The sequence below is a fragment of the Cupressus sempervirens genome, chromosome 8 (genome assembly GCF_028749045.1).
Source record: "Cupressus sempervirens isolate cs-2001-9-10 chromosome 8, ASM2874904v1, whole genome shotgun sequence".
NCBI classification, from domain to species: domain Eukaryota; kingdom Viridiplantae; phylum Streptophyta; class Pinopsida; order Cupressales; family Cupressaceae; genus Cupressus; species Cupressus sempervirens.
In genome coordinates this window covers 50910757-51199114 of record NC_143125.1, presented here as the reverse complement: position 1 = coordinate 51199114, position 288358 = coordinate 50910757, and the positions used below count along the sequence as shown (strand labels likewise).

Below are 288358 nucleotides of genomic sequence, written 5' to 3'. Positions count from 1 at the left end.
GAGAAGATAATAAATATGCCAATAGCAAAGGTTCGAGGGGATTCTTTCTTTCTTTGAGACTGTAGATTGTGTGCTACAGCAGGGAGGGAGGTTTTCTAAATTATTCAATTTTCTTGTGAAACTGTGGGAAGCAGAGCATATGTTGATTTTCTTTTTCTGAACTATGTGTTAGAGATAGGAATAGATTTTGATTGTTAATGTAATGTTGAAAAGAGTTTCAATTTTTCTTTAGGTAGTGATTTGGGTTGTAAATGTGTAAAAGAATATTTGTGGTCCTTTACATTTAGGGAAGGTAGACTAGAGGTTAATTACATCAGAACTTTGATTATGATATATTTTCCTTCCACTGGTCATGATCTTTGCATCAATTTTAATTTTCTCTAAAATACATTCTAATGTCACTGTTTTCTTATTGCATTATCATCTCAAAATATCTTTTAAAGCTCTAATTCTTCATTCGCTCAAGAGGATGGAAAATATACTCTCTTTTTTCACTTTTTAATGTAGCATGCAAATGGACTTTGTGTCATTTTTTTGTTTATATTCTTGTAGTCATTTAGCTTCTTGCATCTACTTTGTGTTTATTGATAGATGTTTGTGAACCTTTCGTGTTTTCTAGTTGAAAAGCATCCATAATTAATTCATTATATATCTTACACGAGGAGTTGTACCTAATAAAATTTAGAGGAAGGTTATCATTTCAATTGTTGGTGTTGATTAATCTTCCCATTTGGGCATTTAGGGTTATATTTGCACATATTTTCTTAGAGGACAATCTGTTCACTAACAAGATGCCAAGACTTCTCAAACTGGGCTTTATCTATTTAAAAAATGGTTCTCATAAAGGAATTTATTCGCCCCTCATGCAAATATCTAGAACTTTGACTTAGGAAAGCTAGTGGTTCCTAGTGTTTTTATGGACTATGACCTCTTGAAGGCTATTGCAAAAAAGTATGATTCAGCAATCAGAGTAGTGAGGAGAGTTGATGGTGAGCCTTTGGTCACAATTAGCCCTAAGGAAATTCAAGAGGTATTTGGCCTAGAGCCACTAACAAAATATCATGTACCCATTGACCTACAAGAGATAAAAAAGGAATATATATTGAAGAAGGATGTGATTAGGTAGGGTACACTGAGGGCACATATAGGCACAATTGGGAATTTTCTAGTGATTATAGCATCCTCTAAGGAACCTTTTAAAATGGAATATTTCACTTCCTGAGCTATGGAGGCATACATGACTTTGTGTAGAGTTTTTGGTGAAGATGAATAGAATGTCATGATCACTCAAATTTCCCCTTTTGGTGTGAATGTTATTTTTTATTTTGCCTCCTATATAGCAGATGAAATTCATACTGGTTTGGTAGGGATTGCAAAAGTCAAGGTAGATAAAATTTTTGGTCACTATTCTTTGTTGATGCATATGTTTTTGTTCAAAGGAGTAGATTATTTTGGTAAAGAAATGAATCTAAATAGAGAATAGGAGGGAGAAGCACTGCTAGTTCAGTTATGGGATGCAGATATGACCAAGGATGTGGAAAATGATAGTTTTGTCAGATTTGATAGGTATGTTACTTCAAAATTGTGATGCCTATTATTCAAGCACAATCCCAGAATCCCTAAGGCACTGGTAGATCTTATTAGGCCCATGGAAAATCCTACTGGTCTAAAAGTTTCACATAATTGGGGAGACATTATCCCATACTTTGTTTCTATTGTTCTTAGGATTTATGGTTTTAAAGGAACCCCTCATGTGTTGCCATACCAAGTGCCATTAAAGGTTGGAGTAGATGAGTTTTTGTGGTAGTTTGGAGGATTGGAGGAAAGTTATTTGGTGAAAAGGGGAAGAGGATCAATTTTCCCAACTTGCATTGCAGCCCACGGATTTGTGATCACAAAAAGGGGTTGACTAGACTAATACAAGATGGCTGAGTCTCATTCCCATTTTTGTGATACTGAGGGATTCTATGACTTAGCCTTTAGGAACAAAGCTAAGCTTGGTAAAATAAAACATCAACCATATTTCCCTAAGGACAAAAAAATAAGAAATGAGTTCTCCTTGTAGCAACAAGAAAACAAGAAACAAAAATGGAGGGTTTTCGAATTTATTCATTGTTTTGATGAAGATTATAATCCTTTGGGTAATGCCACCATAGAGGCAGATAGAATTAATAAACTCATGATTTCTTTTCCCAAAATAATGGAAACTATGAATGAGAAAAATCATTTTTTATTAATACTTATCTAGACAAGGCAAAAGAGGTAATGAGGATATTGGCATTCACTCCCAATCTAGGGGCAGGACAACTAATTTTCCAGAAAAGGTTAGGCTATAATGTGATCCAAAATAAGAAGGCCATTGTGGATAAAGGCAAACAAAAAATGGGATTCACTAGTGTTGCCTTAGAAGAAGGATCTGATGATCCCTCTCCTAAGAGGCAAAAAAATAATGAAAGAAAAAGATCCTCACATTGAGGAATATTCACCTACAAAATTCCCTTTGCAGATTGGAGAGGAACAACTCACTAGAGAGAAAATTGAACAGCTGGGGTCCTAAGGAGGAATTTGTATTACCCAAGTAGAATTAGATGAGGGAAACCCCTAAGAGCCTCCTATGCCAAGCCTTGATTTGACAGTGGTCGATTATAAAGGAAGGGAATTAGACCCTATGTTAGAGCAAGCTAGTCATCAAATTTTTTTAGATGATAGTTTTTTAAGTCCAGAGCCTTCCACCAATTTGTATGGAGAACAAACATAGGAAAGTATGAAGAAAGGTGCAATAAATTGAAGATTGAGCATCCAAAAATTGAAGGTGTAACCATTCAAACCTAAATAAAAGATGAAATGATAAAATAATTTCAAAGCCTAACCCCTAAAGAAGGGAGAGAAATGGTCAAAGCATCAGGTGTTTTATTACTACCTAATTGGGATATAGTAGATGCCCTAATTTTTTATTTTGTTCCCAATAAGTTAGACACACCGGACCAAAGAAAAAAGGAGATCAAAGGTGCTACATTCAGTGCAAACCAAGCTGTTCTGGTTATTTGGTCCATTAGAAAAGCATCCAGAACAATGTCTCTACAATCAGATAGTTTTGGATTGATTGGCAATATAATTGTAAAGAGGTTAGAAGATACAACTTTTTTGGAGGTTTCACATTTAAATGTTGGGACATCCTAATTAACTTTGGCTACTACAAAGAAGGATGAGAATAAAATATTGGAGTTACAACCTAAGTATGAGAGAGATTTAGAGGCATATAATAAAGTAGTTCAAAAAAGAATTGAACTTGAAAATAAGGTAATGGGGAGGTCTTCCAGGCCAAGGATTACATATCCTCGCCCTCTAATGGAACCTTGTAAATCCACTCCTCTCATAGAAATACCAGAGACTCCACAAAGGCCACAATATTACACAGCTGAAGATTTTGAGGAAGAAAAGAGCAAACTGTGGGCATTGGATGTAGAGCTAAATGTGCAATATGAAGACAAATTAAGAAAGGCTCTCATGTATCTAGTGGAAAAAATTGAATGGCCCTTGTTCCATGATCAATTAGCTAGGGTAATAAACATTTGGGAAGAAATGAAAGCCAATGAAGAAACTCTGAAACCCATTGTCAATAAGTGGGGTAAAAGGAGAAAAGAAATTACATTTTTATGTTATTCTATCATAAGGTCTTCTCACGACCATATTGAAAAAACTTTTGATGTTGCCAATGATCTATCAGAATTTGATGACAAAAGAGTGGGATTAAAGAGGAAACTTGTTGCTTATTTGAATAAGTACAAAAGTGAGAAATTTGATTTATTCCCACGTGGTCTAGACAAGAAAAACAAACTAAAGAATAAAGATGAATGGGCCAAGGAATTGGATGACTTTTTTTTTAAGAATGAATAAAGTCATCAATCAAAAACAACTTGCATGGTGGGCCGCCACAAAAGAAGAATTGGTGAAGGTTCAGTTGTTCTTTGATTCTTTAAAACAAGATTTTGTTAACATTGACAAGGAAGTTGAATATGTGATTAAGAAGCAACCTGATATTCTGCATTTCAATTGGTAAGATTACACACTTTTTGACAAGTGTATGACAGATATTGATTCTAATGAATAGTTTGAAGAAGCTAAAATTTATGATGATGAGGTGCATGAAGATGAAATACAGGTCATTGATACACTTGCATAGGATCAGAGGGAAGAAGAACATAAAAGCAAGAAACCAATTTTAGTTGTAGGTTTAGAGGCCCAGGATGATGACATGATAGAGGAAGAAACAAGAATAAAAGTAGTTTTATCAATTCATGATGAAAATAGTGAAAACCCTTGAGTTGAGATCGGTTTGCAAGTACCAGAATGAGATTCATCATTGGCTAGTCTAGTAGCTGCATATCCTGAAGATTTAGAATAGCAATAGCCAATCGATAAATTATGTAGCATGTGAAGGTGTAACAGAAATGGGACCTACCAAAGGAATACTTGGACATATTAGTTGTCTATTACACAATTTTTTGTCTTTTGTGTTAAGCAAAATGTAAATATCTTTTGTCTAAAGGGACAGCTGTCTTTTTCTCTTAGCCTAAAGCTTTTTGCATCTCACCATATATAAGTGAGATTCTAGGGCTAGAGAAAGGGTCTGAATAATTGAAATTTTTAGTTTTATTAAGTTTGTCTAGTCCAAGACTCTTGATATTTGTTTTATGATATGTCTTTTCTTGAAATTTTAAGAGAATACACCAATTTGGTAGGATCCAAATGTCTTTTTTCCGAGTCATTTTGAGTCTTAAGCAATTGTATACAATTTTCAAAAAAAAATAGTTAATGAAGAACACAAACTATCCCTATTTATGTTCTCTCTGAATCTTGTCTCCAATTCTATTATATGGTTGTTGTGAAGTTTTAGAAGCAAAAGCTTGTCCAATTGAATGCAATTGAGTTTAAATTGTATGTCAATTCATTATTGCTTTTAATTCAATGAATTAAGTAAATGCTTTAGTGATATTGATGGGATTTCCATAGTAATTGAATGGATGTTGGTAAGTATGAGATCTAGTGAGAGCTATTGATAGTATTGATTGTAATGCAATCAATTAGATCTAGGAATTGATAGATTCCGAATCCCCAATGGATAGGGCACTAATCTGATTATTTTAATTTGCATATGGAAGGTCATAGATAAGCATCAAGTTCATTTTTCAAAATCAATTTTATTTTACTATTCAAGATTGTAAATACTTGTCAATACTCAGATTGCATTTGATCTATGATTTTTAGTTAGCTAATATTGTCAAAAAATATTTGCAAACCTGAGGAGAATTATCACCAAATCTATTGTTAAGGGATGTGTGTTGTTGGTGAGTTGTTATGGGATAAGAAAATTAATGTGTTTGAATTTATATTGAGAATTCTTTGATCCCTTAGGTATACCCACCTTGGTTCTGCAAAGCCTAAAGAGTATAAAACCATTCTTGGTTTTGTTGAAGTTGGATCTAGATAAGAAATAGGCATAGGGAAGTAGTTGATTTCTAGAATTTGTGAGTTTTGTTATCTTGGTATTAATCCTTGTTGCTTAGTAGTTGAAAAAAACCAACACACTCTACTCACACTGATTTCTTGGCTCATTCTAATCACACGCTTTGCACTATAATAGAGATAGAGAATGACCACTTGTTTTGTCACTACCTTGTCAGAACCAATCTAAGATTAACAATCCCCTCATTTGACATGAGTGGAAAAAATAATTTTTCATGGCATATACATTCTCATTTATGCATAAGTCAAACAATATATACTACATTACTTGGCTCATATACAAAATTTCAAAGCTTCAAAATTCTGCAAAATGGATGACTAATCTATCATGCCTTATTACTCAATTACTCCCCTTGAGTAAATACTTCATTTCTATTTTTACATCTTCTTTAATACTCCTGTTGAGTAGATATCTACCTTGACAAAACATTTTCTCAAAATTTTATATTCCCCTTTTCTTTGACACTTATGTCATTTGTTGTGTACACTTAATGTGTGTTTGTCCAAAAATGTCTTATGTAACTCCATGAGCATCTTCAATGTTGCATCCCAGTTGTTCCAAGCTACCTCTAGTGATTGATATTGAATATATAGCTGGGTATTAGGGAAAACTAAGCCATCATGATATGAAAGATGTCAATCTTTCTTCATCAATGTCTATGCATAAGCTAGTTCCTTATGCAACACTTCCATGTGCAGAGTCAACATGGATTGGATACTAATCAACGCAGACTGGATATTATCATCTTGTACTTGTAGCTTAGCAATCCTACCTTGAGTTGATAGTAGCCTCTATAAATGTACTTGACTTTGACTAGGAGATAGCTTTAAAGAGTTACTTGTGTGTTCTAGATCTCCTTGCAGTTGGTTAATAGCCCTGTGCATCTATTGTGTGAAATTCTCCACATTGAACAATGTGGTGTATAGAGAGAAGATATTCTCTAACATTGTCTTGAAACTTTCCATTTTGGTTGCTAAGTCAACCTATCTAAGTACAAAAGCACTTGATATCTTTTCCAGTACCTTTGTATGGAACTTCCTTTCAGACCATTCAAGTAATTTGACATTTGAGTCCAACTCTTCATCTTTGATCTTTTTCATAATGGTGACAAGTTTATCTATGATATCCTTGTTGTCATTTGGTTCTAAGAGGCTAAAATCATCCATGAATATATCCTTGATATCATGTAACACTTTCTTTTGTTTGCATTGCCTCCTTAGAATTCCCTGCCTCTTCTTTCTTTGTAGAGCATCTTCTAGTATACTCATCTCTTCTATAGTGACTGCATTAAGATCAAACTTAGGTAGCTCAATCACTTCATCAAGGCTTACATCACCATATGATGTAGTATTAGCACTAAGTGGTGTGTTGGAACTTGGCCTTGATATTTGTAGTGGGTCTTCTATATACTCCTTTGAAGAGTTTGGCTACTAATAGGAGATGTGGATACTAGTAGTGTGACCAATGTTTGACTTGCTATCTGATCCTCTAGCTTAGTAATCAGCCCTAAATATTTAGTGTTGTTATCCTCCATTTGAGATTCACCTTTTAATTGTGTGTTAGGATATAAGACATACTTCTTGGCCTATTGTCACTTTAGTTCCATTTTTCTCAAGAATTAGTAATGCTGGAAAACCTAAACTATTTAGGCTAGGAATTAATGTTTCTATTTGTTGTCCCTCTACCTCTTTCATTTGAAATACAATTATGGACATTGTAGATGGTGCATTAGTTGTAGCAACTATCTATACCAAGTTTGTACTTTGATCTCCTTAAAGATCTCGTGCATCTATCTTTTTCACTTCTATAGATTGAGGGGGCACATTTGATGTTTCTTATGGTTTCTCCCCTATAGATGCAAATTTTTCCTTCTCAATCTCATCCACTCTCACCAGTATAGGATTTGTGCATATTTGTGTTATAGTGGTGGAGTCCTTAAAAATTTTCTTCAAATCTACCTCAGTCAAAGGATTTATGTTTTGTGTTGAGTTATCAGCAACATCCTTGATAATAACCACTAAGTCTTGTAGAATTTCCTATTTTGCATGTGGTGGACTGACACTCCACACTTGTACATCTTTTACATCCTATTGCTCATCTTCAATTATGGCCTCTTGTATATTTCCCTGAGTCCCATCCACATCAGCTTCTTTGACTATGATTTCATCATTTTCTTTCTCAACTTTATCAGGTTCCTTTTGTATATGAGCAATGTTAGTATGCTAATAGAAACCAAATTTAAATAAAGCTTCTACAAACTAAAAAAAATTCATAAACTTCAAGATAGACTAAGATGAGCTCTCAATTGAGAATATGAGACATTAATGGGCTCTCTCAATGAGAAGCTCTCTTGTTGAGTGGCTTTGTCTAAATAGATAGGATGTATGCTCAAGATTATGCTTCAAAAAGGGCTTCAAATGGAGTTGGAATTTGGGTGTGAGTGTATGGTTTTGATGTAAAATGGCTTCTTAAAATGGCATTATGACTTTACTTCATGGATTGTGTTGTTTTGCAAAGGGGAAGGATCCAATTTATAGGCAAGAGGCTTGAGGGATTGAGGGCTAAGATGCAAGGATGGGGAAAAGCTCATGGAGGGCTCAGATTGCATGAGAGGAGAGCACATGGATTGTGCTTCCTTACAGCCAATAAAGGAGTGACACATGTCATAGGGTGAGAGGATGGAGGAAAGGGGAAGGATGAGTCAACAAAGGAGGCTCAAAGGATAAAATCTTCATAAAAACCCTCATAATGGCTTGTAAGAGCAATGAAAGGGCTTGGAAGAGTCATTTATGGCCTAGTGGGCTTCATAAAGTTTTATGGTTGGGTATTTTGAGGGAGATGAGAGAAATTTCAACTTGGGCTTGATCAAGAAGGTTTTAAGCTTGCTTAAGATTGTGCAAATGATTAGAGGATGGATAAGGATGGTTTAGGATTAGCTTAGGGATAGGCAAGTGGATGGCATTTAATGAGGGTGGGTGAAGGAGGAGATATTTGTTAACTTTGGCTTGGGTTAGTAAGTCTTAACCCATTTTTAGGGAATGTGACAAGGTTAGGAGGGGATTAGGATTAGGTTTAAAGACATCTTCTAGAAGAGTCTAGACTTTGGATGAGGATAAAGACTTTCTAGAATAGTCTAGAACTTCCTAGGATGCGGATGAAGACTTTCTAGAAGAGTCTAGAATTTCTTAGGATGAGGATAAATTAGATTTGTAGGAAATAAATAAAGTTTTATTTATTTCAAGAGTTTGGGTTGAGGAGATATTTATTAAAACTTTTTTAATAAACGTGAGGATTAATATTTAATCTTAATTAAATATTTTGAGTTGGGATTAGGGGTAGGAAATGATGGGATTAGCCTTTAATCAAAATTAAAGAAGGATTAGAAGATTTTGGAAGAGGTTAGTGGTCTTAAGGAAATTGGCCAAGTTTTGGGCAAAAAATAAATTTTTTATTTATTTTGGGTTTTTTGGTCAATTTATTAATTAAATAATTAATAAATAAGGAAATAATGCTTAAATAAGATTTAAACATTTTTGGGAGGGATTCTTTAATTAAATATTTTTAATTAAGATAAAGGGATTTAATGGCATAAAAATTAATTAATTAATTAATAAATGATGATGTCATCAGGAATTTTTCAAAAAATAAAAATACTTTATTTTCTAAGGGATTTTAGGTGTCTACATTTTTCCCCTCTTTGATGTGATGCCGCAAGTGGCATGGCATCAAAGATAAGAAAATAAGATGCCCAAGGCTAGAGCAGAAGAGGAGAGAATGCACTGCGAGATGCCCCCTCAAGAAGGCGGCAGGGAGAGAAAGCGAGGCTCAACGGCTTCTTGAAAAGTACAAGAATTTGAGATGAGAAAGGAGACTCAAATTGGCTTAAGAGAAGAGGTTTAGTTAGCTCAAACTCTCACTATGGGAGAATGATAAAGGGAGAATCAGAGGCACAAGAGGAAGCAAGCTTAAGATCTCAGGGATTGCAGAGGATGAAGGAGCAGAGTGCTATAAAAAGGAATCCATGATAGGGAGATGGATGATGGGATCATAAAGCTGATGCAACAGGATTTCAAAGAGTCAGATTGGCGGAAGATGGGTTTCGGAGATCCCTAGGACTAGGATTGTGGATCTTGAAAGATGAGGCTTGGTGGATTGATTTGATTGGTGGATCCCTAAGACTAGGATTGTGGATCCCTAAAGCTAAGAGTGATGATTGATTCTGAGAGATACTTATGCACAAGCTGGGGTAGGAGAGACAGATGCTGGATATGGATGGGGGATAATGGAGATGAAGGGATTCCATTGAGGCTTTTTTGAGCAGGGGGATACTTCAAAGAGAAGTAGCACCATGTAGTTGAGCACTAGATTTGCTATAGGACTGTTGGTTAATTGCCAAGGTTACCAAGAACATCAAGGCCTTGTCACCAACTATCCAGAGGACTGACGAACTGACTCAAAACAAACACGCAAGGATTGCCCCAGCATCACACATGAATCTGGAAAGAATCAGAGTGGAACCGACTGTGGGTAACCCACAAGCAGAAAAGAAAAATAAACAAAAGACCTGATCAAGACCTTACGCTCAAATTGCCCCATTCACAGTATACCATGATATGGAAGATCATGGCAACCTTGAGGAGGGAACAAAAGATTATTTGGAAAAGATACTTCAAGACCCAAAAGGGAAGATTCCAAATCAAAAGAAAGCGAAAATCCAAAAGAGAACCATTTACCAATGAGATGGGTAGGATGAGGTACTAACGGACCAAGATCAGACATGAGGAAAGCTATATCCTACAAGGATCTATCAGAGAGCACCTAAGCTAATGGATCTAGATGAGTGATGTGTCTGGCAAGCTGAACTAAGAGGATAACACTTTGGTGACAAGAGATCTAGCTAAAGGATGCATTGGAATAGCTAACCAAGGGTTGTGCGATGTGTGCAAGATGCTAATCAAGGATGAACTAACATGAAAGCTAGATAGATACAATGGTACTAAGCTAAAGAGGATGTACAAGCTAACAGACCAAGATATGTTACAAATGTACAAGGTTGTTCATGTTTTGGTTTTTGTGAGATGGAAATGTTTGTGAAGGGTGGGATGTCTACAATAATTGATAGGTAGATAGGTAGATGGTTTACGAAAAGCGTAAGTGAAAATGGGGTTCTTTGTGTGCATGTGATAGGATACAAGCTAGGATACAAGATTATTTACAAGTTGGAATATGGTACAAGCTTTGGACCAGATTCGGATATACAAGCTATGCTACAAGGGGGGATACAAGATTTAAAAGCTTTGGTACAAAATTTACAAGCTAAGGTACAAGATTTACAAGTTGAGGTACAAGATTTACAAGCTGAGGTATTTACAAGCTTCATTAGATTTTGGATATTTGGTCAGAACACCAAGCGAACAAGCATGTTATGGGATGGTGGGTGGATGGATGAGGGATAAGATAGTGATAGATAATGGATTAGTCTTCGTGCACAAGGCACTTGAATTACCAGGTTTTCACCAAGGTACCTATCCAAGGCGCTTGAATTGCCAAGTTTTCACCATTGGATGCTTATTTCTCTTTATTATTTTTTTGTATTTTTCAAAAGCTGGGTATACTAAGGATCTTCAAGCATAGAACTTCTTGAGATGAATGATGTTAGTAGGATCATTCAAGAGTTCTCCTTCTAGTGTGGATAGCTGATAGGCTCTAGAGCCAAAGGAGGCAGTGACAACATAAGGACCAAGCCAGGTAGGTTCAAACTTGCCTTTCTTTTCTCGATCAGCTTGGACTTTCATATTTTCTTTGAGGACCATGTCACCAGGCTGAAAGTGTTGTGGAAGCACCTTCTTGTTGAAATTCCTTTTGAGACGAGTTTGATAGACTATGAGATGATCATAGGCTTGTTGTCGCTTCTCCTCTAAGAGATCTAGCTAGGTGAGCCAAGCTACTCTGTATTCTTCATCTAATATTTACCGTTGCAAAGATATGTGCAAGGAGGGAAGTTCAACCTCTATGGGTAGTATTGCTTCAGCACCATAGACTAAGGAGTATGGAGTTGCGCCTGTGGATGTGTGAAAGGAAGTTCAATAAGCCCATAGGGCAGGATTAATCCGTAGGTGCCAGTCGTGGCCAGAATCATTGACAACTTTCTTTAGGATTTTGAGGAGGGTTTTATTAGTTGCCTCTGCCCGACCATTACCTTGTGGGAAATATGGGCTAGAAAAGAGCTAATGGATGTAGAGGGAAGTGCATAATTCTTCCATGTTGAGATTTTCAAAGTTACCTCCGTGGTTAGTGAATATGGTGGATGGGAGGCCGAAGCAGCAAGCAATGTGGTACAAGATGAACTTGAAGACCTAAACTCCTATAGCTGAGACTAGGGGGACTGCTTCCATCCACTTAGTGAAATAGTCTATAGCTATTATTATCCATTTATGTCCATTAGATGAGAGAGGTGTGATAGTTCCAACAAGATCAAGGCCCCAACAAGCGAAAGGCCAAGGTGATGCAATAGGTTGTAGATCCTGTGCTAGAGCATGCACGAGATTTGCATGCTACTAACATGGGAAACACTTTCTGACAAAGTCATAGGAGTCTTCTTCAATGGTAGGCCAATAGTAGCTTGCTCTAAGGATTTGTCACGCTAGGACAATACCACTTGTTTGGGGACTATAAAGTTTGGAGTGTACTTCTTTTAACACCATCGTGGCCTCATTTTCATCTAAACATTGAGAGAGAGTATCGTGATAACCCAAAAAATATAGGGTATTGGCTATGATAACATAGCGGGATGATTTTTGGATAAGGTTATGGCATTGGGTACGTGTGAGATGAGGGGAGATGATACCATCTTTAAGGTAAGCGTGAATCTCATGGTACCAAGGGGATTGGGGACCAACCAAGATAAAAACACGATTTGAGTCATCATTCGCATAGGCAGGTGTGAGGAGTTGCTCAACTAAAAAATCATACTGTGTAACCACTTGGGGAATTTCCAAGAGTGAGCCGATAGTAGCCATAACATCTGCTGCTTTGTTTAGCATTCGAAGCACTTATGTAAATTGAAGCTTTGTAAAATGTTGGGTTAGCTAATCAACTAGCTCTTTGTAGGGTAATAGCTTTTCATCTTTGGTTTGATATTTATTTAGGGCTTGATTGATGATGAGCTGAGAATCGCCAAGTATTTGTAATTCAATGATATTCCATTCTATAGCTATCTTTAATCCTACTATGAGAGCCTCATATTCAGCTATATTGTTGGTGCTAGGGAATTGTAGCTTGAAGGCTTTTGGAATGTAATCGCCTTGAGGTGTGACCAACAATATTCCTGCCCCTGATCCATGAGATGTATATAAGCCATCAAAATAAAGTTTCCATGGGGGCTGTTCTTTAATTAGACAGATATGTTCATCTGGAAATTCTGTGATCAAAGAATATGCATCTATTAGAGGTGCATCAGCTAGGTGATTTGCTATAGCTTGCCCTTTATTGCCTTTCTGTCCACATACTGGATGTCAAATATGCTAAGAGGGTCTATCTTGGAGACTAGTTGGATGGTATGACTTAGCATGTAGTGGCAAAGCTTTTGAGTTGAGAAAACAACTACCATACAAGCTTTTTCCATAGGAGTGTAATTGAGTTCATAACCAACTAGGGTTCTACTGACGTAGTAGATGGCTCTTTCTCTGTTTTAGTTATCAAGTTGTGCTAGAAGTGCCCCTAGAGCAGTAGGCATTGCTGATATGTACAAGATCAAGGGACGACCAAGAACTGGTGGAACCAAGATAGGGGGATTGGCGAGGTACTTCTTGAGCTGATCAAAGCCATGTTAACATAAAGGATCCCACTTGAAGTTTTCATCCTTCTTCAGTAAATATGTAAATGGCATACACTTATCTGCAAGCTGGGAGATGAAGCACCGAATAGATTGGAGCTTTCCCTGAAGAGAGCAAAGTTGTCGTAGTGTTTGGGGAGGAGGCATGTCTAAGATAGCCTTGACCTTCTTAGGGTCAATCTCTATACCTCGTTTGGAAATGATAAAGCCTAGAAGCTTGCCAGATGTGACCCCAAAGACACACTTCTTGGGATTCAGCATGAGATGATATTTGGCTAACCTATCAAAGAATTTCTCTAGGTCAGCAAGAAGATCCATGAAGGTGTGAGATTTAACCAAGATATCATCCACATAATCCTCCAAAATGCTATGGATAAGATCATGGAAAATGGCTGTCATAGCTCTTTGATAGGTAGCCCCTGCATTCTTTAGGCCAAAAGGCATCATATTGTAACAAAAGGTTCCCCAAGGGGTAGTGAATGTTGTCTTATGCTGATCCTCTTCTGCAATCTTGATTTGATTATACTCAAAAAATCCATCCATGAGGGACAAAATTTCATGTCCAGCTGTAAGATCTACAATCATATCTATGTTGGGCAAGGGAAATCATCTTTTGGACAAGCTTTGTTAAGATCTCTCAAATCAATGCAGATTCTAATGTCATCAGATGGTTTAGTGACAGGGACCATGTCAGAGATCCACTCTGAGTAGTCGATAGGTCGGATAACCTTAGCAGCTAACATTCCTTCTAATTCAGCCTTGACCAGTAAAGCCACCTTGGGGTGCATTTTTCTAAGCTTTTGTTTGACGGGCTTGATCTTTGGATCTACTGCAAGATGATGAACTACAAGCTTTGGATCCAGCCCTGGCATGTCTTGATATGACCATGCAAATTGGCCAATGTTCTCTCTTAAGACCTCAAAGAGGAGATCAGCTTGGTCTTGTGATAGGGATGCATCAATGTGAACAAGTCTGGGGATCTTTGAAGAACCAATGTTGACTTCTCTAGTATCCTCAATTAGAATAGAAGACACCTCTGGTCGATTATCTTGAGGAGGCAATGTTAAATCCTCATGTTCTGTTTATGACTCTGGATTTTCTTGCTAAGGGGCTCTCTTCACTACCTTAGCTAGTCCTGGATTCACATTTGTTCTAGTTTTGGGTGTATTGGAACTAGGTTGGGGATTTTCTCCAAAATACCCCTTGGGATCTACCTTATAGATATAGGCAGAATCTGGCTTTGTTTGCTTGTGAGGAGTTTCGGCTCCCATGAATCTCAAAAGTGCTTCCTCTGATGTGAACTCATCAATATGTATGACACTTGATTGGTCCCAATCTATGAGTTGTGGATGGGCGAGTGGTAGGTCGATGAAATGGATGGATAGTTCTTGGAGAACAGAGTCTCCCAAGGAGATTTGGTCTGGGATATTGTCATAGGCTGTCTTTTCAACTTCCTTAGGAATTTCTTCGATTTTGACAAGGTCATGGTGAATGTTTGAAAAAGCATGACCATTCTCATTGGTGCCCCCAGTTGTGGGTATGCCAAAGCCAAGACCTGACTCCATTTCCCACTGGTGTGCTTCGATGGGGCACTACATGCCTCTTTCTTCTGGTCCTAGACCACCACCTTGATAGTTCCATTTTTTAGTGATGATCTTATGTTCTTGGGGATACTTCTGGCTAAAGTGATCAAGCCATGATTGATTTCTTGGAGGTGCATCCTTATGTAACCAATTGTTGATATCTGGAGTGAGCTCCTCATGAAGAGGGATTTTCGAGGATACAAAGGTTGTTTGGCCAAACTGTTTGTATCGAGGTGATGGAATCTCCTTAGCTTTGTGATATTTTGGTTGTCCATGGGAATGTGGATCAAGTGGGAGTGCCCCAATAGCAAATGCATCTGACAGACTATACTCTCCACAACCTTTGTTATTGATCTTCACGGTAGACAGGGTGGAGGCGAGGATGGTTTCTGGGTCATTACAAGTGTGGGATGAACTGGCGATGGTTGTGCCGATATCAATTCCAAGGCAATGGTTTGTATATGAAGCTTCAACTGCATTGCAGTAAGCAAAGGGTTCTAGATCGGCATGGATGGTTACCTCAGTGCCCTGATGCAAAAATTTGACACACTGATGGTAAGTGGATGGAATAGCTTTCATGGCATGAATCCATGGGCGACTAAGGAGGATGTTAAATGGTAGGTTTAGATCAATAACATGGCAGAGTGTTTCTTGGATGACGGGCCCAACCTTGATTAGCAGCAAAATAGTTCCTTTTGTGGTTCTTTCCAAGTTGTCATAAGCTTTGATGGTGATAACCTCACTAATGATATCTGCCTCAGTATACCCAGCTTGTTTTATGAATTTTAGGGTGCAAATATTCAAGGCTGATCCATTATCTATCATTACTCTTTTCACAGAAAAATTGGATACCATGATGGCTATGTGAAGCGGAAGGGTGTGATCTGGCTCGACCACGAGTATGTCGGTTGGTTTGAAAGATAAGGCACATGAGGATGAAAGGTGTCCAACAAGATTATGAAAATCAGTAGCGTTGATATCTAAAGGGACATGGGATTCTATGAGAGCATTGTCAAAGATGCTTTTGTACACAAGACTGGTGCGAAGAAGGTCTAAAATGGAGATTTGGGCTGGCATGTTCCCAAGGTGTTCCAAGATATTATATTGGCTTTTTGATGGAGCTGATGGTGCTAGTAGAACTGGTGGGCCTGCGATGTTAAATCGCACTGTTCGAGTGGTGACTGCACACTCATTGTTTGGCCCTTGGATATTGATAACATTGATAGAAGGCTCTTTTTTAGATATACAATCGATGAGGCTACCATAGTCTATGTAGGATGAATTATGGTCATTATTCTTCCCATGTTGTTGGTTTGGCTAGCAGTTGTTGGTGTTGTTGTTATTGGTTTGGATAGGTGCTTTTCCAGGATTTTGGTCATCGTGAGGAGGAAAAGAATTTTGATAGATCTGTAAACCTGCATTGGGAGAGGTTTGGGCACCAACGGTGATTTCTTTTCGATCAATGAGGTCCTGCACATAATCTTTTAGTTTCATGCATCTGAGGGTAGTGTGACCTTTTACCCTATGAAATTTGTAGTACTCATTATCTTTGTACCGTGCAGCTTTGGATTGGCTTGGGTCAATTTGCTAGGTAGGAGGAAATTTTATGAGGTTTTCCTTGACTAATTTTTCAAAAATGACATCCAATGGCTCACCAAGGGGTGTATAGTTTCTAGGTGCAGGTTGGAATCTGGGCTTTTGCCCTGTAGCTACATTGATGGCATTAGCTTGATTGCTAGATCCTTGGAAGTTAGGTCTTGGATTATGGTTTTGATAGCTTTGGTTATTCTGTTGTTGGTAGTTGATAGCTTGCTAATTGTTTGGTTGATATGGTGGGTTGGACTGATTTTGGGAAGGACCAACAATATTCACATGTCTGGTGTCAGTGACGCCATCTGTTGAAATGTGCTTGTTTTTGTTCCAATACCTAGACTTGTCATTTGAATGTGTTTGATTTTGGTTGGCTTCCTTGTAAATCTTGACCACACCATATTTAATGAGTCCTTGCTCAAGGATCATTCCTTTCTCTTTGATATCTTTGTAGGTCTGCAAACAATTCATGGTCATGTGGTGAGCCAAGCTGGGATGGGCATTATCAATAAACATTTTCACCAGATGGTGCTCTGGCAAGGTGCAAGATATGCGAGTGGTAAGGGTTTTCCATCTTTGCAGATATTTGAGAAGGCTTTCTCCACCTTTTTGCTTAGTGTGGACAAGATCAACTACTGATAGCTCTGTTTCAACAAGATGGGCATATTGGGCTACAAATGCCTCAAACAATTCAGCAAAGTTTCTAATTGTGCCATATGGGATTCTATAAAACCATTCAAGAGCTGGTCTAGCCAAGCTTTTGGGAAAAGGGCACAAGAGGAAGACATCATTGTATGCCACTTCTTGGCAATGCATGTAAAAAAATTTGATATGTGTAACAAGGTCTCCTTTTCCTCTAAATTTGTCAAACTTGGGTACCTCAAAGTGTTTGGGAAATGGTGTCATGGTAATGGCTCTGTCAAATGGGTAAGGACACACATTCTCAAACTTGAAGGTTTTTGGATCATTTCCCTCCTGGATGTTCTTCAAAGTTGTCTTCATGGCTTCCCATTCTGAACTAATGGGTGATGGCTGGGGTGCCCCCAATGTAGGAGTGCCCTGAGGTAGGTATGTGCTAGATGGGGCAATGGAATATGGATGGCTTTGGGGTATGGGCTGGTAAGGATTGTGCATGGCTTGGGCAACTGAATGGTGGATGATGGGTTACTGAGATGGAGGTGGCACATATTGCTGCATGTGTTGTGAGGCTTGCTACTGATATTGGATTTGAGGTTGGGATTGAGGAACATAAGCTGGCTGTGGGATAAATGGATTTCTTTGTGGAGGTAAGGTATAAGATGGGTGTGAAGCTTGGGGAAAGGATCAGGGAGCTTGTGGAACTTGACTTTGGATTTGAGTAGCTTGACCAATATATGTGGGTTGTGCCCCCATTTGGAAAGGTATCTGCATGGCAAAAGAGGCTAAGTAATTGGTGGCCTGTGGTGGTGGATTTCCTCCTAGAGGTGGCATAGAAAAATGGTCAGTAATAGGAGGTAATGGATTAGTTGGTGGTGGAGGTGGTGGGAATTGAAAGCTTGGGAATGGAACTAATGGGGTTTGATAGCTTCGTGGCTAGATTTGAAAGCTTGGTAGAGTGGTGGCAGGATCTTGGGTCACTTGAGAGCTTGGAAGAACATTGGTAATAGCTTGTGGGGTTTGATAGCTTTGTGGAAAGAGGGTAGTAGCTTGTGGATTTGTGGCTGATGGCACTAAGCTCCAAGGACCTAGTGGAAATGATGGAATTATGTTCTGAGCTGAGGTAAACATGCTGGGGGTGATAAAAGGTTGATTACTTGGCCCCATGGGTGGCATCCCAGTTGTATATTGCTACGGTTGGCCAAAGATGCTAGCACTAATTTGGGAGATGGGTGGATTTGGAAGGCTGGGTTGGAGAGCAGTAGAAGCAATAGTGAAGGGAGTGAATGGTGAGGTGTTTTGGGCGAAGGGGGTTTGGGATGGAGTGGTATGGACCAATGGTGGAGTGGTGGTGCCTGGATTAGCTTGCGGAATGGAGATTTCAACTTGGGTGGAGGATGTTATGTTTGGGTCTGTTCGATCATATGGATTGGCTTGAGGCTCTTCTTTTGGTGCATATTGAGGATAATTCGAATCATAAGAGCCTATGGGTGGTGGGAGTTGCTCAAACAAGGGATGAGATGGATCTGATAAGGGAGGAGGTCTTCCAAAGTCGAAGGCTCCGATGTTGTCCCTTCGAAAGTTAGCCATGATTGTTTCTTTATTCTTGTCTATAATGGAATTCACCAATACTGCATTTCCTGGTTGGTTCATGAAAGCTTTAATGTCAGTAGGTGATGGTATAGCTTTCTTTGGGCTGAAGGATGGTTGGGTAGTCAAGGGGAGTGAAGCTATTTGATCCAAATGATAGGGCTCCATTGTTTCCTTCTTCTTCTTGGCTAAGAAAGTGACGGGTGGCATGAAAATGTAAAATGTTCCTAGGGATGAGATGCAACAATGTTGATGGATGCAAAAGGGGAAGGCTTTTCTATGCAAGTGATTTCCTAGGTTGAGGCAAAGCTATATGACAAAACCTAAGGAGGATTGGGTTGGGAATTCTAACTTCAAAGATATGTTTCCAAAGCATGAAAGGTCTTCTTTCCTATGTGCAAGCTTGGTGGTGATTGTGTCAACTTAAGGATAGACTGATGATCCTTTAGGAAGAACACGAGATTGACCACTTGTGGATCCCAACCTTTAGCTCAAGGTGATGAGGGATAACAAGTGACAAAGCTAGATTACCCTAGACAAAGCTCTGTCAAAGGGATAACCTTGGTGAGATTGGTGGATTTGGAAGATTTTGGGAATGGAAAACTTTTGGCAAGGTGACAACAATTTTGAAGGCTTGGATGTAAATTTTTTGGATTGCTAGCTAGATGGTTTGGTTCTAAATGAGATGGATGAGCTCAAATGCTTAAGGGGAGGACTAAAGATTGCTGGCTTTCCTACAAAGATGACTCTAAAGTGAAGCTTATGAAAGAAGACGTGGAGAAACAAGGAGGTCTAATCATAGAAATCATGCCTAGTTGGTAATGCATAAGCAGGGTTAACTCCTGGATGTTGGTTAAGTTGGATAGTGCAATCTAACTAGGCATCTTGAAGGGCTTCGTCAGTAGCTTTGTCCTCTACTTTGTGGAGTTTGGCAATTTGAGGGCTTGGTGTTATTTCCTTTCTCTTGGCTAAAAGTTCTTGGTATGCCTGAGATGGCTTGAGTTTGGCTTTGTGAAACTTCTGTTTGGGTTTGGATTGTTCTGACATAAATTTTTGAATCTTCCTGGCTTTGAGAGATCTCGGTTGTTTTTCTTCAATTTGTTCAACTTCTAGAATAGGCAGTGACTACGCTAAGTATGCCCTAAGATAGGATTGACCAATTTTGGCAAACATTCATTCAACAAATAAAAAATCAAGTAATAGATAGAAATAACTAGATAGAAGTTTTTGATTCTCAGAATGTGATACTTGCGCCAAGGAGTGTGTATGTTTTACAAATGTTTCAATCAATCACTTCAACCACATTAACACCCTAGATGGTTGTCTACAAGGCTGACAATTGGTTTAGCTAAGGAGTCCTCGATATACCCAAGGTACGAGAGGCCCAGGTCCCTAGATGAAACTAAAAAGATGTCACATAGCCAAGACGAGCAGTAACCCACTTCTCCTCTTTCACTTCTCAAGGGTATAAAGTTTCTTGAGGCTTAGCCCGAGTGACAAAATCTTGATTTCAAGAGAGGTGTCTTTGGATTCACCTCCCAATTTTTATACTCTGTTGGAATGCTGGAGTTGAGGTCATCCAAGTGGTGATGAAATCCCCAAGCAAGCCTCCTAAAAAGGGAAACAAGGTTTTGGATCCTAATCTTATGCAACCAAGATGGCCTTGAAAGATGACAAGGGGAGAGAAGACTTGGATGATCTTGGGCTAAAAAACACGTTTGTTCTTTTTCCAACTGATGCTTAAGTTTGCTGATCTAGACTTTGAAAAAACACATGTTTAGGATGCAATGTTTATTCCAACTTTGAAGCGTTTGACAAAAGTAAAATCGATCAAAGAATGAATACAAGAAGAAGAGTTAGGGTCAACAAAAAAGTAAACCCGCACGCTCGGAAGCCCTCCACATCAAGTATCGATTAATTTCTTTTAAGGCATTCAAGAGTTGGTGTGATTTTGTTTTAAGCCCAAAACAAAGATGTGTGAAATTCGATTTCAAGCACGTGCACGGAGGCCCTCCACATCAAGATCTGTTCAAATTTTAATGCCCAAATGAAGTGTTAGCGAGCGTAATGTGCATTCAAGGAATTTTCTAAGTTAGAAAAACTAATAAAAACACAAGTAAGTGAAGTTTGATCTTTGTGGAGCACTTAACACCCTCTTAGGTGGACCCATCCCCATAAATGGTGCCGAGATTGCAACCAATGGTTAAATTGATGGGTGATTAAAGAGGATGAGTCCAACTACAAACTCACTTAAAGCATTTTTATTTGGTTTTTATAATTTAGGAAGTTTCTAGAATGTAGATTCTTTTTATGCCCCAAAAGATGATTATTTGATCTATGGCATTCAAGATTGGATTTGTTGTTTTAATCATGCATTCATAAAAAAAACAAACTTGATTTTAATCCATGGCACTCAAGAGTGATTTAACAATATGCATTCAAAGACAAGTGATTAAACATTCAAGTTTTTTCCTTTGAGCATTCAAGATTGAGATTTTGTGTGTTGTTTTAAGAACTTTGAAGTGCTTTGTTTTAACCTTAGATCATTCAAGATTGTTTTGGACTCAAAAGTGAAAATGACTCTTTGGACTTCGGTTTTCATTCAAGATTTTGTGTTCTAGTTTGCATATTTTAAGCCCAAAAATGATATTCCTAAATTGTTTTGATGCATGAAAAACTTAAGAAACATTCAAGATTTTACAACAAGACATTTGTTTGGAACAAATAACAAATCTTTTTAGGACAATTTTGGAAACCATTTAGGACTCTTAGTTTTCATGAGATTTTTAAAAGAACTTTAAAATATTTGCAAATGAGGTTCATTTTATCCTTGATTGATGCTTTGAGTTTGATTTAGATTTTAGTGTGCACTTAGTGTTGATTTTTAACCTTTTGAAATAGAAACTTGAAGTTCTTTTTAAATTTCTAAAAATGAAGTGTTCCTAACTTTGCATGAATGCATCTAAAACCTTGATGTTGCAAGGATGCAAATGATTGGATTGGTTTAGTTTCACTTGTTAAAAGATTTTTTATTTTTTTTGCAAATTTTTAGTTTTTTTAATGGATTTAAGTATGATTTGGGGGTTCATTTTAAGCACTACAAAGAAGTGTGTAAGATTTTGCTTCCTTAAAAAAAAATGGCCAAGATCTCCCACAAGAAGAAGAAGAAGAAGTAGATGGAATAAGAAGAGGAAGAAGAATTCCAAGTGCTTTGTCCACCTATAAGCTTAAAAAATCTGCAAACACTATGAGATAGACTATGAGTTCCTTTGTCTTCTTCATGCTCATGTGGACCTACAAAACCAATTTATACAATCCTACCAATCACAAAAACAAGCAAAATTAGCCAAAATTAGCAAATGACATACAAAACTTGACTAAAAAAGCTAATGAAGATGACCCATGCGAGGTCCCACCAGGCATGCCAAAATGTATATGAGCAATGTTAGTATGCTAATAGAAACCAAATTTAAATAAAGCTTCTACAAACTAAAAAAAATTCATAAACTTCAAGATAGACTAAGATGAGCTCTCAATTGAGAATATGAGCCATTAATGGGCTCTCTCAATGAGAAGCTCTCTTGTTGAGTGGCTTTGTCTAAATAGATAGGATGTATGCTCAAGCTTATGCTTCAAAAAGGGCTTCAAATGGAGTTGGAATTTGGGTGTGAGTGTATGGTTTTGAGTAAAATGGCATTATGACTTTACTTCATAGATTGTGTTGTTTTGCAAAGGGGAAGGATCCAATTTATAGGCAAGAGGCTTGAGGGATTGAGGGCTAAGATGCAAGGATGGGGAAAAGCTCATTGAGGGCTTAGATTGCATGAGAGGAGAGCACATGGATTGTGCTTCCTTACAGCCAATCGAGGAGTGGCACATGTTACAGGGTGAAAGGATCGAGGAAAGGGGAAGGATGAGTCAACAAAGGAGGCTCAAAGGATAAAATCTTCATAGAGACCCTCATAATGGCTTGTAAGAGCAATGAAAGGGCTTGGAAGAGTCATTTATGGCCTAGTGGGCTTCATAAAGTTTTATGGTTGGGATATTTTGAGGGAGATGAGAGGAATTTCGACTTGGGCTTGATTAGGAAGGTTTTAAGCTTGCTTAGGATTGTGCAAATGATTAGAGGATGGATAAGGATGGTTTAGGATTAGCTTAGGGATAGGCAAGTAGATGGCATTTAATGAGGGTGGGTGAAGGAGGAGATATTTGTTAACTTTGGCTTGGGTTAGTAAGTCTTAACCCATTTTTAGGGAATGTGACAAGGTTAGGAGGGGATTAGGATTAGGTTTAAAGACATCTTCTAGAAGAGTCTAGACTTTGGATGAGGATAAAGACTTTCTAGAATAGTCTAGAACTTCCTAGGATGAGGATGAAGACTTTCTAGAAGAGTCTAGAATTTCTTAGGATGAGGATAAGTTAGATTTGTAGAAAATAAATAAAGTCTTATTTATTTCAAGGGTTTAGGTTGAGGAGATATTTATTAAAACTTTTTTAATAAACATGAGGATTAATATTTAATCTTAATTAAATATTTTGAGTTGGGATTAGGGGTAGGAAATGATGGGATTAGCCTTTAATCAAAATTAAAGAAGGATTAGAAGATTTTGGAAGAGGTTAGTGGTCTTAAGGAAATTGGCCAAGTTTTGGGCAAAAAACAAATTTTTTATTTATTTTGGGTTTTTTGGTCAATTTATTAATTAAATAATTAATAAATAAGGAAATAATGTTTAAATAAGATTTAAACATTTTTGGGAGGGATTCCTTAATTAAATATTTTTAATTAAGATAAAGGGATTTAATGGCATAAAAATAAATAAATTAATTAAATAATTAATTAATTAATAGATGATGATGTCATCAGGAATTTTTTCAGAAAATAAAAATACTTTATTTTCCAAGGGATTTTAGGTGTCTACACCTTTATCTCTCCATCTATTTTATTTGATGTGGTCTTGGTGGATAGGCCATAGATGTCCATCCAAAGCAATGTGCTTTGAGTTACCACTTCTTCTATCTTATTCCTCAAAGCTTTAAAAGCTCTATATTTGGGGGCAAATATCCCCTTGTATTTTTTCATGGCTTTAGCCATCATCTACTTGTCCAAAGTAGGCATGACTTGGGCTAATTGAGCCTCTCTTATTTGCCTCTCTGTGGTCAAACTAAGTTGCTACTTTTGCTCAACTCAGCCATATACACTTTTAGGTAGAAAACCAATAATCTAAAGTGGAGTAGATTTAAATGTAGCCATCATCTCATATATGGCTTCTTCAACCTTATTCTTATCTACACTCCCTAGCTTATCAAAATCAACATGTGTGAATCTAGATAAATCTACATTTGTAATAATATATTCACACAATTTATCTATGTCAGAAGAAGGATTGTGGCTTACCACTTTGTATTGACTCAAGTCATGTAACTCGGTCTTCTTCTCATCTAAATCTATTTGAGGCACTAACTTCTTCTTTAATCTTTTCTATGTCTTCTTAGCAGGCTCACTCGGGTCTACTATATCAAGTGTCCTCTTTCTCTTAGGCTTCACAACTTGTGTAGCCTGAACTGTGGCTACCCTTGTGCTTGACCTAGTAATAGGTATAGTTGGCTTTTGTTGTGGTTTCTTCACAAACTTCTCTATTTTCTCCATAGTTTGTTCTTTATATTTCCTCTTCTTGGCCTTAGTATCATTAGGTGCTTCCTCAGCTTCTTCTTCGTCAACACCTTCTGCTTCTTCTACTTGATCCTCATGTAGTCCTTGAGTTAATTCTAGTGGGTCCTAGCCTTGTTCTTTCTCTTGATCATCTTCTTCTTCTTCTTCTTCACCTCCTTCACCAAATCTCTCCTTCAAATTTTTCACTAGTTTGTTCTTCTTTCTAAGAATTGTAGCTTTCTTTACATCAATTATAATCCTTGATTCGGATTCCTCATAATTACCAAATGAGGTGGCACTTTTGTCAATATCTTTTGCTAGTAGAGTTGTAATAGCTATAGAGGCCTATCTACATTGATCTCATATGGCAAGGGTTTTAGCCATTTGACTCTTTGTATAGTTGCTTGAACATATTTATGGTTTGCATCCACTAGGAAACAAACATCATCATAATGATTTTCCACTAGGGATACAGGAATTGTCAACCTTTGATTCATGGATTTCTTAAAATCCTCAAAATTACTAGTCATCACTGACTCAAAATTATCTTCTAGCTACTCAATAAATTCTAAAATTTGTTGTGCAATTGGCCTATTGGTCTTCCAATAAACTTGACCAAAGGTAGGGATGGTGTTTTGCACATAAAATAAAATGCAAATAAGTAAAGAACCAAATTTGCATGATGCACTTTTTGCTTTCCTGATGGCCTCCAAATTTTTTGATAGTTGTTGTAGTTTCAACTTGGAAAGGTCATTGGAGTGGTCTCTCTTTTATATCTTGAATTCCAAATCAATAGCCATACTAGACTAAAATAATTTGTTACCAATCACTCTCAGTGCAAAGGCAATTAGGGGATTTAAGATTGTGTTAATAGACATCTCTCTTTTGTTCCACATGGCATGTGTATTCTTTTCAATAGTTTCCTTCACATCGCTTCACATAATCTTTGGTTGATCAAGGGTAGGGTACATACGCTAATACTTAGTTTATAATCTTCTTAGTAATCTTAATTGGTCCACATTCCAACCAAATATAGTTATCATGTATGCAGCTTAGAATAATTCAAATCCATTCGGTCTTAAACACTTGGGGAAAATCTAGGGCATGATTTAACCCTTTTCATTCAATGATTTTATATTCTTCTCTTATCTCCATATCTCCTACTTCTCCAATCTTTTTAGTATAGAAACATCTTACATCTTGGATTATCAATACTTTTGGTGCTATCATAGATAACACGCCAAACAGGTCTCCTTTATATGTTATCTCAAGGATAGCTTGAAAAGGGGGCTACCTAACATCATTACTTATTAATTGAACATTTAGAACTTCCTTCCCCTCTTTCCTAACATTTGTAGAAGAGCTAGATGTCATTTTACTACTTAGGGTTTGTGAGAAATGAAGCAATGTAACTTGGCACTAGTTGAATAATTTTTAAATCTAATGATTGATGATAAGTAGCAAGTGAATCCAATTCACAAACACTTGAATATTCTTTATCAATTCACCTTCATGCTCTTCGTGCACTCTATAAACTCTAGCAAGTGAAAATGAGTCAAAAATTGACTAAAGAACCCTTCATAATCAACATTAAATGCTTAGTGCTTACACAGCTATAAACTCAATTACCATAGGACTTTTAACACACTCGGCTAACACATGATTTCCAATATGCTCGGTCATAATTATAATATCATTCACAATCGGCAACAACTGTAAAACTTTCCATGCTTGACACCAACATAGAAAATAATAAAATTATAGATTTCCTCTAGGTTCTAATCACTCCATTGCATCTTAATTCATGCATATATGATCTTTTTAGATCTTAGATTCTTGGAACTAATGCATAATGTAACTTTTGAAATATCAGTCCCACACATACCTTTTGTTTCCTAGTTGGAGGTGATGTGATCACCTAATCCATTGGATGAAGTGACCTCATATTAGATTGATGTATTGTATTCTTGCATGTCTTGTTCATATACTTCTTTACCTTCTCAACAATTGATCCTTTCTTTGCCTTTTCTAGTTTCATTACTCAACATTGGTGACCTAGTTGGATAGTTTTTGCTCACATGACCAGTCTTGAGATAACTAAAGCATTTAGTTTCACCCAACCATCTATTGTAATTACCTCTAAAATATGTTCGTATGCAATTCTTAGGAACATGTCCATATTCTTGGCAATAGTGACAACTACACCTTGTGTTGTAATCCTTGGTCCACCTCATAATAGGTGTATCATAGTCATGCTCTAGGCCATGCTTAGGAATAATATATTCAAACTAAGGACTATTTTTCCCACTATGAGGTGCATTTAATCTTTTCAACCTAGGGATGTATACTTGAAATGGTCGACACAGTATGTGCACTAAGTCTCTTAATGAGTCACTAATCTTATGTTGCAGGAAAGTAAAATGCAAGGAAAAGAACTTACACTATTGCTACAGGAAACTAACACACTTAACTCTATGAATACTAGAAACACAATGAAAGGATAACAAATATTTCAACTCGGTTCATCCACTATAATTGTTCTCACATATGCTACAAGAACATTCACAAAGTGTGATGCTATAGGAAAGAACTTACAACTTCTAATTAAAAAACTAAGGATGCTTGGAAATAAATTTATTCTATCCTAATCTAATCCACATTCCAAGTGGGCCCCCTTGGTTGGCTTCACTAAACTACTAACACAAAAGAGAAGCCAAAAACTATTTCATTAAATTTCAGAAATTCATTACATAACACAGAACTGTAAAAACACAACTATAAAAGTTAACAGTTTGTTCTCTTAAACTATTTCTTCTAGCTGGTTAAAAACTTAAGACACTTGGGTCGATTCCTATATATATAGTAAATCAACACTTATTCCATAACAGAAAAGTAAATGACCTAGCTTTAAATTCGCAAGAGAGAAAATAGGAGGATAACAATTGAAGGCGGAGAGAGGGAATAATGGCTTAAGGAAAAAATAATAAAGTCTGAACATCCACTCACCAAAGAATAATGTAGAGAAGGTAATAATTCTTCATAGCTCCTCCTTACTCATTGTTGTGTCTTCTAGAACCATTGCAACTTTCATCCATCATGGCTGCTCCATAGCATTCTCTTCTCCTTGAATGTTGTTGGTGCTCAATTTTTGAATTCCTCCAATCATCTTTCAGTCTTCATTAACATGTTAGTTTCCAACACAAAGACATATTTGCAAATAAACATTTATCAAATTCAATTCAAATATAAGAACACACAGTTTGATAACTGTAGTGCCTCTCCCATTTGACTTTTGTAAGTCATCCTGATGGATGCACCCTTCCTGATCTTTTGTTGTGATGGATCATGATTGTGACCCTGAGTGGTCTACACCGTTGAGGTGTTTGGGTTTATGTTTCTTTATCAGTTGCTTTGATTATGCTTTTGACTAATTTTTGAGATTTTGATGTGATTTTTGGTTCACTGAGGTTTGTGCCAGTGGTTACCAAGATCGATGTGGTATCATGAGGTTTTTCTGTGATTACCTTGAGATGTGTGTAGAGATTTCTCTATGTACTATTACCATGCTACACTGGACTAGGTTCCTGTAGCATTGGTTAGTCATGTTTATGACTATGGTTGTTTATGTGTTTTAAATGCCTTTTTAATGTAGAGTAATCTATCATTATTAAATTCTTAAGTAATTAGAATGGATTGTTCTTGTTGGATTATTTGGTTATGTGCTGCAAACATTTACCTTGTTTTATTTTGATCTGAGAGATATCTGTTCTTATGAGATGTTTTACATTTGAGATGACCCGAGGGTCAAATGTTACACTTTGATTCCAGTATCATGGATTTTAGACTACTATGCTATTCAGTTAATCATATTGCATGATGATGCCATTTTGAGATGGCAGTGTGTTTTATGATGTTATCTAATTATCTAGTATTTGGACATACCTCTGATTTTGCTATGTGATGAATTTAGTGCTATGGTTATTTACTTCATTCTTATGTTGTTATGCTTTATGCGAACGTGAGTGATGTAAATAGATTATTTTAATAAAATTAAATAAATGGTTAAATTAGGTGATTTAATGCATTTATTTCTTCGCCTATGTTATTATATGCAATTGCACTTGATCGTGTTGTTTAGTGTGCAGGATTTATATCCCTGGCAGTGGCACATGGAGTTAGTGATTCAGCCATTCATATTTCACCAATGTCGTCCTTGTATGGTCGATGTATCCTTAATTAAATGTTTAAATTAAACCTTTCGGTGATTATTAAATCCGAACTCATTTGCATTATGTGATTAGACCAGTAAGCGTGTCTGTACATTTAGAGGTTCGCATTGTCGCGAAAGTTGTTTAAGGTGATTTTTGTGTTTTTGGGTTTTCAGGTTTTTTTAATTGTTTTATTTTAATTTCTGTTAGCTTTTCCATAGATGAATTCCTATTTATAGGAATAGCCTATTTTCATTTGGGTCGATTCGGGGTTTAACTAGATTGGCTGGTTAAATGCCCTAATCGATTATTCACCCGAAAAGTGAATAAGTATCCAAAGAGGAATTTAATTCCTCACTTCTCACTTTCAAATTGGAAAGTTGGAGAGTAAAACCCAAAATCCTCTTCATGAGGATTTACTATTTTGTTCATTGTGGGAGCTACGGGAGTGGGATTGTCGCGAGGTTGGGCTCGTTGGATCCAGCTCGGGGAAATCTTGGATTGCCGTGATTTTCATCTACTTCTGCAGGATATTTATTTTATGGTTCAAATTTCGTTTTGCCCTTTTGGTTGTGAGGTAGGGCTTTCCCGTTTTATTGTTTCTGCTCCATTTCAGCTTTTGTTTTTGGTAGTCATTTGTTTGGAGGCTGAGAACTAGTGTTCCCCTCGGTTTTTGTATGTTAGTTCTACCTGGTTGGGTAGGTATGAACATTTCCCTATTTTTTGGAATGAGGGTTTGAGATTTTACGCCATTATGCTGGCCGTTTTTGCATACTGTGTTCAATTCCATTTATTTTTGGATTTTTGGGGTTTTTGAACCCAAAGGCCAAATGGGTTTTAATTTTGAAGTTTTTTAATTTTTGGGGTTTTCACCTCGTTTTGCCTGCCGCCCTATTTTCTCAAGTTTTCTTGGCACATTGTGGTTCGTGGACCTAGATGATCCATTTGGATATCAGTCAGACCACTATTGCACTTTTATGTTGCATTGGGATGCATGTTGCATCCGTACTCTCGACGTTGTGTTCGGTTGAGTGATTTTATACCTGTTATGGTTTTTGTTGGACCTTTACTTTTGTTTCGTGAATGCTAGGATTCGTGTAGAATCCATACTCTCAGATTGAGGTCGGTTGAGTGAGTTCACGATGTTTGGTCTTGTTACATCATTGGGATTCGTATAGAATCCATACTCTCGGATTGAGGCCGGTTGAGTGATTTCATGATGTATGATTTTATTGGCTTTGGGATTCATGTAGAATCCATCCTTCCTGTGTTGCTTTCAGTTGGATGTTTTCTTTGCATTGTGTTCTCATTCCTGTCCTTGTGTTATGATCTTTGTGATGGTGGTGCGCCACACACGAGTACGTACGCGTACATTTGTTGGGTGACTTGCGAGGCCCGATCTTCCGTGGATTTGCCGAAAGTTATGATCATTGGGGTTGGGATGGGAGTATGCATGCCCACGATCACTTGTCGTAGGATGAGCATGGGTAGGGTAGGGTAGCATATGGAGGGGGCTTCTACCTCATAGCCTGGTGATCATTGTGCCCAGAGGGTTGGCGAAGGAAGCTTTAATTAAGTGATAATTAAATAAAATGTGTGAATGATAATAAAACTTAAGATCATAAAAAGGTTTGGGGTGCAAGAGCCTTTCCGTTGAGGGATGTTGAATCTGCGCAAGTCCTAGCTTGGGCTTTTTGATGCCAAGCGACTCTCCATGATGTTAGTCCCTACATAGTGGCCTATTGAGTGTTTGACCAGGACCTGTACTCCTTGCGTTGTCTTAGGTTCTTGGTTGCAGCCATCATACTGTCTGGCGTGAGTGTTAGCCATGGATGTTGTGTTTTATGTGTGTTTGTGGTTGGATCATTATCTTCATCAGCACGGAAGGTATGAACCTATGGATTCCACATGGTTGGGAGGCGTAGCTACCTTTACCACTGCTAGGGATCGGTGTATAGAGATGATCTTTTGTCCTAGTGCGACCGTTGCTGGATGTCTTCACTTAGTACTTCGAGTTTCGGAGTATGCTTTCTTGTGATTTATGCTTTCATTGGGATGCTTGTATATCATGTTCAGATGATGTTATTTTATTTGGCACATTCCCTGATTATGATGTTTAGCATATGTTTAGATGATGTGATTTGCTTTAGTAGTATATATGTTGCTTATTGATGTTTAGCATGTGATAGGTGATGTTATCTATTGTAGAATTATCTTATGCGTTATCACTAGCATGTTAGATTTTCTTATGCTGTTATTATGCATGTTTAGTAGTGACGTCCCTATTACGACAGTACTGACAATCTGGTCGGTGGCTTGGGATGTTACGCGCGGGGGATGGCTAGGACCCACGATGGTCTTATGATGCTATTGACGGTTGGGAGGAACCGCGTACTTAGTTTGGTTGTTCAGTTCATTGTGATGTTGCTTTTGTTCTCTGCAATGCTTATTTTCAATGTGTTCTTTGCTGCTGTAGTTTAGATGGTTTGGTGTTCTTCTTTCTGTGTTGTTCTTGCACTCGAGTGTTCATTCCTCGAGCCTTTTTGGATCCGGTACTCCCCGGTGTGGAGGTTCTTTTGTTGGTTTTTCCCCATTTTTGAGTTCTGGGAGTGTTTTTGTGTTTCTATGGGCGACATTTGTTCAGCATGGTGTGACACTTTAAAAAGTATCGCACGCCCATCCAAACTATGTTGTACGACACTGTAAAGTATCGCACGCCTTCTTGATAAATGTCGTACGACACTGGAAGAGTGTCGCACGGCTTCTTGAGAAATGTCGTACGATGCTGAAAAGTGTCACATGCCTTCTTGAGAAATGTCGCACGACACTGGAAGAGTGTCGCACGCATTAAGGAGAAGTATCGCCCTCCCATAGTAAAAAGTGGCGCACGATTTTTGTGAAAAACCGATGCGTGCCATCAGTGGGCACTTTTCTTCGTGATCCGATCTTTTTGAGAGTGGTTTTGGATACCCTTTTGGGCGTTCTTCGAGCCTATGTTGTTGCATTTTGAATTCAGGAGGTTTCTTTTGAAATTCAGTTTTTGGGTTTCTGTTGTAGTCCTTTGGGGTTTAAAATATATCGTTTAAGTATAAGTTGACGTATAATTCCTTATACTTAAGATATATTTTAATATATGCGACAAATCATTTGAGATAGGTTTCAGACCTCTCAGAGATAAGTTATGGATTCTAGGAAATTTCAGGGCTTCAGAAATCCAGAATTAGCCAATTTTCAGGGCTTCAAGATTTCAGGCTTAGCCAAATTTTGGGATTCTGCATTTTACCCCAGCGTGGTGTTTTGTTGATGAGTGGTCATTTCTTGTGCCCTCATCTTGTTGTGGTGATTGTTGGCTTTTGTTTGGGTGTGTCAATTGGGTAGTGGCGTTCGGAGATTTGTTGGTTGCCGGGATTGTGTTGAAGTCTTCTGTTGCGATCTTTGTGATCCCTGTATGATGTTGTCTTGTGCATTCATACTTGTAAAAAAAAATATCTTGGCTTGATTTGAATCCTTGTTTCCAAGGATCTCCGGGCGGGGCATTACAATAACTATATGAAATACTACATACTATATATAATATTAGCAAAAGATGGCATAGTTTCTACCCATAGGTTTATCATAGGTTTGGCAAACATAGGTCCACAAATTTTTTGACAAAGATAAAATATAGTATCAACAAAGTATCTTAAAATTATCATAAAATAAAGGCAAATTTCGGTCTCATCAATCCCAATCATAGGATTTTTCATTTTGTTGTACCTTTATCTACTTATTCAATGTCCACTTCGTCTTGGATCTACAATTGTTAGAAGTATCCTTCAAATCTCTAGGTGCTTATAGTCTTGGTCCTGCATTCATGTGCCTAATGTCCTTGTTTTTTGTAGTTATGATAGTAACCCTTGAATTTCTACTTAGGGTTCTAATTTCTAGTTTTGCTCCTGCAAACATTTGTTGTATGACCTAGCTTTCCACAATTATGACAAGTGGGTTTGTAGTTCTTACCTTTTTTATTCCTTTTCTCACCACTTTTAGATGGTTCTCTTTTCTCAATATTGGTGTATCCCAATCCAGTAGTATCATTGTTAGGTCTTGGAGATTTCATCAGTTTCTCAAAGTGTTTGATGGCTTCACTTGGCTTATTGAATCTTTCAATGAATTCCCTTGCTTCTCTTAGTTCATTCCTCAGTTGACCATTTTGTAGATTTAGATTTGTGATCTTAATGTCCTTTCCATTCAATTCATGGTTTGCAAGCATCAATTGATTCATTATATCTAGTTGCATGTTATATTAGAAAGCTTTTACACATTTGATGTCTTCTTTTCTAGTCTATTAGTCAATATTCGTTTGTCATCTTTAATCATGACTTTGTCTTCCTCAGCTTTATTTTTTTGTTCAATCACCTCATACAGCAATAGTGATTAGACTTCTTATTTGATTTTGAGATTTTTGACCTCTTCAGTTAGGGCATTGTTATTTTCCATCAGATCTGCAAATGTTGCATCAAATTCACTTGAGTTTCCATTCTCAAACAATCTAATAGTGTCTTCTTATTGGTATTGAGTGTCATTTTTGTTGAATAGCCAGTTCCTTTCTTCTCTGTAATGAATGTTGCAGTTCATCTATTTCTTCCTTGAGTTGATGTAGGGCAAGTTGTACTTCAATATTCTAGTTCTCAATAGTCTTTCCCAACTTGTAGACTTCCATCTTCAAGATCTTACCACCAAAGATGTAAAACTTTCCTTTCTAGATAACAAAGCTTTTATACCAATTGTTTGAAATAATAATGGGAAAGTAAACTCTAAGAGGGAAGGGGTGAATTAGCCCTTCAAAACTTTAACCATAAAAAATTCACCACACATCCATCTCATAATTTAGCATATAAACTGAAATAGCTAACTACACATTTGCATCCATAGGATGAAATAAATAACATGTGACACAATAAATTTGGTTACCCAGAAACCCTCTAATGAGGAGGTAAAACTGGAGTGGGGATGGACTACTACAGTTATAAAGTATAGCCAATTATGGTTACAATAATTTTGACCATAAACTATAATCTACCCTATGAGGGGCCTACCCTATTAAAGGCTTACAAAGACTGTTAGGTCTCACCTTGTTAGAGGATCTAAACTCACAATAAAGTAAGCACTCAATTAAGAGATTTACAAAACTTTGTTAAGACTACTTAGTTAAGATATTTTCTCTACATCACTTGTTAAAATGATTTAGCACCATGATCCTTCAGTTATTACATTGTTGCTAGATGTCATACCTTCTCTTTGTTGATAAATCCTTGATCCTTCTGATTAGATATGTCTCCTCAATCCTATCTTTGTTTTACTTTGTTCTCTCTAACTGATTCTACAATTTAGATCACTACCATAACCTCCATAGCCACCATGAATGCTCTCTCTGCACTTAGCATTCATCTCCTTACATACCCTACAAACTCTTTAGGGTTTTCCTTCTTAAATAAACATAGGTGAAATGGGTTGGGTAAGAATCAATGACTATGGTTTATCAATATTGCCAGTTAATTCATCCCTCAATTTGATTGGTTACATGTACTACATAGGGATTCACAATATACCTCTATAATTATCTCTTAGAATTGTAAAATATGATTATGTCGGCCCAAAAATTGTTTACCTAGAAGTTTGTGCTATTACAAACAACTATGCCAAAAATTGTCTACTCGACATCTAAAGACTTTGATGCTTGACATTCATTGTGTTCATTATGTTGTAACCCAACTTTTGAACAACTTGGCACATACTATTTACTCAGCACCTAAATCACTCAACATGTATAGACTACTTAGTGCATGAGTGACTCAGCACAAACTAGGTATATTATTTGACATGTATTATCTAACTTATGTGTGACATACTTTGATCACTTAGCTCACACTGATTTCTCACCTCGCTCTGATCACTTAGCTTACACTATAATAGTAATAGAAAATAACTAAGTGTTTTGTCACTACCTTGTCAAAACTAATATGATATTACCAAGAGCGTGGAGATCGGTGTGGAGATCTATGACTGCCTAGTCATGCCCTTATTCTGCATTTTGTTGTCGTGGCATTTTTCTTATAATGCATTCTCCTCATTATTTGGTCTTTCTATTGTTTCACACTAGCTTTCAATATATTCCTCCTTATATGAGATCCTAAACTTATTAAAATATATTTTTGGGTCCAAGGCATCAAATGAGCTTGACTGTATTGTAATGCTATTTGCAGTGGCCTATGATCCATCTTATTGTTTGAAAACTTTCACTGCACTAATCTTGAAGTGTTCCCAATTTACATTACATCTAGCCATCTAGACTAACTTGGAGGGAGTGTACATATCTACCACTCATAAATAAAGCAACACAATAAATGTGATGTGATGGGATGCATATAATCTCCAGTCAATCTATGGTCTACCCTAGCTCTATGATTGCATTGTTGTGTCATGACCTTGTGATCTTTTTTCCCTTTCCCTTACTGCATACATATTCCAGAATCCAAATAACAAAACAATAAAACTCACTCAAACTGTGCTAAGTGACTTACCTCAAGATCCTTGACAAAAATAATGTAGACCAAGAAAAATGGATAGAGTTCACAAGAAATTTTACAAAAACATATCATAGAAGATGTTTAGAAAGAAACAAGCTATAACCTAGTTAAATTGGTCTAGTTTCTAATTAGATCTAGGTTGATTAAAAATTCTTGTAGAACTATCATTAGATTAGGTACAATAAAATGAACAATCAGTTGTTCCAAGCTAGTAGGATCAAATACAATTTTCCAAGGTGATAAAATTGCATATACAGATGCATTACTTGCATGCCAAGCATGAAGCACATTCCCCAATTTATAACAAATGGTTGGCTATAAAGGCTCCATGCACTGGCCCAACAATGGAAGTCAAGGATGTAACCATGTATGTATTGGTATAGTCTCCTTGCGGGGATCCCAAGTATCTATTGCTACTATTAATTTGGGCATCACTACATGATCCAGAATGTTATGAAGTATTGAAGCTGATAGTAACTTCTCCCATGTCTCCAGAAAACACAGCATAGGCTCAAGGTCTCTAGGCTCCCATGAATTTGTAGCATCTATTCTCACTGCTAGAAGAATAACTTTAGTGAAGATTTGAGTGTAAGGAGTTGAAGAAGCCAGTTCTATTTTTGTGCTCATTCCCTTGTAGAAGCCTCTACCATAATGGCATTACCTCTAAACCATGCAAATGATTTTGAAGTGGTTCCCAACCTTGAAACACTCTTATAAGAAATTGCAAAGAAAATTTAGATATAATACATGAAAAACTGCACAACTTGTAGCCCTTCCAATATTTGGATTGTAAATTCTCAAAGACACTTGCAAGTGATTCCAATGTCATAGTACCTACTGCAACACTTTCCTAGATTATATCCAATGCTCCCATAATATCCTTTGTATTTTCTATCTATTGTTTTTGTCATGTAGTCTCTTTCTAAAGCCACTCCTTCTCCTTCTAGTATATTTCCATAGACTCTCTCGTGCCTTAAATTATGATCAAAGTTCTAAATATATGCCTCTACCATATCTAAAATCAACTTCACATTGTGTTGTAACTCCGGCATAGGTGTTTGATCCTTGATAGATTTCATTTTAAAATTCAAATTTTCAAGATTAGTCAACACCCTCACTTGCAAACCTCTCATGTCAAGCACTTTCTGTATTGTTTCAACACCATGTTCTTGCTTTATGCTAATAGTTCTTCAAGTGCATTTTCTTGTAAAATGTTAATTTTGTTGAACAATTGTAAACTCTTAGAAAGTGCATTGTTGTTTTCTATTAGCATTGATGACCTTCCCTTGAAGAAAATTAAAATTAAGAGGCATAAATGAAACAAAAATTATGACATTTCCTTTATCGCACCCATATCTTCTCTTTATGTCCTTAAGCTAGACAATAATGTCTATTGGTTCTCATCAACAATAAGATAATTAGTTCTTTGCCACTATCAAAACTTATCAATGGGAGAAAGATAGTCCAAATAAGTAATCAACATGAAATGGGAGTTGTGTTGATGTGGTAGATATGGATGTATGTATGGGTATATGTATGTATGTATGTATGTATGTTTGTTTGTATGTCTATGTATGTATGTATGTATACAAAGATCTTTTTTTAAGGAGCTTATTACATCTTAGCACAAAAAAAAATTTGATCCAATTGCATACATATTCTAGAATTCAAATAATAAAACAATAAAACTTACTCAACCTGTGCTAAGTGACTTACCTCAAGATCGTGCACAAAAATAATGCAGACCGGGAAAAATGGGCAGAGTTCACAAGAGATTTTACAAAACATATCATAGAAGATATTTTTAGAAAGAAACAAGTCGTAACCCAGTTAAATTGATCTAGTTGTTGATTAGCTAAGTTGATTATGAATTCCTGTAGAACTATCATCAAATTAGGTGCAATAAAATGAACAATCAGTTGTTCCCAAATAATAGGATCAAATATAGTTTTCCAAGGTAATACAATTGCATATATATATGCATCACTTGCGTGTCAGGCATGAAGTGCATTTCCCAATTTATAACAAACAATTCGATATAAAGGATCCATACACTGGCCCAACAATGGAATCCAAGGATGTAACCATGCATGTATTGGCATAGTCTCCCTACGAGGATCCCAAGTATATACTGCTACTATTAATTTGGGCATCACTATATGATTCAAAATGTTATGAAGTACTGAAGTTAGTAGTAACTTCTCCCATGTCTCCAAAAAACATAGCATAGGTTTAGGGTCCCTTGGCTCCCATGAATTTGTAGTAGCTATTCTTACTACTGGAAGAATAACTTCAGTGAAGAGGTGAGTGTAAGGATAAATCCTCGATAGCTTTCATTTTAGCATTCAAGTTTTCAAGATTGGTCAACACCCTCACTTACAGACATCTCATGTCAAGCATTTTCTGTATTGTTTTAACACCATGTTTTTGAGCTTATGAGCTAACAGTTCCTCAAGTGCATTTTCATTAATTTTGTTGAACAACTATAAACTCTAAGAAAGTGCATTGTTGTTTTTTATTAGCATTGGTAGGCTTCCCTTGAACAAAATCAAAATGAAAAGGCATAAATGAAACACAAATTATGACATTTCCTTCATGGCATCCATTTGTTCTCTTTATGTCCCTAAGCTAGACAATAATGTCTATTGGTTCTCATCAACAACTGAGATAATTAGTTCTCTATCACTACCAAAACTTATCAATGGGACAAAGATAGTCCAAATAAGTAATTAATATGAAATGGGAGTTGTGTTGATGTGGTAGATATGTATGTATGTATGTATATATGTATTTGTTTATGTAGGTATGTATATATGTATGTATGTATATATGTATGTATGTATGTATGTATGTATGTATGTATATGTATGAATGTATGTATGTATATACATGTATATACATATTTGTATGTATATATACATACATACACACACATATGTGTGTATCTATGTATGTATGTATATATATAGAGAGATTTTTTTTAAGGTGCTTATTATAGTTTAGCAGAACAAAAAAATAGATACAATTGCATATATATTTCAGAATCCAAATAATAAAATAATAAGACTCACTCAACCCGTGCTAAGTGAATTACCTCAAGATCTTGCACAAAAATAATGCAGACTAGGAAAAATGGGTAGAGTTCGCAAGAAAATTTATAAAACCATATCATAGCATATATTTTAGAAAGAAACAAGTCATAACCCAGTTAAATTGGTCTAGTTTTTTATTAGCTAGGTTGATTACAAATTCGTGTAGAACTGTCATTAGATTAGGTACAATAAAATGAATAATCAATTGTTCCCAACTAGCAGGATCAAATACAGTTTTTGAATGTGATAAAATTGCATATGTAGATGTATGTATGTATGTATGTATGTATGTATGTGTATATGTATGTATGTATGTATGTGTATGCATGCAGGTATGTATGTATGTATATATGTATGTGTATATGAATGTATGTATGTATATATATCTATATATGTATGTATGTATGTATATACATATGTATATGTATGTATGTATGTATATACATATGTATATGTATATATATATATATATATATATATATATATATATATATATATATATACACACACACACATGTGTGTGTTTATGTATGTATGTATTTATGTATGTATATAGAAAGATCTTGTGGGTTGTGGATTGCGGATTATAAACAAAATAAAAATAAAAAACATGATATTAATCATTCTCTATTTGTTTTGATCGATTGTGGAGATTTGTATGCAAAAGAGGGTGGAGAGCTTTGAATGAGGGTGCAGAGCTCTGAACGTTGGTGGAGATCAGAGAAGATCTAGGATTTCATTGCTATGCTCTTGTGATCACTGCATTTTGTTGTTGTACCCTTGTGATCTCTGCATTTCATTGTCATGCCCTTGTGATGTATGTATGTATATGTATATATATACATACATACACACACATATATGTGTGTGTGTCTATGTATGTATGTGTGTGTGTGTGTCTATGTATATATACAGAGTGATCTTTTTTAAGGTGCTTATTAGATCTTAGCATAATAGAAAAATTGAACCAATTGCATACATATTCCAGAATTCAAATAATAAAACAATAAAACTCACTGAATACATAGCATGGCCATAGATGCAATGGAAATGCCTATTGGTAAGTAGATTCCTCTTTTTCTCTCTTAGTTTTCATGTGTATAGTTCACTTGAATATTATTTCTTAGGGGGCATTTTGTCATCTTGGATTCATTTTATGGAGGGGATGAGGACATTCCTAGATGTACCTGTGTTATATGTACAGGAACACTAAAGAGTTGTGATAAATTCTTTGTGAGCAATGAATATGGACTTCCCCTAAGAGTAGCCCAAGTTCCAAGTACTTTAAATATTGATCCTTTCTTAAAGATTTTAGATGTTAATGGAGAATTTATATGTTAGTGGAGTGGGGCCAAATAAGCTTCCACCTTCATGTGGTTGGCCCTGATTGGTAGAGAATATTAAACTATTCACAAAACCAAGTGAAGCTCAACATTAACCTATGATTACATGACAACTAACTATGTGAACCTCTTGGTTTCATGCAATGTAGAAGGAGGCCATTATTCAATATGTAATCTCAATTCATATGCACACAACATCAGGTAGAGTTGAAAAATGCAATAGGTTTACAGTTTTGTAAGGGTTCTTTAATTAGCTATTTTAAGTTATAGACCATCACAAACATTGTAACTTTGACTCTTATATGAAAGGGTAATGTCCTTAGCATGCAAGAAAATCAAGACTTTCTATGTGCTCTCTTGCTAAGGACATTCTCTCAGCCATAGCAGCTAGAATTCTAATATTCATGATGGTCTATAATTTTAAAATCTTAATAGACCTATTAAATAAATGTAAACGTAGTGAATTTTTTTAGCTTCACCTATTGTCCATGCATATAGAACACAGTTGCACATGCATTCTTGACTCAGAGTGGTAGAATCTTATTTTGGAAGCAACAGAAAAATGACATGCACTAGAAGATGGGAAAATGGTGTCACTTTTGTAGGTCTAGAACCTATTTTTGGTATATTTTGTCACACGTATACACCTGAATATAAATATTTTATCACACATGTCATTTAAGAACATTATTTTCTTCATATTCCAGGCTGAAATAGGTGATCATATGTTTCTAGTTCACCTTTTGTTGGCTCACTTTGAAGTTTTGCAAGTTTCTACTAGATTTATTCTTTCTACAAAAACAGTAAGATAGGTTTATTGCTTTGGATTAACATGCATAATGAAATAATTTTTTTCCATATACTCATTTTTAATTGAAATACACATGAAAGCTCTTAGTGATGAAATATCCCATGTTTTTTAGGCTTATTTATGTAATTTGGTATGAGAAGTAGACCATACGGCTTTGTTTGGTTACTTTTATGGAGCTTGAGATTAATTTATTGGTTTGTGCCATGCCTCTCTATTTGAGAAACTAGAAATGAATTCTACATTAGTAGTTCTTCGAGAATAATTTTAGGTCAATATGAAATTTTTGCAATTTTTAAATACTGCAAACACAATAATTAAGAATGGGCTTTGGACATTGAAACAAATATTAATGTATGTCTGTTACACTTGACTAGGAGGATAAGTCTATACTTGGATAAAGAAGAATAAGTAACCTTTCAAAAATTTCATCATCTCAAGATCATTAGTTAGACTCATGTGTGAGTATCTTTGTTTGTCTTTAAAGATTTGATAGTGTTATGGGTTCCTATTTTGAAATGGATACATGTGATCAAGTGTTGTTTTAAGCCTTTTTTGGTTTATGTTGCACTAGTAGCTAAACTTAACAACTGGAGAGGAGGTTGAAATAGAATATGAAATAAATGGTTGGCTTTATGTGAGTAAAGATATTTAATAAAAAATAATGCATTGCATCTCTAGACCAGCCTATTTTACTAGCTAACCTTTTATATATCTAAATTATTGCAGGTAAGGAAAAAAATGACCAAGAAGAGATGGTAAAATGGTTGGATTCCTCCCTATGCTTTATGTGAGCCCTTCCTAGAGAAGTTTTTACGTAGCAAAGAAATAGATATGTAACCCTTATGTCCCAATCTTATCTAAATTTAGTCATGATCTAGCCTTGTCCTATGTACATTATCTATGGGGGAGATGGTATTATTGGTTGAACCCTATAGCTTGGATACTCTATGGCCTTTTGTCTTTGCAATATGGAGACGTGGAGACCAATTTAAGGATGACTTGAAAAAGAAATGGTTAAGTGTATAAATTTTCTAGAACTTGTGTCAATTATTTTAATCTGAAACTTATGTCAACGTTTTTAACTATGGTAGTTTTGTAACATTAGATTTTTTTTCTCTAGTGCTTGTTAATGGTGACAAATGGATTGTGCTTGCCAGATATAATGCAAAAAAGTTTATTGGGATTGCATCAAAATATGAAGTGAGGTATGTAGTATTTAATGCTTTTATAATATATATAGATAATGAAATCTATAGATAGAATTTAAGAGTTCATTATACCGAAATATAGGTTACTTCAATTAAGAGACCATAAGGTTATTGCTTTCAAGAGAGGTCTTAAATGTTTGGTAAGCTATGCCTAATTATGACTTATAATATATGTGTATTCTAGTCTAAATAACTTAAGGAAGATTATTTTTCCTTCCACAAGAATCTCTAGTTACATATATAAGGGACTAGAATAATTAATTTAACACATATGGACAGCTCATAAGTTTTAAGACCTCCATCTTTGCAAGATATTTATGGAGATTTATATTTAGTTCTAGTCTACCACTAAAAATCATATTTTTTTACTCCAGTGCTTGCTGATGGGGATAAATGGATTGTGCTTTCCAAATAATATACAAACAAAATTGCACTTCACAATCTACTACTGAAGTTGAATATGTTGTTGATTTTGTAAATTATAAAGACATTGTATGGATCAAACAACTACTCAAAGGTATGAAGGAAGAGATCACTAAACCAGTGATACTTTATTGTGATAATACAAGTGCTATAAATATATCAAAGAATCCTATGATGCACACAAAGACTAAGCACATTGCAATCAAGTATAATTAATTGAGAGAATTGGTTCAAGATAAAGAGGTGAAGATGGAATATGTTAACACAAAAGAGAAAATTTCTGATATCTTCACAAAAGCATTACGTAAGGATGCTATTGAGTATCTAAGAGGTAAACTAGGGGTGATACCCCTATAAAAGGCTATCTAAGTAACAAAAGGAATGCCCAGCATCAAACAAATTGATTGATATATGTTACACATTGATGCAGTGGATCTTACTTTAGCAACTACTTAAAGCAATCAAAGAGCTGAAACTACAAATCAATCACAAGCAAGGTGACTAAAGAGAAACTAAAGAAGTTCATATTTTCATATTAAGATGACAAGTCTTTGGCATTATTGTCAAAGAGGGAGAAATATTGATCCTGAATAGATAAATATTGATCCTAAAGAGAGAAATACAAGCGTTGAAGGGAGAAATACAAGAGATTGGAGATTGAACAAAGAGGGAGAAAACCTAACACATAGTATGAGGGGGAAATTCTAACTATTAAAAGTAAGTATATCTATTGATTACATCTATCTAGTATGAGGAAGATAATGTAGAGGGAGATATAAGACATAATTCAAAGGGAGTTATAAGGATGAAACAACAGAGTTTTGTAACCTATTCAAAAAATGAAAGTTGATAATAGAGGAAGATATTTCAATACAAGAATTTTTTTTTTTTTTTGGTATTGTGTTGGTCTTACTATTTTAACCGAGTCGGTTTGGTTGATCAGTTTGGTTTACCATCAATGCTAAAGAGGAAGATTGTTGAAAGAGGGAGATTGTTGAAAATAAATTGATACAAGTATGATAAATGTGTTTCAATCATTGTTTTGTCATTGATTTCAAACTTGCTATTTTGCTAGCAAGGCAACTTCTTATATGGTTTAAGTACCATCACTTATTTGATTAATGATGAGGAATTGATCAAACGATGTAACAATAGCACCTAGAGAAAAGGTTGAGTTATGATATAAAAAGGGATTACAAGAATTAGCTAAGATGGTGATATCATAGTGCATTGATAATCTATTTAAGGTTGCAAAGATTGGTTACACTAAGAAAGTTTAGAAGAACAAGTTAAACAAAGTTTGTTTGTCAAGCTTGACTGAATGGATAGTAGGTGCCAAGAAAATATAGTGCAAGCTTAGCAAAAAATTAGTTGGAGCCAAGAAAAAGTCTATTTTAGTGTATGCCAAGTAAAACAAAAGATTTCAGGTAAAGTTTAGTTGATGTCAAGCACAAGTAAACTTTAGTTTGTGCCAAGTGATTTTACAAAGGATGTTGATCAATGCAATTTGTGCCAAGCATCAGAAGCAAGTTAATGAAAAGTGTCAACATTATTAGAAGATCATGAATTTGATGGATCTGAGCTGACAAGTTTATTGTCTTGGATTGTGTGAACTAGGTGGAAGATAAGATTGATGAGTTGGTGGCACAGAATTCTTGGTAAACTATTTTGAGGCAAATTCAAAGAGGATTAAGAAGAAGTTTCTAAAAGTGATATGAAATGAGGCATAGATTCATTGAATCCCACCTAATCTACCCTAACCCAAAATTGGAAGATGGAGAATGAATGACAAAAGATCTTAATTCTATATTTATAGGGATGGCTAGTTAGAAGCAAGGGTTTTCATGTGTGAGAACCTAAGGAAGACAAGGAGTCTAGGGTATTGCTTCATCAAGTGACCTAAGTGAAGTCTGTATTGGCAAGTTAAGAAAGAAGGCTTAAGGGTATGAATGCTTGAAGGGTGAACAAGCTACCAAAGCTGAAATGTGTGAAAGCCAAGTAGAATGGAGGACTGAAATAGAGATCTATGATCTACAAATGGAGTTGTAAGTTTTTATCAGATCAAGTCTTATTGTTACTCTCTAATAATTATATCAATCTAGGATAAATCCTTTGGATTAAGGTTGACCTAACAATTATTTGTAAATCCTTTAATGGGTGACATTTCGAGTGAATGGTCTAAAGTCCTCTAACAAGGCTTTCTCCTAACAGGGTGATTTAAATCCTTTAATAGGGTCATATTTAATAGTGTGTATTAACCTTTAACAGGGTTGGCCTTTCACAGGGCATCACTTCAAAAGAGTTAAAAAGAGTAGCATGTTATTAGAGGGTTTTTCCAAATTGGGTTTCCACGTAAATCATTGTGTCAAGTGTGTTGTTGAATCTATTATGTTTCATTTTTACATTTCTGCAAATCAATTTGATAGTAACCTACAAGTTTTAAGTGACTACATAATCTCATGGATGCATGCATGACTATAAATGTTTAATGGGTTCACTAAGAAATGAAAAGTATTATTCATACATTTGGACCTTGGATAATTGATTCACCCCCCCCCCCCCCCCCCCCCACACACCTCTCAGTTATTCTAAAGAATTCCAACAATTGGTATCAGAGTTATTTTCTTAAGAGGACTAGTTTGAAGGTACTAGAAGCAAAAATATCAAGATGTCAAAAAGAGATGTACCCAATCTTAATAGAGATAACTTTACTACATCAAAAAGTTTGATGATGCTACACCTTGGAGGACTTGGAGATCATGCATAATCTACCATTACTATTGAACATGTTGATCCTATTGGAGCCCTAACTATTGAGGATCTGAAAAAGAAGAAAGAACATAACTAGGCAATGTTGGAGATTGCCTCTGTCCTAAGTTATGCTGAATTTGATGATATCAAAAGCCTTAATAGTGCAAAGAAAATGTGAAATGCTCTACACACCATCTATGGAGGAGATAAGAATGTTCTAAGAGTCAATTCTGATAGTCTTAGAGGTAAGTTTGATGATATGAGAATGCAAGAAGGTGAAAATATTGCTCAATATTGCTCAAGGATAAAAGAATTTGTTAATGAAATAAGAGGAGTTACTGGAAAAATAGATGATGATACTATACTAAGAAAAAATTTAAGGACACTACTACCTATATATGTTATTAGAGTTTCTATAATTCAAGAACTAAGATACATACCAGGAAATAATCTATCACTTGAAGGTTTGGCAGGAAGACTCACTGCTTTTGAGCTATCTAACTTTGATAATTACAAACCTCAAAATATTGAATCTGCTTTCAAAGCTAAGCTATCATTAAAGGAACCTGATGAGGATAAGAAGAATAAAAAGACAAAGTATGTGTTTAGTGATAGTGATACAGATGAGGAGGATGTAGATCAACTCGAAGCACTACTAGTGAGGAGATTTCACAGAGGTAAAGGCAAGTTTAAAGGTAAATTACCTATCATTTGTTTCAATTGCAATGAAGTTGGTCATATTGTGGCTAGATGTCTAGAGAAGAAGAATTATAGAGGTGGTGACAAATACAATAGTAGAAGAGATGAAGACAACAAATATTACAAAGACAAAGGCAAGAAGTCTTGCTACATTGCTAAAGAGGAAACAAGAGATGAACATGAAGATGAAGTGGTGTATGTTGCAATGAAGGATGAATCTAATGAAGATGAGGCATTACACTTGTGTCTTGTGTGAGAAAGAATGATAGATGGATCATTAACAATGGATATTCAAATCACATGACTGGAGATAAAAGTAAGTTCATTACCTTGAATTGTTATGATGGAAATAGTGTAAGATTTGGTAATGATGCACCATGTTTCATAAAAAGAAAAGGTTCTATCAAACTCACAAAAAAGAGTTTTATGTGACAATGCATACTATGTTGGAGGACATAACTATAATCTATTGAGTGTGTCACAACTGAATAATTCAGGATGTAAGGTTGAGTTTGAAAACAAGATTGCTAAGATATATGATACCGAAGAAAAACTGATTGGAAAATGTGATCAAACTTGGAGTAATCTATTCTATCTTGATATAGAGGATGTTACTTGTCTAGTTGTAAAATTTGATGATGTTTGGCTATGCCACAAAAGGCTATGTCATGTTAATTTTGATAACTCGGTTAGTATTGGTAACATGAGAAAACTTAAAGGTTTTCCTAAGTTGAAGAAGCTTGATAATATGATGTGCAAACAATGTCAGTTAGGCAAAATAAAAACGTCAAGTTTTAAGAGTAAATCTCATATCTCTAAAGGAGTACTAGAGATGGTTCATACTGACATGTGTGGGCCAATTGAAGTACAAAGCTACAAAGGAGATAAGTACATTATGCTACTTGTTGATGATTATTCTAGAATGATGATAATTATGTTTATGAAATAGAATCTAATGCTTTCCAAATGTTTAAGTGGTACTTAGCAAGAGTTGAGAAGGAAACAGGTAAAAGTTATTGGAATAATCAAATGGGAAGAATACTTCTGAGAGGGGGGGTGAATCAGAAGTATCACGCTTTTGACCTTAAAAACTTTTAACTGAAAATAAACTTCATGCATGGAAACATATCAAACAACCATAAAGTAAAGACATGCATCACAACACATAACACAAAATTTGATAACACAAAAACCCTCCAAAATGAGAAGGTAAAACTGGGGTGGGGATGATACCCACAAAATCACTGCAGCAATAATGTTTGACCACTTATGATGGTCTAACCTGTTAAAGGCCTGCCCTATTAAAGGCTTTACATTGTATCAATAGTGACCTGTTTAAAGGATTTACAAACACTTTACATGAAGTGTCAACCTATTAAACGATTTTATCACCTCTTTAAAGGATCTACAACCTAGTTGTTAAGCTAACCTATCAACATAGGATTTTCCTTCTAATACAATTGCTAAAGAGTATTAGACTAATAAACTTGATAGCTTACAATCCTTGATTGCTGAATTTAGGCACTTGATCTACTCTTTCTGATCTTGATCCTCTGAGATATGATATCTATTCATATCCCTTGCTCTGTTCTAATCAACTGAATATGCAATGTTGCTATGTTCCTCTAAGTTTTTCACATTTCCCTCTAAATTTTGGTATAGTTTTCCCTTACACTTCTCTCATCCACACATACAATGGGTTTTCATCCTCCTTTTAAAGATTACAAAGACTTAGGGTTAGGTATGGATCTACGATCCATATTGAATCTTTATTTCTCATTCATTCCTTGCATTTTTTTTATTGGTTGCATGCCTTCTCCATTTTTCTTATTGACTACATGCTGATTGCATAGGAAATATAAAAGATTCATTCTTATCCTTATTATCCTTCAAGATCCTTTTATGTTGGCTCAAAAAAATGGTTTACATCTGAGTTTGTGAAGGCACAAACTCATATGTTGATTATGTGTTACTCGGCACATACTGGATTACTAGTGCTCAACACATATAGTATTCTGGCTTGCTCAGCACCTATAGCACTTTGACTTTCTTGACATCAACTGTGACTCAGCACCTATATATCACTCGGCTCATATGGTTCACTCGACACCTAAAGTCACTCAATAATTGATCTTCACTGGGCACCTGAAGATCACTTGACACTTATTGTAGTTCTATCTGACTCGGCACATATAGTGTACTCAACTTCTATATGAAAATTGGTTAATTGTGTTGATACTCAATTATCAAAACCAATCTAAGACCAACAATCTCCCCCTTTGACATGAGTGTCAAAAACACTTAACTAAGCATTATACTTGGTCTTATGAGTACATTATCCGATTGTTTGGCATATATACAAAATTTCAAAAAAAATTTCAAAATTTTGTAAAGAGCAATATACCTCAAAATTCCTATAACTCCCCCTGAGCTGATTGTGTCATTTCATTCCTATAACTAGAATTCTTGTGCTGATGTATTTGATACTCTTTGCCTTTGCCCTATTTCTGACATCTGTACCTGTGTTACCTTCCATACAATTTCCAAAACATTGTATCTCCCCCACACTATGTCTTATCTCTTATCTCCCCTTTTTTGCTATCTACAATCTTTCCCCTTTATTCTCCAAAAGAGTGAATGAAAGAATGTAATCACTAAAATACTTAGTATTCTCCCCCTTTGTTATATCTCCCTTATTATATATCCCTTTTTATTTTATTCCTCCCCCTTTTTGACACTTATGTCAAAGGGTGCTAAGGAGTAATACCATATTTTGCCAAAAATGTACTGTTGACCTCCATTATCATCTTAAGAGTTGCATCCAAACTCTCCAAAGCAATTTCTAGTGACTTATGTTGGATGGTAGTCTCTGCAGCAAGATGTACGAGTCCATCTAATGTAGAAAGATTAGGATCTTTCTTTAAAATAGTTTTAGCATAAACTTTCTCTTTATGGAGTACTTCCAAATGTGGAGTTATGGAAGATTGAATCTGCATTTATTTGGCCTTTATATTGGCCTCTTCACTTGTGAGTGCAGTTAACTCCTTTTGGGTGTGAAGCGATTGGGTAAAATGCTTCTCACTTTGAGCTAAATCTTTTGGTAGCTACATGCTAGAAATCCTTAGATTTCTCTCCAAGCTCAGTATTCTTTGGCCTATCTCTTGTGTGAAATTGGAAAAATCACACAGTTTTTTGTACAATGAGAAGATATTCTCAAGTACAATTTTGACCTTTTCAATCTTCTTGCCCAATTCAACTTGTTGAAGTGCTATGTCATTGGATATTTTCTCGTTTACTTTTCCTTGAAACTTCCTTTCAAACCATTCCATGAGTTTTAGATTTGTCTCTTGGTCTTCACTTGTCATTTGGTCAACAATATCTAACAATTGTTCCATTATAGGCTTTGTCTCATCTAGTGACTACAAGCTGAAGGTGTTCATAAAGATGTCCTTAATCTCATACAATGCTTGATTATGTTTATACTCCTTCCTAAGTATTTCTTGCCTATTTCTCCTATTCAATACACCTTGCATCTCTGTGATCTGCTTAATGTTGATTATCTTGGAGTCATAGGTAGGTATGATAATTTCTTCATCTAACTCAGGGTCTCCATAGTGAAGTACCTTGGTCACTTTGGTCGAGCTTGAGCCTGGTGTAGAGATTTGAAAAGGTATGACATCAGTGCTCATCTTCTGAAGAGTTTTTGTAGGAGTGCCTATTTTTGGTAACTCTGCCAATGTTTGTATTGTGACCTGCTCCTCTTCTTTTGATTTTTCCTCATTTTCCTTATCTATTCTCCCCTGATCAATCACAATAATATGAGGTGTACCTATTGACTATACTATAGGATCAGATATAGCAATCTGTCATGTTTGCTCTATGTTTCATTGCCTCTACACTCGGCTTTTGCACTGTGGTATCAACAGTTACAGATGTATCAACTATTGCAATTGGTGGTGGAAACATTAAAATTTGAGTACTAGTAGTTGTAGAGATGGAAGGTGGTTCTTGTGGATTCACCTTGTCTCTTGATGAGTCAACTAATGCCTTCTATAGCTCATATATACTGACCAATACTGGATTATTGCATAATCTTTCTTGTTGGGTAGATTGGTCAAGGATCTTTGTGAGATCCTCTGCAGTTAGTGGATTGATGTTCTAACATGATTTGTCAATAACATCCTTCACAGTTATAGTGTCTACAAGTGTGATGGTTACATGAGGAGGGCTAGGAGGTGGTAATTGTGTGTCTTGTACACTCTTGTCTTATTTCTGCTACTGTTTAGTTGTTGCCATTTGATCTCCTTTTTGTGTCTCCTCCTCCTCTCCTTTTTCTTTCTCCTCTTCATCTTTCTTCTCTTCTTCTCCTTTTCTTGTTTCCTCTTCTTCTATTTCCTCTTCTTTCTCCTTCTCACTGGCCTTTGCCTTATTTGCTTCTGCATCCTCCTCTTCTCCTTTTTCATCCTTATCATCAGTCACTTTTTATATTGACTTCCACAATTTTGTGGACTTATTTACTACATCTTCAATTTTATTTTTTAGGATGCTAAAGGCTCTATACTTTGGTGCAAATTTGCCACCACGTTTCTTGTTAGCCTTAGTTATTTGTCCTCTTGTCAAATCAGGCATCACTTGTGCCAATGTTGATTCTCTTATTTCCTTTTCCATCTTTAGACAATAATGCTACTTGTTTTCAATAATCTCATATAACTCTCTAGGCATAGTATTTTCTAACTCAAGAGGTGTGTACTTGAATTCTGCCATCATGGCACACACTGACTCTTCTATCCTGTTTTAATCCTCTCTACTTAACTTATTGAAATCAATATTTTTCAAATCAGTAAAATCTACATTCTTAATATTTTCACAGATTTTATCTATTTTGTCTTAGGAGGATGGCTTACCACTTTATACTGGCTGATGTCCTCTGATTCAGTCTTCTCCTCATAATCAAAATCTGGTTGTGCTACATACTTTCTCCTTTTCTTTTGCACTTTACCAATTTTCTCAGTGGTCTTCTTCTTCTCTTTGGTTTCCTCTTTGGCCTTTTGAGTAGATGCCCTTGTGGTAGCTCTTGTTGCAGGTGTCTGCTTGGCTTGTGTAGGCTTTGTAACCTTCTTGGCTTTGGGTTGGGCTAGAGGCTTTACTTTGGCTTTTTTCTTCTTTGGCTCAACTCAAGATGGTGCTTCCTCGACTTCTTCCTCTACACCTTCTTCCTTATCTTCATCTTCACCTAAGCCTTGAATCAATTCCAATGGACCTTGCCCCTGTTCATCTTCTTAACTCTCATCTTCTTCCTCATCTACATCCTCTGCACCTGCTACCCCTTCAATTTCTACACCAAATTTCTTCTTTATCTTCTTCACTAGCTTATCTTTCCTCTTAATCACAAAGGTTGTCTTCAACTATGTTTCAAATTTAGACTTTACAACATCATATGTACCAAAAGGTTTGGCATTCTTGTCTATTTCTTCTACAAGCAAGGTTGTGATTATTGTTGATGCTTCATCAACATCTAGTTCATAACCCAATGGCCTTAGCCATCTCACCCTTGGAACTGTTTCTTGGATATTGGTGTAATCAATATCAACTAAGAAGCAGATGTCATTGACATGTTGTTCCACTAGGGAAACTGGTATCCTCCGCCTTTGTTTAATGGATTTCTTGAAATCCTCAAAATAACTCATCATAAGAGAGTCAAAGTTGTCTCCCATTTGCTCAATATACTCATTAATTTGAGTAATGGCTGATTTATATGATCTCCAGTTAACTTTTCCAAAATAAGGAAATTCTTCCAAAACATAGAAAAATATGTAGACAAGGACTAAACCAAACTTACATTGAGCACCTTTAGATCTTCTAATTGCTCCCAGATTCTCCATAATTTGCTGCAACAAAAATTCTGCCAGATCATATGTATGATCTTTCTTGACAAGTTTATATGCTATATCCACAGTAATACATGGTATACTGTTCAATCTACTAGATTGATAAAACTTGTGAGAAATGATTCTCAAAGCAAAATTTAGAAGGGGATCTGTAATTGTGTCAATGGTCATGCCCCTTTTATTCCATTTAGCCCTGGTGTTCTTTTCAATAGCATCCTTTGAATCACTACGCAGGGTCTTGTGTCAATCTAGGGTTGGAAAACCTATAACTATAGACACCTAAAAATCCTTTAGAAAATAAAGTATTTTTATTTTCTGAAAAAGTCCCTGATGACATCATCATTAATTAATTATTTAATTTATTTATTTATTTTTATGCCATTAAATCCCTTTATCTTAATTAAAAATATTTAATTAAGGAATCCCTCCCAAAAATGTTTAAATCTTATTTAAACATTATTTCTTTATTTATTAATTATTTAATTAATAAATTGACCAAAAATCCCAAAATAAATTATTTATTTATTTTTTGCCCAAAACTTGGCCAATTTCCTTAAGAGCACTAACCTCTTCGAAAATCTTTTAATCCTTCTTTAATTTCGATTAAAGGCTAATCCCATCATTTCCTACCCTAATCCCAACTCAAAATATTTAATTAAGATTAAACATTAATCCTCATGTTTATTAAAAATATTTTAATAAATATCTCCTCAACCCAAACCCTTGAAATAAATAAAACTTTATTTATTTCCTAAAAACCTTATTTATCCTCATCCTAGGAAGTTCTAGACTCTTCTAGAAAGTCTTCATCCTCATCCAAAGCCTAGACACTTCTAGAAGATGTTAATCCTTATCTTTGACCCTAATCCTAATCCCCCCGCCCCCAACCTTGTCACATTCCCTAAACATGGGTTAAGACTTGCTAACCCAAGCCAAAGCCAACAAATATCTCCTCCTTCACCCACCCTCATTAAATGCCATCCACTTGCCCATCTCTAACAAGCCTCATCTAATCTTAACCCAAGCCTAATCCAAGCCTTAATCATTTGCACATTCCTAAGTCAAGCTTAAGACTTTCTTAATCCAACCCAAGTCAAAATATCTCAACTCTCTCACAAATATCCCAACCATAAAACTTTATGAAGCCCACAAAGCCATAAATGACTCTTACAAGCACATTCATTGCTCTTACAAGCCATTATGAGGGTCTTTATGAGCTTTGAGCCTCCTTTGTTGACCCCTCAACCCCTCTTGCTCTAACCAATGACCCTGTGACATGTGTCACTCCTTGATTGGCTGTAAGGAAGCATAATCCATGTGCTCTCCTCTCATTCAATCTAAACCTTCCATAAGCTTTCTCCCATCCTTGCATCCTATCCCTTGATCCCTCAAACCCTTTGCCTATTTAAGGAATCCTCTCCCAATCCATTTTAACATAATCACCCATAGTAACAAAGTAATGCCATTTTGATCATGAACTAAAGCCATAATGCCATTTTTGAGAAGCCATTTTACATCAAATCCATTCACCCAAGCCAAAATCCATCAAGAACACCATTGAAGCCTTTGGAAAATTGAGCATACATCCTATCTATTTCGACAAAGCTACTCAACAAGAGAGCTTCTCATTGAGAGAGCCCATTAATGGCTCATATTCTCAATTGAGAGTTCATCTTAGTCTATCTTTAAGTTAGGTTTATTTAGTTTTGTGAATACTTTTGATTTGATATTTAGTGTTCTTTGCATTACTAATTCTCGTATACAGTAACCCTATGCACTATCCTCTTCGTTGTCTTCACGGGTCCTCCTTACCACAAACAACCATCATGAATTCAACTCAAAACAATCTGTATCCCCTCCGTCTTGAAAACTGTAGGGAAAACTGGGGCACTAGTTAAACCCTTTTTCTCAACTATTTGAAATTCTTCCTTCAATATTTTGTTATCACATAGTTTGTCATATGCTTGAAAAATTTCCAAATCTCCTATTGCACCTATCTTGCAATTGTAACACTTCCTGAAATCTTGTACCATAACAACTTTGGGCAAAATAATGGACAATGCGTCGGCAGGGTCATTTTTATAGGCAACTTCTGGGATTGGCCTAAACTTGGGTTGTTTGACCTCATTACTAACCAATTGGACCTAGTGACCTTCCTTATCCTTTGGGTTCTTAGAACTAGAAGCCATTTCACTGATCTATGGTTTTAAAAGATATAAAACTTTATGACTGCACAACTCGGCACTTGAAGAATACCTTAGATCAATGAAAATGATGTTGAATCTATGTTGAAATTCATGCAAAAGGCTTCAATGCTATTTTTCAATCACTTCTACCCTCTTCTCATTCTTGCTTTGCATTTGAATGATGAGAAATGATCAAAATTTGACCTTATACCTTTCAAAACCTAGCATTAAATGCTTAGTGCATACAGCTATACACTCGGCTCTTGAAGATTTCAATATAACTTGGCTTTTGTTGGTTTTCCATCACTCGGCTTCCATTGACAACTTGGCATATACTAACATTTACTCAGCATCTAAGGACAACTCAGCAATACTTTTTGAAATTCAAAGTTTTGACTTTGCATCCTGATTCATGCTATTTTCTTCTTTACAATGTTTGTTTGTCTTGGGATTGATGCATGATATGACTATGTATATCAGTCCCATACACCTATTCATGCTTAGTTGGATGAGGTGTGACCACTTGACCTCTTGGGTGAAGTGATCCCTCCATTTGATGAGCTACACTCATCATTCTTCTTCCAAGTCTTCTTCATTTGTCCTCTGATGTGTTCAACATCTACCTTCTCTTTTCCTTTGTTGAGTTTTGACTCGGGTACCTTTGACTTTGTTGGGCAATTCTCGCTTATATGACCAGTCTTCAAGCAACTGAAACATGTGGTTTGACTTAGCCATCTGTTGTAGTTCCCTCTTAAATGTGTCCTTATGTAGTTTTCAAGAATGTGTCCATATTCCTGATAGTAATGACAGTTATACTTGGTGTTATAATCCCAATTATGGTGATGACCATGGTTACCTTCTCTTGTTGACTAGTTTAATGTCCACATAGGCTTTGATCTACATTCAAAAGCTCTATGTCCATACTTCTTGCAATTGTAGCAGTGACCTTCAAATTTTGGTGTCATGATAGTCCTAGTCCTGCATTCATGTGCTTGATGTCCTTGCTTCTTGCACTTATGATAGTAGCTTGCATTCTTAGGCTCATCATGCTGATTTTTCTTCTTACTCCTACATACATTAGCAGTGTGTCCCTTTTTACCACATAAATGACAAGTAGGTTTAGTGTTTTTACCTTTGTTACTCCTTTCTTTTGTAGTCTTGGATGATTCTCCTTGTTTAGTGTTGGTGTAACCAAGTCCTGAAGTATCATTACTGGCCCTTGGTGATTTTAGTAGCTACTCAAAGTACTTGATAGCCTCATTAGGTTTGTTGAAACTTTCTACAACTTCCTTCTCTCTTTTTAGGTCATTTTGCAGTTGTTCATTCTATATCTTTGGTGTAGATATCTCAATGTCTTTCATATTTAGCTCATGATGTGCATTCATCATTTGACTTAAGGTATCTAGCTGCATATTTGAGATTCTTTCAAACTCAATTGTCTTTTCCTCCAATCTATTGATAAGATTTCTCTTGTCATCTTCTAGCATGGCCTTGTCTTCAATGGCTTTCTTCTACTATTCAGTTACTTCACAAAGCATTATGGCTTGTGATTCTTGTTCAATCTTGAGTATTCTGATTTCTTCTACTTGAGCTCTATTTTTCTCCATCAATTCTGCTATTGCTGCATCAAACTTTTTGGAATCTCCATTGGAAAACTCTTTTGTGGTATCAATCTCCTTGTAGTGTATGTCATTTTCATCTATGGCTATATCCTTCCTTCTTTTCAAGGACTTTTTCAATTCTTCTTTAACTTCCTCCAAGTTGTATAGGGCAAGGTGCACATCAATCACCTAATGCTCTATAATCTTCCCAAGTTTGAATATTTCTATCTTCAAATCTTTTCTCTAAGCTATTAGGCTTCTTCATGTGAGAACTAGGCTATGATACCAATTGTTGGAATAATCAAATGGGAAGAATACTTCTAAGAGCGAGGTGAATCATAAGTATCACACTTTTGACCTCAAAAATTTTTAAGTGAAAATAAAATTTATGCATGTAAACATATCAAACAACCATAAAGTAAAGACATGCATCACAACACATAACACAAAATTTGATAACCTAGAAACCCTCCAAAATGAGAAGTTAAAACTAGGGTGGGGATGATACCCACAAAATCACTGCAATAATAATGTTTGACCACTTCTGATGGTCCGCCCTATTAAAAGCTTTACACTGTATCAATAGTGACCTATTTAAAGGATTTACAAACACTTTACATGAAGTGTCACCATGTTAAAGGATTTTATCACCTCTTTAAAGGATCTACAACCTAGTTGTTAAGCTAACCTATCAACATAGGATTTTCCTTCTAATACAATTGCTAGAGAGTATTAGACTAATAAACCTGATAGCTTACAATCCTTGATTATTGAATCTAGGAACTTGATCTGCTCTTTCTGATCTTGATCCTCTGAGATCTAATATCTATTTCTATCCCTTGCTATATTCTGATCAATTGAATATGCAATGCTAATCTATTCCTCTAAGTCTTTCACATTTCCCTTTGAATTTTGGTCTAGTTTTCCCTTACACTTCTCTCATCCACACATACAATGGATTTTCATCCTCCTTTTAAATATTACGAAGACATAGGGTTAGGTATGGATCTACAATCCATATTGAATCTTTAGTTCCTGTTCATTCCTTGCATTTTTTATTGGTTGCATGCCTTCTCCAATTTTCTTATTAGTTGCATGTTGATTGCATAGGAAATATGAAAGATTCATTCTTATCCTTATTATCCTTCAAGATCCTTTTATGTCGGCTCAAAAAAATGGTTTACATCTGAGTTTGTGAAGGCACAAACTCATATGTTGATTCTGTGTTACTCGACACATACTAGATTACTAGTGCTCGACACATATAGTATTCTAGCTTGCTCGACACCTATAGTACTCTGACTTGCTTAGCATCAACTATGACTCAACACCTATATATCACTCGACTCATATGGTTCACTCAGCACCTAAAGTCACTCGACAATTGATCTTCACTCCACACCTGAAGATTGCTTGGCACTTGAAGATCACTTGACACCTATTGTAGTTTTGTCTAGCTCGACACATAAAGTGTACTTGGGTTCTATATGAAAATGGGTTAAGTGTGTTGACACTCAATTGTCAAAACCAATTTGAGACCAACAAAAGTATGAAATATTTGAGATCAGACAAAGGAGGAGAATTTATATCAAATGATTTTGAGATGTTCTATAATGACAGAGGAATCAAATGACAAACATCTTCTCTTAGAACCCCTCCATAAAATGGAATTGCTAAAAGGAGGAATAGTTTGTAATGGACTATGCTAGGACACTCATGATGGAGAAAAATGTTGCTTTGAAATACTAGAGAGAAGCTGTAAGTATAGTTGTCTATACCTTGAACCATGTACAAGTCAAAAAAGGTACTCATTCAACACCTTTTGAAATATGGTATGGATACTCATTCAACACCTTTTGAAATATGGAATGGATACTCACCTAGTGTAAAATATTTTAAGGTATTCGGAAGCAAATTCTTTATTCTCAAAGATTTTAGGATTGGTAAACTAGATGCAAAAATGAAGAGAATATATTCCTAGGTTATTCCACAAGAAGAAAATCTTATAAGTGTTTAAATACAAACATTAGCAAAGTTGTGGAAAAAAGAAGAAGTGAAATTTGATGAATATACAGAAGTATATGAGGTTGAACCTATGAAGGAGATAGAAGAATACAAATCATTTGTATACTTTTATGAAAGTATGACTACTGAAGAAGATTTTGCAAATAAAGCTACAAACCAAATGCAAATTTTAGTGATTGTCAAGTCACATACTATGAATGTTGAGTTGCATTTAGGAACTGAGCTACATTTAGATGTTGAGTTACAAAATGAAGTTGAGGCACATTCTGATTCTAAAATTAGTGTACATGAGAGGGATGTTGAAATAACTGACAAATATGTACATAGTGACTCTGAAGTTGAGAGACAAAATGAAGAACCCAGAGTTGAACCAAGATTGTCCAAATATGTCAAGAGATGTCATCCTGCTACACAAATCATTGGAGATAAAGATTCTAAAGCAATGACAAGAAACAAGTTGAGAAATGATACATGCTTTCTAAGCATGAAAGATCCTAAAATAGTGAAAGATGCCTTACAGGATGTGAACTGAAGTAAAGCCATGGAAGAAGAGATTGAACAAATTGAGAAAAATAAAACATGGACTCTAGTTCCTAGACTATAAGACAAAAATGTGATTGGCACCAAGTGGGTATATAGAAATAAGATAAATGAAAATGGTGAAATCACAACAAACAAGGCAAGATTAGTCTGCAAAGGATATACACAAGAAGAAGGAATTAACTATGGAGAAACATTTTCTCATGTTGCTAGATTAGAAGGATTTTCTGCTTGCTTATTTTGCATACAAAGGTTTCAAAGTTTATCAAATGGATGTTAAATCTGAATTTATAAATGGCATATTAGAGGAAGAAGTTTACATAGAATACCCAAAAGGATTTGTTGATGTTAACAATAAGAACATGGTATGTAGATTACACAAAGCTTTATATGGTTTGAAACAAACACTAAGAGCATGGTATGAGAGACTTCATAATTATCTTGTGAAGATTGGATTTGAAAGGACTGATGACAACAACAATATGTACATGAAGATAGAGAAAAACAAACGTATTTTGTTATCTGAAATTTTTGATGATGATATCATATTTGGAGGTCAAGATGCTTTATGTAAGACTTTTGCAAATGAAATGAAGCAAGAATTTGAGCTGTCTATGTTTGGAGAGATCAAGTTCTTTGTGGGTTTGGAAGTACACCAGATGAAATATGGTATATACATCACTCAATCAAAATATGTCAAGAAGATACTAAAAACTTTTGGATTGGAGGATTCCAAACTAGTAAGTACACCTATGGTGTCAAGACATAAATTGTCAAATAATGATGATTCAGCTGAGGTGAATCAAACACTATACAGGTCTATGATTGGCAAATTACAATATGTAGTACATAGTAGACTTGATATTACATTATCTGTAGGGATAATTGCAAGATTCTCTACTAATCCTAGAGCGAATCATTTGATGGTTGTAAATAGAAAAATGAGATATTTGAAAGGAATAGAGGAATATGGTCTATATTATAAGAAAAATGAGAAATTTGAATTAAGAGCCTATACTCATGTCGATTGGGATGGAATCATTGATGACAGAAAGAACACCACTAGAGGAGTGCTTTTTTTAGGCAAGAGGTTAGTTAGATGGACTAGCAAGAAACAAAATTGCACTTCACAAACTATTGTTGAAGCTAAATATGTTGTTGCTACTGTAAATTGTACAAATATTATATGGATCAAATAGCTACTCAAGGTATGAAGGAAGAGATCACTAAACTAGTGATACTTTATTGTGATAATATAAGTGCTATAAATATATCAAAGAATCCTATGATGCACAAAAAGACTAAGCACATTACAATCAAGTATCATTACTTGAGAGAATTAGTTGATAAAGAGGTGAAGATGGAACATGTTAACACAAAAGAGAAAATTGTTGATATTTTCACAAAAGTATTACCTAAGGATGCTCATTGAGTATCTAAGAGGTAAACTAGGGGTGATACCCCTATCAAAGGCTATCTAAGTAACAAAAGGAGTGCCCTGCATCAAATAAGTTGATTGATATATGTTACACATTGATGTAGTGGATATTACTTTAGGAATTGCCTAAAGTAATCAAAGAGCTAAAACTACAAATCAATCACAAGCAACGTGACTAAAGAGAAACTAAAGAAGTTCATATCTGCATATTAATATGAAAAGTCTTTAGTATTGTTGTGAAAGAGGGAGAAATATTGATCCTGAAGAAAGAAGTACTGATCCTGAAGAGAAAACAAGAGTTGAAGGGAGAAACACAAGAGATTGGAGATTGAACAAAGAGGGAGAAAACTTAACATTTAGTATGAGGGAGAAACATGGTATGAGGGAGACACATGGTATGAGGGAGAAATTGTAATTGCTGAAAGTAAGTATATCTGTTGATTACCTCTACCATGTAAGAGGAAAATAATGTAGAGGGAGATATAAGAAGTAATTTAGAGGGGGTTATAAGGATGATACAATAGAGTTTCGTAACCTATTTAGATGATGAAACTTGCTGATAGAGGGAGAGATTTCAATACAAGAAATTATTTTATTTTTTGGTATTGTGTTGGTCTTACTATTGTAACCAATTCAGTTTGGTTTGCCATCAATGCCAAAGAGGGAGATTGTTGAAAATAGATTGATACATGTATGATAAATATTTTTCAATCATTATTTTGTCACCAATGTCAAACCTTTTTTTTTTAGTAAGACAACTACTTATATGGTTTAAGTACTATCACTTATTTGATTGATAATGAGGATTTGATCAAATGATGTAATAATAGCACCTAGACGAAAGGTTGAGTTATGATATAAAAAGAAAGTACAAGAATCAACTAAGATGGTGATATCATAGTGCATTGATAATCCATTTAAGGTTGCAAAGATTGGTTACACTAAGCAAGTTTAGAAGAACAAGTTAAACAAAGTTTGTCTACCAAGCTTGACCGAATGGATAGTAGGTGCCAAACAGAGATAGTGCAAGTCAAGAAAAAAATCAGGTGGAGCCAAGTAAAAGTCTATTTTAGTGTATGTTAAGCAAAATAGAGGATGTTAGGTAAAGTTTAGTTGATGTCGAGCACCAGTAAAGTTTAGTTCGTGCTGAGTGATTTTACAAAGGATGTCAAGCAATGCAGTTTGTGCCAAGCATCAGAAGTAAGTTTATGTTGAGTGTCAACATTATTAGAAAGATCATGAATTTGATGGATCTGAGCTGACAAGTTTATTTTCTTGGATTGTGTGAACTAGGTGGAAGATAAGATTGATGAGCTAGTGGCATAAAATTCATGGTAAATTATTTTGAGGAAAATTCAAAGAGGATTGAAGGAGAAGTTTCTAGAAGTGATAAGAAATGAGGGGTAGATATATTGAATCCTACCTAATCTTCCCTAACCCTAAATTGGATGATGGAGAATGAACAATAAAAGATCTTAATTCTCTATTTATAGGGATAGTTGGTTAGAAGCAAGGGTTGTCATGTGTGAAAACCTAAAGAAGATAAGTAGTCTAGGGTATTGCTTCATCAAGTGACCTAAGTGAAGAGTCTATATTAGCAAGTTAAGAAAGAAGGCTTAAGGGTATGAATGCTTGAAGGTTGAACAAGCTATTAGAGCTTAAATGTGTGAAATTTTCTATATTACTGGTGGTTTTTTCCGAATTGAGTTTCCATGTAAATCATTGTGTCAAGTGTGTTGTTGAATTTGTTATGTTTCATGTTTACATTTCTACAAATTGATTTGACAGTAAACTAAAAGTTTTAAGTGACTACATAATCTTATGGATGTATGCATGATGATAAATGTTTTATGGGATAACTAAGCTATGAAAAGTTTTATTTATACATTTGGACTTTGGATAATTGATTCACCCGCCCCAAGGACTAGTTTGAAGGTACTAGAAGCACAAAGATCAAGATGTCAAAAAGAGATGTACCTGAGCTTAATAGAGATAAATTTCCTACATGGAAAAGTTTAATGAAGCTACACCTTGGAGGAGTTGGAGATTATACACAATCTACCATTATTACTGAGCATGTTGATACTATTGGAGCTCTAACTGTTGAGGATTTGAAAAAGAAGAGAGAATATAACCAGGCAATATTGGAGATTGCCTCTGCCTAAGCTATGCTAAATTTGATGATATTAAAATTCTTGATAGTGCAAATAAAATGTAGGATGCTCTACACACCATCTATGGAGGAGACAATAATGTTCTAAGAGCCAAATCTAAGAGTCTCAGAGGTAAGTTTGATGATATGAGAATGCAAGAAGGTGAAAATATTGCTCAGTATTGCTTAAGGATAAAAGATGTTGTTAATGCAATAAGAGGAGCTCGAGTGCAATAGATGATGATACTATACTAAGAAAAGTATTAAGAACATTGCTCCTATATATGCTATTTGAGTTTCTACAATTCAAGAACTGAGATGTATACCAAGGAATACTCTATCTCTTGAATGTTTGGTAGGTAGACTTGCTACTTTTGAGCTATCTAACTTTGATTATTACTAACCTGAAAATATTGAATCTAGTTTCAAAGCTAAGTTGTCATTAAAGGAACCTGATGAGAAGAAGAAGAAGAAAAAGACAAAGTATATGTCCAACGACAGTGATACATATGAGGAGGATGTAAATCAACTTTTCCAACATTGTCCTCCTTTGGCATGTTGGCCAATAATGTAACAATAAATTGATTGAATTATTAATTGGGAAACAAGATACTAAGAGGGGGTGAATCAAAATATTTAGAACTTTTATCCCTTGAAATAACTTTGGTCTATTTTCTACATTTTCCATATCATGTCTAATCCATACATTTAACATAACTTATAAAATCAAATGTTGTAACATGTAGATCTAACTATCAATTACATGCATGAAATGTAAGCACATAACACAAATATTTAATTACCTAGATACCCTCCAAGGTAAAGGTAAAACTGGTGTGGGGTTAACACCCACAAATGTCCATTACAGTAGTAATAAAGTTAACCTGTTAGGGTTACAATTTTGGTCACTTCTAATGATCTACCTTATGAGGGGTCTACCTTGTTAAAGGATATTAAGACTGCTAAGTCTTATCTTGTGAGAGGATTTTACACTTACAATAAAATAAGAACTTGGTTAAGAGTTCTACAAACAATGTGTTAAACCACTCTATTAAGAAATTATCCCTGACTCAATTATGATTCAATACCTAATCCTTTAGCCTATAATCTATTGTTGATTTCAGATCTCCTCTCTTCAATTGTGATATAATATTCATTCTACTATATTTGTGTTTTTTCCTTCACTGCTTGATAAGGTCACTTCCTATGTTCTTCAATAACAAAACTCAAATCTTTTGCCTTCTTTACAATGATCACATGAATATATTGCTCACTCTTTTTCCATACATCAAAAAATAGGGTTTTGATCTGCTCTATTTAAAGATTTCTAAAAGTGTTTTTTAGACACTTCCCTTTTTTGTCTCTTCGTCTTATTAGTTGATCACCGCTAATAAGGATCTATGATCCACAACATAAATGCATATGTGTAGCTTGACATCAATATGCTTAGACTTCTCAAAAATAATTAGGCTCAATTTATACTAAAAATACTTAGTGACCAAAGAAATTCTTAGCTCCTATAGATCTTGACATTTACATGTTTATTTACAAGCATCTCACATGACTCAACCTATATAGAGTAGCTTGGATGCAGGATGACCATTTGAATCTGCCTAGTACATGACTAAGTGTTTGACACTAATAGATAACAAGATTTAGAGATACCAAAAATCTCCCCTTTTGACATTAGTGGAAAAATACTTTTTCGTCATTCAAGTGTTACAATAAAAGAATAAGAGTACTTCCCTTGAGCCTATGACTCAATTCTTATAGAACTACAAAAATTCTACTAAATGAATAAGAAATGAAAAATGCAACAATATATATGTATGTATGTATGTATGTATGTATGTATGTACATGACTAAGTAGTCTAATGACTCTGCTTCATACCATATTTGACTTCTGAATTCCTATGTACTCTCCCTGATCTAATCATTGTCTCATCCAATATGTAATCATCAACATTACAATCCCCCTTTTTTTTGTCACTTGTGGCTTTGGCTGGGGTTGAGTGGCTGGAATCAAACCATATTTTTCAATGAATGGTTTGTGTATCTAGTTGATCATGGAAAGAGCATGATCCCAAGTGGTTCTTGTTTATTCCAATACATGAATCTACAACTCCAATTTGCATCCAAGTCAATTAAATTGTCAGCAATCGAAAGATTATGATTTTCCTGAGATCTTTTTTTGATTTTAGTTCATATTCCATAACCTCCATGTGAGTTATCAACATTGATTAGATTGAGATCAATTTGGCCCACATTTTGTTGTCAGCGATTCGCAACTCAACCAATTTACCATGCACAAAAATAGCTTATGATAATGATTTGTACTAGATTCAAGTAACTGTGAAATAGAGTTGCCTATTTGCTTCATTTCAACTTGAATCTATTGTATGTTTGCCTAAAGATCATTTGTAAATCTTGGTATATCATATAGAATATTATAAAAATGTTGTATCTTCTATACAAGTTCTTTTCCATTATGTACATGGGCTTCCAATTCAACCTTATGCTTGACGTTGGTGGTAGAGATTTTCTCTATGACCTTATTTTTAAATTTCTTTGCTAACCATGCCATTAACTTCTCATTAGCCTCAATATCACCATTATTTATTTGTTCAACAATTTGTACAAGCTTGGAAATAATTGGAGCTTTCCCATCAAAATTTTGTACATCAAATACATCAAAAAAAATCCTTTATTTCATGCAACACTTGTTTTTGTTGTCGTTCTCTTTTCATTTCTTCTTCTTTCTTTTTCTTCGTCAAAATTCCTTGCAAAATAATTGTTTGTTCAAGAATGAGATTTATTAGATCCCATTTTGGTATCTCAATCACTTAATCTAGAATAACTTTAATATTTGGTGAACTATCCTTTATTGCTTTGCCATTTCTTGGGGAGAAAGTACTGCTACTCGATACTATCTTTGTACGAGTAGGTGATGGGGTGTCACCACTCGGTCTTGTTTGTACTTTATTGCTTGAGACAAAAAATGTAACACTTGGCATTGTATGTGTTGCTCCTTGTCCCACTTCCTATCTTCCTTTACTATGAGGTCTAAAACATTTGGTCCGTCTTGACCTTTTGTAGAAATTTCTACATTAGTTTCTTTTTCTAATATCTCTGCCTCTTACTCTTCTCCCTTGGTATCTGAGGGCTTATTTTTCTCAACAACTCATGTGTAAGGTGTGGTGACATGAATAGTTGAAATGTTTCCTTGAGGGCTTGACACACCTAAACTTTCTTCATCACTATGATCATCTTAGATGGTCACGGTCTCAATTGCTTTCTCTTGTTCCACTCCTTTAGTGGATAGACAAAAAATCCTTTTCCATAATAACTCATTTTGTTGTACTAGAGCTTTGATTTTATTTTGAAGAATCATTAAAAAATCTAAATTAGGAACAAATCGGTTCCTATACTTATCTAAAAAAATTGACTTCTTCTCTTTTGACAACTTAGGCATAATGTTGGCCAATGTGCCTTCTCTTATTTGTTTTTCTCCTTCAGATGCATGTTGCCACTTCTTCTCTAATTTATTATACAAGTTAATTAGAATATTATTCTCCAACTCATTAGGAGCCAATTTATTATTTTCTATCATATCAGTCATGGCCTCCTCTACTTTAGTTTTGTCACCATTACTCAATATATCATGCTTTACAAATCCAAAACTAGATAAGCTTGCAGAACTTCTAATATTAGCACATACCTCATCAATATGTGATGGTATTTTGGGTACTATGACTCAAAGTTGTCCTAGTTCTTCTAGTTTGATTCTCTCTACATCATCTTCTTCACCTTCTTTCTTCTTTACTAACCTTCTTCTCTTAGGCTGGCTCATAGGGGCTTGAGTTTTATTCTTTTTTATGCTAGAGCCACTCGGCCTGGTAACCTTGACTACCCCTTTCTTTACTGAATGCTTGACACTAGCTACTATTGCCCTGGTTCTTGGCTTGGTTGGTGCAAGAGGAGAGAGGGTTGCCACTTTTGGCTTCTTTGCAACCTTCTTTACCTTGGGCTTTGTGATCTTCATAGTTTTATCCTTCTTCATTAGTGGAGTGGCCACTACTAGGGCTTTACCCTAATCTTCTTATTCTTCCTCCTCATCACCACTACCTTTTTCTTCATCTTCACAAAGACCTTGTGTAATCTTCAAAGGTTCCTTGCTTTTCTATGAGTTCCTAGTTTCTCTTCTAGGTCTTTAATCATTTTCTTTATTTTCTTCTCTTTTGAATCTATAACCTAATTTGATGTCAACTCTGATTCATGCTTTAGCTTCCTCATATTTCCCAAAGGGTTCTACTTATACATCAACTACTTTCTTGACTAGTGCATCAATATTTTCACTCACATTGTTATTATCAACTTCATAATCAAATGACTTGAGCCATGCTTTCCTAGGCTTCATTGCCTATACAAGTGTATTATTTGTGTCTAGAAGAAAGCATACATCATTGTAGTATTTCATCACTAGCTCTATTAGGATCCTCAACCTTTTCCTCATTCTTTGTTTAAACTCTTCAAAATACAGATCCATGACATTCTCAAAATTTTATCCTAGCTGGGTTATGTATTCACTAATTTTTCTTGTGATAGGTTTTTATTGCTCCCAAACAATGTTTCCAATCATAGGAAAATAATTCTGAACATAAATGAAAATGCACATAATCAGTGATCCAAACTCAAACATCAAATTCTTGGCCTTTTTTATTGATGCCAGGTTTTCTACTAACTATGATCTTTACACCTTGGCAAGATCATATTCATGATCCTTTATGACAATTTTCCATGATTGATTGACTTCCATACATGGCATACTCTTCAATCTACTCGACTGATAGAATTTTTGAGAAATCACTCGCACTGTGAACTTAATTATTGGAATAGTGATGGAAAACCCTTATCCATTCCACTTGGCCTTTGTGTTTGCCTCAATTTATTCTCTACTTAGACAACATACAATATTCTTCTTATCTAATGTAGGATACCATGTAACCTTGCAAATCATCTTCTTTCATATCTCAACAGGTCCATTATCTAGCCATAGCTTCATATCATGGATTCTTCTTAGTAGTACCTTAATCCATTCAATCTTGAAATTCCTTGGAAAATATAGGGCATGACTTAACCCTTTCCTCTCAACAATTTTGAATTCGTTCTTCAAAACTCGTCCATCACCTAATTTTTCATATGCCTCTCGATTCTCATAATCACCAACTTCTCCAATATTACACATGTAACAACTTTGTACATCATGTATTGTAATTACTTTAGATGGTATTGATGACAACACACCCATTGAATCTCTGCTCAAAATTTTGGTGGAGGACAAGCATCACTCCTCACCAATTGAACGCTACTTACCTCTACTCCTTGGTTCTTTCCTATGGATGATGAAGCTTCCATATTTCCTCGTTAGGGTTTGAAACTCTTCCTTTCTCTCTAAAATACTTGGCACAACTTAAATCTTATTTGATCAATCTTTCACCTCAAGTCACTTTTGTAAATCACTCAAATTACTCTGTCACTCAAATTGCTCTATCACACAAATTGCTCCGTTCTATCAAAATCTAAATATGATGTATGAAAAATACCTTCATGTTTTCAATATATGCTTCATTTTTCTTGAATTAGGGTCTCCATTAATGTTTTGGTCACTGTTAGGTGGAATTCAATTGTCTCGCTCGATATTATGCCTTTTGAACTTGATCTTCACTATATAACTCGGTCCATTCCATCTAACTTGACCTATACATCAATTTGACATTTGAAGTAATCAATCCATATTTCAATGCTTGGGCAATATATACAATTTTACTCACGTTCGACACTAATTGTGTAAATGATTCTTTTACACTATTCCCTTCATAGATATGATCTTATGCATCTTTACTTATACATATATGAACTTTAGCATATTTTATGTTGGGAACTTATGTAAGATATATCATTAAATATACAGTTCCTTGTACATACCTTTCTTGATTAGTTTGAGAAGATATGATCACCTCCTCCATTAGATTTGGTGATCTCAACTCCATTTATTTTTCCATCTTCTACATTTTTCTTCCAGGTTTGGTTCATCTCCTTATTTATTTGTTCAACCTCCACTTTGCCTTTACCCTTGTTGTGTTCATTGTTTGGTACTAGTGTTCAATTCCTACAATTCTTATTCACATGTCCAATCTTGTAACAATTAGGACAAACTTTCTTAGATGCATTCCTATTTTCTTATAGAGTTTAGCCTGTGATTTGCATTCATATGCTCTATGTCCAAACTTTTGACATTTGTAACAATAACCTTCAAATATAGGTGTAGTAGATGTATTCTTCATTTTTTATCTACACTCATGTATTCAATGTCCTTTCTTCTTGCAGTAAAAACAATAACTGATAAATTTAGGTTTAGGATTTTGCATACCATTTTTGCTTCTACAGATGTTTGCAGCCAAGTTTACCATAATGATAACATGTAGGCTTGAATTTTGACTTTGTATTCCTCAACTCTCCATTCTTGGATGATTCTCCTTCTTCAGTGGATGATTGCTGATTTATATGTTCTTGTCCAGAACTGTTGCTAGATGACCTAGGTGATTTCATCAATTTTTCAAGGTACTTTATTTCTTCATTAGGCTTGTTCAACTTCTCCACAAGTTATTTCTCAGTCTTCAATTCATTCCTCAGTAAGTTAGTCTATGATCACAAATTTGATATTTCCATGTGCTTCCTATTTAACTCCTGATATGCAAGCATTAGTTGATTCACCATGTCCAATTGAGTGTTGTAAGCTTTTTCACATGAGATGACCTTTCTTCAAGTCTAATAGCCATTTGTCTTTTGTCTTCCCCAGCCACAACCTTGTCTTTTTCTGCTTTCTTCTTTTGCTTAATCACTTCATATAACATTATTGATTGAACTTCACGTTCTCTCTTTAACCCTTTGACCTCCTCATTCAAGATATTGTTCTTCCCTAGTAGATCTGCAATTACTAAATCACTCTTATTAGAATTTTGAGTGTCAAATATTCCTTAAATGTCAACTTCTTCATAATTCATGTCATTTAGTTGAATGGCCATATCCTTTCTCTTTTTCAAAGATTTGCTCAGTTCTTGTCTTGCCACCTCAAGCTGCTATAGTATGAGCTGGATTTCAATCACCTGATTATCAATAACCTCTCTCAACTTGTAAGCCTCCATCTCCAAGATTTAAACTCCCAAGATGTTAGAATTTCTCAAGAGAACCACTGCTCTGATACCAATTGTTGAAAAATGAGATACTGGGGGGGGGGGGGGGTGAATCAAAATCTTTAGAACTTTTATCCCTTAAAATAACTTTTGTGTATTCACCACATTTTCCACCTTATATCTAATTCATGCATAACATAACATTACACATAACATTACACATACACATACACATACACATACACATACACATACACATATATGAAAACTAAATTAAAAATTGGCCTCAAAACCTTCAACACTTCAAAACAAGGGGTACATGCGCCAAAGTTCCTACCTTCATATTTTTATGGTTGACTGAAGTAGCTTTTCCAATGATCTCTATCTTGTCAACACCTCTACATTTTATTGATGGAAACTTATGGCTCAAGATTTTTTTTTTGTGTTTAGTGAGGAACTAAGAGAAAATGTTGAAGTATCTTTTAAAGTGGAAATGTTCATAATATTTTTTTGTATACATACAACTAAGCTAGTGTTGATATCAATGATGCCTATGGCCCATGGGATAGAATGTTATACGAAGAGAGAGGTAAAAGAGAGAATGATATGTTATTATAAGGACAAGTAAAAGTAGAATAATAGAGAGAGTTGAAGAGAATTTGAAAAATATTAATAATTTTATTATTTTAAGAAATATATAAATAACAATAAAAATTATATCATATGAATGAACTACTCATTTCTACCAATTCAATTATAAGTTCAAATATTTAATTAAAAAAAATATTGTTGATTACTTAAATCAAAGTACCAAAATATGTAGTAAGTTTGAGGGGTAATATTAATGGTATGAAAAAAAATTGAGCAAAATTGTAAAATAGTAGCTAGTAAAACATAGTGTAAAATTTTAAAAAATAACATTTTACAATTGTAAAAAATAAACATCAATGTAAAACTAATAAGAAATATATATATAAACATCAATGTAAAACTAATAGTAAATATATTTAAAATAAGAAATATAAAACATTTAATTCTATATTTGATTAAAATATCTAAATTATACAACTTAAAAAATATTTAACATTATAAATTCATATGTCTTCTTCTCCATAAACTATCTTAAATAATAAATGTATTTAAAATAAAAAATAAAAAACATTTAACTCTATATTTGATTAAAATATCTATATTTGAATAACATTTTACGAATTATAAAAATAATTATCAATGTAAAACTAATAATAAATATATTTAAAATACGAATATAAACCATTTAACTCTATATTTGAAATTGGTAAGGAAAATAGATATGGACATAAATAACAATAGGAATTATATTATATGAATGAACTATCAATTTCTACCAATTCAATTATAAGTTGAAATATTTAATTTTAAAAAATAAATTGTTGATTAATTTATTCAAACTACCAAAATCTCTAGCAAGTTTGAGGGGTAGTATTAGAGAAAGGTTGTAAAATAGTAGCTAGTAAAACATATTGTAAACTTAAAGAAATAACATTTCACAATTGGTAAAAATAAACATCAATGTAAAATTAATAAATATATTTAAAATAAGAAATATAAAATATTTAACTTTATATTTGAAATTGTGATAATTAATATTGATTAGACATTTGATTTAAATATCTAAATTATACAATTTTAAAAACATTTAACTCTATAAATTCATATGACTTCTTTTTCGTAAACTATCTTAAATCATAAATTTATTTAAAATAAAAAATATAAAACATTTAATTCTATATTTGATTAAAATATCTATATTTGAATAAAATTTTACAAATTACAAAAATTAAACATCAATATAAAACTAATAATAAATATATTTAAAATAAGAAATATAAAATATTTAACTATATATATGAACTTGGTAAGGAAAATAGATAAAGATAATTAATATTGATTAGATATTGATTTGTGAGGTGGAAGATAAAAATGATTGTTTTTAAAAAAAGTTAATCCACTTGTCACAAATGTGAAAAAGATAAAGTTGTAATTAATGCATTCATTAATAGAATTGTTAGAAAATATTTTTGTATTTTTATTGAAACATTGCTTTTTTTTTTTTTTATCAGGTCAATACCATTTTCGAAAAATGATATTTTCCAATTTATAAAAAAAAAATACAAATTAACATAGCTTTTGCAAACATTACATATACCTAACTAACATGATTCCATTAGTTTCCAGGTGAAGGCAGGTACTAAACAAAGCAAACACACCGTCGTTCGTTTTCTTGCTTTTTTGCCTCTCGAATAGGATGTATCCTACATATGACAGGATCTCTGTTTAGCTGTCTTTGCAATCGGGAATTCATTTCTTTTTAAATTTGTGGCTTGAGCATTCTAGTCTTCATTACATAGATAAACTCTTAAGCATTCCAGTGTTTTAATTTCCTTTTGTGAAATCAGTCCGGGGTTTTCATATCCTTTTGTGAAGTATGCATTCGAGTCTTGATTCGATGGATTAATTCTTAAGCGTTTCAGGGTTTCATATCCTTTGAGCCTTTCAAAAAAATCCAAGGAAGTCTCTATTCCGAAGAGAGAAAAAGAGCTAACCCAGAAACAGCACAACATTACTGCAAATGGACGAATCAGCAAATCAAAGTGCACAATCTTCATTATTTCCTTTCCAGCCCAACAATAATCAACATGCAAATGATGTTAAAACTATCAATAATTCTTCATCATGGCTAGCTAACACGAGTTTCAATGTAAATCTGCTTCCGTCCATAACATCTAAAGATCTAGACTTAGACAAAGACAGGCAATTGAATATAGAGGATAATAGTGCCCAAAAGATAGAGGAGAACAGTCCCGTGCATTTAGAGAAGGATAAGCATAGTTATCCAATTTTGGATTCACCTGGTTTAGAGGAGGACGAAATCGAGGACAGGGAAACCAGAAGGAGAAGAAAAAGGAGAAAATTAGATAAGAAAAAGGATAAAGAGAGGAGCTCAAAGTTGAAGTTATGGGCAGGGTCAGAGATCAAATTGGCGAAGGATTATTATTTTGATACCAAAGGAGATCGCGATAATCTGGCATTCGGTTCGCTTTACAGGTGTGCACTAGAACTCTAGTTTTCTTTTGGTACAATTTTTCTTAGGTATAGTAGCTCTGATTTTCATTCATATTTCATAAGAAAATGTTGTGAAATCTGATTCTGTAAACCTACGAAATTCTATGGAAAACTTTTGGCCAATCGATTTTTTAAATTTTATTTGTAACATTTTCTAGGATAAGTTTCACTTATAAATATACGGATTTAGAGTTTCGGCATTGCTTCATATTTAGATCTCACTTAGTCATTATTAATTGCTTTCAGTATTCAATTTTCTGAGCCCCATTGGTCCACTTCTCACGAGTATTGCTTTCTCCGTCACTTATTTTATTGTTGACCTGTGAAATTAGTAGCCAAGTTTTAGGTTGTCATTCATAAGTTAGGTTTATTTTGGTCAATTGGATTATTATTTTTATTACAGACATTAAGTTTCCACGATCCACATGAATACAGTCTAACATTGTGTTAATTGTTCAATAATTTTTTAAAACATTATTTAATGGCGAGCATTTCAAGGATGAAGGTAGAGAAATGCAATCGCTGGGAACTTGAGTTAAAACAAATTTAAGCTAGAATATCTTTTTGTGGACACAAATCAAATGGGTTGCTGTGTGAAGAAAGTACTCCTTAGGTATGATGATCAAAGTTTGGATGAAGATTGGTAGGAAGACAAAGAGAAGCAATGCTAACAGAACATCAAATGTGACAAAGAAATAATCGAATGTTCACAGTATAGCAAGAGATTATACCCTTGACAAAACTTTCAGGACAAATGCAGCAAAAGCAACACTTGCTATTAATATAACCATTCACAATTGCCAATACAATGAGATATTCCCTACGTGTGTTTAACTTGAATATATCTGTGAATATCTTCAGGCACATAAATAGAGAAAATTGCTAAGCAGTTTTATATTACAATGGGTGAAAGACCATGGGCCAAAAAAAACTACTTATATGTGCCCCATTTTTTTTTTTTCCAGGGTTAAGATTCTACATGGTGGTATCTCCATATCCCCCGGCCTCATCAATGCACCAAACCCCACTAACCCGCTTGGGTGTACAAACTAAGAGGGATACTAAGCATGCAAAGTATACACCACACATCCAACATACAATTGTACAAGTCGCTTCGCTCTCTTGTTTCCACAGTTTTCTTTCTTTAGTTCAGAATAATATTGCACTTGACCAAGAAAATTAGTATTTAAGGGACTATTACAAAACAGATTTTCCAAAAGCTTTCATTAATTGTGGTATTTCCTTGTGTAAATAAAGGCAAGAAAACAGTGTGATAAGATTTTAAAATTGTCAAGAATGGTTATAGTGAATCTAAAGATAAGGAATTATTCTATTCTGGGGAGGGCTCGTAGCCTGATATATAAAATCATTGAAAAGATACCAACAAGGATAGTATCTCAATATAAGACAATGTATCAAGAAGAAACCTATCTCAGTGATTCAAATACAATCCAAGAATGTTCCCTTTATTACAGTATTCTTTCTTGGCATTTTTTACTGGAAGTAGAATGGTCTCAAGTGTCTGAACAAAATGAATATTTTTTTAGGTCATAAATTCCAGAATGCTTCAATACTACCTAAATCAATTCTTTGTTGGGGTCAGAGGTCTATAGACTCCATGCTAATTGTATATTTAGTTTGTATTGTAACAAGGGATTGTTTAAATGTTGAAATGAGTGGAATGCCCACATTTATGTTTTTCTTGGATCTACATGTTTTCCACTATAGTTTAATGCACATGTTTTTTTTTTGCACTATGTATCTTTTATATTTTGAACTTGTTAGTGTGAGCGATTCCACCATTGGCCATATGTAGGTGCTTTCCTTTCCTTTATTTCCTCGGAATGATTGCAGTGACCCAATTCATTATGATCTATACTGGAAGAAGTTGTAAATAGCATTTACTTGCAGCAATACACCTGATCCTATTTTTAAATTTCACCATGTTGAAATAAATATAAAACTTGTGACAGCAAGTGAACAAAATTCATATGTTATTTGGAAAATAACAGAGACCACAACTTTTTCACCGAATCACTATAAATGCGAGCCTTCTTATCTGTGATTCACATTGATATTTTTCCTTTTATATGGTAACTTTTTGATGTTCTCGCCTAGTACATAAATTTTTGCACTCAAATCAACTGCTATTTGTAGTTTGATTCTGGGGCTCTCCATGCCAATATAACTAGATGAATTATTTTATTTTCGCTGTCCTCCTTATTTCTCGTCTTTATTATTAGTTATTACTGTTCTTCCTTTTTTCCTAATACATAAATTTATCAAGGAGGCTATATTCTTGAGTTCTTTGGTAAAATTCTTAGTGTTGATATGAGTCAAGTCCATTAATGCAAAATTTGATATTTTGTTTAGATTTATTAGGTTACCGTATCTTATAATTGTCTTAAATCCTGATTGTCTTGTATGAATCCTGTGCAGAGTAGATATTGCTCGTTACCGGCTTCACCATTTAATTGGGGAGTCAACATTTCCTGATAATGATTCCTTATTCAAAGGCAACCAAAAGATAACAATATTGAATCCAGAAGAGGATAGTCTTTCTTTAGATGACAGAGCAAAAATAAGACGCTATTGGTCTGCAAAGTCTGTATCTTTTGAACAACGCAAGGACCTAAAACGTCTACATGTTATTCCTAGTCGAAGTCCTGATTTTGTTCATTTGGAAGACTTTATTTCTTTGCAGCAGGAAACTCTACCAGATCAGAAGAATGACCTAGAGTCAGCAGGAGTCACTGAAAGTGGAGAAGATTGGGATGAATTTGTCATGCACAGAACCAAGGAGTTCAATCAAATGACAAGGGACAAACCACATGATGAAAATTTGTGGATAGCTTTTGCTAATTTTCAGGTGTGAGATTCTTTGGTTTATTCCTTTCAAATTATGAAGAAAGAAATGTTAGACTTGTTTGGATATTGCAAATTGAGACTTCATGGTAATTTTTCTAATAATGTTAATGACTGATGAAATTTTTCTTAAATATTATATTAAGTGTTACATTGTCTTTTTTGATAGGAAAATATCAGCTATTGGGACTGAAACCATTATGTCGATATAACAAAAATGAGTAAATTCATCTGTTATCATCCTTTCTAAACTAAAATTCTACCACCCAGCAGAAAGCAAAAACAACCTCCCAATACAGATATTACTAATACACCTACATATCTTATTGTTATCTTATGCTCCTACAACAAAATGGAGCTTCATACCTATTGAGTACTAGGCTGCTGCAACAAAATGGAGCTTCCTGTATACAAATTTACTCTAAACCTTTTCTGCCCATTCCATGCCCAAGTGGATCACACCACATCAGTTCTTCTTTGCTCGTTTCACGGACAGAAGCTTGTCTTATAGGTGCACTTCAGGCCACAATTGACATGATCTCCTAGTTCCATGGGCTCCTCCTCGGTCGCTGCTGTTTGGCCAGATAATTTTGTCTCATCCTCTTCTCCCTCTCCATTAATGCTTTCAAAATCCAGGCCCTCCTTGTCCAAACCCATCAAGCCTTCATCTCAGATGTATTTCTACAGCCACCAACTCTAGTTTCAAGAAAGAAACACTGCATGCTGCCAATTGCCTCCTATGAGGAATCATTGCCGAGTCAGGGTAATGGATGGCAGGGTATTTCACCACTCTCACCCTTGCCCGCGAAGAACATAATAGTCTTTCAGAAGAGTGATGTCTATGTCACCATCCACAATTTCAAGCACATCATCCAACTTCCCAAGTCAACTACCTCTTGCCAACTTTTTGCATATATTTATTTACCATCTTCTAGGACTTGCTTGCGTCAAGCATGACCGGTAGAAAAATAACACATTCGAATTTACCCTATGACGGTGGTCAGCCCAAAGGTACTCCACCCCCAACACTATTCTTATTGCATGTAGAACCAAACAATGGTTTGATTTGAAGATTTTCCTTACTCACTTGTTGGAGAAGTCCCTTAGAAAATCCATTTCTCTTGCATCCTTGCAATTTCATTTGTGTCCATTGTTGGTAGCCCCTCATGTCTACAAATCACGACGCAAATTGCATAGTGCAGTCACACAGTGCAAATCATGATGGTAAAAGACTAAGCCAACCATGTTTAAATCTTGAGAGTTTCTTCGAAGCAGTCAATATTTTGTACGCCCTCCCCCCAAAGCATTGGTCTCATCTTATTAAATCTTACCATCCATCTCCTGTGAAATTCTATTATCCTGCTGTCCTTTCGTACGTGCCAAATACGATGCATTGAGGTGACCAAGGTGGATGCAATGCGGTTAAAAATGTAAGAATTTGGTATAGCTCTGATACCATGTAAGAATTTGGTATAGCTTTGTTACCATGTAAGAATTTGCCTAAGGCAATAATTCAACGCCAATATCAAGAAGCTCAGTAGATAGCACAAGAGAGACAATGATGATCAAATGAGAATGGATATCATATAATTGGATATCAGATAATTGGATGTCAGATAATTGGATAATTGGATGAATACATCATAGAGGGTGCCTATATATAAGGGCAACCGATATGTCTAGAAGTCACACAAGAGATTAGGATTACAACTCAGCACATGTCCACCAAAGGTGGATTATCCTCCATTGAGCATAGGAGTTTGTGCGATGACGAGAGGATAAATTTACATAGGTGTATCTCATAACGAGATGTTGTAGACACCATGTGCTCAAATATTTAAGTTTCTAACTCCCGTGTTGTCAACAAGACAACTCATACGACTATGCATATTCCTAAGTAAACTTAAGTGTAATAATAAAAAATTATTTACGCTAACAACCCCCCCTTAAGTGCAACTTAAGGGAATGCACTTAAGCTCACAAAGCTAAATGCAAGATGCAATGTGGGTCTCGACTATTAGGCCATGTTAGGTACCCATGTACAAATGCAATGCTCTACATACAATGTTCTGCAATGCAATCTCTCTGAAAATGGAGAAAGAGGGAAAACCTCATCCGAAAAACCTTCTCCAAAAAGAGAGATGAAGAAATACAAGATGCATGCAAGGATGGAGTAATCAAGACCCCCCTAGTATGACATACATCATGCATGTACAAGCATATATCCCCCATAAGAAAAAATACATGATGGTATCCCCCCATATTGAATAATCTCTTGCAAGGATGTCATGAAGACAAAAAAGTATCCAATGCCTACAAACGACATTTCTCCCTTTAGGAAGAAGATACACCGAGTATAGGTGCAAGTATACTTCCCATTGTGGATAGGAAGATGGATGAGGAATCCATATGTAGTATGCTATGATGTTGTCTCTGGAGTCTGCTCATATGTTGACAAGTCCTTGATGAATGTAAATGCCACAAGCCAATCTGGTGGATGCCCAAAAGAAGGTGGCAAACAATGTAACATGTCCATATATGAAAGTGAATGCAACTCCAAAGACAAGGAATCATCTTTATAGGAAGATATGGGAAGAGAAGCAATGTAGCCTCCCCTCAATGATGAATGCACACCCATGAAAGAAGCTCCTTGATGACTGAAGAAGCTGCACCATGAAAACTGAATGATGTTCCTCCTTGTAGGAAGAAGTGGTGCCATAGGTGTGGTAGAGAATGCTCCCCAACCAGTAGGAAGAATCCTCAAAAGATACGATGTCTGAGGAAACAGGAATACAATCTCCAAAGACTGATATGTCTCCTTTGAAGTAAAAGAGTCCTCCTCCAACTGCTAAAAAGAAGTGTCCACAATCATGTCAGTCTCAAAAGAAAGATCAAGTGGTTGAGGGTCAGAGTGTTCCCTCACAACAAGTTAAGAAGAATTCTTCTCAACAAAGAGAAGATGGATGTCATTAATAATGTTTGCCACATCTTCAATGTAAGACTCCACAAACAACATTGCAATGTTTGGAAGGAAGTCATCCCATGAAGGTAATAGGAAGAATGGTGTTTCCTGCTGCACTGAATCAGGAGCATCTGTGGTTGGAACTGGATTAGTAGAAGCAACAGGAGCATTAGGAGTTATGATCTCGACTGGAGTTGTAGGTACCACAACTGGAGTGACTGGAGGTAGAATGTCCTCTAGTAATGGAGGGACTTGTGGATCTTCATATGCTTCCTAAAGACACATCCACAGTTCATAAGGATTACTTGCCTTTCTAAGGACAACGAAACAATCCATATTGATATTTATAAAAATAGCTTGAAAAATCATTCTAAGAACTATCTGATCAGTAGAAGAAGGCAGTTCTTTGGAACATAGATAAGGAAATACTTTCTTATGTTCTCTTAGGACCCGTTTGGTTGCTGGAATATGATTTGAGAATTGGCATTCCGAAACCTTGATTTGGGATTCTGGAACTTGAAATCCAGATTACTATTTTGAGGATTTGATTTGATACCGTTTGGTTCACCAAGAATTCATTATGAGAATACACATTTTCACCGTTTGGTTGCACAGTTCTGGAATTGGAATACCGACTAGAATAAGTAATTTTTTTTAATTTTTAAATTTCAACATAAATGAAATATGTTTTTAATCCATCACTTTAGCATGATTTAAAATGTGATAAAAATGTATCTTGCACTTGACATGATTTTAGAGTCATTTTATTTATTGTCGCTAAAACAATGCTACACATGGAAAATATGTACTCCAAAAACTTCATTAATTTATAAATTGTTGTGACATTTACATAAAACTTGTCAAATCTCTGTATACAAAATTGTGACATCGAGGTAACTCATAAAACATGTAGTAAACTTTTGTCTTTATTGAGTTCATTGTTGCATAAGGTTCTAATATACAATGCAGAATAGGAGGCCAATAATTACACAGAGAAGGCAGCATACAAGGCAATGCAAAAAGACTATTTCGGCCTCTTGCGCCTTATACATTTTACACTCATGTTGTGCCTTACACATTTGACACTCATGTCCTTCATCATATTTTTTAGCTTTCGTCATTGAACCAATGTCAGCTCTGACCACCTCTCGTGTCTTAACACATTTTCCACTCATCTCCTTCATTATGTGCAGTTGTAGAGCGAACATCAACCAACATGAAATATGCGCAGCCATCATTCCCCTACAATACAAAATATACATTACTGAAGAGATTATATGTCATTAATACAAAACATTCAATATATAACATGTCATTAATAATCTTTTTCCCCTCGGGACAACAACCAAACTGGCGCCTAGGATTTTTCTTCGTGCGTGACACTTTTAAATGGCATGGCCCAGCACCACATGGGCAATTATGAATTGCCACATCTGTCAAAGCCATGAATCCTATATCAAAAAACAATGTAAAGTGAAAACTTATCAGAATGACATGCAAGAATATTTGTGTCATCTTATCAACTATCTACAACACAATAGTAAATACATGCAAACAACAAAAAACAATGACAAGCATAAGCAAAAAGTGTATCAAGCGCACTGGACAAAGAACAAAGCATAAAACATATCAAATGTCATAGTATAGAAAACCAAATAGTTTTTAAACAAAACCAGACAGCAGCTCCAAGAAAACATTGTCATAATTGCCCCCATTGTAATCAAATCATTGATGCTAACATAAATGTTCCTCAATAACTGTTTTGAACCTGTAGTTAGTGAAAAATCTGAAATTTCAAGTTTTGGATTTAAAAATAATTTGTAAGCATATGCAATTGGCTGTTGTATGAAACTTTAACCGCATATAAGGTTTTCAAAAAGACCTGCTACAGCAATCTAAGGTATAACACTATGCACCAATTCAAAATTGTTGTAGCAAGTCTTATTGTTGTGTGTTGAAATGACAAAGATTGCTGTATCCACACTTTCAAAGCAGAATAAAAAAGGATATATAACAACAAAGAGTACAACTTTTAATATACTCTACTAGGATCCCTTTTTACAATAATCAAAGCTTTGCAAATTTATTCAGCAACATAACCAACATAATCAAATGGCCTATTTTGGTTATAAGATTGAATATCAGCGGCAAGAAATAACAATTGGTTTGGTATTTCTTTAAAATATTCCTCAAAAATGCAACAATAATAAGGCTCAGCCATTTGTTGGTGAGCCTCTTTTCCTCCTTGCTCAATTTATTAGGCCTGAAGTTTGTTAGCCTACTCATTCTATTTGCTCCCCTCAATCTATCACATTCTTCTCACTGCTCCTATATTACTGGCAGCATTGCATTACAATGCACTCCAAAAGTATAAAAAATAACTGTCTGGTTGCTTCTCATTGGACATCTTTTCTGTTCACAAAGCACCCTCATCTAGCCTGTAGGCTTTCGCATGCCCTCATCTGTACAACCAGCTTCTTATAAAATGCAATTCCAGAATTGTAGAAACAAATAAACATCAACCACACAAAAAATAATTGTATGATTTTATACAGCCAGTCACACAAAACAAATTTATATAGATACGTAGGAGATTATAAAAAACAGCCACTATATAAATTTCAGATTGATATTAGTGACTATATATTACTGCAATATTCATTTGAAAATCCTTTCCCATATCCACCAAATGGGATGTGGTCAACCAAAATTAAACATGTAATAGTTATAAAATCGATCTTAAAAGTATGTGAACAACAATAAAGTTACTAAAGCCTTAGAAACTTTATCCGAACATATTCTGCTCTCTCCTCTTCGTTCATTATCAAGAACCCTTTGGCTCTATCAGGATCAGATACAAAGGTGTCAAATGCCCCAATCAAAGCACTAATATTAAGTTCACCGGTGGCTTTTAATGCAGTATAGACCTCTTGTAGATCTTTTAGCTTACGTTCTTCACCCAATTCGATAGTTTGAGGCTTAAGAAGGGTATCATTTAGCCTATCAATTGAATGAGACATCCTGTCCATAGAACTAGCCATACTGGCCTTTTTCCTCTTTTGCCTCTTATTTGATGATGCTGAACAACCATGTTTTCCACTTGCTGCACTGCACTAATTGGATGTGGGAATACTCATATCTTCATCATCTAAATCAACAGCAGCCCGAATTGGTGTATGAATGTCTTCATAGTCATTATCAATATCTGCAGTCTCATCCATATTATGCCCTTCTTCCGTGTCTTGTGCTGTTGTAGATGTGACACCATCCACCATGTCATTTCCCACAATCAAAGCCAAGTCATTATAGTATTGAAATGACTGTCTTTTAAACACTTTCGCATTTTTGAATTCTCTCCTTTGCATGTTGACATAAAAATTGGATTACTCATTTGACTATCGTTGCTGACTTAATAACTTGTTAAATAAATACTAAACATTTGAATTGCCATGTTACCTTCAATAGCTCGTCCTAAACAGTATCATCAGCATCCATTGATTGCGTTGATTCATTCCACGCAAAGCCACTAGTATTCTTCAGCTCTTTCATTATTCTATATCCTTGTTTCCAGGTTTTCAGTTTGTTCTTGAAATTATCCTTAGTCAAGGTCATGTTCATCTCTAAATTGAACTTCCGTTCAATGGCCGTCCAGGCCTCTTTTTTGAACCCTCCCTCACCTTTTCTGCTTAGAGTGACTTGTTCATGCAGCACTTCTAAAAACTTTCTCTCCATGCATGCCTTCCAAAATACCTTCTTGGAAGAAGGTGTATCAACAACTTGAACATCAGCAGTGTCCATGGTCAATAGCGTTGTGTATGACAAGGATCTGTTTAAACAAAAATAGGCACTTCAATCTACAATTGTAAAAGAATTGAAATATTAGTAGAAAGTAACAGGAGGATACTTGCAAATCAGGCTATGGTCATTCTGTCCAAGGTGCAAGAAAATCTGGTTTCAGCTGAATCAGAGCTTGAAAAGGATGCTGAGAACAGAAAAATAATTTCAAATCAATCACGAACCAGAGAGGCTAATGCCCATCAAAGTAATATTGAGGTTAAAGTTCAGGGTGTCGGTGGTGGTGTTGGCAAGAATGAATTAGGCTAGCTATTGAAGCATCGACTAAGATATGTAATGGAGAAATCTTCAGAAACGATGATAATATAGATCAATGTTAAAATTAACTCTTGATCTAAAGTGATGAACTTAGATCCTTCAATTATAGTGGAAAAGACCTCATGTAGTAATATTCACGTTCTGTACACAACCATGCCTACCATAGGAACAGTTGACAAAATTAATAGATAAATAAAATTTAACTCTGATATGATAAATCTAGCCTATAAGCAGCGAAATTCACTTGAAGGAGTATTGCGACAAATCCCCAAGATACATACAAATACCAATCTTGCAGAACGCTTTGTGTCCAAGCCAAACAACAGTACAGAAATTGACAGAAAAATTACGTTAGGAAATTACAACCCAGGCAAAAAGAAAACTACCAACACATGCAACATGTTTAAAAAGATCTCAATCTGTTTTACGCATAGAATGTAAAGAGAAATGGATAAAGAGAAAATGCTTTGAGCCACTCTAAGTAATTACCAGACCCACCAATGTTGGGCTGCCATTACCAAAGTTTATAGCAAGACATGCTTAAATAAGAATTGAACTAGCTCTAATCAGGAAACAAAAAGAATGGGTGACAGATTTGAAAGCTTCCCTGCAGTAAAATGATGTCCTGTAGTCTAAAACTTTGAAAAAATCTACATCAAATATTAACAAGTCAGAATTAATATGAAAGAGCTTCTACAGGACTTGAATTACAATGAGTCAACCAGCACTAAAATCAGCATATACTTTACAAGGTTCCACTTGACATGTACCGCCCTTGACAATCAAATTAACTCCTAAAATTAACCAGTTGGCACAAACTAACAAGATGCTAATAATCTCTTTAAAGAATTTCTGAACTAGATAAGATCAAAAGTCACTGAACCTAATGGTAGTGTTAAGTCACAAGACCTATGCATATTTATTATTTTAAGCTATGGTGCATGCAAAAACCTGAAAGCTGACGCTAGGTATCATTGTATAGTCTTATTGGAGGTTACAATTCTGCCCAGATCATTTATAACTGTATCATTTTTTTCCTGATATCTGAAACAACATTTTAATAATTGTGCCTTCTTTTGTCTTCAAATCTGCATTGAGAAATCGAAAGCTCTTTGCAGGAACCAACAAACCAATCAAGCCATACACAATTTTTCTGCAGTAATTAGTTATAGTTTCAACAAGATATCTATATTATATATAGAAAAAGAAATCAAAATAAGAAATTTTTTAAAGTTGATTAGCCGTATAAAATTATAATACAAATTAATCTGAAAATTATGAAGTTTCACTATATATTTGGCTTTTACTAGATCAAACAGAACATCCAGCAATCTCAGCTCAAAAGTACAAAATTATTTCTACGATGCAATATGCTGATGCTCACCCTAAAAGCCCTTGCTTGAACCTCACAATTGTCTTGGGTATAAATCAACCTTATCAAATCTCATCTTACTAATCCTCTCAATTGGAAAACTTAAAACGACATTATCAGTTGCATAGAAGATATCAGTATTCCTGATCTTGATTTTCAAATAACTGATTCAGCAGGGCATGTATTTGATCTTGATCTTCAAATCAATTATTACTTACACTCTCATTACTGCAGCAGGTCTGACAACAACTGCAACCATTGAAATCAGCTCTTAATATGCTGATGCTCAAGATTGTGGCATTTACAAAAGGAAGAAAGAGTTCCTCGGATATGAAAATAGATTTTTTTACCAAAAGTCCCGAACAGTCATAGAAAGAGAGAACAATACTCACATTAAGCATGCATTGTTCTGTTCCTGTAGCTGATATCCCATTTCTGTTGGGGTGTTAATATATTTTGGTTATTATGCTGGTGAAAAGGAATTTTGCTGCTCAAGACTAGATAAGCTGTTTGATTCATTTTGGTGCTGCTCCATTGCTATAGTTAATAGCAGGTTTTTAAGAATAATTTTTGAAGTTAGGTTTATAGTTAATATGTTGAAGTGACAAAATCAGAACTATCTGATGTATTTGAACCTATGATATCTAATACAAAAAAACCTATTTAAAAAGTAAGCAAATTTTAACCAAAAGATTAACTGAAGAGGTACAACTTATTTTTGAATAGATAAACATTTACCAGCAGATGAGAATTTGAAACAAACATTACTGTTGGCAAGGAAGATTTCATATTTATGTAAAACAAATTTGTTTGTCTCTTAAATAAATGTAGACAAATATGGCATGAAATAGCATTCGACAAAAGCAAAGTTTTCCATATGGCATTAACTACAAAACATTTGAATCATCTTTCCATATCATTGGCCATAATTTGTAACATCATATTGCCAAATCACAACTAAGATCGAGTTCTATAATCATCCCACATCCTTTTGGCTATATCGTCTCTAAATTTCCCCCAATCATCTTTGTCACGCTGAGTCATCCCATATGTCTCGAGTATTGGTACATCTATCCCCTCACGATCATCTTCCTCTTCAACATCAACTTTAGGTGGAATGCCGTCTTCTATGGTAATGAAGTTGTGTAGTATGCAACATGCCAAAACAATCTTTATTTGGGTCATGATTTTATATGATGTCGCATGTCTTAGGATAGGAAAGTGCTGCTTCAAAATGCCAAAGGTACGTTCAATTGCATTCCTCAAGGATGAGTGGCTGTGGTTAAACAACTGTTGCGGGCTGTTTATTGGGTTTGCCCTTGAGAACTCTTTTAGGTGGTAACGTGTGCAACGATAAGGTGCAAGAAATCCAGGTACATTGGGATATCCAGCATCCACTAAATAATATTCTCCTACACAAGAATAAAAGTTTATTAATATAACTTTTTAAGAAAGTCACATGTATTAGTATATAAACATACTAGACATACCAGGGGGAACTACCAATTGATTGGATCTTGATAGGGCTGAAGATAGAACACAACTATCTGCAGCTGACTCTTCCCATCCAGCAAGGACATAATGAAACTTATAATCAAATGAAGCCACACACATAACATTTTGAGATAAATTGCCTTTTCTATCACGATATGGAGCTTGCATGTCGACATCGACTATGACTGGAATATGAGTTCCATCAATTGCTCCCACACCATCCTACATTGGGCAAAATTATAATCAAAGGGATGGAATAAACTAACTAAAGTCAAGGAAAAAAAATTGTACCAAAGGGGTATGTACCTTGAAGTACGGATCAAAACGGTCCTTCCCACTAATTTCTGGAGGAGTGTTTGGACCAGGTGGCAAAAAATATTTTCCATGAAGTGCCAAGATTTCTGTCAAAACTTTGTGAAAATATCGGCTAATTGTCTCCCCTGAGTGACCGAAGTTATGAGCAATCTTATGATTCCTCAAATTGTGGCCAAGAGGATGGAGAAACATCACCAATTGTTCTTCTAGCGATAAGTGCATCGTATTTTTGATGCTTCCTTCTTGCCTAAGAATATCAGCTAGATGAAAGAAGGCTTGTTTACTCATTCGAATTTGATCATGACAATCAATCTCATTCGAATAGATAATACGTTTATAAAATGGAATCTCGCCTCTTTTGCGCTTACATATTGCTCTTCTACCTTCTTGTGCGGTTGCTGCTATAGATGCAGCAAAGGCTGCAAGACCAACTACAAGAGCACAAATGACTCTTCTCTTCCTAGCAATGTGCCCTAGAATGTTTTTATCTTTGATTAGATCCATCAGTAACCTAAAACCAATGTAAAGACACGTTTCATTAGATCCATGGATTTGGAAAAATATGATGATAAACAAGTTTCTGAATATGTCTATTCATTAGAAGAAACATAAGCAGATCTAAAAAGATGATAAAGACCTATACAATGAATAAGAGCAGACAACAAAAATTAGAAATAGTGACAAAAGCAAGAAGCAATTAAGATATTAACCAAATCAGATCTACCCATCAAAAGTAAGAGACATCTAGGTTCACAAATATGTAATCACAACATTTAGCATTTACCAGAGTATCATTGAACTGACAGATAAGGTTGCTGACCTGCATAACCCAAAGGATAACATTGAGTAATTATCCAAGAAGCTGGGACCCTATAACTGGTCGATAATTTGGCAACTTCCCATTTCAATTCCCCCATCATCTTTACAATGAGTTATGTCTAAGGTTTTAACAAAAAGAAAGCCTTTAAATGCTCAAACATTGAGGAATTGTGGTCTGGTCTGGTAAGAAATCTACCTTGTGAACATTTGACAGAGCCAAATGAACATAATGTTTGAACAGTTTAATGCAAGTTTTGGAACTTGCACAAAACAAACCCATGAGTTTACTTTATGATAATTAAACTTGCATACAAATGTCAAAGATTCAAAATAGCAATATAGAAGAACAAATCATACTATTATCCAGCATCATATTATTCAAGATCATGTAGAATTGCAATCAAATTGTAATAAGTACAGCTCTATAGGAAATGTGGTTGGAGAGAAATTTACCAGACCATGTTGCAAACAACATTTGAAGGTCACAGTTTGCAATTAGAAGTTTGGACTGGGTAAGAGCATCATTCACTGCTGTAGGAGTATTACAGCAATCAGAATCTAACTGAAGTGATCTTCTATCTATTCTAGGAATGTCAAAAAAAGAGTCTTTTTTCATATTTGAAAATAATCTTGGGATTTACTTGGCCACTTGTATTATCTTGCTTGATGAAAATAATGAAATTTGCACTACAGCTGAGTACCTTACTTGGGCCTCATGGGATTTGTTTATCATTAGGTATATAAGTTGGTCTATCTTTTCTAAATTTGAAATTAATTTATGTTAGAATTGAAATTTTGACTATTTAACACTCTAATAATATGTTAATACATAATATTTAAATTGTTTAATGATTCCGCTCAATAAACAGTTACAAAAAGCAATGGAAGTCAGAATAAGATCTATATATCACAACTTTTGAAAGATTAGAAATAAAGTAGCTTAATTGCTAAGTTTTCATATTGCCTATTCACAATGGTGAATGAATGGGTTTGTAACATGTGTGAGTCACCGGACTTAATTCCTAGTATGTCCAAGTTAGCAACAACCCTGAAATACGTTCAAAGGAGAATAATGAACACGGTTTAAAACTCCAGTCATTTGCAGAAGTAAACATGAATTTCCAGTCAAACTTAAAACTTTAATTTTTAATCTCCCTGGAGGGGCCTAATGTATAACTGCTCAATTATAACTTTTTATGTAGAAAATCAACTATGGATGTTGGAAAGATCCGTATGATTTGTGACAGTACTTGAGAATTTCTGATCAAGCTGTGTAATTTGTAACACGTTTCAAATGAAGTGGAAATTTTTTTACACTATGTAGTTGCTATCACTGCTTCTGATACATAACTACCAAAATCAGTTATTATAGCTAAATATAAGAATATTCTCACCTTATCTCTTCAACTGAAATGTTAACTTTGCACTATGTAGTTGCTCCTGTCTTAATCACTGTTTCTAAAACAGGACTGCTGGAAATTAGTCATTATAATGCTGAACGGGGTGATGGTTTGCTGTTTTCTTATATTATTTCTTTTTTGGAGCTATCAAGTTCCTGTCGCATTGAGGTTTATTAGACTACTTAGCATTAGGGTTTTCATATGTATCGTTAAGCTTGATGCAGTCTTCATCGCCATTTGAATGTGTCCTGTATGCCTGGTTGTATGTTTGATTGTAGTAAATTTAATGGAAAGTCCAGAATTGATATCAAATTTGAAAACCATTCTTCCTTCTTAAATAGTCTTATCCTGTATCGAATTTTAATGGGAACATGCATTCCTAACTTCTGCTCCAGGGAAAAAAAAACATAAATGTTTCATAAATGTATTTTATAATTTGAAAAGAGCATATAAAATTTTAAAAGCTATCCACACAAAAAAAAGAATCACATCCTAAGGCATGTACATTTTGCCAAACTATTTATGGCTTACCTTAAATATTCAAATAGTCCCCAACTGATGAGATCCTAGAATTCCATTTTTAAAGTAATGAAAATGCAAATTGCATTGGTTCTCTAATTTATAAGAATTTATGGCTTTCTGTTCTGTGATTGAAAAATCTGCTTCACTAAATCAGCTGTGTTTGCAAAGAAATGTGTTAAACTGGCAATTATTGGAGTTATCATTTTCACTTTGTTAATGAAATTTCAAGCATCAACTGATTCAGGGGATAGATTGCAAAAAATTAAGTTTTCATTTGCTCAAAATTGATATAAATGTTTGATTCTTGGAATCTCCTTTGATTTTAATTTCAAAGGAGAAATAGATGAGGAGATGTTATGCTCACGTAGGAATCAAGGCTCTGAATCCTTTTTCTTAAATGTCAAATGTTTGGTTTGAGACAATACAGATATTACAGTGGAGTGAAAGATGAAACAACGACTCTTTGAATGTGAGGAACCAACTTATAAACCAGCCTCAAATATGTTGAAAACAAAGAAATATCCAAAACGTTTTTTTAGGTAGGTTAAAACTAGGTTAACGGAATTTGAAAAGGAGTTTTAGAAAAAGTCACCACTCATGACAAGCAAAGTGTACAAGTCACGCAAATGTAGTGCTGATATTAAAATGTGATCTGTAGGAATTCTGAGCATATACATATTTGGATCTAATAATTGCTTTACAACGAGCGAAAGAAGACAGAAACTTTAATCTGAAAATATTATAATAACCACAATAATGGATGGTGTGAGTAGGAGTAGATTATACTGATGATAACATCTTACCAAAAGCAACGAGGCAGCATGAGTAGAGTGGTGCCTCTGTTAAAATCTTGAGTTTTAGCAGATGAGTCAAGAACGATGAAGTTTGGGCAGGACTTCAACACTTTCCCCAATAACCAATACCCAAGAACTTTGCATACTGACCGACTCTTTCCCACATTTCTAAACTTCTCATTAGGAAATGCCGGTTACATCTAAGCAATTTTGAGTAAAAATGTACACTGAAATTCCTCCGGGTTCTTGTCATGTCAAATATCTCAAATACCCTGGCTGAGATAGACATGAACAGACGAAGTTCACATCAAATGATCAAAAAGCAGCAGGAGGAGTCGCAGCAGTACAAATGGGTGGAGGAGGACGTTGGGAGGATCAATAGAAGGAGAACGCCATGGGTGATAGCAGCGATGCATGTGCCGTGGTACAATACCAACAAAGCTCACCAGGGGGAGGGGGAGAAGATGAGAAAAGCCATGGAAGGACTTTGATATTCTAGATAAAACACAAAGTAGAAACCCACGCCACAAAAAAACGTAGATTGAAACCATAGCACTTGGTAAAACACACAGCTGAAATCACATTTAAAACATACCTTTCCACCGTTGATTGCAGTCACGAAACAAAAAAAGCCAAGAAACTCTATCGCTGCTGGCATGAAAAACTTGCAATGAGACACCAAAATATGTAAAAAACATAAACCTTAGCAAACCCAAAATGCAACCATACCTGTTTGCGGAGCAACACGAGAAACCAGAGCTAAAATGGTGAGCAAAATGAGCAAATGACAATATATTTTGGTAGCCAAAAAGTTTGAGCGCCAAAAAAATTAGGTCTGTGGACATGAAAGAAAGTTTCCTTTTCATTAACTTGCAATGCTTGTTTTTTCCAAAATTGGAATTAAAACGGGTATTTGAGCAATACCAACTATTTGGAAGGAAGACCGAATCCTCGAATTGGGGGATAAATGAGGAGACAGAATTCTAATTTTCTCGTATTCCAATTTTCATTTCGTCAACCCAAACAGTGGATTAGGATTTTTTTAGAATTCGCAATTCTAATTCCTGTTGATAACCATGAACCAAATGGGCCCGTAGATGATCAATCATCAAATTAATTACAAGTGCCAATAGGCCAAAATGAGACCAAAATTTGAAAGTACTATGTCTACTCAAAATTACTCCAAACTGATACCAGATCTGGAAAGTAGACAAAAAGTCACGCACTCCATAAAAAAATAGCACTTGAACATGTGTCCAGATGAGCCCGAACTAAGCCTTTGAAGTTGCAAAAATTGGGATTTATGTTTTTTAGAAAAATTTAGGAACAGAGATCTCAAACAACTTGCACCAATGTGAACAAAAAAAATTGCTCAGGAAAAGGAGTCCGTATGAGAAAGATATCGTTATTTGAAAATCGCCTCTGAAATTATTTTTTCTGAATCACCGCCGTTGCACCTCCAAAAATCAAATGACTCTAGAATTCACCTCAGATGTCCAATTTTGATAAAACAAAAGTCGATTTGGGGTTTTTTTGACTTTATGAATGTGATACCAATATCTTATTTGCACCAACAAGCTCCAATCTTGACTTGCAAAAAACATCTCTCCAATGGCTATCCAATGAAACTCCTATGGCTTTGATACCATGTAAGAATTTGGTGTAGCTCTGATACCATGTAAGAATTTGCCTAAGGCAATAATTCAACGCCAAGATCAAGAAGCTCAGTAGATAGCACAAGAGAGACAAATGATGATCAAATGAGAATGGATATCAGATAATTGGATAATTCGATAATTGGATGAATACATCATAGAGGGTGCCTGTATATAAGGGCAACCGATATGTCTAGAAGTCACACAAGAGATAAGGATTACAACTCAACACATGTTCACCAAAGGTGGATTATCCTCCATTGAGCACAGGAGTTTGTGCGATGATGTGAGGATAAGTTTACATAGGTGTATCTCATAAAGAGATGTTGTAGACATCATGTGCTCAAATAAGTTGCTAACTCTTATGTTGTCAACAAGACAACTCATATGACTGCATTTTCCTAAGTAAACTTAAGTAAAATGTAATAATAATTAATTATTTACAAGTTAACAAAAAATCTATGCCACATGGACTCCTGGTTACACACCCAATTCACACTAACCCACCCTCTAACTGGCATAAACTATACAAAAGGTAAAGACAAATTCCCACACCTGCTAATAATTGACTGTCCCATCACTTGCTCCTAATAACTACAACATGATCTTTGATTCTTTTCCCTCAACCAAATTCCGTTTTAGCATATGCTCGCATAATGCCTCAATCCCATTCTATTATCCATTCTCGTAAAGCTTATTTTGTTGCCTCTTTGGCCAACTCATCTACCATCGCATTTTCTTCTCTATACACATAGGTAAATTTGATAACTCCCAAATCTGAAGTTGACAATTAGGGTGAACCTTTTCTAATCGCACACCTCGTCTAATCGCACAAACCGTCAGATGAGAGTCACCTACTAGATGTAATTTTCCATCCAGTAAGGGCGGCTCTGGATTTTGCATTAAATTTTGTTGTCACTCCCAAAAAAATGGATTCCTTTCCAGGCACTTTACATGTGTGATCTTGAGTGAGATAGCTAGCTCCACTCAATCCTAGATTTTCCTTCGATGCCCCATCAAAATTTATCTTGAGCCAGCCCAAGTCCAAAGGTTTCCATTTCACCCTAGCTATAGCACTTTGCTAAAGATTAGCTTTCTGGACCCCTTTATAGCAGAGGCAGCTAGAATGACTTTTATTTGTGAAAATATCCATCCATTCACCCAGTGCGGATCAACTGGTTGAATGGACAACTATAATAGCTATGTAGGACCAATGAAACAGGGCCTATTAATTATATGGCCTTCCTACTTTGTTAATTGTTGCCTCCCTCTTGATGCTTGGTTAACTAATCCGGGTTGGGTAACCTTCTTTCTGACGACAATTCTATCTCATTCTTTTGTGCTTTGTAATGATTAATTAGGTTATTATTTGTAGAGCTGAAAACTGTTACAAATGTAAATGGCAGAATTCTTGACTTATTAAACAGAGATCAAAAGATCTATATATACAAAGAGGAGAGTAGAATAGAATAGAAACATTTTATTCTAGACTACACCTAAATATTAGAAACATTCTAATATTTATAGAGATACAATAAGATATAATAGTGAGCATTAAAAAGAAACATAAAGATTACTCTAATACCCCCCTTAATGCTTAATCTATTTACTACACCAATAGATCCCCTGGATTTAACAAACTTGTCTGAACCAAGGGGTTTTGTGAAAATATCTGCTAGTTGCTCTGAGGTAGGGACATAGAGTAACTGAATAGATCCATCTTCTACTAACTGTCGGATGTAATGGCAATGAAGCTCTATGTGCTTGGTTCGTTCAGGAAACACTGGGTTCTTGGCAAGTTTGAGTACTCCTTGATTCTCTGAAAACAAAGAAGTTAGACCTGCTTGAGGAATATGCATATCTACAAGCATCTGACGGAGCCAAACTATTTCACAAGTTGCCTTGACAGCTCCTCTATATTTTGCTTTTGTTACTTCTTACTAGTCCAGGTAACTGTTGTAGATCCGAGATTGAACACATAGCCAGAAGTAGATTTCCTGTCATCAACTGAGCCGGCCCAATCGGAGTCGGTGAATCCATTGAGTTGAGGAGTAGCACTCCTTGTGTAAAGAAGACCACAATCTGAAGTACCATGTACATAGCGCAATGCATGTTTCGTTGCAATCCAATGATCAGTCTTGGGGTTCGTCATGAACCGTGAGATGTAGTTATTGCAAAACTGAGGTGTTTACCACATAGGTTAATTAAGAAATACACACAGATAACGAACAACAGAACTCCTTAGATTATTCGCATATGCCAGACATTACATTATGCTTGATAAGATGAGATTGAATGATGATTTACAATGATCCCAGATGGGATATAAATACTATCCGCCGAATCTTCTTGAAGGAGTCCGTCGGCCACAAACATTATGTTCGCTACAAACTGTTTACCCGTCGGCTACAAAATACAGAAACATCGACGACAATCATCCTGTCGGCTACAGAAACACCGACGACAATCCAGTCGGCTGACACCATCACCCCCAAAAAGAAAAGTCGTCTCCGGAATTAACAAACAAAATACATTAACAGAGTGACTACAACAAGAGAAATCTGCTTCTGGCACATCACTTCCACATTCATCCCGTTACATTTGTAGCCTTTGCTAACACAATACTGTCTCCTCAAGCTGACCTTGATAGCCACCCGTGCGGCTTTCTCTACTTCCAACACTGGGTCCACTGAGCTAAGTGTTGTTGTACTGCCTTTTGGATGACCCACTCCTCCCGAGCTCTCTATGCATCCACCAAGATAGCCTCTTGGCCAACACCTACTCCCAGTGCCTCTGGTACACAGAGACTCCATGCCTGCAACAGCTTCAAGTCTTCTCAACTGGTCACACTTCACGACTGGGGGTCTAGCGGGCAACGCCCCTGGCGAGGTCGAGGGGCAGCGCCCCGTGCGCTCCTTGTCGTAATACAAGGCGGGGTCAAGGGGTAGCGCCCCTCGTCGCCAAGACCAAATTAGCACTCTGAAACCCACACAAAAATGCACGGAACAGACTATTTCTGACATTTTCTGCCGATTCCACTCTTTCTGGCAACCACTGATGCTTCGGAGCACGTCGCAGATTGTGAATAGATCTGTGGAAACGTTAGCGTTTGGTTGGGAGGTCTGAGGAAGATTGTTGACACGTGTCAAAAAAAAGCACGGAACAAACTATTTCTGACATTTTCTGCTGATTTCACACTCTTTCTGGCAACCACTGATGCTTCCCCTTCCCTTTGGCATTATCTGCTACTCATTTCGAACAATTTGAATCTGTTGTTTTTTTTTATATAAGAAAACCTCAAACCCTCGCCTTACTATTCCCCAGCCAAAACACCTTCCCTCTCCACCCGTCCTTCTACGCCTTCCGTAGAAACTTGAACTCCTGACCTCGACAAACTCCTGCTGACTGTATCTCTGCAATCGATACGGTGTTGTCCCGAGTTGACGGAATTTAACCCGCAATGAACAGATTTCCCAGACGTCCCAATACTATACCAACTTCAGCATATATGTTCAACCTTCAGTTTGAGTCGATCCATAATCCACAGGCCCAAGTCACAACAGTAGTAAAGAAACAATATATTGCCCCAGATTGCCAACTCAAACGGTATAGATCCGTGAAAGAACCGAGGAAGCCGGCGTAGAACAAGAGCACCCTCAAAGAGAAAATATTCGTGTGGAAGATTAAGCCCGCGAAGAACATAGTGGCTCAATGCTCGTGTATGCTCCTCTAAGGACTCGGCCTGCACCTCCTGAAAAAATTTGACGCGTGGGGAGAGTTGAAGCAAAGCTTCGTGGAAAGAAGAAGAAGGCAAAACAAATGGAAAAGAAACTCGGCGGGAGACATAACTATCCGCGGAAAGATTGTTTTGCGTGCCGAAAAAAAACCTTAAAAAAGAAGTTCCGCGGCCACAACACCGCGGGAAAACTTCCGTGGATAAGCTGACCTCCCGTGGACACGGCTTCGACAACTCCTGCGGATAAGCTGTTCTCTCGTGGACACGACTTCAACAACTCTTGCGGACAGATGTCCGCGGAGCACCTCCCGCGTACTTGGGTTTTTTTTTTCTTCTTTTTTTTTTCTCAAAAGAAAAATAGCAGCTCAATTTTGCCTCTAGGCGTCGCCATTTTGCAACGACGAGGGAGTTAGCTGGCCATTCTGCGACAGCGACGGAGTCTTCCTGGCATTGTATATTTTCAATTTGGATCCGTCCACTATGTGAGGTACCTCTTGCCCGTCCAAGGTCCACAATTTTATGACTCGATTGTTGCCGACCTCCCGGATCTGATATGGTCTAACCCATCTTGCCTTAAACCTTTTCTGTTTGATTTCATTCCTACCGTCGTACTTGAGTACCAATTGCCCCAGCTGGAACTTGTTGAGTTTTTCATGCCACGCCTTATGTCTATTTCGTGTCACCTCCGTCGCCCACTGTGCTTGCGGTCGTCGCGCATCTAGCTTATTTCCTTGCCGTCGGCACCCTTCAAGTAATTTTATGGTGCGATGCATTCTTTTTTTCCTATGCGGTCCGTTCACTGTGTACCGGATGGTGGGATCTTTCTTTTTTCTTGGTTTGTATTGTATGTCCTTCCCTTCTTTAGCCGTAACCTCTTTTGCTTCATCCGCTTCTCTGTAGTCATTTTTCTCTGTTTTCTCACCTTCATCGACCCTTAACATATTACAACTCGGAAAGAGTTCGTAGTTTTCTATTTGCTAGTGGTAAAGGCCATTCACCGAGTCTAGGTCGTTGTCATTCGATCCTCCTCCTAGTATCAATACTCCTTTGTCCGATTTTATTCTCCTCTTTCCTTCGTCGTCACTTTCGCCTTCACCTTCTGAATCTGATGATGCTACCTCCTCACCTACTATTTGTGTGTGCAGGTCAATTATGAATCTTTTGCCTCCATGCTCCATTGATAGAGTATTTCATTTCTAATCATGTTTTGCTTTTGCTTGCACCAACCAAGTCCGTCCCAGAATAGCATCATATCCTTTTCTTTTCAATGGAATGACCATGAAGTCCAATAAAAATGGCTGTGTTCCAATAGTTACCGGTTGCGCCCTTAAGGTTCCCAATGGTTTGATCCCGTGCTGGTCTTCCGTGAGCAACTGGAATGTAGGTGGCCACAACGTCGGCTTTCCCAACTTCTTCCAAGTATCCTCCGGTAACACATTCACGCCGGACCCTCCGTTGACAATTGTGTTTGTCAGAACATTTCCCAAAATCCCCATCTTGACGACTGCCGGATGCCTTCCCGTCGTGAGCACTAGAAGCATTGGGTCTATTGCCGTTGTTGGACTACTGTCCCTTCTTGTGTCCTCTATTGCTTTCAGAAATGGTGTATGATTCAGAATGGCCGTCGGTAACTGGAGCATTGTGAGAAGGAGGTCACTTATCTTGACCGGTATCTCCGTTTGTAAGATCTGTCATACAATGTTTTGTTTTGCGAAGTTCCTTGCCAAGGTGCCGGTGATGTCCTTCAACTGAGATGTCCCTGTTGACGATGCCTTTCCAATTTCTGCCTGCACTTCCCCCAATTTTCTTTTTTCCTCTACTGGTAGTTTTGCTTGCCTTCGCGTAATTGCTAGAACCTCCTTTTCATCCGTGCTGACAGTGATCAAGTTTACTCTAGACTTTGGGCACTTGGCATCTTCATGGTTGCCGGGTCCGCACCATCTGCATAATAATTTCGATGTGTTAGCCGTTGTACAATCCCGCGCAAAATGACCCCACAAATTACATGCTCGGCATTGAACGATCGGCCGTCCGTTTGCATCATACTGGGTTCGACTTCGGCTCCCATTATTATTGTTATTGTTCGCATTGTTGTTATTTTGCCCTCTGTTATTATTCCTGTACCCTCCGGATGTGGCACCTGCGCTATTCGTATTTTCGCTACTTCCCGACGAGGAAGCCTCCTGTGTAAGAAGCACCTACGGAGATCCTCTTGTCTTCATGTTAAAGGGGCACTCTTTTGTCGAATGGCCCATGATCTGACAAATGTCACAAAATTGGTTCTTTGGACACGATCCTTTAATATGACCGTCGGTCTTACACTCCGTACACCACAGCTCACTGCCTTTTGGCTCCTTCTGCATGTTTTTAAACTCCTTCATCATGCGGATCATGTCCTTCTGTAGGGCACGAACCTTCTTATTGTTGCCTTCATCGTTGCTGCTATCACCTGACAGGCTCGTCGTCATCCAAATCAGATGAGCTAGTCTACGTCTTCTTTGTCTTTAACTCACTTTCGAGGTCCAATGCTCTGTTATAACCTTCCGTATATGACGACTGTGGCACAATTTTCATTTTCCTCCGCAATTTCGAGCATAGCCCTTCCACGAACCATCTTTTCTGAAGTCCGTTTGCCGTCTTATTTTTCATTTTGTTTAATTTCCTGGCGTAAATGCGGATGGTTTCGTTCTTCCCCTGCTTAGTATTGAAGATCTCTGCTACAATTTCATTATCTTCCCGCAATAGTTTAAATTCTGCCAGAAACTCCTTTTTAATGTTATCTCAACTGTTTAGCTTTTGTGGATCTGTATCAGTAAACCAATCAATTGCTACGCCCCGTAGGGTGGACGAAAATTGCCTCATCCAGTCGTCTTCATTAGTTATCTCATTTGCCTTCCAGATCGTTTCACATGTTTTGCAATGTCGAATGGGATCGGCCGTACCATCGCCATTGAACTTTGGTAGTTTTTCTTTTGGTCCTGCCATCACAATTGGTTTCTATAAACAGGCGTTGCTCGGTCCTGCAACACTGCCGCTCTTCACTCCCACACTGGCGGTCTGCACTCCCACACCAGTAGACTGGTCTCCCACACCGGCGGATTGGTCTCCCACATCGGCTGTCTGCACTCCCACACCGGCGGTCTGCACTCCCACACCGTCAGACTCAACAGCTGCGAACTTTGATGAAGAAGGGTGTTCTGAAGTTGTCCCCTGCGGAAGTATATCCCGGACGAAGAGTTCACTTCACGCTCTTGCTCCGTCGGCACTTTGAGCTGTGCGAGTCGATGCTCTTCTGTCTGGATTCTCTTTCCTCGGCGAACACAAATTCAAAAACTCCTCCCGTGCTTCTTCCACCAATTCCACCCGTTGCCGAGTTTCCTCCAACAAGTCTTTCGTGCTCTAGTTTCCGTCGGCAATCTTCTGGAATCTCCTTTGGCGTTCGGCTTGCTGTGCTAGAATTAAATTTTCTTGCCCAGTATGGATTCCATCTTTTCCCTTGACCTTATTTCGATCCTTGTTAAGTTGATTTGGCATTAATCTTCATTCCTCCCACCTTCCAGGTTCATAAGGCAATAGCGCCAATTGTTTACCGCATAGGTTAATTAAGAAATGCACACAGATAATGAACAACAAAACTCCTTAGATTATTCGCATATGCCAGACATTACATTATGCTTGATAAGATGAGATTGAATGATGATTTACAATGATCCTAGACGGGATATAAATACTATCCGCCGAACCTTCTCGAAGGAGTCCGTCGGCCACAAACATTATGTCCACTACAAACTATATCGACGATAATCATCTCGTCGGCTACAGAAACACCGACGACAATCCAGTCGGTTGACAGAGGTTAGGTCTAGTAGTAGTAAGGTAGATGAGAGTACCTACTAGTTGCCTGAAGAGTGTTTCATCTATAGGAGGAGAATGAGATTGTGCGAACAATTTTAGACCAATCTCCATAGGAGTGGAGACAGGTTTGCAATCCTAGATTCGAAACCTGTCAAGCAAATTTCTGGCATACTTGGACTGAGACAAAAAAATACGGTTATCAGTCTGCCAAACCTCAATACCTAAACAATAATGAAGCAATCCAAAATCCGTCATATCAAAAGTTCTGCATAGATCCTGTTTGATTTCTGAAATCAAATGTTCTGAACTCCCAATAATGATCAAATCATCCACATAGACAACAAGAAAAAGAATATCATTACCAAAGTGTTTAATATACAGATTACTGCCTGACGGGCTATGCTGAAATCCTTGAGCTACCAAGTACTAATCAATCTTTATGTACCAAGCCCGAGGGGCCTGTTTAAGACCATAGAGGGCCTTCTGGAGTCGACATACTTTTGGTTCTGAACTGGCAACCTTGAAACCTGGGGGTTGTGTCATGTAGACTTCTTGTAATTCACCATTGAGAAAAGCACTCTTCACATCCATCTAATGAACTTTCCAACCATACTGAGCTGCAATGGCAAGAAGGAGGCGAATGGTGCTCATCTTGGTTGTCGGGGCAAAGGTCTCCTCATAGTCAATGCCTTCGCACTGGGCGAATCCTCGAGCAACAAGTTTGGCTTTTTATTTGTCCAAGGTACCATCTACATGGTACTTGACCTTATAGACCCATTTACAGCTAATGGGTTTTTTTTAGGAGGGAGATCTGAAAGAACCCAGGTGTGATTCTTTTGAAGACTCTGAAGCTCAACATTCATTGCCTATTCCCATTTTGGAATTCCTTTGGCCTCTGCATATGTCCGGGGTTAAGGAATATTGTGGATGTTGGCCATAAGAGCAACATTAACTGTGTTGTGTTGAATGCTCTTATTTCCGGAGGTTCTACCCTCAATGAGTTCATTAGGACGAAGATCACTAATCGTTTGAGCCCACCATTTTGGCCGAACAGTAGAGGAACCAATATCGAATGCTGTCGGAATAGCTGGATGAGGAGCAAAAGCAGGAGCTGTATTATTTGGAGGTGGCTGAGGTGGTGTATCAGTAGCATTAGATGACTCATAAAATAAAAGTACCCAAGTCAGAGATTGCTAAAGACTGAATCTTGGAATGCGGCGAGGAGGCAGAGAGCTGAAATGGTCCGAGTTCCTCATCAAATACAACATCATGACTGAAGATTAAATGATCAGTGTTTACATCAATCAGTTTGTAGGTCTTATGTGTGTGACTGTATCTTGTAAACATGAGTTTTTGGCTTTTGGAATCCAACTTTGTGCGTTTGGCATCGAGAATCCATACATATGCTAGAGAGCCAAAAACTTTTAAATGATTGATCCTAGGTTTGCGACCAGACTAGGCTTCCTCAAGAGTCTTATGGTTAACTGCAAGGGTGGGTGACTGGTTAAGAAGGTAGACAGCTATAGATTTCGCTTTTGCCCAATATTTTCTACTAATATTTCTATGTTCTAGCATAGCCCTAGCCATTTCTGTAGTGGTACAGTTTCGACACTCTACAACATTGTTTTGTTGAGGGATGTGAGGTGTGGTGAACTGATGTCTAATGCCATGAGTAGTACAAAAGGAAGAGAAAGTAGAAGAACAAAATTTCCCTCCATTATTGGTCTTAAGAGTACGGATGGGGGAACTAGACTCTTTTTCTACTAGGGCTTTAAATTGTTGAAATATAGGAAAATCATCTGATTTTTGTTTAAGAAAATATACCCACATTTTGCGATTGAAATCATCTACAAAGAGCAAGAAGTACTTGTTCCTAGTAACAAAAGGAGTATTCATAGGACCACATACATCAGCGTGGACCAGTTGGAGTACTTTAGATGCTCGCCATGATTCACCATCCTTAAATGGTGCCCTATGTTGCTTCTCTGCCTGGCAAGCTCCACAAACGCGATGGTTCTAGGTCTGGATATTAGGTAGGCCATGGACTAAATTATCCTGAGCAAGTTGTGCTAGATATTGAATGTTCAGGTGACCGTATCGCTGATGCTAGAGGCTACTGAGAGCGGATGATTTGTCGATGAAGGCACGCTCAAGGGAATCACCTGAATCTACAAGCCTATAAATACCATGATCCTCAAGATCGACAGCAAGTGTAGTGCAAGAAGCACGATCAATAATTGAACACTTATTTCCACTGAAAACGACATCCAATTGAGGGGAGTGCTTCATAATCTGACTAACAGATAGAAGATTATGTTTCATGCCAGGAACATAACATACATTGAGGAACATGATTCTTCTTCCTCCGGACGGAACCTGAACTTTCCTTATCCTTATAAATATCAATCATATACATTACATTTAGGATGCCGATCATGATTTAAATATCGATCAAGTAATAATGTTTGTAATGTGCTCGTTCTTATCATTAAACATGAACCGATGCTTACACGGGTGCAAGTCTTAGTCAAGACTAATGTCATTATTTATGAATTGATATGCATCTGTTCGGTAATATTAAGGGAGTAATAATATAACTATTATGTATTGAGGTATGGTTATGTAGGGTCGCAACCCTACATAAACATATCTCAATGTGTATATATATATGCATTTGTGATTACTGAAATATATCAATAACAAGGCAATACATTGTTAGGCATATTTAGATCTGCATACATATATATCTTTACTTGAATAAATCTGAACATAGTTATTAAAGAAGAACAAAAATCTCACATAAGCTTCATCATTTTTCATTTCAAGTCTCCACCAATAAATGATCGCAAAACTTTACATGGTATCAGAGCCAAATTGTTAGAGAGACTGGTCAAATTCAAAATTTTGAAACAAAAGTAACAATATGCCAAATAATGTGAGAGTGGAGGACAGGCTTGAAGGAGCAGCAAATTTCTTCTCATGGAAAATACAAATTATTACAATTCTTGAAGAATTAGAAGTAGAGTCCTTCATTGAATCAGATATATCTATGCTTGAAGATGAGGCAGAAAAAGCCACTTGGAAAAGACGAAATAATAAAGCTAGGAAAATAATTGTTGATTCAGTAAAAGATCATATTCTTCCATCCATTTGAAATCTCAAAAAGGCGTTTGAAGTATTCAAAACGATTAAGGATACATTTGAAATCAACAACTCAAGTAGATTGATTACGTTAAAAAATCAATTGATGAATACAAAAATGAATAAGGGAGAATCAATTTCATCCGACTTTGGAAAAAATTACGAAATAAATAATCATCTATCTTTTATTGGAAGCAAAGTAGAAGATCAAGAACTATCCATAATAGCACTTAAAGGATCACCTATATCTTGGGAAGCATTCATTCAAGTTGTAAGAAGACCTTCAATATCAGCTTTAGCCAACTAAAAATTGATTGTACATCAGAAGAATCAAGACTAATTTCTAGAGTGATCATTTCAAATCAAAAGGGAGTAATCAAGCTCTTTTCTTAGTCTCTAACAATAGTTGGAAAAAGAAAAAATTCAAAGGAAAGAAATATGACAAAAGCAAAGGGAATATATTATTTTTGCTAAAACTGGTTCAAGAGCTCAACTAGGAAAGAACCAGAAAGAAAACCCAACATCGTTGCAATATGTACAAGTATTAAACATCGATATATTACAGCATTTTATATCGATGAACGTAATCAAAATTACAAAATGAGGGGACGATTTCAAAAACATTTGAACCAAACGAGCATGAAGGTCCCAAACATGACCAAAAAATACAAAACGATTAAAAACATGACATTTGTCAAAAAGTCCCCCAAAACGGAATACCTTAAAACCTTAAAATTTTCATTCCTCCATATCCTTGCGAGAAACACCATCAGCAGAAGTTGAGGTCGAACAATTTGCAGAGAATGTCCCCACCCAAAAACCAAACTTGTCACTGGTGCAACCTCCCAACTCGATCCCGAACTAGCAGTAGCATCAACTGTAGCATCTGTTATAAGTTCAATGTTATAAGCATGAGAAATTCAGACATACTTCTAGAAATTGTCCAGAAAGGGAAAAATTTCTAACTTCCTTAGCCAAAACAAAAAAGGATGAAAATTTGTTATTTTATTTTGCTCTATCAAGTTAGATGAAATCCAATGAAAATGTGTGGATAATAGATAGTGGTGCTTCCTGACACAACAAGATTCAAAGATAAATTTGAAACTTTTGAAAATTATATCACTAAAGGAGTCACCATTGGAGAATTCCGCATATCTAGTAAAAGGAATTGGGACCTGTTCTATACAACTAAGAACTGGGTTACACTAAAATTGAAAAATGTTCTTTTTGTACCAGGCATAAAAATAAATCTAGTATCGATCTCTAGACTTGCTGATTAAGGTTTCCAAGCAACCTTCAATGAAGACAAAGTATTGTACTGGCCTAAAAACACTAATATCAAGAATGTTATCACCATAGGGACTAGAGACAGGACTCTATATAAATAATGCAACATTCAAAAGCTAACTCTAAGCCATGAAGTGACAATTTCTAATAAAGTATGGCATAGAAGACTCAGACATATTGGATTCAGTTCACTTCCAAATATAGAGAAAATCACAACTAGAACTCCTAGCCTAAATTCAAATCATATAGGCACATATAAAGGATGTGCCCTAGGAAAGAATATTAAAAAACTTTCCTCCTAGTGAGCATATGTGTAAATCAGTTCTGGAACTACATCACTCTGATTTATGTGAACCTATGCTAACTCTTTCTTTAGGAGGATTGTCTTATTACATAATATTTATTGATGGCTTCTCTAGGTAAATTTGGTTCTATTTCTTAAAGGTCAAAGAATCAAATGAAGTCCTATCAAAATTTAAAGAGTTCAAAGAAATAGTGGAAAATCAAACATCAAAGAGAATTAAAACGTGAATATCAGAGAATGGAGAAGAATATATCTTTGAAAACTTCAAATCTTTTTGTACCTCTGTTGGGATTAAGAGGGAGTATACATTACCTTATAATCCTCAACAAAATGGGGTAGCAGAGAGACAAAATAAAACCATTGTTGAAGCAACAAAAATTATGCTTCATGATCAAAATTTACATTTCTCATTTTGGACAGAGGCCACCAATACAACTGTATAAATTCAAAATAGATGTCCACACTATACTAGAAAACATAACTCTTGAAGAAGTTTTTACAAGATCTAAACCTGACTTAAGTCATCTTAGAATATTTGATTGTCTTGTTTACATTCACATACCTAAAGAAAAAAGAACCAAGTTAGAATCATCTAGGAAGAAAAGAATATTTGTTGGATATAGTGAGAACTCCAAAGGGTATAGAGTCTATATACCTAGACAAAGATTAGTTGAAGTGAGAAGAGATGTCATATTTGAAGAAAGCATTGCTTTAAAACTATCTACAAGTAAAGAAGATGAGCCTATCATACGATGAAAATCTATAAACTAAAATTCAGAGGGAGAACATATTAGAAGAGAATGAATCATATTACTAGGTATAGAGAATAGAGACACCACTAATATCAAGAAAAGACCATTATGGGCAAGGAAAATGATTGAAGAAAATAATGTTGAGCTAGAGGAAATTTCCAGAGAAAGCAAGAAAGCCAAAAACAAATCTTGTTACATTGCATTAGTAACTGAGCTTACTAAGTCTGAACTATCTACTGTTAAAGAAGCCCTAACTTGACAAGCTTGGAAAGATGCTATGGTTGAAGAGTATCAATCCATAGTACAAAAAGATGTTTGGGATATTGTACCTAGACCAAAAGACAAATCAGTTGTTTCATGAAAATGGTTATACAAAATCAAATATGCTTTTGATAGCAGTATTGTAAAGCAAGCAAGGTTTGTTGCCTGAGGTTTTTCTCAAAAGGCAGGTATTGACTTTGAGGAAACTATTGCTCTTGTTGCTCGCTACACTTCTGTAAGAACAATTATTGCAACTGCAACATCCAAAGGATGGAAGATACATCAAGTGGATGTTAAAACCGCACTCCTAAATGGTGTCATAAATGAAGATGTATATATTGAACAACCTGAAGATTTCACTATAATAGATAAGGATAAATATGTATATAAACTCAAGAGAGCTCTTTATGGCATCAAACAAGTACCCCGAGCTTGGTATAAAATGATAGATAGCTATCTCACCAAACTAGGATACTCAAAAAATGAAGCTGATCTGAACATATATTTCAAAATTTCTAATGATGACATGTTAATACTTGTTTTATATGTTGATGATCTATTGATAATAGGTAATGATCACTTGATTGAAAGATGCAAACAAGATCTTATAGCTGAATTTGAAATGAAGGATTTAGACCTTCTACACTTTCTTGGGCCTAGAAGTCTGTCAAAAGAAAGATCATATTTCTCTAAATCAAGGGAAGTACACTCAGGACATATTGACTAGATTTGGAATGATGGACAACAAACCTCTAACAACTCTGATGGAAACCAATCTACACAAATTAAAAGAAGCTGTGAATTCAAAATTTATTGATCCCACTCTTTTCAGACAAATCATTGGATCACTTATGTATCTCGTAAATACTAGGCCTGATATATGCTATGCCACAAATGTTTTAAGCCATTTTATGTGTGAACCAAAGAAGATTCATTTGATGGCTGCTAAACATATCTTGAGATATCTACGTGGCACTATTGGTCTTGGGTTGAAGTACAAAAATGTAGAGAACAAACTTGAAGGATATACTAATTCTGATTGGGCTAGTTCTTCCATAAATTGTAAAAGTACCACAAGATGTTGCTTCAGTCTTGGATCAGCAATGATATCTTGGTTCAGTCAAAAACAACCTACAGTCACCTTTGAGTTCTAGTGAAGCTGAGTACATGATAAACTCCATGGGAGCATGCGAAGCAGTATGGCTGAGAAAGCTATTATTTGGACTCTTTAGAAAACAACTAAGTCCTACATTGATTCATTGTGATAATCAGAGTTGCATTAAACTTTTTGCAAATCTTGTTTTCCACAATCGATCGAAGTACATCAAGACTTCTTATCATGACATAAGAGACATGGTTGACAGAAAAGTTATCAAGCTGATTTATATCAGCACAAATGAGCAAAATGCTGATATTTTGACTAAGCCTCTTGCAAAGTTGAAAATAATGTTAGAGAGTACATCTGTTATATAAAGAGGAATTTAAAAAAAGGCATATAAGTATATGCCATTATTTTTCTTCAAGAAGTTGAGATAGAGAACATTATTTTTAGAGGTTTTATTCATTGAAGAACTCCGAGGGAGATTAAGTTTTCAGAAAGTGAAGAAAATGGCTGTTCTATTCCTGTATTCCCTGGCTTCATCAATGTGGACTAAATATTACATCAAAATGAGGGAGGTGAATATTCAGTTGCATAGTTAGCTCCTTATGTCAATCAATTGGTAGTTAAGTATGGTTGGCTGTTTTCTTTTTATTATGTGACAATCTGAGAATTTGCTAATGCTGCTTCAAGATTACCTACAGATGAAGTGTAGGAAGATATTGAAATTACTTAGGTCATTGATATTGTTGTATATGAAGTACTAGGCTAGATACGCATATGCGTTTTATACAACATTGAACACAAAAAAGATATCTTTAGTCCACAAAAGATATTTTGAAAATAAAACCCATTAATTGGCACCATAGTTGGACTACTTGCCAAATACTTGGCGAGTTTCAACTACTTGACAGGCTAAAAACTCGTCGAGTTTTTCCAAAAAACACTTGAGAGCATAGTGGGATCTTTTTGTGGCCTGCAGATCTGCAAATAAAGTGCCTCGTTTACTACTTCCGCTCCCTCTTCTAGAGCACCTAATTCTTCATCACCATTAGAATTAGGGATAGGGAGCTATTTTATGCCCAGGAGCACACAAACAAAAAGTGAAATCAAGTCGTAGTACTCAACCTAAAAAAGAAAAGTAAAATGGGGTCTTAGTAAAATCTTAGAAGAATCATAGTACCTGAAATGAGGTTTGAGGAAGTAGCATGCTGCATGAATGGGTTGGTAAAACAAATTGTTCGACCTCCCTTCAATTATTTCTCAAATGGGATCAAATTTGAGCTTGCCTCCATGGTAGAAATTTCTGACTGACTTTTGGCCCTATCCATGGCCTCATAAAGACATCCCATTGGGGATTGTTGCCCATCAACTAAGCGCATGACTTTGAGCAGGGCTCAAACATCTACAATTGAAATTTGAAAATACAAATTAGTTACTAATATAGTAAGTTAAAATTTATAATGAAACTTGAATTAACTTTCAAGAACAATTAAAAAATTAATGTTTTGTAGTTACCTTCACAATCTAAATAGCCTCTTTCAGAAAACTTAGTCAAAGACTATCTGTGCTTGAGCCTCGCCTTCAACCTTCTTTGAGTAAGGTGAAGCAACCAAATCAGGACACATAAACATTTGTTTCAAAGGCAATATTGTGCTGATAACACTTCGCAACGTCAATAACACCGTTGCAAACCTTGCGACGAAAGGTCTCACCAAATCGTTGTCTTTAGTAATCTTTCTCATCAAATTTAGTTATGATGGGTGATTATAGAAATACTTGGTTACTTGCCTTGTATCTTCCATTATTGGAGTCATCCAATCAAGTTTTACTATGTCCTCCAAAAGAAGGTCAAGGACATGAGCTGCACAAGGTGACTAAAAAAGTGTGGTTGTAAGTTTCCAAGGTTTATCAAATCTAATTCTGTATATTGTTTAAGAATTCGCTCAAATAGTTACAAAATTGGGCCATAGATTTGCTTTTATTGTCCTTTAGACACAATAATGAAAATTGTTACAAATTAAAGTGCACTTGGAATTTGAAACTTGTCCTTGACAATATTGTCCAAGATCTTCTCTGTCAAACCATGGTCTTGAATAAGCTTCAATGATGTTTGAGGTTCAATATATTCACATGCAGAGTACTAGCAACCCACATTCAGAGTTAATAAATAGGTGACCACTCTTGATAGCACAAACTCCTCTTATCTTCTGCCTTTGGATTTTGATTTAGACTTTATGATAGATGTATATTTTCTTTGACTCTGTTCGAATGAAACTCTGTTATGGCCACAACTACAACCTTTGCACTGCCGCCCGAATTATGCACAAATAGATAGTATTTCCCGTACTTAATTGCATTCATAATCAATCATTGTCCATTATCAGATATATCAATTTGAGAGAACATTGTATAGTCACATCCAACTAATATATGTTCGCAGGGTTTGACACTTTTTCACTTGGCAATTCTACAATCATTTGTCCTAGGGGAAGGATTCTACTGGCCCAAATCCTCAAAGAACATTCTCAGATGTGTATCTGGCTTCCTTGTTTCTGTTTGCTATGTGGCCGCGTACCATACTTTGCCTTGTGCTTGTGATGGACTACTTCTGTATTCATGATGGCTATGGAAGATGTACAATGAGAATGAAACCGTTATTGATCCAATAGGTCAGTCACTTCAAATTGATGAAAGTATGATTCTCGGAGATTTGAAATAATTACTTGATGAAAATGATCATTCATTCCTGCCTTCAGCAAAACCCAAGTATCAAATTAAAGCTTCCTCTTGTTCCTATGCGTCAACTAATAACTGTGCATAACTTATTTTTTTAATTAAGAAACTTATTAATAGTTTTAGTTTTATAAACTATTAATATTTAATTTTCACCAAGTCTTTATTTAATTTAAGCTTATAAGAGCAAATATTAAATAATTACTATTTTATTATATATATTTAAATTGTCGTTAACAAGACAATTCAGAAGAATATGCAAGAACATTACAAATCTCCCCTGCCCCATGTTGCTTGCCCACAAGCAACTGTAAATTTGGGTGCTTAAGCACCTGTTCACCTTCCCATATAGCATCATCCACTGGCAAATTCCTCCATTGTATTAAATATTTCTCGATGGATCTACTATGCAATCGCCATTTGCGTACATCCAGAACCTTTTCAGGTATGGTTTCCAATTTGCCTTCGAAATCAAAAGTGGTAATTCTTCAGATACTGTCACCTGTATGCCCAATGCCTTCTTGAGGCTAGAAACGTGGAAAACATTATGTATGCAACTGCCCTCTGGTAAATTCAATTCGTAAGCCACTGCATGAATCTTTCTAATAATCTGGTAAGGTCAATAGAAACAGGGCTTCAATTTTTTAGTGCTATTGCGTTTGAGTGAAGACTGCCGATAGAGCTATAATTTGAGATATACCAACTTACTTGCATTGTACGTTTCCTGTCTGCATAATTTTTTTGTTGATCCTGTGCAAATTGTAGGTTTTCCTTAAGTGCTTTTAAAATATCTTGACTTTCCTGAAGCCAATTCTGAGCTTTGGGTACATTACTATGATCAAAAGCCAGATCAACAAAAGATATAACATCATATCCATACAAAGCCTTGAATGGAGTCATACTAATAGACATATCATATGTTGTGTTGTAGTAATATTCCCCTAAATACAACCAACGAATCCAAGCCTTTTGATGCTGAGCCACATAGTTGCGAAGATAACCTTCGACCTATTTGTTCACAATTCCTATTTGCCCATCTGTTTGGGGATGGTAGTTGGTGTTGTGGTTCGAACTTGTACTTTTTAAGCTGAACAATTCTTACCTGAAGGTGCTTAGAAATCTGCTATCTTTGTTGCTGATAATGTTTGTTGGTAGATCATGTAAGCGAAACACTTCCTTGAAAAACAATTCAGCGACTTAAACTGTTGCAAAATCTCTAGCAATAGCAAAGAAATGAGCAAATTTGGCCAGTCTAACAACCACAACAAGAATACATTCTTTACATTCTGTACCGGTAATGAAATCCATAGAAACACTTTCCCATTTCTGTACTGGAATGGGTAAAGGCTGAAGTAGTCCTGTTGGATAGGAATGCTCTACTTTATTCTGCTGGCATGCGATACATTCCTTCACATATTGTAAGACATCATTTTTTAGCCCTTTCCATGTGAATCATTCACAGATTTGCTTGTAAGTTTTGAAATAACCTAGATGTCCTACCAAGGGTAAGTCATGAAGTGCCTGCATAATCTTCAATTTCAATTTAGATCTTGGTACAAGAAAAATTCTATCTTTATAATAAATGATCTCATTTATAATCTTGTACCTTTCATCCTGAATATTCTCATCCAAAATGTCATATGCCAATGTATTTTTAGAATATTCTACTAATAATAGTATTTTTCAATCATTTGCTACTCCTGAAATGCAGTTTATTTCAGGTTTTTTGGATAATGCATCAACAACCACATTGTTCTTGCCTTTAACATATTCAATTTCAAAATCATAATCTTGGATTTTACTAATCTACTTCTGCTGCATGTCATTCAAACCGTTTTGGCTCAAGAAATATTTCAAACTTTTATGATCAGTTCTGACTTTGTTCTTGGTTCATTTCTCTCAAAAGTATGGTCCTTGTCAGATTCTATCCAAAGTCTTCCGTTGGGACTGAATTTTGTTGGGAATTCTCTCAAAGTAACCCTAGTAGAATTTAGACAACTATTGGGCGACTTTGGTTTCTAGTAGAGGAACCCGAACAAAATTTTAAAGAATTTTGAGAGAATTTGGTCAGAAAACACCCTCATGTTTACTTTTTCAAAAAGATTTTTTGCCAAATTAGACTCAAGCACATGATTAGACTCAAAAAACTAATCATATATAATTTGAATTAAATGCTACTTGAGAAGAAGAATCAAGATGTATAAAAGTGTCATGCATCTATTATGGAATGTATGTAATACACCATAATTTGTGCATATAGCCTAACATGTGTAAAAACCTATGGATTGAACAAAATCTAAAGAGATCTTCATGCTAGATAATTCTAGATCCAAAGCGTGCTTTCTTGGCTTCATCCGGTCTGATCCAAAGCTGGTTTCTTTGAATCATCTAGTATGATAATTAATGTATGACACTTACAATATGACAACAATCACAACCTTGGCCTTAATGGGGCCTATAGTGTGATGTTTTGTGCTTCTAATTTGCAACAGCAGAATGATGATGATTTGCTTGATGGTTTTTGATGATTTAAATCAATGATGGCTGATTATTGATATTGACATTATTTTTTTTGAGCTGAAACATTGATATGGTGGTGTATTTTACTATGTTGCTTTAATATTAGCAGAGAGGTGTATTAACTTATTTGTTGCTGCATCTATCTATGTGTATATATGTGTGTGTGTGTGTGTGTGTGTATTATTTTTTTAAAACATATATTCTTTTATAGACAAACCCAAAACAAATCTAAACCCAATCCCCAAGAAGTTGAACTGATTTCGAGCTTGAATCTCAAACCCGAATTAGTACCTGAATCCAAACCGGCAACTTAGAAATTACCTGCTGCCACATTGCTACCGCATTATTTATGATGATTTGCACTACATTCTCTATTCCCACGTCCATGACAACATTCGCTAACATTGATGCTAATATGTGTGCATTTATCACTTTATTGATAGATTTCCAAAACACCACATCATCTTTGCAAGCAACCAAAGAATTATTAATGGTTCTATTTCTTCTATCTGTCCCCCTATAAGATAAAATGGTGCAGCCATATTTATTCTACTGTTTTTTTTGCTCTTCCACCATTGCTCTTGCCCTATCAACCTCATTGTCAAGCAACTTACAAAATCAAAGTGAAATCAAGTGTTACTAATAAATAGGAAATAACAATTAAAATTCAAAATATAAAAATGAACTCAAGTGGATTTCAATTATTTACAGTTACTAAACTAACACTGAAATCCTTACGAGAACGAGCCATGTACCCTTCACCCAAAACTGTTAATACGGTCACCAAATTCAGCCAATAGGGATTATCAACCACGTTCGTTGAGATATTGTTGAAATACCACAAATTAGCACATTCAATATTAGTTTGCTTATGCACCTCCTTGTTCCATCCAGTGCCCTTTAGTGATTGTTGTGTTCCAGGTGTGTTCTTGGGCACAAAATAGCTCCCTGTCCATGATGGTGATGGTGATGGTGAGGAAGAACTAGGTGCTCTAGAAGAGGGAGTGGAAATGGAAAAAGAGGTACTTTATTTGCGGACCCATGGGGCATGAAAATATCCCACTATGTTCTCAATTGTTACTTCTTCTTCTTCAACATCAATAGTAGCACCTTGAGATTTAACCATGGCTGCCCTCATAACTAATCTCTCCCTCTCCCTATTCAATTTTTTCTCTTCACCAGCTGCAAGTAGGACATTAATGAATCTTTTTATTTCTTCACTTGCATTGTCACAAGGAGTTGAATGATGTTTCCTTATGCTTGCAATGTGGTATTTGAGGTGGTTTATGTTGAATAACTTGGATCTTTTATGCAAATGTACTAGCATGGCCATCGTTATTGATGTTGACCAAATACAGATTTGGATCTCATATAAATATGAGAGGAGAGACATGTCTTTATAGTGTAAACATCATTTAAATTATATTAACATGAATACTAATAATATGTATAACAATCTATATATATATATATATATATATATATATCTATATATATATATATCTATATATATATATATATATATATATATATATATATCTATATATATATATATATGTATTGTATACAATTATTAATATGGATAAGTATATATAGGAAATGATGATTACCAATAACAATAATGAATATTAGATCGAATCAATCCGACTGAAGCTACAACTTTAGCACTCCCTCTTAGCTAGGGAGGATTTGTAGAACACACTATCCTTTCAAGTATATGAAGAGATATCATCTCAGTATGATGTTGAATTCCCTATGAGACTAAATTTCACACCTTTCATAACACACAATTGAAACAATTTTCCATAGCTTAAATGCCACCTTAAGTGTGGTCTATAATAGTAATTAAGTCATGTTGTTCGGCAAGATCCGGCCCAAAGAACCATAACAAGTTGGTTATCATGGTGTCTGACAAAATCCGGCCCAAAGAACCATTATAACAGGTCTACCATTTATAAGATCGCCACCTTACAATGGTTACCTTTTGTCTGTTTGTTATTACGACTTCAAGCACTCTGGGATAACAACTTAATGAAGTCTGTCATGATAACAAGTCTACCTTTTATAAGATCCTCACCTTACAATGGTTGCCTTTTGATTATATAAGTCAATGACAGATCGTCACCTTTCATTACATTTCATATGTGAAATGAAAACCGCCATGAACCAAGTCAGAGGGTGGTGCAAAGGTTTTCACCTCAATTCTTTCTCATAGAGAAGAATGCATTTCAAGGAATTTCAAAACTTCTCCTCATAGAGAAGATACCATTCACAAAGGATTGCACCTCAAAAATTCTCCCTCTGAACAATGATCCTGGGAAGTCAGGTCCAATATTTACTCCCTTAGAGGCTCTCTTCCTCCCAAGGATTCTTGTCAGACTTACTTTGAATCTGATATCAATTTTGTGATTTTCTGGTTATAAGTCATCACTTCCTCGTGATATACATAGAAGTAGGCCTATCAAAATCGTGCAGTCACACACATGTAAGTCTAGACTCCCTTTGAGTATCGATCTTCTAAGCTCCTGCGTTGCCTTCAAAGAAGTTCCATATTGCCTCTTAATGTAGAAGAATCTCATAATCTTAATCATCAAAGATGTTTGCTTGAAGAGCCTCACTTTATCCATCTTTATCATTAGGGTTTTTGGAGCTACTATCATTAGATTTAGTTTGACAATATTTGGTACCATATGTAAAGTACCAACCTTCTTTTCTTGTAAGATTATCCTCAAAGATAATGGAAAAGATCAAAGCAAATAACCCTTATAGTATGTATATAATTACAAATAAATGAATAGATAAATGTAAAAGATACGAGTACTTATCTGCCCATGAGGGTCAATGGAACATCTCCTTTCTAAGGATGGTTCAAGTGGGAATGAAATATTGGTTATTATTCCCCCCCCAATAATGTAAAATTTCCACTCAGATGTCATTGAACACTTTTACATCATATCAAATATGAGAACTTCTTTCTATGTGCCAACTTGCCCTTCTCATCCATTGAAGATCCAAACATTCATTGAGCTTAACAGTAGAAGCAAACTCATCCATGATACACCAATATCTAGATTGAGTATGATTGTGCCACATGAATGAATCTACAACTCATATGTCAAGTTTTATTCATCAAAGAGAGACTCGTAGATGGTTCGAGTGAATTATTAAAAACTTCATTAACCTCTCACAACAATAACTCAAATTTCCTTTGTTTATGCAAAGGTATTTGTTTGATCTTTTGATTAAACCTATATTACGCACATCTTTGCACTCTGTGTATTCCAAATTTATATCATTGGTGAATCCATCACAACGTGGTTTACTCCCTCTTAATTTGATATCAATCCTCTTTTTCTTGCAAGAACATTCTCAGAGGAAAAGATCACGACAAATAGCTTTTGTAGTATATACAAATAAGAGAGAGACTACATTGATTAGTTAAATAAAATATTCAAGGATGAATACCAAACTGTACATCAATATTCTTTTATTAAATCTTTCATGCCTTTGGACATTAATATTGTAATCGACAAACAATTATTTATTACTTTTAATGTCTCTTTCTATTAGGTCAGCTTATTGTGATCCTACAAAGGATACAAGGTTCACTAGAAATTGAAACTTTATTTAATTAATTCTATTTAAACCAAGTTGCAAATATCATCACTAAATTCTATTAGAAATTCTAGATAACATCCATTTTCCACATATATCAGCTTACACAAGGGATGGTAGAATTACAAATTGCTCGAGCTTGGACACAACCTATGTGGAGCTCTCTTACCCTAACATGGGCAATTTACTTCTCCTCCTCCAGTGCACACTCCCTATTTACTACATAATCAATGCAATGGTTCTTATAAACTTATCCATCATTTACTAATAATAGTAAATTATTACATTAGATTCCTTACAAGAGAACAATTTATAATCACTTTAAAGAATAATCATTTATCAATACATATTTACACATTATTATAATGATATTTCATAACAATATTATTTATTATTATAACATTAAGAATTAGTTTATTATAACATAACAACTCTCAATAATAATCTAATCCTACACCTCTTTATAAAAATGAAAAACCTAATTATGAAATGGAATAACAAACATAGATAATTTAAATACACTTTCTCATACTATATAACTTCTACGAGTGATGTGACCCTTAACAATATATAATTGAGAGCCAAATATTCCTCATACCTTTTCCTATATACTTGATCTTGGATCCTATCACATTTGTAATTACGTGTCATTTCCTATAAATAATCCTTCATATCTTCCCTAATAGACATTCATATCTTGAATATAATATTTATTACTTATAAACTATCTTCCTCAAATATAATATTCTTAAGCCTTCCTTACAAATAAACTTAATAAAACATTCACAAAATTTTCAACAGTTCCTTATAAATAATTCTTCCCTCATAAAATATAATATTACCTCTCTTCAATGAATCATGCGTGCATTCTTACCTTCCTTAGTAATAGTGAGATATTCATACCTCAAAATTCTTGCGAACTTAGTGCTTGGAGGGATACAATTTCAACATTTGCGATGCTCCAATTAGCTACTTTGATCCTTATTAATGTTTTACTCCCGATGATCTCTTTCTACGGTCTAGTAATTTGTGGGTTTGTTTACCATATAACACTTGAAGTATTCAATCGTAGTTGTACTCAAGTCTGCGTGACACGATATGTTATATGCTATGTTCCACGGAGTTTCCGGGACGGGGACGTTTTAGGGGACGGGGACGTGTTTCCGGTACGGGTACGGGTCGAAGCCAAAATTTAGGGGACGGGACATCAGGGGACGGCGATTAAAAACATAGGGGATTTTTTTTAATATAGAGACAAAATTCAAATATGTATATCATAACATTGATAAACCATTCACCATAGACATTTTAGAAGATAAATACATGGAATATTATCAAATGGCAAATACTAAGTGCTTCCATTATAACAATATCACATACATATATAGCAAAAATTAAAATGCCTGAAGGCTTCAAGTATCATGCTGAAATCAGAATGAAATAAAGAGAAGTCCAACTAAAATAGTTAGTAAATAGTAAATACCGAACGCAGTCTTGCCTCACTAAACACAATCTTTGCTCATTGCTGCTACTGCTCTTATGTTTTCTTCCTTCCTCTTAGCAAGTATGTTAAATCGAAAAATGAGTAGAATAGTTAGTGTTTTAATGGACCAAATATGGGTTGCATATTGTTATTATGTCTTTAAGATGACTAGGGGCCACACGAACAACAAAAATTAGGAAAAAATATTTTTTTGGGGATGGTTTGCCTTTACCAGTGTGACTGGAAAAAAGGGGACGGCCAGCAGTTTCGGGGACGGATAGGGGACGGCAAAACTGTCCCCGATACTGCTGGCCGTCCCCAAGTTTCCTGCCCAAAAAAATTGGCCGTTTCGGGGACGTTTCTGAATTTTTCAAAAAAGGGACGTCGTAGGGTACGGCCAAAATCCGTACCCGCGTCCCCGTTTCGTACCCGGTACGGGTACTAGGGTACAGAGGCAGGGGACGCGTCCCCGTGGAGCATAGGTTATATGATCTTGTATATTATCCTTAACGCACGGGTTTGATGCTTATGTGTCTAGCATTGGGATCACCTTGCACTTCGAATAAGAGTCTTTACTACTCGATCCCTCTCTCAAACTATTGTCCATGTCTTTCTCAAAATCTATCTTCCTTCGATGTTTGGGATGTCTTTGATGATTGACCCTTCTAACCGTGGTTGTGGTTGGCAGAGGTTAAGAGATTGTACATCATTTTAGATGGGTCAATGAATTCACATCATTACATTAATCCCTCGTTCTCCTTACTTAGCACGGTCTGTATTTATATCCTTCACGGCCTGCGAGATTTCAAGTGTCCTCCACGTCATTTTCTCCCTATTCAGTTTACTTTCGCATACCTCTACAATATTTTCTCATACCCGACTATAAAGGACTCAATTGATTTCTTGATTATTAACTATATGCTGACTCTATATCTAGTCTTATGTAGGAGTTTTTTCTTTTCTCTCTATCATTTCTTCTTTTTTAAATTTTGCTGACTATGCCTGAAGAAAATGATAGTTATGTGTTCATAAAATTTTAATCACCATATTTTTCAAATACAATCCAAAATATGAAGCATATGGAATATATCATGTTTCTTCCAAATCGTCATGAAGACATTATGTGATTCAGAGAGTTGTTCCTTGTCGATGTATTGGAATGTTCAAACATTCTTGCAAGGATGTGGTTCACGATCTCCTACTTATTGGTTCTGAGTGAGCTACACCACATCAGATATGCCCATTGAAGTTGAATAGAAATTTGTTGATGCCTGTTTGTTGTTTGATCGATATCGTTGCTCTGTTTGCAAATTTGGATTGAGTGTAGCATGTTGAATGGATAAGCATTTTCTTGCTTCCACATATTTTGCAAAGATATCCTTCCATATATCCCCTTCTATAAAGTATTCCTTTTGTCGATTCTTGAATTTATGTCAGGTTTCAAAGCGCTCAATACTTCAAACATTGACTTCACTAATAATTTGATCATTCCATAATCTAGGAATAGAAGGTGATTTGCATTGTGACTATCTTTCTCTATTGATATAAATGTCTTTATTTTCATGTCACAATTTAGGATATTCTTTTATATTCTTGTATTTGCAGTTAGACTCTGATACCATGTTGAATAACTTGGATCTTTTCAGCAAATGTACTAACATGGCCATCATAATTGATGTTGTCCAAATGCAGATTTGGATCTCATATAAATATGAGAGGAGGAGAGACATGTCTCTATGGTGTAAACATCATTTAAATTCTATTAACATGAATACTAATAATATGTTTAACAATATATATATTTTATATACAATAATATATATTTGTATTGTATACAATTATTAACATGGATAAGTATATATAGGAAATGATGATTACCAATAACACTTATGAATATTAGATCGAATCAATTTGACTAAAGCTACAACTTTAATAGTTTATGCCTCCATAAATTATTTTTTCACATTGAATGTATATTACTTTCCCAACCTCATCAAGAGCTTCATAGGCGTATCTCCATGCCTTATCTCCTTAGTTGTTGGATTCGTCCTAGATGGACCGGATCCGGATTTGGGTTTGGATCCTCGAGGATCCGGGCATGATTCTTGATTCTACCTGTGGATCGTAGAATCAAGAATCATGCCCGGCTCCTCAAGGATCCAAGCTATAGTCCAAGGATCCAATGTGGATTTGCAGCAATAAAAGGCACAAAGAACATAAAATCGTGAATGTGAATGTGTTGATTTTTTTTATAATTGTGAAAAATAGATCAATTATGAGGTATACTAGATTCATAGATTCATACTAGAATCATAGATTCATACTATGAAATGATTTAGTTTTAGTATTATGTATATTTCTCTTCTTTTTTAGTATGTGTGTATATATATACATACGAATCCTTTACGAATCATAATTTGGAAAAAAATACCCTGAATCCAATGATCCAATTCGCGTGCCCGAATCGGATTCGTTTCACGAATCGGCAACAAACTTATCTCTTCCATTTCTAGGGTGAGTGCCTATGTATCCGGATGGGCATGGTGTTCCACACTTCCTCTAAACTTGCCATGCTTATTCAATGCTTAACCGCTGCCCTACACAGAGAAATTTAAAACACAAATTAAAATTTATAGAAAACTAATTAAACAAAGTTAGAACTTAGAAATAGAAACTAGGTAAATTAGTTTGATTACTTTTAGACATCATTCAAAGTTAAACATTAACTACATAAACTGAAATCCACTCAAGTCTGCCTTCAATAGCTTGCAATCATCTAACAAGGACTTGGAACCCTTTTTCTCTCCACTACTCAAGTCTCCAAATGCAACAAAACAAACCGTTAAAGAACAAAAAAAAACATTTTTTTCCCTTTAATGCTGGTATGCAAGCTTGGGCGATTCATTTATAGAAACTCACCGAGTTTTAAGTCTCCCGAGTCACAAGTCTTTTGGTGAAAAACTTGCCAGCCAGAAAAACTTGGCGAGTAGTTGAAACTCGCTGAGTTTTCGGCGAGTAGTCCAACTATGGTGTGGATAGTCTCGATCTATCAAAGGGTCGTTTCTCCTTTTGTCTTCACCCAAGCATTGTTGAAGTATAGCATCAGTCAAAGTGATATACTCATTACGTTGAGTATTTGTATTCATGATTCATATGAACATTGTTTTATGTCTCATATTATATATATAAATTACTTAACTAATTGGGCTCTTATGATCAGAAGAGACTATTGTGTTATGAAGTTCTTGAATGTAATTGTTTCACCACCACATGTCTCTACGGGACATGACTTTTTTGTAGCCTCCGTTGGATTGATTTTATCAGAGCTACCTCATTGATGATAAATTATCCTTAAGATAAGTATCTTGTATATATAATATATATTATATATGTAATATAATATATATTATGCATTATATATTATTATATAATAATATGATAATATTATATTTTATTACATATATGGTTAATATATTAATATTATATATATATTTAAAGGTGAGTTATACATATAGTTATTTATTAACTAAATGGTGATCAACTATAGAGACATGTCTCTTCATGTCTCTTGAAGAGACATGTCTCCTCTCATATTTATATGAGATCCAAATCTGCATTTGGAAATCATTAATTACAATGGCCATGTTAGTACATTTGTAGAAACGATCTTAGTTACTTTAACACGGTATCAAAGATAGGCTGCAAATAAAATTAGAGAGATCAATAATATGGAATGCACACACTTGTTTGGTGGAATTGAAGAGGGTTGCACAATAATGAACCTGAGTTGGTATGTTGTAGAGAAGACACTACGACCAATATGTAGGTTCACGTCCACCAGGAGAAGATTGATGCACAAAATGTTGAGTTATTCCTGTCGAATTGAGTTGGAACGATTGGTTTTTTGAAGTCGGATCCTCATTCCTAAACAAGTATCAAGTCAATTGCATATGGTGACCAAACTCCACAAATGTGTGGAAGTTTATATAGAGCAGCGACTAGTAATAATATGATCAAATACTTTACGACAGTGATTACTTCCAATAATTCAGAAGGATATGAACACATACAATGATATTTAAATAAACAAACAAATACAAATGAGAAACACTCATTCAAGCAAGCACTCAAAACAAAAAAAAAAAAGAATCATGAGGGTGATACGGCATGCAATACCTATGTGTATTACAAGAGTCAACGCACAGCTTGAAAATCATCAATAGCAAGGAGTTTCAAAAGAAAGGTTGTAGAACAAACATTGATAGAGAAATACAACATCTTGGTCACACACGTCTCTTATGATTCCAATTACATAACAGTATCAGAGGTATGATGGAGTAGGCTCAGGACAAGGTGCTGATAAAGATAAACATTAAATATTAAGCGAGTTTGTTGTGAGCATAAAGTTTTGGCATGGAGATTTCAACAACGTGTAAATCTCACATGATGTTCTGGCCTGATAAAGATTACCAAAGACAAAAGTTAATTTGTCTTATTCAAATGCTTACTAGAAATAAGCATCAGTGAAGACATATTGTATATCGTGTTTGCCAAGTCACCAAGAACAAAGTTTATACAAAGGGTCTGATGGCAATAGAAGTTTGCAAGAATAAATGAATGTCAGATGTTGTAAATGACTAAATATGGAGATATTATAGAGGCAACGATAAATATTCAAAGAAAATGTGGATGAACACATTAGCAGCCTTTAAAGGATTAGTTATTCAACAGTGAAATGACAAGGGGATTTCCCAACAGCGATTATTGAATCAATGATGAAAGAAGGAAGAAGTAACCAATACAAAGTCAGCAAAGATATTGAAAAGGTGTGATTAATAAAGAGGCATGATTTAGTTGAAAAGATGTGTCTGTTTTAAAAGAAATCTTGTTTATATATATTTGAAGTGATATAGTGATAATAAAAAGAAAAATAGAGGATATAGATCCAATCGGTAGAGCAGAGAAGACTATCTAATGGTGTGAGAAAGAAAAACGGAAAAGATATTGATTAAGTAGAAGAGTATTAAGAGGTAAGTACTTTATGAAATTATTTTATTTCTTTCTTAGTAAATAGAGTATTATGTTATTTTTATAAAATGAAGATTTGTAATATTATATATTTAATTATCTAAATGCAAGCATATAAAAGATTGTGAAATCAATAATATAGTGATGTTGTTATGGTTATTAAAATAGTTGATATTTTATAAGGATTATTATAATTTCTTATAATGGAAAGACTGATCCAAGTATAACTTGGTACCATCTTCAATACAACCCGAGATAAGTTACATATGTCTAGAATAGTATTAGGCAATTTTTTTTCTCCTGACTTGTCACATATGAAGGCATTTTATTATTAATGTGATGCATATGAGATAAGTAGTTATTATTATTGAGTATTACAGTTGTCTACTCATTATTTGTATTTATATACATAAGAGCTATTTTACCTTGATTTTTCCTTCGAGAATGTTCTTGCAGGAAAAGTAGGATTAATATTAGATTCAAAGAGAGTCTAAATACTTTGTTAAAGGGAAGCTTATTTTAGAAGCTTAGAAGATTTATGTTCAGAGGGATTTTGACACATCTATCAGAGGGAGTAGATAAAAGATACGGTTTCATCAACCGTTAGTGATATCAATCATATTGATTCAGAGGGAGTAAAACAATGTTGTAATGGAATCTTCAATGATCGATAAATTGTAATAAGAGGACTGTAATTCATGAAGCTATGTGAATGGGCCTACACCTTGTGTACATCATAAGAAAGTTGTGACTTTAATTAAACTGTCTACAAGTCTCCCTTTGATAAATAAAACTTTATGTATGAGTTGTAGAGTCATTCAAGAGGCACAATCATACTCAATCAAGATATTGGCGTATTGTGGACGGGTTTGTGTTCGATTTTACTATTAAGGTTAATGAATGTTTGGCGCTTCAATGGATGAAAAAAGCAAGTTGGAACTTAGAAAGGAGCTGTTACATTTGATATAAAATTGTTCAACAATATAAGAATGAGTGGAAATTTTACATTGTGGGGGAATAATATAGCCAATGTTTCATTCCCACTTGGACCTTATTTAGAGGGGAGATGTTCCATTATCAAATAATCTAAAAAGACAAATTTTGAATCTTCATGTGTAGATAAGTAGTATTCTTATCTTTTACATTTATCTACTCTTTGTAGTCTCTCTTATTTGTAATTCTATACATACTATAAGGGTTATTTGCCTTGATCTTTTCCTTTATGTCTGAGGATGTTCTTAAAGGAAAAGAAAATTGGTACTTTACTAGATATTGGGTAGACTCAAACCTAATGATCAAGATGGATAAAATAAGGATCTCATCCTTGATGATTGAGATTATGAGATTCTTCTACATTAAGAGGGAGTATGATGATTGAGATTATGAGATTCTTCTACATTAAGAGGAGTATGACACTTCTTCATAGGCAATGTTGGAGCTTAGAAGATTTATATTTAGAGGGAATCTAGAAATACATGTGGGTGACTACATGATGTTGATGGGCTTGCTCTTACATATATCATGAGGGAGTGATGAGTTCGACAACCATCCTTGGGTAAAGAGAGTTTTTGAGGAAGGAACAAGATGACTTGACTTCCCAGGATCAATGTTCAGAGGGAGAAATTTTGAGATGCAATCCTCAGTAGATGATATTTTCTCTATTTGGAGAAGTTCTAAGAGAAATTCTTTATAATGCGCTCTTCTCTATGAGAGAGAAGCATGAGGTGAAAACTCTTTGTACCACCCTCTGACTAGGTCCATGGTGGTTAGGATTTTACATATGATATGTAATGAAAGGTTACGATATTTCATTGACGTATATAAAAAGAAGGTAACCATTATAAGATGACGATCTTATAAATGGTACACCTGTTATCATGGTTCTTTGGGTCAGATTTTGCCGGACACCATGGTAATTAACAGATAGAAGGTAATCTTTGTAAGATGACGATCTTGCAAATGATAGGCCTGTTATCATGAAAATTCTAGATATTGTTTCGGACAATTAGAGATCATAATATATGTTATGATAGGGTTTATAACATTGTGATTGTAGTTATTTGACAAGTCACTATTTTAGAGTGTTAAAGTCAGAGAATATGTTGTGTAGATATCCTCGATACTGATATCTCATAAAATGTTTTTGTCACTTCTCCCTTGCTAAGAGGGATTGTTGAAGTATAGCATCAGTCAAAGTGATATACTCATTACATTGAGTATTTGTATTCATGATTTACATGAACATTGTTTTATTTCTCATATTATATATATATTATATATATAAATTACTTAACTAAGTGGGCTCTTATGATCAAAAGAGACTATTGTGTTATGAAGTTCTTGAATGTAATTGTTTCACCACCACGTCTCTATGGGACATGACTTTGTTGTAGCCTCTATCGGATTGATTTTATCAGAGCTACCTCATTGATGATAAATTATCCTTAAGATAAGTATCTTATATATATAATATATAATATACACTATTATACAATAATATAATAATATAATATTATATTACATATATGGTTAATATATTAATATTATATATATGTTTAAAGGTGAGTTATACATATATTTATTTATTAACTAAATGGTGATTAACTATAGAGACATGTCTCTTCATGTCCCTTGAAGAGACATGTCTCCTCTCATATTTATATGAGATCCAAATCTGCATTTGGAAATCATCAATTACAATAGCCATGTTAGTTCATTTTCAGAACTGATCTTAGTTTCTTTAACAAGAATAAATGGGAGAGGATATCAAGACCTAGAGGGGGGACGGAAAAAATAAGTCTTGAACCAACCAAAAAAAAAATCAGTAATTATCCAGTCAGGACTGCCAATTAGCCAGCCCAGTCAATTATCAAAACTATCCAAGACAGAAAATAGATTCAGCAAGGAGTATACAGAGAAAAACACATCTTACAAATCAGATTATCATCAGCAAAAAAATCGAATTTCCAGCAAATAAGAATCAATAGGGAATAGAAGAATATATTCAATTTAAAAAAAAATTGCAAATAGCATATATTAGAAATACAGTCAGCCATAATATGATTTATAATTACAGTATGCAATCAAATATCTTAAGTAGCATTTGAATATTCAAGTAATGAAGTGATAAATACAATCAACACCCAATTTACAGATGGTAATATTAATATGGTGGAAATTGAGTACAAATTGCAGTAAAAAGTAAAACAATAATAGAAAGTGAGTATTAATCCTCAAATCAATTTTGAAATAGAATTTGAATAACAGTCTTAAAGTATTTTCAAAGGCTGTATTAGAGAGAAAATTCAATATACGTGATTATTAGATCAGAGAGAGTAATCAAATTATCTTATCCAAGTTATATAGATATAGTAATGATATTGATAAGAACGTATAGTCTAAGTGATCTAACGAACATATTTATTATTTTTGTCTATATCTATCTCCACATCCAGATAGATTAACAACATTAACTAACAGGATGCCTACCAGTCACATCGGAGGTTTAATTTTATATACTTCAATATTTTATTAAAGTGCGTGGATAAAGTCACTTTATGTTATTAAGTTATTTACTTTATAAAGTGACTTAAGTGACTACAGGGTGAAAATGGTGTTTTATTCCACATTCCTTGCTTCTTTGTTTTTCCCTCACTTCAAGGTTATAAAAGAAGAGCTTGTATGGGGATTTGGACACAAAAGAATTTATGAACAGACATATTGGGAGTTCTGGTTACTTTATGTGACTGGTCTGAAATTGTGAGGATGAAACCCCTCCAGTTTGGAGATTCTAAGGGAGTGGGATGTCAATCGCAAACTTCCTTCTTTTTAGCACTGGATAGGTTGGGCAGAAGAATCGGCATTAAGAAAGATGTTCAAAAATCACAGACAATGGGGGTAAGAACATTCGAGCAGTCTAGCAAACTCTTAGTTTGAAATTCCATGATTTTCGAAATTCCAGTGGTAGAACTTTTTATGCACAAGCTGGTATTTGAACGAAGGGGCCAAGGAAGAATACGTAGTGGGGAAAAAACGAGAATATTGATAGAGGGATATTGTTTAGTTCATCAGCAGAGTTGACTGGTTGGCATCTTCTATGCACGGCAATACCTTAACGATATTGGAAGGTTACAACAGAGTTCTTCACATGTTGGGTGTTAATATAACTCATATCAGATGAGGGAAGGTGTAGAATCTGTGGGTAGTAGTGAAGCTGGGTTTGCTATGACAATCTAATAAGGTCGTGTTCCTCGGCCATAACCATCGGGAGCTTGAACATATCACGTATAGAGACCACGACCGAGCTTGAGAAGTCTGACATACTGCCAATTGTCGGCTCACCATACAATTGTGTTCTTTTACCTGAAGACGTAGGAGCAAACTTTTTGGGTGACGGGTCGAGTATGGAGGAAGGGAGGTGGAACCAGTCCACCATTTGAAATATTCCCCAATTTGACTGTATGTACCCCATGTCAACTTTATTTAATAGTGCGTTTACTCTATGGTACAATTCTCAAGATTTGAGTATTCAACGAATAGATTGGCAGTCTTATCATTCTTGAGGCAATATTAATGTATTGGAGATCTTTTGGAATAACTTGGTAAAATAGTTCAAAAATTTGGTTGTTTAATAACTCTCTAATATATCATTTATTGTGAGTAACCTCTACAACAACATTTAGTATTAATCGTACCAAACTGGACACTATGACAATTGTTTGACAATACTACACAGTACAGTCTCAGGACTCTATTATTAAAAATCAATCAAGTTTATTACAGTGGTATTAGAGCCACAAGACCTGCCATCTTGTGGGAAATAACTAAATATTTGCAGACCATTTTTACCCAAAAATGACAGCCAAGAATGAGTTGAAGATAACATAAATTCAGCCACCTACAGCTGGAACAAGTGGACTCTTTAGTTCACATCGACGTTCAAGACAGTTTTACCATGGATGAGGAAATAACTTTTGGAACAGGTGAACAGGTTAATATTACTCAACAGGTTGATTACTTGGGACAGGCTAAACCAAAACAACATTCAAATGGCACATAATGAAGATGACTAGGATAGGGAAGTTAGGGAAACGTTACAGGCTATTAGTGATGGACAGAACAACATTGCCAATGCTCTTCAACAATTAGCAGGTACTATGCAGAAGTTGGTTCCGGTCCATAGAAGAGCTCCAAGCCATCACAGTGGAGGCGGTAGTATAGCTGGGTCCCCCCGAACAGCCAAAGCTCCCACCCATAACACTGATAGGCCTTTAATCCTGATTTTTAATGGAGAAGAAGCTGTTCCACCTGCAGCTCCAAATTTATTACTTGATAATGTTATGGCAACATTTGATGAGTGGGATTTGTTTCCGGATTCGATTAAACAAAATTTGACCTTTGTTTAATATCTAAGTAAAAAAAGAGACACTGATAGGCAATAGCAGGATTGTAGATCGAGAGCACCTAAAAGGGATCTAAAACATGCAATGAACAAACTAACTCTCGCCACCTTGATGAGTGGGATTTGCTTCTGGATCCGATTAAACAAAATATGACCTTTGTTTAATATCTAAGTCAAAAAAGAGAGATTGATAGGCAGCAGCAGGATCGTAGACCGAGAGCACCTAACAGGGATCTAAAACATGCAATGAACAAACTAACTCTTGCCACCTTTGATGGTAGCAGTCAAACATCCACTAGGGCTTGGATTCACAAGTTGGATATCTATTTGACACTTAAACCCATGGCTGAAGCAGAAGCTATCAGATTTGCAACTATGTACCTAGAGGGAGCTGCGTACGATTGGTGACATCATGGATTAGTCACCTAGAATCATGGCCTCACAACTTCATATGAGATTTTTAGCTCTAAGCTGATTACCTGCTTTGATAGGAAAGATGTTGATGTCTGTTACAGGGATTTGGCTCAATTTGTCAGAGTGGATCTTTAGATAAGTTCATTGATGAGTTTCAACATATATCAGTTATGGTGCCAGATATGTCAGAGTAGCGGAAGGTGATGTTATTCACAGAGGGGTTACATGACAGGTTTAGGGGTTTGGTTAAGGTCCTTAAACCAAACACTCTGGATGACGCGATCAAGATAGCTCATGATTTGGATTCACCTTTATCGATATTACAACCTCCAAAGAAACCTTACAGGGGTTCTACATCGAGCCAAGGAAACAAAAACCAGCAGAAACCAAATCCTCCCAGATTGGATCTTGAAATGTGTAATGAACTTAGGAGGAAGAAATTGTGTTTTACTTGCAGGGAGCCTTGGACCCTCGATCATAGATGTCGTGGCAAAGGCAAGATACACTATGTTGAGGTTCTTTCCGAGGGTAAAGGGGAGCAACAGGATGGTGAAGATGTAGAGGACATTGAGGAAGAAGTTGAAGAGTAGCCCCTTAAAGATAGAAAGAAGAAAGCCGCCACAGAACAACCTCCAGTTATAGCTACTCTTTCCAGTGGTCCGACATGTCATTCGTTTAGAGTGAAGGGTGTGGTTAAGGGTCACTGCATTGTTTGCCTCTTGGATACTGTAGCCTCTCATAATTTCATTAGTACAGGGATGGTATCTAGGAGAGGTTTGCAGACAAGTGACATACTCGAGTTTGAGGTGAAGGTAGCTGGAGGTGAAGTTTTGAGGTGTACAGAGAAAGTAGTCGGTCTTCAAATACAGTTTGACGATTATCTTTTAGAGACTGATTTCTACATTGTTGATTTGGATGGTTTGAATGCCATTCTGTGTAGACAGTGGTTAAGGACTCTTCACAGGTACACTTTTGATCGCGAAACCATGCAGTTGGAATTCTCACAGGGTGATCGGTTAGTAGTCCTAAAGGCCATACCAGATAGTGGACCCAGATTGATAACAGCTCAGGGGATGGAGGTCATTTTGAGACATGATGATATAGAGTAGGCGACACAGCGCTTCATCTCCTCAAAGGAGACACAAGATACAGGGCAGCAGTCTCATTATAACATTCAAACAATTTTAGACAAAAATAGGAGGGTGTTTGAGGATACACCTCCGAGAATCCCACCAGATAGAGAGTTTGAGCATATCATTGAGCTAGAGGAGGGTGCTAAACCCGTCATTACCACTCCTTATCGTCACCCTAGGCACTACAAGGAAGAGATAGAGAAGACGATCAAGGAGCTTTTAGATATGAGACATATCAGACCTAGCTCTAGCCCCTTTGCCTCTTCAGTGGTGTTGGTTAAGAAGAAGGACGACACCCTCGGATGTGTATAGACTACCGCGCCTTGAACAAGAGAACCATTAAAAACAGGTATCCGATTCCTTGCATTGATGAGTTACTGGATGAGCTTCATGGGGCAGTTTATTTCTCGAAGATAGACCTTCAATTAGGATACCACCAGATACGAGTCCAAGAGGAGGATGTGCATAAGATAGCTTTCAGATGCCACTACGGACACTACGAGTTCTTGGTGATGCCTTTTGAGCTCACTAACACACCAACCACTTTTCAGTCTTGTATGAACCATATTTATAAAAAACAGCTAAGGAAGAGTGTGTTAGTTTTCTTTGATGATATATTGATCTTTAGCAGGACTTGGGAATAACATTTGCAGCATTTGGATGAGGTCCTTAGTCTCATGGAGGAATATTTTTTATTCGCAAAAGAGTCTAAGTGTGAATTTGGGTTAACCGAGATTCTCTATTTGGGACATGTGATTGGTGCCGAGGGGGTTAAGGTGCATCAAGAGAAGATACAAGCAATCTTGGATTGGCCACCACCGAGAGATGTATCAGAGTTGTGGGGTTCCCTTGGTCTTTGTTCCTATTATCGGCGGATCGCTAGACGGTTGTCTCAGGTAGCAACACCCTTTAGCGATCTGACACGGAAAGGAGCATTTAGTTGGACAAAAGCTTCTGAGGCAGCCTTTGTGTAATGACCCTTACTATAAAGGCCACTGAAACCCTCAAACTGGACTTAGGAATTTTGTCAAACAGTTGGCATGTAACCGAATAAGGCTGCAATATTACTAATTGTTGTACAACAAAACCTCAATATATGATGCCAATAATGTATGAACAACAATTCCAGATTATAACACTACCAATCTAAGAGATAGATGACAATATGAAACTCAAATATGAAGTCCAATGCAATTCTGATTTTATGACAGCAAATAGAACTGGTTACAATGAGAGACTGTCACAACTATGCACTTCTAACACATCAAGCTCTTGACAATGCAATGTTATGACATGAACAATAACCCAGTTCAGATTTGGAATGCAAATGACGAAACTTTTACAACAGTTATTAATGACTGGAAATAACTATTTATGCAATGACAGTGTTGACTTCAGTTTGTGCACCTGGAATAGCTCCAATTTTGCCGGATATGAATGCTGAATGAAGACCTCACAATCTGCCCCAAACCAACTCACAAAATTGCTGTTGCTGCCTAACTGACAGGGCCGTACAGGTATGGCCTGGTACGGCTGCTAGATAAAAATATTGCAGCGTTTTTTGTCACTCCAAAAGCAATAAATCTGGGCGCCTAGGGTTGCTGAATAACCCCCTAAAATATGAAATTCATCCGTCAAGCCAATTAGGAGTTATGAGCAAAAACGTGGGTCCAAACCCTGGACTGGCAGTCTGAAAATAATGCACAACTGTGTCTACAAAACCTGTTAATCAATCCACAAATGCTAGGGCACAACTGAAACCCTTATTCCAACCAAAGTAAACCCTTATAACTGAATCTCAATGAAGTCCAAATGAGATGGCTGAATTACCAACTCCTCAAATGCAACAATTCAGGTGATATTTCACACCCTCAAAGTCGCCAATCCAAGGGAGTGATTCGTTCCCAAAGATCAAATAATTTGCAGACCCAAGAGACTACAAATTTGCTCCACAATGGAAGAAGTAGAAGAAATCTCAAATCCAAGCATGTCCAAAATGAGAGGCCCAGCCCTCTATTTATTCACTTTTCTAAGAAGTTGCTAGAACTTCTAGAAACATCCTTTATAAAATCTCATTATAATGCACTCTTTCTAGAACTTCTAGAAACATCCTTTATAAAATCTCATTATAATGCACTTTTTATAATAAAGTAATTTTATAAAATAAAAAGTGCAACTCAACTTAAAATTATAACATGTAGGCCCCAATAACACATAATAATAAAATATAACCTCTTAACACTTCTTCAAGAGCAAGATATGACCATCTGATCCGCAGAATTGACTCTCTCTCCACACCATTTGCCTACGAGAGTCTGGAATAGGCAAAATCCATGATCAATGTCATGTCGAACTAAAGAGGGGACATTACAGTCCGCCCCTCCTGAAATTGCTTGGCCTCAAGCAATCTCAACGCCGGGTGCTGCAAAATAGCTTCCCCCTCCCAAGTAGCATCCTCAACAGGTAGATCTTTCCACTTAACCAAGTATTCTCTGATCACTCTTCTGCGAAGCTGCTTTTCTCTGCTCTCCAGGATGGATTCTGGCACTAAAATCAATTTTCCCTCATCGTCTAAAGGAGGTAATATTGTGGAAGGCACCACATTCTGACCCAACGCCTTCTTGAGGCGGGACACATGAAACACATTGTGCACCCTGCTGTCTGCCGGAAGCTCCAACTCATAAGCCACCTCACCAATTCGCCTGATAACCCTGAATGGTCCGTAATAGCGTGGCTTGAGTTTCTCTGCACCACTCTTCTTAAGAGTAGATTGCCTGTATGGCTGCAACATGAGGTAAACCATATCATCCACCTCAAAACTACGCTCAGTCCTCTTCTAGTCTGCATACTGCTTCTGCTGGTTCTGAGCTCTCGCAATATTATCTTTGAGAGTAGCAACTATATCCTTACTCTCCTGTAATAATTCTCCTGCATTGGGTACCCGGCTGTCGACCAACAACAAATCCAAGAAACTAGGTGCTTCATAACCGTAAAGTGCCATGAAGGGTGTCATCTGTATAGTGATGTGATATGTAGTATTGTAACAATACTCGCAGAGATATATCCATCTGACCCAAGCTCGCTGCCGAGCTGCCACATAATTCCTTAAATACCCTTCCACCCATTTGTTCACAATCTCCGTCTGACCATCGGTTTGTGGGTGATAGCTAGTGCTGGGTGTAAGCTCCGTGCCACATAACCGGAATACCTCCTGCCAAAAATGACTCATGAAACGGCTATCCCTGTCACTCACAATGTTCCGAGGCAATCCGTGCAATTTGAAAACCTCCCGAAAGAAAACCTCTGCCACCTGAGCTGCTGAGTGGGTAGTGGTGATAGGAAAGAAATGAGCATATTTTGTTAATCTATCTACCACCACAAATACAATCCCGTCCTTGTACCTTGGGCAAACTTGTGATAAAGTCCATGGAGATGCACTCCCACTTCCTGTCAGGGATCGGAAGTGGCTGTAGGAACCCTGCCGGATAGGTGTGTTCTTGTTTGTTTTGCTGGCAAACAAGACACTCTCGAACGTACTGGAAAACATCAGCTTTCAGCCCCTTCCAAGTGAACCGCTCTCGAACTGACTTGTAAGTCTTGAAGTACCCGGGATGGCCTGCTGTCGGTGAGTCGTGAAATGCTCTCAAAATCAGTTGCTTAACCTTCGATCCTGGGACTAGGTAAATCCTGTTCTTGTAAATGATTAAATCATCTACAAGTGTGTATCTGGTATCAATCACTGTTCCCTCCACTATATCGGAGGCCCATGTATCCCTGGCATACTCTGCTATAATCAAGTGTCGCCAATCCTCTGATATCTGAACCATAAGAGTGAGGTGTGGCCTTCGAGAAAGAGCATCTGCAACAACATTCTGAGTTCCCTTGACATATGAGATGTCAAAATCATATGCCTGCAACTTACTTACCCACTTTTGCTGGCGATCATTCAGGTCCCGCTGTCCCAAGAAATGCCTCAAACTGTTATGATCAGTTTTAATACAAAACTTGCTACCCACAAGATATTGTCTGAATTTGGCCAAAGCATGCATGATGGCCAACATCTCCTTATCATATATACTGAATGAACGCTCGGGGCCTCTGAGCTTCCTGCTCTCATAAGCTATGGGGTGCTTATTCTGCATAAGTACAGCACCTACTCCCTCTCCAGATGCATCACATTGAAGCTCAAATGGCTTCGTGAAATCAGGTAATGCTAGAACTGGGCACGTAGTCATTATCTCCTTAAATCTCATAAAACAGTCCTGTGCCTTCTGAGTCCACACAAATTCCCCTTTTTTCAGTAGATCTGTCATGGGAGCTGCATGTCGTGAGTAGCCACTGACAAACCTGCGATAGAAACCACATAAACCAAGGAACCCCCTCAACTGTGTAAGGTTCTCTGGTGGAGGCCAATCAACAATAGCGCGAATCTTTTCAGGATCCATCCGCACTCCATCTGCACTAATAATGTGTCCCAAATATAACAGCTCGGTCATCCCTAAGTCACATTTGGACTCTTTTGCATACAAGGACTCCTTCTGTAAAATGCTCAACACTGTCTCCAAATGCTCTAGATGCTCCTGCCATGATCGGCTATAGATCAAAATGTCATCAAAAAACACCAGCACAAATTTCCTCAACTGATGGTGGAAAACTCTGTTCATAGTGGACTGGAAAGTGGCAAGTGCATTGGTCAGACCGAAAGGCATGACTACAAACTCAAAGTGCCCACAATGACATCTGAAAGCAGTTTTCTCAATATCCTGTTCATGGACTCTGATCTGGTGATATCCTGTTCTCAAATCAATTTTCGTAAAATAACAAGCCCCATGCAATTCATCTATCAACTCATCAATGCGAGGAATGGGATACCTGTTCTTAATGGTTCTCTTATTTAATTCCCTGTAATCAACACACATCCGAAGAGTTCCATCCTTCTTTTTTACCAAAACAACAGAAGATGCAAAAGGTGACTTACTCGGTCGGATGTGCCCCATAGCTAGCAACTCCTCGATGGTCCTTTCGATCTCATCCTTGAGTCGCTTTGGGTGTCGATATGGTGTGATCATGATAGGCTTAGCACCTTCCTCCAGCTCAATAACATGCTCAATGCCTCTGTCCGGTGGCCTGCCTGGTGGAATCTCACTGAATACCTTTTCGTACTTAATCCTCAATTTCTGAATATCAGGATGATATTCTGTCTTATGTTGCTCCTCCTGTGTAGGTGTCAAAGTACAAACTGCTGCCCACTCTATATCATTATGCCTAGTTAATCTCTCCAGCCGCCTAAATGAGATAGTCCTGATGTCTCCATTACGGATAGCCTTAAGCACATGAGTCCTACCATTCACTTCGAATTGTATCTCCATATCCTCTAGTCTCAGGGTAACCACCTTCAATGAATGTAGCCACTGCATTCCAAGTACTATATCCATGTCACCCATGTTGACCACATGATAGTCCGCCTTAAACTCATAGTTGTTCAGGCGCAAAGGTAGGTCTCGTACCATCCTGTCACAACGAAGAGTGTATCCATCAGCTACCTTGACTCTTAATCCCACAAACTCCTCAGTAATGAGTCCACGCTTCTCCACGAATCGTGCATCAATGAAATTATGTGTGGCACCTGTGTCCAATAATGTAATAACCTTCTGCCCAGCCAAAACTCCCCGAAGTTTGAAAGATCCCTCTCTCTGGATACTAGACAGTCGTGCTTCCTGTAAATGTAGCTCTGTTCCCTGCTGTTGCCCTGCACTGTCTATCTCCTGCTCTCCCTCTGCTTCATCAGGATCCTCATCATGATGTTCTGAACTATCTGAATCTGAACCTTCGTAATAAGCCCACATTGCTCGGTTGGTCTTCCCTTTTGGCCTCATAGGACAGTCATGGCCATACTCATACGGGCCTTTGCAATAGAAGCATAGCTTCTTCCTACGCAAGTCATTAAGTGTCTCCTTGTCCAACCTCTTACTTTCCTCCTTAGGTAGCTGTGTCTCTCTATGAAAGGGTTTCCTGTCCTTATCTTTTCCTGAAGGGAAACTCTTTGCCTGGAATTTATTTTTAGAAGCTGAAGAGGAATCCATGTCACGAGCTTTCTTAATGGCTTCCTGCAAAGCGGGAGGGTTGAGAGCTTTAATCCACCCTCTCAACGGATCAACTAGCCCATCCATAAATAAAACCAATAGCCTCCGTTCAGATACATCTGTTACTAACACTGCAAGTTTTTGAAACTCTGAAATGTATGTTTCCAATGATCCCCATTGTTTAAGCTGAGCTAACTCCTTGAAATGGAGTTCTGGATCCTTCTTATCAAAACGTTCAATCAGTCTCTCCGTAAACTCCACATATGAGGTAATGTGTGCATGACCCATAGTGATCATACCATGATGCCACCACTCGTGTGCTAACCCATCCAGGTGAATTGCTGCATACTTAATAGCTTCTTCCTCAGACATAGGGTTCAATTGAAAGTATGTGTCAAGTTTTTGAACCCAAGCTCTTGCTGTAGACTTCCCCGAGCCATCATAATATGGTAACTGAAGTTTCCCTACTTTCTTTCGTAACTCATAGCTCTGAGTCCTGTCATGTCCACGGGGCATATGCTTCATCCGCACATCCATATACTCTCTAAAGGTGATTGCAGCTGTAAAATCTGGACCTCCTGCTTCCCAATCTCTCCTCAGCTGATCCTGTATGTCAGTGATCTGGGGTTCTGGTACTGGCTGCTCTGGAGCTCTAGGAAGGAACGTGGGAATCATAGGTCTCGAACTCACTGTCCTAGCTTGCTGGGGTGCATGACCGAAATTGTTCCCAATTTGTTCGCCTCCATTATGTATCCCATCCTGATTATTCCCATTCTGATTGTTACCATTCTGATTATTTCCTCCACCTATGTTAGCGTTCAACCCCATTTGACGAGCCATCATCTGCATCATAAGCTCCATTCTCTGATTCTGTTCCTGTGCTCTTTGTTCGGCTAATCACTGTCCCTGTGCCAAGGTGTCTAATAACTGTAAAAATCTTTCCTCTTGCTGATCTGGACCGGCATTCCCGCCTCTATCCATATTGTAGTCGTAGTCTTGATCAAAGAATACCTCCCCTGTGTCTGTATGACTGGATTCTATGTCCACCTGTACAGATGAGCTAGACTGTTCGCTCTGCAGGTCTGAAATCCTATCTTGTCTTGCTTTGGTATTGCAGAAATTATAAAGCCTCTGTCGCATGCTCAAACATAAATGTTCTGATTTTAGTGTTTTGACATTTCGTCAAACACTTTCCCTCCTATCCAGTTGTTCCAAATTCCCTATAAGACCTCCACAGGATGGCATGACTTATAGCTCTGATACCACTGTAATGACCCTTACTATAAAGGCCACTGAAACCCTCAAACTGGACTTAGGAATTTTGTCAAACAGTTGGCATGTAACCAAATAAGGCTGCAATATTACTAATTGTTGTACAACAAAACCTCAATATATGATGCCAATAATGTATGAACAACAATTCCAGATTATAACACTACCAATCTAAGAGATAGATGACAATATGAAACTCAAATATGAAGTCCAATGCAATTCTGATTTTATGACAGCAAATAGAACTGGTTACAATGAGAGACTGTCACAACTATGCACTTCTAACACATCAAGCTCTTGACAATGCAATGTTATGACATGAGCAATAACCCAGTTCAGATTTGGAATGCAAATGACGAAACTTTTACAACAGTTATTAATGACTGGAAATAACTATTTATGCAATGACAGTGCTGACTGTTCTAATCCAGAACATGCAATATTTTGGCAATCAAAACTTCAGTTTGTGCACCTGGAATAGCTCCAATTTTGCCGGATATCAATGCTGAATGAAGACCTCACAATCTGCCCCAAACCAACTCACAAAATTGCTGCTGCTGCCTAACTGACAGGGCCGTACAGGTATGGCCTGGTACGGCTGCTAGATAAAAATATTGCAGCGTTTTTTGTCACTCCAAAAGCAATAAATCTGGGCGCCTAGGGTTGCTGAATAACCCACTAAAATATGAAATTCATCCGTCAAGCCAATTAGGAGTTATGAGCAAAAACGTGGGTCCAAACCCTAGACTGGCAGTCTGAAAATAATGCACAACTGTGTCTACAAACCCTGTTAATCAATCCACAAATGCTAGGGCACAACTGAAACCCTTATTCCAACCAAAGTAAACCCTTATAACTGAATCTTAATGAAGTCCAAATGAGATGGCTGAATTACCAACTCCTCAAATGCAACAATTCAGGTGATATTTCACACCCTCAAAGTCGCCAATCTAAGGGAGTGATTCGTTCCCAAAGATCAAACAATTTGCAGACCCAAGAGACTACAAATTTGCTCCACAATGGAAGAAGTAGAAGAAATCTCAAATCCAAGCATGTCCAAAATGAGAGGCCCAGCCCTCTATTTATTCACTTTTCTAAGAAGTTGCTAGAACTTCTAGAAACATCCTTTATAAAATCTCATTATAATGCACTTTTTCTAGAACTTTTAGAAACATCCTTTATAAAATCTCATTATAATGCACTTTTTATAATAAAGTAATTTTATAAAATAAAAAGTGCAACTCAACTTAAAATTATAACATGTAGGCCCCAATAACACATAATAATAAAATATAACCTCTTAACACTTCTTCAAGAGCAAGATATGACCACTGATCCGCAGAATTGACTCTCTCTCCACACCATTTGCCTACGAGAGTCTAGAATAGGCAAAATCCATGATCAATGTCATGTCGAACTAAAGAGGGGACATTACACTTTGATAAACTGAAACAGGTGATGAGTACACGTCTAGTGTTAGTACTTCTTGATTTTTCTACACCCTTTGTTTTGGAGTGTGATGCTTTTGGAAGTGGAATAGGGGCAGTATTGATGGAGGATTGTCATCCCATTGCTTTTGAGAGCAGGAAACTTAGGGACAGCAAACTACTATATTCCATGTATGATAACGAGATGCTAGCCATAATGCATGCCTTAGCCAAATTTAGGCAATACTTGGTGGGGAGTAAATTTACAGTAAAGACCGATCATAACAGCTTATGCTACTTCCTGGAACAGAAGGAGTTGAATGAGAGGCAGTAGAAATGGGTCAGCAAGATCCAAGCTTACGATTTTGACATTGAGTATGTCAAAGGGAAAAATAATATAGTTGCTGATGCTCTTTCCTGAAGACCCCTAGTGCTAGAGTGTTACGCCATTTATGAGATTTCAGCAGATTGGCGGTACTGGCTATCAGTGGAGTATTCCAAAAATGCTCACGCATGTCAGATTATAGATGGTATACTTCAGGACAAACGGTAGAAGGTGATGAATGATGTTTATATTACAAAGATAAAATCTACCTAGTACCCGAATCTAAACTAAAGGAGGATATTATGCACACCATACATGATGCACCATCAGCAAGGCACCCAGGGTTTTTAAAACTTATAGGTAGATCAGGGAGAGATTCTCTTGGAAGGGGCTAAAGGACGATGTATTGCATCATGTTAGAGAGTGCCAGACTTGTCAGTAGAACAAGTTTGAACAGGGCTTTCCTGCAGGTTTATCAACCTCTCCTTATTCCAGCTCAGAGGTGGGAGAGCATCTCCATGGATTTTATTACAAGGTTGCCTAGGGTCCAGGGCAAGGATTGCATCTTTGTGGTGGTAGACAGATTGACTAAGTATGCACACTTCTTCACGATTGCCGTAGAGTGGTCAGCTTCTTAGGTAGCTGAGTTGTTCTTTCGAGAGGTTTTCCATCTCCATGGATTACCCAGGACTGTTGTGAGTGACAGGGATAGTAGGTTTCTCAACACCTTTTGGCAAGGGATTTTTAGATTGACAGGTACAGAGTTGACTCCCAACACTAGCTATCACCCACAAATGGATGGTCAGACTGAAATAGTGAATAAATGGGTGGAGGGGTACTTGAGGAATTGCACTGTAGGCCAGCAGAGAGCTTGGGTTAAGTGGTTGTATTTGGGGGAGTATTGTTATAGCACCACTTATCATATGTCCGTTCAAATAACTCCTTTCCATGCCCTTTATGGTTACAAGCCTCTCTCTTATATTGATTTGGCCTTACAGGACAGCAGGGCGCCATTGGCCAAAGATTGGATTATGGACTAGCAGGACTTCCTTCGAGCTCTTAGGGATAATATTCAGCAGGCACAAAACCAGTAGAAGTTATACGCTGATCGACATCGTACTGAGTGGAGTTTTGAGTTGGGTGAGAGTTTTTCTTTGGCTATAGCCATATAGACAAAGCTCCTTGAAGAAAAGTGAGTCAGAGAAACTTAAGCCCAGATTTTACGGACCTTATTGTATCATCAAGAGGGTTGGAGAGGTCGCTTATGAACTAGATTTGCCAGGTGATAGCCAAATCCACAACGTTTTTCATGTTTCTTGCCTCGAGAAGGCTGTGGGCCAGCAGATTGTACCCTCAGAGAGTTTGCCCCCGCTTGATGAGGTGGGTAAGCTTATTTTGGTGCCGGAGGAAGTGATTGAAACCAGGGAGAGGAAGCTGCGTAACAAAACTGTCAGGGAATAACTAGTCCGATGGAAAGATTTACCATATGAAGACGCCACTTGGGAAGGTGAGTCTATACTACAGCACCCAGCATTGAGATTGCTTGAGGGCAAGCAATCCTGGGAAGGGAGGACTGTCATGCCCCCTTCTTAGCTCTAGTGTTTTGGCGCCAAGTTAATCTATCTCCACATCTGGATAGATTAACGACATTAACTAGCAAGATGCCTACTAGTCACATCGGAGGTTTAATTTTATATACTTAAGTATTTTATTAAAATGCATGGATAAAGTCACTTTATGTTATTAAGTTATTTACTTTATAAAGTGACTTAAATGACTACAGGACAAAAATGGTGTTTTATCCCACATTCCTTGCTTCTTTGTTTTTCCCTCACTTCGAGGTTATAAAAGAAGAGCTTGTATGGGGATTTGGACACAAAAGAATTTATGAATAGACATATTGTGAGTTCTGGTTACTTTATGTGACTGGTCCAAAACTGTGAGGACAAAACCCATCCAGTTTGGAGATTCTAAGGGAGTGGGACGTCAACCCCAAACTTCCTTCTTTTCAGCACTGGATAGGTTGGGTAGAAGAATCGGTATTAAGAAAGATGTTCAAAAATCGCTGAAAATGGAGGTAAGAACATTCAAGCAGTCTAGAAAACTCTTAGTTTAAAATTCCATGATTTTCGAAATTCCAGTGGTAGAACTTTTTATGCATGAGCTGGTATTTGAATGAAGGGACCAAGGAAGAATATGTAGTGGGGAAAAAACGAGAATACTGATAGAGGAATACTGTTCAGTTCATCAGCAGAGCCGACTGGGTTGGCATCTTCTACGCATGGCAATACGTCAACGATATTGGAAGGTTGCAGCAGATTTCTTCACGTTTCGGGTGTTAATATAACTCATATCAGACAAGGGAAGGTGTAGAATCTGCGGGTAGCAGTGAAGCTGGGTTTGCCGCGACAGTCTAATAAGGTCGGGTTCCTCGCCCATAACCATTGGGAGCTTGAACATATCACCTATAGAGACCACGACCGAGCTTGAGAAGTCTAAAATACTGCCAGTTGCCAGCTCACCATACAGTCGGGTTCTTTTACCTGAAGACATAGGAGCAAACTTTCTGGGTGATGGGTCGAATATGGAGGAAGGGAGGCGGAACCAGTCCACCATTTGAAATATTCCCCAATCTGACTGTATGTACCCCCTGTCAACTTTATTTAATAATGCGTTTACTCTTTGGTATTGTTCTCAAGATTTGAGTATTCAATGAACAGATTAGCAGTCTTATCATTCTTCAGGCAATATTAATGTATTGGAGATCTTTTAGAATAACTTGGTAAAATAGTTCCAAACTTTGGTTGTTTAATAATTCTCCAATATATCATTTACTGTTAGTAACCTCTACAGCAACATTCAGTATTAATCGTACCAAACTGGACACTATGACAATTGTTTGACAATATTACACAGTACAGTCTCAGGACTCTGTTATTAAAAATCAGTCAAGTTTATTACAATCTTATAATTTACAAAAGTGGCACCAAATATTGTAATACATAAAAGAATTGAGAAGTTAGGATAATTACTTTAGATTCTATAATTATTTTAGATTCTAGAATTCTAACAGAAGAGGGGACATTACAAAGTCCCAAGATTTACGAAATATGAGGCACCTATTTTGAATCTAAGAATCCTAGGAATTCTATTTTGAATTAAAGAAGGAGGTGAATGATTCATCCTCATTAATCCTTTGCCTAGAGGCTGCCAAATAAATATCTAATAAGCTCTTGAAATTGATAGCCTCATTAACTTTAGGTAATACCGTTAGTGTTGTACCATCCACAAACTATGAATGTGAGCGGGGGATAAAATCCCACCCCAGTTCCACTCTTGAATCAAACTTTGCGTTGCCCATGACTTGATGAATTTCCCAAATCTTCAACAATTAATATAAACAAGGTGATAAAGGACCCCCTTGGTGAATGCCCCCATTAGAGTTGAGAAGCATTTTAAGCTCACAATAAATGAGAGAAAAGTATGAGGAGGAGGTAAAACAACTCATGACCCACATGATTCATTCATGGTCGAACCTGAAAGCTTTCAAGACCTTGTGAGAAAAGGACTAGTTGATCCTGTCATAATCCTTGGCCATGTCAAGCTTAATAAACATAGTTCTCTCTTTTGAAGTAGCCATATAATGAATAACCTCATTAATCCTTTGCCTAGAGGCTGCCAAATAAATATCTAATAAGCTCTTGATAGCCTCATTAACTTTAGGTAATACCGTTAGTGTTGTACCATCCACAAACTATGAATGTGAGCGGGGGATAAAATCCCACCCCAGTTCCACTCTTGAATCAAACTTTGCGTTGCCCATGACTTGATGAATTTCCCAAATCTTCAACAATTAATATAAACAAGGTGATAAAGGACCCCCTTGGTGAATGCCCCCATTAGAGTTGAGAAGCATTTTAAGCTCACAATAAATGAGAGAAAAGTATGAGGAGGAGGTAAAACAACTCATGACCCACATGATTCATTCATGGTCGAACCTGAAAGCTTTCAAGACCTTGTGAGAAAAGGACTAGTTGATCCTGTCATAATCCTTGGCCATGTCAAGCTTAATAAACATAGTTCTCTCTTTTGAAGTAGCCATATAATGAATAACCTCAGTAGCCACTACTATCCCATCCACAATTTGTCTCCCAACAAGAAATCCTCATTGTTCTTCTGAAATTAAAGAGCAAAGTCAAGGCTTAAGCCTCTCAACAATTAGCTTAGTAATAATATTGTAGACCATGTTACATGAGGTTATATGTCTAAAGAGCTCTAGAGAATAAGCTTCTTCCTTTTTTGGAGTAAGAGCTAACAATGTAGCATTTATGGCTTTAAAACATGTGTTATTCCTTGGAGATTCCAAAACCACCTCAAAAAGATCCTACTTCACAATATCCCAAAATTCCTGATAAACCTCCATAGGAAAACCCTTTGGACCAATACTTTCTCTTTCTTCATCTGAAACACAACCATTTCCAACCCATCTAGAGTGATGATATTATTTAAAGAGGCATTCATTTCAGTAGAAACAAGTAAAGGATTTTTTTAAAGAATAAGATCTTTCTTTAGAGTCATAGGAGTTTCCTGAGCAAGAATCTCAAATAGTATTGAGGGACTTCCCTAATCATCCTATTAGATGAGAGCTGATTTCCATATGAGGATCTGAGAGAAGTAATGAGATTTCCTTGCCTTCTATCCTTCACAGAGTTATGGAAAAGGTGGCATTTCTATCCCCAACCTACAACTAGTCAATACAAGGCTTTTGCTTCCAAAAGATATCCTCCCACAACTCCCATTCCTCTACCTCTTTGACAGTGGCTGCCTCTAATCTGAAGGATTCTTCAGTTAGTCCATGATCTCTGATCTCGCAGGTTATAGCTACCAGATGGGTCTGGGCAGCCATTTTAGCAGTGAAAACATTGCCAAAGCACTACTTGTTCCACCTCTTGTTCTATTTGATCCTGATGAGGGATCACGTAGTGTGATTTGGGATGCTGATGGTCTAAGACAATCTAATCCAGAAGCTAATCACTGTAACTGAAATTGGAGTCCCTTGAGAAAGGAATACATTGCAGTGCCAAACACAGGTTTCTGTGGTCTACTAAACTGCTATAGACTCTTGCAAAGAAGAGTTACAAAGCCACATGAATTGAAATTTGGAAGAAGGGTTTTTGGAGGTCCTGAAGAGAGTAGCAAAAAATTTGATTGGTCAATGATCCAATCCTTTCGAGTCGAGGATTTCTCAACTTGTGTTCCGGTTGTCCCTTATCCAAACATTGGACACAAGGAACCTGTCTGACTTCTCAGAGATAGCATCAAGGCCCCATCTCCTATTGTTCCTTGTAAAATCTCCATTGTTACAATATTCAAGTACTAGAAACTGTTCTCCATGCCACTAAAGACTTTTGTAATACTTCTGTGGATAAATCTTCTTCTATCATTTTCCTACACAGTTTGTTCAAATCGTAATAATAGGATGTAATAGTACTGATTGCAATCTCTAAGTGCCCAGCTTGCTGTGAAGTTTGTAGTATGTTAATTCTTATCAAAAAAGAATTGTTTTAAAAAAAATTTAGGGTTCTTCTTTTTGGAAAGCAGTGCCCAGCCTGGTGGTAAATACTTTTATGTCAATATTGTAACTTGATGGTTTGATTGTTTGAAAGGAAACACAGCCTTCCATTCCTTTGTTGTTTTTGTTTGACTGATTTTGACTTCCTCATATTTACAGGATGAAATTGCATCTGGGCAACGCAAGAGATCAGTTAAGCTACAAGCTCTGGAGAAAAAACTTTCTATACTAGAAAAAGCACTTGAACTTAATCCAGATAGTGAAGAGCTGATGCTTTTTTTCTTAGAGACTTGTAAAAAACGTGATAATGTCTCTGTTCTGATCCAAAGATGGGAAGGTGCATTAGTAAAGCATTCAGGGAGCTATAAATTGTGGAGAAGGTTCCTGCAATTCTGCAAAGGAGACTTTTCTTCTTTTACAGTCTCAAAGATGAGAAAGATGTATAGCCATGCTATCCAAGCTTTATCTGCTGCACGTAATGAACTCTACAAAAAGGTTACATATTTTTTTCCTCACTGGGAATCAGTTGTTTTTTGTGTGTAGTGTTTTGGTTTATTCTGATTAAACAACTTAGGGTAGAATTAAAAGCTCCAATGCTCATTAGTTAGTGTGGATTATGCTCCAAAAATTGCATTATTAGGGTTTATTTTTTTTTAGTACTATAACATATTATTTAAATTTTCTTTGATCTCACAGATTAAGTTCAACATCGTATATATCTGCTAGAATATCTGTATGATGTGCACCTTGTCTTTGTTTGGATGCTATCTATTATCTCTCTGATTTCTGACGCAGATGATGTCAATTTCTTTAAGCTATGACAAGAATTTTATTTTGTTGGAGTTTTGTGAACAAGGAGGATGTGTTTTTGTGATAACGAAAATTTTCCTTTGTTTTGTTGTTGGCGATTATTTCTGTATACTGATATAATGCATAGATGCCTTGAATCATCAGAGAATATATTCGTATAAAAAAAACAAACTTTGCAGTTTTTAGTTCCATAATCAAACATCATTAAGCAGTATAAAAGATGAGGTCAAATCCATGACATTGAAGTTACAACAAATATTGGCCAGGAAAATTGGCAGCTTAGTTTGTCAGCTAGAATTGTGAAATTGCAGATACAAATACCTAGTTAACTTTTTAATTGGTTTTTAAATGGACTGAAGTTATGTTCATGTCTCCTCATTTGTGAAATGTTTTGAGACATCCCGTGCCTCCTTAGAGGGCAGGGAATTCATACTTGTAAAACATTTAATGTAGCAAGTCCTGTTTGTCCTTTAAAGTATCATCTCAGAATTTACTTCCATCAGAGGGAATATTTTTAAGGATTGGAATTAGTTGTGCCTACATAGTAACAAATGGTGAAAGGGACTGGAATGGCTCCTTGAACTAACCATTCGTTTTGATTTGTAATATGAAAAAAATCCAGAATTTGTTGCTTAGGCAAGTGTAATTTATAGATTTGAAATGAACATATAGCAAAAGGGACGTGAATGCTTTTTTGAACCAATACTTTGTACAATTGATAAGTTTCTTGTCTTGAGTTATTGTCTATGCAATCCTAATCGACATAGCATACGAAGGAGCAAGTACCTCACAGGTTGGATGGCTGTGCTAGTTAAAAAGCTATCTCAGACATTATAAAAATAAATAAAAAAGGCGATGGTGTAACTATACAATACCTCAAAGGATTGCTAACATAATGCATGTTCTGATACTGCATCCATTTCTGAGAAGTATAATGGATAAATCTGTAATTGGTAATCATAAATTCTGTTACAACAATTTGGTAGGAGTTATAATTAAATATGGCAAAGGCACTAGAAACTAAAATTTCATTCCTTCCTCATTCTGTCCATTAATTGCTTGAAAGGGGCTGAAACCTTTGAGGCTGCTATATGTAGAAATGGTTTGTGGTTATCTCGTGCACTCTACAATTTGAACGATTTGTGATTATTTGAGTAGGCCTTTCATAGGTTCTTACAGTTTGCTTTTGTGCTCTTCCACCCTTCCTACTCCTCCCTAAAGACCCACCACTATATCCTTTGCCATAAGATGGACCTTTTCATCTCCCTTCTTAGACGTAGCCTTTGGGCCTCCCTTCACTGTTCCCCCAAGTCCTTTTGGCATACCCTTTTCCCTCGCCATACCCACCTTTCCTCTGAGCTTGAACACAAACTACAAGTCAACCATACACCCGCACTCTATGACATCCTTGATTGGTAGCCTTTCCAGGTTACTACCCCTCATTGTCGCCTTTTGTGTGTACACCACCATTGGGGAGGTTGTCAGAACTATGAATTGTAGCGGTGAATGAGGAGGGTTTCCAAGCCAAGTTCTTCAAACATGGCTAAACTGTTCTAGGGTCGTATTTAGCTGATCTCTGCAATCATGTTGTTCGTACAGGGCTCCCTCCATTTTGGTCGCACCACACCATCCATCCAATCCACAAGGCCAGTCATGTCTCAAACTCCAATAATTATAGGACCATCATGGTTGGGAACACCTCTAAACTGTACACCATGATCTCTCTAAAGAGTTGGATCAGCATCACTTTTTTGCGAAGGGGCAAGGGAGTTTCAAACTTTTTAATCAGACTATGGATCATATTTGATAAGGGAAATTATTGAGGAGGCACACCATCACTCCTCAAAAGGTTTATCATTGCTTTGTTCAATTCTGCAAAGCCAATTTGTCCCAAGGATGATTTTTTCAGACCCTTTAGGACATTTGTATTTCTGAGACTCTTCTAACAGCTATCACGAGACTATATGATGTGGTTTTAGGTTGTCTTAAGACTCCTAGGTTCTCGAACTTCATTTAGAGCACTATTGGGGTTAAGCAAGGCTGCCCCCATTCACCTACTTTATTCAATATCTACATTGATGAGGTGGAGAGCTTTCTTCAAGATCATGCTCTTGAGGGGGATGGTTCCTTCTCCAACAAGTTTTGATCTCTATTCTTATTTTTGTGGATTATGTTTTTCTTCTAGCCTCCTCTCTGGAGGGCTGTTAGAGATAGTTGGATGGTCTTGCATGATTTTGTGAGTCGTGACATTTGACAGTTAATTTGGAGAAGACCAAGGTGATGGTCTTCTTTGCACTTAAGACTTCTCAACTCCATTTCTTTTCAAGGGTTTGGAGGTGGAGGTCTCTTCCTCATACACATACCTACAGGTCAAGTTCTCTAGCCCCCACTTTGTTGATGCTTTGTAACTTCAGTCAGATGAATACATAGTGAAGATATATATATATATATATATATATATAGAGAGAGAGAGAGAGAGAGAGAGAGAGAGAAGAAATATACTTATATATATACACACATGTATATATTTTATTTATATATTAGAGAAAGAGTATATATATGTATAATTTGTATATATATAATTATAAATAATTATTATTATGAATGGACATGTCCCATGAAGGGACATGTCTATTTGTAACTCATTCTCCATATAAATATAAGTGGTTGCTACATTTGGAAAACACATACCAAATATTATGGCAGTGCTATTACATTTGTAGTGATCCTCATGAAAAAAACACAATATTAGAGCCAAGTACAAGCATGCTGCAAATGAAGATCGCATTCTTCTGGTGTATATATGTAAGTTCATTATCAAAAGAGCTAAGGAGAAGACTTCAAGGACAAGGTTTGTAAATTTCAGGTATGACTTAAAATTGATTCTTCGAAAGTAACCTTGACTGGGTTATAGGGAAAAAATGTAGAATGCATAGTTTGGAGTTTGATAGGATAAAGGCGCAACTAGTAAAACTAACACTAGGCAAAGCATTTTGTTTTTGGATTGTTGTGTGGGAAGGATAAACTTACCTTGTGTCGTACCAAATAGCATGATCTTTATGGAAAATTTCAAATTAAATGGTATTGGCAGAGGCAAATTTGCTCCTCAGCCAAATCTCAAACTAGGGGGTCAAAAGACACGGCAAAGACACTCACGTTAGACACAAACCATTCACAATATTAAGATATCCACTTTTTGACGTTAAGAGATATAAAGGAGGTTTATAAATATGATAATTGGCATATTACAAGAAGTGGGAATGGATTGAGCCACGAATTTTCCAAATTATTCTACAAACCCATATTACAGTCTGCTGTCATGGGAAGGAAGTGAGCTGGCAACAAAGGAAATTAAATGTCTACTCAAAATATGCACATGTTAGCTTATGAAGAAAAAAAAAGTATTGGCCTAGGTATATTTTGTGGAGTCGATGGGATATGCTCCCTAGATTCCATGAAAATAGTATTGGAACCAATCAGGTACTTTAATAAAATTAGTAATTACCGATCACTGACCTTGAAAAGGTGTCGATTTACAAGTCACGAGTCGTGTCGTTAGGTGGGCCCCCAAGGTAGATATTAAATAGAGAACCTCGTCAATGGAGAAGTGGAAAACGAATTGTATTCGACATAATTGTTTCTCTTTAATATTAAGCACAAAAGACCTTGAAGAACATACTTAAGAAAGGAGTACAAGGGAGGGATCAAATTAAGGCTTACGGTTATATAGAGATAGAGGTCTCAAGAACCGATTAAATCAAGCTGGGTATAAAGGTATGTTTTTTTTGGCATTTCATTAAGTATTCATTCCTATATCATAGTTGAAACTATGTATATTCAATAATATATAAATGTGCTTATATAGAACATTATGAATCTTTTAAAAATAGATAAGTAATGTTTATTATTAAAGATACAATTAATATTTTTGAGATCAATATAATATCTTAAGGGTGAAAGAAATTCAATATTATATGTATAATTACCACATCAGTGACGATGAGGAAAATTAAGGACGGTGGTGTGCAAATAAGTATTTTTTACCTTTGAGTATTACAATTATTTATTCATTATAGTCTCTCTCTGAATGTTGTTGCAGGAAACATGTGATTGATATTAGATTTAGAGGGAGTTTGACATTTTGTTAAAGGCAACTTTGGATGAGAAGCTCAAATGATTGATATTTAGAGGGAGTTCAAAAATTCTTGTGTGTGACTATGTGAGGTTAATGGGCCTACCCCCTATGGACATCATAAGGAAGTGATGACTTCCAAATGATTATCACTTTACCTACAGAAGTTAATTAAAGGTGACGATGCTTCAATAATTTAACCTTCTATTGTGATAAACATTTTATAAATGTCTGAAATAGATCATAATAGATTGTAAACTTGCATGGTGGATAAAGTTCCTTAAATAGATCATGGCCATCTATTATGATAGACACTTATGATATTTAAGTAGATTATGACAGATGATATCCTGCATGGTGGATTAAGTTCCTTAAATAGACCATGGCCTTCTATTGTGATGAACATCTTATGATGTCTAAGAAGATCACTATAGATGATAATTTGAATGGTGGATTAAGTTCCTTAAACAAATCATGGCTGTTCATATGGTAAACATTATGAGAATGCGTGTGCTTATGCCCTATGAACATTTCAAGTACATGGTGAATGTTATGCAAATTGATGTTTAGGAGGCCATTACATAGAGTAATTGGTGAATATCACGTGACTTGATGTTCATGAGGCCATTACTCACAATATTTGGTGAATATCTTGCAACTTAACATCTAGGAGGGCATTACTCATAGAGTACTTGGTGAATGTTATACAAGTTGACATTCATGAGGCCATTACTCTTAATATCATGAGATGATATCTAAATGGTGGATATCTTCTTATCAAAGATATCTTTAGTTTGCTAACTTGATATTACTTTGAGGCAATACATGTGTTTATCCTCCCTAGCTAAGAGGGAGTGTTGATGTTTTGTAGCTTCAATAAGATGAATACTAGTGAAGATATGTATATATATAATTTGTATATGTATAATTATAATAATTATTATTATGAATGGACATGTCCCATGAAGGGACATGTCTATTCGTAACTCATTATCCATATAAATAAAGTGGTTGCCACATTTGAAAAACACATACCAAATATTATGGCAGTGTTATTACATTTGTAGTGATCCTTAGAAAAACAACACACTTTAGAATGATGCCCACCCTTTAGTAGAGGATAAATAAGGGGTATAGTTCGTTGGCCATCCTTGAGCAACAATGTTTTTGGCACCACTTCGAGGACATTTTGTCCAAGATGACATTTGTTGATACTCTTATTAGACCTAGTGTTCTCTATGGTTCAGTGTTGTGGGGTCCTTGTTGGATTCTGATTGGGTTCATCTCAGAAGGTTCAAATTCTCCTCCAACGCATCATCCGGTGCAAGCACTCTATCTCACACAACATTATTCTTGTAGAGTTTGGGGCTCACCCCTTCAAACTTGAGGCCATCTTTGATTTGGTTTGGTTCCTTTGTCATCTTCAGGGATTTGTTGATTTGGGTGAAGGGCGTCACATGTATCCTTACTTTTCTTATTGCTTGTTGAAGTCCATCATTGCTTCTATTGTTTCCTTTGCTAGGCTTGTGGTTGGTTCATCGATACCTTGACCCTTCTTTGAGTCCATTGGGATTGAGATGGATTGCCTCCACCTTCTAGTATTCTCTTGATGCCCCCCCATCTTCTCCCTCCTTAACAAGACCTAAATAGTTGTATGATAGATGTCATATACAAGTAGTTCATTCATACTATTTGGGTCAACCCCTACAAGGGTCTTCATCCTAAGATTGGCTTTTACATAGAGCACTTTTTGGAGCTAAAGGGCGATCTCATTGTTTGCCCTTCCTACTTATCTCTCCAGTGGTCACATTCCATCTGAACCTCCCTTGGTTCTTTTAGAGTGGATTCACATTCCATTTGAACCCCCCTTGGTTCTTTCAGAGTGGGCTCACATTAGCTCTGGTGTGAGCTTGATCATTTGATAGACATAGTGCACATGATTTGTGGGATTTGCAACATTGGGAGATTGAGTCTAATGAGCACTTCATCTTTCGCTACCCTTTATACTATGAGATCAGAGTGAGGTTCTATTGCTTCTCAAGGTTTCAATGGTTAATGAAGGTGCTATTATCGTAAGTTACACGCATGTATGTATAACCCCATTAATAAGTGCTACTTTGGTTTCCATTGGTTTTTCTATATTAGTAGACTTCTTTGTAGTTCCTGGTGGGCAAGGAGAAAGGGTAGTTAATGAAATGGTACTCTTCAAACTTCCACTTCCTGTTGGATCATTGAATCTATACGATAAATTGGCACTCAAACTGAATCTATATGATAAATTGACACTCAAATTTTCTAAAAGGTTTCTCATGTCAACGAAAGTGATTCTATCATCATGAAGATCTGAATTATAACCTCTATAGTTTCTATTAACATTTACTGATATTTCTAAATGAGGATTACCTTGTAGTTTCATGCAACTTATCCTAACATCATGAGCACATTATGTTTGCTCTCTTCAATTGCTAAGAGCTTAATCAACACTTTGGGATACATGTCCTCAAGTCTTGGTCCACTCTGAACTAGATCTAGGCCTTGAACACGATTCCCTATGGGCTTGGACAAGGTCTAGGGTACAAACTGGTTTTGGCTTTGCCAAACCTAGACAAACCTACTAAGTACTTTAAGGTACTCCAAAAAATCTAGCCTAAATTTTGACACTTTTAGTTTGTTCTGACTTTTGTTAAAGTTTTCTTTTTGCCTATTTTATTTATGCAATTGTGAATGAGAAGAAAAACTATTTTTCACTATTACTAAGCTTTTTTTTGCTTGTCGTTGCTCAAGGAGCACGACATGCTCTTAAAGATGGTTCATGTGCTATTCCTACATGGTTGCAAGTTTTGAGAGCTCTCAAAGACATTGAAGGGGAATATTTCAACGAGAGAGGTAGGTTTTTGTTTATTTTAATGTTTTTTAAAGTTTTCCTTGCATTTGATTTTACAAATTGAAATGAACTCTCTAGTTTTGTTTTGTTTTTTTATTTTTTCATTTAGGTTTGTGGCTTTGTATACAATTGTTCAATGTTTATAGAATGGCAAGTGCTTCTAGTGCTAGGAAGCATATATCATTTTAAATAGACCCCAACTTTGCCTTATGGAAATAAGTGGAAATGTTATAACTACCAGGTGGTAGAGATTTCACTTGGATTTTTAGTCATTGCAAAGAGCAATATAACAATTCCTATAGTGGAGTGAAAGTACATTTGTGCTTTATCCCTCACAAAGGCATTAATTTTGTATAGACAAGCCAAGATGTAAATGTCTTCTTGTAGTGGAAATAGTAATGAAATATATTGAAGAGCAAGTAAAAGTAGACAAAGCACTTTGAAAAATATTTTCAGATTCTCATTCTTTGGAAACACTCAAGGATCTAAAGCCTCTCAATCAATTTTTGACCGAGTCTATCGAGGGCCATCTTTTCTTGCCTTGGAAACACTCAATGAGAGTAAAGAGATTGTCGAGCAATACGTAGCTTAACAAATCTATGCTAATGGATTGACATTCGATGTTGTTTGCTCATCTTAATGGAAAAAAATGGTGAGCTCAATTAATGACACTCCAAAGGAGTTCAAGGGCCTAGGTTATGGGAAGGTGTACACTTCCTACTTCGATAGAGAGGTGAACCATGTAGAAGATGCATTGAAGCCCATCAAGAATTCATCGATTAAATAAGGTATCCATCGTGTCTAATAAAGGTGCGATAAATTATGTTTTTGATCAATGTTATTGAAATGTGTCCCAAGTAGTGGATTGTGAAGATTAGCTGAAGGATAGCCCATTTATTGCCAACTTTCTTTGCAAAGCCATTGAGGAAGTTGCCCCTTGAAATGTTCAAGTTGTAATAGACAATGACAAAAGCTATAGGGCTGTTGGGTTATTGGTTGAAGAGTTCTATTCATGCATTTTTTTGACACCCTTGTGTTGTTGACAGACACAAAGAATTGGCAACCAAGTGCAATGGATCAAACTTGTGTATGCTGATGCGGTCGAGATCCAAATGTTCATCACCAACCACCATATGTCACAGGGAATGTTTAAAAATTCTAAACATTGGAGCCATTGAAGGTATTTTAAATCATTTAAATATCTTTTACTTAGAAAATTTGTATAGTTTTTAATTTTAATTTTGAAATAGGTTGCTAAGATCTGTTTGGCTTCCAAGACTCTTGTCAAGAGGGCCACATTTGTGTTGAATTTCAAAGATAGCAGAAGATTTAAAGGGGCAAATAGAAGTTGATTATGCAAAGAATGCTCCTACCAGTAGGATGCTTGATGACACATTACATATGACAAGTACAAGGTAAGGGAGTGTCTCATTTTCTTCAACAATAGAATAATTTTATACTTGTCCTGAGATTAAAGATCAAATTCTAAAGACATTTCATTTCATTCCGAAGGCTGGTCATCCTGGTTATTACAAGACTTAATAGGCAGATCTGTGAGAGATTCTTATGCGAAGGTATAAAAGATGACATTCTTAGATATGTTTGAGAGTGCTAAGTGTGCCAACAAAATAAAAATGAACATACCTGCCCTGCGGGTCTATTCTAGCCCTTGCCTATTTCTACACAAAGGTGGGAAAGTATTTCAATGGACTTCATTGCATGACTTCCCAAGGTGCAAGGGAAGGATTGTATCTTTGTGCTAGTAGGTAGGTTGACTAAGTTTGTTAATTTTTTTCTATTGCAGCAGGGTATACATCAGTTCTATTGGAAGATTTATTCTACAAAGAGGTGTTTAGACTTCATGAGACACCTACACATGTCAGTAGTGATAGGACATCAAGTTTATGAGTTTCTTTTGGCAAGAGTTATTGAAGTTCTGTGGTACTAAATTGACTCCTAGCACTAGTTATCACCCTTAGACTGATAGGCTGACAGAGATCATAAATAAATTGGTGGAAGGCTATTTATGAAATTATATTTTAGGGCAGTGAAAAGCGTGGTTAAGTGGTTGCATTTGCTTGAGTTATGCTACAACTCATCATATGACTATCAAGATGTCTCCTTTTATGGCCTTTTATGGTTATGAAGCTTTTAGCTTTAGTGACATACTTTTTGGTGATTGTGGAGTACCAAAACCTAAGTGATTGTGGAGTAACAAAACCTAAAGATCTTGAGGAGAGTAAAGATACAATGCTATCTTCTAGGGAAAATATATAACTTGCACAAAATTAGCAGTTGTTGTATGCTAATCAGCACCACATTGAGCAAATGTTTGGGGTAGGAGACATGTTTTATCTGAGATTGCAGCCCTTCAGGAAATACATTCTCAAAAGGAGTGGGTCAAAGAAGCTTAATCCTCACTTGTATTGACCTTTTAGACTGTCCATATAATTTTCCTTTTGAGCCATTTGAGAGTAGCAAGCTGCATATAATTTTCATGTATTTCGCCTCAAGAAGGCACTTGGGCATAATATGACTCCTATAGGGTTGCTTCCTTTGGATGAGGAAGACCAGATGATTTGGAAGAGTATTGTTAAGCAATACATAGTGAAGTGGAAGTACATACTGATGGAGGATGCTACTTGGGAAAGTGAACAAATTTTACAAGATCTGGAGTTGCAATTCTTTGATGACAACCAATCTTGGGGAGGGAGGACTATAATGTCTCCTTCGAGCTTGTAAAAAAGGGGAAGAAATGCTATTTTGGAAAAATATTGAAAAATTTAAAATGCACTTTTTTGAAAAAGTTCTGTAAAAACCAAGAAAAAACCACTTCCAAAAAAGTAGCAGAAAAGCAAAAACATTTTTTTTGAAAAAATAGCAAAAAGAATGAAGTGTTTTAGAAAAAAATGGCAAAAGCAAAACTTATTTTCCTAGGCATGCTCAAGTTGATATCTAATGTTATGTTATTGGAATGATTTTGGATTATGTGTTTTGATTGATTGATGATGATACCCCTCTTTCAAGTTGTTGGCTTCTGTGATTTAAAGTGTACCCTATCTTGTTGGCTCTCATACTCTTCAAATGAAATCCTTCGTGCTATAGTATTAAGTGATCCAAAAATTTTGCCTTTTAAAAGCCTTGAAAAATCTTGTTTACATTGATGCAACCAATGTACTTTTCTTGTTATTATCTTGTCATTATCAACTCATTACTTTTCTTTGGTAACAAAATATTTGCAACTGATATCTCTCTGGAGCAGGGGATGTGTAAGTTTTAAATTGTTTTAGTACTCCCTTGACGTAGTCTAGGCAAGAGAAATCCCCAAAAGAGATGTCCAACCTTGCAGCTAAATCATCATAGCGGAAATGACAAAAAAAAACAATGAACAACACTAGCAAATAAGTAAATATGATCTTCAATTTTTATCAAATTGGCATGCAAGTGTAGATTACAGATTATTTATCTGACATGCCTCATTACTAAGGTCATAAGCCTTATTCCTGAACTTCACAATCAAATATTTTGGTTCTTGTCATTACCAATCTTACTACTCGAATGCCACTCTCAAACAAGAACTACTACCCTACTTATATACAAGATCGCTAACCACAAGGCAACTTATCCAATTAACATTTAAGACAGAGAAACATATTACAAACAATATAGACCAGGAACCAAATCCATAAGAACACCCCCAATTAGATACATCATGACATGCAAACACACAAAGAGGTCGAACACATGTCCCGCAACACAGTTTAAGGCACCATTTAGCTTCGCATAATATGAATCTCCATTGCAAGCCAAATCTTCCCAAACTAGTTGCTAGAACATGAAATTGATATTAAATCTTAAGACAACTTCATCTAGTAGCATTAGATGAAGCTGTGAAGCTAGACATAGGATCTCTAGGATTCCTAGATCACACTATAAGGATCACATAAGATAACGAGCCATGTGTCCAACCAAAACAGAAATTAGAAAGGAAATTTTTCTGGGTGATGCAAGATTGCCAACTGCCCTTGGATTTTCTGACATCAAATACCCCACATGAATAGAAATTGTTTGTAATGTCCCCATTTTTAGCAGGTTCCTGCAGTTGGCCAAGTCAATGCGCCATAGCGACCCTTGTGAGTTGACAACATTTCGGGGGTCTCAGTTATGGATTTACTATTTTTAGTAAGTCTATTTTTAGTAGTTGCTATTTTTGGCAGTGCAGTGGCTGGCTTGACAATTGGTTGTCACCTGCAGTTAATCAAGTTAAGAATTGCATGAGCTCTTATTTATTTATTATTCATTGAGTTGCATTATTATAATAATGTTTATATTATTATAATAATGACTTTAAGAGATATTTCTAAAAGGCAAGTTTGAAAGTTTCTAGTGTTGAGTTCTTTTGGGAAACTTCCATGATTTATGAAGTGGAGTTTTATGGAAACTTTTGCCAACGAAAGCTTATAAATGAGAGCTTATTTCATTGGGAAGGATACACTTGATTGTATATTTGATTTTGTGCCTTTGTGGCTTTTTTCCTGCGCTCTAAACTATATGCCCTTGCTGATGTATAAAGGCTGGAAATTCTGAGAATTGCACTTACAATTTAGCTGCTGAGGTATAGCTAAGGTTGCCTAGCTTCTCTACTGTTCATTGCTGTAGCTGAGAAGTGTTTTCATTCCACTGCTGAAGTATAGTGGATTTGTTATTTGTTGAGTCTCCTTACTATATTCTTGTGCCTTGGAGATTTTGGTTGAGATTCAATTTTGAATTGTGGAGGTTAATGTTATTTGTTTAGCATCTACATTGGTTTCATATTGAACGCATTGACATTGGGACATCAGAATACCTGGAAATTCTTGCAGCCGTGGTTGGAGATGAGGACAAACTCAATAGAGGGTTGGGTCAACAACAACAAGGAGGCTGCACATTGTTTTCAAACCTGCAATCATGTTAGGAGCCATCGTAGCATTGCTGGGCCTGTGTTTTGCATTGCCAGGCCGTGAGAGAGTTGTTTGGAGGCACGTAACAACATTGATGCCCTCTGGAATTTTCTGTTTGTTTGAACTCCTTCCTTATTGTGGCTGCAACTTGCAAAAAGGGAACAGTTCGATTTGATTTCAGTCGGGACTAAAAGTGTATTTGGCTGGCGCTGAGGTTACTGATGGTGATATTGTGAAGGAGCCGCATCCGACACACATACTGGTCTCTTCTTCCAACCGGCAACACAAGGAGTTGTGTTACAAGAAAATCAGCTTCGGCTTGCATATTAAAATTCAGTTAGCATGTTGACGATACATAAAGAGGGTCGGCTAAAGATCAACAAATACGAATCAGGTTCTATTTACTCAATTCACTTGTTGGGGTATGATTTCGAAATGCAGTGTACTTAACCCTTGAATAAGAAATAAATTAAAGTCTTAATTTAGTATGCTTTCTCTCTCTCCCCACTTTGTTATCATTCATTCAAAGAACAATAAAGATATCAAAGTTGCTCTCATTCAAAATTTAGGTCTAAGTCAACATTACATATACTTGCATTTCTATTACTTTACTGGAGAGTTGGTTTGTCAAGTGTTCGACAAAATGCCAAAATCTGATTAGTAACAAAATTTGGTCTTTGTTTGAACTACTACCGGTTGAGGGTTCTTACAGTGGTATTAGAGCTTGCTTGCAAAGTGTTTGACAATATGTCAAACTATTAAAGAGTGAAGATAATTGAAAATTGATGTCATTTGAAGTTATAACTAGGTCCGAGTTATTACAGTGGTATCAGAGCTTGCTTGCAAAGTGTTTGATGAAATGTCAAACTATTAAATAGTGAAGATAATTGAAAATTGATGTCATTTGAAGCTATACTAGGCCAGGGTTATTAGATTGTTTTGTAAGAGGAACTTATGAACATCTGACATGATTCAAAGCATAAATCCCATGCTTATTCTTAATCTACATGTCCTCTTGATCAGTAAGGTACATTCTCTGCAAATGGCTATGCCAACTATCCAAATTCACAAGTCTAGTAGTATACTATCATCCATCAGGTGCCACTCTGCTACTGATCCCACAACCTCTGCCCTGATTCTCCAATCTACACCTATTGCTTATGACTTTGTCTCTTCTACAGGAAACAACCAACGCCTGCTTCTTCTCCTACTGCTTGATTCCACTTCAATTCTTACTCATCGACTTCTTTTCCTTTGAGAGTAACTTGCTGCTACAACACCATCTGGTTGTCATCAGGCTTCAACTCCATTGGTTTGGATCCATTTATTAAATCCTATAGCAATTGTACAACCTCAATAACCTTTTCAGCCACTTGTTGCAAAACCATCACCTTCTTATTCGAAGCGGTCTAATTTCATATGGTGGAAGTCCTCATTGTGAATTTTCTACCATCTTTTACATTGACACAACATTCCTTAGACAATCATGAATAGGTCTAATACAAAATCATATTGCCAAGGTCTATTTAGCAAAACATGGAAAACACTCATGTTAAGCACATCACATAGTATCTCATCCTGTATGGTTCGATGGTATATGGTTGTCTTGAAAACAACTTATCCCATACAAATAAGGGGTGCTTAAGTTTCCTTATTCCTAGATTTTATACCATTTCTTTTGATATAAGGTTATCAATAATACCATTGTCCATTATCACTTTGCAATATTGGTCACCTAATTTACAAACAATTTGAAACAATTGCTTTCTTTGCACAGGGTCCGGTTCCTTCATACCCGAAATGACTCTTTTAAACATCAGAGATTCTCCTGTCTTTAGTGCAACCTCTCTTTCAACAAGTTCATCAACATCAACTTGTTCCTCATGTGCGACTAGGTTCTGTTTTCCTTTTCCTTTGCTAGAACCAACAAAAAGTTGGAAAGCTCTGTTGATTTGGTGGTCACCACCTCCTCAGAGATTCGTGACATGGCTTAACTACCTCCAATGGATCAGGTTAAATTGGGCATGGACAGTTCGACCTTTTGGTATTAGAGCCTTGGGTCATGGATTCGAGTCTCCTTTCAGTGGGTGTCAGAGGCTTAGTTAGTGTTGAGGGGGAAATTGTTGACTTGGTGGTCAGCACCTCCTTGGAGATTTGTGACATGGCTTCACTGCCTCCCATGGATCAAGTTAAATTTGGCATTTGTATTGGGCATTGACAGTTCAAGCTTTTGATGCAACGATAGATAACTCCAAACCGCACTATGTCCAACATTTCTACATTTGAACAAGTATCTTTGAACTCTCTATTGCCACTGCCTCTTCCATGAACCTTTTAATTAGGTTCCTCTTCAATCACACGTTTACCATTATCTTCTCTTCCTTCAATTCTTTCCACCATTATGACCCTTAAACTTAGTGTGTGCTAACCTAATCTTTTGTGGATGCTTAACATCTTCAAGCTCAAAGTAATCCTCAAGTTCATTAATCCAATCTATCAACTCCTTAGAGTGTAATGAACTGACAAAGCAAGAAACATCCATTCTATTACTCTTACCCATTTGTGCCATAGCTCTTAGAAATCTTTCGTCTTCTGTAGGGTTCTCAAATTCAGTTGTCTCAAAACCTTCACCAACTTTTTTAAATTCATCTTTAGTCTTAGGGTTTCTCCTAACCCCAATAGAAGCATTCCACAGTCTTTACCTCATTTATGAATTCCTCCATAATTTTCTCTAGCCTTCTAGGGCTCATTCTTCTAGGTGACATCCTTGCAACTTAGGAATTTACTTCTCAACTTCCTCAACTTTGGCATTTTTATCGGTGTTGATTTGCCTAACACAATAAAGCAATCTACCAACACCTTCAATCTGCTTCAAACAAATTGTCAGCACAGTCTATTAAAATCACTAACTTTCCCCTCAACCGATCCACCGACTCTTCCTTTTGTGCATTCCTTTGCGATTGTAGGTTAGATCCAGTATTTGCCACCCTATAATCAAGATATTAGGATTCACAATCTTCGGTACTCAGTTTGATCAATCCTTTTGCGAAAACTTTGTTGTCATGCATAATTGACAATAAATACAATTGTGATCTGCCTTGCGCAAGTCCTTGGTGATGTAGGCTAGACCCATCATTCTACGACCCCACAAACAACAAATCTACAATTTCACAAGCTTAGAAACTCAAATCAGCAATCATAGCAATCACAACATAGCTTTGATACCATATGACATAGTCAAGGCAAGAGAAATCCCCAAAGGAGAGTCCAACTTTGCAGCTAAATCACTGCAGCCGAAATGAGAAAACAAAACAGTGAACAACACCAGCAAATAAGGAAATAAGTTCTTCATTTATCATCAAGCTGGCTTGCAAGTGCAAATTATAGATTATTCATTAGACATGCTTCATTACTAAGGACATAAGCCTTATTCCCGACCTTCACAATCAAATACATTGGCTCTCTTCATTACCAATCTTACTACTTTAATGCTACTTCCAAACAAGAACTACTACCCTACTTTTATACAAGATCTCCAACCACAAGTCGGCTTATTCACTCAACAATCTCCAAGACAAAGAAACGTGTTACAAACAATATAGGCCAGGACCCAAATCTATAAGAACGTGTGAGCACACAAGGAGGTTGAACACGTCTAACAACTCAAAACAACGTGCCATTAAGCTTCACAAAACGTGAATCTCCATCACAAGTCGAATCCTGCCAACTTGGCCGTTAGAAAAAGAAACTGAATATAGGACCCAACCAATCCTAAGACAGCTTCATCTGGAAACATTGAATCGAGCTGCAAAGCTAGACATAGGATCTCCAAGATGCCTAGATCACCCTATAAGGATCGCATAAGATAACGAGCCAATTGAACCGATTGCTATCCAAAACACGTTAAACTATCTAGCTAGAATAGAAAACAAACAATCAAAAAGGAAATCCTTTTGGGTGATGCAAGATTGCCAACTATCCTGGATGCTCCTGCATTATCCCACTGAGCCATAACTCTCGGCTCAGTTGTCGGTGTGACTAGTATTGGAATCCGGTAGTAACGAACTATTGACACCGTCATATTTCTTTCTCCATTCCATGTTTTGTTTCTGAGATCCACTAGATTCTGTAGTATAATTATCACAACTAGCACTTGCAGGTACTGTTAAATATCAGACTTAGTTTATATTGATTTCTATTCCTTAATAGATAGTGAGATATGTCAAACCTTTACAGTCAAGGTGCAGAAGGAAAGTTATTAAAGAAGGCATTTACACCCTTTGTAGAAAGAAAGATCAAACTTGTATGAGATATTGATATCTGCAATAGTTATTAATACTCGAAACTGTCTGCAGAGATTTATGGAGATCAACCTGTAATATCTGACGTAGAAGACTGATGTAACGTATGTGTTCATGTGTTGGTTTTACTGCAGATTGAATGTAGTATAAGTAAGAAGAGTGGTAGTCACGTCCTTGGTGGGAAGTGACTCCACCGTGGAGTCACGTCCCATCGGGTACATGACTCCCGGTTGTTTGATAGTTTAAACACAAACTAAACGTAAATCCCCATCGACCAGACTCATTAGTTTGTCAGTGTGTCAAACATGTGGATCATTCAATCGGTCTCCAAACGATATAATGTATAATATTTCATATATATATATATATATATTAGGTGAGTGTATATATATATATATATCCTGAATGAACTAATACATCAACAGGTACATTGTCAAAGTTGCATGATTTAGCATAGTGACCAGTCTGTCCGCTTGAAACAATTCACATTCCTTTTTCTGGATATTAATGATTTAGCTCTGCATTGACTTGCTTTGTGACCAAAGTTATGACTTAACGATTTCCATGAAAGTTTCATAATATTCTCCTTGTGCTGATTTGCAATTATGCCCAAACTTATGATATATATTGCATTGAGCTCGTTGAATCTTTCTTATCTTACAATCTATTGCCTTATGACCAAAATTCTTGCAAATGTAACAACAAACATTGAAAGATAAATACCTTTGAGCTTTCGGTTGTCTTACTCGTAACCTTTTTGCAGGTGTGTTTTGATTTCTGATATTACTTGTTGCCTCAACTTTTGCATCTTCCTCAACATTCACCTCTTTAACTTGGTCATTCTGTTTCAAGCTCACTGATAAACCCTCTACCTTCTTTATCTTTGTGATCTTTTGATAACTGCAGTAATTGATCTAAGATAGTGTTGTTTTCACATGCCTTAGATTCTGCCTTCAACTATTCCAATTCTAGTTTTATCTTCTTATTTTGCTATTCAGTCTTCCTTGAAATCCAGTTTTGTCACTTTCCATTCTTCCAATACCTTCTCTTGTTCAAACCTTGTAATTCAAGCATTCTTCGATTTGTAATTGATCCAGATCTGATGGGATCTTCTTTCTTAGCCTTTACATCTTATTTCCGGAATCAAATCTGTGCTATTGTTCTTTGATTTTCTCAGTTCTGTTAGTTCTTGTTCCAACTTTGCAGTTCTATCCTTTTGACTCTTTCAGCTTTCAACTGACTTCCTTGTGCCTTACCTTGAACTTCTTAATCTGATCTCTTATTTTGCAATTCAAGTATTTGCTTCCATTAGGTTTTCCTTCAGCCCCTCATTTTCAGATCCAGTGCCTTGAGTATCACTAAACATGATCTGCCAATCTTCTTCAGAGTAGAAATCTCTTGCATCTGTTCAAACCCCCAAAATCTCCCTCAAGCGGTTAAGCTCTATCTGCATGGGACCAAGCATTGATACCAATTGTTAAACAGGTTGAATAACTCAGAGGGGGTTGAATCAACTATTCTCATACAACTTTACAAACGTTTTCTTTGTGGTTTAACACTCAATTCCAATAACAACATAAGATTTTTTCAGTTTAGCACATCAAAAATCCATAAATATAAGCATGAAATACACAGGAACATTGAAAGAGAACACCAGATTTTACATGGAAACCCTAATTGGGAAAACCACAGAGCAGCTAATCATCGTGAAATATGAAAACGCTTGTTAAGGTGACATCAAAAGGTGATTTGACACAAGAGGCTCACTGCCAGATATTTCTCACTGCGAGAAGGCTCACTGTTAGATGACTCATGCCTACAATAAGGCTTACTGCCAATACACGGGCTCATTGTCAGAAGATATGAAAAGAGATAAAATCCACGTGTAAGATCTGCAACTGCTCTGCAGAAACACGGATCTCCATTGCATAGATTTGTAGTCATCTAGCATATAAGCCACGAAAGCCACACATGTCATACTCTAATCATTCTTATCATTCATGGATACTTTGTAATATTCTCTGCTAGTTTTGGTTTAGAAATAATGACTTTGACTATGCTGGAATTTCTTCGAACAATTGTTATGGAAAAGAGTCCTTGAACAATTTATTACTATATCATGCCCTATACTGTCTCATCAAAGCTATAACTGTGAAATAGATGTATCAAACAAATATACCAAGTTTGCAAGCAAGTCTGAAGTGGAACTTGATTCAGAATTTAATGGTAATGTATTTCATTCATAACAGTGAATCAATGGCCATAAATCTATACTCAGAAAATATGATTACAGACTTTACCAAATAGCTGAGATTTGCAATTATTAATAATGCAGAATGAGTAAGAAGGGACAGACCTGTAACAATGAGGAAAGCTGTCTAGAGATTCTGGAGAAACAACCAGTATTCAGCTGTCACCACTTCCAGGCGTCTAACCAATCAGTCTCTGGTTACTGTGTGTATTCCGCCAAATCCCGAGCTATGGAAAGGACCCGACTTGGCTGTGGGGGAAAGATGAGACCAATGTCATTGCTCCAAAACAAGGGATGTGAAATTCCCATGTTGCTGGAGGAGGTTACATTACATCTGCTGCCTGATGAAGCTGCCGTAGCACACAGTAGCTCTCCCGTGATTACTTCCAGACTATGCGTCGTAGCTTCCCATTGCCATTTAACGTTTCTGAAACTATTCTGCCGTCATCATTTAATATAGTGACCAGTTCCTGTCACGGCTCCTTCCTGAGATGTTGATGGTCACGTACAGGATGGCACTGAGGAAAGAGTGTAGAAATGCAGGTTTGTCTATACTTCCCCTAACCTGAGAACTCAGCTACAGGAAGTGAACACTGTCAATATAAATCAGAAACGCAGGGCTTATACTCACTTGAGTCTTCACCAACATCTACAGCTGTGGAAAGACTATCTCCCTATCCGCCGTCTCATGCATCAACCTGGAGATATGTAAATGCCAATGCCATACACTGACCTGTTCTTCAATTTGCTGTTTAACTTCCAGTTTCTGCTAGTTCCCCAATAGACCCTTCGAATTCAGTTCTGAGTTTGTGGTGTGAGTTCTAGGTTTGGCATCTAGTCTCATTTTTTATTCTGTAAGGGTTTTCGTCATTAGAAGAATCCAGTCACATTAAGCAACCATTAAGATTTATAGGAATATCATATATTCGTTGTGCTTTTCCCAAGACTGAGCCTCCTTTTTATAACCTTGAAGTGAGGAAAGAGTGTTGGAATAAGATACGTGGGATAAAACACCAATTTCGTCTTCTAGTCAATTAAGTCACTTTATAAAGTGAATGTCTTAATAAAACATAAACTAACTTTATTAAAGTACTTTAATACATTAAATGACGAACTTAAGACAAATCTTCCCTTGTGACTGGCAGGCATCCTTTTTGGAAATACCATTAATCTATCCGGATGTGGAGATAGATTAACTAGGCGCCAAAAGAACTAGCGCAAAAGAGGGGACATGACATACTTCACCCATACACAATTCGGATACTAAAGGTTGTTTATTTATATCAGTATCCGATCTCACGTATGTCATCTTCACACCTAATGTATGACATGACTGGTGCATCAGATATTACAATTAAATAAGACACTGCCATACAATTCACAAAGAAGTCAGACTTAGGATATTACAACTCATGTTTCATTCGCCGAGGGCATTTGAGCACTGTAACCCAGACCAAAAGATGATACATAAAATACTTGTTACCACTGATAGGATGCTGTCTTGAATATGTTGTAGCCGATATGCTGATCCATCAGGAAACCTAAGATGTCTTCATCATGAACCTTCCTTATGCACCACTAAAAAATCCTGTCACATTACCAAGTGCTAACAAGATGCATCCAAAACTGTCAAGCACCCACTGATACCATAGAGTATCAGTATTAAGGTTTTGACATCAGTGACAACCAATGTCAGTGCTTCCTCTTGTATTCTAACGCTTAATATATATTCTGAAGAGTGGCTTCTTTTCCACTTTTTAGTTGCTCATTAACTAATCTTAATTGCTGCTGTTTATTTCTAATTCAGGTTTATTTTTGAATTCCTAAACAATTCTAACCTGATTATTCTATAGTTTATTTTCCAATTTTCCTTGCTCCATCCACGTCCCCTTCCAAAAAAAATATTTTCCCTTATATATCATATGGTGAGGAAGTCACAAGTCTTAACTACATGCCCCTTGACCTTTCATTAAACATAACAAGCTTGTAAATATGTCATTTATTTATTATATATTATTAATTTTCTTAATTATTATTATTTATTAAACCCTGTTTCAGAAAGAGATCCATGGCGAATCCTTCTCAGAGGCGGGTATAAGGTCTTGCTTGTTATAGAAGAACAAATTATCAGTTGTGTTATTAGCTCAGTGATTTAGTTGTTTTATTCTGTTGCTTTTACATATTATTTGTCTTGCTTGAGGTCTAGAATTGATTGTGTGCATACCTTAGGCTTGCTTGCTTTGTTCATAGAATCAGATCCCCCCTAATCTTGATCATTTGTGACTACTCTGGCAAATTCGTCTTATTCAGTAGTGATTGTGGTGAGCCCCTTGCATTGTTTGTGTTTGTAGTTTTCTTAAGACTCTTTCAAACACAGCATACCTTTTAGTTCTTCCACCCTTAGTGCCTGTCTGTTTGTAAAGCATAAAGAGAAAAGTTTCAAGATTGAGAACTCATATCAATTAATCTTTAACTGTTCTACAATATTAATGTTACTCTACTTTCACACAGCGTTCTATATAGGCACTTGGTAATTATTTTTTGAATTAGTTTTTACATAGGGGCATGGGCTTTGATCACAATAAATGTTCTGGCATGTATGTTCTGTATAGAAACTACATAAAATAGTGGCAAAGCAATTGTAGTTCTTGGTTCAAGAGAGCACTTGAAATGCTGCATAAGGTATTAAATGTACCCTTCCATTCTGTGGCCATATTAGCAAATGCTCCATTTTATATATTATTCACACATGGATTTGCATATATAAGTATTATTGTTTGATTCTTGAGAGTCAACAAAGCAACTGTTCTAATATGTGTTAATTAATCCCAAATAGTTTAGGATAGAGTTGACAGCCCCCTCCTGCAATGGGGCACTCTAAAAAGAAGTCTGTCAACCTCCATGCCATGCACCATCTCATAGAGCTGCATGGGAGTGAAAATAAGAATTTACACTCCATGGGCTGCACGTTATCTCAAGCAGGAAATGCATTTAAAGTGTTTAGGAAACAAATGTTTGACACCCTTAACAGTGTTGAGGATCTAAATTTCCATTGGTTCAATGTTCTACCCATAGTCCTTTGCTTTACCGTTGTTTGCTGCTGTGCATCTCTCTGAACTATTGCCAATTTGTTCTGTAATACTTACTAAGATAGGTGATTTTGCATATTACTTTAAGTCTCAATGATAGTCCATGAAATATGGCTGATACTATCTTGATGTGCTTTGATTATTTCAAACAGGAATGGTTCAATGCTTGTGAAGTCATTGTCTCAATCCGTCATTGGGAAACACAAGCAATGGGAGTAATTCCTTTTATTTCTAGTCTTAAGGAATTCGCTATGATTTTTTGAGTGGTGGAACCAATTCATTATCATTTAATGTTTGGTAGAACTAGAGTGGCCTTCCCTCCTGGGAGGCTTATAGTATTATCCATGCAAATTGTTTTTCTATTTGCTAAATTAATTCTGCATTCTGCATTCAACCACCTATGAAGGAACTGAAAGATGAGTGAGTGTTCTCCTCTGAAAGCATGTTGGTGTAACTTATAGTGACAGTGGAAGGAAGAACATCTTATATTGTGTGTGTGTGCATGTGTATGTATGTATGTGTTGTTATACTTACTACAGTATTCAAGTTAAAAACAAAACATAAGAATTACCAAAATAATGAGTGGTGGCTTTTGAAAAAGGAAAATTAAGAGTTGCATACAAAGCTATATTACTAAAATATAGCTCTTCAAATGAAAATAAAATAAACCAGAATTATGTTCCATGTAGTATGAATGAATAAAATTATTCCAAAGTAAAATAAAGCAATTTATGCAACTTGAGTTTTTTACTAGTTTCAAATCAAGCAGTGGAAAGAGCAGATTTATTCAAAATCAAGTATAAGTGATTGGTTTTGAAGTAAAGACAGGCTCCTTTTGACTTTAAAGCATTGTGCGATTTGCGTTAGTAACATTACTGATAGGGTTGTCACAAATGCAACATTTTCTGGATTACTTGCAATCATTTTTTGATCTTACACTGTGATGTTCCCTTGCAGGTTTGTGAAAGTGTTGAGTCAAAATTATGTTGTAAAGAACTTGTAGAATCTGAACAAGCACTCGTGGATATTTTTGTTAGCTTGTGCAAGTTTGAATGGCAGGCAGGTCATCAGGAATTAGCTATTGGATTGTTTCAGGCAGAGATTGAGTATAGTTTATTTCCTCCATTGCTTCAGCTGACTGAAACAAATAAACAAAGATTATTTGAATTTTTCTGGAATAGTGAAGGTGCAAAAATAGGGGAAGATGGGGCTTTAGGATGGGCTGTATGGCTAGAGAGAGAGGAGGAGCAAAGACAGACAGAAAAGTTACTTAATGCTAATCTGATAGAGACAGAATCAGGAGGTTGGACAGGTTGGTCTGAGCCTCCCTCCAAAGTTAGCAAAGAGTTGTCTGGTGAAGACCATGCACTTGAAGAAAAGCTATTTCCAGGAGATGACAATGAAGATTTAGATGCTGAGGACTCAAAGAAAGAAGATGATATAGAATCTTTACTTGGAAAGCTAGGATTGAATCTTAATCCTGGTAAAGAGGTTGAGGTTAATGATCCTCTTATTTGGAAAAGATGGGCAGATGAAGAGGCAAAGCGAGATAGGGAGCAGTGGATGCCAGTCCATGCAAAGTCTGGTACTTCACCTCCTCTGTCAGTTTATATAGTGTTATTTCTATAAGCTATTTCTGATGAATTCCACTTTGATATATTGCCAATTTAGTTGATCAAATTCATGTTAGAGAAAATATGGTCTAGTCATCATTAAGTGCATGCTTTGTCTCCCAATTTATCACTTTAGTTGTAGTTGCAGGGGTGCAGGAACTTTTAAATTGTGATATTGTCTCGTAGTTGCTAGGCTAACTTTGTTTTCTAATTTTGGCTAAAGAGCAGGGAATACTATATATCATGATGGGGAAGAAAATGAAGATGATGAACAGCTTTCAAGGGTTGTCTTATTTGAAGATATCAAAGATTATCTTTTTGGTTTGCACTGTAATGAAGTTCGTTTTTCTTTGATTGTCCAGTTGATTGATTTCTGCGATGGACCAATCAGTCAGTGGTTAGTACCCAGTTATACCTTTTTTCAATCTTTTTTCCTATTTTATTTTCAATCACCCTGTATGTAATTATGAACATTTTTTTCCATCAGAAACAATGTTTATCATTGGTTTATAGTTTTTCCAGGTAGTCAAAGCCAGTGATATCTATAATGAATTAGTCTACATTACTTGGTTTCTCATTATTAAATGGCGCTTTATTGTCAGCTTTGTAATTCAGCCGTATCTGATCAGCATTTTTAATCTTTTATCGTCCTTGACCTATTCTATTTGCTCTGTTACATGTTTTTGCTCTAAATCTTTTGAGCGCTGGCAATGTCTCAATTCAGTAATCATTTTAGCATGTCTTAATAGGCTAACATCAAAGGTGTTGCCTAATTCTTCAGGTTACAAAGCTCTTTTTTTCAAAATAAAGGAAAAAAGCACATGTTTATTTTTTCACTGCATAGATTGTCGGGTTGGATCCACACCTTTTTCATCAAACACAGACTTACAAAAACCGGAGTTGCATTTTCCAGAGCTCAGAGCTATGTATAATTGCTACAAAGACAAACTTCATCGTCCCAATGGTTGAGTTTGACAATCCTTTCCCATAGTCTTACAAACAGGAGGGTCTCATATGGTTAATCTTGACATGTATCAATCTCAATCTAAACACACATAACTATGTCATAACCAAAAAGGGAAAACTACTGACTGCAGACAGATTCAAAGCAGAGCTTTTACTAATCAGGAAGGCTGAAGCTTTGCTTCCTAAATGAGGGCCTGCACTGCCAGCTTGATTACTTTCCTGTCTAAACACTCTAGGGTCTGTTTTGGTGGTTGCAGGGGAGCTATAAGCCCCATCAGTCCGACTCCTTTCTCGAAATTCCATTGGCCATAGATAAAAAACTAATGCATTTTCTAACATCTCCATCATTGCCTAGAATAACCTTCATTTGAGCTCCTCAAAAACACACATTTTTATTGTTTTGGTAATTTCCTTTTAAGAGGAGCCAGCTTGGTCACAACTCACAAGTAATACATTGCACAGGCCACCTCAGTATTCTGACACAGAGAAATTAGTAAGGGTTTGCATTACCTCTTTGTCCCTTAGAATAGCCTGCAAAATCAACACGAAGGCTGTAGAAAGATCTGTATTAATCTTAGTTTTGTCACCCTCGAGAAATTCATCACATTGTGGCATTTGACCTCCAAATAAAAACTTTATCCTATCTTAGATGTGTAACTTTCCTTGAAAGGCCATCAAATGTTTCTGCATGCTCAAATTTGGCCATGGAAACTAGAGGGATGAAACTCTGGAGTTCCAAATGAGGACCGAATATTATTATTACTGTAATTTTCCGTATATAATGATCAAAGCCACCCTATGGGCAAGACTTGAAATGGTTTCAAACCAAGTGTATACTCTACATGCGGTGAAAGGATTAGGAAATATGCTTTCTATCTACTAGCTTGTGTGATATCATTATCAGAGCTAATTGCTAAACCATTGACAAAAGCCCGGCTTCTTCCTTTTTATTCGTTACCAGATTAAGCTTCTTGGATGCTACCTTAATCAACTTACCCCTAGGTTGGATAAATGTAGCTTGCTCCAGAGAACCCCGAATCCTCCTTGGAAGTCTTGTCGAAACTAAGCTTGTGAACCCATCTGAAGGTTTTGCCAATGTTCTGTTCTTCACCTCATTTTGTTCACTCACAGTTAATGAATGGGGCAAAAAATATATTCTAGAAGATTTAATGATAGTTTACATGATTAAATTTTAAATTGCTCCATTTTGGTTCTACATATGTACCAGCAAATAAATAATGCAGGTGTAGAGAAATTGTTTGTGGTTGCTAACTATCAGATATCTGTAACTATCAGATACCTCCACAGATATCACTTATTTTGATGCATGATTACATCAGTTCTGCATTCATTAGGATTAACCGTAATAATTTAATAAAGTGTTTCCATGCACCTGAAAGCTAGTAAATTAGCATATAAATTGTTCATGGCACACACGGCCCCAGTCTTGAATTCAAATGACCATACAATCAATTTGTACACTTTGTAGGTCTAGAACACTAAACAATATCTTAAACTGTTCCTTTCATGTAGCCACTCCAATATGGACTTGGGAGAGAAAATCATATTATTTGTTGAATTTGGATAAGCATGTATACTATCCAAGTATTGAGGACACAGAATGATCAAGATGCATTACATATTGTTCTTCTAAACCTTCGTTGCTAAGTGAGGTATTATGACTACTTCCACTCTAGGAGCATAGCCTCTATGGTGAGCACCAGTTGACAGTTGTCACTACCCCACAGTGAAATAGTGCTCTTAGTGACTCCACATGCTTCACCATAATGTCGTAGTTACACATTGATAGCACTCTGCCTCTCAAAGGCTTTCTTGTAATGTTAAACTGATCAGTGGATTGGGAAGGCTGTTCCTTCTCCACTGACTAGAAATGCTTCCTATAGTCTAAGAATTCTCTGACCCGGTCTCTTAAGATTCGAGTGAATCAACTTAAAAGGTTTCATACTATTAATGTATGGTTTCAGGTATGCTTCAAACAACCTGATTTAGTTCAGCATTCATAAGAAATCCGATTAATTCAACAACTCACTTGTGGTTTCTTTTTATATCATATCTTCCGTGTGAAAAGCATGGAACTGACATACATAGGCAAATCTTGTTTTTTTTTTTTTTTGGGTTATCACAATTTTAGCATACTGGAGATGATTTCTAACTTTAGGCTCTCTTTAATTCTGTTTAATTTTTTAGTACATACAGAAAAGTAATTTTACGCCTGATGAACATTGATGTATATTCCAGTTTGTATGTAGGGCATATTATCCATAACTTGAACCTGATATTTATGCAGTAGTATGATTTTGATTTGTAGTCTACATAGAGATGAGGAGGCTTTCTCTTATTCTTTTGATACTTGCATTTGAGATGAGGCTTTTTCTTATCACAATATATTCAATATTTTAATAAAAAATGCAAGGAAATCCGGCGACGCATTCCTGGCACTTTTTGACATGTCTCTGTTTCCAAGACGTCCTGGGGACGGGTTGGGGAAAAGCCATTCCCAAATACTGAAAATTTGTAGGAAACATCACGGAAATTTGGGGACAGTGGCACTTCTTAGAGGGGGGTTCCCCTGTACCCAAGTCAGTTGAGGACACCTGTGAGTCTGTGACATCCCCCGACCATCCTGGGGATAGTCAGCAGTCCCCTTTTTTCCTGTACTTGTAAAAAAAAAAAAAGGCTCAAATGCTTTAAAAAAAAACATTTTTATTTCTTTGTATTGGTCCCCACACCTCAGTAATAGTGTGGAAGTGTCATACATGTTATTCTACATAATTTGCTTCTAACAAGTGGTTGCATGCCCGCAACATCGGAACTCTCACTGATATGAAGGGTAAACAGTGCTGAATCATAGCCAGAAGGACTCTTAAATATGAACAACAACTTTGTAATCTATTTCACAAACACCCAAAACCTGGTAGTGCATAAAGAAGTGGTTGTAGGTCATAATGGTAATAGAATACTAACAGAATATCCCCCAATCAGAAAGAATCAATGAGCTACTTGCAAACAAGTGCTAGAATGATCAGAGTCAAATCAAGAAGCCACTGTGCAAAATTCAAACTTAATTACAGGTTTGATATTCAACTGTTTGAGAGTTAAAACTTAAAACGGCCAAAAATAAATAAATCATCAGACACCTTCCCAAAACATCAAAGAACACTCCCAACATTACCCCACAGCAACTTTAATCATCAACACGACCAGACAGCAACAAAGGTGTCAAGAGATGGAAGGAGTCATACCCAGCAGATCACATGAGGTGTGCAAGAGGTACAACCTGTACCTGGTTGTACTTTTCAGGCTGTAATAAACTCACACTCCTTTAAACTCACATGCCTGACCTGGAAATGAACATCAATGGGAATGTCTAGTACATACTAATCGATACAACCAATATTGGTGGTCAAACGAGCGCATCATTGATCACAAATGTTATATGTTAACATTCTGCATGCTTTATCCCTGTTTTCATATGAATATTACATATATATGTATGTTTTAACTATGTTTTCATGAGTATTTAAAGCTTCCTTATATATTTTAAATTTTCCTCATATTTTATGTAGATGTCCCCTTTGCTGTCCCCTAGCCATACACAAAATTGGCAAAAAAATTGCCATCCTGAAAATGCGCCCCTCCCACCCCCCTGTCCCCTGCAGTTCCCACCCTAGAAACTTGGGGTGATATAGAAAAAATATAAACTCTGATTCCTACATTCATTGTTGAAGGGAACTGCAATATTTTTCAAAATATTGGCAACTGGTATTTTATTGATGTCTGTTACAAAACACTTTGCTATGAAAAACTGAATTGAAAAATGTAGTAGTAGTTAAAAGTATGATAGGAAAGAGTATCTTCTTTAATTTAATTATTACTGCTTGCTGACCAATTTTATCATGGTTGAGGAAAGCGTACAAGGTTATTTAGTGAGCTTTGAATGCTGATAGGTTGTCTTTTTGTTCAGGAGCTGTACTAATAGTTCAAGCTGGAGGCGAAAAATTGCTGATCTGGACTCTTTATCTGATCGTTTCTGTGAAGAAGTACAAATTGTGCAACATGCTTTAGTTGAGAAGCAAATGACTTCAAGTAAAATTGATTTGGAAAGGATTTTTGGGAGTGGTGATTCATTGTTTAAGGCAAAAGATTGCGCAAAATTTCTTCATAATGTGTTACTACTTGCTAGTAAAACATTCCCTCAGAATCGTCACTTGAAAGAAGCATTGTTGATTACTAAAGGGTATTTGACAGCTGAAGTGAATTCTAGGATGAGTCAAGTCACTGGATCACGAGCTCTTGCAAAAAAACTCCTAAAAGATAATCGTCAGGTATTTGGTACTAGCATGTACCCAATTAATGAAATTTGTTTAGTAGTTCACAAAAAAATTACTAAAAGATAATCGTCAGGTATTTAGTACTAGCATGTACCCAATATATGAAATTTGTTTAGTAGTTCACTATGATGATAGTAGCACAAAGTGAAGTTGTATGCCATTTTCATGAGATGTAAATTAGTTTAAACTTTAGTTTAGTTCTATATTGTCATAGCACTAGGATCCCTAAAATCCTAGAAGAGAGTATGATATTTGCTGTTCTGTTATATGGTAGTCAGAGAAAACATGGCTTGTGAAGACTAATCATATGGTTTTCTTTCAAGAATCTAATGATGCAATCATTGCACCAGCAGATCATAACCTAGGTGATTTTAGCATGCCATTTTCATGAGCTGCAAGTAAATCTCAGTTTATTCTAGTTCTATACTGACAAGTCACAAAGATTACTAAAATGTATGATATCTGTGGTTTTGTATATAAGGCAGTCAGAGCAAATGTATGTCATGCAGACTTATCATATGATTTAGTACAAGGATTTTAGTAGTGCAATAAGTATCATACATCTAGATTAAGAATGTAATAAATGCAAAAATAATCTAGAATTTGCACTAGACATCTGTTGCTTTAGAAAAATGGTGGCATAACTAGTTTCCTTGTCATTTTGGGTAAAGCTTTTAAAAAGAAACCATTACTTCAAGGTACTAACAGTTTTCAATGTTACATGGAATAGACAAGGTATGTTCAAGTCTGTGCAGATAACACATACAGTATGCATATAAAAATTAATTTGCAGATAAAATAGATGATCACATACTACAGAGAAACATACTGTATGATATTACATATGTGATATACAGTTATAGATAATAAAAATGATGACGCCATATTAAATAATCAATAATCATGAATATAACGGGCACATAGATATATCATATGATCATTATCCTACAAGGCAGTTGTTGGAACTAACTTAATGTTAAAACTAATTTTTATGACTTGGGTGTACTGTGTTCGTCATAAACTGAGGAATATTTGCCTGTATTGTTTAATATAGTACATTTATGCCTAAATTAAATGAAGATTCATGAATGGCAGAACAGATCTCCAGTATGGCTAATTTTTTCCTTGAATTTAGGAAATGCAAAAGACAAATGTTGTATACACTGAAACCTAGCTGTCGCTCACTTTTCATCCCATCACCCCAATCTCAGCTCCTAGCAAACATGCATTCACTAAATAATTCACTTCTATTAATTAATCCACTTTATCAAAATTAAATTGTTGAAATAATTTTTAGTATATAATTCATTGAAATAAAACATTTCTCCATAAATTTTTAAAGTAAATAAAGAGATCCACTATCAACAGATAACTTATTAAAAAAATAAAGATCATAATATATTAAATGAACAAATCAAATTTGTTAACTCATTGATCAAAATCTATGAAATTTGGTTTGCCTGCCTGGGACCCTGGTGCGGCCAGAGTTTAAACTGGTTCCTAGTTTGGATCCGGTTTGCCTGTGGGTTCAACCAGGGTTTGAACCCAGGTAGCCTCTTTCGTGTGGATCGAACCAGTGCAGACCTAGGAAAACCTAGTGCAAACCACACACATTTCCACTGAGAAACATTCGATAATGTAGTGCAGGAAACAATTACTACAGAATTCAAATACGATCTTTAACATTACAAACAAAATTTGTTGAATTTCAGATATTTACTACACCAAATTAAACTAGCCCTCAAGATTCTTCCAATATTTTTTTTTTTACATCCAATTGCTGACAATGATTCCTTTGTGTATAGTGATAAATTATATTTTAAAAATTTAAACATTAAACAATATCTTAAGTGAGTTGCAAGCTACTTTATTAACATTTTTCAAGCAGGATGTTATTTAGAAACAGACAAACTCTTTGTATAGTGAAAAAAATAATAAGCATTTGAGGGCTTGAAAAGCGAGAATATTATTGGTGCAGCTCATCCCATTGACATTGGCATTGGCATTGTTTGTGAATTAAATAATGCCTTTGACGAAAGAGGAAGATTTAAATAATCCACTAGATGATCAGAATTCAGTATAAAGTTCCAATTATTTTAAGTCAAAATAATGATAATTGAACTCAATATTATTATTCTAATATTTTGATGTTAATATGATGCTATGATTACAAGTTTGTGGTGTTTTTGTTGTTTTTATGAAACTACGTGACATTCTAATCTTAATTTATGATTATAGGTTGCTTACATATGTGTGTATGTGTCCATATATATATATATATATATATATATATATATATATATATATTACATGTTTTTGTGCTAACGGACCCAAACAAATCCCAATCCCATTTCAAAATTTTGCGGTACTTGAGAACCTATTCTTTGAACCCAGGGCTGAACCCGAATCGACAACTTAGTTCAAAATAGATAACAAATATTTGAAATGGAAAAATCTTTAACAAGTCAAAATCATGATATTGCTATCAAGTTTTAACTTTGTAGTTTTTGAGTCAAACTCATTGACCCATGTTTCATGAGTCACAACAATCCATCTCTCATGAGATTGAGTGGAACGCTTAGCAATCATTGCATCTAGGTGATGCTCAAGAAGTTGGAGCACACATGTTACATCCCAATTTCTGGCTCAATTTTAAATGTTCCTTTATAGTTGTTGAGGCTTCATGGGAAGTTGAGTGATGGATTAAATTAGTTATTCAATGTGCTTTCATGTGATAATGAATTGTTGGTTATTCATCATGTTTTCATGGGAAAATGGAATATTGGTCAATTGTTATGACAATATATGAATTGGAAATGGATGGCTAATATGATCATATGTTATGATAATTTCGACTTTGTAAAATGATAAGCAATATGTTGCTACCAAGATAAATTTTCACTTGCAGAAATGCGGCGGTGGCGGAGGGGGGGGGGGAGTGAGGCATTGCCAGAAAAGGAATTGGGCACATGGGTATCACCTATTATTGGGAAAATAGGTATGAGTGCTAAACCACTATGGCTAGGGATAAACTGCTAGGCAAGCAAGAGTATATTAGGGACGACCATGAGCTAACCTAGTCAATATATGTAATATAAAAGATAAAATCACTAAGCATTAATTAAAACTAAGAACTAATGTGCTACCTTATAAATTGGACTGATCTTAGAGCCTCCTGTAATATCTGTCGTGTCTTAATATAACAATACCATAGTATCTACATATGCTCGCATATGTATATACACATATATGTATGTATGTGTAAATTTGAATGAGACGTACATATACACCCACTTAATATATGACTTATACACAATACGTTGTTGGAATATCACACACACACACATACACACACAGACATGTGTACATACATAAGTGTAGGTAGGTATAGTATGATATTTTTATATTAAGGCATTAGTATGAGTTATTATTTTTCCTTGGCAATAATTTTATTATTTATCATGAGTGGCCACATTTCTATATTATTCATCGGGTCTTATATTGTTCAGTGTCCATTTTAATAATATTACCACATATTTGCCAATGGCCTTTGGTTATATCTTATTGCCACCTTCATACTTTCTTTTTCGTAACTTTGCATGTTGGTGAGTAAGGAAAAGATCTATCTATTTTGTGCGATGGTTCATTTGGAGTAGCATGCAAAAACATCATGGCAAAGTTATCACAACTTCGTATTGTTGCATTGCATTTTCGTATTGCTTTACACGATCTCAATTCGCTTGTGAAATCATACTTTCTTGCAAGCACACATAATTGACATTTCCATTTGCCTTGGATTAATTTTGTGCCTCAAATATTGAATTAGGCATCACCGTGTGTAACCATTGTACCAAGAATTCTCTTGCACAAATTCTCCATACGGTTTCGGATTTTCTACTGGAAGACACAAGAACGAAAGTGTCATGAGAGGCATTAAGGACTATTTCCATTACTTCTCTACTCTACATTTGCAGCCTTGGTCTTGCTTTCAACAACATTTTTTAAAGACCGACTAAGCAATTCAAAAAATTGACATTACAATCAGGTCATGAAATTCTTTTGCTTGTTCATGCGCTTTAAAATTGATATAAGAGGCTTGTAGATATTAGCCTCGAATTAGGAAGGTAATATTAGTATTGATAGAGCCTTGATCTGAAATGATTTATTGTTTTCATTGTATAAGATTGTAAATATGCTCCAGATTGAGCTAACTGTATAAACATCTTCATGTCAAAATTATTATTTAAGTTGGAATAAGTTCCAACAGTTAAGCTTATACAAAGGTATCTACTATATACACTATGAGATAGGAGACATCACTCTTACGAAAAGGCAAGAATAAATTACAAGTATATATCATGAATCTTTTGAAAAGCTACAGGCCTAGGTCAGGTAGAATGCATTGGCTGTAATTATATCATGTTTAGACAATCACCCTAGAAATTCATTAGGGAAGACCAACATGGTCGAGATGAAGGGTGTGTATTGATAACCATGGAACCATGGGTTATCCCTGCATGATAAGAGAGAGAAAAATCAGATACAAATAAGCAAGTAATAAAAGTGTTTAAAACTAAGTTAGCTCAAGGTAGTCTATTGTATAGGTCTTGTTGTCAAGTTAAGTGGTGGGTTGACACTCTAACACTAGGATGCTTAGTGGTTGGACTATGGTGTCCCAAGCTTAATCTTAGGGTAGGGAGGGCCTTTCTCAGTAGAGATTGTGTGGGGATACTTAAGGGTCCGCGATTGGGAGGTTAAGCCCTTGGCAATGCTTCTCTCCACCAGATGCCAAGACAGAGATATGATCTGCATTCAAGTTATCTACTTTTAACGGGTATTTAATTATCTTGTTATTCAAGTTCAATTAAATATGAATTAATCATGTGACAGTTACAAATATTTTGTTTAGCATTGATCGCTTGAACTTAATAGAAAAAGACCTATCTTTCCATTAAGTAACGGTTAGTTACAATTGCAATTATATTCATCATATTTACTGATTGGATACTCCTTCAATTGCTAGTTAAGATATTCCAGTTAAATTGATTGTAACCGTTAATCTCTTTCATATGAACATGTGAATTAGTTGTATAACTGCCTTCTCATGCTCATGAATTATGTAAAGTAACCGTGTTTAATGATGTGATAGCTATTAATTAAGGCTGGAGAATTGGGATGTTATAGTTAGACTTCCTAAGACGTCACTCATCTCAGTACTACTCTAGGGAAAGTGAGCTTAGTCACAGATTTTTTTCTAAGGTTAAGTCCACTTTGCTTGCAAACTCATTTGTAAAACTTTCAGCAAGTGTTGTGCCTTTTGAACCATTCATTACAAGGCCCCTTGAGCTCATCATTTTATAAGTAGGAGATATTTTTGATAGGTAGTAAAATTGTTATATTGCAATCAAGATTCAATTATGTGGGTTTTGTGTCAAACCCATTGTCTATGTTTCATTAGTAGTGGTTCATAAGAACCCATGTCTCATGGAATGAATGGAACACTTAGCACTCATTGCATCTAGGTGATGCTCATAGAGGTGAAGCACTGAGACTTCTTGGGAGGTCTCCCATCTCGGGACTACACCAGCTCAAGCACACTTAATGATGAAGTTTCTCCAAGGCTAACCCACTTTGATTGCGATCCCAATAGCAGATGTAATGAATGGTTCATATGGCAACACTTGTTGAAGGTTTTGCAAATGGGGTTGCAAGCAAAGTGAGCTTAACCTTGAGGAGACTCTGTGGCTAAGAGCGCTTGAGTTGGAGTTGTATTGGGGTGCGTGACCTTTCAGGAAGTTTCAGTGCTTCACCTCTGTCTGCATTACCTTGAGACGACGAGTACTAAGTGTTCCATTCATTCTCACAAGAGATGGGTTCTTGTAAACTACTACTAATGAAACATAGGCCAATGAGTTTGACTCAAAAATTACATTGTCGAGTCTAGGTAGCAATATCAAAACTTGAGTTGTTGTGGAAGATATCTCCTACTTATGAATTGATGAGCTTAAGGGGCTTTGTAATGAATGGTTCATAAGGCACATTACTTTTTGAAAGTTTCACAAGTTGTGTTGCAAGCAACATGGGCTCAATCTTGGAAGAATCTTTGTGGTTAAGCACAAATGAGCTGGAGTAGTATTGGGATGGGTGACCTCTTGTGAAGTCCCAGTGCTTCACCTTTGTGAGAATCACCTGGATGCAATGAATGCTGAGTGTTCCATTCATTCTCATAAGAGATGAGTTCTTGTGTATCGTTATTCCTAAAACATGGGTCAATGAGTTCGACTCAAAAACTACACACTTGAATCCTAATAGCAATATCATAGTTTGACTTATTTTGGAGAACATCTCCTACTTATCAAAGACAAAATCAAATCTGAAAACTAAGTGAATAAATTAATTAACTAATAATAGTTGCCACTTGTCCTCATCCACTCTACCTTTAATATGATAAGCTATCGATTTGAGATTGAATTGTGGCCACTTATTCATGTCTGCAGAAGTCTAATATATATCAAAGAATCATGGTTCAGGTTTGATTAAGTAGATATTTTTTGAATGAGCAAAAAGCATACATGTATTGATATCAAGAGCATATCTACATGGAGAGATAAGAGGTTTGCATTGGGATTAAATAATGATATTTAAATACTGTTTTTGATTGTCAGTTTAATTCTAATTTGCATGCTCACAAATACAATATGAATATATAACAAAGTTACTAGGAGATGGTGTTGAGGAGTAGTATTGCTATTTGTGCAACAAAGTTTCAAAAAAAGGAGACTAAGGTAATTGAAGATGGCATCCTTTTTAATTTTTAATGTTATTTAATCATTTCTAGAAAATATCAATTCATAAAACTTTGAAAACGAGAATGATGGTAAAGTTTAACATCAATACTAAAATAGTTGCTCATTACTATGACCCTGGTTGTCTCGAAGGAAGGGATGCACCATATCCACACTGTAGGAGATGCTCATATCTATGTAAATTGGATAAAAAAGATGACTTCCTGATAGAACATTTAACCATGGGTTAACGTAATATTTAAAAGTTTTGAATCATTTAGTTCATGCTAGCAAATTCTATGTACTCATGGGTGCATAAGATTGGCAATTGCTATGTAAAGTTATGTCTTTTGTGTGAAGTATTCACTAGATCGACGTTGAGATTGATATAGAGTAGTATAGGTCTTGGGGTCAAGACCTATGAAGATTTCCTTCAGATACTATTTCCTAAGGCATGTGGGGGACTTCTTTTTCTTGAGCTGCATGGGAGATTTCTTTGCTCAAATTTTAGCATTTTGTCTATAACAAATCTTTTGCCCTAGTTTATTTCAAAAGATGTGAACATTGTTTTTGGGTGACTTTGAGTCATTGGGAGATGCCAAAATCTGAGTACCCGTGAACCCTAGCAATCTTTGGAGACATTTCAAAGGCAAAAACACATCCTCATTCCTAGGACGCATCCCATGGGTCCAGAGATGTGTCTCCCAGTAATCCTAATATATAGTATTAATTGTTTTAATAAAAACATACGAAACGTCTATAGTTATTTTATAATAAAAAAAAAAAATTCAATATTAAACTTATAAGCTAAGAGCCTAAGAGTATGAACATTGAAACATCTGAAAATCATAATTTATGAAGCTAATACTTCAACAAATGAACATTGAACATTCAGATGAAATGTTAAATCAGAAATTGAGAGGACAAAATTAAAATGCAGTCTTAAGTTTAAACTTGGGAGGTAGTAGATTACTAAATAAATGCTATGTCAATACAACTAAAACATTTATAAAGAGAAAAAGACTCAAGCACAAAAGGAAAAGCCAAATCACCAAATTTACTAAGTAATTGGAACATTCAAATCTGAGGCATTGGTTGTTGGGCATTTCTTCACATCATTTATTGCTATCAATCCTAGATGCTAAACTATTTGGTGTGACCTTTGGCTTCTCTATCCATTCCTTATTTTTCTCCTCTTTTCAAGTTATTGGCTTAGATTTTTATAAAGGTGAAAAGGTATGGTGGTCCTTGGTGGCCATGCGACTTTGTTGGTTTTGGGAATTCCCATAAGTGGACTAAGGGATTTCTTTTTGTCCTTGGTGGTGTCCCAAATGTAGTCTGGAAATTGTAATGCTCCCTGAGTTTGTGTGTGTAATGTTCCGTAGGCCTCCTGAGTTGTACTACAATGTATTATAGGCCTCATTATGGTATGAGAATCAAACATAATGCAACTCTCCCTTTTGAACGATCTTTGGGTGGTCAGACATGGTCTTTTGTTGTTAGTGTTGACACCGACCAATATTAAAATATTGTACGACATGTATGCTAGCACCCTCCTCCTTTGTATGACAATGCCAAGTATATCTATGTACGACATAAGCACTCTTCCTTCCCATGGTGGTCATGTCATACAACACAACCTCTCCCATTGTATGACACAACATATACAATTACTTTCATACGACCACGATAACACAAATACATAGACATATGGTTAAGTATGGGGCCTATTGCACTCAATCCCTTGTACAGTGGAACTATGATATCATATAGGTTTGAATGTGATTGTATGATCACCTCCCTTCTTGGTGTAGGGTCAAGAAGCTATATGACCTTAATGGCCCTCCTTTTGCATGGATTATATAGTCGCCAATTCACCTTGGTATGATATTAATTTGGATGCAAGTATTAAAATGGACACAAAGAACAATATTCAACTCGATGCACAAAAAGACAAGTCCAGAAATTGGCACATGTAAAAGGAAATGTATTCCATTCATCACCTTGGTATGATAATAATTTGGATGCAAGTATTAAAATGGATACAAAGAACAATATTCAACTCGATGCACAAAAAGACAAGTCCGGAAATTGGCACATGTAAAAGGAAATGCATTCCATCCATTTCTCTAACTTTAATTTAGATTTAGACTCAATTTAAAATACTCTCTTAAGTCTATAGTTGGCTTAATCATTACATTCATAGTACTGACAAGGAACCCTCATTATGCATTCTTGCAGTTTTATGGTTCTTGGCTACAACCACATGTTCACACATCTTTACAATAATACAAGAGAGTTTAAACTAAGTCTCATAATATATTTTAACTCTATTGTTCATGGTGTGTGGAAACAATGCCACCCCTTATGGACTCATGATTTGGTGACTCCCTTTGTGACTTGCAAACGTAAAAGACTGATGTTTTAACGAAACAACTTCACCTAAAACTCTAGTGTTTCCATGTCAATTTGGTTTTAAAGCAAGATTTTTCTTATACAGAAAAAATCATTAGTTCATCAGAATCTTTTCAGAAACCAAAGAATACTTATATGGGTTGTTTGCCATTAATTGTATCTCTGGTTATGAACAGCTACTTACTGGCTTTAACCAGTCATAACATCAGGCTTTTCATGCATCTTTATTCGTAATATACCTGCAATAGTCCTTATATAACTTACACTTCATATACGTATATAGGTACATGTTTATGAACTTGTGTGTATATATATATATATATATATATTTATATAGTAAGGGAAAAATGTTATGCTTTCAAGGTGGGTGAGTGAAAGAAACAACCAGTTAGATACAACTGTTCCTCGTGAAAACCATTCTCTCTTTGTGTTATAACTATCATAATGAATAAGACCTTTCCGAGGAGGACACCTATTTCAAGAGGAAGCTCAAAGAGGCCATTGAAATTAACTACGACCCTATTTACCTCAACCAAGATGATGGGTGGTCCTTAAGCCTCGCTTGGCAACCTCTATCAGGCACCATTTTCCTTGAGACCTTGCTCAGTCTTGATGGTCTATTTTGGCTCTTGTGTTTTCCTCTGCACTGGCTTGCTTCTTGCTCTCCCGCCTCCTGCCCCCTCTGCTTGTCCTCTTTCTCAGTTTTGTTCTTTCTCCTTGCCTAGTTTGCTGGTTGTGTGCGTGCTCCCTCCTGCCCCCTCTGCTTGTCCTCTTTCTCAGTTTTGTTCTTTCTCCTCGCCTAGTTTGCAGGTTGTGTGCATGCTCCCCCCACCTGCTCCTTTTGCATGTCACATTTCCTCTTTGTAGCATTGGCTTGCCTCTTTTTCTTCCCTTCTTACTTTTTCTTTCTTCTCTTTGGTGGCTTTTGGATTCTTCTCATCTTGGTGCTTTATTGGTCTTTTATCTTTTCATTCCTATTTCATTTTTTGTTTTTATTTCTTTTATTCATTCTTATATAGTTCTGGTTATTAATTTAATTTCTTCCTTTTTTTCTTATTATTTTAGTTGTTATATATATATATATATGCACATACTCCATTTTATATATTATTATTTATTTATTTTCTTCTAGTACGATTAGTTCTATATCATTATTTCACAGTATTCCTTATATATATATATATATATATATATATATATGTAAGAGCTATGCATTTGTGTTATTAAATTTTGTGCATATATATATATATATATAATTTATTTGGTACTATACTTTATAACTAGACATTGTTTATATTCTTTTCTTTTTGTTGTTTAGTTTTGTGGTTCTTTCCATTCTTGCATTGATTTGCTTCTTATTCCTTTTTTATATTGTGTATAAACTGCGATGTGCCTTTTTATTGCATTCTTGCCCCTCTTTTATTTCTTTTTCCTTTGTTATTTGTAATTCTATTGTATTCTTTAGTTTACTTCATTTTATTTCTTTGCTTATATTTATTTTCCTTTTTTTTGTTTCCTTTATTATATTTTTCATTGATTATATATCTTTAGTTTCCAGTTTTCATAAATTTTTTATATTTAGACTTTTAGTTGCTTATGTGGGTTTATTTATTTTTATTCTCGTCTTTTATTTCTATTTTCTTCTTTCTCTCTCTACTTTGTTGTGCGTGTTGATCTTTGTCTCCCTACCCCTTTTGTTTCTTTTTCTCTAGCTAGTCTACATATCTTTCTTTCTTTGTTATCCTTTGGTCTCATCCTAATGATGGATCATGGAGTGTGATTCAAACGTTGATGTAAAAAGATTTACACAATCGAATCCAGAAACAAAATTTAATATTAGAAATGGATTGTGGAAATCTGATATTTTTAAGGAATCCTTATTTTTACATATGTAATACTTGTAAGTACTAAATACATACCATAACATGCATATTTATAACTTTTGAGTTTTATACTGTCACTGCACATTCATGAACAGCTTAGTTGCATATTCATTATGAACTGAATTTAGACTCCATATTTGTTTATATATCCTCATGTATGTTCTCCCATTTGTATATGTAACACTCAGATTTATGTGTTCACCAATATGTATGAAATACTAAGTTACCATATTTGCTCAAAAACCAGGAAATTCGACATTTGATTCGCTCAAATTTGAATTCAGTTTGAAATCGTTACAAATTCACCTGTTACCATCAGAGTTCCTTGTAAAAATTCGTAGTTTCGAACCCTGGTCGAATTCAGAGGAATTTTGAGCGGATTTGGTTGCTGTCAACAGAGCCTGGGGGAGGAATGTGAAACAACAAATTTGGGCAAATTTCGAGGCCACGTCATCTTATTGACTTGTCAACTCAGTTTTAGGTAGTTATTTACATAAAACCTAAAACGACACTGTTTGGGATTTTCCATATTGCAACCTGCATTTGGCAGTGACAGTTTGGGGTTTTTGGCAGCGGCAGTCTAGATGCGTATGTTTGTTGTTGGCTTGGTCTAGTTCCCATTGGAAGGAGCTCGTCCCCGTTTATTGGCTTGGTCTGGATACTATTTAATGATTTTTTATGATACATGGATATTTGATCACATATGAGTCTATGACTGAATACTGATTAGTATTGTTGACATTGGTGTTTTAAAGTTTTTGAACCGAAACATTTATATGGTTGTGTATTGTGACATTTTGTCACAGTCATACGGAGAAAATTGTTAATATATGTGGTGGTGTATTTTGCTAAATTGCTTTATATTAGCATAGTGTTGTATGAACTTATTTGTTGCAGCATATTTTTACATATATATCAAAAAAATTATTTTAAAAAAAAAATCTTGTACGGATGAACCCAAAACGAACCCAAACCCAGCCCAATTTTTTTTGAGCGAATTCCGAACCTGAATGTCAAACCTGCATCTGAACCAGAATCCGAACCGGCAACTTAGATGAAAGATAATATTCTTTCTAAATGAACAGAGTAATGTAAACACAGTATGCAGCTATAGTGATACTTGCATTCATATTACGATCAGAATAACATAAGAATACGATTGATAGACATGTCTAAAGAATGAATAGTGAAATATATAATGCACTGGTTAGCAGCACTCCCATGCACTGGTTAGCAGCATTCACACCACTGTCATTGCAGCTCCAAATATAATTTTTTTCCCAAAATTCTTTAACTTCCCCTATATAGAAATCAGAAACTAAAATACATCTCCAGCACTTCTCTCTTTATTTCATATAGTCTTGGCACTCAGCCCCCAGAATGAGAAGAAGAAGATGATAGTTTGAAGCAATCCATGAATGAAAGAACAAGGTTAACCTTTCATAATAATGGTATGTCCTCTCCAAGTGAGCAGATTCGCCTCCTCTTTCTCGATTCCAGTAAAAAACAATGACAAATGAACGCTTCCTCTCATCTGCAAGGACGAAGTGGATCCTGCACCCAACTTAGTAAATCATGACGATAGTTAATCCATCATATACATAATATTATAATCATTAACTGCAAATATCTATCACTATAATTATCTAAACATCAAGTTACATAAGTTCATATCTAAACATTAGCCTTCTGAAAAGTCATTCTTGCATGCAAGTTTACTCACACATTTACAAAGAGGTTAAAAGCAAATGTAAGTGAAAAAGTGGGGTGTAAGAGTCTTGGGACAGAGGTCATTTTTCTGTAGTACATACTTTATACCCTTTGTTTTGAATTCGTTATAATGCAAAATTTTATTTGTAAATCAACTGCTTTTCATGTGAAACAATCAAACAAATTCGCATTAATGTCATGAAACAATCAAATAAATTCCCATTAGTGTAGAAATTATTGAGATGTTGCATGACTACAACCATTATTATTTTCAAAAAAGCTATTTGTCATTTCATCTTTACTGGTTTGTGCATTTTGTCTTGAAAAAGGACTGTTTTGATATCAAATTAGACAGTAAACGGCATGGATAGGAATGCTGATTTTGAAGTCTATAATTATGTATATGATGCAGGATTTACTACTTTGTGGGGCATATGCATCAATAGAGGCAGCAGCTGGTAACATTGATTTGGCACGTAAAATTTTTGATATGGCTCTTTTGTCCCTTGATGACCTACCAGAGGTATGCATTTTATCATTTAGTCTATCCACTGCATGAAGATAAGGATGTGGAAAATTCATAAAAAAATGTCATTGTTTTTCTTTCATGAAGTTGAATCCTTCTATTTTCCCAAAACCAGGATTCCTGAAATCCTTAAAATTTAGATTAATAATGATAGATTTTATATTAGACACGATTTTCGAATTAAACAGAAATTTTACCAAAGTTAAAATCAGAATATTAGAACATTGCTCATTATTGATGTAATGCTTTTGTAAGTGTGTAGCACAACATGGCAGTCTAAGGCATGCTTCAAGTAGTGGTACATTGTTTTTCATAATTGACATCTTTGCTACCTTACTCTGTGTCTCAACTTCAAATGTTTAGTCCTTGCTGGTTTGTTTTTGCCAAATTATAAGTTTGTTCAGATGGTGTCCATGTGGATTTCTTCCATTTGTATTTCTACGATTGATATACTCTACAGTTAAAGCAGCTATTCTTATAGAAGACACCCTCTGAGGATTGATGAACTAATTTGTATTTGAGTATGAACAAGAATCTGCTTTGGTGACGGCTTTTTCTGTTTCTATTCAAAATAGGTGACATGGTGGAGGAGTATTATGCCTAGTAGAAATGGTCTATAATATCTTATGTTACAATACTATAAGATGCATCAATAATATCTATCAAAATAATGTGTGGTTTTCATCACTGTTGAAAAACTTTACTGGACAATATCTCTGGAAGCCCAAAAACATATAAAATTTAGGACTCAGGGAAAACATGGGAAATGGCTCGGGGATTTTATCGAACACTATAATATTACATATACATTAATTTTATAAAATATTCTTCAAAAACATGTGTTACTAAACTTGTAGAGGGTACAATGGATTTCTGTTGTATTAGCAGCTATTCTATTAGAAGACACCCTCTGAGGATTGATAAACTAATTTGTATTGGAGTATGAACAAGAATCTACTTTGGCAACGGCTTCTTCTGTTTCTCTTCAAAATAGGTGACATGGTGAAGGAGTATTATGCCTAGTAGAAATGGTCCATAATATCTCATGTTACAATACTATAAGATGCATCAATAATATCAAAATAATGTGTGGTTTTCATTATTGTTGAAAAACTTTACTGGACAATATCTCTGCAAGCCCAAAAAAACTTATAAAATTTAGGGATCAGGGGAAACATGGGGAACGGCTCGGAGATTTTATTGAACACTATAAAACACATATACATTAATATATTAAAATATTCTTCAAAAACACGTGTTACTAAACTTGTAGAGGGTACAATGGATTTCTGTTGTATAAAATCCAAATTAGATTTCAATATAGACCAAAAAATGAGTACAACCTCTAAAGGAGCTACAGTGCCACTTCCACCAGAGTCAAATGTAGTTGTTGTTTCATCTAAAGAGATTAATGGCAAATTGTGCAACCACAGCATCTAAGTTGGCACACTCAAGAGTCATATCCTAATTCCTTCCCACTCTCATTGAAACAAAATCATTAACCTGACAAGAGATCCTAAAAACTAATAGAAATTTGGGAGTGGAGGTCCCAATGGGGTCAAGGGGCAGTTCCCCACATAGGAATTTTAGGCCATTGCCCATAATGGGGTCAAGGGGTAGCATCCCTTGTGTGTGATATCCCCATCCATGCACTAATAATATAATTAGCAACGGAATGCTTTTGTGGTCAAGGAGTGGTAGATCTTGAGCACCTATAGGTAGGTAGAAGTAAATGTACATAGAAAATGGATAAGTATAGTAATAAAATATCTGGAAGATCATGAAATCTTATGAATAGGACAATTTTCTTTGGTACCATTGTAAGATATAAGTCAAAGTCCAAGAGGAATGATGTCTACATCCACACCATCAAGGCAATGATCGTCTTTCCAAAGAGAGAGTAAACAACATGACACCAAATAAGGAGAGCATTGGATGAAGACCATTAGTCTCATATGGAGAAGATGCAGGGGATCAATATCATCATTGGCAGCTCATCAAGGAGACAATTACCTCTGAGATATCCTGAGCATCTTAAGAAAAGAAGAAGTTTTGAGCATGAATCCTATTATGGAGATCGGTTGCATACATCAGATGAAGAAAGCTTGTTAAGCAATCACCATTGTATCTCAGTTCTAATACTCTATATACAATTAGAAGGAGATCAATAATCAGGTGTTCATTGCCAAGATATTAATAACGGAGGACTAATTGAGAGCCATGTAAGCATCATCATGGAATTGCAGCCAACAATGAGAATTCAACAAAGGGACAGCCAGCATACATGAAGACAAGACAGCATTGATTAAGTATATTTAGCCATGTTGATTAAGGCATTTACGGTAGAAGAAAGTAGTTATCTTGTTAAGTATAGATTAAAGAAAGAAAACCTTAATGATAATTGATATAAACTAGGGACTAACTAATCAAATGACAATCATCAAAGCATTATTAATGACCAATCAAGCACCTTGGCAAAGCGGCAATTTGTAATATCAACGTAACAAAAAGTTGACTAATCAAATAGTTAGTTATGATGATGATTTGTCAAGCATATTGATTTGGTTAATCAATGATTAGTACCAACATATGAATAATCTATATTGTGGGCAGCAATTATGATAATCCATATCATTACCTATGGAATTATAAAGAGGCATGAGTTAGAAGATTAATGGCAGTGATCTATTATTATGACTTGAGAAGAGAATGATTAGTGAGAAGAAGACTAATTGGTATTTATGAGATAACTGATTATATGTTATGTGGTGTGATTAGCATATAAGGGGAAAAGGTGATTATGAATAGACATTGGATATGTATTTTGGGGTGCACGCTATCATTCTAATTTGCAAGATATAAGAAAGCGATCAAACTCACTTCAGCCATAATCATCAGAACCTTTAATCTCTTTCTTATCCATTCTTGGATCTGCTCAATTGAGTGATTGCCTTCTTGGCATTAACCGGTTGCATAAATAAACTAAGTTACTGATTCAGATGCGGATTCCGGAAGCGGATACGAGATGCGGGGATTTCTATTTTTTTTGGATGCGGATGCTGGAGGAAACGTGTATATATATATATATATATATTTAAAATATATATATATATATACACACACACACATATATATATATATACATATATATATATATATATACATACATATATATATATATACATATGTATGTATATATATATATATGTATGTATATATATATATATATATATATATATATGCAAATAAATATATTATAAAAAATGATATTATTATTGGGACCTATTTGCTAGACAGTCTTCTCAATACACAGGTGCTAATCTGGAACAACACCAAATCTGCCAGATTCTCCAATATCGATGGTCTCCTAGTACAAATTTCAAATCGGATATAATAATTGTTTTTATTATTGACCTGTATGCATGCTCTGTTATCGGGACCTGTTTGCCAGACAGTCATAGAAAACGTTTTTAATAGTTCTTTTTTTTACTTTAATGCCTGGCTAGGCCCGTGGATGCTCCTGGATACATCCAGAAGCCTTGGGATGTTGGCAGGAAGCCAGCCGTAGGCTCCTGGATGCGTCTCTGGCTTCCAGATGCATCCAGGAGCCTGCACCTGGCTTCCTGCCAGCATCCGTAGGGCTTCTGGACGCATCTCGCATCCCTCTGGCTCCGATGCAGAAGCCTCTGCCTCCCAAGATGAATCTGTATCTAAGTAAATAAACAGTAAGATCAGAGGCAGCGCCATTGTTGCAAGGATTAGTCGATTATATCAGACATAACAGCATATTCAAAATGGCACGAGCATATTGACATATTAGATATAGTAAGTATAGCTATAAACAATAAGTAGAAATCGATTGCATGATTTGAAAGATTGTATCGGAGACAGAAAATCAATTGCTATAAGCAATTATAAAACAATATTATAGCATATCTTTTATTGCTATTAAAATAACCTTCATGTTTCCTTTTAATGCTCACTATTGTATCTTATTATATCTCTGTAAATATTAGAATGTTTCTAATATTTAGTATAGTCTAGAATAGAATGTTTCTATTCTATTCGACTCTCCTCTTTGTATATATAGATCAGTTTGATCTCTGATTAATTCATTCAAATTCTCCGCCATTTACATTTGTAACATGGTATTAGAGCTATTGCTTCAAATGGTTTTGAATAGTTTATAATTTCTTTCGAAATTATCTGCTCTAAATTTCGAAATTATTTCTGCCATTTTCTCTACAACCCGTCTAGGGTTTCTGTTCTGAGAAATCTGAAATTCATTCTGCAAATCCCGAGTTCACGTTTTTTAAATCGCAGGTTTCTTTGGCTCACGTCTGATCTTCTACAAATCGCGGGTTTCTACCGTCATTTTTCTGCAACTCGCCGTTTTTTTGCAACTCGGCATTTTGTGTGAGTGAAAACATGAAGGTTATTTTAATACCCCCCCTTAATGCTCAATCTATTTACTACACCAATAGATCCCCTGAATTTAACAAACTTGTCAGGACCAAGGGGTTTAGTGAAAATATCTGCTAATTGCTCTGAGGTAGGAACATAGCGTAACTGAAAATCAGTCATTCAAGTCAGAGAAAGCTATTGAACATCAAAGTCTTGCATACCCAAATCAGTCATATCAGATCTAGCTGTTTTCCTCTTATTGTACTGGGTGTAAATATATAAGATCAATTCATCTAGCATATATGATCACCCAAGCAAAAATAACAGCGATATTGATATTAGTCATATAATAAGGACAACTATCCTACAAAGTGATCTAATATGTATGTTATTCTTGAAAGACATTATTCATTATCTATATCTTATCAGTTACGCAAGTTTATAGGTGCTATCATATATTGTAATTCATAGTAAGAAAAAAGAATCCAACGTAATTGTCCCAAGTTCTCAAGTTATCCTAAAAGGGGACATTAATAAGGGATGGTTTGGTTTTGGTGTAAATGCCCCTAATGGGGTTGAGGGACAACACCTTGAGTACACTCCCTTATGTGATATTGTGTAGGATTGAAGAGTAGAGCCCTTACTAACATGATCAAATCAAGGCCTTGAAACCATACAAATTGCATTGCCTATCTCAATCTCTTTGCATGCCCTAAGTTGCCAATCACATGGGAAAATATGCTGAATTGTGTTTTATTTTATAGCATGCAAGAAATCGCTTCTAGTTTTTAATTACAAGCAAGAATGGACAAGTATTAGGGAAAAATTGTAAATTTATTTTCATTTGTGAGTTCTACACCAAAAAATTGCCACAAGTTTTACAAAAAATTGTTGGCAAGTTATTGCCCAAGTAACTTGCTTGGTGATTTGGCTTGCAAGTACTCAACAAGATTTTCATTTATGGTTTCCATAACCAAAAACACTTTATTTGATATGAAAATGACTGGATTATATGGTAGGTAGATATGGCTAGGGAAAAAGGGTCTTGGACAAAATGCACAATTGCAATAGATAGAAAAAATATACATGCATCAAGGTTAGCCTCCCAAAGGGTATTAGACACTTGTACAAGGTGGAATGGGGTAGAAAGGTGACAAAATATGGGAATATGGGAATGTATTAGCTACCCATGAGAATTTTAGCTAGAAATGCCTCTATTATGAGTAAAGACATGATATTAAGATGCATAAGCATTTGGTTTTGTTTTTAAATTCCCCACCATAATGAGTTTCTAGTGTTAATGAAAGTAATGACGCATTTTTGAGAATAGAAAAGCATGTTCTTTTCACTTCAAAAACTCCACCATATGCTTTTACATGTCCAAATGCCTCTATTGAAAAAGTATAGACGGGCTTTTGAGATGCAAAAACACATATAATTTAAAATACATATGCTTTTGGGCTAGTAATGACGCATTTTTTAGAATAGAAAAGCATATTCTTTTCACTTCAAAAACTCCACCATATGCTTTTACATGTCCAAATGCCTCTATTGAAAAAGTATAGACAAGCTTTTGAGATGCAAAAACACATGTAATTTAAAATACATATGCTTTTGGGCTCAAATTCGCCACCATTATGCATTTAAATCATAACTCAAGTTAAAACAACACAATTATGGACTTTTAGAATGCAATAACATGTGTTTTGGGGTTCAAATTCCCCACTTATAGGTATAAGTTAGAAAAGGTCTATAATAATAAGATTTAAATATGCAAAAGCACATTAAAAACCTCACTTACATAGAAAAATATGTTATTACGTATGAAAAGCCCACCTATATGTATTTAGGACTTATACTTTATTGGCGGTGGGTTTTAAAAGATGATTTGCCTATTGATGATGTGCATTGAGTGATAAAGTTCCCACCTTTATGCATTTTAAGTGTCTTGTGTAATTAAATTTAATAAAAAACTATAGTTTTCAATAGAGTAACATGAAAATAGACTTAACAAGACTAATTTTCATAAAACATTAACAACTATGGTCAAATCAACTTAGAATGAGCTGAAAAATTAAAATGGATGCTAAAATTCACAATAGATATTAAAAATAAGATTATTTTGTGCAATTGCCAATAAAAAGCCCACTTTTGGAGGATTTTTAAACAAGACATGTTGTTGCCTTGAAAACCCCACCTTTTCCTTTAGAACTCGATCGACAATTCTGTTTGAGGCCTAAGTTAGCTTGAAACGAGTGGAATTCCAAGGTCTACTATCCTTAAGGAAAAAAAAAGATTCAAAACTATTTACAACAAAAAGAAAACAAAGAAAAGACAGGAAAGCTACTAAAAATTGAGTGTTTGCAGTCAAAGAAGAAAAAATCTTACAAACATGTGGCGATTTAACTTGATGGAAACCTTTAAAAAACAACAAATAATGTTACATAGTGCACAATTCAAGAAAAACAAATTGCTTTCATGGCGCTTTGCCAACACATTAAAACAAAGAGGATGCACCTACAAATTCATGAGGAAATTCCGTAGGGTTGCCACAATTTTGTGATCTCAAAATTGAGGACAACACAGGGGTATTTAGATCAGCTGTTAAATGGATTTCTTTGATTGTGTTGGTGTATATTTATTTTCTTGTATTTAGATTATTAATTTTATTCACCTAGACTAGGATAAGCTTCCTTGGGTAGGTATCTACTTATGTAGGTTGTACATGTGAAATATTCCTTTGTAATATCCCACCCGGGGTATATAACCAAAATTTTCAACACAATTCTCGAATTTAAACAAAAAGATATCATGCCATAATTTTCAGATTTAAAACAACAAATGAACCAGCAAATTTTCATGAAAGAACCTCAAGATTGTTATTGCATTATAAAACAGCCATACAATAACGAGATATTCAAAGTCCAATCTTAAATACAATTATACAGTCAGATAGGAAAACTCAGAAAGAACCTATAAGCACAATGGTGAATTCCGTTTCGAATCCACACCAAGCTAAACCAGATTGACATTTGATCAACTGAGAAGAGCCTGAAGGTTTCCATCCTTTGGTATCTTGTGAAAAACTGGAACTTCTCAATTCCTCCAAGAGATATCAGAAATCAGATCCAAATCAAAACATTAACTAGCATGCCCAAAATGGGTCTCCTTCCTTCTTTTAAAGCATCAATTTGTGACTTTTCAGCTTCCACTCCCTGTCCCTTGTCTTTTTAGCAAATTGTCTTTATGTAACCCCTTTTATAATATTAAATTGACTTAAATAATTTTGCATTAGGTACTCCATTAGTTAATTTTAATGAGCTGATAGGCTTTTAATTTGGGATTTCCTTTGTATTTTTTGCCCAAAAAATTTGTAATGTCGTAAAACTACTTTAAAAGTCACAAAACAACTTTTAGAAACCCGTAAAACTATTTTGTGACAGTGGAAAAATCTATTCACGTTAAGAAAAGGATGTCCAACATTATATAGTTTTAATTTTATTTCAATTTTTTTTCTTATCTATTTTTAATGAGTAAAAAATTATTACTAATTATCTTTTTTATTAATCAAGTCTAAATTTAAAATAAACAGTAAAATTGTATAAAATAATAGCAGAATTGATAAAATTAATTCGATAAAACCTAAAAATCATGTTTTTAGGCAAAAAAGATATATATGCTTTTTTGATAAATTATAGTATAACAAGTTTATTTCCTTTTTAATTTAATCTTTCTTATAGCAATAGAAGCAAAATTTTTAAAAAAAAAAACAAATAACTATTACAAATTTTCTTTTTTACACTAAAAACAATAATATTCTTGAGTGAATAAAATAAAAAATATATAAATGCAATGATAACATTTAAAGAAAATAAATTTTAATAATATCTTTAGAGCTTTAAATAGCAAATTTAAGATTACTTTTTTATATTAAGAATTACATAAATACTTTCTCAAAATTTTTGTCTTTAAAAAAATAACTATCATTTGTTTAGTTAATTTAAACAAGCTTAGTATACTAAAGTTAGATTACTTTTTTTTAAAAATAAAAAATTAAGTTAATATCTTTTTAATACTTCTATTACCATAAAAACAAATATCGTGTATTTAATTAATTAAACAAATTCCATAAAATATTCATTAATAAAAAAGGTATGTTGTTTTTTAACTTTATCTTTTTTTATTAATCAATTTGAAAAATAAAAATAAACAATAATATTATATAAAATAATAGCAAAATAGATAAAATTAATTGTATAAAACTTAAAATTTATATTTTCTAGGTAAAAAAGATATGTATTAATCAAATGAAATATTAAATTGTAAAAAAAAAATCTCATTCGAATTAAAATAATATCCTTGAATGAATAAAATAGAAAAAAATCTAAATGCAATGATAATATCATCACATTTAAAAAATAAATAATAATAATTTGGAAAACTTTATATACAAAATTTAAGATTATTTTTTATATGAACAATTAAATAAATAGTTTCTCAATATTTTAGTTTCATAAAAAAAACCATCATCTATTTAATTAATTTAAACAAACTTAAATTTAAGATTTTTTATATTAAAAATTAAATAATTATTTTCTCAATTTGTCAATAAATAAAATAATCAAAATAAAGTATATTTTTCATTAAATAAAATAATAAAAATAAAAATAAACAATAATAAGATATCTAAATCTCTAGAATACTAAATAAAATATATTTATATGAAATAAAACAAATTCGTATTATTGAAAAAATATATATTTTATTTTAATTTTGGCAATAAAACTAAAAAAAATATTTTTTTAATAATAAAAATATCAATATAAACTGTCTATTTTATTAAATAAAAATACAAAAATTAGAGTAAATAATATAAGACTTGTAAATCTCTAAAATAATAAGTAAAACAAAACATATCTATTTTTTTTTATTTTTAAATTTCCCTAAAAACTATGCATAAATCTTGTCATGTGTTGAACTTCTACCTATAAATATAGGGTCAAGAGTATTTCAAATAACCAGAAATTTGAAAAGACTCACATGCTAAAAGATATTTGACATATTCATATGAATGAAGTTCAAATTGGATTTTTAATTGTCAGTATTTTGGTAGTTGTCTATTTTGTATAGTGTTTAGTATCAATTGTTCATTCGATATACTGATTACTGCTAAAATGAAATAGCTGCTGCAAACACTGATATTTAGAGTTTGTGAGTTTGTGTTTCAAGGCCCTCTGAATAGACAAAGATATTTTGTCAGAGACAACTTGTCATTTGGTAATATCTACGTATGTTTTAGAGTGTAATAACTTTTTTAGGTTTAAATTAGTCCTCTAATTGCAATTGTTTTGAATTCAGTATTAGCAACTAATTATTACATGGATAGTTGGCTTTTTTGGGTGTACCAACCTTTATTTTCCTTGCTTTTCGAACCTTTTGATTAGGATTTAATGACTTTGTATGTAGAATGTTTCATTAGTATCTCTATGATTGATATCAAAAGTAGATTGTGATAGACACTTGGTTTATTTTAAGCTAACTTCGATAAGAATTATTTTCTTGCAAATGAGAGCCTTTAAGCAGTGTTACTCTGATTTTCTCTTTTTATTACATCTGCAGGTTTGCAATTATGTGGAAAGATTATGGCAGTTGGTCATCAAAGTGTTTTTCAACCTCCTTTGGGATGAAGGGGAGTTCCATGTCCAAGATTGGATACAAACGTGTGGGAAGGGTTCACTCAATAGTTTTCAAAATATTAAAACATTAAGTGAGCAACTACAAAACATGAATGGACACTTCAGTTTATGCTATAAATCATTTTTTTTGATCCCTATAGTTTGTTTCTTCCAATCATTAGGTTTCCTATGAACAAAGTAAAAAGGGTTGAAACTTTAAAAGGAAAATCAATCTTGCCTCAATACATCCATGAAAAATGGCAAGGGAGACAAGAAGGCTTTGTCTTAGAGGCACCCTTCAATGTCACAATGAAGGAGAATGGACTTGATGCTCCCTATAAATTTGTGAAGTGAGATAGTGCATGGTGGTTTTCTTTGGAATTTTCACCAGTCAAGCAGGATGAGATACCTTTCTTTTTCTTGTTTCTTGAGTTATTGGGTCCATCTGCCATGACAAGAATTTGTGGCAGAGTAACTTATCTATTGGGCAACTTTGTTTTTCATGCCATAACTACAAGAGCCAAGAAAGTTCTTTGATTGGGGCAAATGATGCACAGATGTAGGAATTACTTGGAAAATCTATTTAATTTTACACTGTTGGGCATATTGGTAGTTGAGTTAAAACATTTATAAAATTGCCTATCGGCTATTCCCTTGCACCTTCTATGGCGCAAGTGCTAGTATAATTTTGGGTTGGCTTAATAATTCCTTAGTGTCCCAAAAATGGGACGTTACAACTTTCTCTTGTTTGGTGGAGACATACAATAAATGTGGTTACCTATCTTCTATCCTATGTTGGTTGTATATTCACATCTCTTTGTGGCATAACCTAATATACTCACTTTTACTTCACACTTTAGCTTTTTTTGTAAATTTATTTGCATCGATATTTGATTGGCATTCAATTGCATCCTTAGAATCTGCAATTGTGATTTTGCTATTTTGGCTTTTCCATGCCATTAGATTTTGGGAAATTCAGGGCCTTAGAGGAAGGGACATCCCTTTCTAATGAGCACCTAGGTTAGTGTGCAAGGGACATCTCTTTCTAATGAGCACCTAGGTTAGTGTGCACAAAAGATGTTTTGACACAAGATAATCATCTTTCTAACACGTACATTATAGTCAGAAGATGTAAACAGGAAATAACATGCACCAATGAAAGCTTTCATAGTAGAGAAAAAGCCTGCTATGCATATTGAAAGGGTAAACACTTTTTCAAAAAAACTTTTGCTTTGGGGCATTTTGAAATTTTACACAATCCTTGGGTAGAAAGCCAAGCTAATATAAATTCTTGCCACTAGTGAAGCCATGGCAGAAAACAAAAAATATAAATAATCATATTTTGGGCTCCACATGGTATATCCTCTTTTTGTGTAAAAACCCTGTCTGGTTATGAGTAATCATACATCAATTTATTTCACTAAATCAGTAGTTTGACATTTAGTCAAACACTTGGCAAGGAGATTGTTACTACTGGAATGAATTGAACTGGCTCTCACAGCTCAATTGGATGATAATATTAATTCTTGTAAATGTGTTCTTACTTTACAATCTTTCAATATATGGACTTTGATTTTCTTTTGATATAGCTAATGTAAATAGTTGAGACATGACAATGAAACCAAATTCTGAAATGATATATGCAGTTCAACTTGATAAACATCAACTTGCAATTTATTATTCGAACTCCTAAATTTAAGATATGCTCTCGATATAGATAATGAGAAATTCTAAATTCAAACTACTCAATGACAATTCTGAAATTCTGTAATATATCTATTGGCAGACTATGGTGTAAAATATGTACTCGATTTTACCCATAGGAAGTACCTGAAGATGCATGTTAGCAGCAGCCCCAAGAATCAGCTCTACTCTCCAAAACATGGGTGATGTAGTGTAGAAAAAGGTTGCCCAACAGCAGCCTAATCGACAAGTCTGGTCGTTCAACAAAATGCTGATGCAACAGGTGATTCTGGACCAGAATTGAGTCCCGACACACGCCCAATGCCAGATTCCCTAGCCACTGAGAATTCAGTATGCAGATGCCCAAACTTCAGCATATAAATACATCAAATAGCTGGCTTCACTCGACAGTAGTTAGAGAATCTTGGCCGCTCAAATTCACTACAATACGTTCCAATTAACATCACATCCCAACAGCAAATAAAATGGTGTCCAACAATCATACAACTTTAATTTCTCCAGCCACGATATGCATAGCAAAAGCCTCACGCCAAACACAGGATGTTTGGGCATTGAAATAGAAACCCTCGCCACATACAAGAGGAATGAATGCTTAGGAATCAGAGAATAGAGACATCCAATACCAGAATGTAATTCTAACAGCTTCTACTTCAATAAGTCTTTCAAGCAACAGCAGTAACAGTAAAGAAAGACTCTCACACAATGTCCAGAATTCCATCCACTACAAACTCTCAGCACAAAGACTTCTTCCAAAGCAACAGTAACACAGAAATAGAAGATTAATAATTCTCAGAAATCTGATTCACAATACCTCAGGTGTGAATTGTCACTTCTCAGAATTACTACACCAATCTTGCAGACACATATAATGACAGACAGGAGATGTGACCAGTGAAACCGCTATACTTAAGCAGTGATTTTAAACATCAGAAAATCAGAGACCCATACACTTTGCAACTCAACGATTAATAAATCAATAAGAGGTCATGCAATTTATTACTTTATTAATTGCAGGTAATGACCAACTGCTGAAGCCACCCACTGCACTGCCAAAAATAGCAACTGCCGAAAATAGACTTACTAAAAATAGTAAGTCCACAACTGAGACCCCCAAAACACCTTGTCAGCTCACCAGAGTCGCTATGATGAGCTAACTCCTATCAACTATGCAGACTTGCCAAAATCGAGGACATTACATTTTGTTACAAAAAATAGAGGCATGAAACATGAATGAAATTGCAAAATAGATGTCTCTCAGGTATAAAGTGGTATTTGTCATTCCGTGTAAATCTGGTAAGGGAAAATGGTAGGTCACCTTATGAAATAGCAACCATGCAAGGTTCTAGAGTACTACAATTATCGACGAAATTAAATTTTATCCTTAAGGTTCATGTAAATTTTAATTTATTTACGAAGAGCTAATAGGTTTTAATATTGAAGCTTGTATACTAAAGACTAGATGTATATGTTACGAATACAGTAATGCTAATTTTGGATACAAATGTAACAATTACATGCATATGATATGTACTTCTCATGGGGTATCAGAGAGAGAGAGAGAGAGTGCTAATTATTTGAAGGACTTAACAGATTGTGTCAATCCTTTAGCAAGGTGACATTCTAAATGGAATGATCAAAGTCCTTTGACAAGGCCACTCCTAACAGGGTGATTAAATTCTCTAACTAGGTCACATTTAAAAATGTGTATTCTATTGGCTTTTCTATTGGAATATGAACATTTTATTCTATTGGCTTTTCTATTGGAATATGAACATTTTTCTTTGCACCCAAAGCTTGTTTAACCATGTGAAAAATTTACATTTCAATGACAATAGGATGAAATCAATAGATACTATCCTTTTATTATGCAGCTAATGATTGGAAATTGCTAAGGACATCAATATGAATGGAAATATCATGGTTTTACTAGAGCCTCCATTTATATAATTGAACATTTTTCTTGTACATGTTATGCCCTTGAATTTATTTTAGAGTTTTTAAGATCAATTTAAAGTGATTGTATTATATAAAAATAATAGGTAAGCACATGCTTGAGACAAACTCAATGTGTTGGTCATTCACTATTCAAAAGCCTTATATCTTCTCTGTTTTCCCTTCTTTCAGGATTGTCGGTCAAATGCCCCCGTTTTATATCTCTTATATGCAGAGGCAGAACTTGCACATCAATACAGTGTTGAGATGAACAGTTCTAACTCTTCTCGACAACGTGTGATTCACATACTTTCTTGCTTAGGGACTTGTGGAAAATACTCAATGTTTTCATTGGCACATCAGGTTTCAAATACTCAGTTACTAAAAGCACGGAGAGGGTTTGGAGAGCAGTTATGGCAACTGCGCTCAATGTGGTCACATGGGGAAATAACAGAGCAGTCTACAGCTTTGGTTGTTTCAGCAGCTTTATTGGAAGAATTAACAATTGGATGGGAAGCTGCAGCTAGAGTTTATAAAGATGCTTTTTCAATGGCACTTCCAGGTCTGTAGAAGTCTCATTCATCTTCTACCTAAGTCAATGATTAATTGGGAGACTCTTGCATGCTTATAAAACATATCAGTGATGTTTGGTTGGAGGTGCTTTTGGTAGTATGATTTTGGGGGAAGTTGGTTAGTCATTCTTTTAAAGATTTCTGCATGTAAATTTTCATTTTTTTTCTTGTGAAATTTTCAGTTTATTATTGATAGCAGGAAACAATTTGTGCACTCATCTCATATGTATTTTTACTCTAAAGCAACATTCTCATTGATTTCCAAATTATTGATTTGAGCTAACAGATGTGAGCTTTAAATATTACCCTAACAATTTAAGGACGTGAATTTAGAATCTTGTGCCTTAGTCGTTCTGCACTCAACTTGGTACTGTAGGTCTATAACCTATTAGAAACATTTCCTATCACCCCCTTGAGTTGATTTTTCCCTTGTGTATGGCTTCTATTTCATGTAAATTTCTGAAACTTTAATTTTAATCAAAGTTTGTTCCCTTCCTATTTTACTAAAAAAACCTAGAACATAGCATGCATAGGGTAGAATATGTAAATAGATTTTACCCGTGATTATTAGTTGAATCCATAAACTGAACTTGGCAAGTCCTGCCAAACTTGTGAGTTTTTCTGCCTGATGATTACTCACAATTGTCTCGTTTGTTTGGTCCTGCAGAGAAACTCAATAAAACTTATCTGAAGTTAATTATATTTCGAGATTTTTCTTGCAGATTTGTTCTGTTAAAAGAAATTTCATGACCTTGTTAAAACCTCTGTTCTTTGTAGTTTATGTTTTTGGGAAACTGATTGGCATGAAGTGGTTGTTGAGTGATTGGAAGATTTGTTGATGGTTGGTTGAAAGTGATAAAAAGTATGGAAAATGACATGCACCAAGAAGGTCCCTGCGGTGCAAAGGTCTTAATCTAAGCCTATTTTTGGAAAAGCACCTGGGCCTGCATGAAAAAAAAGTGGATTTTTTCATTGTAGTTGGACTGAAATAACAAAAGCAGTATTGTCCCCCTATTTTTATCAATTAAATCCTGGGTAATCCAATTCCATTTGTACTTTTGGTTTCCCATGTCAATGCTGGTAATGCTAGTATGATTGAATTAGATTTATGTTCTCTAATGTCACTCTAATGTCATTCTCTGTGTTTATACCATTATTTAGAATTGTTTTACGTGTTTAGGTAATTTTTTATTTACCTTGTTTTTGTAGCATCCCAAGTGTGAGCCAAGGATTTAAGATGTGGATGTGTGTGTACACACACACATAATTTTCTAGTTTATAATAGCCATTAGACAACTGAAGTAGATTCTCCATCATGTCCTTCAATTTTAATCTTTGTAACTGTATTTATGTTTAGAAAACTTATATAGTAACGTTGCTGACATCTGTATCAAATTTTAATCCTGGAAAATCAGGTTTCTAAACAGACATCTGGATGCCATTAGTAACAGTGGAATGTGTATGATCCTTTTTGTCAGATCGTATGTCTTCTGTCTCTGCTATGTTGGAAAATTTTGCCCGACACATCTGAACAGTGCTTTTCTTCAATTAATTTGTTCTTACAAACAATGTAGATGCACTTTATTCCATGTAAGATTGAATCTAAGAAGTTATCTACAACCTTGTTCATGCTTTTCACAAAAATTAAATATTTTGTTTGGGGTTAGAGTATTTAAAATGAAAATTGTTGTCTCCATCATGATTGTTTTCGATCTATAAATGTTGGTTGCATGATCCAGGGTTTCATTGCTTATAGGTATTACCCATGCTACAAGCTGTCCTCAATTTCGTTTTCTTAGAGAATAAAGGAAATATAATTTTGATTCAGAATGTTTGATATGTTTGTTCTATGATGACAGAAAGACGGCAACAGAATCTTGAGCTTGAACTTTTGTATGTACGTTACATTCAAATGCTTGAGAAGAATAAAGTTATAGTGAGACCATCTCAATCATGGAACATAATTGTACAGGGTCTAAGTCAATATCCCTGGAATTCAAGAATGTATGTTTCATTGATAGAGATCAGCACCAAATCTGCCTTCACCTGCAAGCTACGTCGGCTATTTGATGAGTACAGTCAAAGGTATTAAGTTCTTATTGGTTTTGAAGCATTTTAGTGTCTGGCTCCTCTTATCAAATTATTCCTTTGGCAAGATTTATTAAGTAATGGTGCAGGGCCTTTTGAGTTAAAATATTTTAATTTTGCATGTTTTATGCTTAGTTGCTGATTCGTGACACGAATCCGATTCGGGCACGTGAATCGGACCCGTGGATTCGGGATTGTTTTTTTCCCAATTATGATTCATGGAGGATTTGTGCATATATATATATATATATATATATATATATATATATATATATATATATATATATATATATATATATATATATATATATATATATATATATATATATATATATATATATATGCATCTATGAATCATTGAATCTAGTATACTTGATCAATGATAAATTGATAATTAATCGATTTTCACGATTATAAAGAAAATCAACACATTCACATTGAATTATTGAAAGTGAAAGTTTGTAATATTCAAAATATAGATCATTATACTTAAAGTTTGTAACATGATTTACTCATAAAAGAGTCAAGAGTCGAGACTAAAGTTTTTGATTTAATCATCAAATGGATTTTCAAGAAAATCCGCATCAGAGGGGTATTGATGAGCTGCAAGTGCTGCGTCTGTATCAGTAGAGGAACCCAAACCACTAGTAGTAGAGGGGATTGTGAACTCATAATCGTCCTCCTCATCATCTACATCAATCAAAGTGGATCTAGCAAGATCCCAGATGGTCATATCTAAATCAGGAGTCTCGAGTGCTACATCCCAAAGTTTTTTGGGCACCTTCTTGTACATTGGATCCTTCTGTGCCAACAACCGCAAATTGTTGTGAATGAACGCAAGGTCTTCTGATTTTTTTGAGCCAACCGGTTGCATTTGACTGAGTGGATAAAGGAGTAAGTACTCTAATTCCGCTTAGCTGCAGAAGAGCTGGCAACCTAAAGAGAAATTAAAAATTATCAATACAACAATCAAGATAAATAAATTAAATAAAAAATTCAAGGAATTGAGTGCGTTAACCTTAAGCTTAATTTTACAGACTTACTTGGGATAGGACCTTTATGGCAAGAGGTTGGAGGTACATGAAGGCTCGACCGTGAAGGTACCACCATTTGATGGCAGCCATCCTGCTTTGGTCTGCTATGGCAATAGGGTGGAAATTCTTACCTGAGATGAAGGCAGCGAATTCACTCACAAGTGCCGCAATCTCTGGATCTTGGAATATCTTAGCTAGTGCCCCCTTATACCCATTTTCAACCTCTACATCTCTAAATGGTGGCACTCTACCTGGAAGGCGAAGTACATGTGCACTATAGTACCTGGGGATAACAAAAGACAATTAAACATTATCAAAAATCAATAGCACAAACATTGGATAAAATAAGCACAAGCATTTGATAAGAACTATAGTACCTCGGGGATAGAGCATATGCAAGGAGGTGCAAAGGTGTGGTCATCTTGTTCCATCGATGATGAACAATTTTTTCCACGTTTGTGTAAAGGGTGTCCTTAGGATCATTCTCCCTCCTCTGTATGACCTAAGATATGAGATATGAATAATAATTATAATTAGTGAATATTTCAATTTAAACTTTAGAATCTAGATATCTCTCAAATAAAAAATTGTTGTAAAAGAGCGTAGAACTTACCATTTTTATTTTTTCCAGCATAGTGTCCATGGAATCATAGATATCCCCAAGGCATGGCTCATCACTTTTGACAAAGCGAAGCATTGCTATTATTGGATCGGTGATTTCCAATACATAAGTCACATGACTCCACCAATCCTCATCTAGTATCATTCTTCTTACATTTAAGGCCCTTGTTGTATTGGAATTCTTCCAAATCCCCATTGGGGGCTAATGACCATATGTTTCAATGCTTCTTTTACCTTCAAAAGTCGTCTCAAGACGATTGTGTGAGAGGCAAAGCGGGTTTCAGCAACCTAAGAATATGTTAAACTCAAGTTAGTTATACATTTAAAAATTAAAACATGTTAATGTAAACAACAAAAAAAGTTATGGAATTCAATAATATTCAATTATATGTTAAATAGACAAATTTACCTTGAATAAACCCAAGTTCGAGAAACTCCTAAAAATTGCTTGTGACATGTGGTGATTTGTCACAAACATTTGAATCTCTTCAACTTCCTCATATATCTTTTTCACGCAATCTATTTCGGTGCCAGTTGCTTTCATCACTAAATTGAGAGTAGACGGTGCATGGTGTCCAAAAGATATGATCATATGTAGACTCTACAATTATCCCTGCAGCCCTGCGAACTTTTGCATTGTTCGTGACCACTTGGACAACATTATCAGGACCCACTGACTCTATGGCATCAATGAGAATGTGTGAAATAAATTTTGCATTTTTCACTTGCCCTTCACGATCAACTGCCTTCAAGAACATTGCCCCCTTAGGGCATACAACAATAACATTGATCAATGGACGGTTTCTACAATCTTTCCACCCATCTGAAATAATATATACACCTGATTGAAACCAAAAATCTCTTATTAGTTAAAGTTCAGCCAGTACAAATTTCCTCTCATCATGTAATATGGTAGTGAACAACTCCACATAACCAGGCGGTTTGTAACCATTGGGTGCTTTATTTATTGCTTGCACCATCTCCCTAAAATAAGGTGATCTCACAAAATTAAATGAAACACCATTTGCAATTAAACAACGTCCAATTTTGTGATCAACAGTGTCTCTCTTTTCATTTTGGAATGCCCTATCTAGTGGGTCTCTCTTACAGGTGACTAGAGATGGGTCTTCATCTTCATCATTTGTAGTTGGCATAGGCAAAAACAGATGTGTTCTTGTGTTTGTTTGATTGGATGATGGTGTTGGTGTATTTGTTCTTTTGGAAGCACTACGTTTTGCTTTTGCAGCTGCTCTATCAGCATCATCTTGCTCTTTTGCTAATGTTGCTATTTGTGTAGCTGGTAATCCCTTCTTATCACTACCTTGACACATTAATTCCTTCACCCACAGGGCCCAAAAAAATGTAGTTTCATTTGGGAATACGAGTTTTATGTTGTATGTTGCAATAATTAGATTTCCATATGTATGCCCCACCCCTAGGGCATTGTGTGACTCTTGTTGTGTGTCTTCATAAAGCAGACCCCTTATCAATTTTGAAGCTTGGTGATGCAGCCCCACCCATTGAGCCTTGACTACTCATTGTTCTACTCCTGCAATCTAGTAAAAAAAATGAAAGAAAACAATGCTTCACACTTACACAAAAACTTGAAAATTTGGAAAACTAAAAATAAATCAATAATCTGTGAAAGAGCTCAAGAATATGGTTGAAATGCATACCTTAAACACTTCTTGCAAGGTATTTGGAGCTCCACAACCGATCTCCTTTGAATCCAAGCACTTTACTTCCAACTAGCAAGTATGAGAGAGGAAAATAGAGTAAATGAACTTGCATTATTTCTTGGGCCCTACCTCGGCGCATGGATCCTTGAGGATCCAGGCAAGATCCATAACCTTGCCTGGGGATCCGTCAAGATCCGCAGGTTCCACGTGCGGATCCGGACCTAGATCGGCCCAGAATTCGGATTCAGGGTCGGATGCGCGAATCCGGCAAATAAGGTTTTATGCCATCATGTGATCACATCGAGGTGCAATCATTATTGAGACCAATTTGTGTTTTTTAAGATAATGCCCGTATGAAAAACCTTCTTATTACCCTGAGAGTTATAACTACAATTGCAGTTAGGGGTTCACAAGGAATAAATGGAAAATAAAAACGTAGTCAATTAAATTTAATGGCCACGTGCAGGTCAAACCTTTGCTATTCTCAATAATTCTTCAAAATAATATATAGCTAATAGTTGATATATAAACATAGTATGCATATAGGTTATTGTAATAATAATAATGTATAATAGAGTATTTTAATGTGTATAGGATATATATATTTTTAAGGCAAATTGGTACCTAGGTGTCCTTTCGTTAATTTTGAGAAGAAACTTACATTCATTCACAGAATTGAGAAAAGAAAATCTTGCCCTTTCAATCTGTGCTGGTTCAAATAGATGCTCATTTACATTAATCTTGTCTTCAAACGTCTCCATTTTGTTGTCCGCAATACCATCCCTCATTGCCTTTATGGAGTAAATAACATTTGAGCTCTCCAAAACCTCTTCCACCTCAAATGCTTGGGCTTTGGTGCCATTCAGAATTACTCAGGTGGCATCATAGAATGTCGTCGTTCGGTTTGCTTGTTAGGCCATCCCATCTTTTTTCCTTGTTTGATATTATAATGTCCTGTTCTACTGCCAAGATTGCTATCAGGTCGACTTCCTTATTCACTTCTCTATAAATGTGTCTGATGCTGAATTTGAAGCTTGAAAGTATATTTAGAATATCTTTTGTTCACATGTCCATCTTCCAACAGAGCTTTGATCTGGCCACTATTGCTCTTACCACATTCAGAGGATCACCCTCAATGTCTAAATTGAGTATCCCTTTTTTCTTATGTAACATTAACCCACCTTAAGGCTGCACATTCAACCTCATTGTTTGTGCTTGTCGACAATCTCACCAATCTCCCCTTATTTGATTAGACACTGTCGTACCTGTGAAACTATTTGGGTGGCAAACGGGGTGACAGGTCACGACAAATGGCTTAACCAATTTCTTGCAACCCTATGGGGCATTGCCATTGACTGGTACACTGACATAGACAAAACAAAAGTAGGTTCACAGGCTGACCTTAAGAAGGCATTCCATGCAGAATTCAAATTGTGTCGCAATGGCAATGAGATCGTCATGGAAATCTACAGTGCCAAACAAGGGAGAAAGGAAATTGTCCAAGCCTATAATAGAAGGTTGAAGGAGTTGCTTGGGAAATTGGAAACCCAACCTGTTGACGAACTGAAGAAGAGATGGTTCATGGATGGATTGAATGCATCTCTTCGAAGAAAACTGAGGATAGTACCATTGATGTTGTATGAAGATGCGTATGACAAGGACATGAATCTAGAAAGTGAAAACAAAATACTAAAGAAAAAGAAGAAAAGCAAGCCATCGTCTAGAAGTGACGAATCATCGGATGAGGATAGTAGCAGTGAGGAAGAACCCAATAAAAAAGTGCAAGCACAACAAAAAGATATGGAACATATGATGTAGGAATTCAAAACAATGAAAGGAGGCACTGGACGGAGTGAAGGAGAATTATGGTGTACGGAGTGCAAAGGAAACGGTCACACAAAAGGAGCATGTCCTAAGGAGTCAATATGTGACATTTTTCAGGTGACGGGTCACTCTACCAAAGATTGCCCATATAACCTACAAACAAGAGGGCCCTAGGTACTCTTCACCCAGGAGCAACCATCTACCTCTAGGGCATGATACCATAATTGGAAGAAGAACACACTCTCAATGGAAAATTGTGGGACGAAATTTGTTGTTGATCTTCGTACTCAAATGGTGAGTGAAGAGATGGCTTCAGAGTCTGACTCCGACGAAGAATTTGGTGGAAAGGACGAGGGAAGGAATGACATGGAGCCTAACGATGAAGGAGTGGTGGAACTACAAAGATGCTCGGATGATGACTTAAATTCTTTGAATGGACTATTTCGTTGGCAGATGGAAGACTATGAGGTATTTCGAAGTTGCAATATGTTACGAATAGAGGGGATAGATGAAGAAGAAAAAGCGGTGTTTTTGCCAGAATATGGGGATTACAAGGGGAAGCCAAGATAAATGAAAGATCAGCTCACAACTTTGACATAGGGAAACCAATAACATATTAAGAGCCATCAGTACGGGTTACGAATCTTGGGGATGAAGAAAACCTGCGCAACATACTAGTTGGCAATGATTGGGATCCTGTGTTGAAGATGATAGCATTTAAAATTTTCATGGGATATAAAGATGTGTTCGCCTAGAGTTATAAGGATCTGAAGGGTATCTCATCGGAATTGTGCGTACACCGTATACCTTTAGTATTGGGAGTTGTACCTATGTAGAAGAGACTGTACAGGATGAAGAGGAAGAGATACGACGTATGCTAGAGGCAAGAATCATCTTTTGGGTGGAAATGAGTGAATGTGTCTCGCCGATTGTGATCTCGTTGAAAAAGGAGGTGAATCAGATCAGGACCTTTGCTGATTTCCAGTGCTTGAATGCAGTCACTATAAAGGACCCTTTTCCTATACCATTCACAGACACAATTTTGGAAGAGGTTGCTGGGCATGAAATATATTCCTTTATGGACGAGCTCTCTAGCCATAACCAAATATCAATTATTGACGAGGATAAGCTAAAGACCACCTTTGTGGTGGAAGACGATGTGTATGCTTATAACCAAATGCCCTTCTTGTTGTGCAACGCACCGACAACCTTCTAGAGGATAATTCTTCATATCTTCTATAAAATGTCCGTGGGAAACTTTTGTGCATTTTTGGATGACTGGTCTATCTTTAGCGGACAGGACAGACATCTAGCAACACTCTGAGAATGTATGGAAAGGTGTCGTTGGGCCATGCTAGCCTTGAACCCCAAAAAGTGTAGATTTATGGTACCTTAGGGTAAGATGCTAGGTCACATTGAATGCAAGACTGGACTTAAAACTGATCTTAACAAGGTACACATGATCATAGAGATGGAGTCACCGATGGACGTCAGCGGCGTAAAATCCTTTTTGGGACGCATTGGGTACTATCAAAGGTTTATAAAGAACTTTGCCCAAGTATCATGCCCCTTGATAGGTTGACAAGAAAAGAAAAGCCCTATGTTTGGGGGTCGGAGCAAGAAACCTCCTTTCTGGAGTTAAAAAGACGAGGTTGCCAGGGGCACCTATCTTGGCGTACCCAAATTGGGATAAAGAATTTCACATATATGTGGATGCCCTCTAACTTTACAATTGGCCTTGCACAAACAAGTGATCATGGCTTGGATCATCCTATCTGTTTGCCAGTAGATTGTTATCAAGGGCAAAAAGGAATTATAGCCCAATGGAGCGAGATGCCTTAGGAATGGTTTATGCCGTGCAAAAATTCAGACACTATCTGTTAGCAACGGCCTTCATATTCTGTGGATCACCAGGCGTTGATGTACCTAGTAAACAAATCCATTATTCTGGGGCCGGTGAGTTGATGGCTATTACTACTTTAGGAATTTACATTTACAATTCTGGTACGACCTGGGAAGAGCCATGTCATAGCTGATCAACTCTCTTGAACCAAATTAGGGGGAGCCGCCCGAAGGACTCAATGATGACTTCCCAGATGCACATTTATTCCGTATAGCCATCCTTCCAGAGTGGTATAAAAGCATCGACGACGACCTCTCCACTTTTTTCCGAGGGAGATGCTACAAAGAGAATGACAAAAAATAGTATTGAGGAGTAGAACTTTTTCTTTAATCAATTGTTTGTTGTAGAAAATGGGGCCGGACGAAATATTGAGACGATGTGTTATGGAGGAGGAAGTATCGAGTGTCCTTCAGGAAGCCCATGAAGGCCTGATAGGAGGGCATATGGGACCGAACACAACGGCAAGGAAGGTACTCCTCGTAGGACTATGGTGGCCTACATTGTACAATGACGCTAGGGAGTGGGTGGTAAGCTGTGACACCTGCTAGTGTGTGGGTAAACCCTTGAAACAAATTTTATGCCACTCAATCCATCACATGCCCAGGAATTATTTGAACGGTGGGGTTTAGATTTTGTGGGGCCCCTTAAGCCAAGCAAGACTCGCAGGTGCCACTACATTGTGGTAGCAACGAAATATTTGACAAAGTGGGTCAAGGCACGGCCATTGCAAGACAACTTGCTCGTCAGCACAACAAAGTTCATCTACGAGAAGATCATCATATACTACGACATTCCGATTTAGTTGACAGAGTGATAGAGGAGGTCAATTCATCAACCATGTGATTCATCTGCTCACAATAGAGTATAAAAATTTTCACCCCTTGTTGAGTCCATTCTACTTGAGAGCCAATGGTTAGGTAGAGGCAACAAAAATAAGATCCTTTTGTCGGTCATCTATAAGTCTTGTGGGGTCGAGTAGGCCGACTGGGAAGAGAAATTGCCATCAACACTTAGGGCGTACCGCACAACGTACAAAGTGACAACCAGAAAAACACTGTTTCAATTAATGTTTGGACAAGAAGTGGTGGTACTCATAGAATTCATGGTTCCAAGCCTAAAGATAGGAATTGATAATAGGTTGGGTGACATGGAAAGTCTTCGGGGGCAGTTGTATAGACTGAACAAATTGGATGAACAAAGACTAATGGTGCAATGGGCTATGGAGATGGCTTAGACTTGTCGCAAGGCTTGGCATGATAAGCACTTGAAGCGGACAAGGTTTCAGCCCTGATAGATGGTACTAAAATACAATGGACGCAATGAGGTTAAGCCAGGGCAGTTTAAGGCGAAATGGCTGTGGACCCTCGACAAGTAGGTGATAACCGACTCAGTAAACGGATCAAAGTTGAAAATCTACCACCAACGGCATGAAGGGTACCAGGCAAACCGATGAGGTTGTATTATACAAAATCAAGATTTAAAAAAAGAAAAATATTTAAATTAAAAATAAAAATAAAATAAGACCGCAGAAGTAAAGGTCTCGCAGCCACAAATGTCCCGCAGACATAAGTGTCTCGCAGAGGAGAGGAAACGAAGACAGATACATCATGGTCCACAGAGAGGGGAGGAAATAAAGATGGACACATCGTCGCTCGCGGAAAGGAGAGGGAACAAAGACGAACACATCGTAGCCCCCCCGAGAGGAGAGGGAACAAAAACACCGCCGATAAAGACTATCCGCGGGAAAGGAGAGAGAAATAAAAAGAAAAAGCATTGTAATCCGGACGGAAAGACGACATTGTCGAGGGAAGGGGAAGAAGGAAGCATTCCATGGGTGTTGATTACAAAACAAAACGCTGTGGGTATTCTACAGAAAAGTGTTGCGGGTCTAGAAGACAGATGTACCAAGGGGGTTGAAGCAAGACATACCACAGAGAAGTAAAAGGAGAAGCAACTGCAGAGAACAAACCTAACCTTTTTTTGTTGCATAAAGACAAAACAAGAGATCGTTAATCAGTTGGAGTATGTAGTCTGTAGGGAAAAGGAGACAGTGGAAGGATCAGTTGAAGGAGAATAGTGCCAAGATAGACAAGAAAGCTAGAGTATTGGCCTTATGAGTCCGTGGTGCAGGGCCTACAGGGTCGGGAGCATCAAGTAGCAAGAAGTGGAAGGTACATCCTAAAGTGCAGCCATTAGCACAGAAGGCCGACATTTCTCATCTCATAGTATAGTTTGAAGGGTTGAATGGCAATGAGTACTGCAGATGGTGGCAGGAAACGACTGACACCAACCTCATCAAACAAATACTGATCCGTGTGCAAGTGCATTGGGCAATTCAACTTTCGATGTTTTTCATACGATTGTTTGAGCCAATATTAAGAGCTATGATCAAAACATACAACAGACATAGCAGAACAAGTACATTTGCATACAAGAAGCATTGTCTCACAGTCTCGGTCAAAGCCCACGACTTCACTAGGGTTCTTGGCATTCCTAGCCAAGGAGGCCGCAAAGTGGTAACTACGAACCACAAGCTTCCACAAGAACGAAAGGAGTATTGGGTGAAGTTGGTGGGACGCGAGCTCACGCCGGAGGAATTTGAGCCAGTCATAAAGGGTACTAGGAGTCACGGACTGCGGCAGGACTTCATTCGGGAAGGCCATTGGTGGTGTATCATGGACGTGATAAAGAGCACGTTAACCAGGGCAAGTAGGCCTTTAGATATCGCCCTACCACATATTACCTTAATGAAGGACATTATGAATGGTATAGTATATTATTGGGTGACCGTCCTCATTGATAGAATGGAGGAATTCATGACACTGCAACATCACACATTCTATATGCCACACCATGCTATTGAGTTGTTTCTAGAAGCAACATTCCAACAAATCCTAGCGGATGAGTTTGAAGTCCCACTGAGATGAAGATTGGCGCCAGGAGAACCTCCAATTTTCTACTGGAAGCATTTGGACATGGGTGACACGATGGCATTCCAGAAGAGGGTAATGCAGGGCATAGACACCTACGGTGATACTGATAGTGGACAGGAGGATATCATGGAGAGTGGTGGGACTGTTTCAGAGGGAGATAGTACTTCAGCAGAGGTTGGAAACGATGAGGGTTCCCCACCTAAGACACTTTCACTCAATTGCCGACTTCAGCACACTTGATAGCCACCACCCCCATGCCGCTTATTCCTCCATTCGGCTAAAGGCATGTACCCATTGTTATGACTCCACCCATGGCCATGGCAGAGACCACAAACGTATCGACCCAGATGGAGGTTGTCAAGGAGCCATCCCAGCTAGCCACCCCTAAGGAAACTTCAGTCATGGACATTCCAGTGGATTTAGTGGCCCCAAATCTAGTAGCCGTAGTTCCAACGACAGGGCTCGTGGAGATGCACTAGGCACTAGAGCTAGCTAAGAGTGGATTAGTCAAGCCTCAAGTTTGGCTAGACGTGATTGGCGCAAAGGCTATTGTTACTATAGCTTCCTCCTTGTTGGTCGAATCTGTGAGTGTGACCCAACCAACACAACCAGAGGTCGAGAGTGTTGGCGTAGCCTCGTTAGAACAACTAGAGGCTGACGGTGTTGAAGTGATGGATCGAGCCAATGTGTTCTTAAGCTAGCAGTTTCGATACACCCCTGCAGATGTTGGTCCCTCCATCCAATCCTCAAGGCGGGGAGAGGAATTGACAGGAGTATCTGCCATTCTAGCACCACAGGAGTCGAGAGTACCACCGTCCGAGGATGCACTTGGAAACGAGGGGGCCGCACTAGAGTTGAATGTGGCTGTCACAAAAGGGGCAAAGATGGATATGGAGCAAGATGGCCATATTGAGGACAGGCTGAACTATGAGTCGAATGAGGAGAGAAGCATGGCATACATTAGGGCCATGGAGGATGTGTTGGAGAGAGGCCAAATCATTGACAACATGCCTTGACTCACAGAAGAGAGTTGCATTTGATCCGAGCCTATATCTAGAGGGGTTGCCCCAAGCGTTTTTGCTCTTGCTTTGAGGCATGGATATGGCCATCCGTGGAAACGCCAGAGATGTTGGCTGATTGGACTACAGAACCCGAGTTGGGACCGTGCGACATTGCTATAGAGAAGCTTGCACACAAGATAGTAGGGGCGTATAAAGATGCCTATTATGCTTAGCGGCATGCAGAGGGGGATAGAGAAGCTGAGAGGATTGCAACTACGAGGTCCAGGGCAGTCGAGGCAAAGGCTCGAGATGGGACTGTTCGACATTGCTATAGAGAAGCTTGCACACGAGATAGTAGGGGCGTATAAAGATGCCTGCTATGCTTAGCGGCGTGCAGAGGGGGATAGAGAAGCCGAGAGGATTGCAATTGCGAGGTCCAGGACAATCAAGGCAAAGGCTCAAGAGGAGCTAGTGGCTGAATTGGCTAGTCAGCAAGCAACATGGGTGGCAGAGCGAGCAACGCTTTTGCAAGACAAGTAAAAGGCTGAAAAAGATTACAGGCGGCTCAGACTTAGGCTATGGAGGCAACACTTCTACTGAAGGAGGCTATGGAGGTCAACACACGAATACAGAAGGACTTACGTATCTGCATCGATGAGGTTTACGAGTTGCACCAACTACTGAACACTTCTGGGATGCAACCTCCTCCCTAGTCTATGTTTGCTTCTATATTTGTATGGTGTCTCCTAATTTTGTCAATTTTGAGTCGCCAAGAAACGAGTTTTCTTTTGGGGGGATGATTGTTGTCGAGAAAATGGGTAGTTTAATGGTTGGCATATTCGAGGGAGTTACATGGTCATGGCAGTTCGCCTCACGACCCCTCGGATACTGTATGTAACCCTGATTCCCTCCTATAGAGGATATATTGGTATCGAATACTATTGTAGATGGTGACTATGCAATGAATATAATATGATTGTTCTCTACTTTCTATGTTAAGTACTTTTCCATTTTGTTATGCATTAGTTCTATTACCCAGTAGGGAAAACACTTTGTATGCGTCAAAACCAATAGGTCTCATTGGCAAATAATGGTGTGAAAAGGGAAGTAAAGTCTCAACCGCCCTAATACCATGCCACCTCTGATTGTCTCTCATTGATGCAATCTGCCTGCTCAGCACGTCTGCCATAACAACAAAACAATGGAGATAATGGATTGCCTTGGCACAATCCTTACCCTCCCTCGAAGAACCCGCAAGGGGACCCATTAATAATTACAGAATATCTTGGATTTGAAATGCAAGCATAGAGCCAATTTAACCTTTTCTCCCCAAACCCAAATTTCTTCATGACTAACATTAGGAACCTCAATTGCACATGATCGTATGCATTTTTGATGTCCAATTTGAAAGTTGTACTTCTAGAATTTAGATTTTTAATTGAATGGACAATTACATGTGCCACAATTATCCCATCTACAATGTTCCTATTTAAACATATTCGCTTTTCTCCGAGGAGATAATTTTAGGTAGAACCTTTTTCAATCTATTTGACATAACATTGGACGCAATCTTGTAAATAACATTGTATAGTGAAATAGGGCAAAGTTGCTAAAATTGTGTACCTCTTCTGTTTGGGGGATGAGAGCAATATTCATGTTGCTGAGATCCTTGAAAAGCAGCCATTTTCTCCTTCATTCCTCCCACCTCCCAAATGTCTGCCCATAAAGTCTAAGCACTGTTGGAACACTAGTGCAGTGAATCCGTTTGGCCCAGGGGCTTTGTCTGGATTAAGTTGAGAGGTTGCTTCTTTGACTTCCTCCAATGATGTTTTCTTGAAGAACATCTGGTTCACCTCGTTGGAGATCAAGTTTGGATTAACTTCCAAAACATCATGGTCACGAAGCCTGTTGTTACTTTGCCCCAAGCAGATTTTGGAAAAATCTGGCTCCTTTCTGAATATCCATCTCTTCTTTTAAAATGTGCCCATCTTTCTCTATGATAGATATTCTGTTCCTTGCTCTTTTCACTTTTATGGAATTCTGGAAAAATTATGTATTCCAGTCACCTTCTTTGAGCCATGTTTCCCTAGATTTTGCTTTCCAATAGAACTTCTCTCTTGCTAAAATCTCCTCGTATTCTACCCTCAGTGCTTTCTCCTTACCATATTCTTCATGACTCATCTTGTTGGCTATGATCTGATCTCCTAACTCATCTGTTTCTTTCACCACTCTGTTTTTCTCAAAAATGTTCTTAAACATTTCAATTCCATTTCTTAAGTTTTTCTTTCATAAAGTTCAGTCTCCTGCAAACAGTAAACATCTTAGTACCCTCTTCTTTAGAATCTGCCCACCATTCTATGAGGAGTTCTATCGTGTCCAGCCATCAAAACCATGTTTTTTCAAATTTGAAATGGGACTTAATTAGTCTCACATTCTCTTCAATGTTGACTTTAACAGGAAAATGGTTGCCAATCACCATTCATGAGAAAGCAGTACAATCTCTCTGCTATATTGGAGAAAATCTCTCTCCGAGTAGTCCACGTGTATTCTTCATTGTCAAGAACAATGTCAATTAGTCCATTTTCTCTAACAGAGTTCTTGAACTGTATTTGTGATTGAGTGAATCTCCCTCCTCCGCCTTTCTTATCCTCAAGATCTAAAGCATTAAATTCCCCTGCAAGCAGCATTTTACCAAGATTTCCTTGGATGTCTGTGCTCAAAGCCTCCCTTACTGCTTTCTTTTCCTCTGTCTTGACCGACCCATAAATATTATATAATGTGAATCTCAAACCTAAAATTCTGCTCTAGACAAGGTACATAATCCCGAATTTCTTGGTAAGGAGAACAGAAGTAGCCACCTTACTATCATCATAATACAGTCTTGGATGCACCTTTAGATCCCTAGGCGTGACCCTTCCACCCAGAGCAATATTTTGGGAAAAGTATCTGCATTTCTTTTGATAATTTGGTTTCCCGAAGCATAATTATATCGATCAATTGGTTGTTCATCTGGCATTTCATCATACGCCTCTTGTTAGGGGAATTAAGTCCCCTAACATTCCACATGTAGACCCTCGTTTCATGCCAAGAGAGATAATGCCTCCCCTGGAACTCAACAAATAGTTTCTGGTAAAGGTTTGGTCAGGCAAACTTGCATCCTCCTCGCTTTTCTTTCTTTTTTATTTCCTCCCTACCCTGAACGTTTTGGGAGTGGATGCTAATGTTTGACCGATTGTTCTTGGTTTTGTTATATCTGTCTCCCTTCATTATTTATCAGCATCAACCTATTTAATTTTTGCAATCTTTGACAGGGATCTCATATTGTAGTCTCTGTTCCCAGAGATTTTACTTTCTCCTATTCCTCCATAGGATGATATTTCAATAGAGGAATTACTTCTTCTGTTCCGAAATGCTCTTCTTTAACAGATGGTTCTCCTTCCTATGTTGCTTCCCCTCTCCCTGACTCCCCTTTCCTCCATTCCTTATTCTCTAGAATCCTTCAATTTCCTTCAAAGTGGTTCCTTCTTCTGTAGCATGTACAATAAAACTATTTGACTTCCATTTCAATGAATTAATTCTAAATCCTACTAACCAATCTCCTTCGGAAACTTTAATGATTGAAAAAATTTGGATTCTCGCATAGTGGATTGTGTCCTCGCCCATATCCACGCTGATAGTACAGCCAATACTATTTCCAATTCTTCTTAGACTCTCCTCACTTTAGAATTCAAATGGAGACTTAAATAATTGGATCATGTTCTATTTTTTTACTCTTAGGAGTTGGTCCTCTGCAGTCTGAGATTCAGGTTGGGATTTGGCTTTTTTTGGGTTTGCATTTGCAGGATGGATTTATTTGGGTAAGTTTGTGGATATACCTTGTCTGCAAACACAAATCCTATAATATAACCACAACAAATCCATGGGGATTTTTGTTGTAAAGATAGTAATGGCCTCCTTGGCCCTATGTATGCCCTCGTATATGTAGCCCATACAGGGCTTGTCCCCACTAACAACTCAAAGAACTACTAAGGGCCCAGCGACTTGCAAATATTGCTAAATAGAAATAGTTAAGTCACAAGTGTGCATGAAAAAAAAAGAAAAATTGCAAGCTTGCAAACAAAAGAAAAATATGTATATAAATTAAAATAAATAGTAATAAACCTACTTGCACGATCACTGCACAAATATTGCTAAACAGAAATAATTTTTTCACAATTGTGCATGGAAATAAGCAAAATTGCAGGGTTCCAAACAAAACAAAAATATGTATATAAACTAAAACAAATAGTAATAAACCTACTTGCACGATCACTGCACAAGGGGTCCAAAATCCTACCTCATAAAAAATGCAATCTGCCATATCCATCCATGCGGTGGAAGTCCACTCCCCAGCAGCAAACATGCACCTCAAAGATGCCTTTGATTGCATCATGAAATTTGTTGTGATAAAATTTGAGGTGAATCTTGTGATACCAAGGCAAGCCAACTCATTCTGCCCAATGTACTAACTTATTATGCTAAGGACCAATGCATGATTGTAGATAAATTTCAAGCTTACCAATATCCTCCAATATGATGTGAAGGCAATGGGTCACACATGCTACCAATATTTTTTTGGGTACCTCTCCATCAAAAGTCTACCTGCAGCAACATAACTTGACGAGGCACATGCCTGACTCAGCCGAGTCTGAGTCAAGGTCAGTTTGACTTGGCTGGCATGACTTGACCCGCAACTTGCCTGGAATTCCCAACTCGCTGCGAGTCTGGGAACTTTGAGCTGGACCTTCAATCTTTTTGAATTTGGGAACTCATTAAAGTTTGTTACAAATCTGATACAGTTCTACTTCATGAAGTAGGAACAATCTAATACTTGATTTTTAATCTCCAGTGTTTATAATTTTTAGCATTCTTAGATCCTGAGCTCTCTCTGCCCCTGCTAATGGTTGAAGATGAAGGATTTCTCATGGGATATATCTATATAGTTGTTTTGTTTATCATATGCATGTTTTATGGTTATCTAAGTTTAATTTTTATTTATGATTAAAATGCGTATATATTAATGATTTTTATGTGTTTTGTACAGATAGATCTAATCCCCCCAAATAATTGTCTGACTGGCATCCCCCCCATGTGAACCTGAGCCTTAACTTGAACCAGTAACTTAGTTTTCAGATGTTGGCTAAGTCATAGAGAGAGTTAGAATTTTCACTACAAATTCAGAATTCGGTGAAATTAAAAAAAATGTTAAAAAAATTCCTAAAATAGTGCAGAATGCTAGGCCTTGTTTTGAAAGAAATAACAATATTAAATAAGTGTTAAAAAAAGCCCTAATATCAGTATTGAATGTTAAGGCTTTGCCATTTTTTTATTTCTTAAAAATTGTATCCCTTGGGTTTCTGGGCATGACTTTCTGGTTTTTGATCATGGTGGATTCTGGGTGTCGTTTCTTTCTGTGAAACGTTCTTCTCTGCTGCTGGCGCACTCTGTTGGGTGACACTGCTAGTGCTACCTGCTGTCAAACAGATTATTTGGCCTACTGCAACATTTTCCTTTTGCCATGGATGTATTTTTTCTCCTGTCGTCCATTCACGGATACAAATTAAATTTAGGGTTTGTCTAGATTTCTTTTTATGGTGGTAAAAAAACACAAAATTTTATTACGAATTAAAAAATAAATAAATTATAATATCGTTTTTTTGTTTCCTGTTCATGGCATGTTAATGTCTACTTTCTTATCGAGGAGGGATATATTAAATTTGATTCTCCCATCTGATTTTTTCAAACTCAATTGAGACAGTGCCTTGAGAGGTAATCTGGAAGTTTCTGGGCCTGAATTTGTGGTTTGAGATGGAATTGTAAAAGCAAGCTCCAGAATGGGACTAATAATGGCTTCAGATATTCAGATTGTTTGAAAACAGAGATGAAACTGGATAAGATTCAGAGAAACTTAGCCACTGTTGAATTCTCTGAAAGAATACTTCCATTTACTTTGTGTAGGAGAGACAAATGGCGTTGTTGCTTCTTATCAATTCAGTGTATAGATGCTACTAAGGACCTTATTAATCATTAGAATTTTTTGACAAGGATTAGCCTTTTCATGTGAGAAGTAATCTGTGTATCTGTCAAATGGCTTTGATAACAGGGCAAGGATTAGCCTTTTCATGTGAGAAGTAATCTCTGTATCCGTCAAATGGCTTTGATAACAGGGCTGGGCTTAAACAGAACACACAAACCAACAGTTTGGTGATGTAATCTGTTTTAGATAGATAGATTTAACATATCAAGGTATAAATTCAAGAAATATCTGTTTAAGTCAAATGAGGATTATCCAGAGAGCGCATTTTCACATGTGCCATAGGGAGTTCTTCATGTTGATATAAGAGCAAATATCCATTGCAAAATTGAGGAATTGGGTGATTCTGACATTTACAAGCGATTCAAATTCTTGTGTGACAATGGAAAACTAAAGGATTTCTAGTCTTGTGACAGCGACCATGTCAAAAACCAAAGACTTGTACAGGTCATCGCTGTTGTACAGATTGAAAATTGATCATCAATTTTCTTAAATTTTCTAATTTTTGAGAGGACAGCAATTGTAGGTAGTAAGGTACCCTCCAAACCTCTATTGTGTTTGTCTTCCACAAAAGACACAATGTTCAAACTAAATCCTATTCTCACAATTGTGGTATTCTTGTGGGGATAGTTCTCTATGCTAAGGAGCCAAATAATCTTAAAACCTATTTTCTTTTCTGCATGCCTGTGGTTCTTTGCATAATCATCTTTTAAGATAAATGTTCTAGGGATCTATTAATGGGCTACAAGCTTTTTTCTGCAATAGGCATATAAAAAAGTGAGAAAACATAATGATTGTGTTGGAAATCTAGTGTAGCGTCATGAGAGATCTGCATTCTGTTTGTACCTACTGCATCAATATATGAAGTCACCAGCATTTATGAGTATCTAGCAATTTTGGTTGACTCCTGAAAATCGATGGTTGATTAATTGTCATCTCTCAGCAGCTATAATATTCTAATATTTGTCTTTCTTTGCTTCATCCTATTGTCGTCCTTCTACTCGGCATCTCACGTGGATGTGTGTTTGTCGGATGCAACCTCTCTTGTTTGACTCGTCATTAGGTATGACTATGGAGCGGCTATGTTGTAATGACAAACTCTTCTTGCTTTGGTTGCGTGTCCTTCGCATTAGTTATTTCCTTTCACTCTTCCTAGAGGCTGTTCACATGATGGAGTTCAATCAATATCTTTGTCGTTGAATTCCTTATGGCGAAGGGCATATTGCATTCAGAGTGGAAAAGCATCTTGGGTGTTTGCTTCAGAAGTTGTTGTCTTTCAGTGTGTGTCCATTTGTAGTTTGTTCATGCTTTTAGAAGGGTCTTTTCTTCAGATAGTTTGTATTCTTGGGAGTACTTGATTCTGGAGGAAATCACTCATAGTTATCTTCATATCTTTGATAGTCGGGTTCTTCAGAGTGTTCTTTGATTTCTGTAGGAAATCATTTCTAGTTTATCTGATTTCATGAATGTAACAACCGGTTTTCCCGGGTCTAATTTATCATTCAACATACTCAAGGAATACAGTTTCTACTTCGTTTCATAGGAAGACAGTTATATCATTCATGATCATGTGAATAAGATTTACCGTTAAAAACAGTTATACAAAATTTCTTAACTAAAAACTTGAATTACCATCAAATGAAGTTACTACAGAAAGTGAAAACCACATACCTTGGAAAATTGAGTTCGAATCAAACTAGGGATGCTTCTTCAACCACCCGGGTTAGTCCACAAATACACTATAACAATTTTATATGATGACTATCATCTACAAACCGCTATCTTAAAATCAAATGATAATTTTAAATAAATACCACTATATTTTAAATTAGGGCATCACATACCACTATATCAATTAGGGCATCATTTATCTTCAGTTCATTTAGGGCTTCTGATACCGCTATCTCACTTAGGGCTTCCGCTACCATGGATTCATCTAGGGCTCTCGATACCATTGATTCAAACAGGGCTTCCAATACCACAGATTCAATTAGGTTTCCGATACCACTGTATCATTTAGGGTTCTTGTAATCTCTCAAATCAATTAGGGCTTCAGATTCCTTTTCCTCTGATTACTTGACTGTGACAGAATCTCAAGATTAGAAAATATACTTATATTCGTTATTCACATATATGAAAGTAAAATGATGATAACAATGAAATATTCCAATTTAATCTTACCTCTTCATATATAAAAATGATAATACCTGTTTTCTGATAAACAATTGAGTGCATGGCCTATCTCTGTCTAATGCACATCCGACATCTTGAAAGAGGTGAAACATTGTCAGGGGCTTAACCACCCAACCTCGGACCACAATATATCCCCACACGATCTCTAATGAGAAAGGCCCTCCCTACTCGGAATTAACGGGGAACATCATTCCATCCATTGGGCGTCATGATATATAATACGCCATACGATTTGGTAGCAGGAGATCACCATAACAAAAATATGCATGAGCTATTAATTAATTTATATTAAATGATAAAAATGTCATAACTGATACTGGTTCAAATTATTATGGATTCCTCGCTTTCACCTCGTCACCCTTTTTCTTGCCTACACAGTTGAGTAAGACCCAGGTGTTAGGAATTTTCTCAGAACAACCGGTTCTGTCAGTTATACTAAAGATTACATGTATTCAGCATTTCATGATCTGTGGTATTCTTAAGGATTCCAGATTTTGTTTCTAATTTCCGGTGGCATAATAATTTATGGATCCATACCATGGTTACTTAACTCCCACAAGGTCAAATTTAAAAGTGGCCAATCTGTAATTGTCGAACTAAATATCGTCTTGATAAATGTTGAGAAAGGAAGCTGAATCATGGATTAAACAACAGGGCTTTGAGTTCCACAATGGGAAATTGGAGCTGTCAAAAATAGAGTTTGGTGTAATGGAGACGAGGTCTTGTAACATCAACTCACTATGGCAAGACTTTACTACGTCACTAGTTCACACTTCTTACGGTGAATATAACTGAAAACCGCAGATTGAGATATCTAAAATTAATGTCTTGAACTAGAATCCTATTCAAATCTTCTTTGAAAAACAAGTCCTCAATGCTTCAGCTAATTATAGACAAAGGCAAAATTCTTGATAAGAAATCTTTCAGTGCAGAATATCTTATAATCTTGCTCTAGGACTATTGCTAGGCATTATGTGCCATATCTAGAATCATTGTCACTGCTATCTTTAAATAGACTATGTGTTCTGAAAATGTTTTAGATCACTACTTTACTCATTGAAACTGGTAAATAAACTAAAGAAAGACATATTTATCAATTGGTGTCTGAAAGATGCAGTTCACTCTATTCTTGGAAAGGGAACAATAATCACTATTGTATAACATGAACGGGAACACTATTATATATTCGATTATTTCATTGGCACCATCTGTAGTTAAATAATCTTATTCTTTGCAAACAATAATAAAAACACACTTGTAAATTCTATATATTACGATGGACATTCTAGATACAAAATCCAACATAGAAGATTTTCGAAGGAATACAAAAGAACATAGGGTATCAAGAACACTTACAATGAATTGTGGAGGCTATTGTTAAGAGCACCATACTTGTGATAGAAAAAGCAATCCGAAAATATGCAAGGTTGTCTTGGTTGATTCATGGCTTCAGCAGAGCTCAGCGTATCCACGTGAATGCACAAACTGCTCCTTGCTTCCGCAGATGGAAAGGATAGACTTCACACTCCCTTGCACTGAACGCGTGGATGGAATATGCCATGAAGGTAAAAAGTATTCAGGGTAGCAAGTGAACGAAAGTCGGGTTATATTCTCAGAATTCCCTACCTTGTTCAAACGTGATACAGGTTAAAAGAAAAGCCAATGGAAACAATGCGGAATAGGTTGTCTCTTGACTTACTAACTTCAGCCGGCCATAAGGTAAAAGGAAGAATGCAAAGTATATATAAAGGTTGCCTTCAATAAAAATGATCTAAGAACTCTTCGGCTACCTTCATTTATAAAGATGGCCATTCGAATGCCTCTCAAATCGAATTTGAAAAGAAAAGATAGGGAGTTTTACAAGTTATTTTAATTTTTAAAAACTAAAAGTACAAGCAACATTACTTTATTGATTATTAAATTATAATGGTGCTAAATGATTTTATATTTAAATGTACAAAAATAAATAATTATTAAAAACCATATAACAAAAGATAAATTAAAATCCTTTAAGATATGTTTTACATTTTAACTCAATTATTTATTTAAATAACTCATGCAATTCCACAGATGTATCCTGTTTCAAATCGCTAGGTCCTCTACCTGTCTACCCAGTGATGGTGATGCGCTGCCTAATTCTTTTCTGACAATGCTTCCACCCTTTTGACAGGTTCCCTGTGAGAAATTTCTTCGTAATTAAACTATTAAATTATTTAATCATAAATAATCATAACAGTTAACCTTCCACCTTAATTCCATGAATTCGTAATTAACAATCAACTAACATGTCATCTTCACTTGAAATCATAACGATCAACTATCTTACCATTTCACCAGATTATATCAAATTAAACTACCAACTGACTTCATGTGAACCTCAACGGCTATATTTCAAGCTAGGTCAAAAATTGGGATGTAACATACCGTTCCCTTTATGGTTCATTGTCCTCGATGAACTTGGAATTGCAACGAACATTATAAAGGAGTATTTTAAAAATTGGAATGTAACGTACCATTCCCCTTGTGGTTCATCGTCCTCAATGACCTCTGCAATTTAGACACTAAAAGAATATTGCACATACAAGATACATATATATATAATCATTGTGATATCATTTCTTTTCTTAATTGGGTCAGAATGAAAATCATAGTCGAAACTCAAGATCCATTTTTACTTTAAAGTTTCCAAAAAGATACTTGCATGGTAACATAAAATTGAACACGTACTCACCTGAGTTCACTTATGGTCATCAATTGAGTTGATTCTATTTCATTTTTCCTATCATACTCATGTAGACACTCACCATATCATTAGTTTCAATTCCATATTGATATGTTCATTTAAAATGATTTTCAGGGTTCAATTATTGAAAGTAAGGTAAGTATTAAAAAATTGAAATTCTTCAACCAGCAAGTTCTAGATCATAACTTGATCATAATTTAAATCACTCATACGTACCATCTGGCATATAGCCCTCATTAATGGATATATCTTCCTTGCAAACTTACAAATTTCCTACAATAGGTTAGTGAATCCATGTTTTTCCATTGCAACCTTGGCCTTCAAGCCCAATATTTCATTAGAATAATCATTTCATGATAGGATATCTCCAAAACAATATACAACTCAATATGTAAAGTCAACATTGCATGTGTATTATACATGTATAACAATATGTCAAAGGGTAAAAACATGATATACCATGCAAGATCATCAAATCAAGATCATAAGCATCTGAAAGAATTCATAAGATTCTCATCATTCATTTGTAAATACTTGGAAATTCATCTTTTCCATTTCTGTGATTCAGGCTTCTATGCCCATTTCATCAAAAGTTTACATCTGTAAACAAACATTGATAGTTCCAATTATGCAAGTGTGTTTACTCCTTACCGGAGCACATAATGATCTTGTCATTTAACCAACATCAGAAAGGATCATGGTTGACAGTTTTGTTTTCCTTTAGTTCAGGTTCAAATAGGTAACAATTTATTTCTTTCATTAATTTGGGTAGACAAACCTGCTCATTATGGATTTAGATAACATTTTATCAAAATTTTAAACTGTGTTTGGATTGCACAAGTCTAGGCATCGGGACCCCATTTTAATTTTCTCATTCTCGACAAAGAATGACCCTCCTACTAGGGATAAGGCATATGTAACATTCTAGTCCTACCATTGAGTAATTAGGTGGGTTGAAGTCCCAACAGTTATTCGACAAAATAATTGAAGCATCTGGACAATCAACAAGATCAATTGTTCTGGCAAATCTGCCTAATTCCACCTTGGCCAAGGATTTCAAAAATTGGGTCTTCAAACCTGATCTCCACCACTTAGCTTGCCAATCCTTTTTTATCTTTTTAATTGTTTATACATTTGTCCACTTTATATCATTTCAGCCTTCCTGGCTATTCTGAATGATTTTCCAATTTTGATTGCAATATCCAGATATGCAAAAATAAATCTTTTTCAACATTTACGTTTCAGTTTCTTCGAAACAATGTTGGACCCAAGGTTTTAGCATTGAACCCAGCACTCTGATACCATATGTAACAACCGGTTTTTCCGGGTCTAATTTATCATTCAACATACTCAAAGAATACAGTTACTACTTCATTTCATAGGAAGACAGTTATATCATTCATGATCATGTGAATAAGATTTACCGTTAAAAACAATTATACAAAATTTCTTAACTAAAAACTTGAATTACCATGAAATGAAGTTACTACAGAAAGTGAAAACCACATACCTCAGAAAATTGAGTTCGAATCAAACTAGGGATGCTTCTGCAACCACCCGGGTTAGTCCACAAATACACGATAACAATTTCATATGATGGCTATCATCTACAAACCGCTATCTTAAAATAGACTATGTGTTTTGGAAATGTTTTAGATCACTACTTTACTCATTGAAACTGGTAAATAAATTAAAGAAAGACATTTATCAATTGGTGTCTGAAAGACTCAGTTCACTCTATTCTTGGAAAGGGACCAATAATTACTATTGTATAACATGAACAGGAACACTATTATATATTCGATTATTTCATTGGCACCATCTACAGTTAAATAATCTTATTCTTTGCAAACAATAATAAAAACACACCTGTAAATTCTATAGATTACGATGAACATTCTAGATGCAAAATCCAACATAGAAGATTTTCGAAGGAATACCAAAGAACATAGGGTATCAAGAACACTTACAATAAACTGTGGAGGCTATTGTTAACAGCATCATACTTGTGATAGAAAAGGCAATCTGAAAATATGCAAGGTCATCTTGGTTGATTTATGGCTTCAGTGGAGCTCAACATATCCATGTGAATGCACAAATTGCTTCTTGCTTCCGCGGATGAAAAGGATAGACTCCACACTCCCTTGCATTGAACGCGTGGATGGAATATGCCATGAAGGTAAGAAGTATTCAGGGTAGCAAGTGAATGAAAGTCGGGTTATATTCTCAGAATTCCCTACCTTGTTCAAACGTGATATAGGTTAAAAGAGAAGCCAACGGAAATAGTGCGGAAGAGGTTGTCTCTCGACTTACTAACTTCAGCCAGCCATAAGGTAAAAGGAAGAATGCAAAGTATATATAAAGGTTGCCTTCAAAAAAAATGATCCAAGATATTCTACCAAATTTGGCCCAGTCTTAACTCTTTGGCTACCTTCAGTTATAAAGATGGCCATTCGAATGCCACTCAAATCGAATTTGAAAAGAACAGATAGGGAGTTTTAAAAGTTATTTTAATTTTTAAAAACTAAAAGTACAAGCAACATTACTTTATTGATTATTAAATTATAATGGTACTAAATGATTTTATATTTAAATGTACGAAAATAAGTAATTATTAAAAACAATATAACAAAAGATAAATTAAAATCCTTCAAGATATGTTTTATATTTTAACTCAATTATTTTAATTAAATTATTTATTTAAATAACTCATGCAGTTCCACAGATGTATCCTGTTTCAAATTGCTAGGTCCTCTACCTGTCTACCCAGTGATGGTGATGCTCTACCTAATTCTTTTCTGACAATGCTTCCACCCTTTTGACAAGTTCCCTACAAGGAATTTCTCCATAATTAAATTATTAAATTATTTAATCATAAATAATCATAACAATTAACCTTCCACCTTAATTCCATGAATTCACGATTAACGATCAACTAACATGTCATCTTCACTTGAAATCATAACGATCAACTATCTTACCATTTCGCCAGATTATATCAAATTAGACTACCAACTGACTTCATGTGAACCTCAACGGCTATATTTCAAGCTAGGTCAAAAATTGGGATGTAACAATGAATGTGTTATGTGAGTCTCCATGTTTGGAAAATGTCTGCAGGTTCCTAAGAAGATTGTGTTAGTATTGTTCTCATTCATATTCAGCTATTTGTGTAAAGGATCATGCTCTCATTCAATTTATCATTTATTATATTCAGACTGGAAGTTTTGTGTCAAAAGTCAGCCTTTCTCTTAGTTCTCACATGTCTTACGTTGATACTGAGAGTGTGAAAGAAGATTGTTAAAAGAACATTGGAGATTCTTCCTTATTTATAATAAAGAGATCAATTTTTTGTGGGGCTGGGTTGTTTCCCTCAAAGAAGAGGGTTTTCCCCAGGATATATCTTTCTCTATGTGTTTTAGAATTTGTTTCTGTCAATCTGTTTCAAATTTAACATGGTATCAGAGCCAGGTTGTTGAAGATCTGATTTGAATCAGGTTACTGTATTTCTTGATCTTTAGTTATCTTCTATTTAAAGATGGTGAACAAACTTAAGGTTGAGGATGGATTGGAAGGTTCCTCAAAATTTTCAACTTGGAAACCCGTTATTCTAGTTGCTCTTGAAGAAAACGATCTACTGGATTATGTTACCTCTGTTGTGTCTGAACCTTTTAATGAGGCTGCTAAATCTCAGCGGAGGAAAAGCAAAGTTTTGGCCAGAAAGATAATCTGATTCTCTAGTCATCTCCAAATTAGAATCGGCCTAAGAGATGCTTGATACCTTGAAGGAGCTATTTGAAATCAATAAAACTAGAAGGGCTCTTGCCTTGAGAAGTCAGCTACTGCATGCTAAGATGTCCAAAGGAGAATTTGTGGTTTCTTACTTCATGAAAATTACAGATCTAAAAAATCAACTTGTTGCCATGGGTGAATCTTTTGGTGACAAAGATCTGGTAATGATTGCTATGAATGGTCTTCCTCTCTCATGGGAATCATTCATTGAAGGCATCAGTGGCAGAGGTGAACTTCCCAAGTTTGATCATTTAAGAGGAGATTGTGTGCAAGAAGAATGCATGCAGGAAGCAATAGGTATAAAAAAAAAAATCCTTCTCTGAAGATGATCGTGTACTTTCTGCTTATACATTCCAAAGGAAGAAAGGAAACTTTAAAAGATTCAGAGAGAATGGTCTTGATTCCTCTCTTGACATCAAGAAAAAGAAAAGCATATGTGATAAGTTTGGCCACTATGCTTGGGATTGTCATGTGAAACCAAAACCTGCTCATGGAGCTGCTATTGCAGATGTGGAGAACTCCTCTGCAAAAAAAAGAATCTTGCAAAAATTCTGAAGGCTTTCTGTTTGTTTCTACTCTTTCCAGCAATATTCCCTCTAACAGTAATACTTGGTTGATTGATAGTGGAGCCTTTCTTCACATTACTGGATTTAAAGATAACTTATCAAGTTTGAAGGTAAAAGTCTCTCATTTAAATGTCATTATTGGTGATGATGCTAGCTATTCTGTTAAAAGGTGTTGGCTCTGCCTCTTTTCAATTGGATTCTTGTATTCCTCTCCATCTAAGTGATGTTCTTTATGTTCCGGGTATTAAGAGAAATCTGATTTCCATTTCTACATTAGAAGATACGGGTTTCAATATAGCATTTTCTGATGGGAAAGTTTTGGCTTGGAAAAGGAATTCTGATTTTAATTCATCTTGCGTGATTGGTGTTCGTCATGATAGTCTTTATAATTTTCTGCCCATCCTCTTCAAGCTCTTTCTCTATATTCATCTGATTCTTGTGAATTATGGCACAAGAGATCTGGTCACTTGAATTTCGGGACTCTATCTTCTATGGAGAACGTTGTTATTGGCTTTCCTCATCTTAAGAAGGATCACGAAGAAGTTTGCAAAGGTTGTGTCTATAAGAACATCAAGAGTCTTTTCATAGTAGTGAGTCTAGATCTCAAGAAATTTTAGAAATCGTTCATTCAGATTTATGTGGACCTGTGTCTGTTGCTTCTCTTAGTGGATTCTGGTATTATATTTCATTTATTGATGATTTTTCTTGTAAGTCCTGGATCTACTTTCTTAAATCTAAAGAATCAGATGAAATGTTGTCTCAGTTCAAAGATTATAAAGCTTTGGTTGAGAACTTATCTAACAAAAGCATTAAGACCTTGAGATCAGACAATGGTGGAGAGTATGTGTCAGGATTTTTTCTGAGTTTTTGTTCAAATGCTAGGATTAAGAAGGAGCTTTGTGTTCCCTATTATCCTCAACAGAATGGTGTGGCTGAAAGAAAGAGTAGGACAGTTATTGAAGCAGCCAAGGCTATGATTCATGATCAAGGCCTTCCTATTTTCTTATGGGCTTAAGCATGTAGTACAACAGTTCATATTCAGAATCGTTGTCCTCATAAAACTTGTGACATGACTCCAAAAGAAGTTTTCTCGGGTATAAAACCAGATATAAGTTATTTCAGAATTTTAGGTTGTCCAGTTTTTGTTATATTCCTAAGGAGAAAAGATCAAAGCTCAAACCTTCAAGAAAGAGAGGCATTTTTCTTGGATATAGTGACTCATCTAAGGCCTATATAATCTACATCCTAGGTCAAAAACAGATTGAAATTAGCAGAGATGTTACCTTTAATGAATAAGCATATAAACTTTCTAAAGTTTCAAGTTCTGACAATATTGAAGATGTTGATAATCTTCAAGTTACTTTCATTTCTGATCCAGTTTCCCCTGCAGAGGTTGAGAGGGAGTCTCCTAATGCAGATTTTAATTCTGATTCTCTTGAACTTATAGATATTTCAGTAGGTCCTAGCTCTTCTTTTTCTAGCAAGAAACGTCCTCTATGGGCTAGAAATCTTGTGGAAGAAAGTGAGCCCTTTGATGCTCCTCGTGGCACATTTAGAGAAAGTAAGAGGCCTCACAAATTTTCTGGTTATCTAATGAACCACTTTATCACTTCAGAACCTTCTAGTGTTGAAGAAGCTTCAAAATGGCAAGTATGGAAGGATGCAATGATGGAAGAATATCAGTCTATGCTTTAAAATGATGTTTGGGATATTATCCCAAGACCCAAAGGTAAGTCTATGGTTTCTTCAAAATGCTGGTTTAAAATTAAGCATTCTTTTGATGGTAGTATAGAGAAATATAAGGCTAGATTTGTTGGTAGAGATTTTTCTCAAAAGGAGGGCATAGATTACGATGAAATTTTCGCTCCTGTAGCTTGTTATTCCTCTATTAGATCTATTGTTAGTATTGCATTTGTGAAGGGTTGAAAACTCCATCAATGGATGTTAAAACAGTGTTTCTTAATGGTGTTATTGGATAGGAAATCTTTATTGAATTGTCATGTCCCCACTGTAGCTCAGTCTAGCAAAGACATGTGAGTGAGCTTATTATGGGGTCTTGTAGGCTGACAGGGTTGGATAGAGACCCAGTATAGTTATTCAGTGTTGGGGACTTGGTGTTCTGGCAGTTATTGATCAGTTGGGAGACGTGCCTTGTTTTTAGGAGATAGTTCCTATATTTATGGGGTTCATTCCTACTTTTTAGGAGGTATGATCATGCATAGGGTTGGGTTTCCATGAGTTTTCTCTTTGGGTTCAGTTTCAGAGGGATAGAGCTTGTTTCCTAAAATTTAGGAGCATCCCTAGATTTTAGGGATGAGACTGCCAGTGGATCCTTGATTTCCGACTTCAGTCACAAACAGGTGACAGGATGATTTTATGGTTGTGATGTCATCTGGGCATTTTGTAGCTATTTGGGTTATATTTTTAATATTTCCTAAGTTAGCATTTAATAATTAAATAAGGCTAAGTTAATAGCCATTTTGGAGTAATAAGGGGAATTTTGACCTCATTTGGATGCGTACCCCTTGGTGTGATAGCTCGTTGGAAAGGTCTTGAACTTTTCTAAATCTTTCTCTTTGGTCTCAGGGCGATTCAGTGAACGGATTTATGTCTATAGAGAAAAAGGGTCATTTTTAGTAACATTGCCACTTTAAAATAAGACTTAAATCACTTTTGTAACCCAACGCCTTTTGGAGTCACTTTAGGGTTCGATTTACTTTGGAAGGGGTTATAAGGAGATGGAGGCGCCATTCCTCATTCATATTATGCATTTTAAAACTTGTTTACAAATTTGCTCTGCTTGGGCGATTTTATTCTGGGACGCAAACCCCAGGGTATTTACTGGCTGGGACGTAACCCTCAGCAGTATTTGGTGTTGGAATTTTCAGTGGTATCAGCTGTTATCAGGGAAGGAGGACGCCATTTCAGCTTGGGTCTGTAGTATTGTTTAGCTGGGCACGATTATGGGTACATGGGAAAGTGAGCCTTGCAACAGTAGCCGCCATTTGCAGGCAGCACTTTGAAATATAGAGAGTCGGATAATGAGCAGCAGACGTTTGCATGTTCACAGTCCTTTTCCATCAGCCAGTTTGGCGTCATTGTTAGGGAAAATGTACTGGATCCTTTATTTGGCTCTATAATTCAGAGATCTGCCTGGTACGATTTGTATCAATTTTAATTTTGCTGCATATTGTTATTTATTTTCAAACTCTTTTCATATCATTGGCTCCTTATTTCTATGTTGAATAATCATCAAAAACGCAAAAAACAAACAAACTCTTCTGCATTTCCGTCTAGTTCTGCAAGAAAACTTTAATAAACAGGAAAAAGAAAATTAAAAAAAAAAAAATATAATAAAGCTACAGAAGATTAGTGGCAGAGATCCATCAGGGATCTTTCAATGGTATTAGAGCTTACATCCTGCCAGCCTGTAGGGTTTGTGAGAAATTATTACAACAGTTTTTGGCTTCTGGGTATTGGATAAAAAGTTTTGATAATTCATTTCAGCATCTGGGTATTGGCTAAAAAGTTTTAATAATTCATATTGGCATCTGGGTAGTCACTAGTTGGTGTATTGAATACAAATCTATGCATCCTGGTGGAGAAATACATAGGTTCTACGAGTGCAGGAGAAACCAGTGGCAAGCAGAGGCCACAAAAGAGACACACAGATACCAACTATGGGTGAGGCACAGGGTGCTGCTGGCGACGGCATGCCTACAGAGGCAGAAGAAAGAGAGATGGTGCGGACCCTATTCACTACTCAGCCCAGGATTGCTCAGGCTTTAGACAGATTACAGGATACCTTGGAGCGTTTAGAGATGGGTGGACATAGAGGCAGGTAAGGTAGATCAGTTTCAGTGGCTGGTAGTCAACGCAGCCATCAGTCCCATTCTTCAGTTGGGAGCTCCCTTCATTCCAGTAGGAGGCATCGCCATCATACACCTACTACAAATAGGCCATTGCTTCCCCAATTCATACCAGGTGAACGGCCAGCACAGGTGGAACCACTAGAAGTGGGGTTTCAGGAGTCAGTTTTGGTGGCCACAGCTGAGTGGAGAGCTCCACCTCCTGAGGTTAGGGACGTCTTCCCTCTTCCCCAGTATTGTGCACAACGTAGAGATACTAACAGGTTCAGGGGAGATCGTGGTAATAGACTACCGCAGCAACAGCAAAATTATGACCTCAACAGAGCTACTGGGAAGATTACATTGGCCCCATATAATGGTTCAGGAGACGCTAGCGCACGAGCTTGGGTCCACAAGCTAGACATATATCTTTCATTAAGGCCCATGCCTAAGCGTGAGGCTATTCAGTTTGTTGTGTTGCATTTAGAGGGGATTGCCTATGATTGGTGGCACCATGGATTGGTCACCCAGGATCATGCCTTAGTTCACTCCTATGCTGAGTTCACCAAGCGACTCATTGCACGGTTTGACCGTAAGGATACAGAAGTTTATTTCAGAGAGTTGGCTCACCTTAAACAAACTGGTCATGCAGAAGCCTATATTAATGAGTTCCAACATATTGCAGTTATGGTACCTGATATGCCCCAGAAATGTAGTGTGATGTTGTTCATTGAGGGTTTGCAGGATAGGCTAAAGGGGTTGGTACGTGCTTTCCAACCAGCTACTCTTAAGGAGGCAATTGATGTGACATTGAGACTGGATACTATTCCCACTTCTTATCAGGCAGATAAGAAACCATTTAGAGATTCACGGCCTGTACAGAAGGCCAATACATCACAGAACAAAGGAGGGACCTCATCTAAAACTCCTTGGATGAATCAGGAGACGAGGAATGAATTGAGGAGGAAAAAGTTGTGTTTTTCCTGCAAAGAACCATGGGAACCAGGACACCATTGTATGGGTAAAGGAAAGGTTCATTTGATTGAGTTGACTTCTGAGTTAGGGGATGAGGAGGTTCCTGATACTGATATTGAGGATAATACAGAGGATGTTGAGCAGTTTCAGACACAATTGGAGTTAGACACCCCTAAGCCTGTGGCATCAGCTAAAGTAGCTATGGCTACCCTCTCCAGTTATCCTAAGTTTCATGCCTTTCAGTTGAAAGGTACACTTAAGGGTAAGCAGATCACCAGTTTGGTAGACACAGGTGCTACGCATAACTTTATTGATTAGAAATTAGTTGAGAGGCGTGGCTTACAGTACGAGGAGTTTGGTGGTTTTGGAGTGAAGGTGGCTGATGGTGCTATCTTGGGTTGTACCAAGCGGATTCCACAAAAGTATTCAGATGGGAGATTATACTTTGACTGATGACTTCTATGTGCTTCCCATAGAAGATTATGATGTGGTTTTGGGCATGTAGTGGTTACAAGGTATTGGGCGTTACATTATTGATCACCACCGTATGCAATTAGAGTTTCTTTCTGGTGGGCAGAAGGTGATTTTGAGGGCAGCATTAGATGGTGGACCTAGAGAGGTGACTTCTTGCAGGATGGAGACCATCCTTAGGCATAATGATGTGCTTTGGGCTACACACTGTTTGGTTAAATCCAAACCACCCATATCTCAGGATGACTGTGTATTTCATGTGGACATTCAGTCAGTGATGGGTCGTCACGGTAGAGTGTTTGGTGATATACCTCCTGGAGTACCACCAGATAGAGGGTTTGAGCATGGTATAGAGTTGGAGGATGGAGCGAAGCCAGTGATTACTACCCCATACCATCATCGTAGAGCCTATAAGGATGAAATTGAGAAGACTATTCATGAGCTATTGGAGATGGGTTTCATTCGGCCTAGTTCCAACCCCTTTGCTTCTTCTATAGTGCTGGTTAAGAAGAAGGATGGGACTTTACGGATGTGTGTAGACTATAGAGCTTTGAACAAGAAGACAATAAAAAACAAATATCCCATGCCGCGCATTGATGAGTTGTTAGATGAGTTACATGGGGCTGTCTACTTTTCTAAGATTGATCTTCGTTTAGGCTATCATTAGATATGGGTGCGAGCAGAGGATGTACACAAGACTGCCTTCCGTTGTCACTACGGGCACTATGAGTTTCTGGTAATGCCTTTTGGCCTTACCAATGCACCAGCTACTTTCCAGTCCTGTATGAATCATATCTTCAACAAGCAGTTGAGGAAATCGGTTCTAGTGTTTTTTGACGACATATTGATTTACAACAGTACTTGGGAGGACCACCTCAGACATCTCGAGGAGGTACTTAGCATAATGGAGAGTCAGTTTCTATTTGCTAAGCTCTCCAAATGTGAGTTTGGATTGAGGGAGGTGTTATATTTGGGTCATGTGATCAGTGCTGAGGGGGTGAAGGTGCATGAAGAGAAGATTCAAACGATTCAGAATTGGCTTGTTCCTCAGAACATTACTGAGTTACGAGGATTCCTTGGATTGTGTGCTTATTATAGAAGATTTGTGAAGGGTTTTTCGCAGTTGGTAGCACCTTTGACAGATCTCACTAAGAAAGGGGCTTTCAGATGGACAGAACAAGCACAGGGGGTCTTTGATAGACTCAAGGAGGTTATGAGTACTTGCCCCGTTTTGGCACTACCTGATTTCTTGCAGCCATTTGTCCTAGAGTGTGATGCTTCGGGTTTGGGTATAGGAGCAGTGTTGATGCAAAATAGACACCCCATTGCCTATGAGAGTAGGAAGCTGCAAAACAATGAAAAGTTGTACTCTACCTATGATAAGGAAATGTTGGCTATTATGCATGCGTTAGCTAAGTTCAGACAGTATCTTGTTGGCAGCAAATTTGTGGTGAGAACAAACCATAACAGTCTGAAATATTTCCTAAATCAAATAGAGCTCAATGATCGACAACAAAAATGGGTTAGCAAAATTCAGGCTTATGACTTTGACATCGAATTCATAAAGGGGAAGAATAATACTGTGGCTGATGCACTCTCTAGGAAACCTTCATTGGCTGCCCTATGTTCATTGAGCGAGATTTCAGCGGATTGGAAGGCTCAACTTTTAGTTGAGTACTCCAAGGATCAGTATGCTTGTGAGATCTTGGAAGGGTTGATAGTGGATGATAGATACAGTGTGGTAGATGATATTATCTACTACAAAGGCAGGGTTTACCTTGTTCCAGGTTCTCAGTTGAAGGAACAAATTTTGCATGCTCTCCATGATACTCCTACAGCAGGACACCCAGGATATGGTAAGACTTATAGGGCGGTTCATGAGAGATTCTCTTGGAAGGGTCTCAAAGATGATGTTTTACGCCATGTCCGTGAGTGTATGACTTGTCAGCAAAACAAGTCGGAGCATACCTACCCAGCAGGATTATTGCAGCCATTACCTATACCGGAACAGAAGTGGACGAGGATCTCAATGGATTTCATTACAGGTCTTCCTAGGGTTCAGGGGAAAGATTGCATTTCGTTGTTGTGGATAGGCTAACAAAGTATGCCTACTTCTTTCCGATTGCGTTAGATTTTACAGCATCTCAGGTGGCTGATTTATTCTTGAAAGAGGTGTTTAGACTTCATGGTCTTCCCAAGACCATTGTGAGTGATAGGGACAGCAGATTCATGAGTTCCTTCTGGCATGAACTTGTTAGGCTAGCAAGTACTTTGTTGACACCTAGTACTAGTTACAACCCTCAAACTGATGGGCAGATAGAAATAGTCAACAAGTGGGTTGAGGGATATTTGCGTAACTATGTGTCAGGACAGCAAAAAGCATGGGTGCGTTGGTTGCATTTGGGCAAGTATTATTATAATACTACGCATCATATGTCCATTGGCATGACACCTTTCAAAGCTCTCTATGGATATGAGGCATTATCTTTCACTGATTTGGCATTTAGTGACAGTGGAGTACCCTTGGCTCAAGATTGGTTACAGGAAAACCTGGATGTCATGAGATCTCTTAGGGAGAATTTACAGCAAGCCCAGAATCAACAAAAGATGTACATTGACAGGCACAGGATTGAGAGAGCATTTAAGGTGGATGATATGGTCTTTCTACACTTACAACCATATCGGCAAAGCACCCTAAAAAGGGGGGAGTTGAGAAGCTCAAACCACGTTTTTATGGTCCATACAGGATACTCAGGCGAGTGGGAGAGGTTGCATATGAGGTTGAGTTACCACTTAGCAGCAAAGTTCATAATGTATTTCATGTATCTTGCTTGGAAAAAGCCCTTGGACAGCATATTACGGTTTCACCCGAGTTACCTCCTATGGATGAGGAAGGTAAATTGATTTTGGTCCCTGATGTGATTCTTGAGGTGAGGGAACGGCGGTTGAGAAGTCGGGTGATTGAGAGTATTTGGTTCGATGAAGAGATCTTCCCATAGAGGATGCCACCTGGGAGGGTGAGAGCATTTTACAACATCCAGCATTACAGTTGCTTGTGGGCAAGCATCTCCGAGAGGGGAGGACTGTCATGTCCCCACTCTAGCTCAGTCTAGCAAAGACATGTGAGTCAGCTTATTATGGGGTCTTGTAGGCTGACAGGGTTGGATAGAGACCCAGTATGGTTATTCAGTGTTGGGGACTTGGTGTTCTGGCGGTTATTGATCAGTTGGGAGACGTTCCTTGTTTTTAGGAGACAGTTCCTATATTTATGGGGTTCATTCCTACTTTTTAGGAGGTATGATCATGCACAGGGTTGGGTTTCCATGAGTTTTCTCTTTGGGTTCAGTTTCAGAGGGATAGAGCTTCTTTCTTAAAATTTAGGAGCATCCCTAGATTTTAGGGATGAGATTGCCAGTGGATCCTTGATTTCCAACTTCAGTCACAGACAGGTGATAGGATGATTTTATGGTTTGTGATGTCAGTTGGGCATTTTGTAGTTATTTGGGTTATATTTTTAATATTTCCTAAGTTAGCGTTTAATAATTAAATAAGGCTAAGTTAATAGCCATTTTGGAGTAATAAAGGGAATTTTGACCTCATTTGGATGCGTACCCCTTGGTGTGATAGCTCGTTGGAAAGGTCTTGAACTTTTCTAAATCTTTCTCTTTGGTCTCAGGGCGATTCAATAAATGGATTTATGTCTATAGAGAAAAAGGGTCATTTTTAGTAACATTGCCACTTTAAAATAAGACTTAAATCACTTTTGTAACCCAACGCCTTTTGGAGTCACTTTAGGGTTTGATTTTCTTTGGAAGGGATTATAAGGAGATGGAGGCGCCATTCCTCATTCATATTATGCATTTTAAAACTTGTTTACAAATTTGCTCTGCTTGGGCGATTTTATTCTGGGACGCAAACCCCAGGGTATTTACTGGCTGGGACGTAACCCTCAACAGTATTTGGTCTTGGAATTTTCAGTGGTATCAGCTGTTATCAGGGAAGGAGGACGCCATTTCAGCTTGGGTCTGCAGTATTGTTTAGTTGGGCATGATTATGGGTACATGGGAAAGTGAGCCTTGCAGCAGTAGCCGCCATTTGCAGGCAACACTTTGAAATATAGAGAGTCGGATAATCAGCAGCAGACGTTTGCATGTTCACAGTCCTTTTCCATCAGCCAGTTTGGCGTCATTGTTAGGGAAAATGTACTGGATCCTTTATTTGGCTCTATAATTCAGAGATCTGCTTGGTACGATTTGTATCAATTCTGATTTTGCTACATATTGTTATTTATTTTCAAACTCTTTTCATATCATTTGCTCCTTCTCATTTCTATGTTGAATAATCATCAAAAACGCAAAAACAAACAGACTCTTCTGCATTTCCGTCTAGTTTTGCAAGAAAACTTTAATAAACAGGAAAAAGAAAATTAAAAAGAAAAAATATAATAAAGCTACAACAGATTAGCAGCAGAGATCCATCAGGGATCTTTCATGAATAGCCTAAAGGGTTCATTATTCATGACAGATTCCTATGTATGTGTTGATGCGAGTTTTTGTATCACTTACATAACATATTAGTAATTGAATATCTGATACGGCATATCAAACATAGAATTCCTCTCTTGAAAAGTTATTGCTCATGGGATATGAGAATAACCCCAATGTTCTTTACTCTTGTGGATACTCACTCAGTTTTATCGATGTGATTTGCTGATAATCACGTAGGCCGCCTTGCGCTATTCATTCAAGGATGACTTGGGCTTTGGTGGGATGATGGAGATGGTGGTTCGGTATGGATGCTAAATGGTGTTGATGGGAAAGGTGATAGTGGTGGAAAGTGAATGGTTCTTGCGACAGGTATCTTTCTAATTCTCCTCTCCTTAAATTCTAAGTCCTAAATTACTTGCTATCCTACTCCTACTCCTATGGATGGAAGACTAGCAAATGGATTGGGATCGAACCTAATGAAAGTTAACCAGCGGCCTCACTTCCATAGGTGCAACGATTCAAAGGAAAAGTAAACTAGTTTGCCACACAAGGCTTCCTAACAAGCCACTAGGATGTTAGTGGTCTAGTATTGATCCCTATCAAACATCTACTACTGCTAACATACAACTATCCATCTAGTTTACTACTACTTAGCAACTTGAAATGAAATTTGCTTCAACAACCTGAAAAGAAATCTACTCTTAACTTTTTGAAAGTAGAAACCATGCAATAATACCAAAGGCCCTTAATCACCATCCAAGTCACAACAATGAGAAAGAAATAGGAAATTTTGGTATTGTCTTATGCAACAATTTTCTCCAACCCTTACAAATGAGAGCAAATGGCCTTTTATAGATGCCAAAATTACAACCGACGGTAGTGATCAAAGCAAAACCGAGGATCCAGATTGAATTCTAGAAACCCTAATTAGGGTTGCTACCCCATCAGCCAATGAGAAGGTGCCACCTCGCCAATGGACCAATGGAAAAAGTGTAGAAGTGGCAACCAATGAGAAGACACCAAAATGGCGGCCAATCAAAAATAGACACTTGTCCTATTCTAGAAGAAAGGGAAATTGCCACTTGGGCTTGCATTAAGTGATCCTCTAATATGACTCTCCCCTTTTCTTTTGTTCTTTTAGCTAAGGCAATGAATCTAGCTAGCCTTTCGTTGACTTCCTCTATAGGAGGACAAGGTGTGTGCTTTATCTTGAGTTCTGCCAATTTCATCACACTGTTCGCTGCTTGTAGTGTCTTCTCGTGATCTTTCTCATACTCCTTTGCAAATCCAATGAAAACGCTTATGGAGGAAAGGGTGTTCAAATGTTTCTTCTTAATGGCAACCCTTCCTAGCTCATCCAATCTCGATCCGAGTCTTGTCTCATTGATATCCTCTTCTTTGATATCTTCAAAACCAAGTGCTGCTCCATTGTCGCTCATCATGGTTGTAATGGAAGTGTTGATGCCTGGGTTGTGATGTGCAACTGCCTTCTGTATATCTTCTTTGCCAAGGGGGATTGTCCTTCCTTTAGTCTATCCTCATGTTTACTATACCGACATTGGTATCAGTTATTTGCCTCATTTTCGAGAAGAAAGTTGTTTTGGGCATCATATCCTCTTTGTCTTTCTTAGTGTTTGTTCTCTTAGGGTTCTTGCTTGCACTAACATCTACCATCTCGTCAACCTATGATAGGATGGTTGACTAGTGGATAATGAATGCAAGAAGAACCAAGGGAGACAATGTCTAGACAAGAACGAAAGAGAGAAATCCGCTTAAGGACCCCTTTCAACTCGAAATGATTCAAAATTACCTTTACCAATAGCCGGGTCTTCTGTATATCTTTTTTGCCAAGGAGGATTGTCCTTCCTTTAGTCTGTCCTTTACCTGTATCATGTCTACTGTATCGATATTGGTGTCGGTTATTTGCTTCATTTTTAAGAAGAAAGGTGTTTTGGGCATCATATCCTCTTTGTCTTTCTTAGTGTTTGTCCCTTTAGGATTCTTGCTTGTACTAACATCCTCCATCTCGTCACCCTATTACAGGATGGTAAAGTGGTGGACAATTAGACAAGCAGAACCAAGGGAGGCAATCCTTAGACTAGAATGAAAGAAGGAAGTCAGCTTAAGGACCCTTTCAACTCTAAATGATTAAAAGTCACCTCTACCAATAGCCGGATCTTGACTGTTTTGGAATTTAGGATCAGAGCTTGAGAATTTCAAATCGTCTTGCAAATTAGAAATTTAAACACTTGAAACTGTCCACCATTTGTCCACAAAAATTCAAAGCTTGATCTCAATAATTTCCCAAATAAAATCGCCCAGTTTAGGGCAGAAATCACAGTTCCTTTAACAAAAAAATCAGAATTTGCAAAAAATCGCCTAACACCATGAAAATCTGCCTTCCAACAAAATTGCCCAAAAGAAAGAGCCAATCTGCTTTAGGAAAATCGCTTATGAAGGAGAAATTTGCACTTGCAAGAGAAATTGCCCAACAATGGATAGCTGCTCCAAAAAAAATTGCCCAAAACAAGAGAAGACTGCCCTTGCCAAAAATCGCCAAACACCAAAGAGGAGAAGACGAGAAGTGAGGAGAGAAGAGTAAAAAGTTTCCTCTTATACCCAACTCCACATGCCTTCCCCAGCTGGCCGACTTGGACCTGGAGGGGGAAAAAACGAGAAATTAAATCATAAATCTGGCCCAACAATAAATGCTTAACCAAAATTAACTTCGCCATGATGAAAATTAATTTTTAAAATTGCCAGTTAGATCCAAATTGCAAAAAGAAATTAAATAATGCCTTGGAGATGTTAAATACTTACATTTAATGTGGATTTAGGAATTAATACGTCATTAAAATCGGATTTTGGCTAACCAAAAGCCATTTTTCAATATTAAATTACCAATTTCATTAAAGGCAAAAAGTTTTCAAGGCAATTTTAATCCATTAAAGACACTTTTTGCAATTTTTTATCCAAATCGATTTTGCTATACCATTAATTTTTTATTTTTTTGACAATAATAAAATCACCTCTAGAGTCTAAAATTGATTTTGCAATTTGGCCTCATCTTCACAAAATTAATTTCTTCACCAAAGAAAAATTTAAGATTTTCCAAAACTCAAGTCCAACAAAATCTCCCTTTTGAAAATTATTCAAATTTACATAGTTATATCCAAATTTTCAAAAGAAAACGTCTAAGTACAAATTTACAATTTTATCCTGCCAAGTGTTGCTCTAGAAAATCAAGCGAAACCGGGTGAAAATAAACCTAGCCCTCTCCCCTCGGGCTCTGAAGGTGTCTTATCGCTTAATCAAATAAAAATTTGTTGGACAACTAAAAAAATTGCCAGGGTGACTAAAAAAAAGGGGGTCCCCAAATTTTTTGGGGCAATGGTGTGAGAGCCTCACAACAGTATGCAAACTAAAAAAGGCATTATATGGCCTTAAGTAAGCCCCTCGTGCTTGGCACGAAAGAATTGATAATTATCATCTTAGTTTGGGAATTGAACAGAGTGGTGCTGATTCAAATTTATATTTTCAAAAGAGTGATTACAATTTTTTGATCCTTGGACTTTAGGTGGATGATTTATTCCTTACTAGTGATGATGGTATGATTGTGAAGTGCAAAAAATACCTTACATCAGAATTTGAAATGAAAGACCTCGGCTTCTTGCATTATTTTCTTGGTCTTGAGGTATGGCAATCACCTAAAGGCATTATTCGAAGTCAAGGTAAATATGTTATAGATATTCTGAATAGATTTGGTTTGTTGGATTGTAAATCCATGACCACTCCAATAGAAGCAAATCTAAAGAAATTCTATGAGGATGTTGTTGGTTCAGATCTGATTGATCCTATCATGTATAGACAGCTCATTGGTTCCCACATATACTTAGTTAACACAAGGCCTGATATTTGTTATGTTGTTAATACTTTGGGTCAATTCATGTGTAAACCAAGGCATATTTGCTTAGTTGCAACCAAACATATTATGAGATATGTTTATGGTACATCAAGTTTTGGTTTGTTTTTTGATTCAAGCGCTGATTTAACATTGACATGCTTTTCTGATTCAGATTGGGTAGGATGTGTTTCTGAGAAAAAGAGTACTTCAGCTTATTGTTTCAGCCAGGGTTCAGCCATGACTTCTTGGTGTAGCAAGAAGCAATCTTGTGTGGCTCAAAGTATGGAGCAGAGTATGTAGCAGCATGTATGGCTGCAAAAGAAGCTATGTGGCTTCTCAAATTACTCACTGATCTTTTTGGTCAAATCGCCAAACCTACTATGATTATGTGTGATAATTAAAGCTGTGTAAAGCTTTCAGTTAATCCTATTTTTCATGAGAAATCTGAAAATGTAGAAATTAAATATCATTATCTAAGATATATGGTTCAAAGGAAAGTTATTGAACTCACGTATGTTTCTACTAAGGAACAAGTTGTTGATACTCACCAAGCCTTATCCGAGAATAAAGTTTAACTACTTCCGAAAGAAGCTTGGTCTAGTGGAGAATGATATGCTTGCTAAGAGAGAGTCTCAACTTCAGTATCTATTTCATGGTGAATACTTCTCTGGGAGGGAAGTCATATAATGATGCTTCTTGTTGTCATCCTCCGCAAGTAGGCATGATGAAAATATTTCACCCACTGCAAGTAGGCATGGTGAACTTACCCTCTGCAAGTAGGCGTGTTATAAATACAATCTTCTTAGGGAGACGATTGAGGTGAAAGTCCTTACTCAAACAGCCTCTGCAAGTAGGCATGGAGAATCCCATCCTCTGCAAGTAAGCATGATGGAAACATTAATTACTTGTTTTATTCATAGGAGTAGCTATGATGAATTAATAATTATGTTTTGATAACAATTGCTGTATTTTACTATTGTTATGAGGAGATAACAATCGTAATTTTGTGATTGCAATTGTTATGTTTTGATTTTGTTTTATTGAAATAACATTGGCCTATCGTTAGAATGTGATGACAGTAGTATAAATTTCATGAGAAATATTGAATTAACCACTTGACTGGTTGCAGCCTATTGCTCTTGTCTCATGAGGACAAATTGAAGATCTCTCTCTTGCTAAGAGTGAGTGTTGGAAATCTGGTGTAGCTTCAAGAGAGATCCGATCTTTGTTTGTACCTACTGCATCAATATATGAAGTCGCCAGCATTTACGAGTTTCTAGCAAATTTTAGTTTCTATTAATTTTGGTTTAGACTGCTGAAAATCGATGGTTGATCAATGGTCATCTCTCGGAAGCTATAATATTCTATATATTTGTCTTCATCTTTGCTACATCCTATTGTCGTCCTTCTCCTTGGCATCTCACATGGATATGTGTTTGTCGGATGCAACCTGTCTTGTTTGACATATCATCGGGTATGACTATGAAGCGGCTATGTTGTCACCGTAAAAACTTCCTTCTTTGGTTGTGTGTCCTTCGCATCAGTTATTTCCTTTCTCTCTTCTCAGAGGCTGTTCGTGTGATGGTTTTCAATCAGTATCTTTGGTGTTGAGTTCCTTATGGCAAAGGGCGTTATTGCATTCAGAGCAGAAAAGCATCCTGGGGGTTTGCTTCAGAAGTTGTCTTTCAGTGTATGTTCATCTGCAGTTTGTTCGTGCTTTTAGAAGGGTCTTTTCTTCAGATAGTTTGTATTCTCGAGAGTGCTCGATTCTGGAGGAAACCTCTCATAGTTATCTTCATATCTTTGATAGTTGGGTTCTTCAGAGTGTTCATTGATTTCTATAGGAAATCATTTCCAGTTTATCTGATTTCATGAATGTGTTCCGCCAGTCTCCATGTTTGGCATATGTCCACTGGTTCCTAAGGAGATTGTGTTAGTTTTGTTCACATACATAGTCAGCTATTTGTGTGAAGGATTGTGCACTCATTTAGTTTGCCATTTCTTATATTCAGACTGGAAATTCTGTGCCAAAAGTCAGTCTTTCTCTTAGTCCTCACGTGTCTTACATTGATACTGAGAGTGTGAAAGGAGATTGTTAAAAGAACATTGCAGATTCTTCCTTATTTATAAATTTATAATAAAGAGATCAATTTTTTGTGGGGCTAGGTTGTTTCCTTAGAAGGGGAGGGTTTTTCCTAGGATATACCTTTTTGTGTGTGTTTTAGAATTTGTTTTCTGTCAATCTGTTTCAAATTTAACAGATAGAACCAAGAACAAGCAAAACTGTAAAGATTCTGCAAATCCTGAACCCTTTTAATGAGACTTCTATTTCATTCTTTGATTGCTAAGAACGGTCTTCTAATAGTCTGAATATTGAGGAAGTTTGACACCTATATTTACAATCAGAACTTCTGTACTTCTCCAATGCTGACGCAAGAAGAATAATCTACTTTGATATGATATTAACTGAATATCTCTGATTTATAATTTGCTAGATATAGATGCTTGAAGGAGCAGACTTGATTTTGTTTGTGTGTCCTTCAAAACTGCATCACCATCCTTCTAAATATCTAAACCAAAAGACGTCACCCTCAAGTGGCATGTCCTTTTCCTTAGACGACTTTATTTATGCCTTCTCATGAATCGGCGATTTCAAGTTTAATTGCAATCAGGCACTAACACACACATTGTGTTAGGTTAGTGTTAATATCACATTAATCTGGAAAGGTGCCGCCTCATAATAGGAAAGCAAGGAGTTTATGTAAATCCATTTGTAGATAATTAGAATGTGAAGATTAAATGCAATATGCACTTCCAGACCTGTAGATTATCAGGTTATATACTTAACACTCCCTCTTAACTTGATATTCATACAAAGAGATATTATATCTAGCAACATTAGTACAGCTGTATAAGCAAGAATTAATACTCTATATCTGTCTGAATCTTCTTAGTATGTGATATCATAGAACAAATAATACAATGTCATATTACTAAACCTGTGATTTGACAAATCACTGCTACTAGTGATAAGATACAGGATAAATCTGAAGAGTAATTTAAATTCTTCATTTATCCAAGTTGTGACTCATAGAAACTGGTATTTCTATATCAAAACAAGATCGTCAATTTTAGATCTACCAAAAAACAGGATAAACCCGAAGAATACTAGAATTCTTTCTTTATCCAAATTGTGACTTATAAACAAAGCAATGTCTACATCACAATATGATCTTGAACTCGTCTAGATCTTATAGTAGAACTCTACTATTTAACACATCATCTAAGAGATCGTCACCTCTCATAATGTTTTATACAAGTGTTCATTATTTCAGAGATTGTCACCTCTGAAATAATGAATACAAATGGTGGAGCCCATAACAGTCAATAGCCTGACAAAAAAATTAATTTATTAATAATCAAAAAAGTAAAAATGGATTACAACTCAACCATACCAAATCTCCTCCTGAAGTGTTCTATCTTCACTCTAGATAAAGGTTCGGTGAGTATGTCTGTGTCTGATCTACAGTGCAAATGTATTCCTATTTTACAAAATTCTTGTCTAACATATCTCTTACATAATGATAAGGAATTCCAATATGCTTGGACCTATCATGAAACACTGGATTCACTGAAAGCTTGATGGAACTCTGATTATCACAATGAATAATCGTAGGATTCATAGCTTGTCCAAATAATCCTACAAGTAACTTCCTTAGCCAAATTGCTTCTCGAGAGGCCATTGTTGCTGCAATTTGTTCGGCTTTTGTGGAGCTCTGAGCTACTAAAGATTGTTTTTTGCATATCCAAGATATCATAGTTGATCCTAAACTGAAACAGCATCCTGAAGTACTTTTTTTGTCTTTAAAACTTTCACCCCAATCTGAGTCGGTGAATCCATGCAAGTCTAAAGCAACTTTCTCATATTTGAGTCCAAAATTAAGAGTGCCTTGTAAGTATCTCATAATGTGTTTAACTGCAACTAGGTGAATCTCCTTTAGTTCACACATAAACTGACTTAAGGCATTAACTATATAGCAAATATCCGGTCTTGTATTTACTAAGTACATAAGGGACCCAATCATTTGTCTATAGAGAGTAGAATCTATGGAAGGTGATTCTGTGGCTGCTTTCTTAAGTTTATGTAGATTACTCTCCATTGGAGAAGAAATAGGTTTGCAATTCCACATTCCAAATCTCTTCAAAATGTTTGATGTATACTTTCCTTGACTAAATATGATACTGTCAGAATTTTGCCGTACTTCCAGTCCTAGGAAGTATGGAGTCCCAAATCTTTTCATTTCAAATTCTCTAGTTAGATCTTTCTTGCACTGATCTATGAGATAATCATCACCTGTTATTAGTAATCATCGACATACAGTATCAGAATTACCATATCATTTTTATCTTTTTTATAATATAAATTTGGATCAGCTTCATTCTTGGAGAATCCTAAGTTGGTGAGATACTTATCAATTCTTTCATACTAGGCCTTGGGAGCCTTTTTAAGCCCATAGAGAGCTTTCTTGAGCCTGCAAACAAAAGTGTTAGGATCATGAGTTTCAAATCCTTCCAGTTGCTCCAGATATACATCTTTTGAAATCTTTTCATTTAAGAATGTTGTTTTGACATCCATCTGATGCACCTTCCATCCCTTTGATGCGGCAATTGCTAAGACTGCTCTTACAAAGGTTTATCTGGCAATAGGAGCAAAGGTTTCTTCATAATCAATCCCTTCTTCCTGAGAAAATCCTCTGGCTACAAATCTGGCTTTATACTTCTCAATGCTACTATCAACAACATGCTTTATTTTAAATATCCACTTGGAAGAAACAACAGATTTTCCTTTAGGTCTTGGAGCAATTTCCCAAACATCATTTTTCATAATAGATTGGTATTCTTCTGTCATAGCCTCTTTCCAAGTTGTATGTTTAATAGCATTCAAAGGATTTGTTGGTTTTGTTTTGGATAAATCATTCATGTTTGCTGTATAACTGGAGAATCTTTTAGGCCTTTTGCTTTCTCTGACTATTCCAGAAGGTGCAGCAAATTCTTGAGCTGCTTCAACTATTTTAATGGCCCAAAGTGGTCTTTTCTTTGCATTTTCTTCAAGGTTCATATTGTGAATTTCATCTTCGATTTCTTCTGAGTTCTCCCTCTGGGACCCAGGTTCACTATTTCTTTCACAATTAGATAAAGGAGAAGGTTCGTAAGAACTTATGGCTCTTTTGAATGCAAGATCGTCTTCAAAGATTACATCCCTACTAAGTTCAATACTTTTCTGTCCAGGTATGAAAATCCTATATGCCTTAGATGTTTCATTATACCCTACAAAAATACCTTTCCTCCTAGAGGGTTATAACTTAGTTCTCTTTTCTTTTGGAACATGGAAATATACAAGACATCCAAAAATTCTAAGATGACTTATATTGGGTTTTACTTTGGTAAATACTTCTTCAGGAGTTTTATCTTTAAGATAAGAGTGAGGGCTTCTGTTTTGAATATATACAGCAGTACAAGAGGCTTCTACCCAAAGATAATATTCTAGATTTTGATAAAAAATCATAGCTCTAGCAGCTTCTATAATTGTCTTAATCTTTCTTTTTGCCACCCCATTTTGTTCTAGATTATAAAGAACGGTGTACTCCCTCTTAATCCTTGATTCTTTACAGAACCTTTTAAACAAGTCTGAGGTATATTCTCCTCCGTTATTAGTTCTAAGGGTTTTAATTTTATGCCCTGAAAAATTTTCAGTTAATGTTTTGAATTCTTTAAATCTTTGTAGGATTTCTTCTGATTCCTTGCATTTAAAAAAATAAATCCATGTTTTCTTAGAGAAGTCATCTATGAACAAGATATAATACCAAAATCCTCCAAGAGAAGGAACAAACATAGGTCCACATAAATCTGAATGAATTAATTCAAGTACATTATTTGTTTTCCTAGTACTATCATGAAAGAGACTTCTGATGTTCTTACCCAAAGCACACCCTTTGCAAATACTTGGGTGGTCTTTATTTAGTTATGGAATCCAGTAACCATCTTCCCCATAGTTGATAAAGTTTTGAAATTTAGATGCCCTAATCTTTTGTGCCATATTTCATTTATATCTGTAGCTTCATGAACTAGGGCTTGAATAGATTGACTAGATTCTATATTCAATTCATACAAATATCCTTTTCTTTGACCAATTAACTTTTCTTTCTTGATGGAAGAGTTCTTAGCCCAAGTTAATACTTTGTCATCCACGAATGCAACATTGTGTCGATCATCTTCAAGTGTTGTAATTGAGATTAGGTTTCTTTTAATTCTTGGTACACAGAGTACACCTTTAAGAAGAAGAGTATTTCCTGATTTTAGTTTCAAAGTACAATTTCCAATTCCTTTAACGGAGTGTGCTGAGTTATCACCAATGGTAACTTCACCGTTAACCTTCTCTGATAAAGAGTCTAGAGTTTCTTTGTATTCTGTTATATGTCTAGAAGACCCACTATCAATTACCTATGTTTTATTTGAAATTTCATTTGATAAAAAGGAATAGAAAACACGGTTCTTAGGATCATAAGTATCTTCTTCTCTACTAACATTTGTATAGTTAGCTTCTTGTTTAGAATTCTCAGGACAATTTGATTTATAGTGTCCATATTTTTCACATTTGAAGCACTTTATTTTGGATAAGTCTTTCTTGGGTTTTCCATTCTTTTGATTTCCCTTTTTCTTCTTGAAATGCTTCCTCTTACCCTTATAGGAGTTTGCATTAAGAATATGAAGTTCCTCATCTTTTGTTTTTTGTTTCCCTCCTTTCTTTAGTTTTTTGGATTCCTCTTGAAGACAATTGTTCTTAAGTCTGTTGAAATCCGGAAGATTATCTCTGACACTTATTCCTTGTGCAAATGTCTCGCATGAATCTGGTAATCCATCTATAGCCATTAGTGTTAATTCTATATCACTAATAATGGTTCCTATACTTGATAATTCATCTCTGATGCCGGCTACCCTGAGGAAGTAGGAATTTATCAATTCTCCTTTCTTTATCTGAATGTGATTTAGTTGCCTTTTCAATGCAAGAACCCTAGTTGCATTGTTTACCTCATATGCATTTTGTAATGCATTCATCATATCAAATGCAGTTTGATGTTTTGTAAGTATGGGTACGATATCATTTTTAACTCCATCTAAAATGATTTGAATAGCTTTTCTATTTCCTCTGCTCCAGATAGATTTGTGAGGTTCGAATGGAGGTTGTTTGGATGCTCCATCAACAAATTGTTTTACATCATTCTCTTTAAGAATCATCATGATTCTGAATTTCCAGGCTTCAAAGTGTTCTTTCCCATCAAACTGTCATGTCCCCTTTTTTGGAGGTAATTTGATTTAATTAATTTAATTAATTAAGTTATCCAAAATAATGAATATCTTATGAGGATGACTAATTAATTATTTTAATTAAATAAATAAGTGGGATTAAGTTAATTATTTATAAAGTTATCAAATAAACAAATATTAAAAGGTAACTTTATATTTAGTTAATTTAATAAAGTGACTTGAATTATAAAATATTTTATAAAGTCATTTAATAAATAAAATAATGTTCTAGAAGTTTCTAGAGAAGGTGAAGAAAATAGAATAAATAGGCATCCTGGGCTTCATTCTTAGCAAACAGATTTGTTGTTGTTGATGTTGATGTTTGATGGTTGTGAAACCTAAGGTTTCTGCAGTAGTCACAATTGGCCATTGAGAACGAAAACTCTCAATTGGTAGGCAATTTTGAGGGTGTGAAGTATCACTTGAATTATTGCAGCTGGAGAGAAAGTTACTTCAAACTTTCATTTGTGCTTTATTGGTTTAAACTTTGGGGCCTTTGGCCAAGTTTTGTATGATATTGATTGGTGTTTGCTTTGGAGACTTTTTGGAGTTCATAGTCTTCAATGAATTTGCATTGAGGAGGTGATTTGCAGCATCTATAATTTATTTAGAAGTCTGATATACTGTTGCTGGGGCATCATTGGAAATATATTTTTGTTCATATCTTCACTTAGAGGTATCCGATGGTTCTAGGTATTGTTGCTTTCAATTGCTATCGTCGAGACAATCATTTCAAAGACAAATTTGAGGAGCTTAGAGGCTGCATTTATTTTTCTAAAGTATTGCCAGGCAAGAATAGGGGCGGCTGGGTGAAAGCATCGATTGGGCCTAAGAGAAGTTCATTTTGCTTGAAACTTGATTCTTTCATCAGCTTTTTTCTAAGACATCATCATTTCTCCAGGTTCCTTTGTTTATCATTCATGTTAGCATTGCATTTTAGGTGTTATAAGTTTCAGCGGTAGGTGTGCATTATACCAACATTATCATATTTTGTAATCCATGTAAATGCCAAGAGTGTTGGCCATATTTCATGAGCATTGTATTAGAAATTTCATTGCAATTAAGGAGATAATAGTTGCTAGTGTCATTTGAGCAATTCAATATCATTTATCATCAACTAGTTAGTTTGCATACCAACTGTTTGTAAAAATGCCAGTTGACTGTAGGTGTTCATTTCTAATGCTTCGATCATATATATGCATTGAATATTGCTAAAATTAGTTGCACATTCATGTTAGGTCATTGTTTAGACAATCGGGAGTCTTCTTGCAAGCATTCTTATTGATGCAAATTGAAAAAAAGAATCATTTTAGCAAACTGAAAAGTTATATCAGTCATATGACCCTTGTATGCAAAGTGTTTAACAAAATTTCTTGAGCCTTCAGTCAGAAGTTTTCAATCAGATTTGAGCAGGGTCATTACACAAACCTATCCTTGGCTCTGATTGTGTATGCCATTTGAAGATAGGAGAAAGTTGCTAAATATATATGAAGTCTGATAACTGAATTTTGCAGAGCCCTAGGTTTGATAACTTGGCTCTGATACCATGTAAAGATTCTGCAAATTCTGAACCCTTTTAATCAGACTTCTATTTCAGTCTTTGATTGCTAAGAACGGTCTTTTGATAATCTGAATATTGAGGAAGTTTGACACCTATATTTATAATCAGAACTTCTGTACTTCTCCAATGCTGATGCAAAAAGAATAATCTACTTTGATACAATATTGACTGAGAATATCTCTGATTTATAATTTGCTGGATATAGATGCTTGAAGGAGCAGACTTGATTTTGTTTGTGTGTCCTTCAAAACTGCATCACCATCCTTCTAAATATCTAAACCAAAAGATGCCACCCTCAAAGGGCATGTCCTTTTCCTTAGACGACTTTATTTATGCCTTCTCATGAATCGGCGATTACAAGTTTAATTGCAATCAGGCACTAACTAACACATTGTGTTAGGTTAGTGTTAATATCACATTAATCTGGAAAGGTACCGCCTCATAATAGGAAAGCAATGAGTGTATATAAAGCCATTTGTAGATAATTAGAATGTGAAGATTAAATGCAACGTGCACTTCCAGACCTGTAGATTATCAGGTTATATACTTAACAAAAACAAGAAAAAATATCAATCTATAGAGTGAAGTACAAATGGTACAACACCAAAAAGGAAAACCTCAGCTGAGCCAAATCAAGGGACACCAAATGTATAAAACTTGATAGTGGAAGTTCACAAAATTCCCATCAGCCTGTAACTGAACTCCAAGGCACCTTCTAATTATCAAAACCCCTGTTGTAGACACCATCCCTTGAGACTAACATAGTTTTCATTGACTCCACCGTTACTGGCACTGGCTCCTTCAATGCTACCAGTTTTTTAAACTTGATATTGTTAGTAATCTCCATCTGATGTATAGAATGAGTTAAAACAGCATTCTTGAGGCACACCAAAGTATGGTTGTTAGCAACCTCAAGGATGTCCACATGGGGAGACTGAGAAGTGACCATATTTTTATTTATGACCAGTCTTGGCATAAATCAGAGAGATTGCTCACCTCCTTGTTGACTATTTTGATATGCATAATTTTATCTACTTGATCATCTTTCACAATGAAGAACTGCTCCAAATCCTGCTAACTCTGAGCCAGAAGCTCCTGTGTTCTCCTTTAAGCATGCTAAAATGTCCTCTGGACTGCCAAGTGAATCCATCATATGAATGATTTAGCTTTAAAATCTGCTAGGATAGAAGCACAAGGCTGAAGCAGGCTATTGCCCTTTTCTGCAAATCAACTAAGGCCTTTCTGACATGAGGTGACATTTTCTTCCTAATGTTTAATTTCTTAGGAGCTTCACTAGTACCCAGATTGACCTGTTCACGCTCATTGGGATCCCTGTCTTTCATTTAAAGCCCGACTCTCTGTTAGAAAAGTAGATTGCATCATCCTCAGTGTTGAAAGTATTTCTCAGCCTATGATCCAATACACTCTTTACAGAAAGGTTTTCTAGGCAAGGTAAAACCAATCTTGGCCACGGGTACTATGAGCCAGCCCTACCAACACTAAAGAAACACAGAAGCCATATGAGGGAAACCCATGGATGAAGCCACACGGGTCATAAAACAAAGATCCCCTGCAGATTGTAATGACAAATAAATGCTAGGCATGACCAAGTGTTTACACACACAATGCAATCACATCCAAATCTTTCATTGATACACCTCAAATGAGTTCTTGAAAACAAATATTATCCAGCCTACGACTGATGGTGACACCAACATAGATCCACAACAGCCTATTTTCACGAATGTGCCACCTTTATAGAATCAGATCTATTTTCCATATTAATACTTCCAAGATAAGATGAAGCTTCCAATTAGTGCAATACACTCTATTGGAAGCCTTGATAGCTATTCAAAAGTCTGAACTCCACTGTGATCTATGAAACATTCTATATAAACCAAGGTTATACCAGATAAAAGCAGATCCTATTCAGCTTCAGTATTTGCTTCAATTCCCAAATTGTGTAATTGTCAAATCACAAAAGCCTCAACTGTAATACATATTCAGTACCCGCTGGACCAGGATTGCTGCAAGGAACTCCATCAAAGTTAGGCTTCTCACCATACAAAGGGGCTTCCCAATTTTTTTCTCTTCATTTTTTCTTAGTAGATACTAACCCATTAATGAGAATCTGCACAGATGTGATTGCTTGTAATTATTCTTATATGTGGTCTTAAAAATGGGCAGTGCATTGAGCTCGGCATAAGTAGCCAGAAACTTATTTAGTTTCTGGCCTATAGTTTTCTCCTGCCATCTACGGTATTCACATATTAGATAGTTTTGGAAGCTTCTGGAACATATTCTCTAAAATACTTGCTTCATTCATCAAAATATGTTAATAACTTAAATTCATATTTGTATATCAGAACTTTCTTGTATTAGATATCAAAGGTACTCTTTGATAGCTACAATGTATGCTACCAGATTCTCATGTTTCAAGTTCTTCCTATTTGTATGCAAACTAAGTGGCAAATTGCTTCCCATGTTGAAATTGAAACTTATTGTACTCTTCCATTTTAGTTTTTCAATCTAATAATATTTTAATTTTTGAAACAAACAAATAATCAGTTCTTTGAAGTTATTTTACCTGAATGCAAGTTTCTGACACCAACATAATGTTAAATTATTATGTTTGGACGAAGCATAATAAAACATAATCACAAACCTATCGGTTTCCTATTTGTCATTCTAAATGCATAGATTGCAAATTCTCCACATTTTTGATTGTATAATATGCTTTACAGAGCCCATATGTAAATGTGCTCAATTGTGTACTTGCAGTTGAATGACTATATATATATTCACAAGCTCATATAAGCATGATATAGCTTTACAGTTTGCATATACAATGTACATCCATGTCCATATATTTTTAAATTACCATGTATATGCCTGTTTCTGAAAGTGCTCCTGTTTAATTTTCTTGGTTCATGTATTTCAGAAGTGGAGTAGATGTTGATTTGCATTACTATGGATGGTATTGATCGTGGTTTTTATTCATGAACTTTGTATCATCTTGTATGCTTATTTCTTGAAATCAATTGTTTTTTATATTGAAATGGAGTCATTTATAAATTGAACTCTTATCTTGACAGAAATCCATCTACTGTTCTTTGGATGTTTGCTTTGACATTCGAACTTGGAAGACAAAGTTCAGGACCACGTATTCATAGATTATTTGAGCGGGCATTAGCTGACTCAGATACCGAACAGTCAGTAATATTGTGGCGATGCTACCTTGCCTATGAACTCCATATTGCATGCAATGGTGATGCTGCTAGGCGCATTTTTTTCAGAGCTATTAATGCCTGTCCATGGTGAGTTTCCTTCTTGTTAAAGCTTGTCTCAGGCTTGCCCAAACCTTTTAACACTTAGTGGACTATGATCCATTCCTTCAGTGCAAGCATTTGCATGTAAATACATCTGATTTATTAAAATTTTGCAGCAGTATAAATTAAAATGCAATGCTTATCTAGGCCGAGCATTTCTTGACCTATGTAATTCAACTGCTGCCTTACCATATATTTTGTATTTAGTTAAACCATTGTTAAAAGGCAGCTGTGTATTTTGGGAATTTGTTTGTTTGCAATCGTTTACATACTATCCGGTGTAGATTATTAGGGCTTTAGTGACTTGTGAAATTTGTGTCCATTTTCGTACGAAATGTCTCACTAATATCAGGAAGGGAAAGTAGAATTTGAGCCTTGGTCGTGATTAATAATTTTTTTATTATTATTGAAAATTGGATTGGATGTAAATAGTTTCCTGCTTTTCCCAGGTCAAAGCTGTTGTGGCTCGATGGCTTTCAAAAACTGAGCAATATTTTGACAGCAAAGGAGCTGTCTGATCTCCAAGAGGTAATGCATGACAAAGAATTACGCCTGAGGACAGATATTTATGAAATCCTTTTGGAAGACGAGACCAAACTTTAAAGACATTGACTTTCCTGTATATACTAACTTTCCATTATTGTACCACTACATCCAGCCTTTGGAAACTGTATCACTGCAAGCAGAGGAGGTTTATATTGCTTCTATTATCCCTGTATAAAACTGAGCATTGGAATTGTTTACTGTACGCAGAAGGAATATAATAATAGAAATCGCTCTCAGCACAATCTGTTATCAATAATCTCTAGTGTCCTTGTGAAATTGCTGCAGAACAGATCATTTAATGACAGAACTACTCCACTTTGAGATATGGTTGAAATAGTTAGGTTTTTCTGCTTTTGAATATTTTGTCTAGCAATATTTTGGTTTTCTCTTCTGGTTAACCTGAAGCAATTTATTTTTCTTAGACTTTGGATAATTACATTCTCAGATTGACCAAGGATCATAATTTATGAGTTGTACATTGAACCTATGTCACTCCGCTCAATTTTGCCAGAATTATAGCAGCTAATGCTCAACTTGTTACAGAAAGGGTTGGAGTACTAAAAATAGGAGAGTAATATTCATGTAACGAAAGGAAAATTTATCTTCTCTTGTAAATGTACCTTATATCTTTCACTGTGCAAGTCACCTATTCGAACATTAAAATGGTGGAACTGTAGTCAATTTTACTAAATATTTTTGAATGGAAGCGGATCAATTCCAGAATTTAATGTTCTCTTTGTGCCTTGAGATTTCCAGTGTGTCCAAAATTGAGGCCTTACATCATGACTCAATTCGTGCATATCTTAAGACATATGGTGATTCCAAATTTAAGTGGGTACAAGAAAGGCTACAAAAGGTGTTACTGGGGCCGAGCTAAGTTAGCCGTCTTTCTTAAAATCAAGAATTTAAGGATTCTTGCGTAATTTGTTTAGAAAAATAGACAAAAATATTTGATGAGGACGATTTGCTGAGGAAAAGTTGCAACGCCTGTGCATTATTTAAGTAGCACTGTTATGATTGTACGCATTTTCATACTCTTCAAAGCTATGTGGCGACAAATTTTTAGCACTTTCTTACATCCAAAAAGTATGGAACACATGAACTGTGGTCTAATTAATAGCAAATGCATCGACAGACTGGCTAACGTACATGAGATTCCCAGTTCGGGAGATTAAAATTTTGTACGGGCCAATTGTCCTTAATATATTTTAGTATAGTTTTTTTTTTTTTCAAAAACAATTTACAATCAATTTTTACACTTCATAATCGTAAGATACGATGAAATCTAATAATGTTGCAAGATTATAAAATTATAAAATGCTTTGGAATCAAATAACACTAGAATCAATAAAATATCTATCATATCATATCCTATCAATACTCGTAGAAAATTATTGTAATGCCTATGGGCACCCTTATCTACGGCACAATTTTAAAATTAATAATTCTTCCATGCTCACGATCTTGCATTTCTATGTTCTTTTTAGCTTTCTTTTCTATACCTCATTCCATTTATTTAATAAATAAATAAAATCTTTATGCATTAGGAACAGTTACCAACTCACTTCCTCTCAACAAAAAGAAATAATCTAATTAATTCCTTTGTCTTCTTTTTTCTTCTGTAAGATTATTTGTTTTAACTTGACAACTAATTGGTTCAATATTTATTTTTAAGTTTTTTCTTTTTATTTATTTTTTGAATAATTTTTAAATTTGGTGCAAATTGCATATCAATATTTCTTCCTTTGCTAATTGCAACCTAATTCAAAAAATGGTTTGTCAATAAATGAAGATATTGATTTTGAAAATATCTATTTTGTTTTCATATTGCATTGAATATTATACCGATACGTTTTATCATTTTATTTTTCATATTTTTAGATCTTATTTCAATAATGCTTTTTAGATTTATGTTTTTTAAATTGAAATTAGGTATATATTATCAATAGTATATGATTATAATTGTAGATGTTTTAAAATTTTATATGTTGTCCACAATTTTTTTGAAAAGTATTATCTTGTGATTATATAGCATGTATTAAATATGCATAACTTCATATCATGTGAATATACATTGTCAACAGTCACATAATCAATGTATTGTCGTTTCTTATACTAATTAGTTTTTAAAAAAATTTGTAAGTGGTAAAATGATTTAGAATAATTGAGGGGGTGGGGTGTGTGAATCAATTAATTTTCAGGTCTAGATATATGTATTTTAAATCTTCAAACAATTTAAGATCTAATCTCTAATTCACTCGGTCTCAATAGCAACTTATTAGTGACATAAACTTGCAGTCCACTATCCCAATAGTAACAAACTTGAGGAATGTAAAATATTAACAATAAACATATCTAATAACATCCACACAAATACGACACTAGGATTTAATGTGGAAACCCTATTTGGGAAAAACCACCAGCAAAATGTCACCATTTTTTCACTCTTCTAAAGTGAGTCTTGTTAGGAGTCAGCTCTGCTAAAGGTTACAATACACACTGTTAGGTGTGACCCTATTAAAGATTTAATCACCTTGTTACGAGTGGTCTTGTTAGAGGACTTAAGAACATTACATTAGAATGTCACCTTGATTAAAGGATTTACAAATGATTGTTTGGTCAACCTTGATTAAAGAATTTTAACTGATACAATGGTTATAAGTGACGGTTGATCTGATAAATACAACTTGCCTTACAAATACAGACCACAATTCGTTTCAACAGATGATTCATTGACTGGGCTCCATTATTATCTCCATCACTTATTCGCTTGGCAACCCTTCATGCAATCACTCTTCACCTCGACATTTTACTATTCAGCCTTTTGCTCAAGTTTGTCAATCAACAAAATCAACAATTGCTCCAACCTTGCTAGGTTAGACCTTATGCCTCTTTAAAAAGGTAGCTTTGACCTTTTGTCGTTTAAAAACTGTCATTGATCTTAGGTTTAGGTCAAATTCATTGAATATTTCCATTTTTTATTTCCTCTTAGAAAATTCTCAAAATTTCTCTTTGAATCCATGCTTGGAAATTCTTAAACATGGTTTCACTTGCATTAAAATTTTCCAAGTCATCAATCCTTATTTTCATTACGCTTTACATATTCCACGAATTCAACTTTATCGACCATGAATCTCAATTCCTTCACAAACTATAAAATGCTAACACTCGGCCAAAACTGTGTTCCTCGGCCTCAGTCATCACTAGGTAACTCACTAACGTTTCTTTCTTGGCTTACAATGTCTTTGCTCGGTCCTTTTATTGGCGCTTGGTCCAACTTTTCTAATACTCTGTCTTTACTGGCCCTCAGTTGACACTAAGTTTTCTCAGCTTCTACTGTTCACTTGGTCGACACTAGCATAGCTCGACTTCAACTATAAGTTCCTTAATCTTCTCCTTTGAAGCTCGGTTAAGCCTAAGTATTTGTTCTTCATTGATCATCTCTTCTAGGCTTCAACTTAACTATCTTCTCCATTTAGTGTTGTGATTATACAACACATTATCTTGTCAAAGTCCAATTGATCAAGTGCCCATTGTAATGCCTCATAACTCAACCTTTCCACTAAGTCCTCTTGTTATCTCTTCTTTTCAAATCCTCTTCATCAATCATCTTGATATGACACTACTCAAGTAGCATTTGTCTCGCTAATAAAGTTTGACATCAATGACAACATAACAATTGTTCCAATTGTATTTTCCAACAATCCCCCTCTTTGGAATTGATGGCAACACCTCTAGTTACCATGCAATCCAAAAACATTTAACTTACTTCATCCATCTCCCTCTGTGTCCAGTAACAGATCTTCATTAATATCCTTAGTTTCATTTTGATTCTCATTCATGCAGCTCTGATATGCAACACCTCTAGTCACCTCTTTGATATATAGCTTCTAAACTTCTTCACTATCTCTAGATGGAAACACCTATGTACATATTCACCCTCTTTCTTACGATAACAACATAATCTCCCTCTTTTTTTAATTAATGATGACAACTATTCTCATTTCTCCCACTTTACTCAAGAAATGGTAACTTTTGAACTCTCCCTTGACTTTTTCTCCTCATGGTAATTGATATATAAATCTCTCCTTCTTTATTCATGCTTCCATGATAACTTTATAAACTCTCCCTCCTTGACAATAATGCCAAAGGCACTTCCAAAGATACCTCAACATCTGCAGGTAACTTAGTCTCATACATCTTCAACATGTAGGTATCTCTTTTTCAGTTCTCTGAACTAGGTTCTTCTTTTGTCAGCTTACTTATAACTGATTCAACATCCTGTGCTTCTCTCTTCACACCTTTAGGTAGGTCCTAAAGTGTGACTTTCCACATCAATTATAAGATATTCTAATCAAAACATTTGATACTGAGCTCCATCTTAGCTTAAGTAGCCTCAGTTAGGGGAATCACCCCCAATTTATGTCTTAGATACTCATGTGCATCCTTAGGTAAGACCTTTGTGGATATATCAACTATTTGTTCCTTTGTATTTACATACTCCAATCTCACTTCTTTGTCTTGTAACAACTCTCTCAAGTAATGATACTTGATAGCAATATGCTTGGTCTTAGTATGCATCACAAGATTTTTAGATATGTTTATAGCAATTGTGTTAGCACAAAATATGACAATAGGTTCAATGACCTCTTCCTTAACCCCTTTCAACAATTTCTTGATCCACACTATGTTAGAACAATTAACTATTGTTGCTACATATCCAACTTCTATTGTAGATTGGGAGATGCAATTCTACTTCTTGTTTGTCCATGAAACCAGTCTCTTTCCTAGAAAGAAAGCTCCATTGCTTGTACTCTTTTTGTCATCAACATTTCTAGCCCAATCTACACAAGTATACACTTTTAGTTCAAACTTGTCATTCTTCTTGTAATACGATCCATAATCCTCTATTCATTTTAGATATCTTAGTATTCTTTTCAAACCATTGTATGATTCTCCTTAGAATTTGCAGAAAATCTAGCAATTATCCCAACTACTAGTGCAATATTTGGTCTTCTATGAGCAACATATTGCAACTTACCAATCATTGATCTATGTAAGGTTTGGTTTACCTCGGTGGAATAATCATTCTTTGAAATTTTATGTCTAGTAGCCATAGGTGTTCCAACTGGTCTTGAGTATTTCATTCCAAAATTTTTGAGTCTCCTTGATATATTTTGATTGTGTAATGTAGATACCTTTCTTCATTTGATAAGCTTGCAAGACGGTAAAATTTTTGATTTCTCCAAACACAGGCATCTAAAACTCTTGCCTCATTTGATCTGTAAATGACTTACACAATGCATCCTTTCCTTCAAATATGATATCATCAACAAATATCTCAGCCAAAAGTATCCATTTTTTAGATTCAGTCTTCAAGTATAGATTTTCATCATCATGTTAGTCCTTACAAAACTAATCTTCACCAAGTATGTGTGCAATCTTTCATACCATGATCTAGGAGCTTGTTTCAATCCATAGAAATCTTTGTGCAACTTACATGCCAGATCACTTTTGTTTGGGTCAACAAATTCTTCAACTTGTTCAATGTAGACTTCCTCTTCCATAATTTCATTCAAAAATGCAGACTTGACGTCCATCTAGTATACTTTTGAGTACTTGGTAAGAGGAATATTGACATAGAGTTCTCACTCCTTCCAATCTTGCAACAGGAGAAAATGTCTCCCAATAGTCAACACCTTCTTGTGCATATCCTTTACAAACTAGCCTTGCTTTGTTTCTTGTGACTTCACCTTTCTCATGTAGCTTGTTTTTAAATACCCACTTTGTCACAATCACATTCTTGTCTTTTGGTCTAGGTGCTAGTGGCCAGGTTTTTTTCTCTCTATCTACTCAATCTCTTCATTCATTGCTTGGATCCAGTGTTCATTATCCAAAGAATCCTTCATTGATTTGGGTTCAAACTCACTTAGTAAGCATGCATCACTTCTCAGTCTTTTTCTTGTCATAACTTCAGAGTCTTTGTCTCCAATGATTTGATTAGGTGCATGATGTCTCCTCACATATTTTGCTAATGTAAGCTCTTTTCTTCTTACTTCTTCCCCAGGTTCATCTAGTAGATTAGCTTCAGGTAGAACTTCATGTATTTATGCTTGTTCTTCTAGTTGTTCAGAAATCACTTGTTGATGCTCAACAAGCTTTGCATGATGCTTGGCATGCACTTCCTAGCACTCGACACCAATTGTCTAATTCTCGGCACATTGTTGCTATAACTCAGCATGTACTGGTTCTTGCTACTTGATAACTTTCTTCTCAAGTTCAAGTAAGGTGATGGACTCACCTTCATCAATTTATGTGAAGCTTTTGTAATCTTCAGGTTCATTCTTACATTCAACTTCATTGTTTTCTGCATATTCATCAACTTTCACATTTACATTTTCCACAACTTTGTTAGTGTTATATAGTTCAATCACTTATATATTTTTCTGTTACTAGAATAGCCTAAGAATATGCCTTCATCACTCATTGCATCAAGTTTCCCATTTTGATTGCCTTTCAGTATATAACATTTTTCTTCCAAAAACTTTGAAATATTTCACATTAGGTGCATATTCATACCATAACTAAAAAGGTGTAATATTTGTTCGAAAATCACTTGTTGATGTTCGACAAGCTCTACATGATGCTTGGCATGCACTTCCTAATGCTTGACAACAATTGCCTAATTCTTGGCACATTGTTGCTATAACTCGGCATGTACTGGTTGTTGTTGCTCAACAACTTTCTTCTCAGGTTCAGATAAGGTGTTGGACTCAGCGTCATCAATGTATGTGAAACTTTTGTAATCTTTAGGTTCCTTCTTACATTCAACTTCATTATTTTCTACATACTCATCAACTTTCACATTTGCACTTTCCACAACTTTGTTAGTGTTATATAGTTCAATCACTTATATATTTCTCTCTTACTGGAATAGCCTAAGAATATGCCTTCATCACTCTTTGCATCAAGTTTCCCATTTCTATTGTCATTCATTATATAACATTTTCTTCCAAAAATTTTGAAATATTTCACATTAGGTGCATATTCATACCATAACTAAAAAGGTGTAATATTTGTATATTTCTTGACTTGTACTATATTCAAGGTATAAATAGTTGTACTTACAACTTCTCTCCAGTACTTAGGTGCAACATTCTTCTCCATCATCAATGTCTTAGCATAATCCATGATTAATCTATTCCTCCTTTTAGCTATACCATTCTATGGAGGGTCCTTGATGCATACATCTATCTCTTGATTCCTTATCATTGTAGAATCTATTGAATTTCCAAAATATGAATTCACCTCCTCTATCATATCTCAGACACTTCAAGATTTTACCTATTTCCTTTTCAACTCTAGCCAAATACCACTTAAACATTTGAATGCATCAGATTCTTCTTTAAGAAACATCATAATCATCATTCTAAATTAGTCATGAACAAATAGAATAAAATATTTATCACCACAGTAGCTTTGCACTCCAATAGGTCCACAAAGGTCAGTATGAACCAACTCTAAAATAAAATCAGAAGTATAGATCTTGCTCTTGAAATTAGACTTTTTAAATTTTTCCTATTTGACATTGTTTAGACATCACATTATCAGGTTTCTTCAGTCTTGGTAATCCTCTATCTTTCTTCATCTGACTAATACTTACCAAATTATCAAAGTTCACATGATGTGGCCTCTTATGCCATAACCATATATCATCACATTGTGCAAACAAACATGTATTATTATATAGGTCTAGATAGAAAAAAATTACCTATGGTTCATGTCCACTTCTAAATAATTCAACAGAACCATTGTAGATTTTAGCCTTCTTGTGCTGAAATTCAACTCTATAACTTTAACTATTCAACTATGCCACACTCAACAAATTGCAGTTACTATCACATCTGATATTATCAAACAATTTTATTGATAGTTTACCTTTCGCAAGACATGGTGCATCATTACCAAACTTAATACTACCTCATTTATAATGTTTTAGGTTTTCAAACTTACTTTTATAACCAGTATGTGATGTGAGAAACCAATATCAATTATACATCTATCACCTTTACTCACATATGAGATAAGCACATTTTTCTCAACTTCATCACAATCATCTTTCATAGCAACATAAACAACTTCTTCATCATTACTACCAGAATCATCATCACTCTCTTCCTCAGCAATGTAAGAAGACGTCTTGCCTTTGCTTTTGTAGTCTTTGTATCATTTGTTATATTTTCCATCTCTTCTTCCTTTGAACATATTGTTTTTCCTCTCATCCTTTTCATCCCTGCCAGGACATCTTGCAGCAATATGACCAACTTTATTGCATGAAAAAACATGAAAAACATATTATAGGGAGTTTACCTTTGTATTTTTCATTACCTATTGGTATCCTCCTAGTCATAATGCTTCAAGATCATCAAGATCATCATCAGAAGATTCACTCTCACTAACTTCATACTGTCATTTCTTCTTCTTAGACTCATGCAAATCCAATTGTGACTTGAAAGAAGATTCAATAGCAGGGGCATTAAAATTATCAAAATTTTACAATTCAAAAGTAGTAAGTTTACCAACCAGACTATCCAAGTTTAGGTCACTACCAAGAGTAAATCTCAGTTCTTGTATTGCAGACACTCTAATAGCATAAATAGGTAGTAGGTTTCTCAATACCTTGTTGATCACAGTTTCATCACTAATCTTTCCATCAGCTCCTCTAGTAACATTCACAACTTCTTTGATTCTTTCAACATATTAAGAAATGTTCTCTCCTACCATCTTCATGTCATCAAACTTTCTTCTTAAGCTTTCTAATTCAACTCTTAGTACATTTGTATCTCCTCCATGGATCTTTGCCACCTTTTTCGTGTCTTCTTTGTAGTATTACAGTCCTTTATGTCATCAAACTCTAAATAGCTTAGGGAAGATGCAATCTCCAACATCAAATGATTGTTTTCTAATTTCTCCTTTATCTACTGGGTTATCAAAGGTGAAGGTATAGTTACATATTCATTCTCCAAATAGAATATTGTTGAATCTCCAATTCTAGCTATGTGCAGCTTCATCAAACTTTTCCATGCAAGGAAGTTCTCCTTATTTAACTTGGGTATCTCATTCCTATACATCTTGATCTTTAGTTTTAAGTACCTTCAATTTTTTCTCTACAAGCATCGATGAGCTGATACCAATTGATAGAATGATTTAGAATAACTGAGTCGGGGGGGGGGGGGGGGGGGGGGGGGTGTGTTTGAATCAATTATCCTCAAGTCTAGATGTACCAATTATACTTTTAAGCTCTTCAAACAACTTAGATCTAATATCTAATTCACTCAGTCTCTATAGTAACTTATCATTAACATAAACTTGTAGTCCACTATTCCAATAGTAACAAGCTTGCATAATGTAAAACATTAAACAATAAACATCTCTAATAAAATTTTGACAAGTAAGACATTGGGATTTAACGTGGAAACCCAATTTGGAGAAAATCACCAGCAACATGTCACCAAGTGCTCACTCTTCTAAAGTGAGCTTTGTTAGGAGCCAAGCTACTAAAGGTTACAATACACATTCTTAGGTGTGACCCTATTAAAAGATTTAATCATCTTGTTATGAGTGGTTGTGTTAGATGACTTAAGAACATTTCATTAGAATGTCACCTTGATTAAAGGATTTACAAATGATTGTTAGGTCAACCTTGAATAAAGGATCTTAATTGATATAATGGTTAGAAAGTAACAAAAGGAAAAGTCACTAATTTCATAGAAAGGCTCCATGGTGAAAATCCTACATTACTTGGAGCATGGTAAAGAGATGAAATGAGGGAATTGTTAAAATTGATGAGATGAATTTCACAGTGATGGACGGCATTATCTCTGTAGTGACTAGTATTCCCATTATGGGGAAGAAATTCTATAGAGATAGAAATATTTTGAGGCAGGCAGTGGTCGAATTCACCAAGGATTTAGAGAAAAAGAAGGTGTTGGTGAAGAAGGGAATTCACTATTTGTCAAGCACCATTAAGCCACTGTGGAGGTTTGTGTTGTGGGTAATTATCAAGTACATCTCCCTTGACACCAGATTCGATCACCTTTGTACCCACCATTTCATGCTTCTCAACCATTTTAGGTATGGGGCAAAGATATCTATTCCCTTCTACCTCTACTCTTCTATTAATGAAAATATAAATGATTATAAGGAGAACCATTCTAGCAACCCTACCTTCCATGAGGGGCTATTGTTAATCTACGAATTTTTTAAGGCTAGGTCTTTGGGGAAACAAATTAAGAATAGGAAGGAGGGAAAGAAGGGTAGAGGGGACTCAGATGAGTCAGGAGAGTACTCTATGCCTTCTGATATTAAGGAGAACCATGATATGTACTCAGAGGAGGAAGAGTCCCCACAACACACTTATAGTAAAAAAACCATTAAAATGGAAAGAAAGGAGAAAAAAGCACCAAATGAACGTAAATAGGGTTTTGACATATCTTCAAACAAGGACTATAATGAAAGGACTGAGTGCATGAACACAGAGGGCAACAGTGCTAAAGGTGAGGAGGAGATTTATCTCAGAAAGGGGAGGGCATAGAGAGGAAGATGGGTCATAGAAACATTACCATCAAAATGCCAACCAACAAAGAGGAAGATGTCAGTACCTTTAGGGGCCAAAAAAGAGGGAAAGTCTCTGAGTCCAAGGAGAAAAAATATGGGGAGGAGCAGGAAAGGGAAGAGGGGGACATTAATCAAAGTGAAGGGGATATGCAAGAGCAGGACTATGAGGAATTTGGATCCAACCAATACAAATGAACAATTACTAGCAAGGATAGGAATGTGGTGTGAAGAAATTTTGACACTGTTTTTGCTAGAATGGGAATTGATCTGAGATTTGGTCAAAGAGAATAAAGAGGGAAAAATTCAAATGGAAGAATTGATTGACTCGGTCCTTATGGTTTTTAGTGACACTACTAAGTAAAATCCTCAAATGGATGTTATCAGCAATGCTAAAAATAGTGCAGTGGACAACTTTCGCACCACCAGATGGATTTTTCATGAAATCCAAGAGCTCAAATACAGAGTGAGCATCCTGGAGAGGGGATGACTACAAATTGAAGAATAGGAACATAGGAAGAAAAGAACATGGATAACAGTGTGGAGGAAGTTAAGAGCAAGGTCCAAACTATGGAGAGCTTGATGCAGAATATAGCTGAACAAAGCTATAACATTCACAAAGAGGCTAATGAGAACATGAAGGTGCTGATTAACAAAGTGGAAGAACATAGGGCTAGCAAGGAGGAGGATCCTTCTCCCAACAATGCAAAGGATAAGTCTCTTGAAGATAGTTTGAGGAAGTGAACTAGATCTTGCATGAAGAAGGATATCCAAGAACTTGACAAAGATCTCTTTGAAATGATTCTTAGAGAAATCACTTGAGTTGCCTTCTTGGCTTTTTTTTGTCACTCTTGGTTTTTTGTCCTACCCTCCCTAGATTTTTCATGTTTCTTTCTTTTATTTGTGGGGGGTTGTTTCAGTTGGTAGCTTTTAGTTAAGTTGTTACTTTAAGAATTCTTTTTAAGTCTGTCTTTTATGGTGTAAGGGTTTTAGGGCCCCATTAAAGCCTATTTTCTTTAATGAAAAATAACATGTTGGTCTAATAAATACAACTTACTTTGCAAATATAGATCACAATTTGGTTCAATAGTTGGTTCATTGATTGGCCTCCATTATCATTTCTATCACTAATTTTCATGAAAACCCTTCAAGAAATCACTATTCACCCCAACACTTCACTGTTCAGCCTTCTGCTCAAATTCACCAATCAATAGAATCAACACTTGTTCCAACCTTGCTAGGTTAGACCTTATGCCTCCTTAAACAGGTGGCTTTTATCTTTCTCCATTTAAACACCATCGTTGATCTTAGGGTTAGGTTAGATTTGTTAAATCTTTCCATCTTTTCATTTCCTCCTCCTTCTTGAAACTTCTCAAAACTTCTCTTTGAATCCATTTGTAACATCCACTTTTTCCAGGGTTTAACTAACATCATGTCATATCAAAAAAATATAGTTAATACTTCATATTCATAGAAAGACAATTATATCAGTTATGTTCATGTGAATGAGATTAACAATTACAATCACTTAAATAGAAATCTCATAACTAACAATTGAAAATACCATCAATGAATTTACCAAGGAATTTAAAATCTACATACCATAGAATTCAAAATCAAAAAATGTTTAGGAATGTTTCTACAAAAACTTAGGTTAGTCCATAAAATACCTCTTAACGAACAAATAGCTATACTTCTTTATTGTAATGACAAATACCATTGTATTGATTAGGGCATCTATTACGATTGGATCATTTAGGGAATCACATACCATTGTATCAATTAGGGCATCAATTACCATTGGATCATTTAGGGCATCACATACCACTATATTAGTTAGGGTATCAATTACCATTAGATCATTTAGGCCATCATATACCATTGTATCAATTAGGGCATCAATTACCATTAGATCATTTAGGGCATCACATACCACTATATCAATTAGGGAAATAACATTTAGTTAGGAAAATACATTCGTATTCATTATTCACATAAATGAATATAGAGATAACAATCCACCAGATAAACCTATCTCTTGCATATAGTTATATATCATGTATAGTTGGAAGATCAACCGATCCAATTGGTTACCAATTATATTGACAAGAAAAGTTGTTTTCAGTAAAGAAAAATAATTGAAACGATGATATATATCAAATTCATTCTATCTTCTTACGTGAATAAACATCAGAAAAGTAAAATACATATTACTAATAAATTTTTGAATGTTCAACTTATCTTTGTCTAATGCATATCTCGACATCTTGTGGAGAGAGGAAACATTGTCAGGGGCTTAACCACCCAACCACCGACCTTAAACTTATCCCCACACTTTCTCTAACTAGAAATTCCCTCCCTACCACAAATAGACATGGAACATCTCATTAGCCACTAAGCATGCATGAGATATTAAATGATTCTTTTAAAATAATATATTTATTGTATCACATCTGATTTTGTTTCATAATCTTGTAGATTTTTCTCTCACCTCTTCACCTTTTCCTTGGCCATACAGTCGGGTGAGTCCTAGGTGTTCAAATCCTAGACTAATCCAACTCTTTATGTTGAACCTTAGCTAGCGTAAAGAATATTATAAAATCTCAGTATGGCATAGCACAATCTTTCATACTTGAGAGCTAATCCTAATGGACTTGCAAGGGTTATAATTTGATTCTAAAATCCATCACTAAAAAGAGATGTATGAACATATCATGAACATTTGATCTTGACTTAACATGGAAAGAATGGATTCATCGAATATATATTCAATTTTGCAATATAATAAAAAAGTATGAATTTTCATGCACACATTTCTTACTGCTGTAAATTCAAAAGTAACTAAAAATAAATAGCAATTCATAACCAAAAAGGCTGGCCACATAACCTATCTGGTAAATGTAGGCTTGGCTTGACTATGTGTAGCCACTTTTTCCTTGACGTGAGAAACCATAATGCAAAGCTCAGGGGAAAGTTGAATACGATTGGTCCTTGTTCATATGCAACAAACTAACATGAGGAAAATGTAAGAGAGTAGAGGTAAAAATGTGCAGAAGAATAATGTCTTGGCTTCTCCTCACTTTCATAAATAAAGAGGCATTTGAAAATAAAAAAGGCTTCCAAGAAGTTGTAACTGTTGAGTAGTTTAAAAGAAAGAAGAATAATTGTCTTCTTGAATCACCAATAACATATGCCAAGTGTACATTTCCACCTCTTAAAAAGAAAGAAATAAATATGGAAAATAACTTGAAGGTTACTAATCAAAAGAATAATTTATAAACATATATAATTACTTGTGTGTGTGCATGCGCACGTGCACACACATACACATATATATATATATTTTATTAAGATGGCATCATATTTAATATTTATCGAAGGTATGTACTTTGATTAAGATAAAAATTTTAATGTTTTAAAGATTATCCAATAGCTCATGCATGTCTAATGTGTGTATCCTATTATGTAGTCGCTAGATCTTCAACTAGGGCGATTCAAGATTCATACCCATTTTCCCAGTGATGGTGATGCTCATGTGCCCAATTCTTTTATGACAATGCTTCCAACTTGCTCCCTACAAGGAAATTCTCTGCAATTAAATCATATTACCATAATAAGTTATCAATCATAAATAATCATAATATCTAACCACCTTTTTAATTCCATGAATTCATGATAAAAAATCAACTATTTGAAATAGCTTTAAAATATCATCACAACGATTAACTAGCATGTTATCTTCATATGAAATTATAACAACTAACCATCTTACAATTTCATATGATTATAAAAAATTTCAATTGTCAACTGACTTCATGTGAAACCTCAATGGCTATATGAAGATTTTAAATTGGGTCAAAATTTGGGATGTAACATACCACTCCCCCTGTGTTTCATCGACCTTGATGAACTTGAAATTGTAATGAACATTACAAAGGAGCATTTATAATTGAGCCAAAATTTGGGATGTAACGTACCATTCCCATTTGTGTTTCATCATCTTTGATTATCTCTACAATTTTAGACACTAATTTTTTTTTTCCAAATACAAGATATATATATATATATATAGCATCATGATATCATTTCTTTTCAAATTTGAGTAAAATCTAAGTCATGACCAAAAATCAAGGTCTATTTTTACTTCAATGCTTCCATAAAATTAAACACACACTCACCGAAGTTCACTTTACCATACTTGTGGTCACCTCAGCATCACTTGATTTGATCATGTTGTAGGATATTCTATTTCATATTCATGTCATACTCATGTAGACGCTCACAATATCTTTTGTTCAATTCTTATATTAATATCTCATATAAGAGAATTTTCAGTGTTCAATAACTGAGAGTAAGATAAGTGCTCAAAATTTCTAATCCCTCAACTAACATGTTCTAGATCATAAGTTGATCACATATTTTAAGTCACTTATACATACCATCTACATATGGTACTCATTAATGAGTAGATCATCCTTGTAAACTTATAGATCACTTGAAAAAGGTCAATAGATCCATGTTTTCCATTTATGTAATCTCAACCTTCATGCCCATCTTATCTCAATAAAATTTCATTATAATAATCATCCCATGATAGAAATATACTTCATCTCTAAACAATATAAGAAGCTCATTATGTCTTGTTATTTCATTACCATATAAAGTCAATAACACGTGTATTGTACATGTATAGCAGTGTTTCAAAAGGTAAAAACATGATGTACTATGAAATATCATCATACATCTAATCAAGATTGTAGAGGTTATGTTTAACATGGTACCATACTATATGTATCTCTATCTTCTAGCACTTGGACTACATGCGCATGCACAATTCTTGAGACGAGGTGCAATCTGATGTTTGTATGTTTTGTCTACCATATTTTGATTGTGTCTTAGACTCTAAGTCCACAAAACTCTTACATTTTCATGGAACTCTAACTTTCATGCTATTTCTTTTTTAAATCTCAACCCATCCTTGGGTCATGGATTGATCATAAGCATCAGAAACAAATTTACATAGGGTTCTTATCAAGTAGCTCATATGAGCATGCTCATCATTCACCTGTAAATATTTGGAAGTTTATCTTTTCCATTTGTGTGACCTAAGATTTCATGCCCATTTGTCAATGTAATGTTTCAAAGAAAAAACTCAAGTCAAATAAAAGTTTACATCTATAAATAATCATTGATAGTTTTAGTTATGCAAGTGTGTTTACTCCATATTGGAGCACAAAATGGCCCTGTTGTCCTTTAATCAACATCAGAAAGGATTATCATTGTTAAATATAAAAGAGTTCTCAAAATCATGGTTCACAATTATATTTTTCCTTCAATTCAAGTCCAAAAGAGATAAACAAATATTACTACCATTTCATATAAACAAGAATATAATTGCATAAAGCATAATGCTGGGAACATGCAACTAAAAAAAAAAATCTAGTCACCATCAAGGTTAGATAACATCACATCAAGGCTATAGCAACTAGTTTTTATTGTGCAAGCCTTGACATTTGGACCTAGTTTAATCTTCTCATTCTCTACTGAGAATGGTCCTCCCCCTTGGGATAAGACACATGTACCATTTTGGTCTTTCCACCCAAGCATCCTAGTGTTAGAGTGTCCTCTCAACAATAGACAAGCTTGAGGATACACCTCCACCAACCTTCTTCCTATCAACCGGCACTACGAACCTCTTAGTGATCCATTTAGGAAAGTATTCCTTTAATCTACCTTGGCCAAGGATCCAAATTAGAAAATGAACAGCTTGATCACAACTGCTCAACTTTCCAATCATGTATTTGTCCTTAGTTCTAATTCATCTTTATGATTTTATAGTTTATCCATTGGTCCATTTCATATGGACCACACCATCATCACAACCCTTCTCGGCTATTCTAGATGATTCCTCGGTGTAATTTTCCCAGCTTGATTGTAAAATATTCAGTTAGTAAAATAAATCTTTATCAACATTACATTACCAGTTTCTCTAAAATACTGTTAGGGAAAGTTTAGCTTTGAACCCAGAGCTTTGATACCATATGTAACATCCACTTTTCCTAGGTCTTAACTAACATCATGTCATATCAAAGAAATACAATTAATACTTCATATTCATAGAAAGATAGTTATATTAGTTATGTTCATGTGAATGAGATTAACAGTTACAATCACTTAAAAGAAAATCTTATAACTAACAATTGAAGATTCCATCAATGAATTTATCAAGGAATTTAAAATCTACATAACGTAGAATTCAAAACTAAAAAATGTCTAGGGATGCTTCTGCAAAAATCTAGTTTAGTCCATAAAATACCTCTTAAGGAAAAAATAGCAATACTACTTGATTGTAATGACAAATACCAATATATATTATTTAGGGCATCAAATACCACTATATCAATTAGGGCATCTATTACCATTGGATCATTTAGGGCATCATATACCACTATATCAATTAGGACATCAATTACCATTGGATCATTTAGGGTATCACATAATTTTTGTATAAATTAGGGAAATAACATTTAATTAGGAAAATATGCTCATATTCATTATTCACATAAACGAAGATAGAGATAACAATCATCAGATAAACCTATCTCTTGCATATAGTTATATTTCATGTACAATTGGAAGATCAACCGATCTAACTAGTTACCAATTATATTGACAAGAAAAGTTGCTTTCAATAAAGAAAAATAACCAAATGATGATATATATCAAATCCATTTTATCTACTTACTTGAATAAACATCCCAAAAGTAAAATACCTATTACCAATAAATTTTAAATGTTCAAATTATCTTTGGCTGATGCACATCCTATCATCTTATGGAGAGAGGAAACATTGTCAAGGACTTAACCACCCAACCACAGACCTTAAACTTAGCCCCACACTTACTCTATCTAGAAAGCCACCCCCTGCATGGAATAGATATGGAAAACCTTGTCAATCATTGAGCATCCTGGTACTTAATCACACCACTCAACTTGACAACAGAGAATGAATTGGACATGCATGAGCTATTAAATGATTCTTTTAAAATAATATATTTATTGTATCACATATGATTATGTTTCATAATCTTGCAGATTTTTCTCTCACCTCATCACCCTTTTCCTTGGCCATACATCCAAGTGAGTCCTAGGTGTTCAAATCCTAGAGTAATCTAATTCTTTATGTTGAATCTCAGCTGGTGTAAAGAATATTATAAAATCTTAGTGTGTCATATCATAGTCTTTTAGACTTGAGAATTGATCCTAATGAACATGCAAAGATTATAATTTGATTCTAAAATCCATCAGTAAACAGAGATGTATGAACATATCATGCACATTTTATCTTGACTCAACATGGAAAGAATGGACTCATCGAATATCTATTCGATATTGCAATATAATAACAACTTAGTACAAATTTTCATGCACACATTTTTTATTGCTATAAATCTAAAAGTAACTAAAACTATATAGCAATTGATAATAAAAAAGGTTGACCACATAACCTGTCTAGTAAACATAGGCTTGGCTTGACTATGTGCAGCCAGTTCTTCCTGACGTGAGCAATTAGAATACAAAGCTTAGGGGAAAGGTGAATACGACTCGTCCTTATTCATACATAGCAAAATAGCATGAGGAAAATGTAGGAGAGCAGAGGTAAAAATGTGTAGACGGATAATGTCTTGGTTTCTCCTAACTTCCATAAATAAAGAGGCATTCAAAAATAACAAAGGCTTCCAAGAAGCTGTAACTCTTGAGAAATTTAAAGGAAAGAATAATTTATAAACATATATATTTACTTGCAAGTGGAAGCATGCACACACACACATATTATTAAGATGACATCATATTTAATGTTTATCCAGGGTTGTACCTATTAATTATGTATATCTAAATACATGTTTCACCTAGAAGATTATTTTATCTTCTTATCCACTCATGGTGTACATGCATTTAAATGTACATATTTTAATAAATATAATCTTGTATAAAATAATATTACGGTGTCACCTTATTTTTATATCTATGTGCATGTACATAAATATGTATTAATAGATTGAAGTGATGAAAATGTCAACCATGAGCCATTAAAGGTGTGTAATTTCATTAAGATAAAATATTTAATGCTTTAAATATCATCCAATAGCTCATGTGTGCCTAATGTGTGTATCTTGTTATGCATTCACTAGGTCCTCAATCATGGTGATTCAAGATTCATAACCATTTGCCCAGTGACAGTGATGCTCATGTGCCCAATTCTTTTCTGACAATGCTTCCACCCTTTTGACATGCTCCATACAAATAAATTCTCTACAGTTAAATCATATTACCATAATAAGTTATTAATCATAAATAATCATAATGACTAACTAGCTTGTCAATTCCATGAGTTCATGATAAAAAAATCAACTATCTAGAATAGTTTTAAGATATCATTGATCCACCTCACAATAGGTGTATCATAGTCATGCTCTAGGCCATGCTTAGGAATAATATATTCAAACTAAGGACTATTTTTCTTATTATGAGGTGCATTTAATCTTGTCAACCTAGGGACGTATACTTGAAATGGTTGGCACAATATGTGCACTAGGTCTCTTAATGAGTCACTAAGCTTATGATGTAGGAAAGTAAAATGCAAGGAAAAGAACTTACACTATTGTTGTAGGAAACTAACACACTTAACTCTATGAATACTAGAAATACAATGAAGGGATAACAAACATTCCAACTTGGTTCATCCACAATAATTATTCTCACATATGCTGCAGGAACATTCACAAAGTGCGATGCTACAAGAACTTACAACTTCTAATTATGAAACTAAGGATGCTTGGAAATAAATCTATTCTATCCTAATCTAATCCACCTTCCAAGTGGAACCCCTTGGTCAGCTTCACTAAACTACTAACACAAGATAGAAGCCAAAAACTATTTCATTAGATTTTAGAAATTCATTACATAACACAGAACTGTAAAAACACAACTGTAAAAGTTAACAGTTTGTTCTCTTAAACTATTCCTTCTATCTGGTTCAAAAACTTAACACACTTGGGTCAATTCCTATATATATATAGGAAATCAACATTTATTCCATAACAGAAAAGTAAATGACCTAGCTTTAAATCCGCAAGAGAGAAAATAGGATAATAATTACTGAAGGCGGGAAGAGGGAATAATGGCTTAAGGTGGGAATAATAAAGTTTGAGCATCTACTCACCAAAGAATAAATGAAGAGAAGTTAATAAGTCTTCATAGCTCCTCCTTACTTGTTGCTGTGTCTTTTGGAACCATTGCAACTTTCATTTGTCATGGCTACTCCTTAGCGTTCTCCTCTCCTTGAATGCTATTGGCGCTTAACTTTTGAATTCCTCCAATCATCTTTTAGTCTTTATTAACATGTTAGTTTCAATACAAATACATGTTTGTAAATAAACAGTTATCAAATTAAATTCAAATATAAGAACACACATTTTGATAACTATATGAAATACTGCATACTATATATCATATTAGCAAAAGATGGCATAGTTCCTATCCATAGGTTTGTCATAGGTTCGGTAAACATAGGTCCACAATTTTTTTGACAAAGATAAAATAGAGCATCAACAAAGTATCTTAAAACTATTATAAAATAAAGGCAAATTTTGGTCTCATCATCTGCCCCCTACTAAACTAATGCTTGTCCTCAAGCATTGCACTTCCTTTTCAATGACCTCAATTCTCCAATCTTTGTCCTTCATTTTCTATTGCTCTTGAAAGTGTAGTAAAATCCTCTAGTTCTCTCCCACACTTCCCTTCTGTGATCTTCCTAAAGCTTGTCGAGTCTATCAACATTAATGTCATACAAAGGCCATAGGAGCATAGAAGGTTGCATGGTTAGGGGACACCACAACTCTGGTCTGGCCTGCTTCCCTAACTCTAAATATTTTTGAACCCTGTTAAGTGCTATTTCCAAGTTAATGGGACTATGTGGTTCTGACTTTTTAAGAGATTCAAGCAGTTTGGCCATCTACTCCTTGCACTAGTCATAGCTCTTTGAAAAGCAAAGTAGGGCATATTTTCGTAATCAGCATAAACTTTAGCTCTGGTAGCAAAGATCCTATCCCTCACTTTTGGATTCTTCTTTCTATAAGTTAATATGAACCAATCCCTAAGAACTTCATCTAGTTTGCTACTCTCTACTCTTAAAGGAAAAGGTTCTATCCTTTCCTCATCCCTATAATTATTTAGTTGCCTATCATAATTCACTTCATTGGACATCCAGGAGATGAGGGCTCTTAAGTGTATATCTCCAATGTAAAGCAAGGGATTCCATTGAGTTTTTGAAGGGATAACAAAATTATGAACATATAATTCACAAAGTGATTCTGTTGCCAAGATGGCAGGGTCTGATATAGTCCATAAAATTATTGTGCTGATTTGGACTCTGCATTAACATTCTTAAGAGTTAACATTAATTGAAACAAAAGAAATTTCTCTTTCAAACAGAGAGCATAAACTCTTGGTGGCAGTCTACAAGCAAGGGCCTGATCAACTAGCTTGATGGCATGGTCCATTCGTTGCTTTTGGCTTGTTAACTATTCCTTTAAGTCTGCAATTTCTTGACCTTGAGATACTATAACCTTATTCATCTTTTTCTTCTCTTCTTTCCACAAGGCTTTAGCAAACAGATGCTATCCATACAAATAAAAAAGGAGTTTCTGCAATGTGATGGAACCACTGTCTTCTTCATGATCTCTTTTCCTTTTTCTCTATTCCCACCATAAATGTTCTACAACACATGCAATCCATGTTGACTTATGGGGAACAAGAGCAGTGTTTGGATCAACATATTTAGGAAACGGTTCATCCCTATAGCTAGAATTACCTGGTAGGTTTGCTTTGATTTCATCCCTACATTCCTCAGTAGGATTTTCAAGAATACTTGCAATCTCAGGATGGGGAGGAGAGTGATCAGAAACAATTTGCATGGGGATTCCTTGGTGGATGTTTTAGACAATGTAGAATCTTTGAAGACTTTCCCTCTCATCCTAGGGCTTCTCCTTACAGGGGTTTCCTCTTGTATCATGGCCTTTTTCCTACTTTTCCCTTTGGGTGTCTTTGTTGCAAGAGTAGTTGCTACAGGACTTTTCTTTGTTCTTTTTTATCTTACAATTGTAGGGTTTGGCTCTTCCTTTTTCTGAACAGAGATTTCTTCCTACGGTTTTTGTTTCCTCTTAGCTTTGCTAGTAGTAGGTTTTGGAGTCTCTTGCACAAGTGAAGGCACATTTTCTTGAACAGGGATAGTTTCTTGCACATTTTCTTAGGCATTTTCAACTTCAGCCTCGGGTATTTTGTTTAATAGGCTCACTAGTGGGAGCTACATTTTCTTCTTTAGGTTGTTCTCTAGGGGCAGCTTGGGGTTGCAGAGTTTTGGGTTGCACAAATTCATCCCATGTCATGGGAGACACATCCCCAAGTGACATCTCTATTAGTAATTTGATTAAAGCATGATGAGTAACAGAATTATCTTTTCCTTTTTGGGTCTCTTACGCACTAATACAAAGCATATTATACAAAATATTTGGAATATTTATTGCAAGATTATGCCTTACACAACTAAGTAATTTGAAATGGTGTGCATGCAAGGATGAGAATCTGCCTTCGCATGTAAAATACCTGATTATGTGCATGTCTAATTCATTGTATGGTGGTGGCAGTGACATTCTCTTGCAACCTTTCTTTGTAATGTCCATTTGAGGATCAGGCAGCCTCGTAAATTGAGCTCTTGCTAACCTTGCATCATGTGTGCTAGGATAATGTTCTCCAATTGCAAGTAACCCAATTATTTTAGCAATGTGTTCCTCTGTTGTAATCACCCTTAAACCCCAAATGGAAGCTTCACCCTCCTTGAATGTCCTTGTAAATTCTGCGGCTACCTCCTCATCAAATGCAATTAAACTCAAAAAATACCCTAGCCATCCACATACATTAAACCTTTTCATGGCTTCTACATCTAAGAGTAACATAGTGTGTTCCACTGGTTCTCTCCTCTGCAACTATCCACCCATTCTCTTAACACTTCCTCTATTTACTCTATTTTCCCTTTTTTTGAATTCAAGCTTCAAAATGCTTCATTATTTTGCAGACTAAACTCACACTTCTTTGTTTAAACTAGGTAATTAATGACATAACAAATTGTTATGTGCAATAATATGAATTTTAATGAAGGAAAATCATGAATGTGTGAGAATCATCCAAAAATGGGGTTCGTATCACATAAAGTTTAAACATAAATCACATCACAACTTGACATAGAAAATCATTCAAAAATAGAGAGAATGACACCTCACTTGTGTACTTATGGCAATTAATTTTCATTAATGAAGGGAATGCAAAGATTTGGAAAAATCTTTACGGGTAAATAAAAATACCATTGGATATTAGTGACCTTCCCTGCCCCCTACTAAATTTGGACAAGTATCCTCACTTGTTAGACCTAGTATAGGTAAGGGATTGGCATAATGCCACCATCATATAAACTATGCAGTATTAAATATAATTAACAAAATCTATGGACTATAAGTGAATGATAATTTGAAAAAGTTATACCTATCATTCTGATTATCGCACGTACCAAAAAGGTGGCGAAAGTGATATCATCATCAGCAACATCTGTCAACATCTCGCTGTGTTTATTGAAAGCATGAAAAATGATGACATGGAAAGTGGATGCATGGAAGATAAAGAAATGAGATGAGGTGGATGGGTGGAAGGTAAAGAGATGAGATGGAAAGAAAAAATGAATAGAAAAGTGAACTTTATGTGAACATAAAGTTTTTATTATGAGCATGGACAAAGAAACTAATGTTGAAAGGTGGCAGTCGAAAGGTTGACACCTTTGGTTGCAGGAAGAGTTACTTGATTTGGTTTTGAATCTGGCTATTGAAACTACTATAGGAACTTTTCTTTTGTTTGGGGCCATTTGTATAATTGTTTGAAGGGTACCAAATCAATGGTAGTTAGTTGAATAGCTCCATTATCAAAGACATGATTAATTTCATATGGTCCCAACCATCTTTTCTATAGCTTTCTTGGCATATCTTTGAATTTGGAATCATATAGGAGTTCCCACTCACCAACTTAAATTTTTTTACTAATAATATGAGAATCATGCCATTGTTTCCTTTGTTTCTGAATCAGTTCAGTATGTTCCAAAGCAACTTTTCACATTTCATCCAAAGAGTTAAGATGCAGAAGATGTTCTCTTTGTGCTACAGGAAGATCAATATCCAATGCCAATGTTTTCCTTAGAGTTTTATGTTCAAATTCAATTGGAAGCATTACTACTTTACCATATAAGAGCTCAAATGGTGTGAATCCTATAGTAGTCTTCCAAGTTGTTCTGTAAGCCCAAACAACTTCTTGTAATCTGCTGGTCCAATCCCTACAGTGCAAATGGACTATTTTTGTTAAGATTTTCTCTAGTTCATGGTTTGTGACCTCTACTTGTCCATTAGCTTGAGGGTGATAAGGATTGGATTTTTGGTGCCTAATATTATATTGTTTCATCAACTCTAAGATAAGATTAGAGGTGAATTGTGCACCTTGGTCAGTGACTAGCTCCTTGGGTACACCATAGCGAGTAAAGCTCTCTTCATACAAAAATTCAACAACTTTTTCATCATGAGCATGCTTCATAGCCTTAACTTCAACCCATTTTGTTAGATAATCAGTGCACACAAGAATATAGGTTTTCCCATTAGATGGAGGTCAATTGGTCCAATGAAGTCCATTCCCCATTTTTCAAATGGCGCTAATGCCATCTAAGGATTAAAAGGCATTTCATCTGTTCTTGTTGGCCAGCCCATCCTTTGACACTTGTCACATCTCCTTGTATAGTTGACTGCATCCTTGTGAAGTGTAGGCCAATAATAAACAGTTGTCAAGATTTTGAAAGCTGTTCTTATTGCTGCAAAGTGTGCTCCACATGGTTCATTATGACATGCATGTAGAATTCCATATGTATCATCTTCTCTCACACATCTTCTCATAACTTGATTAGGTCCAGTGTAAAACAAGAGATTATCTATCCAGGAGAAACAGAATTTTTTCTCTACAAGAATCTTCTTTACCTTGTAAGAAAAATGTGTTGGTATTTTATTGGCTACAATATAGTTATCAATTTCTACATATCATGGAGTTTGAACAGTAATATGAAACAAATGCTCATCTGAAAATGCATCATCTACCAAAGTAGTGTCAGTATCATCATGATGGATTCTTGATAAATAATCAGCTACAACATTGGCTTTTCTGGCTTATCAACAATAGTTATATCAAATTATTGTAACAATAGTAAACATCTTGCTAACCTACCTATTATAGTAGGTTTTTTCATGAGATATTTAATTGTTGCATGATTAGTATGAACAAATATGGAATAGCCAGTTATGTAATGCCAAAATTTGTTGAGGGCATAAACTATTGCTAGCAATTCTTTTTTAGTCATAGTGTAGTTCAGCTCTGAGCCATGAAGGCTCTTACTGATATAATAGATTGCATTTTCAAGATTTTGGGATTGCTACACCAAGACTGCACCTATGGCATAATCAAAGGCATCTATATATATATGAAAAGGTAAATTCCAATTAGGTCCTTGTAAGACTGGGGTTGTAGTCAAAAGTTTCTTAAGCTGCAGGAAGGTTTCATCATATTTGGATGTCGAACTAAATTCAACTTCTCTTGTTAGTAACTTATACAAGGGACTAGCTATTTTGCTGAAATCTTTTATGAAACATCTATAATATCTAGCATGACCTAGAAAATATCATACATCTTTTGACTTTGTAAGTATGAGCGATGTTTGAATTACCTATATCTTAGCTGGATCCACTTGTATTCCTACAACGGATATGAAATGACCAAGTACTACACCTTCCTGCATAAGCATACAACACTTTTCACTATTAAGTGCCAAATTATGTTCTTGACATCTAACCAAAAAAATTTCAAGATTCACCATTGCTTCCTCAAAAGTGACTCCAAATATTGTGAAGTCATCCATGCAGATTTCTATACAGTCATGTGATATATCAACAAAGATGCTAATAACTGCTCTTTGAAATGTTGCAGGAGCATTACATAGACCAAATGGTAAAGCATAGTATGCAAAAGTACAGCATGGACATGTAAATGTGATTTTTTCTTGATCTTCAAGAGCGATACTGATTTGATTATAACCACTATACCCATCTAGAAAAGAGAAATACTTCTTTCTAGCTAGTGTGTCCAAAACTTGATCTATGAATGGTAAAGGAAATTGATCCTTTTTGGTAGCTTTGTTCTACTCTCTATAATCTACACAAATTCTCCATTTTCCTCCCTTTTTAGGCACTATAACTAGGGTGACACCCATCTACTATCAGATATAGGATAAATAAAACCAGCATCAAGTAATTTTTGCAATTCAGTTTTAACTATCTCTCTAAGGCTTGGATTTATCCTTCTCTGGGGTTGATAGAGGGGTAGACAACCTTCATTGATGTATATCCTATGAGTGCATAGTGTAGGAATCAACCCTTTCATATCACTATAATCCCATGCAAAGGCTTTTTCATTCCTTCAAAGCAATTCTTTTAATTGTTCCATCTGTGTGGGTGTTAACTTAGGATTAACATGGAGATTATGACCTTTAGTCAGTTCAACAATAGTGGTGGACTCTATCATAGAAGCTTTAGAAATTGGGATTGCTTCTAATCCACAAGGTAAAAGTGGATTAAGAATTTTAGGTTCTTTAAGAAAAGTACAATTCTTATAACACTCTTCATATGTGATTAATTCCAACACAGAACTTTTAGATACATCTTTTTCTACCACACAACTATTAGTGAGGATACTCCAAAGTACTGAATCTTCCTCTTTCAATTTTAGAAAAGAATGTCTATGTAACATCATGAGTTGTACTATAGAGTTTAACTTCTCTTCTTCATCTCCTAAATCTAGCCAAACAGATGTGCTCAAATCTAGTAATGGTTGGGCTGGAGGATATAAATCAAATTTCTTTGTTGCTTGGCCATTTGATATGGTCATATTCCTTGATTTGCAACTTATTTTTGCATTGGCTGTGGCTAACCATGGTCTACCTAAGATGACAGGGTAACTAGATAGATTAACTTTAGGGGATAAAATCATGAAGTCTGTAGGGTATTCTAGAGACTCTAAGGTTACAACTATGTTTTCTATCATCCCATCAGGGGTAACAATAGAACTATTTGCAAATTGCAAAATTGTTGGTGTAGCCCTTAGTCCTTCTATTTGTAACTTCTTCATGGTATCCTTGGTCATAATATTTATAGTAGCTCCAAGATCTATTAAAGCATTTTTAACAAACTAACCATTTATACTGGCATTCACTACTAGACTTCTTGGATCAGAATATTTTGGTGTAATCAATTTCCCTAGCATGATGCCAGCCAATTGTCCCACATCCTTTTTCTTCCTTCTAGGATTCTTCAAGCAGGCTTCTCTAATAGATTTTCCATAAATTGGAACATCCTTAATGGCTTGAAACAGAGGTATTTGGACATGCATGTTTTTCAACTGATCAACAATATTAAAAGGTTGTTCCTCTATTTGTTCTTGTTTGTTTTGTATTAGCTTTTTTGGAAAAGGAGGTTCTAGTGTTGGTTGAGTTGGGGTTGACATAGTAACATTGGTTGGGTCAACAGTTTCAACAACAAGGCGTTCTAATGCTACAAGAGAATCTGGTATTTCAGTTATAAGAGGTAGTTTAGGCATTGGTAAAGTTGTACCAGATCTCATATGTATATCAGCAACATTTAGGGTGTAAGCAAGATACTGCTGAGCATTAGCACTATACATGGGTTGTTGTGGTTGTTGGCTATTTGGTTTTGGCTGAGGTTGTGCTAGTAATTGTGTTTTCTTTTGAGGTCTAGGATTTGTAGGTGGTGGCATTAAAGTAGGTTGCTGAGCTGGAGGTGGTAATTGTGGAGCACTAGTATTTTGGTTAGGCCATTGTTGAGATCCCCTTCATTGGTTTGTAGACTGCCAATTCCCTTAGGGTGGTTGCTATTGGTTTTGCTAGTTGTGCCAGTATTTTTCTTGGTTTTTCCATTGGTTACTCTATTGGTTAGGCCAAGATGGTTGGGAATTTTGAGGCCATTGGGATTGTTACTGATTGTTTTTCCCAGCATTGTTCTAATTGGGTTGATTTTGTGGAGGACGTTGGGGATTACAATTTTTCCATTGATTATCATATGAATTTGAATTTTGCAAGGGGTCTTGAGGCATACCTTGACATTGGGCCCATGGTCGGTGTTGAGCAACAAAGAATACTTTCTCATCATCTCCATCTATCTTGACATACTCTATTGGAAGATGTTGGTTCTCCATGCTTACGACTAGTTTACATTGGCAATCCTTCTTTTGCTTCTGGCAATAATGGTAGTATTCAGCTAGTTGTAAATTAGTTTCATCTTGCTTCTTCTTTGTAGTCATTGTATCTAGATATGTAGTAACATCGTTGATGATATCTTGTTTGAAATCTGACAATAGGTTAGATATTTGAAGCTTCAAAATGCCTTGAGTGATTCCTTTGGTGACTATGGAACAAGGTCCTTGGTTGACCTTGAATAGTTCTAACAAATCTTCTTGAGTTCATCCTAGGAAGCTTGATATATGTCACCAGCAACCATCAGGTCCAATACTTCTAAACAGTCATCATTCACACCTCTTAGAAAAACCAGCTTTTATGAATCTTCGGACAACGTGTGCTGATGGTTCTTCTGCAGTATATATATATGAGAAATGTGAAACATAATCTTCCAGTGTTTTTTCCTCCTTTTGTGATATCCTAAAGATATCATCCCCTCTTGAACCAGATGCTTTGCAATATTCTTTATATTTATCCAGAAACAGAGCTTGCATCTCATCCCAACTTCCTGCTACATTGGCTCCTAAGCCCATGAACCAGCATAGAGCTAATTCTTTCAATGTTGCCAGAAATAATTTAAGCTTATGGGCATCAGTGTTGTAGTCAAAAATATGACAAAGGATATCAAATTCAAACAAGAAAGTATCAGGGTCTTCAGTTGCAAGGCCATAGAACTTTGGAAGAGCAGTGGGAGGTATGTTCTTAAGATTAGCATTGGTTACAAGACTTGGAAGAGGAAATGGAAAAGTAGGTTGTGCCATGACTAGAGGTATCAAATTATGAGGTTGCTGCTGAAAAGGGACATTGGGTACTAGGTGATTAACAACTGGTGGATTAAGAGTAGTGTTATCAAGAAATCTAGCCAAGAATTCAGTGAAGGGTTGAAGATTGCTTATCTCTATTGGTTTAGCTCTTGATGATGATGTTGTGGGAAAAATAGGGTTTGCATCTTCAAAATGTAACTCAACTTCTTCTTCTTCAATTTCTTTGTTCAAATTAACAGACTCCCATGGAAGAAATCTGCCATATTCATCTTGTCGTCTTCCTCTTCGATGCATGCAATTAAACTTTTCACACTGGTGAAAGAAGCTTCAAACTAGGGATTTATTAAAAATAATTTATTTGAGAATTATGACTCAAAAATGCTCCTAGCTTGACACCATCCATAGCAACAGTGCCAAAAATTATCCGCCTCACAATAGGTGTATCATAGTCATGCTCTAGGCCATGCTTAAGAATAATATCTTCAAACTAAGGACTATTTTTCCTACTATGAGGTGCATTTAATCTTGTCAACCCAAGGATGTATACTTGAAATGGTCGACACAATATGTGCACTAGGTCTCTTAATGAGTCACTAAGCTTATGTTGCAGGAAAGTAAAATGCAAGGAAAAGAACTTACACTATTGTTGTAGGAAACTAACACACTTAACTCTATGAATACTAGAAATACAATGAAGGGATAACAAACATTCCAACTTGGTTCATTCACAATAACTGTTCTCACATATGCTACAAGAACATTCACAAAGTGTGATGCTACAGGAAGGAACTTACAACTTTTAATTATGAAACTAAGAATGCTTGAAAATAAATCTATTTGATCCTAATCTAATCCATCTTCCAAGTGGGATCCCTTGGTCGGCTTCACTAAACTACTAACATAAGATAGAAGCCAAAATCTACTTCATTAGATTTCAAAAAATCATTACATAACACAGAACTGTAAAAACACAACTGTAAAAGTTAATAGTTTGTTCTCTTAAACTATTTCTTCTAACTGGTTCAAAAACTTAACACACTTGGGTCAATTCCTATAAATATAGGAAATCAACATTTATTCCATAACAGAAAAGTAAATGACCTAGCTCTAAATTCGCAAGAGAGAAAATAAGAGGATAATAACTAAATGCAGGAAGAGGGAATAATGGCTTAAGGCAAGAATAATAAAGTCTGAACATTCACTCACCAAAGAATAAATTCAGAGAAGGTAATAAGTCTTCATAGCTCATCCTTACTCACTATCATGTCTTCTAGAACCATTGCAACTTTCATCCACTGTGGCTGCTCCTTAGCATTCTCCTCTTCTTGAATGTTGTTGGCAGCTTACTTTTGAATTCCTCCAATCATCTTTTAGTCTTCGTTAATAGGTTAGTTTCAATACAAAGACACATTTGCAAACAAACATTTATCAAATTAAATTCAAATATAAGAACGTACATTTTGATAACTATATGAAATATTGCATACTATATATAATATTAGCAAAAGATGGCATAGTTCCTACCATAGGTTTAACATAGGTTTAGTAAACATAGGTCCACAAATTTTTTGACAAAGATAAAATAGAGTATAAACAAAGTATCTTAAAACTATCATAAAATAAAGGCAAATTTTGGTCTCATCAATCATCACAATGGTTAACTAACACATTGTCTTCATATAAAATTATAATGAGTAACCATCTTACCATTTCACGGGATATAATCAACTATCAATTGACTTCATGTGAAACCTCAATGGCTATATGCACATTTTAAATTGGGTAAAATATTGGGATGTAACACCATGACTAGAAATTCTCAAACATAGATTCTCTTGCATTAAATGTTCTAGCTCATCAATTCTTATCTTTAACATGCTTTACATATTCGAAGAATTCAACTATGTCAGCTAGGAATCTCAATTCCTTCACAAACTATAAAATGTTGACACTTGACCAAAATTGTGTTCCTTGGCCTTGGTCATTACTAGGTAGTTCGTTCATCACTAACATTTCTTGCTCGGATTACACTGTCTTCACTTGGTCCTTTTGCTAGAACTCAGTCCAACTTTTGTGACACTCTATCTTTATGAGTACTTGGTCAACACTAAATTTTCTTGTCTTCTACTTTTCACTCAGTCGACACTAGCATAACTTGACTTCACCTATAAGCTCCTTAATATTCTTCTTTGAAGCTCGATTAAGCCTAAGTATTTTTTTTTCATTGATCATCTCTTTTAGGCTTCAACTCAACTATCTTCTTCACTTAGTATTATGAGTAAATAAAACATTATCTTGTCAATGTCCAACTAATCAAGTGCTTATTTTAATTCCTATTAACTCAACCTTTCCACTAGGTCCTCTTTTTATCTCTTCTTTTTAAATCCTCTTGACCAATCACCTTGATATGGAACTCTACTCAGGTAGATACCAATAAGGTTTGATATCAATGACAACATAACAATTGTTCCAATTGTAGTTTCCAACAATAAGATTATAATTTTCTTATTCTTATAATGGTACTAATTATATCGTTCATTCTAAAGAGAGATAGGTTCTTGAAAATTTCTACTCATGAAAGATGGGTCAATGTGTTACTCAAAAACTACACAGCTGAATTGTGATAGTAATATCATAATTTTACTTGTCCAAAATATCTCCTACTTATAAATTGATGAGGTAAAGGGAATCTATAATGAATGGTTTATAAGGCACGATAGTTGTTGAGGAGTTTGTAAAATTCATAGCAAGAAAAGTGGATTTAATCTTGTTGGCAAACTCCATTGTTAACTACATTTGAGTTCAAGTAGTACTAGGATAAGTGATCTCTCGAGAAGGTCCAATACTTCAACTCCATTTACATCAACTAAATGCAATGAATGTTAGTGTACCATTCATTCTTATTAGAGATGGGAACCTATGAACCTCTAGTCATGAAACAAGAGTCAATGAGCTTGATTCAAAATCTACAAAATTCTGTATAGTAATATCATGATCATAAGTTATGTTCAATAAAAATTACATTAATTTTTTGATAATTTATATGATTATTTATAATTTCATTTGGCTTTTTATTAAAAAAAAAGAGAGTTCAAATTTAACTTGTTGGAATAGGGGATGAAAGTGAAAGTGATGAAGCGAGAGAAAAAATATTTACCCAGATGCATTTATGTAAACCCTAATATTGGTTGTATTTTCTCTTACCTTTGAGAGTGAAATTGACAATGATGATGTCTTTACAAATGTGATTAGTGGGTTGCAAACAAGGATTTTTTCTTCCTATAGTGTTGGTTTAATGTTCCCTCTAGTTGATGGCTAAGTGGAGTCTCCCATGGCTTGTGTGGAAATTCTCATGACAATGTTTCTAGCTCATATCCTTTTGGATGTCACTCAAATAACGCTTGAGGCTTTTGTTCTAGTGTTTTTTACTATTCACTTTGACTATATTCATAGTTTTAAACTAGTCAATGGTTGAGGGTGTTAGCAAAAATCTTGTTAGGTTTGTGACAAATTTGAGTTTTAGAAAGAGTAGTTCTGATTTGGTATCTTACTCCTCTATGGACTCCCCTTCTCTCTTACCACTTTTTTGGCTCTTGGTTGGCCTTAGATCTCATGTATGAAGGGTATTACCATGTATTACTAAGTGTACTATTCATTCTCATGAGAGATGGGTTCTTGTGAGTTTTTATTTGTGAAATATGGGTTAATAAGATTGATTTGAAAATTATACACTTGAATCATGAGAACAATATCATAATTTGACTTGTGGAAAATATTTTTTATATCAATTAATTAGCTAAAGGGGATTATAATGAATGGTTCATAAGGTATTTGTTGAATGGCCTTAACCTCAGGGGAAGCTCCATGGTTAATACTTCCTACTCAATGATTCAATACTATCAACATCACCTAGAAGAAATGAATGTTATGTACCGTTCATTCTCATGAGAGATGGGTTTATGTCTCATGTACCCTATCATGAGATATTGATAAATGTGTTTGAATCAAAATTTATGCACTTCAATCCTAATAAAGATATTATAATTTAACTATTGTGGACAATATCTTCAACTTATCGATTGATGAGATAAATGGGTTCTATAATGAATGGTTCATAATGCACAACATGTATTGAAGGTTTTGCAAAATTGTTAGGAAGCTAAGAAATCTTAACCTTCTAAGAAGATATATTATTAAGAACACTTAATTGGAATAGTACTAGAATGGGTGATCTCTTGGGGATGCCCAATGCTTCTCCTCTATGAGCATCACCTAGATGCAAAGAGTTTTTTAAGTGGACTACATTCTCATGGGTGGGTTCTTTTGAACCTTTACTCATGATATATTGGTCAATGAGTTTGACACGAAAAATTACATAGTTGATTTCTAATAGAAATATCATGATTATTAGTTGTATTCAACTAAAATTAATATTTTATAAACTTTTTCGTAATGCATATGATTAGTTATTGTTCCATTCAATTTTGATTATGTTTTTTTTTCTTTAAAGTTAACTTATTGAATAGATAATGAAGGTGAAATGTTGGAGGATAAAGAAAATGTGTTTAGTTTATATATGTATGTACAAACCTAACCATGTCCAAATTTATTCTTGCCTTGTATAAGGGTGACATTGGTAGTAGTGATGATGGTGATAGCTTTGCAGATAGAGTTTGTCAAGGAGCAAAGGCATGATTGTGGTTGTTAAATAGTGTCATGTAGAGGACCAAAAGGGCACATTGGTTAGGTGGTCACAAAAAGGATTTATATCCTCCCCTAAGGTTGGTTTATTGTCTCTTCTACTGATGACTATGTGTATGAAAACTTTTTTTTAGATGCTAAGAGGTAGTATAAATTAGCATTCCCTAGGACAAAAAAATTCTTCCATAAATGCTTATTAATTATTTTATACAACCAACTTCCGAAAAAAATATTACAATGTCAAGAAAAGTACATGTAAACCAAATGTTTGCATGGAAAAACCAATGAGGGAGAAACATCAATGAGAATTAAACTCGCTATATAAATAACTAATTATAACAATTTATGTCACAAGCAAAAGAGAACATTGCCCCTAGAAAAATCTTGCAAACTGGGGCACCAACCTTAAAGAAATATTCAAAGAGTTTTTCAAGCTATGAAAAAACCTTAGATCAATATATAATAATTACTAGGAATGGACTAATTTAAAGAACATTCTCTAAAATATTAATTATACATCACGATTTATATTTTTTTTTTAAATTTCACCTCTAATTATCTACACATTTTCTCCTTCCTTAGAATTGATCCATTCCAATACAAAATGCCATCTATTAGGTCAACCTAATAAGATGTAGCATATAACACATAGACCATCAACTCTATCAAGAATACCCAAAGCACTTGGAAGGAAAATAGATTGTGTGACGCATCACACCATCTCAACACACCTCCCCCTAGATCCAAAATATTTTCCATTATTAGTATACACCGCAAGGGCTAATACACCTTGAGTTAGCTCCAAATGATGAAGAGTTTAATACTTTTTAGCCAAAACAACACAAAATATGGTGTGAACCTATAGGAGTTTTGTGTATGTACAAAATATCACATAAAATGAATCAATCATAACTATTCTCAAGTGTAGACACCATAAAATTTCATCAAAAAACATACCTCTGTGAAGATATCAATATTCCAAGACATCCATATTATCCTCTTCAATATTTATCCAAAGAATCTCTAGACAAAAATTATACAAAATAAATTAATATAATTCGTTGTGTTGGTCAAATATCAATACAGAAAACATTACTAGACTCAAAACAATATAACCTCTTGAAAGAGAAAAAAAAATATAAGATATCCTAACCAGAATAATGGACAAATGTTAGGAACATGTTCACTAGAAAACATGCCTAAAACAATTGATGGGAAATGATGTAGATCACCTAAAGTTAGGATAGTGTAACACCTGTAGATATATCTAGAGCACTAGAATTGAAAAACAACAACTTCTTATGTAAACTATTTTCCCATGAGGACTTTAAATACTATTTCCTACATATACCATTTTCTTATACTTGTCACCTTTTTTGTATATAACATACTGACTTATCATAATTACTAGTCATAAAAAAATCTTCAAATCCTCTTTCTTGCATGTCAAACTTAAATTACTCTTTATTTCATATTTTAGCTTCTTGTAAACTAATTAACTTAGTGGACATAGTAGGTTATCAATTATGACTACATTGAATACTTATCTCATACACACATG

General features: G+C 35.7%; 1 protein-coding gene across 2 annotated transcripts; it reads left to right on the top strand.

Moving 5' to 3' along the window:
• Positions 1 to 70752: 70752 nt before the first annotated feature.
• Positions 70753 to 253638, top strand: LOC149541565 (uncharacterized). Of its 2 annotated transcripts, none has more exons than XM_089796774.1 (11): positions 70753 to 71625; positions 74083 to 74512; positions 141558 to 141893; positions 164763 to 165385; positions 165642 to 165815; positions 170370 to 170730; positions 183942 to 184052; positions 197963 to 198332; positions 200202 to 200427; positions 252499 to 252720; positions 253182 to 253638. In XM_089796774.1, exons 1-11 carry the CDS (start codon positions 71150 to 71152, stop codon positions 253333 to 253335), a joined length of 3483 nt encoding a protein of 1160 aa, XP_089652900.1. In that variant the 5' UTR covers positions 70753 to 71149; the 3' UTR covers positions 253336 to 253638. The 2 variants fall into 2 exon arrangements, with proteins under 2 accessions (XP_089652900.1, XP_089652901.1); XM_089796775.1 differs by having other exon boundaries at positions 70754 to 71625; positions 164763 to 165390; positions 165647 to 165815.
• Positions 253639 to 288358: the final 34720 nt, after the last annotated feature.

Excerpts from the sequence above, each read along its gene's own strand:
- LOC149541565 (XM_089796774.1), top strand. The coding sequence starts at position 71,150 with ATGGACGAATCAGCAAATCAAAGTGCACAATCTTCATTATTTCCTTTC. Across the intron at positions 165,386-165,641 it reads TGGATGCCAGTCCATGCAAA|AGCAGGGAATACTATATATC; the intron begins GTCTGGTACTTC and ends TTTTGGCTAAAG. Across the intron at positions 200,428-252,498 it reads TTTGATGAGTACAGTCAAAG|AAATCCATCTACTGTTCTTT; the intron begins GTATTAAGTTCT and ends TTATCTTGACAG.